Source organism: Scyliorhinus canicula, chromosome 2 (assembly GCF_902713615.1).
Source record: "Scyliorhinus canicula chromosome 2, sScyCan1.1, whole genome shotgun sequence".
Classification (NCBI taxonomy): Eukaryota; Metazoa; Chordata; class Chondrichthyes; order Carcharhiniformes; family Scyliorhinidae; genus Scyliorhinus; species Scyliorhinus canicula.
Window position 1 is genome coordinate 30,539,103 of NC_052147.1, and position 282,536 is coordinate 30,821,638.

At 45.1% G+C, this 282,536-nt stretch overlaps 5 protein-coding genes and 2 long non-coding RNA genes across 8 annotated transcripts; 5 read left to right on the forward strand and 2 right to left on the reverse strand.

Annotated features, from left to right (window-relative positions):
• Positions 1-32,951: 32,951 nt before the first annotated feature.
• On the reverse strand, positions 32,952-68,303 carry cpsf2 (cleavage and polyadenylation specific factor 2). The gene is made up of 15 exons (XM_038775251.1): positions 68,149-68,303; positions 60,933-61,108; positions 59,068-59,227; positions 58,157-58,262; positions 55,858-55,987; positions 55,107-55,222; positions 53,666-53,853; positions 52,484-52,774; positions 51,541-51,641; positions 49,772-49,972; positions 43,937-44,089; positions 43,596-43,821; positions 41,936-42,244; positions 34,042-34,176; positions 32,952-33,819 (listed from the first exon to the last, which is right to left on the reverse strand). The coding sequence occupies exons 2-15, from the start codon at positions 61,079-61,081 to the stop codon at positions 33,727-33,729; spliced, it is 2,358 nt and encodes a 785-aa protein (XP_038631179.1). The 5' UTR covers positions 61,082-61,108; positions 68,149-68,303; the 3' UTR covers positions 32,952-33,726.
• A 135-nt stretch (positions 68,304-68,438) lies between these two features.
• LOC119951906 (NADH dehydrogenase [ubiquinone] 1 beta subcomplex subunit 1-like) lies at positions 68,439-77,147 on the forward strand. The gene is made up of 3 exons (XM_038775300.1): positions 68,439-68,631; positions 72,223-72,363; positions 76,780-77,147. Exons 2-3 carry the CDS (start codon positions 72,227-72,229, stop codon positions 76,814-76,816), a joined length of 174 nt encoding a protein of 57 aa, XP_038631228.1. The 5' UTR covers positions 68,439-68,631; positions 72,223-72,226; the 3' UTR covers positions 76,817-77,147.
• LOC119951918 lies at positions 74,444-86,331 on the reverse strand. Its single transcript, XR_005457714.1, has 3 exons — positions 86,257-86,331; positions 75,262-75,430; positions 74,444-75,122 (listed from the first exon to the last, which is right to left on the reverse strand). It is a non-coding gene; the product is annotated as an uncharacterized LOC119951918 (long non-coding RNA).
• A 25-nt stretch (positions 86,332-86,356) lies between these two features.
• On the forward strand, positions 86,357-142,090 carry atxn3 (ataxin 3). 2 transcript variants are annotated; one of them, XM_038775277.1, is made up of 11 exons: positions 86,357-86,434; positions 105,385-105,549; positions 106,007-106,051; positions 109,586-109,671; positions 109,920-109,986; positions 113,622-113,709; positions 116,317-116,455; positions 116,810-116,979; positions 131,703-131,835; positions 133,842-133,915; positions 139,347-142,090. In XM_038775277.1, the coding sequence occupies exons 1-11, from the start codon at positions 86,411-86,413 to the stop codon at positions 139,436-139,438; spliced, it is 1,083 nt and encodes a 360-aa protein (XP_038631205.1). In that variant the 5' UTR covers positions 86,357-86,410; the 3' UTR covers positions 139,439-142,090. The 2 variants fall into 2 exon arrangements, with proteins under 2 accessions (XP_038631205.1, XP_038631214.1); XM_038775286.1 differs by lacking the exon at positions 109,586-109,671.
• A 2,465-nt stretch (positions 142,091-144,555) lies between these two features.
• LOC119951912 lies at positions 144,556-146,807 on the forward strand. The gene is made up of 2 exons (XR_005457713.1): positions 144,556-144,980; positions 146,388-146,807. It is a non-coding gene; the product is annotated as an uncharacterized LOC119951912 (long non-coding RNA).
• A 5,921-nt stretch (positions 146,808-152,728) lies between these two features.
• On the forward strand, positions 152,729-194,528 carry sgpp1 (sphingosine-1-phosphate phosphatase 1). The gene is made up of 3 exons (XM_038775261.1): positions 152,729-153,679; positions 178,814-178,903; positions 188,602-194,528. The coding sequence occupies exons 1-3, from the start codon at positions 152,948-152,950 to the stop codon at positions 189,151-189,153; spliced, it is 1,374 nt and encodes a 457-aa protein (XP_038631189.1). The 5' UTR covers positions 152,729-152,947; the 3' UTR covers positions 189,154-194,528.
• Positions 194,529-222,228: 27,700 nt separating this feature from the next.
• Positions 222,229-226,000, forward strand: wdr89 (WD repeat domain 89). Its single transcript, XM_038775319.1, has 2 exons — positions 222,229-222,399; positions 224,487-226,000. The coding sequence occupies exon 2, from the start codon at positions 224,522-224,524 to the stop codon at positions 225,683-225,685; it is 1,164 nt and encodes a 387-aa protein (XP_038631247.1). The 5' UTR covers positions 222,229-222,399; positions 224,487-224,521; the 3' UTR covers positions 225,686-226,000.
• The last annotated feature ends 56,536 nt before the right edge of the window (positions 226,001-282,536 follow it).

Here is a 282,536-nt window from a genome sequence, read left to right on the forward strand (position 1 = left end):
CTATTCACAATATATATCGATAATTTGGATGAGGGAACAAAATGTAACATCTCAAAATTTGCGGATGCAGATTGCAAATTAGGTGAGAGGGTGAATTGTGACGAGGATGCAGAGATCCTACAGCAAGATCTGGACAGGATGGGCGAGTGGGCAAACCAATGGCAGATGCAGTATAATTTTGATAAGTGTGAGGTTATTCATTTTGGAAGCAAAAACAGGAAGGCAGATTATTACCCGAATGGTTGTGAATTGGGAGAGGGGAGTGTGCAGTGGGACCTGGGTGTCCTTGTGCACCAGTCGCTGAAGGTAAGCATGCAGGTGCAGCAGACGGTAAAGAAGACTAATGGTATGTTGGCCTTCATTGCATGAGGTTTCGAGTGTAGAAGCAGGGATGTGTTGCTGCAATTGTACAGTGCCTTGGTGATGCCACACTTGGAGTATTGTGTGCAGTTTTGATCTCCTTCTCTGAGGAAAGATGTTCTTGCTCTCGAGGGAGTGCAACGAAGGTTTACCAGACTGATTCCAGGGATGGCGGGACTGTCATATGAGGAGAGATTGACTCCCAGGTTGGGATTGTTCTCGCTGGAGTTCAGAAGAATGAGGGGGGATCTCATCGAGACTTATAAAATTCTAAAAGGACGAGACAAGGTAGATGCAGGTAGATGGAATTCATTGCCACAGGAAGTAGTTGATGCTAAAACTTTGAATATATTCAAGAGGCGGCTGGATATAGCACTTGGGGAGAATGGGATCAAAGGCTATGGGGAGAAAGCAGGATTAGGCTATTGAGTTGGATAACCAGCCATGATCGTGATGAATGGCGGAGCAGGCTCGAAGGGCCAAAAGGCCTCCTCCTGCTCCTATCTGCTATGTATCTATGTATGTAACCTATTAAACTGAGGTTCCCGGGCTCCTATGGCTCGATGTTCACTATTCCACCGGGGGAGGGCCGGGGGAGGGCGGGGTGGGGGTGGGGGGGGTGAAAACCCAGACACACCAGAGAGAATCACGTTTCTCGATTTTGAGCACACGTCGAGTTTCTCACGGACAGGGAATGTGGCCTCAAAATCAGCCCCCAATAATTTGACTAGCCATAAGGGTTATTGAACTTATTTAGATGACTGAAATATAGTAATTAAAATTTTATTAATTTGCAATCTGAAAAATCAGCTCCATGCTGATTTTTAGAAAAAGAACATTTTTAATAGGCCGTTACTTTGCCGTCAACAAATTCAGTTTAATAAAATCTTTGCCATTTTCTGGTGCGTTCTGCAGATGTCCCGTTGGAGTTAGGATGGAGGCCAGCGGAATCCTGCAGATTTTTGCAGCTCTTTTAATTATTGACAGTGGAATAATAATTACCCTTTTCCTCTGTCCTTTAATCTCTACCATAACTCCAACCAGGAAAGTAAGCAAGCATTCATAGTGTGCAGACTGTGTGTAATGCACCAATCGCATATTTCCACAGCTGAGGAAGCAGTTGCCAAGCAACAATTTATGAAAAACTTATCACACTGATTGTTTTACCGGGGCCTAGAGTCTTGAACTGCACAGATATCTTGCTATTTAATGAGAAATCATTTATTTGAAAAGCTGTAATGTCAGATATAACCAGAAAAATAATCACAGTTCATTTTCCTTTAGGATTGAGTTTGAACTCCGCTTTGATGTTCCGAATGCTTATGCAAAGCTGAATTCAAGTGTTTTAATTTTGCGCAGTTCAATGTGATGGCTGTGTTTAACGTGATTTAACTGGGAACAGCAGGTTTATTGTTTGGTTTCCATTTTGAAGATTGTTCGGACCGCTTCTTTGGCTTGATCTAGATTGGGAAGATTTCTCACTACTTCTGAGTGGCTCAGGTCTAACTTGGGTATGTTCCTTCACAAACTCCTTTATTTACACTATAGTACATTCAAAGCTTCCAGGTAAGTCCATCCCTCTCTTGTACATCTTGTTCCATCTTCACTTCCTAGTCTCTTGCACATGGCTGAATTTGTCACTTTTACATCAGGGCACACATCACTATGTCATTACAATAACTATTAACCCATTACTCTGCAACAGTACAAAATGGTGGCTTAAGTATGGTTTGTGGTGAGAAACATCACGGTTTTAAGTCAGCTTCAAATTAACATAACAATAGCAATGTGTATGTATATAGCATATTTGGCTTGAAACATTAAGGTTAGCTTCACAATGATGTTACAATTTGACTTCTGTGGTGATATGCCTGTGAATGATATTGTAAATAGTTAGCAATGAGACCTTCAACCAGCTGGTGGCGTCAGACATTAGTCATGTGACATCTGACTATCCCCAGTTGGTAGTAAGGTGTACAACAGGACAGTCGCACATTGGGTAGTTCCAGGAGAGTTCACAAAACTCAAATAGTAACCTAGTGAGGCACCCTCAATTATGACGCGAGAGCGAGGTCGGTAATCAAAAGGCTTTAATCTACAAAGAACTGAACAGCATCCGAGAGAAGTGTGCTCACCACATGGAGCCTTATCCTATATACCGTTTCCTGGGGGCGTAGCCAGAGGCGGAGTCCCCCAGAGTTCCAAGAATCTTAAAGGGGCAAGGTATTAAAGGTCAGGTACCGTTTACAGCAGTTATTAATACTGTTCATCACACCTAGTCTGTATTGCATTGTTTGCTATCTTTCCACATGTTGATCAATAAATCAGCATTCTAATTAAGTCACCAGCAGTTCTGTGTGCAACGTTGCAATGGCAAGGTCACAGAACACAACAAAATCAGGCCACATCAGGAAATAATAGGACAGATGACCAAAACTATGATCAAAGGGGGAGGTTTTAAGGACTACAGAGGGAGAGGTAGGACTCCTGAATGGCCCTCCTATGGACTAAACTGATCTCTCTCGCCATCTTCTTCACTGTGGTAGCACTACACTTCACCCAATGTTTAGGTCCATGTAGTTATATTGTATATTTATTGTATGTCCTATGTTTTTCATGCAACAATCTGCCTGGACTCTGCGCAGAGCAACACTTTTCACTATACTTCGGTACATGTGATAATAAATCTAAATCTAAACTTAGTGGCTTGCAAGCCGAAGGTATTGTTTTGTTATGCTCTTGACGTAGCATAAGCTGCTTCCTTGATGTACACTCTGGCAAAGGAAGGTTCAGACTTGGAGATAGCTTTAACACGTTTATTAAACTGTTAACAATTCTCTTACTTGGATTCGACTCTCCTGTTAATCCTGCTATAGCTACTCAGGCTGAAGAACCAGTCTGCTACAATCCACGTGGTGGGTGTGATGTGTTTCAAATCAACCCTGTGTACTCACTGAGTGTCTCCACTGGAAAGAAGCTGAACATGTGTGCTGTTTCCTTTTATATGGGTTGGTGTAATGCCCTCCTGTGGTGGTGTCACCTCTGTGTGTGTCGTGAATGCCCATTAGTCGTGTCCTATCTTACTGACCTATTGGTTGAATGTCTGTGTGTCATGTCTCTGGTGCTCCCTCTCGTGTCTAGCTAGTCTACGTGTATTTACATTAACCCCTTGTGTATTTACAGTGATGCATATCACCACATCCCCCTTTTCTCATGTTACTTATTTTCTGTACAGTATTAAAGAAAATTGAACAAACTAGATAAGGGATGATATGTACAAATCATGATAACAGTGATCATTAAACAATAAGTCCAAATCATATGCATGAGTCCAAAATCCATTAAGTATTATGGTCGAGGGTCTTGTTTGATTGGTGAGGTGGTGATGGTGGCATTGCTTTGTAAACGCCATCAGTGTCCCTGTGCATAAGGAACCAAGAAGTGGTCACATCACTTTGTTGTCTGATTTGGAGTCTTTTTTTCTTACGATGCTTGTGGTAGCGACGTTTGATGGCATCTGCCCTGAAAGCTGGATTGCCTGTTGGTAGTGCAGCAAACGTGAATTGGTAAGATGCATTGTCCTGCCATGGTACATCATTGTACTGAGCTGAGCAGTAACAGTTTCCCTCATGAGCAGAGTTGTACCATGTCGTGCCAGTCGTTGTTCCATTGGTGTTCTTTTTGTCGTGCTTGTTGTTGACGCTGTTGCCTTTGGTATGCTTCTTGTTATTATCTTTGATGTTGTTATGTTGGTTGGTTTTGTTGTCGTGTTTGCTGCGCTCAAGGACCACACTCTCTGGATAATACAAGTCCTTCACACAGTTACTCGTGTCAGCATGCTTTGTGGCATCTGCTGTTTTCTTGAGCGTGCCATCACTGAGTTCGCGGCGCTGCCCGTCTGGAGTCATGTCTGGCTTACTTGAATCAGCTTTGGCTTGTTGATGCTCCCCGTCTGGAGTCTGGTTTGTTTCACCTGAGTCAGTTTTGGCTTGTCGACGCTCCACGTCCGGAGTCAAAACATTCAGGAATGCATTTGCTTATGGAGGGGCTCGAGCGAATGAGGTTTGAAGTAACGTGATGTCACCGGAGTCACCAGTAGTCTCACTGTGATCATCGAGTGCCTCTGTACATACTAGCTGAGGTCTGTCATGTAGCACATCTGGTATGGGAAGTGGGATGCCGTCGTCACTTGTCTCACATTCAGTGTCTTCTTGTCGTTCACTTGAGCTGGTTAGACTGTCAGAGTCTTCTTCTTGTTCACTGGAGAGTGGTATACTGTCATAGTCTTCTTGCTGTGCACTTGAGCATGGCAGACTGTCATAGTCTTTCTGTTGTTCACTTGAGCGTGGCAGACTTGCATCGTCTGCTCCTGGTTGCTCAGAGGAGGTTGCTAGACCCTCATGGCCTTGTTCATGCAAGGACTGCGCTTTAGAGTCTTGCGTTGCTTCATCGTGGAGTCTGTCCATGAGCTCGCTGTTGAGTCTTTCATCGCTTCCTGTGTGGAGTCGGGGACTCTTTGTGTGGCAGCAGGCCGCTCTCTGTGGGCTTGTACCGCTCTCTGTCTCTTGGCGTCAGGCCGCAACATAATCCTGCACTCACGAGTCAGGATGTCGTATATGCTGGGCTGAAGATTTCCTAATCTGAAGAACTCGTTGTCGGGGTCTTCAATGTACAACACGTCTAGTTGCGGTTCGGATTTGGTACTGGGGTAGCCACCTCCCAAGGTGAAATCTTCGTCTGAGTTGTTGTCTTCCAAGACCACATCATCGCGTTTTGTGTCAGAGCTGTCATTGGGCTTGCGATGTCCAAAGAAGAATTCAAGGTCTGAGTCATAGTCTTCAAGGATTGTATCATCTCTTTGGGCGGTGCTAACTGCTTGTTGCAGGATTCTGCAGGTTTCAGCTACTGGTCAAATTTCAGGCATTGTGCTGTCGTTCCAGGTGAAAGAATCAGGTTTTACGGCTTTAAATTTGTTTCCCGTGTTTTGGGACATTTCCCCTTTAAGTGGGCGTGGTCCAGGGCCTCTGACATCACGAAGTGTGTGACGTAGGTCGTAGGAAGCGATTGAGCATGCGCAGATCGCTGTTCCTTTACTTGGGGCCTTTTTCTCAACTGCGCATGTGCGGCTCCTTTTCCAAGATGGCCACCAATCAAAACTTAGGAATTCTTCAATGGAAAGCCTACCTTCGCCTCGTGGTGAGTTTTGGCGCCTCTTTTACTGTTTTTTCCTTGTATGTTCCTTGCAGAATTCTTAGAATTTGTCCAGGACTGCCTGGAAGTCACTCTTGTTTTGCCCCTTTGAGTATTTGAAGGTCTGGAAATTTCAGCTGCTTCTGGACCCGCGATGGTAAGTAGAAGTTTTATTTTCTCTGCATCCGCCACGCCATCTAGGTCGGACACTAACAGGTAGATCTCGAATCTCTGCCGGAACCAACGCCAGTTTTCACTGAGATTGCCTTGGTACCTGAGCTGCTGTGGAACCGGAATCTCAAACATCATCTTGCCTGGGTGCCATTGCTGGTTGTCACTGTTTGCTGAGTTGTAACTATGTGGATTTAAACGGTCACTCCTGATTACCATGTTTTGTTATGCTCTTGACGTAGCATAAGCTGCTTCGTTGATGTGCACTCTGGCACAGGCAGTTTCAGACTTGGAGATAGCTTTAACACGTTTATTAAACTGTTAACAATTCTCCTACTTGGATTCAACTCTCCTGTTAATCCTGCTATAGCTACTCAGACTGACGAACCAGTCTGCTACAATCCACGTGGTGGGTGTGATGTGTTTCAAATCAATCCTGTGTACTCACTGAGTGTCTCCACTGGAAAGAGGCTGAGCATGTGTGCTGTGTCCTTTTATATGGGTTGGTGTAATGCCCTCCTGCGTGTCGCGTCTTTTCGTCCGACGTCACTTCGTCCAACGACACTTCGTCCACGTCTTTTGGTCCAACGTCTTTTTGTCCGCCCGTCTTTTGGTCCAACGTCACTTCGTCCAATTATCCAATTACAAATTAACTCCGTATTAAAGGAAAGAGAACAATAATAACTATCCTTTAACGAGGCTCGTTAAAGGAAAGAGACCGGTAATAAAAATCCTTTATTGCATATTATACCTTGCTATGTGCATTAGAGAAGATTTCTATTTACAAAAAGTTAATGTGGGGAGTGGAGTGGAGTGCTACTAAGCAAGTTACAAAAAGTCAAGTTACAAAAATTCTTTTACAAAAAAAATCATCCGACAAAAAAACGTAACAAGTCACAAAAAGTCTTTGACGAAAAAAATCATCGGACAAAAAGACGTTGGACCAAAAGACGTGGACGAAGTGTCGTTGGACGAAATGACGTCGGACGAAAAGACATAGCACCGCCCTCCTGTGGTGGTGTCACCTCTGTGTGTGTCGTGAATGCCCATTGGTCGTGTCCTATCTTACTGACCTATTGGTTGAATGTCTGTGTGTCATGTCTCTGGTGCTCCCTCTAGTGTCTAGCTAGTTTACATTAACCCCTTGAGTAGTTACAGTGATGCATATCACCACAGGTATGACCACCAATGATGGAACAATTAAAGTCACGGATGCTCAAGAAGCTAGAGATCCTGGAGGATTGCGGAGCTGGAGGAGGTTAGGGAGGGGTAAGGCCAAGGATAGGTTTGAAAACAAAGATCCGTCGGCGGGATCTTCCATTTTGCCAGCAGCACACTGACGCCAGTGGATTTCCTGATGGCATTGGGATGCCCACAATGGGAAACCCCATTGGCCGGCTGCCGGGATGGAGGATCCCGCTGCCGATGGGGGCGCACCGCTCCAGAAACCGGTGTGGTAGGGCGGAGAATCCTGGCCGAGGATTTTAAAACCAAGGGATTGCTGAACCGGAAACCGATGTAGGTCAGCAGACACGTGGATGCTGGGTGAAGAGGACTTGGCGCAAGTGAGGACACAGTCAAAAGAATTGTGGACGACTCCAAGTTTAACGAGAGCCGGATGTGGGAGGCCGGCCAGAAACAAATTGGAATAATTGGAGGTAAGAAAGGAATGGATGAGGGTTTGGCAGGAAATGATCTGAAGCAAGGCTGGATTAGGGCAATGTTACAGAGGTAGAAATAGGTCATCTTAGTGATGGTGCGTGTGCTAATATACCTTTAAGAGATTGCAGTATGCCATCACTAGAAGGGAAATATATTGTGATCTAACCTCAATTTCACTATGGCCTGAGAGCAGAGAATATGGCACACAGCTCTGCTACTAATGTCTTCATGTTTCTATCCATGTATATATGTTCTAATGCACCTTGTTTCAATAAATAAATACAAGGGATCCCAGGAGTATAAATCCAACTTCCTAAGAACTGCCAGCCAATCTGAGGTGTTCGGAGCTAGATATAGTTTTAAGTAAGGTATATTTCAATTTGTGGGTTTAAGAACAAGATATAGCTTTAAGTTTTATTTCTGTTGTTTTATTTGTGTATTATGAGACCAACCCCAGGTTTCACCTTTCATCTCAGAATTCTTATTTCAGAAAGAGCCTGGATGTTTCCAGGCCCTGTTTGCACACGTACATTTTAATGAGGTTTTATGTCTCTTGAAGTGACAAGATGGGTTACCAAAGGAAGTTAAAACAAACTCAAAAAGTTGGAAAAAACAGTGCTGTTGCCTAGCAATATGCGATCCAAGACCTACACAGAAACAGAGAAAGACAAGAAAAGCAATTTTAGTTTCAGGTGGTATAGATATACCAGAGAGTGAAGACAGAAAGATCTTCGACTCTGTCTAGCTGAAAATGATGCTAGACTGCTGAAGAAATGAGCTTAAGGAACACAAATGTATTGCTCTAAAATTAAAGTAACGCTGAAGTTAGAGTAAGTTTTCTGGATCTTTGGGAGATACCGATTGTGGCAGAACTTCGAGTGAATATTCAGAAGTCTATTCGAAAATAAACCTCTTTGAAACTGAACCAGTTATATCCTTGGCATAGAAATAGTGATCCATCTTTACTGGAGTGTCGGGTCTGTAAGGGAATAAAAGTGATAGAGTGAGTTTGAATCATTTTTTCTTGATGCGTGTGTTGAAATCTTTCCAAACTTTTTGTCATCTAGCGTGATATACTTAATATTTCTTGTTTAATAAATGTTTTATCTTTTTGTTCAAAAGTCAACAGCAGACTCCTGTGAATCTGTTCAGTAAGTACCCTCCATGGTTTAAAATAATATAAGTTATGGTCTATCAATCCAGGTTCCATTCTGGATCTGACTTGTCCAATAATAACAGCTGGGATCATAACAGAGGCCAGCAGCTGTTGGCAGCACCAGTAAGAGAGGTTGCTGCTGCCGGCAATGCACCTCCCCCAGATCCAGCTTAACTGAGAGACCCAGGCCTCAGCCGGGGAGTTAGGTGGTGGGGTGTGGGTCACAAAGGGAGGGTGATGGGAAAGGAGGGAGGGAGTATGGAGTGAGGTACTGCATAGGGTAAATGGGACTTCCTCGTGTGCAAGGATGAGCCTGATACAGTTTAAGGTGGTGCACAGGGTGCATATGACACGGGTAAGAATGAGTGGGTTCTTTCAGGGGGTAGCAGATGAGTGTGAGAGGTGTGGGCGGGGCCAGCGAATCACGTGCACATGTTTTGGGGTTGCGAAAAATTGGGAAGATTCCGGGCGGGAGTGTTTGCAGTCTTGGTCAGGATAGTGGAGGAGGAGGTGGAGCCGGACCCTTTGGTGGCGATATTTGGGGTTTCAGAGAAGCCGGAGTTCATGGAGAGGAGGAAGGCCGATGTCTTTGCCTTCGCCTCTCTGATTGCACGGCGGCAGATTTTGCTGGAGTGGCGGTCGGCATCGTCACCGGGGGTAGCAGCATGGTTGGGCGACCTGTATGACTTCCTGCAATTAGAGAAGGTAAAGTATGAGTTAAGGGGCTCAGCAGGGGGGGGGGGGGGGGGGGGGGGTTGAGGAAAGGTGGGGGATGTTTGTGACCATGTTTGAGGGGCTGTTCGTCGGAGGGGAGGGGGGGCAAAAAAGGGGGGAAAAATCTGTACAGACAATATAGTTGATTGTTGGGAAGTATGTTTCCCAGGGTGTTTATTCGCTGTAACCTGTTTTGATACATGTTTGTAATAAAATACATTTTTTTAAAAAGGAGGGTGGCAACAGCAGGGGTGTGGCTCTTATCTCTTACCCCACAACCCCTGGCTTGCCAAATTCCTTTTGCACTTGAGTGAAGCTACTCTTTGTTAATGCTTTTACTATTAACTTACTCTGTTTAACTTAGCCGGACTGAAATGTTTTATGTTTAAATTAACTTCCTACTTTCGAGACGCTAAAAAAATACTTACCAACCTGCTTTCCTGTGAAGTTACACTTTGATTTCTTTCCCCTCTGTTTTTTCGAACTCTTGATTTGAAAGCTGCAGGTGGTACCTGTGGTGCGTTGAAGTTCTCCTTTCTCACATTGTACTTTGCTGCACTGCTCCAAAGTTCCAAAGATCACTAAAGGAAGAAGAGGTAACCACAAAATGATCTCTCTTGATTGCCCCAGGGGTTCTGACTAGAAGGCAAGTGTTTTGACTCTTCAATAATTGAAAAAAATAAAAGGAAAGTTTGCTCATGGTTTTGTGTAAAGTGCTTCTATTTTATTCATGGCTGAAATCTTCCCTACTGTTTACGTGCTTTTGATGCTCTGTTCTCTGCAATGTTTATCTTTTTCTGACAGAATAGGAACGATGTAAAAAAAAAATTGGAATATCATTGTGCTTTCTGTGATGGCCATTTTGACAGGTTTGTAATGTTATTTCAGATATTTTACAAATAAAGTACACTTTTACAATCAAAGGAAAGTTTTTTTCTTAAATATTTTTGTTGAAGAATTTTTTCATGATAACAAAATAATACCACACTATACCACCTTTACATAAAGGTACCTTGCAAAAATGACATAGTCAATACTCAGCAACCCCACTAAACCCAACCCTTCAAACAAATAACTAAACCCCCCCCCCCCCAACAGCTGTGATGCGCAATCAATGGACACGAAAACAAAGGGGTAGTCCGAATCGAAGGCTTTAATCCACAAAAAGTGTGCCCAGCAGTAGGTGTGCAGAAATGACCTGGCTGCTGGGAGACATGGGTTCTTATACTCCGCCTCGTAGGCGAAGCTACCTTCCTCTCGACCAATGAGAAGACAACACTTGGGCCAATGGGCAGTGAGCCTTCTGCAGCAATGGCAGCTCACACTCCCAGGTACCGTAATACCCCTAGTCATACTACCACAAGCTGACTGTGATTAACTCTTTGAAAAAGGAAGTGAATGGCTGCCACCTCGAGTAGAACCCTTCTACCAACCCCTTATGATGTACTTGACCTTCTTCAGAAATAGAAACTCCATAAGGTCACCCAACCAGGTCAGGGCACTGGGTTGAGTAGGAGATCTGCATCCAAGCAGAACTCACCTCCAGGCTATCAACGAGGCAAAGACAAGGACATTCGCCTTCACCCTCCCTCTGCTGGTGAGTTCGAAACCCCGAAAATGGCCACCAACGGACAAGGCTCCAACTTGATATGAAGAATCTCTGACATGGTGTTAAAGAAGGAGATCCAGAAGCTTTCAAGCTCAGGACATGACCAGACATGTGGACATAGGATATGTGGGTATGACTCGTTGGCCCCCAAGAACAACACTCTCATCTATCCTCCAACCCGGAAAAAAAACTCATCCTCGCCTTGGTCATATGCGCCCTGTGCACCACCTTGAACTGAATCAAGCTGAGCCTAGCACATGAGGGGATAGAGTTGATGCTGTGAAGAGCCTCACTCCACATGCCTCCATCCAAAAACAGACCCAGTTCCCCCCCACTACATCCTCTTCACCTCATCCAATGGAGTCTGCTCGCTGACAGGATCTGGCCATAAATATGTAAAATCCTCCCCAGGGATAAGGTCCTGTTCAAGAGAGATGGCGAGGGTGCAAAGGCAGATGAAGAAAATGCCTTACTCAAGAAATCGCAAACCTGGAGATACCTAAATGAATTAATCCTCGGGAGTTGGAATTTGTCCAACAGCTCCTCTAAACTGGCAAACCTACCCTCCACAAAGAGATATCTAATCCTCACCAAACCCTCCTCCCACCCATCACCAGAACGTTGAATCTTAGCTCCCTGGCACAAAGAGATGTGATTACTACAAATAGGGACTAACAACAACATGGAGTCAAGCTCAAAGTATTGTCTAAACTACCTCCAAATCCTCAGAGTGGACACCACTACCGGACTCGAGGTAAATCTTCCAGGGGAAAATGGATGCAAAGCAGTTACCGAAGCCCCCAGGCTAGAACCACTACAAGACCCGCCTCGATCTGTCGCCACACGGAATTCGGTTCCTTGAGCTACTCCAGTACTTTTTCAATATTGGCTGCCCAGTAATAAAATAACAAATCAGGTCAAACTAATCCACCTGACTGTCTCTGTCTCTCTGAAGAAACGCCCAATGAATCCTTGAGGCCTTGCCGCCTAATTGAAGGAAGCTATCAATTTGTTGACTCCAAAAAAGAAAAAAGTGGGGAAGACACTGAAAAAGAAATAAAAACCTCGGGAGGACATTCATTCTAATAGTCTGAACTCTGCCCGCCAAGGACAGGAGGAGGTTAATCCACTTCTGCAAGTCAGATTGAACCCCATTCACCAGAATAGCACAATTTAATTATTGAAGTGGAGCCCAATCGTGGGCCACTCGGATTCCTAGATAACGAAAGCTAGATGTGGCCAGGCGAAAAGGCAACATTCCCAGAGTGACTCCCCTCCCTGGAGGGGCACCCTATGCTCCCTTCGCCCCCACCCTCCACCTTATCCCTCTCTATTCAATAGAAGATCTTAACACTATGGTAAATGGTTCCATAGCCAAAGCAAATAAAAGCGGAGCCAATGGATAACCCTGCCTCGTACCCCTATTCAACTGAAAATAACCCAAGCTCAAAGCATTTGTGCAAACGTTTGAGGTGGGGACCCGACAGAAGACGAATGCAAGATTTAAACTTTGGCCCAAAATCAAATCTCCCAAGACTCTCAAAGAGATGCCCGCACTCCACCCTATCAAACACCTTTTCAGCGTCCAGTGAGACAATTGCCTCCGGTTCGGGCACTGGAGAGGGGGAAAGGGCTATGTTTAATAATGTATATTGGCTGACACCTGACGACCCTTGACAAAACCTGTCTGTTCTTCCAAGGTCACCCCCCCCCCCCCAAATGACCACTGTGAGGCAGCAGTGCTCACCACTGTGCCACCATGCCGCCTGACAAAAGTGATAGTTTTCTCATTCTCCACTGTCTGTAGGAGATCCAGAGCTATGCAGGTATCCCTGCCCATTAGAAAGAAAGGATGTTTATGGATGAGTACGCCTGCCCAAAGATCATGTAGTATTCTCTCCACTGACTTTTTTTTGGTGGTATAATCACAGAACCTCTGCAGTGCAGAAGGAGGCCATTTGGTGTGAAGCAGCAGTGCTAGCCACTGTGCCACCGCGCTGTAGGAGGGACAGAGAGAGAGAGAGAGAGACAGGGACCAAAAGAGAAAGAGAGAGAGGGACACACACAGAGGGACCTCGCTACCCAAGGAAAGAGAGACCTACCCATCAGAAAAAAATCAATCCGAGAATAAACCAAATGAACATGGGAGGAAAAAGAAAATGATTCTCAATAGGATGCAAAAACCACCACAGATCTGTGCCCAGCCCCCACTGCTCCATAAAAGCCAATAATGCCTTCGCCACCCCAGAAGGGATTAGAGACTGAGGTCTATATCGGTCCAACCAATAGTCGAATATACAATTTAGACCCCCCCCCTTCCCCAAAATTAGCTGGTGTGAGTCCAAGCCAGGAATTGGAGCTAATAACTTGTTAATATCAGTCGTATCATCCTAATTTGGTGCATACACATTAACTAGAACCATCAAGGTGCCCACCAAGGACCCACTGACAATCACATGTCCCCTATTCGGGTCCACCAAGATCCTATCCATCAAAATAGGAACTCTGTTATTAATCTGAATTGCCCCTCACCCCCCAAGCCCTACCATCAAACCAGAGAGGATAATCTGTCCCACCCATCCTTTCCGTAACCTTATCTGGTCCCTGACCTGCAAATGGGTCTCCTGCAGAAACACCGGCCGGGATTCTCTAAAAATGCGGCAAAGTGTTGACGCCGGTGTAAACACCAGAGTGGGCCTCTTGGCCCAGCCATTTTGTGGCCCACAGGGGGCCAGCACGGTGCCAGAGTGCTCCGTGCTGCTCCAGTGCCCTACGCGGCCTTACAGTGCTCGCCGCAGGTCCGCGCAGGTGCACGGCGGCCACATCTGCGCCGGCGCCGCACAACATGGCGGAACCACATAGCGGGCCATCGCGGAAGAAGGTAGGCCTCCCCCAGATAATGCGCACCCGCCGATAGGTGGCCCCCAATCGGGGGCCTTGTCGTCGTGGAGGCCTCCCTGATACACCCGCCCCCCACCAGGACGGCCTCCGCAGCCGCAACACCGAGCTCCCGCCGGGCGGAACCATACGTGAACCATGCTGGCGGGAACCTGGCCGTTCGACCACGGAGAATCTTCGCGGGGGCCTCTTTCAACGGCCACCGACCGGCGCCGCTTCGACCGCACACACGCCACTGCCATTGATTCTCTGGTCGCCGGAGAACCACGTCCCTGTGTCAGACCCGATCGCGGTTCTGAGGCCCCCATTCTCCTCCCCCGCCCCAAGCGGCATTTCAGCTCGGAGAATTCCGTCCACCATATCAGCATTCAAACTTTTCAGGTGGGAAAATATCCTCTACCTTTTCACTGGGCCGTTCAACCCACTTACATTTCAAATGACCAGCTACATTGAAGGTCTTCCAACCCCACCTCCCTCCAGCCCCTGACCCAGAGTCAGCCATTTCCACCAAACGGGGTAATCAGGCAATTACTTAAAGAGTACAGGCACCGGGTCCATGCAAGATCATCATGAAAAACTGGAGTCACTGCCAGAAAACTGTACCTACCCCCTACCCCTCTCGACCTATCTCCCCACCTCCCAACAATAGCACACCCAAATACACAATCAAACAACCAAAAGGTGAACAAAGACTCCTAGCCCCTACCTCAAAAGCCCCTAACCCCAAACAAAACAAAAACACTAAGCTCATTATCTAAAATTACAACAAAATAATGAGCTGCAGTTACCCGCACCACTTCCATCCCGTTAGCTAACTCTTCAGCTAGCCCAGCGGCCCCTGCCTAGTGTATAGACAAATATACCCTAGACCCAAATCCAGCTTTAATAATCAAAGAAAAAACACCACTCCCACACAAGACCAAGAAAATACAAACTTGTACAAGAAACCCCAACAAATCCCCACAATCACATGCCCTCCCCAAACAGGCAAAGACCTCATGAGGATTATGACTAACTCAGCCCCCAGTCCATGCTTCTTAACAAAAGCCTCTGCTTCCTTCGGTACATCGAAATAATAGTCCTTCATATCAAAAGTCACTCTGACGTGCAGGGTAAACCACCCCAAATCGAGCTCCACACTTATCCTTGGCTGCTTTTTAGCCAGCTCCCCGCCCACAGCCTGGTCCTCCCAATTGCCATGGCGATGGTCCTTCACCCACCTCAGGATTCGTTCCTTCTCCTGAAAACTGTGGAACCTCACGATGGTTGCCCATGCTGGCTCGCTGGGACGGGGCTTCTGCTTGAGTGACCGGTGAGCTCCATCCAGCTCGAGAGAGGACATCAATCCACCCTCCCCCACCAGCTTCCCAAACATCTTTGAAGTCCATCGGATTTGGGTCTTCCATCCCCTCAGGCAGCTCCATGGTTCTAAGATTCTGTCTGCCGGAGCGATTCTCCAGATCATCCACCTTGGTCCTCGGTGCCAACCCGACTTCCAAGGAGACAACCTGATCGCTCTGCTTTGAGAGAGAGTCACCTCCACAACCTGTATTGCCACAACATGCACCTTTACCATCTCATCAGTCTTCTGCAATGTGGATCAAATGGAAGCTAGGGCCTCTTCTATTGACTTGCTGAGGTCCTCGAATTCAGCCCACTGCTGCTTCTCAAACTCCATGGCCAAGATGCCAGCAAGCATCTCAGCCGCCAATGGAGTGGCCAGAGTCGCGGCAGAGGCCGGCGCCATTTTCTCAACTGAAGAGCCTCGAGATACTTCCAAATCAGTCGACAAATTTTTATTTGCAGGCTTCCTTCCTACTGGGCTTTTCTCTTGTGTTTGAACCTTATCCCATCGAACTAGTGAAGTCTTAGCAGAAAAAAAACCCATCAACTGCACGGAAAGGGCTAAAAACAAAGTCCCCTGGCAGGAGCCACCTCGTGTGCAACCACTCCCCACATGCCGCCACCGAAAGTCCAAACGAAAAGGTTGGCACAATAAGATGGCAGCGGTTCACAGGAAAATGCTCAACAAAGTGAGCACCAGCAAATATCTTACAGTGGGCAAAGGGCTTTGTCCAAAACAGCTGGCCACAATGCGTAGCAGCAAGTAACAGAGAAACTGATTGTGCTATTCAATGTATGTGGATGCAATACTGAAAATAATTTTCTGACCACATCACAGGGCAGAACATTGGCTTGCTGTGTTGACTCGGCATGTAGAGCAGAATGTGGTTTACACCTCCAAAACAACGACATATAATGAAATAACGACGCTGTATTTAATATAGTGTTTCATAAGCCAAAAGAAATGACACAAGAGTGCTTCACAGAGAGTGCACACAGTATCTGTTCTTCAGATGCTGTTGTGTGCTAGTCCCAGGAAAGTTGTCTATTTTCTTTTCTCTGTCAGTTGTCTTGGTTGGCTGGGTTCAAGAACATCAGCAGGATCGTTGAGATTCACGGTTCCAAATCACATTAGCAACAAGGTCTCATAAGATTATGGTATTAAAGAAATACTGACAATTTTCTGCACAAGTGGATAGCACTGTGTCTTCACAGCACCAGGGTCCCAGGTTCGATTCCCCGCTGGGTCACTGCCCCTGTGGAGTCTGCACGTTCTCCCTGTGGCTGCGTGGGTTTCCTCCGTGTGCTCCGGTTTCCTCCCACAGTCCAAAGACGTGCAGGTTAGGTGGATTGGCCATGACAAATTGCTCTTAGTGACCAAAAAGGTTAGGAGGGGTTACGGGGATAGGGTAGAAGTGAGGGCTTAAGTGGGTCGGTGCAGACTCGATGGGCCGAATGGCCTCCTTCTGCACTGTATGTTTTATGTACACTATAAAAATGTTCTGACTTTGGTATTTTATTCAAGAAACACGTTCATAGTCTGATGTCTGAATTGAAGTGTTATTTACATCGAAAATTAATACTTGAACTAAGAAATAAAGTTGAAATCTTACAAACATATAACAATTGTTAATAACAAAATAGAGGAACAAATTCAACACGTAAAAGAGAGTGATGGGCAGGATATTAAAGAGAGGGTGATGTTGAATTAACATTGCATTAAAATTATCAACCAATGTACCATTCTTACATTACTCACTGAAGTAAACATAAATTTCATCGCTTAAGTACTTCACTGAGGACCTGATCAATGCAAGTAATAGGACCACGCCAATAACTTTCTGGTCTGCGTCTCGCTGGGTTGAAGTCAGTCAAGCTTCTGAGTTGCCTTGATTGCTCTTTCTGGATAAGCTCACCATATAACTGCATCATCGGACAAATCTGAAATCATGTGTGTGCAGTAGCCTTGGGATGTAGTCAAGTGAACAGAGGGTGTGTTATCGGATTGGCAGGTATTAGGTCTATTATTTCACCCAATGTGCACTCAGCACAATTTATGACCAGAAGTAATTTTTCACGCGTTTCACTCATTACGACTTCAAGGTTTGTTATACGTTTTACTTTGTTAATTATGCCATACCGTGCGTTTCACTGAAATTATTTTGGGCCTATTTAAAATGGGAATTATTTTCAAGGCCTTTTCAAAACTTTAGCAGCTTGAACTCAAAACGAGGAATACCGCTCTTAACGCTAGAACTTTGTTTTTTGTACTGAATTAAGTACTAGTTAATTTAGCTTTAATTTTAATTTTTCTTGACATTTTACCCTGGGTTAATTTGGGGTGAGCTTGCATGTAAAAAGTGAACTGTTGTTAGAAAGCGCGCCAGTTCGCATCTACATTACCAGTCGTGAACAGTTGGCAGGGAGTCTTCAATGCTTTCACCTCGCTTCAACGATCCTGGTAGTATGTTGTTTTGCAGCCGATTTTTCAGAGTTTCCAATTGTTTTCTTGTGTCTTGTCTCCGTACCTAACTTTCCCTAACTGTTCTCTTTCTACATCCACTCCCAGGTACCATGTATAGTTCTTTGATTATCCTGATGTTGAACCTTGATGTGGTAATGTTAACAAAGAATATTATAGGGCAGCACGTTGGTGCAGTGCTTAGCACTGCTGCCTCACGGTGCCTAAGTCCCAGGTTCGATCCCGGCTCTGGGTCACTGTCCATGTGGAGTTTGCACATTCTCCCCGTGTTTGTGTGGGTTTCATGTCCACAACACAAAGATGTGCAGGGTAGGTGGATTGGCTATGCTAAGTTGTCTCTTAATTGGAAATTGAATTAGGTACACTAAATCTTTTTTTAAAATAAATATTTAGGACCACCAATGGGGTTTTCCAGGAACTTCTACAGAAATACCACAAGCTCTTCCAGTGAGAGTTAGAATGCATCAAAGGAGTAAAAGCAAAGATCTTTGGGGAGCCAGAAGCAACATTAAAATTGTTTCATGCTAGACCAGTGCCTTATGCTCCCCACCAAAAAGTGGGGGTGGAGTTGAACCCAGACCGCACAGTCTAAACCTGCAGTGATTATAAAAGGATGGTTATCAGGGCTGTTATAGTAGATAAATATCTTATCCCCAGGATAGAAAATATATACGCCAAGTTGACAGGAGACCGCAAAAACACCAAATTGGATTTAAGCCAGGCTTACCAGCAGCTTGAGCTGGAAGATGAGTCAAGAAAGTTTGTTACAATAAATGTCCACAAAGGCTTCTTCTCAAGTACGAGATTGAGCTTCAGAACTTCATGGGCCTATATTTCAGTGCAAAATGGAGAACCTTTTGCAAGGAACTCCAAAGGTTGTTGCGTATCTGGACGATGTCCTGGGTGACGGGGGCAACAACAGAGGAACACAAAGCAAATTTGGAGGAAGTCCTCAAAAGGTTTAAAGAGCTGTGGCGGGAATCTTCATCAGCCAACGTTGGAATCGGGAAATGAGATTGGGCGGAGAATCGGTTCCGATGCTGACATTGTGGTGGGCACACATCTCACGCCAAATTGCAATTCTCCAGTGCCTTGGCAGCAGCATCAATGTGTTCCAGAACACAAGTAGAGTAAACACCATTGGCATATTATTAGTGGACCTATCATATCATGAGTGGTATTCTCCAGGGCCTCCACGATTCTCCACATCCAATGAGCCGAACTTGTACTTTTAAAAATCATGAAGCAGGCGAGAGGAGGGGTTCGGAAAGTGTCCAACATCGCCATAGTTTTCTGACAATTGTGCCGCTGGTCGGGGGGGGGGGGGGGCAGGACGTGGGCTGTGGGGTCATGGAACACCTTGCCACTTTCTGCAAGGCAGCTATGCAGCTGCACACACCGCTGACTGCCCATATTGAACTTAGGGCCATGGTTTGGATGGGTGGCCGCGAGGCCCCCCCCCCCCCCCCCCCACGTGCCCTCTGGCCCCAGCTGACCCACTGACCCACAATCATATGGGCACTTTTCAGCACAACCAATGCCATCTTGTTGGCTGGGATGGTGCGTGTGGAGAGCGAAGTGTGTATTTGAGGCTGCAGCTTGTCGGCCTCCTGAGTGTCAATCGCGAATCCGGCAAATTTGGCTCCATTTCTCATTGGAATCGATTGTGTTCCACGTGATGCCGGGGCTCAATCAGTCCAGGTGCACCGCCAGTTTTGCCGTTGTTGAAGTCTACGAGTCCTGCGTGGGCATCAATATTTAGTTTCAGGAATGGAGAATTGAGCCATTGGTATTTGGCTAAAGCGAGAGAAGGCCGTGTTTCAGGCTGATGAGGTCACGTATATATGGTTTCAGAGTTGATGCGAAGGGAATGCATCCACTTGAAGATAAAGACAATAAAGGGGTACCTGAACCCAGGAGTATTTTGAAATTCATGTCCTTTTTAAAGATGGTCAATTATTACGACCACTTTTTACCCAATCTGCCTACCGTTTTGGCGCCCCTGCATCAACTGCTGAAGATGCACCAACACTGGAAGTTGGAAAATTCCCAGAGGAAGTCTTTCGACCAGGTCAAACAGGTCCTGCAGTCATCGGCCTTGTTGGTTCATTTCAACCCAGTTAAATCCATCGGAGTCACTTGCAATGCATCACAATGTGACATTGGTGCGTAAACCACGCACAAAATGGAAGATGGCGTGGAAAGGCCTGTCGCCTTCATGCCCAGATCACTGTCAGATGTGGAGAGGAAATATTCCCAGATTGACAAAGAAAGTCTGGCAGTCATTAATGCCATTAAAAAAATGAAATCAATATGTTTATGGCTGGCACTTCACCAGCATCTCAGTCAGGTTGGTACAGCCAGGGTTCTAGGTGAGCACTGCCAAGGGCACTGCTAGGGCACTGCCCTGCCTTCTCCTATCCCCGACCACCAAGGGGCTGCAATGACCACTTGACCAATTTGGAACATCAAACGTTTTTGAAATGGTCTTTTTTCTGCATCCGCACCTCTGGTGGACATTATCCTCACTTGTGTGGTTTGTTCCCACCATGTAATCTTGCAATTGACGCTTAGCGGGCTTTTCCAAGTTCTGTTGGGCTGAGGCTTTGGCTCGCACTATCTTTTATAGCCTACAAACTGTATGGTTTCACTCATTATTTTCCACGGAACCTCTGCTTCTACATGAACAACTGCCCAACTCTGTTTCCAAAGTTCCACAGCCTGCACTGCTTTTACTCGTATTAAATCCTTAATTGTTTGTAAGAAATCTGATCATGCTTTGTATTGGACCTCAATTAGCTCATCCTTTTGATGTGTTAGGCAGGTTGGGTCGACATGGACTGCACTTGATGCAGTGTAGCGAGAGACAGACCTCTAACACTGGATAAGATCCAACACGATTTTATTTAACATCTTAACTAATATACATGTTCAACTGTGGGTTGTCACTATACTGAATTGACTGGAGACCTAGTACTAGACTGACCAGACTTACTAGCTACCGCATGGTGTTTGCACTGGCTAGCTCACGAACTCTGACTGTCTCAGAGGCTGGGTCCAGAGAGAGCGGGAAACCTAATGCCCTCTGGCTTTATAGTGGTAGTGTCCTGTCTGGTGATTGGCTGCTCTGTTCTGTGTGCTTACTGGTCATCCTGTGTGTCAATCACTGTCTGTCTGCACTCCATTATATACATAGATGTATATTATGACACCTTTGAGATTCTGTAATGGTAGTGGCCTGCCAGCCTATTGAGATCATTGTTGAAGGAATCTGTGCTGGCACCTGGTCTTTGCTTTCTTTTCTTAAATTTGTCCCTCTGAATTATTAAATGTTGATGGACATTGAAATAAGAGTTGAAGGCTTGCAGAACTTTTTCAGAAGAAGATGAAGCCTCAACAACCCCTTGCTTTGATATCAGCAATAGATCCTACTACATAAAGTAGTGTACTGTCCTGGTTTTTTTGTCTTTTTTGTTCTGTGCCCTGTGAACCTTTTTCTCCCATTGTTCTAATTCTGGACCTGTTGGTTCCCTTCTGAACTCTGGAATTGTTCCTGCTCTGTGCTGCTGTTTGTCACTTCAGGCCTGTGCTCACTGCTGTCCGGCCTCCTGTTTTGTGTCTCAGCTTGCATCTGTTGCTCCCCTGATGCTCCAATGTCTTGGTGTGTCGTTTTTTTTAAAAATTCGTCCTTCCTTCAAGAATCTCTTTTCTTGCCAGCCCTGTATCTTCTTTTTATGGTTTGCTGGTCTTTTACTCGCTGCCACCATACTTCGTTGTGTGGTTGTTGCGTAGATGGGGTTTGGGGGATTATATTTTCATCTAAAGTATGCTGTTTGTTTAAAGTCTGTAGTTTCTCAAAATGATTAGCCTTTATTTACAGAAGCATTTATCTTTGGACCTCTGCACAGGAATGGAGCTTCTCCTCCTTCCAGATCTCTCTTAATTGAGATGTAACCTGATTATTACATCAGCATCATCTATGCATCTGATGTTAACTCTTTCCTCTACATCTCTTCCCCTAAGTTCTTGTTTCTATTGTACTTACAGCCTCCTACAGTGAAGAGGAGCTGCATTTACAATGCATGTGTTCTTCCCAAACATGCCTCAACCTGGCTACCCAAATATACGGATCAAGACATACATAACTGGAAATAATTGCTGAGATCTGCCTCTACCCCATACATTTCACAAAGGAAACCATTATGGAAAAATGCTAAATTCTTCAGTTAAACTTTCAGTCAAACTCTGCTGGCTGTTGTCAAGGTGATGAAAGACTTACCTTTCATATTGAATCTTTTTGAGCCACAACTTGCATTCAGGTAGCATCTTTAACATAAAACACCTCAAGGCACTTCACAAGAGCGTCATCCATGAACAATTTGACTCCAAGGCAAATAAGGAGGAAAGGGAGCTAGACTTGTGGGGTGATTTGGAGGGAAATTCCGGAGCTAAGGCCTGGGCAGCTGAAGTCACGGTCACCAGTTACAATAGAGCAATTAAAATAGAGGATGCACAAGATGGCAGAATTGGAGGAATGCAGAGAGAGTGCAGGAAAGTCGGAGGAGTTTAGTGATAGGGGAGGGATTTGAAAACATGGAATAACATCAAAATCAAAGCAATCGAGGCAGCCATTGCAGTCAGCAAATTCAGGAGTGATTATTAGCCAGCGAGCAGAGAGATGATGGGTGACTGGGACTTAGGTTGAATTAAGATACAAGCATGAGATATTTTGATGACCTCAAGCTTATGGAGGGTGGACGCTGAGAGTCTGGTCGGGGAAGCTTTAGAATAATCAATTTATGGGATGACAAAGGAACATAACAGAATATATACGTTAAATTGCACATGGAACAGTACATCAAAACAATAAGCAGGCCTCGTTTTCCATGGCTAACTTTCCAATGCAGTTCCTCATGGAAAAATGGCAATAGTATGGCAGTAATATTTTGCTGGTCTTTATCGTGAGGCTGTATCCTAAAAGTAGGCCAAGTATGGATAGTCTGGCCTTGGAAACTTTCAGAATTCCAGAAAATGTCATTTCTATCTGTGTGGAAGGTCAACTATCTAAATCGCCTCCACCTAGGTATTTGAGGATGCATCACACATCCAAAGAAGGGTATCCTCCTTCAGAACAACTCCTGGAGAAATTGTTCACCAGAACAAACATCAGCTTGTTCAGAGACAATCGATGTCAACATGATAGAGTACTGCAATTATACCAAGAATTCGCCAGATGGCACCCATCAAGCCATACATTTGCCATTTATCAATAGCCAAGTGCACACGTCAAGGCCCAGATCACTCTTACTCAGTACACAGTTTGTTTGTGCCCATATTACATGATGCAAGTGAATTCTCATGCTGGTAGGAACTGCCACTAGACTTATTTTAATCAACTTCAACGTCACTAGTGTTTAACGTTGAAAAGCAAGTACTTGAATGCTTCCTTGAAGGTAATGACCATCCTGCATGGTCTTGTCTGATGTTGCAGCTGACTCTGCTTATCTTGCTTGACGTGGTAGGATCACTAACCTTCTTCATGCACTGAAAAGCAGTACAGAATTGAAGGTGTTTCCAAGAACTGTCCTGGCTACCTCTATCCCTCATCCTCAGCTACCTCTATTCAGGCCATGCATTTCTCAGTACTAAATAGGGCCTTCCTCTTGAACCTCCAGCAGGAATTCTTCCACATCGGTTTGAACAGATCCGGGAGCTTTAGGTCCTCAAACAAAACTTTTTAACATTCTTTGTAGCAGATGATTTATGCCACTGAAGGTGTTGTCCGACGAATGTGATGGGCATTTGAAAATGTAAATGTCGAAATAGCCCCAGGAGACCATAGTCGGCTGGTGGTGATTTAACCTGAGAGTCACCACTTCAGGTGAGGAGCAAGGTGGAGAAGGTGGGGGATTCATGAATAACCTCAGCTGGTTCAGGGATTGAACCCGCATCGTTGGCATCGCTCTGCATCACGGACCAGGAAACTGAGCTAACCGACTCCCTACCTAATTGAAAATAGGAAACCAGCCAATCAAAGCCATTTTCAATTTCTACCATTCACCTGAGCAATGCAAGTCACACTACCTCAGAAGATACTCTGTTCTTGGTGCTCACATTATCAAGCAGCTCTGTCTCACCATATTGCTGTTAGGGAGCACGCCCCGTGGAAAGATACAAAGGATGCAATTCCTCTGGTCATCAGTCTTCATCTTATTAAAATTCTTTTTACAATGCGGAATCTTTTTGCTTAATGAAGCGGGCACTTCTTCACAAAGGTGTGTACAGTGAGTGCTGAGTCCTGTTACATTATCACAGGCTGTATCAGTGTATGGTTCTTCAAGATTCCAGATCATAAAGTTTAAATGAATCCACTCTCACTGCAGCAGATGCAGCTTCTAATCATGTCACTCTTGGGCCTGTAAAAATTAAGATTGCTGAATTAGTTGAATTTGCATGGTCTGACTCATTTCTGGTGCAATCTGGCTGTAGCTATTAATAGCCATTCCCGGAAGAAACCTCCAACTCGTTTTTTATAAACTCTATTAAGCATTGTGCACTCGGATCTTGCCCTACTAATGCACTCAGCTGACACTTGAAAAACTGGCACTCTGCTCTCCAACAAATGAGCTAATCTACCTTTTGAGAAAAAAAAACCTTCAGGAGATCCACAGATGCCCCTATGGATGCCAATATAATTCACCTCAGCGTGTATGGTCACCACCAGTCCCAACATCAGGTCCGTTCTTTGTAGCAGGAGGCAGCAGCTCCTGGCTTACAGAGCCTCTGTCCTACCATATGTCCTTTTAAAGAGTAGACATTCTGTTGAAGCTCTGAGAAACTACATGGGCAGCTATTTTTACTACATTTCCAAGTTTTGCATCATCTCCAAAGTTTGAAAATAATGCCTTGCATACCCAAGCCTAGGCCTTAAATATGAACCAAAAAGAGATATGGTTTTAATACAGACCCCTGAGAAACGCTTACCAAACACCGTCTGAAAAACAACTGTTCACAATCACTCTCAGCTTTCTGTCCCTTAACCGATTTTGTAGCTATAATGTAATTGCCCCTTCAATTTAATGGGCTGAAATTTTACTAACAAGTCTGCGACATGGTATTTTGTGAAACACTGTTTTAAAAATTCATTGTTCATTTTGTAATAGAATATATCTCTGAAATTACCTTTTTAACTATATCACCATCATACCATGTTTAGCAGAAACCTAGAGTTTCTGGGGAAATTTTCAACTGTACTTGATACAGAAAACCGGGTTAGAAAGAGTTTCACCGTAATCTTTCAAGATTCTCAATATTCATTTCCTTCTCACTAACTTTGAACTGTTCTTACTTTTGGAGAAATCCCAAGTAAACTGTGAAGGGGAGGTGATAGCGACTCACTGGATAATATCAAATCATTATCAGAAGAGATAGGCAACACGTTAGACATATACGGAATTATATTTGAACAGGACTGAGCTATTTATAGATTTATCTGATTAACAGGAAATAATATGCTTGTATTGCCCAGGATTGGACAATGAAGGTGAAACACTGCCATCTTCTGCAAGTCTAGGTGTAATGCAATGCTTCACATCATTCAATCCCAATTACTCTACTTTGTTCCGTCTTCTAAACTGTAGAATCACTTAACAACCACCAAGTCCAGCATTCAGTCCTGAGAAATGTCGATGTTAAATTACTCTCACCTTCATCTACACTCTCTGCAAACACCAAAAGCATGAAACTAACTTCAGAGGGTAAAATCATACTGAGTTAAAGGTACCAGGATAAAAATGGGCATTTTATTTCCTACCCTCCCATTTTCCCAGTACATATCCACAGACTCCAGTAACACCCTACGAGGTTCTTCTTTCAATTAGTTTGATCACCGAGGGCCCAATTTTCACTCTTTATGTGAATAGGTTTTGAAAGAGCTACAAATCTTACCCAGAATCTCAGAAGGCAAATAAAATAGTGAGTACATCACAGCCAAACCCACAGCATTTTCAACAGGGGTCAAGGAAATGTAATCAAGATGGTAAACTCTGTCGGTTTGTCCCCCTTGTAAGATTAATTACAGTCACTCAACTGTACCCAAGCTGCAATTTCCTTGTCAGTCTGGCTCAGGACGAGTTTTGAATCAATATTATTTATTGAGGTGTTGTAGTAATTGCAAAAGTTCCTTCCACTTTGATTCCATGGTGCCTGTTTCACATACCAGAAACATTCAAGTCAGACCTTGCAATCTCTGGAAATTTATTTCGCAACATATAAATCACTGGATGATAACTGACCAAGGTGCGCCTAGTTCACCTTTGAAAATCCCAATAACCGTATGATACAATTAGAATGGTGTTGTTGATCAGTCATGGCAATCAGTCTCTTTAAATTAATCTAAAGTAGGCCCAAACATGAAGCAAGGAAAATCCTGGGTGAAACTTTGGGTACAAATTTACATGTTCCTAACAAGCATACTACACCTACAATGTTTCGCCTCATTTACTAATGTATACTCAAAATATTTTCTGAAATAAATTTTTTTTTTTATAAATGTTTTTATTCAGTTTTCGTATTTTATATTGAACAAATTACAAATTGTTAGGAGAGAGAAACAAAAAAAAAAACAAACAAAAACAAACACGCAAAAATTAACATACATATTTACAGGTAAGCATCTTCGTAGTAGTAACTGCGCCCCCCCCCCCCCCCCCCCCCCTCAACATGTTTATTTAGCTTGGTTTTGGGCCTTAGCTAGCCATCGAACCCCCGTAACGAACCTGTAGCCCCCCCCCCCCCCCTCCCGCTACCTTCCCCCGACTATTCTTCCTCTTGTACATTGGCCACAAATAGGTCCCGGAACAGTTGCATGAATGGCTCCCACGTTCTGTGGAAGCCGTCGTCCGACCCTCGGATGGCAAATTTGATTTTCTCCATTTGGAGAGATTCCGAGAGGTCGGACAGCCAGTCCGCAGCTCTGGGCGGTGCTGCTGACCGCCAGCCAAACAGGATTCTACGGCGGGCGATCAGGGAGGCAAAGGCAAGGGCATCCGCCCTCCTCCCCAGGAATAGATCTGGCTGTTCTGAAACCCCGAAGACCGCCACTATCGGGCATGGCTCCACCCTCACTCCCACCACTTTGGACATTACCTCGAAGAAGGCTGTCCAGTACTCCACGAGTCTGGGGCAAGACCAGAACATGTGGGCGTGGTTGGCCGGGCCTCTTTGGCACCGTTCACATCTGTCTTCCACCTCCGGGAAGAACCTACTCATACGGGTTCTTGTTAAGTGGGCTCTATGTACCACTTTTAGTTGCGTCAGGCTGAGCCTTGCGCACGTGGAGGTGGAGTTGACCCTATGCAGTGCTTCGCTCCAGAGTCCCCACCCGATCTCCATCCCCAGGTCGTCCTCCCATTTCCTCCTTGTTGCGTCCAGTACGGTGTCGTCCCTATCTACCAGTCGGTCATACATGTCACTACAGTTCCCTTTCTCTAGGATACTTGCGTCCAGTAGGTCTTCCAGTAGTGTCTGTCGTGGCGGTTGTGGGTACGTCCTTGTCTCCTTTCGTAGGAAGTTTTTGAGCTGCAGGTACCGTAGCTCGTTCCCCCCAGCTAGCTGAAATTTCTCTGTCAGTTCGTCCAGTGTTGCGATCCTGTCGTCCGTGTATAGGTCCCTGACTGTCAGTGTCCCCCCGTCCTGCCTCCACCTTTTGAAGGTGGCGTCGGTCAGTGCTGGTTTGAACCTATGGTTGTTGCAGATGGGAGCCCTGTTCGACATTTTGGTCAGGCCAAGTTGCTGCCGCAGTTGGTTCCAGGATTGGAGGGTGGCTGTCACCACTGGGCTGCTGGAGTGTTTTTTGGGTGGGGATGGGAGTGCTGCCGTGGCGAGGGCCCGGAGGGAGGTTCCCATGCAGGAGGCCTCCTCCGCACGCACCCACTCAGCTTCTGGCTCCTGGATCCATCCCCTTACTCGCTCGGCTGTTGCTGCCCAGTGGTAGAATTGTAGATTCGGGAGGGCTAACCCTCCCCTGGTTTTTGTTTTTTGTAAGACCTTCTTTGGGATCCTAGCATTTTTACCCCCCCATACGAACGCCATGATGAGTTTGTCCAGCGCTTTGAAAAAGGCCTTGGGGATGTAGATCGGAATGGATCTAAACAGGAAGAGGAACCTGGGCAGTACGTTCATTTTGATCGTCTGAACTCTCCCCGCGAGGGAGAGCGGGAGTGTGTTCCATCTTTGCAGGTCCTTTTAACTTCCTCCGTCAGGCTGGTGAGGTTCCTTTTGTGGATCCCTTTCCAGTCATGGGCTATTTGGATCCCCAGGTAGCGGAATTTATGTCGGGCTTGTTTGACCGGCAGCCCCTTTAGTGCTGCCCCCCCCCCCCCCCCCCTTGCGGGTGTAATGGGAAGATCTCACTTTTGCTCATGTTGAGTTTGTAGCCCGAGAAGGCTCCAAACTCTTTTTCTGAAATAAATTGATTATTTTTTTTGAAGGATCATTATTAATGCTCGATTTCCTCAGCAAATTCCAAGTGTACTTTCAATTTGGCAATGCCATATGTTTTAAGAATAATTGCATTTTATACCATTAATCTGATACCCTGTATAATAAATGTGACGACATTAACCCCCCCCCCCAATATGGTTAACATCCAGAGTTATTTGAGTCCACTTATGGGCCGAAGGTCAAATCATTCCCACCCCAGTGAAGTTTTACCTCACCAATTTTGAACTCACTCCAGGAGCGCAGTGCAGATGCAAAGGGAAATAAATTGAATCTTAAAGTCGCAATCCAATTAAATCATTCGTGCTACATTTTAACTTTGGCATTCAGGAAACCACCATAGGGACAACTCTGATATCTCCACAGAGTGAAAAGGAAAGGTCATGGCAAGTTTGGCAATATTATTTATTTTACATAGGAATCCTTGTGGCCCCCGATAGGATCTATTTTCTGCGGCCCTTAAAGGATACATTGGGCCTCCCCCTCCCTTGGGCCAAGCTTCTCTACCAACCACCACCCCTATTCCCAATCCATGTCCTTCCTCACTTTCCTTGCCGGGGACCATTTCGCTGGGTCCTGAGCAGCAGGTAGTCTTACCCTACCCAACTTTCCAAACCTTGCCCCCTTGTATTAGCATCCTGATATCTTCAGCAGGGAGTTTGTTTCAGGGCCAAAGAGCTTTCTGAGCCTCACACTCAGGGCGGTTAGACAGATCCACTCCCGCTCTGGTACCCACTTCTCTACATTCCCGCTCCAAGTTAAAACAGACCTACAAATCCATAACGGATACATAATCTCACCCAAGAATTTAAATATGCATTGGAATTATGTAAACCTCTAATACGCACAAGGATGGATCTCTGGATAGATTGGAAAATCCTTACCTCCATCGTATTCTCTGGAGTTTCACTGAAGAGGTTTTGTTTATTTATGATGAGACACACGTATTCTGTAATAGATTTAGATGTTTTCATTCTGCTGGGTTTAAGCTATTTCCAATTGTTAAAATATCTCCAACATTTTGGTCATTTTAAGGATATAGAATTTTTGATGCATCATCTTGTGTTATTACATATCTTTCAGTCATGCAAAATTTCAAACAGAATCTAATGCAACATTTGAGAGATTAAAGTTAATCTTTTAACCCCGAAAAGAGGTCTGACTCAACATTTAAATGCTACCTTTACATCTATATTGAAGAACTTGTTCCTTCTTTGCTAACACACAGAAGATACAACATTCGAACAAAGCCTTATTATTCTCCAGAGATGGAATTGTATTGGGACCTCTTCCAAAAATGCCACTTGAATGACAGGATAGTATGAGGTGCACAGGAACAGGATTAGGCCCGTTAGTCCCTCAATTCTGTTCCACCAATCAATAATGGTTGATCTGTACCTATCTCCATATGCCTTTGCCCCAGATCCGTTAAAAACCTTTGGCTACTAAAAATGAGGAGTGTTGAAAAGCAATGCTCGGAGCAATGCTAGGCGTACCTAAAAATGACATTCCAATCTGCTGAAACTACGACACAGGATTACACAGATGCAAAACAGCAGAAGCAGCATCCAGAACAAAGCCTCCAACTAACGGATCAGATCAAAGCTCTGCAGTTCTGCCTCATCCAGTTGTGAATGGCAGTGATAAATTAAACAAACAAAAGGAAGATGCTCATTGATCATTCCCATTCTTAATGATGGTACATCCCAGTACTGGAGCACAAAGGTAACTTTGAGGTTTTTAGGCCCACTGAGGTATTGGTGGGCCATTTAGCCCCTTTAACTTTGTTCCGCCCGCCATTCAATGACACCACGGCTGATCTGCAACTTAACTCCATATGGGCCTTTGCCTCGTATCCCTTAACACGCTGGGCTAACAAAAGAAAAAGAAAACCATTCTCAGTTCTAACATTAACAATTTACCTAGCATTAACTACCATTTGTGGATGATAGTTCCAAACTTCTATTGTCCCTTTGTGAAAGAAATGGTTCCTAATTCAACTCCTGAAAAGTCAGCCTCAATTTTAACACCCCCCCCCCCCCCCCCCCCGGATTTTCCAACCACCAGAGAGTTTCCCCCAATTTACCCCATTGGGCTTTAATATCTTGAAATTGTGATATCACCCGTGAACCTTTCAAACTCCAGGGAATACAGCCCAGGTTTTAATTATTTCTTGGGCCTATTCATATGTGCCTGGATCACCAAGTCTCTTTGGGCCTTCACTGTGACTACCTTTTCACTATTTAGAATGTTAAGGTCCAAAATGGATGACTTTACATTTGCCATTGATCATTCCCTTAAACTATCAAAATCACGTTGTAATTTTAGGCTTCCAGCTACACAGCTTACAATGATGCCTATCTTTCGGTCATCAGCAAATTTGGATGAGATGAGTGACTTTGGTCATCCAAGTCGTCAATGAAATCAAATGCCAGCCCGCGTTTTTGAAAGAAGTGATGTAGCACGTAACAAATTTAAGTAATTAGTGTACTGAGACATAGAAAAAAATAAAATACTGAATGCGTTGTACATTGATTATAAAGTTATCTTGTAGATAGGGTGCATCCAAAAATTATTCATGCCTAATGATTGGCTACACGTTTTTTGAATGATTATGTTGGTTATTGCAGGAGACATTTGCCTTTCTTGTGACTGAAAGCCTCCCAACTGCTGAGCAGATAAGGAGCAAAGAGAAATGCATCAACTATGGTTGTAATATATAATCAAAGCAATTTTGTTAAATTTCAAGGCAAGATTCCCTGAATCGGAATAAAGTAGTATTTTGAATCAACAAAAATGTCTTTCCAGTATCAATGAGGTCAAAAGGATCTGCACAATATTAAGCAGACAGGTGGAACTTAACATGAGAAAAGATATGTTAATTCACATTGCCATAGGGGCAGCACGGTAGCACAAGTGGATAGCACTGTTGCTTCACAGCGCCAGGGTCCCAGGTTCAATTCCCCGCTGGGTCACTGTCTGTGTGGAGTCTGCATGTTCTCCCCGTGTCTGCGTGGGTTTCCTCCGGGTGCTCCGGTTTCCTCCCACAGTCCAAAGATGTGCAGGTTAGATGGATTGGCCATGATAAATTGCCCTTAGTGACCAAAAAGGTTAGGAGGGGTTATTGAATTACAGGGATAGGATGGGAGTGAGGGCTTAAGTGGGTTGGTGCAGACTCGATGGGCTGAATGGCCTCCTTCTGCACTGTATGTTTTATGTATCTATCATAGGAGGCACGGTTGTAATGGGCCCTATTTTGTAGCTCATTGTCAAAGATTGAATCAGAAAATTGTGTGGACATGTTTCAATCACTGAAACTGTTCAAATGTATTGTCATAGAGCCATTAGACAGTGAATCCCAGTGAAAACATGTTTTGATCTTTCATAACTTAATTTGCGCCTTATTTTCAATACTGGGTTTCATTTTAAAACAAAAACTCTATCAGAAATTATACAGTAGGTCTTCAACAATTGCAACGTGAAACTAATCAATGTTTCAAACATAACCACAGGTCAGAAATCCTGATCTGAGCTAACCCACCGCAGCCTATCTGCTATTGAGCAGCAGCAGTATAAACCATTGAGGATCTGAAAATAAGACAGCCACAGAACATTTTGCCAGTGAGTGGCATTTTTCTTTCTTGTTTAAAGGTCATAAAATCTCACATATCACGTGTGTGATTCGCCACCGAGAAATATCATCTTGGTTAATAGATACTTTACTAAAGCTAGAATTTTTTTTTTAAAACTCTCAAGTAATCAATCCTGGGAACTTCCATTACAAACAATATTGGTTAGCATCCTTAAATCATGCTTCAGTCATTCACAATTCTGATTTGGATATTATTCCTATTATTATTTGGGTTGTTCTGTCCGTATCAGGAAATCTATCTGCAAATAGATATATATAAACGGAATAAAATGTTAAATTCAAATATTGTGGTACAATAAATATTCTACTAATCCAAATGTACCTTAAATCAGATCAGGACATTGGAGCAGTGCAAAGTACTGCTTACCGAGTGACCTGCACCAGAGTTGAAATTAAAGTTTATACAGCATAATTATCTTAATGAAATATGTGGATTTTATTGAACTGGTATTTGCCCAGTTTCAGCAGGATATCAGAAACAACCCAACGCTGCATAAAGGAAAATAAAATAAATTCATTGGGGCACAAACACAAAAAATTTTTATTTGCCAACCAAGAGAACATGGTGGTTTTCCTCGTGGTTTCTCACTGGTGAGATGAGGGCTTCCTCTTCTCAGATTGGAGACCTTCAAAACTATTTTTTTTTTGAAGAAGGCAAGTTGACAATGCAGGGGGATAGATTGAAAATAAGCAGCTTTCACCAGATTATTGCTCTCTTTTCATTTTTTTATATGACATAGATTTGCTGCTAAAAAATAAATGATCAGGTCACAGAATGGAAAGATGCTTCTGCTCCTTATGCTACAAGGATTTCAATAATTTGTTAATACCACAGCAATATATTCACATGCCAGTTTAAAGTTATACTTCCATTGCATCTCAAATGTTCACAGCCATGATGAGTGTTAGGAATACCACAATTAGCCTTGGTGTCCCTGGATTCCAACGGAAAATTCTACAAGGACTCTCAATGCTGTTTTTATCAAGTGACATCTATTGAAGGCTCACATGCATATATATATATATATATTATATTTAGAGAGAGAGAGAGCGAGAGAGTGAGGGTTAAGATGTGAAACCTTTTACAGACAAATAAAGCTCCCAACACACACCCTCACATGTTGCTTTATGAGTTACTAGAGAGTTCCCTGCAAGGAAACTCAAGTTTGGAAAGAACTGGGGATGAATTTGCAAAAAAGGAAATTTTAAAAAGGAATTTTATAAACAATTTAATTACTTCTTTCTTGGGTTTCGAAGCAGAGTTACAATCTGTGTTTAAACACAAACTCAAAATAACGATTTTAGCTTTTATAAAGGCGTCGTAACTATTTAATAAACCTCTTCACAACGATTTGTTTGTTGCTGAGTTCTGCATTTATAGCTTTACTAAAACCTGATAATCAACCTCAAAATCTTCATAGTAATGTATAAAGCCAGTAAATAACCAGCATCTTGCACCAAAATACAACTTTGAACTATCAAAACATTAAAAACATTAAAAGTGTTTTAAGCTTATATCAGTTGAAAAATTACCCATTCAGCTCTGGCTTTGTTTTCCTTCTCTATACAACAGGTTAAGCTAATTTCTCGCAGACTAATAACATGAACTTGGATGCTTTAATTGTTGTTACAGTATAATAATCAGGTGAAATAAGTCTGGTTTCTGTTTGTACAGCTTTGTGAACCAACAAAACGTACTGTAGATGACGACTTTAAAGAAAATATGTAGAGTGGGAACTGGTGATGAGAGAACATATTTGAACATTCAACAGAATAGTGCATCAAAAGTAAAATACACAATAGTCATTTGACTTTTCAAATTTCTTCCAATAGAGTTGAAGAAGGAAACCAATTATGAACAAATGCTACTTTTGTTAGAAAAAGTTGTCCAGATTTTTTTTTTAACATGTCACAAATGTTTCACAGCATACTGGCAGTCAACTCCTGGAGTAGAATGTATAGTTTTTCAAGAGTATTCCCAAGTGCTATTACACAATTGCATACTGTTCATATAAAAGGTCCCGTATTTTATAATAGTCTTCACACAAACATCCCTCCAGTCCAATGCGTCCTGTCTCAGTCTGAAAAGAAAACAGAAAGGGCAACATGAATTTAAAAGCTGGATCGTCCCATTTTCAGAATTGTCTTCCCGGCTCTCAGATTGTTGCAAACCAAAAGGAAAGTATACTTTACTAACGTAGGAACATGCATCATTCAGAAAAACTATCTTGCTTCTGTCAGATGTCTGTATATTGCTGGGCGTCAATCAATACAGAAATATACTTCTGACTAAAAATACTCACTCTTCGAACAGCCACCAAATTGTTGCAGACCAGCACACCTCCAACAAATTCTGCTTGAATACCTTCCCGTAAAAGAACTTGTTTAAAATCGGATAACCGTGGCTCATTAATGAAGACTGCTTGATGACCAGGAACCTAAAACAAAAATCATTTAAAAATTCAATTGAATTCACTAAATGCAGTTTTGTATTTTTACAGTTATGAGAACTTCACTTGGTTAGTACAACAAATGTGATGATTTACAGAGCACAGTCAAAAATAATTTCCAAAGCATGCATCTCAAGGATAGATGCCTGGAAACAATAGTTTTTCTTTCAAATTAAATCTAATAATATGGAACAGATTTACTGGTCCTACAGAGAGAAAGCGGACCACTGACCACTGCAACATTTTATGTTTAACCAGGAATACTGGGCCAGAATGTTGTCAATTTGCAATATTTGTGTGTTAAATGTGCCAAATTATTGCTTTACATTAACCAGTAGACATAAAGCACAGTAAGTCAGACTGTTAACTTTAAGAAACAACAGGAAATAAATCTCAAACTATTCTGGTCACGGTGATAGATGATTTCAGAGGGAAACATTCTGTCGGCTGACCCCACCAAGAGTTTTGCCAAAAGCCGTCAGCTGAAATGTAAACTGTATGCTGCTTTCTGCACAGGTGCGGTATGACCTGTTGATTGCTTCCACTGTTTTCTGTTGTTAATTCAGAGGTTTAATGACATTATCTTTAGGACAATGGAGATTGTTAAATTTGATTTTTTTTTTGTATTTAATCTTTGAACCTGGGTGAAGCAGGCAAGATCACATTTATTGTCTGTCCTTGACTGGCCTGAGATAATGGTAATCATCAATCCTCATCGTGACTATCTGTGGTAGAAACTGGGACGGTTCGGATTCAGGCGGGTCTTTATTGACTGGGTCAGATTACTGTGGCATGCGTACAGACAAATAGGACAGCATTGGACTATTTTACAGTGCACCGGGGGACGAGACAGGGATGCCCCCTCTCCCCACTGTTGTTTGCGCTGGCTATAGAGCCGTCGGCAATTGCTCTGAGAGCCTCGAGGGGCTGGAGAGGACTGGTCTGGGGAGGGGTGGGGGGGTGGAGCACAGGGTTTCGCTCTATGCGGATGACCTGCTTCTATACATTTCGGACCCAATAGAGGGGATGGAAGAAATCATGAGGACTCTAGGGGAATTTGGCTGGTTTTCGGGGTATAAACTAAATATGGGGAAAAGTGAGATGTTTGTGGTCCTGGCGAGGGGGCAGGAGAGGCGACTGGGAGGGCTGCCTTTTCGGTTAGTAGAGGGAGGCTTTAGGTACCTAGGTATCAAAGTGGCACGGGAATGGGACCAGCTGCATAAATTGAATTTGGCCTGGCTGGTGGACCAAATGAAGGACGATTTTCGGAGATGGGACGTGCTTCCGTTGTCTCTGGCTGGGAGGGTGCAAATGGTGAAGATGACGGTCCTCCCGAGATTCCTATTTGTATTTCAGTGTCTCCCCATCTTTATTCCGCGGTCCTTTTTTAAGCGGGTCAACAGAGTGATCACGGGCTTCGTCTGGGCGGGCATGGAAGGTAATGCTTGAGCGGAGTCGGGGAGAGGGCGGGCTGGTGCTGCCAGATTTTAGCAGCTGTAACTGGGCGGCTAATATAGCCATGATCAGGAAGTCGGTGGTGGGGGAGGGGTCGGCATTGGATCTTATGGAGGTGGCTTCATGCAAGGGCACCAGTTTGGGGACGTTGGTAACTGCACCTCTGCTGTTCCCGCAGGCATGGTACTCCACCAGTCCAGTGGTGGTGGCGGCCCTGAGAGTATGGGGCCAGTGGAGGCGGCATGTGGGAGCATTGGTCTGGGCCCCCAATCTGTGATAATCACTGGTTTTCCCCAGGGAGTATGGACGGGGGGGATCCAGGTATGGCAGAGAGCAAGGATTGAGAGGATGGGGGATATGTTCATAGAGGGGAGCTATCCAAGTATGAGGGTGTTGGAGAAAATGTTTGGGCTGGCGAGGAGAAACAAATTCAGGTATCTGCAGGTGCTGGACTTTCTTCGTAAACAGGTGTCACCCTTCCCACTCCTACCGCTAATGGGGATTCGGGACAGGATAGTTTCCAGAGGGTGGGTAGGAGAAGAGAGCGTCTTGGACTATGGGGTTGGAGGAGACGTAGACCGAGGAGATGAAGCGCAAGTGGGAGGAGGAGCTCGGAGGGGCGATAGAGGATGGTCTATGGGCAGACACGTTGAGTAGAGTCAACGCGTCCGCAACATGTGCCAGGCTCAGTCTGATACAATTTAAGGTTGTTCACCGGGCTCACATGACAGTGGCCCAGATGAGCAGATTCTTTGGGGTGGAGGACAGGTGCGCAAAATGTGTGGGAGGACCAGCGAACCATGTCCACATGTTTTGGACATGTCCAAAGCTTAGGTGATTTTGGCAGGGGTTTACAGATGTCATGTCCACGGTGTTTAAAAACAAGGGTGGCGCTGAGTCCAGCGGTGGTGATTTTTGGGTGTCAGAAGACCCAGGAATCCAGGAGGATAAATAGGCAGACGTTCTGGCCTTTGCTTCCCTGGTAGCCCGGAGACGGATACTATTAGTATGGAGGGACTCAAAGTCCCCAAGTTGGAGACCTGGCTGTCGGACATGGCTAGCTTTCTCGGTTTGGAGAAAATCAAGTTCGCGTTGAGAGGGTCACTGTTAGGGTTCACCCGGAGGTGGCAACCGCTCGTCGACTTCTTTGCGGGAAATTAATCGTCAGCAGACGGGGGGGGGGGGGGGGGGGGGGGGGGGAGTAGTTTAGATTAGATTAGGGGGTAGGAGGTTAATAAGGGTGGGACCTGTACGAGAGTAAATGGCTTTTGCACTATGTTTATGGTTTCATGTATATTGTTTATTTTGTTGTTGTTACTGTACCAAAAATACCTCAATAAAATGTTGATTAAAAACAAAACCTCATCGTGATGCTGCTCCTATCATAGCATTAGGAAGGGAAATCAAAGATTTTGACCTAGTGACAATAAAGAAAGTAGCAATGTGTATCCAGGTTGGGATAGTGTGTGACTTCAAAATGAGTTTGCAAGCAATGTTACCCTCATTGTATTGAAGCTTTCTGCCTTCCAGGCGAGAGAAGTTGTGGGAATCGTTGTTGAAGTAGGTTTGATAACTTACTGCAATACATTTTGCAGATAGTACATTCTAGTTACAGTGCATTGGTGGCTGGAGCCCCTAATTAATTAATTCACACAGGGATAATCAAAGGATTGCTTTTTCCTGGATGATGGTGATCTTCCTGGGTGTTATCAAGGTGAGTGTGGACATTCTATTACATTTTTGAGCTTTAGTGTTTTGATGTAGTTGGTCCAGTTAAACGTCAGGTCAATGGAAAACTCAGAACATTGTTGATGGGTGGTGTTGAAGGTGAAAGGGAGTGATCGGAGTCTGTTATTGACGAAGATGGTCAGAGTGGGACTTTTAAGCCGTTTGAATTTTCCCTGCCACTTCTCAGCCCAAGCTTGCCATGTTACTCACATCCTGCTTTAGGCTGACATGGCTGTTCTACTATCAGTCGTGAATGGAACTGAACACGGCAGATTCATTAGCAAACAGCCTCACTTGACATTGTGGCACAGAGAGGACAATTGTGCTGAGTATGGTTATACCAAGGATGCTGGTCTCAAGTACACCAACAGTGATGCCATGGGCCTCAATCATTGGCCTCTGACAGACAGGCTGATCTTCCTGTGTGTCATCATGCCACCAGCTATTGCAGTTCCCAGTGAACTCACTTTTGCTGGACCTCACTGGTGCTTAAACGGTTGAGTGCTGCCTTGATGTCAAGTGCAGTTACTTTTATTTCTCCTCCAGCATTCGGCTCTTGGCCGAATCAAGACTAAGATGTGGTTAGGAGCCAAAATGTTCTGGCAGAGCCCAAAGTGAGCATCAGCAAGTAGATTATTGGCAAGTGATGCTGGATTATTGTTGCATCATTATTAATCTTCCATTGTTTTTTTGATATTTAGATGGTGGGCAATGGATTGGTAATTAGCTAGATTAAAATAGTCTTTATAGCTCTTAAATAAAGCCGTTACCAGAGAAAGCCGCAAACTGTAAACTTAAGTATAGCTTGCTTGAAAATGATTTTTCACTTAGAAAAACCGGAGAGTTACACTTTTCTAATTTTGATGGTAGGAACAATAATAGGAAAGAGACAATTTTCGCTGCAAAAACCGTTAGGTTCATTCACAGATTTTATGAAGAATCAATCAGTTTGCTGATTTACAATTGTGTTTTAACTCATTGGAGTGCTTTTCAGTTCACCTTTTGTGGAGGTGGGAGAGTGGTCAAGGCGACTACTGCAAGATGACAGTGACCAGACACACAACGATGGCTTTCACAGTCCAAAGTCAAACTATTGTTCAACTAAATATTGGGCAGTAAAGCAACACATGGGATCATACTAAATACAAAATCCTGTTACATAAGCAAACACTGACCAGACATATTTAATAAAAACCATGAATTTTGCAACATAGCTATAGTAACTTTTCCTATTTTAAGTATGAATGATTACAATTCTATTCACTCCAGCAATGTTATTAGTTCTGATGGTAAAACCAGGAGTTATTTATAACACCGATTTATTTTTTAATACTCATCCTTATTCCCACTATTAACCATCTTTCAATATTTACTATCAACGATGAAGAAATTCAGAATTTATTCTTTGCTTCCCAATGCATATAAAACGAAAACATTGAAAGCACCAATTTGGAAACAATGTATTTTTCACAGCAATGATTGAAACCAAAACGCTTTTATAGATAGGATCAGGATGTAACATTTTCTGACACCACACAAGGAACATATTGCTCTTTTGAGTGGATCATGCTTAGATGCATTCCTCTTATTATTAAAATGAATCTTACCGTACATTAATTAAGAGGTTTGTTGACATTTTACAGTTAAAGAATAAATTAGTGCCATAATTAAGTACTTGCTTGAAAAACAAATTAAATAAATACAATGAATAATTGCGGTACAAGAAGTGGTTTAAAGATATGGTTAATGAAACAAAACTAATACTTTGGTTCCATCAATCCCCCCCCCCCTTCCAGAAAAGAACCAAATATTTATTTCAATATTTATGGTTTCTGGCAAGGACAAAGGCTGAATATTAATTAGATTTGTAAATTTTAATTAAATTTATGTTTCAGTCACGCAACTATCAAATTCCACTGACTGTTTATAAGCTTTAATCTATTGTTCCCAGTCTCTCAAATCAATTACACACTGAAGTGGGGAGAAAAAACAGATAAGTCATTAACAAGATGCCTCAACATCAAAGTCGTTCTACAAGTAACACATCTTGACACTTAATTTAATCTAATACAAGTCATTCTCTTTCAAGTGAGGCAATTGAAGTGCGCTCCCAAATCTGATGTTTTCCACCTCAGGCATTTTTTGTTGTATCTGGGAATCAAATAATGCCTCATTTATTTCAATTAATTGCTTATTAGTGCCAATTACAGATGTGTAACCATCAAGTATGGAAAACCTACATTTTGTCTATAATGAAATCTGATATTTCCAAAGTTTAATAATCTATAGATGTGTTTGCGGAAAAGATAAATTTGAGTAAATTTAGAATAAATTATACTTCTTTAATCCCAAGTAATTTGCCTGTTTCCAGAAATCGATTGGCTGGTAAATACTTGTGCATGGGGCTGAATTCTCTGCCTCATGACACCAGAAACTTGAATGCAATCGGGCGGTGTCCAGCCAAAATAGAGGTCCATGCACGACGCCGATTCGGGCACAGTGCTTCCCCCCTTCCTGGTGGCGAAAGCAAGGTTCGCATGCGTTAGCATGCAAATAAATGTTATTAATTTGCATGCAGTTAAATGCAGTTAAATGTTATTAGCAGGTTGGACACTGCATGCTCCACCCTTTTGTGATGCTCCGCTCCTCTCAGGCGGGGGTCTCACATATGTAAATTAAGACTGGGCACCATGGCTCTAAGGGGGAGCAGAAGGCCAAAAAAGCACTGAAAACCCATTGAAAACTGTCGGGCTTGCTGGGGAATGGCTGTCTGAGCCAGGGGCAGCAGCAGGTAGTGACTTGATGCCAAGGCAATGGATTTGCACACCCCTCAGGATTGCTGTGGCCTAGCTCAGACCACCATTGCTGCAGTCTGTCTTTTGGTGATACTTACAGGAACCTGGCTGCTCACACTGCTAAGTGCTGCCTATGACCGTTAAATGATCAGAGGGCCTTTGTTCATCTTGGAGCCCACCCAGGCCGCCCCCTGGCCATCTTCACACTCCAGCTGTATCAAGGGCCAAGCTTAATAAGAGCCCACCAGGTGTTGGCACTCCTCAGAAGCACTGCAGAGGAAGCAAGGCATCAGCAGAGCTCGCCCCAACAGAGGACAACTGTACTGGGACCTTTGGAACCCTCCCTGGTTCTCGGCCTCTCTCAGGGTAGAGGACTCACCGGTGAACCCATCTCTCTCTGAACCCAGCTGTCTCCTCCTGATGAGACTGGCAGTACTGACTATCTCTGCCACCACATCCCATGCAGTGTTCAGGAGAGCAGGCATGACTCTGCGGCCCATGCTGGGGAAGAGGGTGCCCCTCCGCTCCTGCCTGGCATGGAAATGCGGGTCCACCTCAGACTCCCGAACCTTTGGGGGCAGGGGGGGGGGGGGCAGTTCTTCTGTAACCCATCATGGTAGCTGCAGTGAGTGTGTGGTAAGTGGAGCGCTTAAAAACAGCTCCAACTGCCAGGCTCTTTGGCGCTAACTCCGGCCCCAAAGTTTAGAATGACCGCTGGGTCTGGAATTGCACGGAATTCGCAACAGCAGAAAGATGGCTCATTTGCAAGTCCTGATTTCCTCACCGAATAGCACCCCCAATGAGAATGCAAAAAGCATGCACATCAGTCACAGCCTCAGCACTTACTCTCCCAAACTGAGAATTTCGCCCATAGTCTGTGCAAGAAAAAGCTAGAGCACCTCTGCAATCCAGAATAACAATATTGTAACATTATCTTAAAACAGAAGATGGAATAACTAGGTTACTTAAATGTGAATATACATTGCGCAAAACAAACATTAAAACTCACTGACATTATAGGACTTCAGCAAATCCAAGTACTTGCAAAGTCAAATCAACATTGGTTATGGTTTGATCTGCAAGAAAATTTATATTTGTGATCTACTAATGCACCTTCCAAACCCGCAATCTGTAGAAGGATAAGGGCAGCAGGTGCATGGAAGCATCACCCCTTGCAACATCCCCTCCAGGTGACACAGTAACCTCACCTGGAAAGATAATGCTGTTCCTTCATTGTAGCTGGGTCAAAATATGGAACGCCCTGCCTTACAGCACAGGGGGAGTAGAACATAGAACAGTACAGCACAGAACAGGCCCTTCGGCCCTCGATGTTGTGCCGAGCAATGATCACCCTTCTCAAACCCACGTATCCACCCTATACCCGTAACCCAACAACACCCCCCCTTAACCTTACTTATTAGGATACTACGGGCAATTTAGCATGGCCAATCCACCTAACCCGCACATCTTTGGACTGTGGGAGGAAACCGGAGCACCCGGAGGAAACCCACGCACACACGGGGATGACGTGCAGACTCCACACAGACAGTGACCCAGCCGGGAACCGAACCTGGGACCCTGGAGCTGTGAAAGCATTTATGCTAACCACCATGCTACCGTGCTGCACCACATCATTGCAACAGTTCAAAGTGGCAGCTCATCACCCCCATCTCAATGGCAATTAGGGATGAGCAATAAATGATTGCTTTTCCAGCAACACACCCATCAATAAAAATAAATATCCATCTATCGCAATTTAATTTCCATACCTCATTTGCTGATAATGGTTCCAGCGTGGGAATTACATCAAGATCTTCACTGGTCTCTTTTTCATCATCATCGAAGAGGCTCTTCATTGCTTTTTGCTGAGCTGCGACTTGCTCAGAGCTGTGTGTAGTTGAGGGAGCATCAACCTGCATTTCCCCTTCCTCATCCTCTCTTAACTCCCCCTCTTCCAGAACGACCCCAGTATCTACCTTTGCCACCCTCATGTCCAAGACACCATCAATCCAGGCTAACTCTGCATCCTTTGCTTTACAGAACTGAAGAGAACTGACTAAAGAGTCCTTTAGTCTAACCTGTGAGAAGGAAATATCCAAATATTAGGAAATCATAGAATTATATGGCATAGAAGATCATTCAGCCCATCATGTCTCTGCTGGTTGTGCAAAGATAAGGACAGTGGTTTTACCAGTAAGCAAGTGTAGGAAACTATAACATATTGATACACACTAAAACCTTCATATTTTGTAAACATCTTTTTGAAAGATGCTATTTATGGAATTTAAATCAGAACATCTATAAATATTTTAGCTATTTCAGAGTTCATTTCTGATTTTTTTTAATGCTTTCCTCTGATAATTTAAAACAAATTATTTCAGATCAAGGTACTGAGCAATAATTCAATTCAATGGTTTCACTGGTTACTTTAAGCTTTTATCGATAGTTAGTGTGTCCTTGGCTTTAACACAATTTTAATCTCTGAATAAATCAAAGTTCAGTGCTAACAACCATAAGGATTTAATTTTCTCAACTGCTAAGCAGCTTATTATTTGCGGTGCTATAATTTGCTTTAGAAAATATCAAATCTTGGCTTTCACATAAAATTAATTAGCAGAAATATGTTGGGCTTCCGGCAGAGTTCCAGCAAATTAACAGAATATTAAATTTGTTAATTCTGTTCATTCAGTGCACATGCGTTACTATTTGAAATTGCAAATTAGTCGACATTCCTATCTCGTTGGTGAATCTTACATACAAGTGATCTTTCCAAAAATATGAAGATATAATCATCCACTCAGGGTTACATGCTTTTCATTAAATGTTTAAAGCAGCGGTACGTCAAAAAAGTTTTGATGCATGCTAGATTTGAACTCAAGAAATTGTATTGTTACGTCAAATTTAGTATATATATATTGTAGGGAAGGAAACACCTTCTTATTTAGCCTCCTTGAAATACTCAAAAGGTTCCAAAGCAATTCATAGCCAAAAAAAAAGTATTCTTTAAAGTGTTCTCACTGTTGTTAGATAGACAAGTGTGGCAATCAATTCACATACAACTCGTGCTCAGAAATAGTTAATAAATGAATGGCTAATTAAGCTATTTTTGTCGTCTTGGTCAAAGAATAAGGTGATTGTCAGGACACACTGTTCCTCTTTTAGTCGCACCTAGATAAGCAAATGGGGTCTTGGTCTAGTGTCACATCTGAAAAACAGAACCTATAGTAATGCAGAGCTCATTCAGTGCTGCCATGTAGTTATCAGCCTAGCAGGTACTAAACTCCTAGAGTTAGGATTGAATCCAGCATCTAACCTTCAACCACCAATTTTAAGTCATTATTATTCAGCCTATAAAATCAATTGAAATTAAGTAAAAGGCAGAAATCTAGACAGCCAGCAATTACTACATTACTCTTCACGTTGTATTACCTGGTAGATATGAGTCTCACTAGTAGCATCAATTGTTTCTTGAAGCTTTGGCGTGTAAACTTTAATGTCCTTTCCACCAAATGCTTTGCAGGATTCAGCAAGATCCAGGCTAGACTCTGGAGGCCCATGAACAATAATCAACTGCCGAGGTTTCATCTGATTAATAATTTTTTTGATAGAGTCACCATCTGAGCGTCCTTCATAATCAATATATGTCACTCTGGCTCTGTAAGGAAAAGTCAAATTATTTGATGAACTGGTCATTTTAGTGGAATAAAAATAAGTTGCTTTTCTGCATACATGACTCATCAGCTTTAAACATTTAAAAATATCTTACTGACCTGATTTCGATGGTTTCTAATGCTGAGATACACTTTGTTGGAACATCAGATAAGTCTTGATCCATAGGCTCCTCACCATTAGTCAGACCAGAATCAAGTTTGCTCTTTTCTTCTTCTGCTGCCTGAAGTTCCGGAACTAAGAAATCCTCAGCTCTGAAATAAAAGAGCAGCAATAAACACCAATAACGAGGCACAGAATGAGGAAGCTCAATTCTGGGTTTCACATCTGCTTATATATGTGTCAAACAGAATGTTAAAACTATCTTTTTACAAAAATGTCACTGTGAGGAAAATAAGTCAAACGTCCACACACAATGGGAAATATGGCAAATTTCAATGTAGCTGCAGAGGTTAAATCGATCGATGACCTTGGACTAGACCAATACTTGTTCACATCCAATGCGTCTACAACTGGGTGCTGTCATTCTCCAAACAATCCAGACATGGTGTGTGAACATAACTGCCGTATTCTCCAGCAGCAGTTTTCGGGCGGGGGCGGGGATCACGCCGCGCCGGTCGGGGGCCATTGGCAGTGGCCCCCTCCGGCAATTCTCCGGCCTCGACTGACTGATCGGCCGTCGGTTTCTGGCCAGTCCCGCCGGCGTGGATTGGGCATGGTGGGACACATGGCGGGGCCTGACTGGTAGGCCGGCTGGTGCGGTCACCGGGGGGGGGGGGGGGGGGAGAGATCCGGCCCCGGGGGGGCCCCACGGTGGATGCCCACCGATCTACAGGCGGGCCTGTGCCGTGGGGGCACTCCTTCCTTCCGCGCCGGCCTCTGTAGGTCTCCATCATGGCCGGAGTGGTGAAGACACCTCCCTGCGGATGCGCTAGAATACGCCAGCCGGTCTGCACATGCGCGGCACCATGCCGGCGGTTCTGTGCACGTGCTAACTCATGCCAGCCCTTTGCCACCAGTTGGCTTGGCGCCAACCTCTCCAGCGCCGGCCTAGCCCCCGAAAGCGTGGAGGATTCCGCAACTTCCAGTCGGCCCGGTGCCAGAGTGGTTCGCGCCGATTTTTACGCCGGCCTCGGGCCATCGCAGGGATTCAGGAGAATCCCGCTTGTTGTCTTTTTCCCCCTCTTTTCTTTTAAATCCATATGAGCAAGCCTTTCATACAGCAGCTCTGAAACCAAAAATATTTATGCAGTATTTCTAACAGAGCAAAAACAGGCTAAGGCATAATTAGGTAAAAATGGACAAACAATAATAATAATAACCTTTTATTGTCACAAGAATGAAGTTACTGTGAAAAGCCCCTAGTCACCACATTCCAGCGCCTGTTCGGGTAAGCTGGTACAGCATTGAACCCGCGCTGCTGGCCTTGCTCTCACAAACCAGCTGTCTAGCCCACTGAGCTAAACCAGCCCATATAGTATAGCAATAAAAAAATTCTCGAATCACAATTCCAAATGTTTATATTAATTAATCTTAGAAATACAGCATACAATGAGTAAAATAAGCACAGCTACCATCTAGTCCCTTTCCCTCCTAGTTAAAAACTTCATTATTTTTATTCTTTCATGGGATGTGAGCATTTCTGGCAAGGCCAGCATTTGTTCCTCGTCTCTAATTGCCCTTGATATGAAATCAGCCAGGTTAAAAAAGACAGAACTGACCTTATATTTATTTCAAGTAATTGCACTTTAAACATTTATGTTCCCACTAGGATCGTCTCAAAATTAATTCAACAACTGAAAGAAGAATCTATACTACAACATGAAACATATATGAGTTAATTGTGTCGTCTTGTGTTAGCGGAGATGGCTAAATGATGTTAAGGCACAAAGGGTATGGAAGACAGACAAATTAATGCACAAATTGTATCTACTGATGATTTTGTAAAACTTCACATTTTTCAGCAAATAATAGTTTGCTTTGCATAAGGTATACACTCATAGAGCTCTCATTGAAAAAAGTTGTACTGATCCACAACTTTTCTGAAACAAAGCATTCAGGGTTTCTGGGACAGATGAGAGTGCTGAAGTTATTTCAAGCTGTGTGCATTTGCTGCACTGTCAATTTGCTGTGGCTGAGTGCAAGGAAGAAAAGCTAAAATATTGCAACACCAAGCTGAATTTTTAAAATATATGTCGTGGCAAGTGTTTAATTCTGCTTCTTAAGGGTTTTCTGCTGTAAATGAGCACCTTTCAAGAAATATTCTTTTAAACCCACTTAACAGCACATAGGCTATTAAGGAAGCATGGAAAAGGTGTAAAATTGGGATACGTTTTTCGGGTCACAGTTACAATTCCTAATTCTTTGGTTTGGAAGACAAATATAACACACTGGCTAAACATTGTTACGGACTGGAATGCACTGCCTGGAAACATGGTGGAGACAGGTTTAATCAAGGTATTCAAGAGGGCATTATATGATTATCTGAATAATCAACAATTCATTTTAATTTTTATAATTTAGAGAACCCAATTATTTTTTACAATTGAGGGGCAATTTAGGGTGGCCAATCCACCTACCCTGCACATCTTTTTGGGTTGTGGGGGTAAGACCCACACAGACATGGGGAGTGTGTGCAAACTCCACACGGACAGTGACCCGGGGCCAGATCAAACCCGGTTCCTCAGCGCTGAGAGGCAGCAGTGAGCAATTCATTTTAGACAGCAATGGTGAAATTATCTTTGGAAATACAACAAATAAAAATGAATACTACCATGTCCCAGAAAATGTATGGATCCTGTACATTGCACATAATGTTAGAACAACAATTATACACAAGGTATTTCACATCGTTTGAATATTCATGACAAGGCCTTATTTTTTGTACAGTAAGAAGTCTTACAACACCAGGTTAAAGTCCAACAGGTTTGTTTCAAACACGAGCTTTCGGAGCGCGGCTCCTTCTTCAGGTGTAAGTTGTCCTCAAAACAAAGCAGCTAATCAACAATTTGCATTGTTGAAGCTGTCCATATTCATAAACCCCAGTGATTTATCACATTCATATGTTGTTGCTAGTGCATTAGCCCAGAAAACCATTATTCAGGCCAGGTTTACTTGACAGGAGCATCTGTCATTCAAGGCACAAAATTTGACATGGATGAATGGGATAATGCCAACTAAACTCCCGATTCATGTCCAGAATTAAAAGGAAGCAAAGAAAGTTGATACAGCTGTGATGTTTACACAGATTTCTGGCAATGCTGCACTGAAAATTTGCCCTAAAGGTCATGAGGAAGGTCCAGTACTCTGTGCTTCACGACTCCTTAAGTGTCATGAGTACATTACCTGGAAACAAAGGATTTTCCAGTAAGACTTAGTGTAAGAAATTAAAACAATGGAAGGTGGGACAAATATTATTATACAAGTTTTCACAAAGTAAGGGCAGCACGGTGGCTCAGTGGGTTAGCCCTGCAGCCTCACGGCGCCGAGGTCCCAGGTTCGATCCCCGCTCTGGGTCACTGTCCGTGTGGAGTTTGCACATTCTCCCCGCGTTTGCGTGGGTTTTGCCCCCACAACCCAAAAGATATGCAGGTTAGGTGGATTGGCTACACGAAATTGCCCCTTAATTGGAAAAAATGAATTGGGTACACTAAATTTATTTTTTTTAAATGTTTCCACAAAATACAAAATTGAGATCAGAAATATTTACGAATCAGCAACAGGGATATATGAAGGTGCAGGCACAGTTCTATTTAAATGCTTAATGTTATCATTATTAAAATTTTAGCAGCTGGATATGGCTTCCATAATTCTGTAGTTCAGGAATAACCTGCACTCTCAGAACATCACAAACAGAATGTTCATGAAAATATGCTGCAAGTACTAAATTTCTGAATGTAGTGCTGTATTGTAAAACAATCTGGGCTGCAGTGCCATCATGTGGTTAAGAAACACCAAATGTTGCCGTGTAACCAGACCTGGCAAGAAATACTGCGGGCAAAGAAAATCAGTAAACATTTGGGATGAGAGAATTAGTTTTTTTGTTGTAAGCAGTGTGAGACTATGCAGTAGATACCAGAGCCTTTTTTCCAGCAATTGCAACAAAGTAATTGTTTCCATGTAAAAAGTGTTTTGCAATCCTGAAAACAGTGGAAGGTGATAATGCAGGAGGAGGCAATTCAATCCACCGTGATTGTGGCAGACTTTTTGCCAGAGCATCTGAAGCTAATCACACTGACCTCGCCCCTCTCTGTCAATATCTATCTAGGGCAGCACGGTAGCATGGTGGTTAGCATAAATGCTTCACAGCTCCAGGGTCCCAGGTTCGATTCCCGGCTGGGTCACTGTCTGTGTGGAGTCTGCACGTCCTCCCCGTGTGTGCGTGGGTTTCCTCCGGGTGCTCCGGTTTCCTCCCACAGTCCAAAAGATGTGCGGGTTAGGTGGATTGGCCATGCTAAATTGCCCGTAGTGTCCTAATAGTAAGGTTAAGGGGGGAGTTGTTGGGTTACGGGTATAGGGTGGATACGTGGGTTTGAGTAGGGTGATCATTGCTCGGCACAATATCGAGGGCCGAAGGGCCTGTTCTGTGCTGTACTGTTCTATGTTCTATCGATTTTCTCCAAAAGATTTAACCTCTTCCTGTGCTCAACAAACTGATTCCACTAAAAACAGTTACACTCCTGAAAGCCAGGTGGTGAAGGGTAAAACTGGAGTCAATTATACATTACAAACATGCACCTCCTCACCCAACAACCAGTTTTAATCTGTTCCTTTTTATAGGTACACATTCCCAATGAACACTGTGTTTCCAAATAATATGACTTCACTTGCATATACTTCAATCACTTGTCTCAAGTATTATTTCCCCTTGCACCTCTTAAGTCAATGGTGGAGATTTTCAATCGATTAACCCTGAACTCCAGAACTGCCTCCTATATATTCTCCTTCCTCTGTTCGAACACAGATAACAGCTGTCAGCCATCCCAGTCTTAACAGATTTTCTATATAAATTCTGTCACCTTTACCATAGAATGTTACAGCGCAGACAGAGGCCATTTGGCTCATTGTGCCAATTCCTGCTCTTTGAAAAAAGCCATTCAATTAGCACTATTCCTCACCATTTCACCATTGGCCTGCAACTCGTCCCCCTTCAGTTATGTGCCCAATTCCCTCTCGAATATTACCAAATCTGTTTCCACCACCATTTCAGGCAACGCATTCCAGATCATAAGAATTCATTCCCTTCCTTTAAAAGTCTTTTTAAAGCCCATCTTCTCCTGCTAGGTTTTAATCATCTCTTCTAATTCTCCCATTAAGGTTGCACATGCATGTAGCCAGCATTCCTTTTGTCCCACTGTGAAAGTAGCGCGAGTAGGGTGGTATTATGGTTATGTTACAAGTCCAACAATCCAGACAACGTGATTTCAAATCACATCGCAGCTGCTGGAGAATTTGAATTCAGTTAAATGGTTCAGAAATAAAGGGCTGGTATTGGCAAAAGTGACCATGAAGCTGTTGAATTGTCGTAAAAACTCAACTGGCAGATAAGACAGCATCTATAAAGAAAAACAGAGTTAACATTTTTTTTTTTTTTACTCTGATTAGAATGATCTGCTGAAAGATTTTTGACCTGAAACACTAACTGTTTTGCTCTCCACAAATGCTGCCTACCCTGCTAAGTATTTCCAGCATGTCCTTTTTTCATATCAGATTTCAAGCCTCCGCAGTGAATTGTTTTTGTAGATGTACCTCAGGAAGTTTTATTTACATAAAAAGGTATTATATAAATACAAGTTGGTTTTTACTCAAGTCATTCATAACGCTTTAACTTATTTGCAGATACTGTACAATCAAGGCTTTTGAACCTTGAATAAAAGTTTGATACAAGCTTTTTATGAAGAGAACAGCCCTTTTATGATTAGGCCTGCTTGACATACCTTATTACTTCCCCATATTCGTCCCACTTCATTCTCTCTTCTGTAGCTGGGAACATGGGGTATGATTTCTTAGCCTGTTTGAAAAAGCTTCCCTTGCGACTGCTCTCACTTTTCATCATGAGATCATGTTTGGTTTTGCCAGCCAGTGGCTGGTCCATGTCTTCTTCAATATCACTCTCATCACTGGAGTCAACATCTCGCCTGCAAGGAAAACACACCATTAATTTACTCTGCAGGTCAGGCAGCATCTATCTGGGAGCAAGAAAGCAGAGTTAATGCTTCAGGGTTTATTAAATATTTCCAGCATTCCCTCTTTTATTTCAGGTTGCCAGCATCTGCAGCATTCTGCTTTTGCATGCTATTAATTTAGTTCCAAACAAAGAAATGGACTGTCATGAATACAGCCGAGACTACCATCATATTGACATGTTGTATTTTCTTCAAAGAGTGAATCTCACCAATACTTTAAAACATGTAGTGGTCATATTTTGTTAATCATAGAAATTACAGTGCAGAAGGAGGCCATTCAGCCCATCGAGTCTGCATTGGCCCTTGCAAAGAGCACTCTACTTAAGCCCACACCTCCACCCTATCCCCGTAACCCAGTAACCCCACTTTAAGTAATTATCCAGTTCAATTAAACCTCTGCCTGTGTAGATATGTTTTTTAAAATTTAGAGCGCCCAATTCATTTTTTCCAATTAAGCAGCAATTTAGCGGAGCCAATCCACCTAACCTGCACATCTTTGGGTTGTGGGGGTGAAACCCACTCAAACACGGGGAGAATGTGCAAACTTCACATGGACAGTGGCCCAAGGCCGGGATTGAACCTAAGACCTCGGCGCCGTGAGGCGTCAGTGCTAACCACTGCGCCACTGTGCTCTCTGCCTGTGTAAATGATTAGAAAAACCTTTGGATTATGTAACGAACCAGCTTAGGTTATACAAAAAAAAATAATGTTGGGCCTATTGTGTTCAAATGATCACAATGTTACCTTACCGTGACAGCATCACCTATTATTTTTAAATATATAACAGAGAGATTCTGAATTTATCGAATAATGTAAAGATTATGAAGGTTTTAACAGTTGATTTTAAAAGCAACCTGGTCTTGCTATCAGCACTAATACTTTTTTCAAAATATTTATTTCATACTGAGGAACAAATTCTGAAGCGTATTTTTGTTTTCTTGCAATGCATTTGGTCACAGAATTGAAATTATGTAAATTCTGCAACAATTACTTTGTTTACAACTGGACAGACTATAGAAGGCAAAGAGAAAATGCTGGAAAATCTCAGCAGGTGTGGCAGCATCTGTAGGGAGAGAAAATAACTCTTTTTTCTCCCTGCAGATGCTGCCAGACCGGCTGAGATATTCAAGCATTTTCTCTTTGGTTTCAGATTCCAGCATCCGCAGTAATTTGCTTTTAGGCTATAGAAGGCAGTACTGTGATCTTAGCTGAGCAATAAGTGCCATAAAAAGACTGAAATCTTGCTCAATATACTTTGAGTCTTGCTAGAAGGTGCAAAGTGCTTAACTCCCAAGTGATGCATTGAAACAATGGAAGAGTATATTTTTAGCATTTTGTGCTAGAATTATACATTTGTTTATTTTTTGGATTAACAGAAGGTCATAGGTCGATACAATTATGAAACTGCTCACTCACTGCTGAAAGATCAGCGACGTACCAGTTATAAAATGTATCCTCAGAAAGCAATAAAAATAATTTAAACCACAAACTTTATCATTTTGTTTGTCACCTCTACTTACTCCTTCTCTTGTTCCTGCTTCTTAGCTGCCTCCTTCTTGAGTTTCTCCTTCTCTAGATACTCTTCCAACTCTTTCCCTTCCAATTTTACACGACGTCTTATCTAGTGGTGAAAAATTAAGACTGTCATAGAGCAGGATGACAGAGAAATTGTTACATAGTTCAAGGCTTACTACATATAAAAAATCTCAGGTTCAAATATGTAGCCAGTCAATAAATAAGAATAAGTTAAAAGGCCAAGCTAAAAATTCAATTGAAGTTCTCTCATTCCCTCTCTTTACTATCAATGGGAGTTGCTCTTAATTCTTCAAAATTAAAACTGGTCTGATTTATAGTATATTACTCCAAACTCCCTTTTTACAGTATCATATACTATCTTACATATTTCTTGTTTAGTGTTCAAATAGTTAAGATGCTACAAGAAGCATTAGCTGCACCTAAACCGTTGAAAATATATAATGGATAACTGTACAGCTAATACAGAATGACTTCCAAGAGTTGTGGAAAATTCTAATATGGGACAGCACAAAGCACTGGTAACTCCTGAGTGCTGGCTGACTAAGCAGTAGAATGTACATTGAGGCAGCATTTCTATGCATTGTGAACTCTCACCATCAGGCAGGCCATTAAATAGGCAACACCAAGCAGGAACCCCACTTGTTGCTGTGTAACTAATCAGGACCATCTTCAACATATCATGGGTGGAAGTCTGGAAACTGACTGCCTTCCTGTTCTTTCAGACAAGGAATTGTGCATGCTCAGGGAAACAAAAGGAGGCATTCATTCATCTCCTTGTGTCATTTTTTGAAGCTAAATTTCATTATTGGCTGCAAATGCCTTCACTCATTTACATCCTGGTTGTACTACGTTAGAGAATTTTTCATCAATATGTCTAGAACACTATCTCCAATGTTAAGGTATTGTCTTTTTCAGTTTCATTCTTACCTCTATATCCATTTTTTTGGTGATCGGATTGTCTATCAAATATCTTGCCAGTGTTCCAGGTGTTGTCCTGTAAGTGAGGATCACAGAGTTTTTTGGGTCCTGACACCACTGTATGAAAAGATCTCGTGAAAATCCACATTCCATGTCAGATTGACTAGCCAATACAACCTTTGGACTGGGCACTCGAGCCAGGTCTGAAAGGCTGTGGCACAAAGAAAGGTGACGAAACTGAAAGGGATTGTTTCGTTTGTCTTCAAAACATCTCATTAACTTGTCGCTCATCCATTCTACCTAAAATTAAAGGAATAACATACGATATTTAATTGCAGTGTCCTAATTCTAGATCAACAAACTTCCTACGAGGTGAGGATTGCTAACAGCATACATTAAGTAAAAAAGATTGGCTATTGAGGGGAAGGGACGTTAACATTTTGACAATAGAACGATTGCAGATCGTCACCCGCAAGAATGCTGCCAAAGTACTTTTTATTTTAAACAATCAAAAATGATGGCTAGAAACAGTCACAACAGGTTTATGAAAACATTCAAAATCAGGGCACCAATTAGAATTTAGATTTCTGTAACTGAAGCAAACTGGTCATGGCATGCAAATATTACAAAGGAACATCATATTTAAAACAAAGCCTAGTCATTGTGGGGAAATTTTAAAAGTGGGGAACAAGTCGGCTTATAAGCAAATGCTGAAACAAAACATTTATATATCCAAATGCAATTCTGATTAACGGATGAAGGCAAGAAATGATTTGTTTTTGTAAAATACCTATGTTCAGTAATGAACACTAACTGAATATTGTTAGCAATTTGTTTTCCATTTTTGCACTAATCAGGCAGTGCCAAGTGCTCAGGAGGTACTAGCTTTCAAAATTCTCCAATTGGTATTTAGAGCTAGAAAATGTGAAGCATTGCTTACTTTGTTGGATGTACTCACTGACAAGACTTGCTGCTGAAGTCAGCTGAACAACGCATTCCTCAATTTCCAAGCCTTAACTTGTTTTTTTTTAAATAAAGTTTATGGTAGTTAGATTTTATTTTACATCAAAGGTTTCTGATGATCTATACTTTCCTTTACGAAAAATATAGTACCTTTCATATTGAATTGCAACTATTTTTCTAATGTTGTGAAGAGGGGACACAAACTGCAAGAAAAACTTCCAGACAAACCTGTGATTTTGAAAATTCCACCACATTATAGCTGACGTTATTCAGTAAAGCAAGAGAATAAACGCTTAGTCCAGCATCCTTGGTCCTCCAGATCTGGTCCAGAAGCTGTGCTAATTCCAGCACTCTGCCAGCAGTGTCCAAAGCGATGAGCACATTACCATCACCACGCAAAGTCTCCAAGACATTAGCTGCAAGGGTAAAACAAGTGGAGAAAAATAAAATTTGACGACGCTTATATTGGTACAAATCATCAGTAGGATTTTATAACTTGCAGAAATAAAGCATAAATAGCTCACATTTATGCTAAATATGTATGTCCAATGAAGTGGCTCCCAATTATGTTCAGATGAGGTTCATGTGCTCATTACTCAACTTACCTGAAGGTGAATGTAACTCTGCTTCAATACTGGTTTATATAGGACCAACAAAATTCCCTGACGCTCTCACTTTTGGTTGTTACTCTCTCTTTTACAATGATCTAGTTAGCCATAGCAGATGTAGTCTGCTAGGAGCAGCCCTTTAAATCAGGAGAAATGTCTGTACATTTCTGTTACACCCCAGTGCTGCTCACCACCAATCATCACCCTGGGTTCCTGTGGTTCCCTCCACGCCATCCCCACCATCCCTCATACCACCATCCCTCCTACTGGTACTTGCAGTTGACAACCAACACCCGCACCTTTGGCTCAGCATTCATCCCCCAAATTGACACTTCCAGCTCTCACACATACTGCCACGCAACCATGCACATTCCCAGTTTAATTACACCTATTCACAGCCCGGCTCACATCACCTTCACATCATCCCTCGCTCCTTAACTCTACCAATGTTGGCGGGTGATGAAAGGGAGGGGATGAGCAGCACCAGAAATATTATCGGGGGAGGGGATGGAAGCGGGTGTGATGAGAGGAGAGGTGAGCAGCACTAGAGATATGATGGGGGGGGGGCATAATTTTGCTTCAACTTTGACTCGCGTTTCTCACCAGCAATCGATCCGTGCTGAAGCCGATGAAAAAGGTAACAATATAATTTTAAATGCAGTCGACAGCATTAGCCACAGCTTCGCCACTGACAGGAAAATCTAAGCCACTAATTTACCTTGGAAGGTGAAAAGGGAGAGAACTAGATTTCCCACCATGCATTGCATTGTTTAAAATCCTTGAATTTGAACTAAGAAAAATAAAGTAAAATAATGCAGGTTGATGGAAGCCGATAGGTTTCATGATGATGTGAATGCTCATGTACTGAATGATTCAGAAACATACCAGAACAATTAGAAAACATACACCGTAAAATTATACCTATATCCCTTCCAACACATGTCTGGAAGTACAGATAGAATTACACTGTACTGCAGCTATTACTTGAATCTGACAATGGTACTGGTCTGTGTTTGGTGCACGCCCTCCAGGTCTATACCATCAATTGTTGAAGTACATACTGAGCAATTGTTCATCTCGTTGCTTTCTTCGGGGCTGAACATAGGTGGCATTGAAAGAATCTGTGATGAGTAATGAGGGTCGGCTAATCATTTCCAGTGAACATCCATTCAGATGGCTAAGAAATAAAACAGACAATTAGCTTGAAGTAGCGCCCAAAGCAATTACTTTTGAAACTATTTTCATCAAGAGTCAACGTACATATTTTCCGGTGAAATTATTAGTAATATGCCTGCAAAGTTCAAATGTTTCAGACTTGGCGCTGGAGACTGGAGAAGATCCATGTATTTGAAACAGTGCACCATATCAACATTGATTTTTTTGCACAGCACAGACTTTGTGAAGAAAAAGATCAGATTAAAAAGCTAAACAAAAAACTCCAGCCCCTGGTGATTTTTGACAAATGTATAAGTTTTAACATAATTTCCTAAACCAGATTGCTGGGCAAATGATTTTTGTTCTCCTGACCTCTCAGCTTGCTTCCAAAATATAAACTTTCAAAGGAGTCAAAATATAAATGGGTCGATATGACAAGATTGGAAGGGCCTGAAGAGGCAAAGTGCTCTCACTAGTATCAACACATCTGTACCTGTACCACATAGATCTAGTATCACTGTTTTATTGTTCAACATGCAGCTGTGTCAATGTTTCTTCAGAAGATGTTGATGATGTTACTTCCTGATGTCGTACATCGGTTTTTGCAAGAATTAAATGCTCATAACACTGCTGAGCAAAACTATCACTGTTACTCACATTTCTCGCTTATGGTTAAAGTCAACTGCATACACAATTTCCTCCTCTCCATCTTTCACAATCTTCCAAATTGTTCCTCCAATCATGTGACCTGCAGGCAAAGGAGTTATGGATAGGCCGTGTCCTTTACCTAGACACAGGACAGAAATAAGAAAATGAAAATGGGCACGCAAGTGTGAAAGTTACCAGCTCACATATTTTATTTATAAATATTAATTACAGCAGAATTTTGTTGCAACCGTGGTAGGTACATAACCAAGTGCCTCTAGTGTGCATGCAAACCATAAGGCCCAAGACGCGGCAAAACATTTTAAAAAAAATAAATTTAGAGTACCCAATTATTTTTTTCTCCAATTAAGGTGCAATTTAGCATGGTCAATCCACCTAACCTGCACATCTTTGTCTTGTGGGGGTGAAACGCACGCAGACATGGGGAGAATGTGCAAACTCCACACGGACAGGGACCCAGGGCCGGGATTCGAACCCGGGTCCTCAGTGCCGCAGACCCAGTGCTAACCACTGTGCCACCGTGCCGCCCTGGCTGGACAAAAATTGAGCCTCATCATAATAATATGTGAGCTGCCAACACTTCCAGAGACAGCTTGCCCATTTACCAGGATCCAAGTTGGGCCAGCTGCCTCAGCAAAGGGAACTCACATGTTAGTGCCAGGGGAAGAACAGGAGAATATGGAGGGGCCTGGCAGCATCTCATGGTACTGGAGAACCAGTACTCCTGTGTCTCTTGATCATAAGAACATAAGAACTAGGAGCAGGGGTAGGCCATCTGGCCCCTCGAGCCTGCTCCGCCATTCAATGAGACCATGGCTGATCTTTCGTGGACTCAGCTCCACTCTCCGGCCCGAACACCATAACCCTTAATCCCTTTATTGTTCAAAAAACTATCTGTCTTTATCTTAAAACATTTAATGAAGGATCCTCTACTGCTTCACTGGGGAAGGTATTCCATAGATTCACAACCCTTTGGGCGAAGAAGTTCCTCCTAAACTCAGTCCTAAATCTATTCCCCTTATTTTGGGGCTATGCCCCCTAGTTCTGCTTTCACCCGCCAGTGGAAACAACTTGCCCACAGCTATCCTATCTATTCCCTTCATAATTTTATATGTTTCTATAATATCCTCCCTCATCCTTCTAAATTCCAACGAGTACAGTCCAAAAAACTTGAACTTTTGATACCATCTCCATTCATCTCCTTGAGAACTGCTGGATAATCGACTTGTACTCAGTGCTGTTGAATTTGCTGGTGGGCTCCTGAACCTCATTTAGACATGCACGGACCCAAATGCCCATTTCAGCTGGGCACTTCAGATGTCGGCAAAGCCTTCTCCACAAGCATGTCTGAACCCATGTTTCAGGCACAAATCAGGTGGGGATCACGATCCTGAGATCGTTTTGTGCCTGAGTGGAACAAGGACACTTTTATTAACTAATCTGATTTTTAAAATTGTTTTTCAATCATAATTTGCCTTTTTTGGACGGAGGGTGAGCAAGAGAATAAGCTTTTAGTGTTCTGCACAATTCCTCAGCCAAGAAGTCAGTTTAAGGTCTGTGAGGTACTGCACTGCAACTCAACAATAGATATTGTGCAAAGGTAGGCTGATCAAACTCAAACCGATATCCCCATCCCCCCATCCCCCCCCCCCCCCCCCCCCCCCCCAAGGTGGCAGCTAAAGCTGTTGGCAGCATTCTTGCCTCTGAGTCAGAGGTTGTGGGTTCAATCCCCATTCCAGAAACTGGAGCACAAAATCTAGGCCACCACTTCATGCAGTATTAGTCTTGCAATGATGGAGGTGCCATCATTTGCCTGCAATGTTAAAATGAGGCACAGTCTGTCCTCTCGGGTGGACGCAATAGATCCCCTGCCACTATTCAAGAGTTTAGTCCTGGTCAATATCTCTAAAAAAATTTTAAATCTGTTAATTATCTTATTGCTGTTTATGGGATCTTGATGTGCATAATTTGGCTGCCACATTTCCTATATCAGTGATTATGTTTCAAAAGTACTTAATTGGGTCCAAAGTGCTTTGAGGTATCCAACAGTCATGGAAAACACTGTGAAAATTCAAGTCTTTCTTTCTCAGGTGAAGCATATACCTTTAAACAATCCAGTTGAGTTTGAAATCTCACTTAGGCACAGGACATGGATGCACTAATCCATAATTTATCCATCCCTCTATAGCACACTAGCATCAACCTATATCACCAAAGTAAATGTCCCACTATTAAATAGATCTACATTAATGAATAAAACTTCTGGATCCCTATCCAGGTACTGTCATACCTTTTAAATTGACAATTTGGGAATATTTCAGTTGCTGAATCTTGTCGAAGGCTGCATCCACATCATCCAAAGTAAACAGGGAGAACTCTTCCGTGTTGTGCCGCGACTTTAAGAAGAAATTAAATCAATTTACAGTTGTCAAGTATCAAATTAAATTATGAACTTGATACTTTAATCATGAAAGTGCACGAGAATAAACATTTTACTTTCATAGGATTATAATTATTTTTAAAAATTTGTTCAAAGGCAAAAACAACCCTACATCAGGCTGAATAGTAGCTGTTGCAGCTGGCAGCTCGTACGATCACAACAGGATTGCTCTCACTACTGTAATGGGCCAGGGTTTAGAGAACCCCAAAGTGCATCATGGAGTTCACCTGACCCACAGCTTTTAATAGATTGTGGTATGGGGAGTACACGGCCCACTCTTCAGGTGTGGTACAGCAGAAATGGAAAAGTATTTTTTTAAAGCAAAACAATATTTATTCTATGAACTCAAGTCGACCTTTTTAAAACATAGTGAACATCTTAGCAACCATTAATTCAAATACAACCCTCAAAGACTACAACACTAAGTAATCCATTCCACTTTCCTTTTAACATCCATAAGACTTAAAAAAAATGTTTTTAACAGAAGCACATCAGGTTAAAGTCACTACTGAGAGCAGTTATTAGTTTTAAATCACCACCCTGCAAAAACGAAAGTAAAAAGCTGACAGACAGCACAGCTCTACCCACACTCTGACATCACTGATAAACACCCACTTCTTAAAGGTGCATTTCTCAAAGGTACATTTCTTAAAGGTACTCTCACATGATACTCCCAATATTAAAGGCACCAGACATGAGTGAACATCAGCAATATTCTTGGATGAACTGAATAAGAACACAAATTCTTGCCATTAACTCACCTGATAAAGATCGTACATAAACATCTGCCCCATCTTGTAAACAGGAATTGTGGCATAAATTGCACAGTTTAAGCCCAGCCTCCCAACAGCATAAGGGAGAGCTCCCAGGTGTAAGGGATCCGGGTGAGAAAGTAGGATTGCGTCAACCAAATGAACATATCTGCAACAAAAATTGCAATGCATTGCAAGATGGCTACAAGTAATTGTTTTCACATCTAATTGATCAATTGAATCAAATTAGCAAAGACAGGAAGCTGGATTCTCCGCAGCCCTGCATCAAAATCGTGGCCAGCGCGGGGGCGGAGAATCCACTTCACGCTGTAATCGGGCCCGGCGATTCTCCGGGCCCTGAAAATCGCTGTGACCGCGGAGTACTGCGTGCCATCAGGGGACCATTGCCAGAGGCCCGCCCAGCAATCCTCCACTCACAATCAGCCGAGTTCCTGACGGCGTGGAACTAACCACCTACTGCTGGTCGGGATGCTGGCGTGGTGGCTGCAGACTCAGTCTGCGGCCGCGCTGGTTGGGCAGGATTTTCCGCCCCACCGCACCTGTTTCCAGGTGTGGCGCGCCCCCGCTGGCAGCAGGATCCTCCGTCCCGCCAGCTAGCCAATGGGGTTTCCCATGTTATTGGAACATCTGCAAGTGAGTGCGCGCTGCTGGTGAAACAGAGGTTCACGCCTGCGGAGAATCCAGTCCACTATGTGTGGAAAATAGACAAAAGCTTGAATCATTCTCAACTGTGTGCCCCTCTAATAAGGAGTGGGCTACAGATACTCACTGGCTCAGCTGGAATGTGAAAAATGGCATTTGGATCAGGTGCCAAATGAGTTCTATTACCCCTATGTTCACAAAGTTGCCAGCTACATGTGATAGGGACCAGAGTAGGTCAGTCAGACCCTTGATCCTCTTCCATCAGTCAATGGTTGATCTGAACTTCAACCTCATTTCCCCATTTTTCCTGTATCTCCTGATAAATTTATCTAATAAGAATTTATCAATCGCAGATTCCTCCAATGAACCATTTGTAGGACCAAAGATACTGCTTTTGGCCCATGCCATGAGCACTGCTCCTCGCCACCAACTCCATTCCCCTCCATTTACACTGTCTTAGGTTGACTCAAATAATTAGCAAACATAGCATCCTATTCAATCTTGGGCTGAACTTTTAACACTATATCCAATCCAACACCCAGACCACCAACATCCACCTGCATACTATCACCTGTCCCCACCCCACCTCAGTTGAACTGCTGCTGAGACCCTCGTCCAGACTTCTGTTGCATCTAGATTGGACTACTACAATGCTTTCCTGACTAGCCTCCCATCTTCCAACCTCTGTAAACTTGAGCTTGTCCAGAACTCTGCTATTTCGGTTTCAAACACAGACAAAGTCATGTTCTCCCATCAGGATTGTGTTCACCAACCTACAATGGGTGCCAGGTGCCGGCCAAGCCAACACTCCAAATTTAGAATTATCATCCTAATGTCCAAATCTCCCTTGGGTCTCATTCATCCCTATCTCCGTAACCTCCTCCAGCCCTACAATCCTCCAAGAACTTTGCATTCTTCCAATTATGTTTTTTATGCATTCCCAATTTCTTTCACCCAGTCATTGTGAAAAATGAAAATCGCATATTGTCACGAGTAGGCTTCAATGAAGTTACTATGAAAAGCCCCTAGTCGCCACATTCCGGCGCCTGTCCGGGGAGGCTGGTACGGGAATCGAACCGTGCTGCTGACCTGCTTGGTCTGCTTTAAAAGCCAGCGATTTAGCCTGGTGAGCTAAACCAGCCCCGGCTGTGTCGGCTGTGTATTCAGCTATCCATCTATATATTAAAACATGTAAATAATATTTTGCTTACTTTTTAAGTGCATCAATTATATCCATGGAGAAGCTTTCATCCCAGCCACAATCAAGAAGAAAGCGGAATTCATCCACCTGCAGCATATAGCAGAGGGCAGATTCTTCCTGGACTCCAGAAATGGTGGTCAGTTTGATGATCGACGTCATCGCTGGTTTTCAAATAAACAATCAGCACTGGCAAAATTGAGAAATATGTCAACGCACAGAATCTATACAGAATTTAAATGGAAACAAAATAATATCACTGACATTTGAAGATCCAGGGCTGGTGCAACCACTAGGAAACTAGGTGGACATCGAGAATGGCAAAATGCAGGGGTGCCTAAAAAACTGGTTGAACTATTCATGAAACCAAATAAGTAACAATCAAGGGGCCTCACGGTAGCATGGTGGTTAGCATCAATGCTTCACAGCTCCAGGGTCCCAGGTTCGATTCCCGGCTGGGTCACTGTCTGTGTGGAGTCTGCACGTCCTCCCCGTGTGTGTGTGGGTTTCCTCCGGGTGCTCCGGTTTCCTCCCACAGTCCAAAGATGTGCGGGTTAGGTGGATTGGCCATGCTAAATTGCCCGTAGTGTAAGGTTAATGGGGGGATTGTTGGGTTACGGGTATACGGGTTACGTGGGTTTAAGTAGGGTGATCATTGCTCGGCACAACATTGAGGGCCGAAGGGCCTGTTCTGTGTTGTACTGTTCTATGTTCTAAGCTTCCACAGTGGTAATGAAAAGTCTAGATCTACTCATATGCATCCAAATATACTGGCACACATATAGATTTCCATGTATTTTCATTGCAGTCTTTCCCAAAATCTCATATTATATTCCTCCTTGTTTATGTGACAGTTTTACAAATTTGGACATCTCTGTCCAAATTTGTCAGCTTTTGGCAAAGAGTCATTGGACTCGAAACGTTAGCTCTTTTCTCTCCCTACAGATGCGGTCAGACCTGCTGAGATTGTCCAGTATTTTCTCAAATATTCAGTTAGATGCTTACAGTCTTATGCAGTGAGGAGCTGCTTTTAACCGAAACCCACCCAAATCTCATCTCCCTCTTTGGCCAAGTAAAGGTGCTACCCGCAACATGCATCAAATTCCATCAATCACTATTTTGCAGCTCTGCCATTTGAACAATTTTGCCTTGAAGTGCTCTTTGGTCCTCAGATTTACTATTTCTATTTTTGTGGATTCCAAATTTGGACTCCATTCCCTCCAAGGTATTGTGTGTAGTCATTGGCCTTTCACACCACATCCACTGCCTGTCCCCATTCACACTGTCATCTCCTCAAAGAACCGTTTCTCAAGCGCAATTTTCCTTTCTGAAATCCATGCTAGGTACTTCTTCTCCATGTATAATTCAAAAAAATGGGGGCGACATGTGGCGCAGTGGTTAGCACTGGGACTGCAACGCTGAGGACCCGGGTTTGAATCCCGGCCCTGGGTCACTGTCTGTGGGGAGTTAGCACATTCTCCCAGTGTCTGCGTGGGTTTCACTCCCACATCCCAAAGATGTGCTGGTTAGGTGGATTGGCCACGCTAAATTGCCCCTTAATTGGAAAAGAAAAATAATTGTCTACTCTAAAAAAAATTATTCAAAAAAACGGCACATTTCTGTTGTTGTTTTGTCTTTTCCCCTGGTCCTTCCAGGCCACTACTTGATCGCAGTCTCATAAACAAGACTCAAAATCCAGCAAATGAATGGGTGGCACAGTAGCTAGCACTGGTGCTTCACAGCAGTAGGGACCCGGGTTCGATTCCCATTTAGGTCACTGTCTGTGCGGAGTCTGTACATTCTCCCCGTGTCTGCGTGGGTTTCCTCTGGGTGCTCCGGTTTCCTCCCACAAGTCCCTAAAGACGTGCTGTTAGGCGAATTGGACATTCTGAATTCTCCCTCAGTGTACCCGAACAGGCGCCAGAATGTAGGGGAATTTCACAGTAACTTCATTGCAGTGTTAATGTAAGCCTACTTGTGACAATAATAAAGATTATTATTATAAAGATTATTATCCTCCCAATTTTATGACTGAATAGTACTTAATGCTCTTCACCCACAAAGCGAAGCAGTTTTTTCATATTGCATTTCTTTTTACAGCAGAGGTTAAGAATGGGACTTGGTTGACAAACAATTGCACCATAAGCAAGTTTGGCTTTTAAGGGTAAGTTATGAACCATGCTGATCATCAAAGCCAGGGTGCCCCAAATCCCAGAGAAGAAACTTGGTATGCCGGTTCTTAACTATTCATTTCTGCGATTTGGGAAAAAATGTGAGAAAAGAGATATAACTCAGTGATGAAGGGGTCATTTTTGTTGTAAATTATTCAAATAAAAAACGTTAATTACACTTTAAAACACAAGGTAACAGTAAAAAAAACATTTAGTTACTACAATAACGGTTACATAGTGTACTTAAATTACCACTCCCCCACCTGAATCTATCTACTTGCCTAAACTCCAAGAATGCACACTCCCAAAGCAAAATCCATGGGTTCTAACACTATAGGCCAAATCCAGCAAATAACTACTACACATAGGGTACGTATGACATAGACATACTTCTGTTTCCTTTTCTGCACAGCAGCTTGCTTCTCTGAGAGAGCTCTGCTGTGTGTGACTCTGATCTAGGTCCCTCGACTGCTAGTCTCCACTCTGCTTAACAAAGTATATGTTACTAAGCTAATCTGCATCTCAAGTCCTCAGTACAGCAAAATCCCTACCATTTTTTTTTTCAATACAATTCTTTACCTTCCATTTCATTCCAACTTCCAACAGGTTTGAGTATTAAATCAGTTTGCATACCAAGTCCTACTGTGTAACATTCATCCATTTGAGGGGCAAGTTAGAATTCTGTTGTTAACCAATGTGATGCAAGTTATTGGGAATTCTGCAACATGCTGGTTGCATTTTTCAAGAATATCATGCAAATTTGATCCAGGTGTTCTTGCATTCTGCTGAAAAGGTTTTCATTTTAATCATGGTAAAAGGAATAACAAACTTCTGTGTCGACTACTCTAATATATATACCCTACTATACTCCCTACAGTAGTCCCCCGTTATACCGCGGTTCGCGATATACCGTGGGGGGGTTTATGGACCCCAACTGTCAGTTGTGTCAATTTCAGCGGCCGGCTCACTTTGATCCGGAGAAGGAAGCTGCTCTCACTGAAATAATCTGCCTGCCGCTGAAATTGACACTGCCGGCTGCTCTCTCCCTCCAATCCAACTTTTAAGTTTTAATGTTTCTGATTGGAGGGAGAGAGCAGCCGGCAGTGTCAATTTCAGCGGCCAGCTGATTGTTTCAGTGAGAGAGCAGCTTCCCTCTCCGGATCAAAGTGAGCCGGCCGCTGAAATTGACACTGCTGGCTGCTCTCTCCCTCCAATCAGAAACATTAAAACTTAAAAGTTGGATTGGAGGGAGAGAGCAGCGGGCAGTGTCAATTTCAGCGGCCGGCTCACTTTGATCCGGAGAGGGAAGCTGCTCTCTCACTGAAACAATCAGCTGGCCGCTGAAATTGACACTGCCGAGGGGGGCGGGTGTTTGGGGGGGGAGAAGAGGGGGGGCGGGTGTTGGGGGGGGGGAAGAAGAGGGGGGGGCGGGTGTTGGGGGGGAGAAGAGGGGGGGCGGGTGTTGGGGGGGGAGAAGAGGGGGGGCGGGTGTTGAGGGGGGAGAAGAGGGGGGGCGGGTGTTGGGGGGGAGAAGAGGGGGGGCAGGTGTTGGGGGGGAGAAGAGGGGGGGCGGGTGTTGGGGGGGGAGAAGAGGGGGGGCGGGTGTTGGGGGGGAGAAGAGGGGGGGGCGGGTGTTGGGGGGGGAGAAGAGGGGGGGCGGGTGTTGGGGGGGAGAAGAGTGGGGGCGGGTGTTGGGGGGGAGAAGAGGGGGGGCGGGTGTTGGGGGGGAGAAGAGGGGGGGCGGGTGTTGGGGGGGAGAAGAGGGGGGGTGGGTGTTGGGGGGAGAAGAGGGGGGCGGGTGTTGGGGGGGGAGAAGAGGGGGGGCGGGTGTTGGGGGGGAGAAGAGGGGGGGCGGGTGTTGGGGGAGAGGAGGGGGGGCGGGTGTGGGGGGGAGTGGAGGGGGGGCGGGTGTGGGGGGGAGAGGAGGGGGGGCGGGTGTGGGGGGGAGAGGTGGGGGGGCGGGTGTGGGGGGGAGAGGAGGGGGGGCGGGTGTGGGGGGGAGAGGGGGGGGCGGGTGTGGGGGGGAGAGGGGGGGGCGGGTGTGGGGGGGACCCCCCTGCGGGTGTGGGGGAGACCCCCCTGCGGGTGTGGGGGAGACCCCCCTGCGGGTGTTGGGGGGAGACCCCCCTGCGGGTGTTGGGGGGAGACCCCCCTGCGGGTGTTGGGGGGAGACCCCCCTGTGGGTGTTGGGGGAGAGAGGAGGGCCCTGCGGGTGTTGCGGGAGAGAGGAGGGCCCTGCGGGTGTTGGGGGAGAGAGGAGGGCCCTGCGGGTGTTGGGGGAGAGAGGAGGGCCTTGCGGGTGTTGGGGGACGGGGGAGGAGAGGGGGGGGGAGTGGGCGAGCCGGAGGGTGTGGGGGGGGGGGGAGCCGGAGGGTGTGGGGGGAGAGGGGGCGAGCTGGACGCTGTGGGGGAGAGCAGGAGGGTGTGGGGGAGAGGGGGCGAGCCTGAGGGTGTGGGGGGGGGGGGGAGAGGGGGCGAGCAGAAGGGTGTGGGGGGAGAGGGGGCTAGTTGGAGATTGTGGGGGGAGAGGGGGCTAGCCGGAGGGTGTGAGGTGGGTGGGGTGGGGGGGGGGAGGAGAGAGGAGGAGACAGAGCCCAGTGGGTGTTGGGGGAGAGGAGGAGACAGAGCCCAGTGGGTGTTGGGGGAGAGGGGGCGTGCCGGAGGGTGTCGGGGGGAGAGGGGTCTAGTTGGAGGATGTGGGGGGAGAGGGGGCGAACCGGAGGGTGTGGGGGGAGAGGGGGCGAACCGGAGGGTGTGGGGGGAGAGGGGGCGAGCCGGAGGGTGTTGGGGGGGGGGAGAGGGGGCGTGCCGGAGGGTGTGGGGGGAGAGGGGTCTAGTTGGAGGATGTGGGGGAGAGGGGGCGAGCCGGAGGAAAAAAAAAAGAAATTGACACTGCCGGCTGCTCTCTCCCTCCAATCAGAAACATTAAAACTTAAAAGTTGGATTGGAGGGAGAGAGCAGCCGGCAGTGTCAATTTCAGCGGCCGGCTGATTATTTCACTGAGAGCAGCTTCCTTCTCCGGATCAAAGTGAGCCGGCCGCTGAAATTTTAATTGGATCCACGATGGGGGTTTTAAATTTATTTAAAAATCTATGCTAGCGCTTCCCATTGTGAGTCTACGGGGGTCTGACCTCTCCCCCCGCCCCCCGTAGACTCACAATGGGAAGCGCTAGCATAGATTTTTAAATAAATTTAAAACCCCCCATCATGGATATCCGCGGCTCGGATACAACACGGGTTGGGGTTTTGGACCCCAACACCCGCGTTATAAAGGGGGACTACTGTATACACACACGGCTGTGTGGCAAAATTTGGCTCGAACGCGATCTACACGTTTGCTGATGCCATGACTGTAGTTGGTCGGATCTTAAACAACGATGAGTCAGAGCACAGGAGGGAGATTGAGAACCTAGTGGTGTGGTGTAACAACAGCAATCGCTCCCTCAACATCAGCAAAACTAAGGAGCAAGAACTAAGGACTTCAGGAAGCAAAATATCATACACATCTGTCTGCATCAATGGTACTGAGGTGGAGATGGTTGACAGCTTCAAATTCCGTCCTGTCCTGGTCCACCCATGTTGACGCTACGACCAAGAAAGCGCAACAGCACCTATACTTCCTCAGGAAACTAAGGAAATTTGGTATGTCCGTGGAGTCTTACTAATTTTTACAGATGCACCACAGAAAGCATCCTAAATGGCTGCATCACAGCCTGGTATGGCAAATGCTTGGCCCAAGACCGTAAGAAACTAGAGAGTCGTGAACACAGCCCAGTCCATCACGCGAAACCGCCTCCCATCCATTGACTCTGCCTATGCCTCCTGCTGCCTTGGGAAAGTGGGCAGCATAATCAAAAACCACCCAACCGGGTTATTCTCTCCTACATCCTCTTTCATCAGGCAGGCGATACAAAAGTCTGAGAACCTGCACCAACAAGTTCAAAAACAGCTTCTTCCCCACCGATACCAGACTCCTCAATGACCCTCTGATGGACTGAACTGATCTCTCCGCACATCTTCTCTACTGAGTAGTACTACACTCCATATGCATCACCCGATGGCTGTGCATTTACATTGTGCATTTATCGTATGTGCTATGTTTTTCCATGGACGGAAAGATCTGTCTAGGCTGTACGCAGAACAATACTTTTCACTGTACCTCAGTACACATGACAATAAATCAAATGCAAATAATAAACTGAAAGCAAACCACATGGCAACCGTGGACTGGAAAATGTACTGGAAGATGTGATGTTGATAGAAAAAGAAATGGTAAACTAACTGCATTCAGAAATGGTCTGGCCACCATCTGGCCTGGGTTTGCGAAATCCTACAACTGTCCTGGCTTGAGACAATTCACAACTCTTTAATCTGTGATTATCCCTCTCTCCAGTTGCTCCGACTGGACCTGTAGACTTAATATCTGCAAAGACTCACATTCAAAGTATCGTCTTGCATCTTTGATTTTGTCTATATATATATATATATATATATATGTTTCTGGAACCCACCTCTTCGTTCACCTGAGGAAGGAGCAATGTTTCGAAAGCTAATGATTTGAATCAAACTTGTTGGACTTTAACCTGGTGTTGTAAGACTTCTTACTGTGCGTTCAGAAACAAAAGGCAGAAGGAGTCGAGGGGACAGGAGGAAAAACTTTTTTTTTTACATAGAGTGTGGTGGGTGACTGGAATTCGCTGCTTGAGTTGGTGGCGGAGGCAGAGATGCTAAACTCTTTTAAAAAGTGCCTGGGTCTGCACCTCAAGTGCTCCAAGCTGCAGGACTGAGGGCCGGGTGCAGGAAGATGGCATTAGAAAGGGCACCTGGGTAAGCATGTACATGATGGGCTGAATGGCTCCCTTCTGTGCGGTGTTTTCAATCGCTCTACGCGTCTTCTTGTCTCGCTGTCCATTTGGGTGGGGATTATTAATGAACAAGGGCAGGGCGGCCCATCGCCGCCTATTTCTGATGCTACTCACTCTTCATTCTTTTTTTAAAATCCAGCGTCTAAACACACGCCGTTTCAATTGAGACAACTGACTGCGGTGTAAAACGTACCGAGTTAAAGGTAAGCACCGAGGCTGCGGCGGCCTAGCGCCCGGCCAGGTTTCTCCCTCCCTTCCTCTCGCTCGCTCTTCACGCCACCAGCCCCACACCGGCTCCCGCTGCCCCGGCCGCCATCTTGCCCCCTGCGTCACCGGGTCAGGGGTGAATGGACTCCACCATCTCCACATGCACCCCCCCCCTCCGCCGGGTGTGATTGGGCCGGTCCGTTGCTGAGGGAAATTGGGGGAGACGGCCTGAGGTGCAGGGCCGTGAACGGCAGGTGAGTCCTGTAGGCCCCAGGGTGAGGGTCCCGGAGGCGGCTTGAGCCTCCAGCTGGGAGAGGCAGCCAGCTCTGAGCTCCTGGGCTGGACCAAGATTCGGTGCCCGCCCTTCCTTCTCTCTCTCCGGCCTTAGCTGACTTGGCAAAGGTCAATGTGTTTGCAGGCGGCTCTTCCAAAACACACCAGGGACAGGGCCGCCCGGATACGGCTGAAGGTGAACAGAGATGTTTTAAAACTCAGAAATGAAGAGCATATAGGAGATGGTGCTGAGCTTGTGAGATGAAATCGCCATAGTCCCAGATGACCAAATGCTGCTTTCCCCTTTGACGGGGAGAGCTGACTGGTGGTAGTTTAACCTGAGGATCACCGCACCTCAGGCGAGGGGCGAGATTGAGAAGGATAACCTTCGTGAATAACCTTAGCCCGTGCCGGAATTTATTGAACCCCTGCCACCAGCCTCGCTTGGCATCATAAAGCAGCTGTCTATTCAAGTGAAGTAAACCGAGCCTCTCTTCCCCCCCCCCCCCCCCCCCCCCAATAAAAAGTACAAGCCAAGCTTGTACAGGAGAATAATTAGACCACCGTTGGAATATTGTGCATGGTAATAATAATCTTTATTGTCACAATTAGGCTTACATTTACACAATGAAGTTACTGTGAAAATCCCCTAGTCACCACATTCCAGCACCTGTTCCGGTACACAGAGGGGAATTCAGAATGTCCAATTCACCTAACAGCATGTCTTTCGGGACTTGTGGGAGGAAACCGGAGCACCCGGAGGAAACCCACGCAGACACAGGGAGAACGTGCAGACTCCGCACACGTAGTGACCCAAGCCGGGAATCGAACCTGCGACGCTGGTGCTCTGAAGCAACAGTGCTACACACTGCTACCGTGCTGGTTCTGGGCACCACACTGTAGGACGGATGCGAATGGACTGGAGAGAGCGCAGAAAGGGTTTACAAGAATGGTTATGAGGATAGATTGGAGATGTTGGGACTGTGCGCCTTGGAGAGAAAGTGGCTTGCAGGGAGATTTGACAGAGATGTTCAAAATCATGAGGGGGCTGGACAGAGCAGCTAGGGAGAAACTGTTCCCATTCGTAGAAGGATGAAGAATGAGAGGATACATTTAAAGTGATTTTCAAAAGAAGCAAATGCAATGTGAGAAAAACCTTTTTCCACACAACCAGTGGTCTGGAATGCACTGCCAGGAAGTGTGGTGTATGCAGGTTCAATTGAGGCATTCAAGAGGATATATGATGTTTTTATTCAAGTAATCAATGTGCAAGGCATGGAAAAAAGGCAGGGAATGGCACTAGGCCACAATGCCTGTTTGGAGAGCCAGTGCAGTCATAATGAGTCAAATAGTTTCCTTCTGTGCCATAACAATTCTGAGATATGAGGAGGGATATAAGCGACTTCTGGATAGCACACAAGCACATCGATTAGGTAGATAAATATTGGATGAGTTTAATGATGGGAAGTGGGAACTGATACATTTTGGGAGGAACATTAGAGGAAATTTACAACAAATCATCATTAATATTTCAATGTAGAGGACCAAAAAAGAGATGGGAGGAGAGTCTTTGACATCAGTCTTTGGAAATTATTGCCTAAAATTGATACTGCTGTTCTTGAAGAAAAAAAATATGGGGTCCTTTAATAGACTCAATTTCTTAAATCTCTCCACTGTGAAAAATATCCATTAACCACTGATTCCTGTGTAAAGGTGGTAATAGATAGGAATTAAAATTCTGCCCCTCTACGCAAACACATCAACCTAATCAATGTTTATCTGTTTGAGACTAATAGTCCTTTTCCTTGATTGTTGAATTTTGAATGTTGGCATTGTTTCTGCCTCAACTACTAACCTTGAAAAAATCCCTCAGTTTTGTAATTCTTTGTGAAGAAATTTCCCTTGCTGCTTATTGTCCAGCGAATATTTATTCTTTGCCAACGTCAGCAAAAATAAGATAACCTGCCTTACCTTGCTGCATTTTTTTGGACCATTGATGCATACAAATTGCTTGCTGTGATGCCTAGAATGAAACAGTGGCTACTTAAGGTATAAGCTGTAAAATGCTTTGCAGCATTCTCGTTTTGTGAAAGGCTCTATATAAATGCAAGTTCTTTACTTAAATCTCCTCTGTTGAATTTTACAGTATGTCTCCCTGTGCTAGATCCCTCAAAACTATTGAAATATCTGTATCTATCAGATCTTGTAAAAAGAGCTGGTCTGGTGGACCACATGGCCTTTTTTCTGTCAATACTTATGTGACCCAGAGGCTCACAGCTCCCCACCCCAGAAAATAATGCACAACGAAGGGAAAGTTAACAAGTGAGAAACAAATACTGTATTTCACTGGGATGATTGCGACATTATCTGAACATTTTTTCTCATTTTGGATTCTTTAGTTACCTCATCAGTGGCTTGAGGATCTTATGGATTCTATATTTCAGTTTTTGTAATGTACCCCTTGTAGTGAGTTTGAGCTATGATTGAATGGCCTTTTAATTTTGACTTCTGTGCAAGTGTTTTACTTTTTAAAGGGTGGCTTTTCTTTCCTGTTTCAGTTTTAATAATAATGTTTATTGTCACAAGTAGGCTTACATTAACACTGCAATACAGTTACTGTGAAAAACCCCTAGTCGCCACATTCTGGCACCAGTTTGGGTACACGGGGGGCGAATTCAGAATGTCCAAATTACCTAACCGCACTTCTTTTGGCACTGGTGGGAGGAAACCGGAGCATCCGGAGGAAACGGAGAACGTGCAGACTCTGCGCAGACAGTGACCCAAGCCAGGAATCGAACCTTGGACCCTGGTGCTGTGAAGCAACGGTGCTACCCACTGCTACCTTGCCACGTTAGAACTTATTTATTGGAACTAGCCAAATATTTAGTGCTATGGTTAAGCTATCACAATGCTAACATTTTACTGTTGAAGATCATTAATCCTAACAGAAAATGAACTGTGAGTTATTTTGCATTGTATTAGCCATCCGATGTGTAAACGATTGCCCAGATAACACAATTATAAACTAATATGCTATAATTACATAATTGTAATATTGTCAGGAGTAGCCAGTTGAAATATATTTAGCTGCCAAATCACACTGAATAGCCAAAGTTCCCAAAGATTGATGCTTGAGTTGACAATGTAGCAAGAGGCGTGTAGTACACCTTACAAATCTTGTTCAGATGAGTAAACCAAGAAGTTCTTCTACAATCCCTTTTGCAACTGATCCCCACCGAATGACAGCTTCACCGGCCATTCATCTCACTGAAGTCGGTGGATTCTTTCCCACGAGGAAATGATTTCCACAGTTGCCCACATAAGTCACTGCCTTTCAAGGTTATTAATTTATGTTTGACACTTCTGAGATATTGTTGGACAAGAAACGATAGCGATGCAAGTATTTATTTGACTTGGTAATAATGAATTACAAACCGCAAAACAGCAAAGAGAATAATCCAGTTCTAGTGACATAATTTACTCGAATGCATCATTTCAATTCAGACTGCCTTCCTTGTTCTGTCATTTTCTGCATCAATTATGAATGAAGTGAATGAGTACCACTTTCACACAGGTTCTTACAACTAACAAACCTGTGCACAGCTCGGGCTCCTTTGACACCTGCTTATTTGGAGTAAAAGTCATTGATATAATTTTGACGCCAAATTATCAGAAGCTCCGTCTGACCAAAGTAATGGGTTGCTATGCCTATGTCAGTAAGAATACAGGCCCTTTTCAACAGGAATTTATTATTTAAACAGCTTTTTTTTTTCTTTCCTTCTCTCAGCATAATGAGTCTGGTTAACCTTGTACGTGAGCTTTGGCCCAATATCCTTGTCCCTCTCGGTTTTGTATTGGGATGTTATCTTGATAGAAGAAATGATAGTAAACTTACTGCATTCAGAAACAAAAGTTTATTATATAAACGGTGAGTATGACATTTACAGTTTGATTCCATAATAATTTATGTGGCGGCAAAAGCCTGATAATTTAATATTTTAGTGCAAAACTGTATCAATCGTAATGCATGTCATTCATTGAGTGATTGAAAAGTTTAACAAAATAAATAATGTAAACTTCATTTTCCCAACCATAGACAAATCTCAATGTTTATAGTTGGCTTAACATGCTGTTCTATGTCATAATGTCTGCTTGAGGGAAAGAAAAATATGGACCAATTGTTTAGACTTCTGTCCAATTCTGGGCACTCATCTTTAGAAAGGATGTTTAGAAAGGTCTTGGAGAAAGTGCAGAGGAAATTTACTTGAATGGTACCATGGATGAGAACATTCAGTTATGTGGAAAGACTGGAGAAACTGAGATTAATTTCCTTGAGGCAAGGATGTTTATAGGGATCTTTTAGTAAAGATGTTCAAAATTATGTCCAGAGTTGATAGAGCAGATAAGAAAAAATAGTTTCCACTCGAAAGAGGGCCAATAACCGGAAGAGACAAATTTAAGATAATTGGTGAAAAGGACAGGAGGGTAGTGAGAACTATTTTTTTTACTCAATGGTAATGATCTGGCATGCATTGCCTGAAAAAGTGGTGGAAACAGATTTAATAGTAGTTTTCGAAGAGCATATGTACTGAAATATGAAAGAAATGTAGGGGAGTGGGAAAAGAACAAAGGAGTGGGTTTAATTAATGTAGCAGATGTGAGTAAATATAGATAGATGTAAGATTCTGAGATTTAATAGAGTTGGTATGGATTATGTACAAAATAGAAATGTACTTGAGGTCTTGGAACGTAAGAAATAGGGGCAGGAGTAGGCCATTGCCCCCTTCGTTCAATGAGATTGTGGTTGATCCTCTTTTCAACATCATTTTCCTGCATTATTCCAATATCCTTTGATGTTTTTAATATGCAGAAATCTATCGATCTCAGTCTCCACACCCTCTGGGACAGGGAATTCCAAAGATTCACCACCCACTGAGTGAAGCAATTCCTCTTCAACTCAGTCCTAAATGACCTTCCCCTTATTCTGAGACTGTGCCCCTGGTTCTAGATCACCTCCAGCCAAGGGAAACAGCATCCTTCCTACATCTATCCTGTTGAGCTCTATAAGAATTATATATGTTTAAATTCCATGAATAAAGGCCCAGTCTATTTAATTTTTACTCATAGGAAAATCTCTCCATCCCAGGAATTCATTTAGTGAACCTGCATTGTACTTTATGGTAAATACATCTTTCCTTAGATAATGAGACCAAATCTCCCCACACTATTCAGGTGTGGTCTCACCAAGGCTCTAAAAAATTGAGGGAAGACATATTTACCCCATACTCAAATCATCTTGCATTAAAAGAACACGAGGGAGGCCTTGGGGTTTTAGTGAGACGGTCAGTAAAGCCATCAGGAATGAAGTTCCCAGGTTGCGTTTACAAAAACAAATAAAACACTGATGGAAAGAAAGGGTTTTGACATATACATCCTGAGAAGCTGTTTTCAAACTGTACTCAGCCCTGTGAACATTACTGTCGTCTTCTGGCTCAATCATTTCAGTTTTTTCTTTTTTTTTGCAAAAGTTGTTTAATGTGCCCCTTTCATCTTTTTCATATTTAATTTGGGTTGGCTAACGAAACACCATCCTTCGTTCCTAGTGTTAGTTTCAGTTCTTTAATTTGAGTGCCACTAGTCTTCTTTGCTTTTGCCAACTTGATGTCTACCCTTCCTAGTTGACCCAATTTTTCAAATACATCTCACTGCTCTATTAACCATTGTTCTTATGCTTTTTCCGTTTTTCTTGTTTCATTATTTAAGAATTGGTATTCTTACAATTTCTCTCGTGTTTGCAACATTGCAGTTGCAACTCATGGTTTTTTGAGGGTGACACAGTAGCACAGTGGTTAGCACTGTTGCTTCACAACGCGAGGGACCTGGATTCGATTCCCAGCTTGGGTCACTGTATGTGTGGAGTCAGCACGTTCTCCCTCTGTCTGCGTGGGTTTCCTCCGGATGCTCCGGCTTCCTCCCACAAGTCCCAAAAGACGTGCTTGATAGGTGAATTTGACATTCTGAATTCTCCATCTGTGTACCCGGACAGGCCCCGTAGTGTGGCAACTCGGGGATTTTCGCAGTAACTTCATTGCAGTGTTAATGTAAGTCTACTTGTGACAGTAATAAAGATGATTATTATTATTGATCCCTTTTCCTCTTAAAAACCGTATACTATTTGCACCTTCCTCCTGGACATATTCTTTAATCTGTTTACATTGCACATTTGTGCTGGTGGTATCCTTATCTTTTCTAGCTAGTACTTTGTTTACTTCATTTCTAAATTCTTCATTTAATTTACAAATTCTTCATTTAATTATTTAATCTTTTCTAGGTTCCAACGTTTTTTGCTCAGAATGCTGTTTCATTTTTCAAGATTATGATTAGATATTGTGTTGGCTCCTGACTGAGCTTTCGAGTTCTTAACGCTATTCCAATAAATTTGTTTCATCCTTGTGTAGTCCAATTAAAGCTTCTAACAACGCTAAACATTTTCACTGTATTAAACCACATATTTGATCATGATTCATGTTCTTCTACAAAAATCTACCAGATATTGGTGTCATTCATTTCTTTTTCCAAGTCTGCTTCTTTGTCATCTCTTCCTCCTCCAACAATACTGTTCCAATCACCTGTAAACAATACCTCTTTCACTCTCCTGATCAATTAGGTCTTCAATTCTATCATGTCCTGATGAAGAAAAAACATGGAAGAAACATATTGAAGAATGGTTTGCAAAAAAAAAGAAACTTGGAAAAAAATTTTAATTTAGAGTATCCAATTCTTTTTTTCCAATTAAGGGCCAATTTAGTGTGGCCAGTCCACCTACCCTGCACATCTTTGGGTTGTGGGGGTGAGACCCACGCAGACGCAGGTAGGATGTGCAAACCCACCTAGACAGTGACCCGGGGCCTGAATCGAACTCGGGTCCTCAGCGCCATGAGGAGCAGTGCTAACCACTGCCCTTCTGTGCTACCCAGAAACTTGCAAACATCGAGCTAGAAGGAGAGAGTAATGTTAACACCAATTTAATTGGATCAGAAATACTAGAGATAAGAGCAGCAATAAATGAGATACAAACTGGAAATGAGGCTAGAATAGATTAAATATCTGCAAAGTCAATTAAAAACATGCGAAAGAATAACATCAACGTTATTACATTTTGCAAAGATACAGATTTACTTATCAATAAAATGACCAGAGTACTTCATGCAGACAATAATGATCACCTTTAGAAAGGAGCCAGAGGCATGCTGATGTTCTGATTTTCCTACAGTGATTCTGATTATAATAATAATAATCTTTTTATTGTCACAAGTAGGCTTACATTAACACTGTAATGAAGTTACTATAAAAAGCCCCTAGTGGCCACATTCCGGCTCCTGTTTGGGTACTCAGAGGGAGAATTCAAAATTCTCAGCCGGTACGGGAATTGAACCTGGGCTGCTGGCCTTCTGCATTACAAACCAGCTGTCTAACCCTCTGAGCAAAACCAGCCCAGTGTCTATCCTTGCATCAAAGATTATATTGAGAATTGCAACATGTAGGGAATGGGAAAGCACAGAGCTACTTCAGTGATAACCAGTTTGAATTCCAGGGAGGAAGAGGGACAAGATAAATGATCGGCATTATAAGAGTAATGAATGAATGCAGTCGGCCAGTAATTATGTTGTTCTGTAGATTTTGAAAAAGCACTCAATTTTTGAATTAAGCTGTTGACAGTGTTACGTTGGAGTAAACCGAGAGAGAGAGATGACTCATAATAAATCTGCACGTGGGTCAAACGGCAGCAGTGAGAGTAGCCTACAGATAGTCAGAAACATATTGGAAGAGGAGTTTAACATGGATGTGTTATCACAAGTCATTTTTAATGTCTTTGCAGAAGCAATGATTTAAGAAGCGTTTGAAGTCATAGCATCTGGCAAGAATAACATCAGTTAGATTTGCAGATGACAAAGCACTTGTAGCAAGCACAAAAGAATGGTTATATGAACTATTGGATAGACTAGTAACAACAGGGATGGACGTTGGAATGAAGGTGAACATTGACAGAACCAAAGTAACACATATCTCAAAGTCACTAATAAATATTCATAGACTGAAAAGAACCAGAACAATGCAAGAATTCAATATTTAAGAAGCATAGTGTCCACATGTGGAAGATGTAACAGAAAAATAAGAACAAGGACAGTAATGGAAAAGATCATATTTGGCAAGGAGACTGGTGATCATCGAATAGCTGAACTTTGAATAGTGAGGGAAGTGAGTAAAATGGGAAATCTATTTAGCTACTTCTGTGGTCAAACTGTTGTATATTTTAATTAATTGCATTATCTTTTCTTTATAGAGAATTGAAACCAGGTGAAGAAACTACATGGAAGTGAAGAGCTGAAAGCTATGCTGAGAAAACAGGAACTGTTTTGCATTTACAAAAAAGTCCAATGTCAGTTTTTGTTTTGACGCATCTTCAATTAGGGATCCAGTGAAAGTTTATTTGAATGATGCTGTTCTATTAATATTTGATCTTTCATAAAATCAGCTTATCTTCATGTAACAGATAATTGGTTTAAAGTCCTAAAATTTGCCAAGACTTCCCTCTTTGTATCATTGGAATGTAAAATTTAAAAAGGCATGGCAAATAGTTCATTGTATTTGTTTCATTAACTTGAAGTTAAGTTGTATGTCAGACTCAATAAACCTTACATTATATTTATTTCAAATCTTACTTTTAAATTTAAATATGGAATGGTAGGACATGGATTTATACCTTTTCAATTTTTTTGCCCTTGGAATTGACAAGGGAAACATATAAACATTTCAATCAATCCAAAATGATCACTGTGCTTGTCGTGGAGATTTCATTTGTGTATCTACAATTTTGAGCTGTTGATTGTCCTGATCCTGACTGATATCTTTGTGAATCCTGGAGTGGAATTTATGCTGCAACATTTCAGCAGCTTAATTGCTTTACAAGATTGTTAGTAAGCTTTTGAGTAAACTCATTTTAAATTTGAAATGAAAACAGAAAATGGTGGAAATAGGGTAAGCAGTGTCATAATGGCACTTGCTCACTGCATGAGTCTAAATGGGATGCACCTTCTGGTTCAAAAACTGGTTTCCTATTGCCCTTTCTTCCCCTCCCACCATAAATAAATGTGAGGCTCAGTGCTGAACACCATGACAGAGGTGGCTTTACACTGTGAAGAAAACTAAGTATTCAGGAGTAGACTTTTTATTAACTACTTGTGGGGGCTGAACACTAACTAGCTTCAATTTATATAAAACAGGTAGCTTGTATTTTGCTCCTCTCTTTTCCCCTTTGAGTTTTGTTTTCTCGCACACACTTGGAGATTATTTTGTGCACCCCTATAAAGCTCTCCAAACCCCAGTTTGAGAACCAGTCTTATAATTATAATGTCCCACAAACAACAATTTGATAACAAATGTATTTTCTGTTTTTACTGATTGGGTTAGGGGATAAATATGGACATGATATCAGAACACCCCTGCTCTTCAAAAATATTCCAACTGAGAGGGGCCTTGGTTTAACATCTGAAAGATGACAACTCCCAAAAGTTCAGCACTGGAGTGTCAGCCTAGACTATGTACAAGTCTCTTGAACTCACAACCCTTTAACTCAGAGGCAAGGGTGCTATCACTGAACCATGACTTCAACCTACAAATATGTACTTAAAAATAATCAGAAATGTTTTTGCCTCTTTTCAAGTGATGAATTAATTGCAGAAAGTGGCTAACAGGAAGACTAGTCATTTGGGAATGATTATCAATCTTGCTCTTTTCCAGCCTCTTACATTGCTGGATTTTGCGGTTCAAAATAAAAAGTTAAGTTCTAACAAAGCAGCCATCTGTTTAGCATTCCAACCAGGAAATGTCACAAATAACAGACTTATTTATGCAGCAGTGATAAATGTATTTTACCCCACATTTCCATCCACCTGTGCCCAGTCCTGTCAGTGCCCCAATTCCACCTTCCATGCTATTCAACTTAAGGATGCCCACTCCACTTCTGCAAAAATTCCAGGATCTCCTTCTCGGTGCTGTTGAATCCAGAAGCAACACTCCTCCACACTGCCAAAATCTAGAACGGCACGCAATAGTGTGAAACTGAATGGCACTTCCCTTCTGATCTGTAGATCAGGAATCTAACTGTATGCATACATTGCCAAATATCCTCAGCTTTTAAAAGGTGAGGCTTGTAAAGCTTTAAAAGACAACATTTAAGTGCAGATGTAGAACTATCAATAAAACAAGACTTAATTTTAACAGGCAAATTAAATTACAAACTTTGATCCCTTGAATCATGGGGTGGCACAACAGTTAGCACTGCTACTTCACAGCACCAAGGACCTGGGTTCAATTCTGGCCTCAGGACCCTGCCCCCCCCCCCCCCCCCCCCCCCCCCCATATCCCTTTAGCCCCAAGAGCCATATCTAATTCCTTCTTGAAATTACACAATGTTTTGGCCTCAACTACCTCCTGTGGCAGCACATTCCACAGATTCAGCACTGTCTGGGTGACAAACATTCTTCTCCTGTTTTTATTTTGCAGATTTCCATGCAGGTTCTGCAGTCTTGCTTTTCGGTCAAAATGCTGGAACTCTCTCCCTCTAACTGCACTGTGGCTGCACCCACTATACCATGGGGACTGCAGCAGTTGAAGGCAGCCCACCACCAGTCATTATCTCATTGAATGGCAGGGCAGACTCGCTGGGCCGAATGGCCTACCTCTGCTCGTAACCCTGTTTTATGGTCACACCCACCTCAAGGACAATTAGGGATGGGAAATAAATGCTGGCCAGCATCCCATGGATGAAACCAAAACCTGTGCTTGCAGAGGCGGCATTTATTTTGAACATTCCTGTCTGGGCAAAACAACGGGGGTGGGGGGAATGGTTAATGTAGCGTGATGGCAGCGTGAATGGGATTGTGAAATTCAATAAAAGCAAATTACCGCGGATGCTGAAATCTGACAAAAACAGAAAATTCTGGCCAATCTCAGCAGGTCTGACAGCATCGTTTTAAAAATTAAATTTAGAGTAGCCAATTAGTTTTTTCCAATTAGGTTACACTCCTTCCCTGCCTGCAGCCCATGTCCAAATATCAGTCAAAGCGAGTAAATGGAGACTTCCCGTGGTGACATGTAGAAGGAGGTCGCACATAAGGTTGCCCCTGCTCAAGTCCTTGATTTTTGCTTCTTTGCACCCGGTTCCGGGGTAAATGGTGGACAAATCCGTCCCATTTGAGACCCTTTTGGGTGAGGATGCCAAAAGGCGAAAAAGGAATATTGCAAAGAAAGGTGTGAGCAGTAGCCCTTCCGAGGAACAAAGAACAATATAGCACAGGAACAGACCGTTCGGCCCTCCAAGACTGTACCGGTCATGATAACAACCTTGGCCAAAACTCTCAGCACTTCTTTGTGCCATATCCCTCTGTACCCAACCTACCCATGTATTTGTCAAGATGCCTTTTGAACGCCATTAATGTATCTACTTCCACAACCTCCCCTGGCAACACATTCCAGGCACTCACCACCCTCTGCATAAAAAACCTACCTCGCACATCTCTAAACGTTACTCCATGGACCTTAAACCTATGCCCCTGGTCTCTGACCCCTCCACTCTGGGAAAGAGTCCCACTCTATCCATGCCCCTCATAATCTTGTAGACCTCTATCAGGTCACCCCTCAATCTCCGTTGTTCTAATAAAAACAGCCCGTGTCTATTCAGCCTTTCCGTGTAGCTAACACACTCCAGACCAGGCAACATCCTGGTAAACCTCCTCTGCACCCTCTCCAAAACTTCCACATCCTTCTGGTAGTGTGGCGATCAGAATTGTGTGCAATATTCCAAGTGCGGACGTACCAAGGTTCTATACAATGCAGCTTGACTTGCCAGTTTTTATACTCGATGCCCCGTCCGTTGAAAGCAAGTATTCCGTATGCTTTCTTGACCACCTTGCCCACTTGTGTAAGATCTGTGGACCTGCACGCCCAGATCTCACTGACTTTCTATATGCCTAAGAGCTTTGTCATTTACGGTACATTTCCCCTCTATGTTAGACCTACCAAAATGCATTACCTCATATTTGTCTGGATTAAACTCTATTTTCTATTTCTCTGCCCAAGTCTCCAACCTATCTATGTCCTGCTGTATTGGGCAAGGTGCGGGGTCCTGCTGGATTGAAGATGGCAGAGGCAAGCACATTGGGTGAGGCCGCACCTACAACAATGGACAAGCTGGCAGAGGTGATGGCTGTCAAATTTGAAAGACAATTCGGCAAGCATTTCGAGAGGCAAGGGAGAGAAATAATGGAGACACTCAGAAAATTGGTGGATGATGTATTGGTCCCGACAAAGGAAGATATGGAGAGGACTTCGGAGACAGTGCAGGTGTATGGTGCAGTGTTGAAGGGGGTGGAGGAGACACTGTCGCGACATAGCAATCAGCTGACCTCACTGGATGCAGAGTTGCGGAGAATAGAGGACAGGAACAAGGGCCTGAGAGCTAAGGTCGAGGACCTGAAGAATAGGTTGAGGCAACAGAACCTCCGGATCATGGAGTTGCCTGAGGGGGTGGAGGGTCTGAGGCCAACTGAATACTTACGGCGATGTTATGAAGTTGATGAGGCGGGGGAGGATCAGGTTCCCCTCCCAACGAGCTTGATCGGGCCCACTAGTCACTCTGGGCGAATTCACGAGTGGTGATAGCATGTTTTCAGTTATTGGACGAAAGAGAACATCCTGATGTGGGCCAAGGAGAATCAGGAGGTTTTGTGAGATGGCAATAGTATTCAGATATATCAAGACGTCATGGCAGAATTGACAAGGAGGCCAAGTCAGTGCTTTTTAAAAGCGGTGTGCGGTTTGGTGTGGTGTACCCGGCAAGGTTTAGGGTTACGCATAACGCCAAGGACCATTTCTTTTAGTCAGCTGAGGAAGTGGAGGCTTACATTGAGGCTCGAATACTTGGACTGAACTGAACGGGTTTGCAAGAAACTTTGCTGGTGGTTGGGCGTGTTTGTTTGGGGACATTTGTTGTAAAGATGTGTGATTTGTTCTTTTTTTTTGCTACATGCAGCAGGCTGAGGTTTGAACGGGGAGCGAGGTGGGGGGGGGGGGGGGGGGGGGGGGGAGGGACTGCAGCTTGCTGGACCTGTTTAGGCAGGTTCGATGAGCCTAGAAGGTGTGAATGGTACGGAATGGAGGCGAGAGGTGTTGGTTTGAGAGGAAGTAGCTGGGGATTTCTGGGATAGCAGGCGGTGAGGGTGGAGTAGAGTACTGGCAGTGACTGGGGGTTGTTCTTTGTTCCCTCAGGAAGGTGGGGCTAGCTGCCACCTTGGGCGGGCTCTGGTTTAGGGTTATGGGGAATGGAGGGGAAATTGCTGACTTGAAGGGGATGGGGGCTAGAAACCCCCGGTTTGATTGGTTACATGGAATGTGTGGGAGTTGGGAGGCCCAATGAAGGGAGGGAGAGGTTTCTCTCATTTGAAGAGTTTGAGGGCCAATGGGGTGCTTTTGCAGGAGACCCGCCTGCGGGTGAAGGATCAGATTCGGCTCCCTAAGGTTTGGGTGAGCCAGATGTTCCACTCGGACTTTGACAGCAGAGCCCAGGGGTTGGGAGATACCAATTAACAGGAGAGATTGGTTCCAGATGGGGAAGGTGGTAACGGACCAGAGTGGCAGGTATGTCATAGTTATGGGGACATTGGAGGGTAAATAGCAGGTTTTAGCGAGTGTGTATGACCCAAACTGGGATGAGATGGGCATGCACCAGCTGATTTGGGGGGAAGATTTGAATTGCATTCTGAACCCTAAGTGCGATCAATCAAAGCCAAAATTTCAGGGTTGCAAAGGTGCGGATCGCATTCATGAGGGAGATAGGTGGAGTGGATCTGTGATGTTTTTTGCATCCTGGGGGCAGGGAATTCTTCATTTCTGTTTGGTGCACAATGTGTATTCACGCATCGACATTTTTGTGATGAGGAGGTCTCTGCTGCCAGGGGTGAAGAAACAGAATATTCCACGATAGTGATTTCAAAGCATGCTCCACACCTAATGTGGTTTTGGAGGTGGGGCTGGCCCAGCAGCCGGCGTGGAGTTTGGATGTGGGGCTGTTAGCAGATCTGGGATTTTGTGTGAAGGTTGCCAGGGTGATTGATGAGTATGTGGAATTTAACAAGAATGGGGCGGTGTCGCCCTCGGTACTGTGGGAGGCCCTGAAGGCGGTGGTGAGAGGGGAGATAATCTCGCATAAGGCACAGGTGGATAGTGGGGCAAGGGAACAGTAGCAACAGTTGGTGGACGAGATCTTTGAGGTGGACAAAAGGTACTCAAGTGACCCCACTCCAGAGCTTTTGGCCAGTAGAAAGAGGTTGCCGATGCAATTTGATCTATGAGGGTGGGGGAGGGTGGAACACAGGGTGTCCTTGTATGCTGATGATCTTTTGTATGTGACGGATCCGATCCCCAGCATGCCGCTGCTGAAGCGTTTTTGGACTTTTTCAGAATAAATTGAATTGGGAGAAAAGTGAGTGTTTTCCCGGTCACTCCAGGGGGAGGGAAGCCAATCTGGGGATGTTACCATTCCACTTAATGGGTTCCCACTTTAGGTATCAGGGAGTGCAGGCAGCTCAGGATTAGGCCCTGCTTTGGAAGTTGAACTTGACGAGATTGGTGAGCAGGATTAAGGTGGACTTACAGGGGTGGGATAGCCTCCCTCTGTCCTTGGCAGACAGAATACAGTCAGTGAAGATGAATGTTTTGCCACAGTTCCTTTTTCTGTTGCAGTGTTTGCCGGTTTTCCTGCCGAAATCCTTTTGGTGGTGGTGGTGGTGGTTGGGGCGGGGGGGGGGGGGGGTGGGGGGGGGGGGGGGGTGGAGAAATTGATTTTGTCTTTTATCTGGGTGGGTAAAATGGCTAGGATTCGGACAACAGTCCTCCAAGGGACCGGCAGACAGGGGGCTTAAGACCATAAGACATAGGAGCAGAATTAGGCCACTCAGCCCATCGAGTCTGCTCTGCCATTTAATCATGGCTGATATTTTTCTCATCCCCATTCTCTTGCCTTCTTCCCATGACCCCTGATCCCCTTATTAATCAAGAACCTATCTATCTCTGTCTTAAAGACACTCAGTGATTTGGCCTCCACAGCCTTCTGTGGCAAAGTTCCATAGATTCACCACCCACTGGCTGCAGAAATTCCTCCTCATCTCTGTTTTAAAGGATTGTCCCTTTAGTCTGAGATTATGTCCTCTGCTTCTAGTTTTTCGGACAAGTGGAAACATCCTCACCGTGCCCACTCTCAGCATCCTGTAAATTTCAATAAAATCCCCCCTCATCCTTCTGAACTCCAACGAGTACAGACCCGGAGTCTTCAACTGTTCCTCATACGACAAGCTCTTAATTTCAGGGATCATTCTTATGAACATCCTCTGGACCCGTCCCAAGGCCAACACATCCTTCCTTAGATACAGGGCCCAAAACTGCTCATAAGACTCCAAATTGGGTCTGACCAGAGCCTTATATAGCCTCAGAAGTACATCCCTGGTCTTGTATTCTGGCCCTCTCGACATGAATGCTAACATTGCATTTGCCTTCCTAACTGTTGACTGAACCTGCACGTTAACCTTAGGAGAATCATGAACAAGGACTCCCAAGTCATAGAACATAGAACAGTAGAACATAGAACAGTACAGCACAGAACAGGCCCTTCGGCCCTCAATGTTGTGCCGAGCCATGATCACCCTACTCAAACCCACATATCCACCCTATACCCGTAACCCAACAACCCCCCCTTAACATTACTTTTTTTTTATTAGGACACTACGGGCAATTTAGCATGGCCAATCCACCTAACCCGCACATCTTTGGACTGTGGGAGGAAACCGGAGCACCCGGAGGAAACCCACGCACACAGGGGGAGGACGTGCAGACTCCACACAGACAGTGACCCAGCCGGGAATCGAACCTGGGACCCTGGAGCTGTGAAGCATTTATGCTAACCACCATGCTACCCTGCTGCCCCGTCCCTTTGTGCTTCTGATTTCCTGAGCATTTCCCCATTTAGAAAATAGACTATGCCTCTATTTCTCCTTCCCAAGTGCATAACTTCACTTTTCCACTGTGTTCCATCTGCCACTTCTTTGCCCACTCTCCTAGCTTGTCCAAGTCCTTCTGCAGCCCACCTGCTTTCTCAATACTACCTGTCCCTCTACAGATCTTTGTATCATCTGCAAACTTAGCAACAGTGACTTCAGTTCCTCCTTCCAAGGTCATTAATGTATGTTGTGAAAAGTTGTGGTCCCAGCACCAACCCCCGAGGCACACCACTAGTCACCAGCAGCCATTCTGAAAATCTGCCATCCTTTATCTCCCTTGGCCATGCCAAGTCTGAAAAATCATTATTGGGAGTCGAGCACGGGGTTGCTGGGTGGTGCTGGGACCTCGGAGGCTGTATGGGCGTGGATGGCAGCTGGGCTAGGGGCTTTAATGGTGAAAAGTGAAATGAAATTAAAATTGCTTATTGTCGCGAGTAGGCTTCAATTAAATTACTGTGAAAAACCTCTAGTCGCCACATTCCGGCGCCTGTCAGGGGAGTCTGGTATGGGAATCAAACCGTGACTGCTTTAAAAGCCAGCGATTTAGCCCAGAGAGCTAAACCAGCCCCTTCGGGGGCCTTGCAGGGGAAGTATTCGGCGAGACCAGTGGTAGTCTCCACGTCAAAGACATGGACGCAGTTTCGGCAACTTTTAAATTGGGGATGGGTTGCGGTATCGAAGTTGGCGGAGATCCGTGCGAACCATTCATTTGAGCCGGCGAGGCTGGATGCGAGGGGGCAATTGAGGGGTTCTACCAGAGATGTACTCTAAAGCAGTGCTTCTCAAAGTGTGGTACGCGTACCGGTGCCGGTACGCAAGCCATCGTCTGCCGGTACTTGGAGTGTTTCCAGAAAAGAAAGAGACAGTAATCCTGGATTGGCTTGTTTCGCTCACCGGTCCCTGGCACATTGAAAAAAAAACTGCCGGTCCGCCACATCAGATAGTTTGAGATGCACTGCTCTAAAGAACCGGTCACCCTTAGCTGTTAGGTAGCGGGGGCAGTTAGAACATAGAACTTACAGTGCAGGAAACCATTTGGCCCATCGAGTCCGCACTGTGTGGTGGTATGGATGTGAGCACTGCCATTGGTGCAGAGCACTGGCTTCCCATTGGCTCTGGCTGGTCATGTGCCTCTTGTCTGATTGGTTAGGACTAGTCATGTGACTACTCTCCAATTGGTCGAGAGGCAAGTAGGCCCGCCTCTGAGGCGGGGTATAAGTACCCAGAGTTCCCAGCGGTCGGCCATTCTCTGTAGTCGACCACTGGGCTAACAACTAGCAGATTAAAGCCACTATTCAGATCCTCAATGTGTCTCGAGTCGAATTGATGGTACATCACACTGATCCACTTAAGCCCTCGTTTCCACTCTATCCCCGTAACCCAATAACCACTCCTGACCTTTCTGGTCACTAAGGGCAATTTATCATGGCCAATCCACCTAACCTGCATGTCTTTGGACTGTGCGAGGAAACCCACGTAGACACGGGAAGAACATTCAGACGCACAGACAGTCACCCAGTGGGGAATCGAACCTGGGACCCTGGCGCTGTGAAGCCACAGTGCTATCCACTGTGCTTCCGTGCTGCCCTCGGGGAAGGGTCTTTCTATTGGGGGGGGGGGGAGGGTTTATTTATTGTTTTATTGCGTTGTCATTCATTTGTAAAATTCGAAAAATGTGAATAAAAATACTTTTAAAAAAGCGGACAAACCATTATCCGCCTCCCGCTCCGACTGTTTACGTCGCTGGGATGGCGGCATGTGCGTGCGCATGCGTGGCGTCCCGGTCGGTGATTGGTTCTCGGGTCTGACCCCAGCGGGGGGGGGCGGGGTCACGCCGCACAGGATGATGGTCCATTATCCATCATGGAGGCGATATTTCACGAGAAAGTAAGTTGATGCGGCGACTGCGGTTTAAAATGGCCGTGCGGCTCGCCCGACCCGGCAAGCTAGCGGCGGCGGGAGGGGAAAGGCCCGATGTCGAGTTGCTGGAAACTTTCCTCCCTCCCCACCTGCGGGGCTCTGGGGCGGGGTGGCTTCTGCACAGCCCCCGCCGGCTGCCAGAGCCACAGGCTCCGCACCTGAGGCCGAGGCGGCTGCACCGCGCCGAGTCCTGGTGCAATGCTCACATTGAGTTTAGCCGCCCGCGGGGTGTGTCGCAGCTCTGGCGGGCCGGCCGGCGTTCAGTATCTCGGCCCGACAGCCTCAAAATATTCTATGAGACAGGAGTAGTGCTCAAAGTCGGCAGGCGAAGTCTGTAGATCCTCCCAAATTGGGCCTTTCAGTTCGCCGAAGGGTGAAGTAAAACGTTTGTAACAGTTTCTGGCTTCCCGTTTCTGATCCAACACACACTCCTGATGATTCTCCCGGAACACGCGGAGGAAATCCGCTTCAGTGCAGACAACGGCAGCTTTGATTGCCACTCCACTTTGTGCGACTCTCAAAGACGACGTTTGAGCGTGGGAACGTTGGACCTTTAGCCTGAAAGATGCTACTGCATTGTATAAAAGCAGTTGTCCACTTGTGGTTGCGTTATACTGCTTGGTAAAATCACTGCTAATATGCATTACTTCATGACGTTGGTTATTGATTGACTGCGATGTGGAAGTTCAGTTGTCTGTATGTTGAGCTATTGAGCAGGAAAAAATACAGTAAAATGTTGATTATGATTACAATGTGACAAACCTGTGACAATGTGACATCTCGTCTGAATAGTACTACACCCGATGCCTGTGTCTATCTACGTACATTGTGTACTTTATGTTTGCCCTATTATTACTAAGTGCCCTGAGCTGCGCACAACAATAATTTTCACTGTCCTCAGTACACGTAATGTTAAACAAATCCAATCCAACTTGCATGTGTAGTTTCCCATATAGATATGGACATTGTCTTTCATTTTGTATTCCCAATGTATAATGTAAAACGGGAGCTGACTTACACCTGCTGAATTATCCCTTGCCCTATAAATTCATTTGAAAACAGCACTTTGCCTTGGCTCCATGTAAAATGTCACATGAAATTAATAGTTTTTAGTGGCTGTGCTTAATTGTGGTAAATTTCAGATTGATTGTTCAGTGTGGTTATTTTCTTTGGGTTCTTTTAGTGCACACCTCCAGGAAATATCTGAATTTACCATTATACCTGGTAATGTGAGACTTGTGTAAGTCTTTGAAACTTGTGCACAACAATACAGGAGATCAACTGGTTAAGTTTATGTAGTTAAATCCTCTGGACAAATGCCATTTGCATATAATTACTAATGTTAGTGTTTATGTGGTAAGTATTGTAGAAATACCAGGAGTGGGCCTTTAGCCTGCTCTGCCACTCAAGAAAATCATGGCTGATCTGATTGTCGCCTTAACTCCACTTTGCTGTTTATCCCCCATAATCCTTGATTCTGGGTGGCACGGTAGTGCAGTGGTTAGCACTGCTGCCTCACAAGAGCCGAGTACCTGGGTTCGTTCCCAGCCCCAAGTCACTGTCTTTGTGGTGTTTGCACATTCTCTGTGCCTGTGTGGGTCTCAGCCCCACAACCCAAAGGTGTGCAGGTTAGGTGGATTGGCCTGCTCATTTGCCCCTTAATTGGGAAAAAAAATAATTGGGTCCTCTTAAAAATTTTTTTTACAATCCTTGACTCTGTTGTTGGTCAGAAGCCTGCTTAACCCAGCCTTCAACCCATCCTCCCCTTCCTTGAGTATTCGATCCACAGAGAAGAAATAGTTCCTTGATCTTGTTTTAAATGGGAGACCCTTTATTTTTAAATTGTGCCCCTAAATCTAGATTTCCACCAGGAAAGGAAATGTTCTCTCAGCATGTATTCTGTCAAGCCCCCTCATAATCTTGCATCTTTCAATGAGATCACCTCTCCTTCTAGACTCTAATAAGTATAGGCACAACCTGCTCAACCTTTTCTGATAAAACAGCCCCTTCGACCCAGGAATTAATGTACAGCCCTTTCACTGATCTACATCCAATGCAAATATAACTCCCTAAGTAACAACACTAAAATTGTCCTCTAGGTGTCGTCTCACCAATGCTTTGTACATTTTTTAGAAATAAAGTGCCCATTATGTTTTCCAATTAACGGGCAATTTAGCGTAGCCAATCCGAAGCAGGTACTCCCAGTGCAGACTTTGGAGTTGTGCGATTGTTGCTGTGGTGGAGAGTGGCTGCTGCTTCTCTCTGTTGCAGTTGCTGAGTTTGCTGCCTGTTCAGAGTTGGTTGCTGCTGAGCAGCCTGGAGGAAGGAAAGGTGAGGGAAGGAAGGAGAGAAGGGCAAAAAGATTCAACACCCGTTTGGGGGGGGGGGGGGGGGGGAGACTGCTTGTTTGCTGGGTCCCTTCTGGGCTGCAGGCTCTGCCCGCCCTGGTTCTCCCAATCATCATCTACCTTCAGCAAAGATGAAGCCTTCATCTTCCATCAGGTGTGCTTGTTCCGTGGCAGCGGCAATCCAGTGGACAGTGTGTTTCCTGAACTCCTCCCGGGCTGATTTGGCAGGAAGGACATAAGATTCCATTGGGTGTTCGTTCCAGGGTGGAAGTGCAGACTTGTGTTTTTGCTGAGCCCTTTGCGTGTTCTGAAGATCTGCTTGTGCTCACCTATTCTCACACCGTCCAGCTTTACAGGAGTCTCCCACCTCAGGCACCAATTCGTCCACGGTGCCCCACCCTCCTGTGCCGCTATCCTCCTCCTCCCGGTGTGTCCCTTGCTCTCTTCCATTCCTCGTTCCACATACCTTCCTAGGGGGAGAGTACATTGTTCCACCTCGCTCCACCCTGAGCTACCACGCTGGCACCTACCAACCAATCGGCATGAGGAGGGAGAGCACCTCCAAGGCCCATAAGAAGGCGAGGCGGGGATCGGCTCCAGATACCCTGGACCCATCGGCCTGGAGAACTCTGGCTCCGGGGGCTACTGACACACCTTGCCCCATGGACAGACCACCTCATCCGGGGCCCATTGGTGCCTCAAGCTTCGGGTACTGGGCTTGGTGGTGCTTCTGCGCGGGTCAACGGGGGGCGGTGGGTGGCAGTGATGTGTATGATCCCGAGCCGGTGCGTAGATCAAGGAAATCATGACCCTGGGGACAGAGGGTGGGGGGTGGTAATGCAAGGATGGAGGTTTCCTTGGGGCAGGCCTTCCCTTATCCATAAGCAGTAACATTCCTTGGAAGGGGTGGGTGGGGAGGGGGGGAGTGGGGAGGGGGGGGGGGGGGGCATCATGATCCAACATCATAAGAAGGTGGCGCCCTGACCCCTGTCCCTCAGCATCACACACCGCCCCTGCTAGAACACCAAAACGGTGAAATATATATTCACCCCGAGCAGTAGCAGCCTCCTGAGCAGGATTCCTTGGAGCCAGGTGCGAGTGGGACCCCTGTTTTCACAAGGCCGGAGGGCTGTGGCAGCTCCCTGACCTCGGGGTCATTGGGTGGCATGGAGGGCCAGTCTCTCCGTCCCAGTCTCCGTCAATGGGCGCTTCCATCTCCATTCTGGACAAAATCCTAGGGCTGGACGGGCTGACCATGGAGTTCTTCAGGGCAGTCTGGGACATCCTGGGGAGTGACGACATAGTGGTCCTGGGGAAAGTATTGTGACCGGGGAGATATCCCTCTCATGTTGCAGGGCCACCATTACCCTGCTGCCAAAGAGGGGAGATCTCCACCACCTTAAAAACTGCCGACCGGTCTCCCTCCTCAGGCAATGTGTTTGCTTCTTGGCACTGGCTGGACCACATGATCCATCCTGACCAGTCCTACGCTGTCCCGGGCCACACAATCTACAACAACATCCACCTGGTTTGGGACCTGGTCCATCATTCCCAGAGGGCACCTCTGCCGAGCTACTTCCTGTCTCTTGATCAGCAGAAGGCATTCAACAGGATGGATCACAAGTATTTTTTTTTAACAAACAATTTTAATGAGGTATTTTGGCATTACAAACAGCAACAATATAAAAACAATGTATAAAGAACAATAAACATAGTGCAAATACCGAATCCTATCTCTCAAGACGCGCCTATTTAACCCTCTATGTCAGTTAACCAGGTCTCCGACGACGGGGGCTTTGAGTCCCTCCCAGCTAGCAGTAACCGTCTCCGGGCTATCAGGGAAGCAAAGGCCAGAACGGCAGCCTCTTTCTCTTCCTGGACTCCCCGGTCCTCTGAAACCCTGAAAATCGCCACCCCGGAATCATTGCCACCCTTGTTTTCAATACTCTGGACATGACGTCTGCAAACCCCTGCCAATATCCTTGAAGTTTAGGACACGCCCAGAACATGTGAACATGGTTTGCTGGTCCCCCCGAACATTTTACACACCTGTCCTCTACCCCAAAGAATCTACTCATCCAGGCCACTGTCATATGAGCCGGTGGACCACCTTGAATTGGATCAAGCTGAGCCTGGCGCATGCTGAGTTCGCATTGACCCTGCTCAACGCGTCCGCCCATAAACCATCCTCTATCTCACCACCAAGCTCCTCCTCCCGCTTACGCTTCAGCTCCTCGGTCTGCGTCTCCTCCGCCCCCATGAGTTCTTTGTAGATGTCGGAGACGCTCCCCTCTCCCATCCATCCCCTAGACACTACCCTATCCTGGATCCCCCTTAGTGGCAGGAGTGGGAAGGGTGATACCTGCCTGCACAGAAAGTCTCGCACCTGTAAATATCTAAATTCGCTCCCCCTTGCCAGCCTAAACTTCTCCTCCAGCGCCCTCAAGCTAGGGAAGCTCCCCTCTAAGAACAGGTCCCCCATCCTCTCAATTCCCGCCCTTCGCCATACTTGAAACCCCCCATCCAAGCTCCCTGGGGCAAACCGATGGTTGTCACATATTGGGGACCAGACCGACGCTCCCACTGCTCCAACGTACCTCCTGTTTCCACTGACCCCAGATCCTCAAGGCCGCCATCACCACGGGGCTGGTGGAGTATCTCGCCGGCGGGAATGGCAGAAGTGCCGTTGTCAACACCCCCAAGCTGGTGCCCCTACATGAAGCTGCCTCCATTCGCTCCCAAACTGACCCGGCCCCCACCACCCACTTCCTTATCATGGCTGTTAGCTGCCCAGTAGGGATCACAAGTATTCATAATAATAATCATTATTGTCACAAGTAGGCTTACATTAACAGTGCAATGAAGGTACTGTGAAAAGCCCCTAGTCGGCATATTCCAGCGCCTGTTCAGATACACAGAGGGAGAATTCACAATATCCAAAGTACCTAACAGCACGTCTTTCAATACTTGTGGGAAGAAACCGGAGCACCTGGAGAAAACCCACACAGACACGGAGAATGAGCAGATTCCACACAGACAGTAAGCCGGGAATCGAACCTGGGACCCTGGTGCTGTGAAGCAACGGTGCTAACCACTGTGCTACCGTATGCCCTTATTTAGGGACTGTGCAATCATTCGGGTTCGGGCCCACTTCATCGCCCGGATCTGACTTCTGTACACTGCCACAGAGTGTCTCGTTATGGTTTTTTTTTTTATAAATTTAGATTACCCAATTATTTTTTCCAATTAAGGGGCAATTTAGCGTGGCCAATCCACCTACTCTGCACATTTTTGGGTTGTGGGGGCAAAACCCACGCAGACACGGGGAGAATGTGCAAACTCCACACGGACAGTGACCCAGAGCCGGGATCGAACCTGGGACCTCAGCGCCGTGAGGCGGTTATGCTAACCACTAGGCCACCGTGCTGCCCTGTCTCGTTATGGTTAATGGGTCCCTGACGATGCTCCTTCGCTTTGGGAGAGGAGTGCGCCAAGGCTGCCACAACTCTATTCTATTTGTGTGGAGCCTTTCCTGCACGTCTTGCAGAGGAGGTTGTCAGGTCTGCTTCTGCGCGGATCGGGCATTGGGGTGAACCCCTCGGCTTACACTGATGACGTGCTCCTCATGTTTGCCGACCCTGCTGACCTGCTGAGGATATGAGTGCCAGGCTGTATACTCCTCCGAGTCTTCTGCCAGGATTAACTGTTCCGGACTCCTGGTCAGCCCTTGGCAGATGGAGCCCGTTCCAGAGGCGCTCAGGCCTTTCATCTCAGCAGGACCAGACTTCTCTACTTCCTCAACTGCCCAGTTGAGGAATCCTGGTCAGCTAACTGGCAGAAGCTGGAGGCCAAGGTGAACGCTCGCTTGAGACACCGGACAGGACTGCTCCGAGTGCTGTCTTACAGGGGTCGTGTTCTTGCCATGAACTAACTGATAGCCACCATGATGTGTGCCCCCCCACCCCGACTTGGTCACAAAGCTCCAGAGAATGCTTGTAGAGTTCTTCTGGGACAAGAGACTGCACTGGGTTGCTGCTGAGGTCCTAAGTCTCCCGCTGAGGGAGGGCAGCCAGGCGCTGGTGTGCCTTTGCACCCAGGTGGTGCCTTCAGACCCTGCAGCGATACCTTAATGTTGAGCCTCCTCCACAATAGTCTGCCCTGGCAACGCATTCCTTCCGCCAGGTGCACGGTCTGAATTATGACGTGTAACTCCTGTTCATCAATCTTCAGGCAGGGTCTTTGTTACCCTCACAGGCGCTGCCCATCTTTTACCAGGGCATGTTCAAAGTCTGGAACAAGGTCGCCTTATGCCACAGCTCTCCCTTGTCGGGAGTGGTGGCTGTCATCAGGGAGTCACTCCTCAGTAATCTGCACCTCCACCAATACCATTTTGAGTGGCTGGTTGGTAGCGAGCTGTGGCTGCCGGAGTGACCAGGATTGCGGACGTGCTGGGTGACAGAGGAGTGGGCTGGATGACACACCACAAGTTAGCACAATGCGCTGCGGTGGATATCCGGCTCGCGGGAAATGCAATCCGAGATTTCAAAACGGTCGTGCTAGGACCCGATGGCACGCAGGTGTGCGGTGGTATCCCGTCTGGGCGAACCCCTGCTCGAACGGAATTCCACATTGGCCCGAGGCCCCGAAACCTCCCTCGGGGGCTGATGCCCCACAATCCTAGCCGCCTCACAGAAATACCCTCTGTGCGTTTTTGCACTGCGCAGAGGGGGTTTCCTGTACGGGCTGCTGCACGCCCTTCACCTCCTTACCGTTGCCCGGACATACCATGGCGTGCCTTGCTGTCGTCCCCACTGGAGGTCCCTCTATGGAGGTGTCCTTCCTGTCAATCTTGGGGTCCTGGAGTGGAGGGTGGTGCATGCAGCAGTGCGTCTTCTGCGGCTACATTCTTTTTTTTTCATTCATTTATGGGATGTGGGTGTTGCTGGTTAGTCCAGCATTTATTGCCCATCCCTAGTTGCCCTTCAGAAGGTGGTGGTGAGTTGCCTTCTTGAACCGCTGCTGTCCTTGAAGTGTAGGTATAGCCATTATGCTGTTAGGGAGGGAGTTCCAGAGTGAAGGAACAACAATATATTTTCAAGTCAGGGTGGTTAGTTACTTTTTAGAATTAGAATTAGAACAGTACAGAACAGGCCCTTCGGCCCTCGATGTTGTGCCGAGCAATGATCACCCTACTCAAGCCCACGTATCCACCCTATACCAGTAACCCAACAACCCCCATTAACCTTATTTTTTAGGACACTAAGGGCAATTTAGCCTGGCCAATCCACCTAACCCGCACATCTTTGGACTGTGGGAGGAAACCGGAGCACCCGGAGAAAACCCACGCACACACGGGGAGGACGTGCAGACTCCGCACAGACAGTGACCCAGCCGGGAATCGAACCTGGGACCCTGGAGCTGTGAAGCATTGATGCTAACCACCATGCTACCGTGCTGCCCCTAGCTGCTACTTGGAGGGGAACTTCCAGCTGGTGGGGTTCCCAAGTATTTGCTGCTCTTGACCTAGTTGTGGATTCGGAAGGTGCTGTTTAAGGAACCTTGGTGAGTTCCTGCAGTGCATCTTGTAGATGGTACACAAGGTGGAGGGTTTGAATGTTTGTGGAAGGAGGAGCAATTAAGTGGGCTGCTTTGTCCCAGATGGTGTCAAGCTTCTTGAGTGTTGTTGGAGCTGCACTCATCCAGGCAAGTAGAGAGTATTCCATTGCGCTCCTGACTTGTGCCTTGTCGATGATGGACAGGCTTTTTTGGAGGGGGGGGGTGTCAGGAGGTGAGTTACTCGCCGAAGGATTCCTATCCTTTGATCTGCCCTGCTAGCCACATATTAATGAGGCTAGTCCAGTTCAGTTTCTGATCAATGGTAACCCTCCAGGCTGTTGATTATGGGAGATTCAGCGATGGGAATGCCATTGAAAGTCAAGGGGCGATGGTTAGATCCTTTCTTATGGGAGGTGGTCATTGTCCGGCACTTGTGTGACACTAATATAACTTGCCACTTCAGCCCAACCTGGATATTGTCCAAATCTTGCTGCATTTGGATATGGACTGCTTCATTATCTGAGGAGTTGCGAAAGATGCTGAACATTGTGCAATCATCTGCAAACATCCCCACTTCTGACCTTATGATGGAAGACAGGTCATTCGCGGCCGGGTGTCTCTAGAAAGGGAGCATGCGGTGCCCATGGGCACCATCGAGGCCTTCTGTGCCCGGTGGGCACTGCAGGAGTCAGGGTGCTTTATTGACCCCTTTAATTGCACTCTCATTTGGTATTTTTAAGTTTCCATTCTTTGTTAAGTTTGGGCAGTGCCCCTAACAGGAGCAGCCCTTTTTTGCTTTGTACCTAAGTTTGTTAACCCCCCGGTTGCTGCTGCTGCTGGCCTATTTCCCTACCGTTCCGCCAGGAAGTCCAGGAAAGGCTGCCACCGCCTAAAGAACCCTTGTACTGATCCCCTCAGGGCAAATTTCACCTTCTCCAATTTAATGAACCCCGCCATATCATTGATCCAGGCCTCCACGCTTGGGGGCCTCGCATCCTTCCATTGGAGCAAGATCCTCCACCGGGCTACTAGGGACGCAAAGGCCAGAACACCGGCCTCTTTCACCTCCTGCACTCCCGGCTCCACTGCAACCCCAAAAATTGCGAGTCCCCAGCCTGGCTTGACCCTGGATCCCACCACCCTCGACACCGTCCTTGCTACCCCCTTCCAAAACTCCCCCAGCACTGGGCGCGCCCAACACATATGGGCGTGGTTCACTGGGCTCCCCGAGCACCTAGCACACCTGTCCTCGCCCCCGAAAAACCTACTCATCCTCGTCCCAGTCATGTGGGCCCTATGCAGCACCTTGAACTGTATGAGGCTAAGCCTCGCACAGGATGAGGAGGAATTCACTCTCTCTAGGGCATCCGCCCATGTCCCCTCCTCAATCTCCTCACCCAGCTCCTCTTCCCATTTACCCTTCAGTTCCTCCACCGAGGCCTCGTCTACCTCCTCCATTACCCGGTATATGTCCGAAATCCTCCCTCCTCCAACCCACACCCCCGAGAGCAACCGATCCCACACCCCTCGTGGGGGCAGCAAGGGGAACCGCTCCACCTGCTGCCTGGCAAACGCCCTCACCTGCATGTACCTAAACATGTTCCCCGGGGGAGCCCAAACTTCCCCTCTAACTCCCCCAAGCTCGCGAACCTCCCCTCCACAAACAGGTCCCTCAACCTCCTAACCCCTGCCCTGTGCCAGCCCAGAAATCCGCCATCAATGCTCCCTGGGGCAAACCAATGGTTCCCCTGTATCGGGGCCTCCATCGAGCCCCCCACTTCTCCCCTATGTTGTCTCCATTGCCCCCAAATTTTGAGGGTAGCCGCCGCCACCAGGCTCGTGGTATACCTCGTTGGAGGGAGCGGCAGCAGCGCCGTTACCAGCGCCTCCAGGCTTGTGCCCACACAGGACGCCACCTCCATCCTCTTCCATGCTGTCCCTTCCCCGTCCATTACCCACTTACGCACCATCGCTGCACGTGGCAGCCCAATAGTACCCACAGAGGTTGGGCAACGCCAACCCCTCCCTATCCCTGCCCCGTTCCAGGAACACCCTTCTCACCCTCGGAGTCCCATGCGCCCACACAAATCCCGTAATAGTCCTATTGACCCTCCTAAAAAAGGCCTTCGGGATAAGGATGGGGAGGCACTGGAACAGGAACAAAAACCTCGGGAGCACCGTCATCTTAACGGACTGCACCCTCCCCGCCAGTGACAGCGGTAAACCACCTCTTAAACTCCTCCTCTATCTGCTCCACCAACCTTGTGAGGTTGAGTTTGTGCTGGGCCCCCCAACTCCCAGCCACCTGGACCCCTAGGTACCTGAAGCTCTTCCCTGCCTGCTTCAGTGGGAGCCTACCAATCCCCTCCTCTTGATCCCCCGGATGCACCGCAAACAACTCGCTCTTGCCCAGGTTCAACTTATACCCAGAGAAACCCCCGAATTCACTGAGAATCCTCATCACCTCCGGCATCCCCCCCACCGGGTCCGCCACATACAACAACAGGTCGTCCGCATACAGCGACACTCGATGCTCCTCCCCACCCCGCACCAGGCCCCTCCAGTTCCCTGACTCCCTCAATGCCATGGCCAGGGGCTCAATCGCCAACACGAAGAGCAAGGGGGACAGGGGGCACCCCTGTCTCGTCCCCCGGTACAGCCGAAAGTACTCCGACCGACCTCCTACTTGTGGCTACACTCGCCATCGGGGCCTCGTAGAGCAGCCTCACCCACCGGATAAACCCCTCCCCAAACCTCTCCAGCATCTCCCACAAATACTCCCACTCAACCCTATCAAAGGCTTTCTCCGCATCCAATGCCACCACTATCTCCGCCTCCCCTTCCATGGCCGGCATCATAATGACATTGAGGAGCCTTCGCACGTTCGCATTCAACTGCCTTCCCTTCACAAACCCCGTCTGGTCCTCATGAATGACCTCGGGCACGCAATCCTCTATTCTAGTGGCCAGGATCTTTGTCCGCAGCTTAGCGTCGGCGTTTAGCAGCGAAATCGGCCTATATGACCCGCACTGCAGAGGGTCCTTGTCCCGCTTCAGGATCAAGGAAATCAGCGCCCGTGACATAGTTGGGGGCAAAGCCCCCCCCCCCCCCCCCCCCCCCCCCCCTCCCGTGCCTCGTTAAAGGTCCGGACCAACAGGGGACCCAACAGGTCCAAATACCTTTTATAAAATTCCGCCGGAAACCCGTCCGGCCCCGGCGCCTTCCCCGACTGCATGCTCCCTATCCCTTTGACCACCTTCTCCAGTTCGATCGGCGCCCCCAGTCCTCCACCTGCTCCTCCTCCACCCTCGGGAATCGCAGCTTGTCCAAGAAGCGCCCCATTCCACCCCCCTCCACCGGGGGTTCCGACCGGTACAGTTCCCCATAGAAGTCTCTGAAGACCCCATTAACATCTACTCCCCTCCGCACCACCTTCCCAGCCTTATCCGTCACTCCCCCAATCTCCCTGGCCGCCTCCTGTTTTCGGAGCTGGTGTGCCAGCATCCTGCTCGCCTTCTCCCCATACTCATACACCACCTCCTGTGCTTTCCTCCACTGAGCTTCCGCCTTTCTGGTAGTCAATAGGTCGAATCTGGCCTGAAGGCTACGCCTCTCCCCCAGCAGTCCCTCCTCTGGAGCCTCCGCATATCTCCTATCCACCCGCACCATCTCCCCTATCAGTCTCTCCCTCTCCCACTTCTCCCCCCTCTCCCTATGGGTTCGGATGGAGATCAATTCCCCCCTCATCACCGCCTTCAATGACTCCCAGACCGTCCCCACTCGGACCTCCCCGTTGTCATTGGCCTCAAGGTACCTCTCGATACACCCCCGAACCCTCTCGGCCACCTCCTCATCTGCCAGCAGCCCCACCTCCAATCGCCAGAGCGGACGTTGGTCCCTCTCTTCCCCCAGCCCAAGGTCCACCCAGTGCGGGGCATGATCTGAAATGGCAATGACGGAGTATTCCACATCCTCCACCCTGGAAGCCAACCCCCTGCTCAGGACAAAAAAAAATCAATCCTCGAGTAGGCCTTATGTACGTGGGAGAAAAACGAGTACTCCCTGGCCCTTGGCCTCACAAACCTCCAGGGATCCACCCCCCCCCCCCCCAGAAATCTGGTCCATAAATCCCCTCAACACCGTCCGGGACTTGGATCGATCCAATGGGGGATCCAGTACCGTGTTGAAGTACCCCCCCCATGATCAGGCCCCCCACCTCCAGGTCCGGAATGTGGCCCAACATACGCCGCATAAACCCCGCATCGTCCCAATTTGGGGCGTAAACATTCACCAACACCACGCGCTCCCCCTGCAGCTTACCACTCACCATCACATATCTCCCGCCACTGTCAGCCACCACATTTAACGCCTCAAACGACAACTTCCCCCACCAGGATTGCCACCCCCCCTACTCTTCTCATCCAGCCCTGAGTGAAATACTTGGCCCACCCATCCCTTCCTCAGCCGAACCTGGTCCACCACTTTCAGGTGTGTCTCCTGGCTCTACCTACGCCCTACCTCCGACTCCTCCCCCTCGTGGGACTACCCCTCCTCCATCGTGCCCGTCAATGGGAGTGCCCCCCCCCCCCCCCCCCCCCCGCTCTTGCGCGGGAAAAGAAAACAGCCAGCAACGACCCGCGCTTCTCAGCCCCGACCCCGCCCCCACCATCTCCCAGCACGGGATACCCGCAGAAAGCCCGCACTTTCACTCTGCCCGGCCCCGCCTCCTCCAGGGCTACTCCCATTGTCAGTCCCCCCCACCAGCTCCCCGAACTCCCCGTTTACCCCCCTGCCCTGAACCCGTCCACCAGACCCCTGCAGAAAAACCCATATAGAAAAGACAAATCGACATCACCCCACCCACCCTAAGGCCAACCCACATCTTACATTAAACCAAGCAAATACAAATACAGTATTATACAGCATCCCCCATCCTAGACCCTCAGTTTGAGTCCAGTTTCTCGGCCTGCACAAAGGCCCACGCCTCCTTCGGGGACTCAAAATAATGGTGCCGATCCTTATAGGTGACCCACAGACGCGCCGGCTGCAACATGCCGAACTTCACACTCCGTCTATGGAGCACCGCCTTCGTCCGGTTAAACCCGGCCCTCCGCCTCGCCACCTCCGCACTCCAGTCCTGGAAGATCCGCACCTCCGTGTTCTCCCACTTGCTGCTCCGCTCCTTCTTGGCCCACCGGAGCACACACTCACGATCCACGAACCGATGAAAGCGCACCAGCACCGCCCGCGGCGGCTCGTTCGACTTGGGCCTCCTAGCCAGAATTCTGTGGGCCCCGTCTAACTCCAGGGGCCCCTGGAAGGACCCAGCCCCCATCAGCGAGTTTAACATAGTCACCACATAGGCCGCCAGGTCCAACCCCTCCAGCCCCTCCGTGAGGCCCAGGATCCGCAAATTTTTCCTCCTCGACTGGTCGTCCAGCTCCTCGAACTGCTCCTGCCATCTTTTATGGAGCGCCTCGTGCATCTCCACCTTCCCCGCCACGGCCACGGCCTCATCCTCCCTTTCGGAGGCCTGCTGCTGCAGCTCCCGGATCGCAGCCCCCTGGGCTGTCTGGGTCTCCATCAGCTCCCTGTTGGTTACCTTCAGCGACTCCAGCAGCTCCAACTTAAGCTCCTGGAAGCAGCGCAGCAGAATCGCCTGCTGCTCCTGAGCCCACTGCCTCAGCTCTTCAAGGCCTCCGCCGGCTGCCATTTTGTCTTCCTTCCCCCGCTTTTTCAGGGGTGCTTTCTCCGCTTTTCTCCTTACTCCACTCCTGGTCCAGACCATAGGACCGTAGGGGTCGACTCCTGTCCTCTTCCCACGTCGGGATTTGCCGACACAGCTCCGTTGGGGGCCCTGAAAAGAGCCCCAAAGTCCATTTTCAGCGGGAGCTGCCGAATGTGCGGCTTAGCTCCCCATTGCCGCCACCGGAAGTCTCTTTTTTAATGTATTTTCATTACACACACATATAAAAACAGGTTACAGCACATCATCACCCCGGGAAACGTACTTCCCAACAATAACGTTTATGCAACTTTTTTCCCCTTTTTCACCCCCCCATTTGGATTTGTCTGCAATATGTTGAATGTGGGTTTTAACTTTATATTCTTGAAGTTATGCAACTTTTACTGTACTTCAGGAAGTTGTTTCAAATTGCAGATTGTAAAACATTAGGCTTTTAAAATAATTGCAAAGCCTTTTTTGGCCATTTCATTCTGATTGTAAGCATTGAAACCCCACTAAATCAACAAACCTTTTCCTTTCGAAGCTCATTGTTTTTGGTGACAGAGGATCAATAAGCCAGGGGCACAGATTTAACATAAATGACAAAAGAACCAGAGTGGAGGTGAAGAGACATATTTTATGCAGTGGTTTGTTAAAATTTAGAATGCATTGTCTAAAAGGGAAGCAAACTTAATAACTTTCAAAAGTGAATTCTATTTCATGAAATAGAATTGGGGCGGTACGGTAGCACAAGTGGCTAGCACTGTGGCTTCACAACGCCAGGGTCCCAGGTTCGATTCCCCGCTGGGTCACTGTCTGTGCGGAGTCGGCACGTTCTCCCCGTGTCTGCGTGGGTTTCCTCCGTGTGCTCCGGTTTCCTCCCCCCAATCCAAAGATGTGTAGGTTAGGTGGATTGGCCGTGCTAAATTATCCTTAGTGTCCAAAAAGGTTCGGCGGGGTTATTGGGTTACGGGGATAGGGTGGAAGTGAGGGCTTAAGTGGGTCGGTGCAGACTCGATGGGCTAAATGGCCTCCTTCTGCACTGTATGTTCTATGTTCTAAATCACAAAGATTACATCACAGAAGTAGACTATTAACAAATCTTTACAGTGTGGAAAGAGGCCATTTGGCCCTTGAGTCTGTACTGGCTCTCTAAAAGAGCATTCTACCGACCCCACTCCCCTACCTTATCCCCGTAACTTTGCATATTCTTTCTTTTCAGATAATAATCCAATTTCCTTTTGAGTGCTTGGATCGAACCTGATCTCCACCCACCCTCTGGGTGGAAAGAATTGGACATCACTTTTATTCCTTTTGCCCATTATTTTGACCCTGTGCCCTCTAGTTCTGATGCTGTCTTGAGTGGGAACATTTTCTCACTATTTAATCTGTCCATACCTCTCAGGATCTTGAATGCTCCTAACAGCTACCTTTTTTCCAAGGAAAACAGTCCCAATCCCTCCGGTTCTCATTGTTACAGTTCTTTATCCCTGGAATCATATCAACTCTTCACAATGCCTTCACATCCTACCTCAAGTATGACGCCCAGAAATTGATGCAGTACTCTAGATGAGGCCAAACTAGTGTCTTATACAACTTCAACACGACCTCCTTACTCTTGAACTCATTGCCCCTATTACTAAAACCCAAGATACCATGTGCTTTATTAATTGCTGTCTCAACATACGGGTGGCATGATGGTGCAATGGTTGATGCTCTTGCCTCATGGCGCCGAGGACCAGGATCGATACCAGCCCTCGGTCACTGTCCTTGTGGAGTTTGCACATTCTCCTTGTGTCTGCGTGGGTCTCACCCCCCACAACCCAAAGATGTGCAGGGTAGGTGGATTGACCACCCTAAATTGTCCCTTAATTGGGAAAAAAAGAATTGGGTATTCTAAATTTCTATTTTAAAATATGCTGTCTCAACATGCCCTGCCATCTTTAATGATTTGTGTACATACACACCAAGGTCTCGATACTCCTGGACTTTCTTTAGAGTTTCTCCCTTTATTTTATACTGCCTCTCTATCTTCTTCCTGAATCACCTCACACTTCTCTGCATTGAACTTCATTTATCAATTGTCTGTCCAATGCACCAACATGTCTACATCTGTTTGAAGTTCAAGACTATCTTCATCAAAGTTGACAAAGTTTTCAATCTTTGTATCATCTGCAAATTGTGAAATCTTGTCTCTGAACCCACAGTCTAGGTCATTAATATAAATCAGGAAGAGTAAAATCCCAATACTGACCGTTGGGAAACTCCATATAAACCTTCCTCCAATAACCATTTATCTCTGTTTCCTGTCATTCAGCCAATTTTTTGTCCAACTGCCTAGTTTCCATTTTATTCCATGAGCTATCATTTTGCTTGTACGTCTGTTGTGTGGTATTGTCTCATGTAACTTTTGAGAATCCATAAATTGCACATCAACAGCATTGCTCTAATGAACCTTCTGTGTTTCCTCCTCGAATAAACTACAGCAAGTTAGTTAAACATGATTTTTGGTGGCGCAGTGGGTAAAACTGCTGCCTCGCAACGCTGAGGGCCGGGGTTCGATCCCAGCCCCAGGTCACTGTCTGTGTGCAGTTTGCACATTCTCTCCGTGTTTGTATGGATCTCCACAACCCAAAGATGTGCACCCTAAATCGCCCCATAATTGGAAAAAAAGAATTGTGTCCTTTCAATTTAAAAAAAAAAGTTAAACATGATTTTCCCTTAATTTATCCGTGCTGGCTTTCCTTAATTATCCCGCACTTGTCTAAGTGAATCTTGGTTTTGTTGCAGACCATAGTTTCCAGCTATATCTTCATCCTATTGTGCCTGTGCTTTCCAAAGGAGCAATGCACCTAGTGCTAGTCACCTGCCTTTGCCCCATAACTCTGCACATTCTTCCTTTTCAGATAATCCAATCCTCTCTGAAAACTTCTATGGAACCTTCCTCTATTGTGTACTCAGGCATCACATTCCAGATCTTAACTAATCGCTGCATGAAGAAAGTTTCTTCGTTGGTACTTTTGCCAATTATCTTAAATCTGTGCCCTCCCATTCATGACCCTTCCACCATTGAAAACCGTTTTGCCCTTTCCAGAACCCATATTATTTTGAACATGTCTATCAAATCTCTCAATCTGATCTCCTCTCAATCTCATTTCCAAGGAAAACAGTCCCAATTTCTCCAATCTATTTATGTTCCTCATCCCTGGAAGTATTCATGAGAATCTTTTCTGCCTTCACATCTTTCCGAAAGTGTGACATGTAGAACTGGGTGCAATACACTTTAAAAAAAATTTTTTTTATAAGTACCCAATTCTATTTTTTTCCAATTAAGGGCCAATTTAGTGTGGCCAATCCACCTATCAACCCATCTTTGGGTTGTGGGGGTGAGACCCATGCAGACACGGGGAGAATGTGCAAACTCCACATGGGCAGTGACTAGGGGTCGATCCCGGGTCCTCGGTGCTGTGAGGCAGCAGTGCTAATCACTGCGCCACTTGCCGGCCCCTGGATGTAATACTCCATTTGTGTGGTGTTCACTCTTGCCAGGACTGTCACAGGCATGCAGCTGCAACAATAGATTGTTGCGGGTGAGATCAAGTCGTATTTTCCCTCTTAGCTCTTTTACGAATTGGTGCAGACCCAATCTGGCAGACATGTCCTTCAGGGCTGGGCCAGTTCTGTCAGTAGTGGTGCTACCAAGCCATTTTAGTGATGGATAATGAAGTCGCCCACCCAGAGTACATTCTGCATCCTTGATACTTTTTTAAAAGTATATTTTTATTCTCCTTTTTCACATTTTCTCCCAAATTTTCACCCACCAACAATAAGCAATAAGCAGTAATGAATATAATGTCAATCCCCATATCAACAACAAGAATCCCATCCTCCCACCAACCCCCAAACAACTGCCCGCATGTTAACATGGAAAAAGGAATGTTAAAAAGGAATCAGGAATCACCCATAGTCACCATTAACACATACTACCCTCCCCCCCACTAATGTTCAATCCCCCCCCCCCCCACTAATGTTCAATGTAATCCAATTCTTGAAATTGCATAATGAATAATGCCCATGAATTGTAGAACCCCTCCATCCTTCCCCTCAGTTCAAACTTAACCTTCTCAAGAGTCAAGAATTCCAACAGGTCCCCCCGCCACGCCAGGGCACAGGGTGGAGAGGCTGCTCTCCATCCCTCGAAAGATTGCTCTCCATCCCGTCCTTACTTTTAATGCTTTTAAAGTGGTTTTCGAATTGGGGAAGAAGTGATTTATTAATTGAAGGAGAACTGTAAGTGGTATTCAGCAGGAAGTTTACCATGAGACTTTGTGGGATCTGAAGTCAATATTGAGGACTCCCCAAGCTACCCCTTCCTGATTATGTATGTCTGGGGGGGTCTGACCTGCCCTGTAGATCAAGACAACCCAGGGATAGTGATGCTGGTGTTTGGGACACAAGCTTGAAGCTATGAGTCATGATTATAACTATGTGAAATTTTACTTTCGTAGCTCTGTCAACGTTGGCACAAGTTCTCAGCTGGTAGCTATGGGGTGATTGCAGGTTGCACTTTTATCATTTCCCATGCCAGGTGGTCCATGCAGAATTTTTGTCTTGTCTGTAGTGGTTTGACACAACTGAGCGGCTTCCCCAGCCATTTCAGTGAGCAGTTAAAAATCAGCCTGGAGTCACATTTGAGCTAGCCAGGGTAAGAGCAGCAGATTTCCTTCCCTAAAGAGCACTAGTGAACCAGGTGGGTTTTTATGACAATCCAGTAGCTTCATGATCATGATTATTGAGACTAACCACTCATTCTAGGTCTGTTAATTAATTGAAGTTTAGTTGCTGTGGTGGGATTTGAACTTGTGACTCTGGAGCATTGGGGCGGTCCTCTGGATTATTCGTCCAGTAAGATTACCACTTATGCTACTGTTTTCCAAAATATGACTGAGTATATAATGATGGCATCCTGTATTATTTATACCCCCCCAAAGTACAAGAAGTCATTGTTTATTTTTCAGTTTGCTATTCCAGATATTTTGTGCATGAAAGTCGAGTTTAGGTCATAGAAAATCTGTCTATGAAAGTTGAACTTGAATTCCTATTGGTAAGAAGCCTAAATTGCAATATGTATGATCCAATTGCAGAATTTAATTAAAACTTGAAGATTAGTTTATTATTAAAGGATATTTTTGTACAATATTGATAGATTTAAACAACAATGTAAGAGACATCTGTCTCTGGCAGTTCATGTGAACATTTGACGGGCTTTGCTCTGCTTGATTCCACAGCAAGAAGGATCCCTCTGTGCGCAGCATTGCCTCAACAATTTGTTGCAGGGAGAGTACTTTAGCCCTATAGACCTCTCTACAATTGCACAGCAGTTGGATGAAGAGGAGAGAGAAAGAATGGCAGAGGGAGGAACTACCACAGAGGAATATAGAATATTTTTACAGGTAAAAATTGTAAGTTAACTCAACATCAATTTTAGTGATGCTGCTCTGTGTAGACCACTTGCCATGCCTCGGTGGTAGCACCCTCTGAGTCAGAGTGTTCTGCATTCCAGTCCTGCTCTAGAGACCTGTGCACATAACCCAAGCTGACACTTACCGCAGTGCCGAGGGAGTGCTGCAATGTTGGAAATGTCACATGTAAGGTAAATTGTTAAACCAAGATCTCATCTGCCTTCCACAATTCCGATAGTACATTCACACAAATGTGAAGAGCACCTCAATATTAGCCCGTAGTTTATTAACATGTGATCCCAGTCTCGTTTCTTCCAGTTGCCCTTTGAAATTATGCAGACCGTTACATACTTTGCCAATCAATAATGGGAACCGCTGGAATTTAATCTGTGTACCATGAATTTTTGCTTTATTCCCATCGCCACTCACTTTTTCTCTTTCAATGTAGCAACCTTCAGGAAATATGGATGATAGCGGATTCTTTTCAATTCAAGTAAGTGTCTGAATTTAAGCCTATAAATGCATTGCATCTTGCAATAACTATTTTCTTATTTCTTCCTCTCCCCACTTTTCGTACACTATTCAGAAGTGATAAGAATTGATCATTTTTCCTTTACCCTTGTAGTTGATAAATAAGACTTAATTACATCCAGTGGACAGGGCTAGCAAGCTGAATTTAATTGGATAGTTTGATTTGTTCTTTTTCTATTGCTTATCTGCATCCTCATGCTTTGCTTTTTACTTATCTCGTTTTAGTTTCTGATCTGGCTTTCTCAATCATTTTCTCCATGTTGTTTCTAAGTCAGTTTCTGCAACAATTTAATTCGCAGACCATCAGCATACACTATTTTTAACACAGAAAAATGCACATTATTGGAATTGTCGGTATTTGCAATCCTGTCCATAGCTATCACTGCCAAAGTACCTCTACCATTAACACAGCTCAGGGCTGATATAAAGCTGGAATCGCCATCAAATAATTGAAGGGGATGGAAACTGAAATTTGGCCTGATACTCATGACAATATTTTGGTTAATGGCAGGCATAAATCGTCTACCATGAATTTTTACTGTTGTCATGACACCAAAGCGACCCCCAAATTAACAGTTTTAGCTAGTGAAAGAATCTTGTCCTGTGAGGAGGCAATATTTAACAGCGGTGATTAAGTAAATAGCAATATTGGTGGTTCCAGTTTAGTGCCTGATTGCCCCAATCATAATTGCAGAAGCATTGCTCTCAAATATACTTTAGGGTGGGGAGGAACTGGGTGGAATTAGACAAACCTGGTCATATCCAAATATGATCGTAAAGATGCACTGTATTTATTTCCGTGGCTATTTTGCATTAGTATTTTATATAATTTGTCAATTAAGAAAACAAAAGATGGAGGCAAAAGTATTCGGGTTGAATAAACTTTAGTTGTTCATTTTTGTGCTTATTCTCTTTAACAATCTAATCTGGTGATTCACCTGGCAATGAAGTAGCTTAATATTTGAAAAATACAGTATATTAGCATTGTAGCACCATTATAATCTTGCAGTGGTAGAGCAAATGCTTGTTCTCCCCCACCTCATTCCATTGAATTTCTCATTTTAGAGGCTTTAGAATAGTGCCAAAGGTGGGAAAATCAGGTGGAAAATCATTCTGAATCGGTTAGCTGCCAGCCCTCGAGGAGACAGTTGGCAACCTGTGCAACATTCTGAAAACTAATTGCAAAAGCTACGCTCCCCCTTTCTGATCTGTTTCTTTTGGCATTGCAAATTTACTAACAATTCAAAACAAAATTGAAAGCACCAATAAATCCCTCTATTGCCAAAGCATATTGGAGTTGTGTTTTCGAAAAATAATATTTTTAATTGGCGGCATTATTTGGTGGAAGGTTTCAAATATAAAACTAGCCATATGCTTCTATTATGGTAACGTAGAGATTTGAAATAACCAAGCTACATTTCTGAATAAAATGGCAATGCCCCTTCTTTCTTGCGTGCGTGGATTGTTTTTTTAAAAAACTTAAATGACCCAACATAAAACAATTGAAGTATTTAAAATGTATTCACAGCTTTCAAAATAATGCAAAATTTGACGTGTAGCTCTCGGAATAAAAGTTACGAAAAGTTATTTTTGTTCATTTGTTTAAGTTGCTCATCCACCATTTAGAATGTGTAGTTTCTATGTAGTTATTATAGCTCAGTGCAGTAATGCATGAACACATTTGTGACTCCTCCATGGACTCTGACACGATTGCTTCTCTCTGGTTCAACCATGGGGGGGCGTATTTTGCTTTGAGCCCACAGTTGGGTTTTTCTGAATTTCTAGCCCACAATGCCAACCCTTTCTCTGCTACTTCACATCTATCGTCTGTTTGCCAAAACCTACAGCAGTTGTTACCCAGCCTTTTGAGGAACCGTTTCAAAATCATTATCTAATTGACAGTCTGAAAATTCCTAACATCATAGAAGAATTTAAAACAATAAGATTATTTGACCCATCCAGGCTCCCCTCCCCAATCCAGTCAAAGGCGAAACAGCTCAAACACTCATCCATTTTTTAACCATGCTACCTCTATTGTGGGGGAGGAAAATTAGGAAAAAAACTATCAATGGGGAATTTGTGGAATTCCTCACCCAAGCAATTACATTATACTCCAGAAGAAAGTAGTCCTCCGTGACCCCTTATTATCACACCTCCTGCAAAGACAAAGTATCACTCCTCTCAAGAAGCGGTCAAATTATTTGGAAAGAAATATACCGTCAGGGCAGCACGGTGGCACAGTGGTTAGCTCTGGGTTGCTGTCCATGTGGAGTGTGCACATTCTCCCTGTGTTTTCGTGGGTTTCGCCCCCACAACCCAAAGAGGTGCAATGTAGGTGGATTGGTCACACTAAATTGCCCCTTAATTGGAAAAAATAAATTGGGTACTCAAAAAAAAATTATTTTTTTTTTAAATATACTTTGAAAAATTCATGAACCATAGATTTTGTAGATATGACCTTTGGCCTACCTCTCTCTTATTCAATTCAGATAACCAGAATGTTTCTTCTAACCCTTAGAAGTATTTATGTCTCTCACTCTCTCTCTAAAGAAAATAACTTGATTTCTTGAAGCCTTTCCTCAAATAAGCAATTTCTGATGTGATATCCACCTGGTCACCCTCCCTGCACCTTCTCCAAATCCTCTCCTAAGTGTTCCAGTTGGAGCTTGCCATACTAATATTCTTTTGAGCAATAAGGCATGAAAAAAAATTGATAGTGGAGACAACTTAATTTTACTCGTTTTGAAGTTCACACTAAAGATGGTAAAATAATTCAATAAATTATACTTTGGGAAGCTATATCCTCGTGTGAGGGAATCCAGAACAAGGAGCCACACCATGCTGGAGTGAAATCACTAAGTAGTTTTTCACATACAGACTAATTCGTTCCTCTTCCCTCCCCACACCCACCAGTGGCTGTGAATATTGGGTCAATAGAAATTCTCAAGCCTCAGATAAGTGTATCAAGGAGTATTGGAATAGCCATGATTCAATTGGATGGCAGACAGGCCACGGATTGAATGGCCCTTTTTTATTCTCATGGGGTTTTTTGTTTTTTGCAGGCTTGCAAAAGGGAATGTTGCAGAGTATTGTCAGCGTAATTGAAAATTGCACTTTGTGAGACTTAACAATGTTTTGTGTGAACATTATGAGTTTTTAAAAAACGATTTCCCTATTCATTAGATTGTGTCTGCAACAGAGTATTAGGTTAAGATAATGTAAAGAGGTACAGCCCAAGTAGAAACAATCCGTTTTACCCTAGTTATTTCCATTGGGGTAATAAATATAAATACTGAACTCCTGATTATTGGTTGGGGAGGGATTGGGCTCCTCGGAAATGAAAGTAGTCCTTTGCTGAAGCATACCTTCGAGTTAGTGCACAGACCTTTGCATGTGTTAAAAACAAGATGTTGCTTTTCAAATTGTGTATTTTAAGTGGGTTCTACTGTATTGTTGTAAAATCCAAAGAGCTTTCAAAGCAATTTTATTTCTACAGGTGATTAGTACTGCCTTGAGTGTTTGGTGTTTAGAGATTACCCTCTTCAACAGCCCAGAATATCAGCGATTAAGGATTGACCCAGTGTAAGACGCATTATATATAAATACAGTGTGTTCTCAGTATTTTAAGATTAATGTTTTTATTGTGGCTCTTAATTTTAATTTTCAGATTTTGGAATCAGTTTTTCAATCTATGCTCTTAAAAACAGTCACAAATATTCAATATCCATTTTATTTGGCAGTAGGCATTTTGGAAAACAAAATTGCTTTTTTTTAAACATATCACTTGCAATGTGGTTTACGGTATGTCTACATGTTTGTTGTTTCCACAGAATTGAAAGGGCATTTATATGCAACTACAAAGAACATTGGTTTACAGTACGAAAATTAGGAAATCAGGTAGTTCACTCTTTAACATTAAACAGCTGCGACAGAATTCTGAATTTCATACATAGATACATACATAGAAGATAGGAGCATGAGGAGGCCTTTTGGCCCTTCGAGCTTGCTCTGCCATTTATCACGGTCATGGCTGATCATCCAACTCAATAGCCTAATCCTGCTTTCTCCCCATAGCCTTTGATCCCATTCTCCCCAAGTGCTATATCATCTCCACAATATCAGAAGAATGAGAGCATTCCATGTGCAAAATCTTTTCCACACTTTCCGGCAATTTTTTCACCTCTTTATTCAACCGTATAAAATACCCTGCTATACTCCACAGATTCCATTTGTCAGCTTTGCTATACAGCTCCTTGGTTGCATTTTTGCTGTTTCCGGGTTTCTCATTACTTTTTTTTTCACTTTATAAAAACTAGCTTCACCAGAAGAGAAAAAAAACTCCCAATAGATTTGGTTTGCTTTTCAAGAAATAATTTTGAAACTATTGTTGCATTATTTTTATGGTTCAGTAGGCCGTGCCTTTTCAGACCGGAACGAGGTTTCTTCATTTCGCACAGCAACAAAATGACCCTAACCAAAGTCACAAATCATGTTCTTAGTGACTGTGGTCATGGTGCATCATTCTTGCTCGACTTTTCTGCAGCCTTTTGATGCTGTTGACCACATCATCATCATCATTCCATTGTCCAGATCAGTGTGACTGCTGTTATTGGCTTTCGTTTATACCCGTGTGATTGTAGCCAGAGCATGGCTATCAATGGCTACTTTTCGAACCTTTGCATCAGGACCTCTAGAGTCTAATCTTGGACACTTCCTCTTCTTTGTCTTCATACCGTCTCTTGGCGACATCATCTTGTGACATGGGATTAGCTTCTATTTATGTGTGGATGATGCCCAGCTGCACCTATCCACTGCCTGTTTCAGCTCCTCCACTGCCTCGATGAAGTCAGACATCTGGGGTGAATTCTCCACCACCGGGATTCTCTGTTCCGCTGGCAACGCACCCCGCCCGCGGACTTCCCGGTGGGCATGAGGTGGCCACAATGAGAAATCCCATTGGCCAGCGCCAAGAACGGAGAATCCTGCTGCCGGCGACAGCACGCCACTGAGGAACTCGTGGCTGGGGAGGTGGCGAATTCACGCCCTAATCTTGAATTAGCTGTGATTTCCTTAGCTGAACATTGGAGTGATCAAAGCCATTGTTTTGGGTCCTCACCACAAATGTTGTACCTCTGCCAATGGCTGCATTTCCCACCCGGGACACTGTTTCATGTTGAACTGAACTGTTTGTAATGTCAGCAGCTTAACTGATCAAGCTGAGCTGCCAGCCCTACATCCTCACCGTCACATCGGCTTGGCTTGCCACCATTATACCGCAGGTGGGTTTTTTTCACCTTCCAGATGAAAAAAAAAATTTCCAATTGAAGGGGAGTTTTAGCGTGGCCAATAAACTTACCCTGCACATCTTTGGGTTGTGGGGGTGAGACCCCTGCTGACATGGGGAGAATATGCAAACTCCACATGGACAGTGACTCGGGGCCGGGTCCTCAGTGCCGTGACGCGGCAATGCTAACTGCAGCGCCACCGTACCGCACCTGTCACCTTCCAGATTTGATTCTTACAAAGCTCCTGGCTGACCACCTATCCTGCCCCCTCAGTTATCATATCAGAATCATAGAAGCATAGAGTTTTATAGCACAGGAAGAGGCCCATCGTGTCTGTGTCAGCCATCAAGCAGCTGTCCTAATCCCATTTTCCAGCTCTTGGTCCGGAGCCTTGTATGCTATGGCTTTTGAAGTGCTCATCTAAATGCTTCTTGTTGTGAGGGTTTCTGCCTGTATCACCCTTACCAAAATGTTTTTCCTCAAATCCCCTCTAAATCTCATGCTCCTTGTCTTAAATATATGCCCCTAGTTATTAACCCCTCTACTAAGGGAAAATGTTCCTTCCTAAATGCCCTATCGTCATAATTTTGTACACTTCGATCATGTCCCCTCCTCAACCTTCTCTGCTCCAAGGAAAACAACCCACAATAGCCAGCCTGTCTTCATAGTTGAAACGCACCAGCCTAGGCAACATCCTCTGCGACCTTTCTAGTGCAATCACATCCTTCTTATGGTTCTTATAGTGTGGCGACCAGAACTACACACAGCACTCTAGCAGTGGCCTAACAGTATAATACAGCTCCATCATAACCTCCCTACACGTATATTCTATGCCTTGGCTAATAAAAGTAAGTATCCCACATGCCTTTGTAACCACTTTATCTACCTGTCTTCCTGCTTTCAGGGATCTATGGACATGCACCCAAGGTCTTTTTGGTCCTCTATATGTCTCGCATTCACAGTGTATCCTCTTGCCTTGTTAGTTCCCACCTCCCCTGGCCCCCAATGCATCACCTCACATTTTTCAAGGTTAAATTCCATTTGCCACTGTTCTGCCCATCTAACCAACCAGTCTATATCATCCTGTAATCTAAGGCTTTCCTTCTCACTATTTATCACACTACCAATTTTCGTGTTGTCTGTAAACTTACAAATCATACCTCTCACATTCACGCCTACGTTGCCATCCCGTACCAAGTTTTGCTCACCTAATTATCCATGTTCCTGCTGACCTGCATTGATTCCCAGTGTCTCAAATTCATAATCCTCATCCTCCTGTTTAGGCTTTTTCATGGCCTCGCACCACCAGTTTCTGCAGCCACACATCATCAATGGTCTCCATGCTTAATGTCCATTCCCTCTCCTCTTTCCCCCACAATTAACAACTAAGCCTTCATTGGCTGCCGGGGTGTTGTCGTCTACCATACCCTTCCTCCACCTTTCCAATTCATTTTCCTTTGAGGACCCACCCACCTTAAGATCACTTTTTTGATCAAACCTTTGGTCGGTCCTCTTTTGACCTAGCATATTCAGTGTCACTGTTAAGCAGCATGGGATGTTTTTCTATGTTAAAGGCACTATATAAATACAAGTCAGTAAGTGTAAGAAAGCCTAACTCTACACCGTGATTATAATTCCAAGGTGTCTGCAGAGATGCATTTATGAATTGGAGAAATTGACGTTTGCACAAAAGCATGATCGATTTTTTTTTAATGGATCAAGTCAAATTTCTGGCTTCCACAACCACGGCTGGTAAATTTACTGCATGTTAGAACATCGAGCCATTCAGATCAGGAAGATTTCAGGCTCAGTCCCCATAGTTGAATTAGCCAACCTCTGGCTTTTAAAAAATAAATTTAGACTACCCAATTCATTTTTTTCCAATTAAGGGGCAATTTAGCGTGGCTAATCCTCCTACCCTGCACATCTTTGGGTTGTGGACGCGAAACCCAAGAAAACACGGGGAGAATGTGCAAACTCCACACGGACAGTGACCAACCTCTGGCTTGATGGCTGTGTACTTGGTAATTTCCTTAACTTTCCAAAACCTGGAAGCAATAACACATCTTGACCACTAGGTGATACCCTTCCTCATATTTTCTGTTAGGGGATAAAGAATGAGTAAAGAAATCTGGATGTACTTGAAAATAAGTCACTGTTATCACAGAATGGTTACAGCACAGAATTAATCTTTCTATTGTATATTTCAAAGATGGATGCATAACCTGTGCTTTCTTTTCTGTCCAGTGGTTTAACCTGAATTCTTTATTGACGGGTCCAGAGTTGATCTCCGACACTTACCTCGCCCTCTTCTTGGCTCAATTACAGCAAGAAGGTATCCCTTGTTTAATATCACAGAAACTTAGTTCGTTATTGATAAAAAAATAAAATCTAAGCTAGATAAACGATATAAATGAGGAAAGGTCTCTGATTATTTTGAGGTGCAATTTTACAGACAATATGTGAATAAAGCCTCCAGGTATTCTTGCAAATTATTAGTAGCTCGCATGTGTTACATTGCTTTCATAAATGAACACAGAAAGATTTATATTTTGGGGCACATGAAGCACCAAATAGATGGCTTTTATACTTAACAATATATCTTAATTGTAGAAAAAGAGCTTTTGTTTAAGTTATATTATAGAAATTATCTATTCTAAATGTAAAAACCTGTGATACCTTCATAGCTAAATGGACTGCCAATACTTGGCATTTAGCCTTGCATGCGGAGAGTGGCCATATAAACAAGCTACTGAGCAGTGTTCTTGTGACTGTGGGGCCATAACCAGCAGGAGTTAACTTCTTCCGAAACGGGGAGGAAATTGGCCAGAAGAATTAACCTGTAGAAATGCGCATCAGTAGCAAAGCACATTGTAATAGTAATTTGACTGAGAGCTTGTGAAGGTGGAGATCTCAATTTGCTGGATAGGGTTATATCATTAAAAAATCAGAACCAACTTCTCAGGATCAAGCCTAGCTCTGCAATCTCACCTCAAAGTAAGTTAGACTGTCCATGAATACGTTATCTGCTACTTTTACTCCTCTATTTCTTTGCTGTGACTCCATGATCATTGAGATGAAGGATTTTTACACCAAAATGTAGAAAAGATTCCATTTTCGGTTCTCAGTTGGCATCAAGCAATTCCTAAGTAAACGGAGCTATTTGGGCATACTCTAAAATTTCCTTTACTGTTTCCCAATAGCATACTCCACTCATGGCCTTCGAATAGTCCATCTGTGTGACATTTTTCATTTCCCTTTACTTATTTATTCTGATTTACAGAGCAGATATGATAATGAAAAATGCATCTATAATAAACCTCGATATATCAAATTCCTTTTTTTTAAATTTAAAGTACCCAATTCTTTTTTTTTCAATTAAGGGACAATTTAGCATGGTCAATCCACCTACCCTGCACACTGTTGGGCTGTGGAGGTACCCACGCAAACACGGGCGAATGTACAAATCCACACGGACAGTGACCCAGGGCCAGGATCGAACCCGGATCCTCAGCGCTGTGAGGCAGCAGTGCAAACCACTGCGCCACCATGCCGCCCGATATATCCAATTTCTTAAAGCTGGCGAGTTTGACAGAGGTAAATGCAACATTTGTTCTGTGCCAGCAACATTCCACAAACTAATAAATTGAGTAATCAGCTAATTTTGCTAGTGGTGTTGGCTAAGGAAGGAATATTGGTCAGATAACTTAGCAAGTGACTGTTCTTCCTCAAAGGGCAAAACTGTCATCCCTGAGCAGGAAAATCTCAGTTTACTGTCCCACCTGAGGAATGACACCTCCCCTAATGCAACACTTCATGTCGCTGCTTTGCAGTATTAGTTAAGCTTTTGATCTCAAAACCTAGTGTGGGGTCCAGAACCACAACCCTCTGATCAAGAGTGGATAATGGTTTGGACGGAGCCAAATGGCACTCCTGGTCTGCTTTGTTTATTGCAAATTCCTAATGTACGGGGATAGATTATTTGTACCCTGTGGGTTTGGATTTTTAATGCTAGGGTTTTTTAATTTTAGGGGGGCATCCTGGGCAGTTGTATTTTTAATGAGGGGCTTGGATTTTGTAGATGGTTTTTCTATAAATGAGCTGAAATAATGTGATTGTGTCGGACATTGTATTTAATCATGACTCTGTTTAATCAAATGTGGCCCATTTAGTTGTTAAGCTATAACCATCCAGATCACTGTTCCAAAAGGGTGGAGGTTCGTGACCTTCACCAATTAGCTATTTTAGGAGGTTCAATGCCATAGTCGATATTGTAAAAAATGATTTTACGTGGTTGTTTGTTTGAGGGAGAGGCTTGTGTTCATATCAGAATATTCTCATTTAAGATGGTTAACTAAGGGTTTGTAGTAAAAAGAATATGTGTTGTTTAATTTAACCAAATTCTAAAATAGTATAGAATAGGAGGAGGCCATTTACGCATCTGTTCTGTGCTGGCTCTTCTGAAGAGCAAGCCAGTTAGTCCCACTTCCATGCTCTTTCCCCATATTGTGTTAAAAAGAAGTTTTCTTGTGCTACCGGTAGTTCGAAAGCTTGATTCTTTTCCCTCTCATAATTGACCCTTCAGCCATTGGAAACAGTTTCTCTTTATTTACTCTTCCGAAGATCTTCACGGTTTTGAACACCTCGGGCAGATCTACACTTGGCCGTCTCTGCTCCCAGGAGAGCAACCCCAGCTTCTCCAATCTTTCCACCAAACTCTAATCCCTCATCCCTGGAACCATTCTTGTAAATGTCCCTGTACTCTCCAAATCTTTCTTGTCCTTCCTAAAACTTAGTGTCCAGCATTAAACATCATGCTCCAACTGAGACGGAACTAGTGTTTTATCTTGGTTTAGCATAACTTCCTGGCTTTATGTACTCTATGCCTCTATTTATAAAGCCCAGGATGTTATATGCTTGATTAACTGCATAATTTCTCCAGGTTATTCGATATTTGTAGTAAGAGGAGAACTGCCAGAATGCGAAGCTGATGAGTTACTGAAAAGGATGAAAGTGGTGCAACGAGAGAGGCCAAAGCTAATTGGAGAGGAGACAAATCAGCGAACAGAATTTGGTCAAAGGTACTGAGGAATAAAATTGCTCAAACCTTTCTTCTTTCTTTTGTACACCTGATGCCCCTAATTTCTGGGACTATTTTGCGATGTAAAATTCTAATTCCAGAGGGGCAACGCTCCCATTACTACAGGGTCCATTTCCCCAGACTAAAATCAGAAATGTTTGAGAAAACAAAATGTGGTTTTTAATGCTTTACAGCAGATAAGCACCAGAAAAGATTAATTAAGGGAACAAAATGTCCGTTATTATATTAACAATGTATGGAATGTGATACCTAGTAAGAACAACTTTGGGAGGTTTTTGTATGAGTATTATCAACTCTGCATTCTGGCCTTTAATCTTTCTCTTATGTTTTATAGGGTGCAAAACAATGACTGGGAACAAGCAATCGATATGTCTAAATCAATTACAAATTCTCTGGACGATGATGATGAAAATCTGCAACGGGCATTGACGTTAAGCCGCCAGCACATGGAGACAGAAGATGAAGAAGCAGATCTACGAAGAGCAATTCATCTCAGCATGCAAGGTGAGGCTTGGTGCCTGCGCTCTGTTAAAAGAACTGCCCTTGAAATGAAATTAAACCTACGTCCCAAGTACATGCTAATCGATTTGAGATCCCTATTTTCAGAGTAACATCCTTCAGATTGGAGCCTATGCAGTGATAGCTATGCCAGTTGTTATTAATATTGAAACTATGATAGGTAAAAATTGGAATAAGATTGATTACTGTATGACAAAGTACCAAAATAACTTGGCCATCTTACAATTAGACTGTCTGTTCGGTGAAAAAGTATGGTGGTTTTTTTGTGATATGTCCGTTTTATTAAAGCAAAATACGGCAGTAGCTGGCAAATTGAAATTAAAACAGGAAATGCCCAGCCGGTCAGACAGCAGTTTTGGAGTTAGAATAAGATTTAATGTTTCAGGTGGATGACCCTTCATCACTTTATAACTTGTCTCAATTTTGATGAAAAGCTGAAATCTCAATCTGAGCACTGCCTGTTCTCATCATGAAACCACTACACTTGTATGCTGGAGTTGTTCTGTGAATCCAGCAGGAAAATTGAATGCCATCCCCGAGATTCCTTCCTGTTTCACATAATGTTTTCCTGGAACGTAACTGGACTGTTTCCATTGTCAAATTAAGTATTCAAGTACTTGCAATTGGATCTGATAGACAACATAAAAACATTTCTGGTGGTATTGTTGAATAAGGTATTACAGTAATTTAATCTGTCAGCCGTTCAAAATTTCTGGATTGGGTGGCACAGTGGTTAGCACTGCTGCCTCACGGCGACGAGGACCCGGGTTTGATCCCGACCCCTGGTCACTGTCCGGGTGGTGTTTACACATTCTCCCCGTGTCTGCGTGGGTCTCACCCCCACAACCCAAAGATGTGCAGGATAGGCGGATTGGCCATGCTAAATTGCCCCTTAGAAAAAATGAATTGGGCACTCTAAATTTAAAAAACAATACAGATATTTTGGTTTTTTTTCCAATTAAGGGGCAATTTAGCGTGGCCAATCCGCCTACCCTACACATCTATGGGTTGCGGGGGCGAAACCCACGCAAACACGGGGAGAATGTGCAAACTCCACATGGACAGTGACCCAAAGCCGGGTTCGAACCAGGGACCTCGGCGCCATGAGACAGCAGTGCTAACAACTGCGCTACCGTGCTGCCCTAAATATCTGGATTGTTGCCTGGATTCACGTTCATGCACTGTTTTTCACACACAGTGCATTTGTGCCTATTGCAGGTTTCAGCTCTTGCCCACCTCAGTACCAACTAAAATACTTCTTAATTGCAGAAGTATACTGCCAATCCAACAAGCATTTTAGCATTAATATCAAATATTAGACATAGAAGGATTGCCCACTGGGAGGAATGTACACTTCTGAAAACACTTGTTCGTATTGGGAATAGCATTCAGCATAGCATCAAAGTTATTAAAAGCTGGAACCAGGGTAAGGCACAGCTATATCATTGTGTATCAGTTTGGTGCAATTAACATTGTAAACCGGGAAAAGATTTACAAATATGTAGAATGCATTAGTTATTAAAAAGCCAAAAAAAACTACGATAAACAAGAATTCTACATCACTTTATTTTTCAATTCATAAAGGAAGGCAGAAATGGTGCACACCCGAACTACCTACAGTGGTTTCATAGCACACACCTATCAAACTTAACACGTTGCACAAATAAATGAGGGAATGAACGGTTTACACTTCAGATTCCTGTATGGTTAACTCCTGATCTCAACTGCTCCCAATGGTCGGGAAGCAGGAACTCATCGCTTCACTAGAGGTACACAAAGAAACCCAGAGGGCCCATCACTGTAGGCCACTGTCGCATAGCTGCCAACAGTTGGCAACAATAGCAGCATTGATGAGGTAGCCTTACTTTCCAGGTAAGGTACAGAGAAAGGTAGAATGGGTGCTGTGGGGAGGAATTGGGGGTGGCGAGGCACTTAGCAAAACAACTGGAAAGTATTTTGCTGCTATTTGTTCAAGGGACTCGTCCTGCAGAATAAATTTCCATGTTTTACAGATGCCCCTCCCAGCTCAGTAACATTGTCACTTCCGAAGCAGAAAGTTGCAAATCAAACCCTGTTCTAGAGACTTGAGCACACAATCGTAACTGGCAATTCTGTTTCACCTTTTGGATACAACTTTAAACAGAGGCCTTATTTACCCATTCAGGTAGATATAGAAAGTCCTATGGAAGTATTTGAAGAAGAGCTGGGGGGGGGGGGGGGGGGGGGGGTTCAGCCAATATTTTGGCCAACATTTATCCCTCTACTATCATTTGAACTCAGTGATCCGGTCATTTATTTTATTATTTTTTTGTGGGAGCTTGTTATGTGCAAAATTGGCTTCATGTTGTTAATCTCGTTTACCTGCGGGAGTGTCTCAAAACCCGGAAGGACAACTTGAAACACAGGTTCGTCGTGGTGTATATTTGTTTGGAATAATGTGAGGAACAATTTACAACCCAGTGAGAAACCAGTCCAGTCATTGTGTAAACAGTTAATAAAGAATATTTATCAATGTAAAAGTAAAGAAAAAACACACTGTAAAGGACTATTATAGACTATGACACTGAAGTATATTAATAACTAAACACACCATTTTATCTGAAGTTACCTCTTGCTCCCAAAATATACCCATGTTCCCTGAACTCAAGAAAGAACCCCTTTTCCCAAATAACATTCAAATTTAGAAATTCTATGTCGGTCAAATCCAGCTAATCTCTTCAATACCATTTTGGTGACCAAGTCTGGAAAAACATCTCTTGCTGGTTCAGCGAAGGCATGAAACTGTCTTTTAGAGGAGAATGTCTATAATCTGCCATGCCTCTAAATATTAGATGGAACAGGCCTCAGTAGCTTCCCCAGTAAGGGTGTTAGCAGTGGATTCGACAGTCTGCAAATTCCTTGCTTTTAGAAGTTATTATTTGTATAGCCCCAATGATCTCTGATAAACAAGGTTTCTGATATGGCCATTCACACATCAATGTCACCTTAGACGCCTGCTAATCTTGTTACTGGGCAAATTGCATCTCATTATTCCTCTTAGATGTTTGTTAGTCATGTTCATTGTCTGTTATTTTGTTTTCATCTTGTGCTCACTGTTAACCTGAGTAATTTCCCAAAATCCTAACACATTCCCTCTTCTTAAATATGAAGCGTCTTAATTTAAAATACACTGTCATTCCTTATCAACCATTACAAAGATTTAAGAGAATGTATTAACAATAAAATTATACTTTAGAGAATTTCGCCCCCCCCAAAATAGTTCCCCAAAGTCTCTTTGTACGTGATAAAGCATCCGCAATAACATTCTCTCTCCCTGCCACGTGAATGATTTTTAAATTAAATGGCTTTAACAATGTGATTTTGATGCCCTTTCTATGAAAAACAAGATAAATAATAAATAATTATGCGTCCTACTGTTCTGTTTTGTTTTTCCATTTTCAATTAGAATAAATTTTGTGTTGCTATATTTCTACAGTTAGTATGTATTATTTGGACTGACAGTAGATTAAAATAGTTTTTATCCTTTGACACAGAAATGTACAAAAGAAGGTGATAGTCTTCACATCCCTGTATGGCTGGAATGAGAGCAAAGCTGTACTGTATACCGTATGTACATACAGTGTCGAAAGGGAGAGAGGTTTCATTACTGTGCTGTTCTATAACTGATTCAGAAATAAAACATGAAAACTGTTTTTATTTTTATCTTGTTTGTAGTTTTAAAAAAAATCTAAGATTTATAGTTTCTTTAAAAAGTAGAATAAAGTAGTTTTGATCTAATCGCACTTGAAGTGTAATTATGTCTACATAAAATATTTTTTCAGATTAATACAATGAAATCAACTCATGAAGGGAAATCAATGAGATATATCTCAAAATTGGAATAATCTATAATTGCAAAAATGGGATTAGATGTCCTAGGTGAATGTTGAGAAGTAGCATAATGTAATTTCTCGTTTGACAGCCCTCTTATCCCCACAATTAACAATCTACCTCCATAATTACCAATCCACAAACTGCCAGAAGTTTCAAAGTCAGGGATTCCAGTGAATTTGTTAGTCGGGCAACAGAATTATTGAATTGTGAAAGACTGAAGGATGCTATTCGCCAATCGCACCTATGGCTCAAACAGTTATCCACTTAGTCCCCTTTCCCCAAATCCTTTTAAATGTGCTCTCTTTCATGTTTATCCGCTTCCCTTTTTATAAAAACATGTATTCTGTTTCCACCATTCTTTTTATTGAGGTATTGCATGGTAAAGCAGCTTTGAGTTTTAAGTAAAAGCCTCTAACTTCTTCATCTTTTTGTTGGTGATCTTAATTTCCCTTTCACCAGTTGTTCTTCTCTCATTAAAACCTCTCAAATTTGAATGCACGTGTCAGATGGTCTTTGTCTTGTCTCTTCAAATGAAAAAGGCCCTCGTTTCCATAGCTTTTCCTTATAACTAGAGTAAGCCCCGAGGGGGGAGGCACGGTGGTGCAGTGGTTAGCACTGCTGCCTCACGCTGCCGGGGACCTGAGTTGGATCCCGGCCTCGGGTCACTGTCCATGTGGAGTTTGCACACACTCCCTGTGCCTGCGTGAGTCCCACCCCCACAACCCAAAGATGTGCAGGGTAGATGGATTGACCACACTAAATTGGCCCTTAATTGGAATAAAAAATTGAGTACTTTAAATGTAAGGTAAAAAATGAAATCAACCCATATCCTGCAATATTTGCAAAATTTAACTCTATCGATTTGACACAAATGTATTGTCTTCTAACCACTGATTAAAAAGAAGCCTTTTAATTTAATATGCAACTGATCCATTAAATAAGTATGGAGCACTGGAGTTGTTGCATATGATGTTAAAAATTGTTAGGATATATTCAGAAGTCGTTGCTAACCAATGGCATCCATGCAGAACTAAGCAGAAAATGGGTGCTTTCATACAATAAGGCAAAATATGACGCAAGTCACCCCGGCCCAACACATAGCAAACAACAGCATGGTAGAGCATAACATGGAAAAATTGAAAAGAAAAATAGTGCTTTCCACAGAATATTTAGTGCATGGGTCCTGTTTAATATCTGAACCTTTCAGAGTACTTGAAAGGTACTGAGTACCCATTACCCCTTTATGTGGCAATGCGAAAAGTTCCACGGTAGATTTCATTAAATAGTTGGAGCATGTCATGCTGTGATTGTCCAATCTGACCAATGCGTTTTCACAAATGACTCCCATTTTCTCAATTTTTAATCGGTAATGAAATTTATGATGTTTAAAATAAGAATTTAAACGATGTGTAAAATTATATTTTACAATAGTGATTCAATATATCCACTGAATTTTCCTTTAATACGTTCCATAAAGTTTTTATTTCAAGACGACAGAATTTCCCAGGCAGAAGGGAGAAACCATGTAACTATTGGCCCATCAATTTAATATCAGTTGTGGAAAAGTTACTGGAATCATCATCAGAGACAGAATGGCTGAACATTTGGACAAGTATAGGTTGATCAGAGAGTCAGCATGGATTTATGAAGGGTAGGTTATGTTTAGCTTATCCAGTTACATATTTTGAGGAAGCCACTAGCGTTGTGGATAGGGGAGAGTCTGTCAATGCTGTCCGTATGAACCATCAGATGGCTTTGATAAGGGTACCAAAAAAATGCTGGAAATCTGAAATAACAGAAAATGCTGAAAACACTCAGCAGGTTAGGCACCGTCTGTGCAGAAAGAAACAAAGAATGTTTGATGTGGATGACCTGAACTGTTAACTTTTTATGTTTCTACTTGGCATTTGATAAGCAGATTAACAAAAATTGAAGTGCACGGAATTGTAGGTACGGTTGTGGCATAAGTTGATAATTGGTTTGGAAGATATGCGACAAAGTCGAGATATGAAGGGTTTGTTCTCTCATTAGCAGAATATATTTTCCAAGGATTGGTATGTGAACAAATATTTTCACCATATATGCTAATGACTTGGTTGAAGGAAATGAGAATTATAGATGAGACTACTGTATGTGGCACAGTATGTTTTGTAGATTGGAGCAGTAAGTTAAGGTATGTAGATGGAATCAGGACAGCTTAAATGTGTGGGAAAAACTATGGCATGCGGAGTTCAATGTGGGGAAGTATGATATCCCTCCCGATAGAATTCAGTTTATAAACCTTTGAGTTTAGACGGTTGAGGGATGATCTAATTTTTTTTTTAATATTTTTATTCTCCTTTTTCACATTTTCTCCCTAATTAAGGGATGATCTAATAAAGGTGTTTAAAACAATTAAGGGATTCAATAGGAGAACTGCAGAACTGCGTCTTTTGACGGAGAAAACAAAAACAAGAGGGTAGGAGCTAGACCATTGAGGAGGAAAATGTCCAGAAATACTCTTGCACACAAGAGCAGTAAAAACCTGAAACTGATTTTCTCCCAAAGGCTGTGGTTATTGGATCAGCTGAAATTTAGAAAACTGATAGTATCTTTCGCTAACAAAAATCTGAGGCATATTGAGCAACGGCAGTTAAAATTGAGTTGAGGCAAAAATGATCTGTCATCTGATTGAATAGTTGGGCAAACTTGAGGGGCATGAGTGATTTGGGGATGGCTTGGATATGGGGATGCGAAGGGCTACCTTTCATTCATCTACCAATGCAACCATTAGCTATTAGTAGCTTTCTCTCTCCTCTCCATTCCATCTGAAAGGAAGGAAGAAAAATACATATAAACAAAAACAAGATTTAAGGGGGGAGAAAAACATAAAGGCGATAGTGAGAAACACAGCTGCATAAAGACGGCAGAAGCCAGCATGAGCGTGACCATGTTATTTGGCACCTAGTATGTGATGCCATTGGAAATTGAATGACTACTCATAAAATAGACCTTGTAGATTTACGGGCAGTGTTATATTCTAATGTGTTATTTTTTTCCCCATTTGAATTAAACAAATATTGATTTTATAATTGACATCTCGAGAGTCTAATTTTGTTCACAGATTTCTTGGTGACTTACGATAATAGTTTAAGTCCCATAAAGGCGTGGTTGAATCTGGTTACCTTTTAAATTTAGTGTATTGAGATGATCACAAAGGAATTGCTATGTAGTGGTAAACTATCAGAATTCTTTAGGTTTGGTAGTACATCAAGAGTGACAAGTGAGTGTTTGGGTGCTGCAGGGAGGCTTGTTTTATGCCGAGGATTAACTTTGGAGTAATGTAGTAGAGAATAAAATGTCACATCATTTTGGGATTTAAATTACACGTTGTTTTGGCTCTTCATAGTACCTACAGACTATTTTCCATTTATATAAGGTAGATTAAATGTTTTACATTTTTCAGAATTATTTTGTACCTAATGACTGGTTTGTTTTCATTACATTTGGGTCATGGTGATTGTCTTATTGCCATTTAAGTAACCTGTCGGAAACAATTAAAAGGAGCCTGAAAAGGAAGTGTAGGTGTACAATAGAGTCCATCTTTTCAAATAATTTTGGGTAAATCTGCAATTAAAGTTGTCGTGAATTCTGTAACAATGAAGAAACATTTTAGAATTGCTTTTGGCTATCACACTGTGGATACTTCAAGTAATGCTTATAGATGAGAGGGTTATGATAGTACGGTTGAATTCTAAAATTATTTTTCACAGTGGTTTTCCCTGGAAGATGTTGCTAATATCCTCTATTGAGTAACAAATGACAGCGGATGCATCTGAGGTGGTGGAGGAAATAGTGGTCAGCGATGAAATTTTCAACGAGGTATTGGAATATTTGAAGATTCACTGAAATCGGCTAACTTTCTCTGTTATATTAGTTGGTTTAACAGGATATGTAAAGGAAGTGAGTTATTTCCTAAATGATGGTTGAAGCGCTAACAGTAGCCCATAGCCTAAAATATGTTCCAACAATTCTGGTTCTTAAATACATTTTGATTGAAGCAAATGTCAGGGATACTATCATCAAAATTTGCAACGTTCAGACAATGCAACTGTACTGAATGATTTTGGAAAAAAACCACAAACGTGGTTCCAAAATATCCTAAGTATATAGTAAAAGTGAAAACTGGATTTATAAAAAGAAAATTGTCCACATGGAACACTTTTTGAGGTCGCTATGTTGCTAATTGTGTAAGGGTTTGTTCTATATTTTGGCATTTGGAAAACATATAAGTTTGTTCACAAGTCATTTAGCTGAACTGAAAGCTTTTGAGGTTTTGGTAAAGGTGGTGGATTAGATACGTGTTTAAACGTATCCAGTGTCCTCACCATCCTGGTGCATGTTTGAGCTCTATCTAAAATATCTTACTGATCTGTGCAGTGCTTTTCTAGGTAATCTGTAGAATTGTATTGTTGCAGTGTGACCAGTACTAGATTTTGCAGTGGTTCTTCCTGAACTCATGCAAAAGAATGGAGTCTGGTGGGAATGAATGTGGGATGCCTGTTGCTGTTCAGAATATTTTACAGAATCACAAAATTTTACAGCACAGAAGGATTCCTTTCAGCCCCTCGTGTTCCCACCGGCTCCTGAAAGAGCTACCTAGATAGTCCCATTCCTCAGCCCTATCTCTGTAGCCCTCTAAATTCATCACTTTCAAATATATATCCAGTTCCCTTTTGAAACCTCCTATGGAATCCGCCTCCACCACACCTAGGCACGCATTCCAAATCCCAGCAACTCTCTGAGGAAAAACGTTTCTCCTCATCTCATTCCTAGCTCTCTTGAAATGAAAAATGAAATGAAAATCGCTTATTGTCACGAGTAGGCTTCAAATGAAGTTACTGTGAAAAGCCCCTAGTCGCCACATTCCGGCGCCTGTTCGGGGAGGCTGTTACGGGAATCGAACCGTGCTGCTGGCTTGCTTTGGTCTGCTTTCAAAGCCAGCGATTGGCCCTGTGAGCTAAACAGCCCCTGCTGCTGACCATCTTTGAATTGTGACCCCGAGTCACTGACTTACCAACTATTGGAAACAGAATATCCTTCTTTACCAACATAATATCCTTCTTTACCCTGTCAAAATTGTTCATAATTTTGAACACCTAAATAACATCACCGTTTAATCTTCTCTGCTCCAAGGCGAACAAGCCCAATTTCTCCAATCTTTCCTTGTATCTAAAATTCTTCATTTCTGGTATCATTTTATTTATTTGAGCTTCTAGAGTACTTTTTAAATGAAAGTCTGATTTCTAAGTTGTCTCAAAATTAAATGTTCCCAAGAAGGCGGTTGTTCTCGGGATGTAATGTAACATCTTAGTAATGGGGCAGAGGGAATTTAACATTGGGAAATGTAAGGTGATAAGTATTGGTGCCCGAGTATGAAAATATAAGCAATTTATTGTCAGTAAATAGGGCACAGAATGAAGGTTGACAAACTATTTGGACATTGTAAAGGAGAAATAGTCATATGAAATGATCATAGTAAAGGATCCTCCAGGGAACAGGGATCGTAACATGAGAGAATTTCACATTCAAATTGAGGGTGAGAAACATGGATCTGTGCCTTACGGCTAAATAAAGACCATTTCAAGCGTATGGAGACAGTTGGTTAAAGTGGACTGGGAAAGTTGGTCAAAAAATAGGACGATAGAGAAGCAATGGCAGACATTTACGGAGAAGATACATTTCATTAAGAAAGAAGGAATCTATGAAAAGGATGCACCAATCACGGCTAACTAAGAAAGTTAAGGATTCTATTAAATTGGGGGGGGAAAACTCTTGCAATGCTGTGAAGATTAGAGGTAGGTCAGAGGGTTGGACAGATTTTAGAAACCAGCAAATGAATGACCAAAAATACACAAATGACAGAAAAGACTCACATGCAGGTGCACTATTTGCAAGGTACAAATTAGGACTGTGATGGAATAGTCTCCACTTGCCAGGCTGAGTGTAGCGACACCACTTTACAAGCTCAACACCATCCAGGATAAAGCAGCCTATTTCACAAACTCTATCCACAAACCCATTCCCTCCACCACCACCAAACAATGGCAGCAGTGTGTACCATCTACAAGATGCACTGCAGAAAGCCACCAAGACTCCTCAGGCAGCACCTCCCAAACCCACAAATACTACTATCTGGAAGGACAAGGACAGTAGATACATGGGAACACCAGCACCTGGAAGTTCCCCTCCAAGTCACCATCCTGACTTGCAAATATATCACTGTTCCTTCACAGTCACTGGGTCAAAATCATGGAACCCCTTCCTAACAGCAGCATAGGTGTACCTACACCACACAGACTACAGCAATTCTGAAGTACAATATATGCTGGTCTAGCCAGCAATGCCAACATCCCAATAAATTGAGTTTTTATTTTATTTTAATATTTTCAAGTAAGTGGCAATTTAGCGTGGCCAATCCACCTACCCTGCACATCTTTGGGTTGTGGAGATGAGACCCATGCAGATATGGGAAAAATGTGCAAATTCTACATGGACAGTGACCCGGGGCTCGCATCGAGTATAAGGTCCTCAGTGCTGTGAGGCAGCAGTGCTAGCCACCGTGCTGCCCTCAATAAATGAATTTTAAAGAAGCTACAGCAAGTAATGAGGAAGGCAAATTCAAAGTTGGCCCTCATTACAAGCAAAGTAGAGTAGGGAAGTCTTGCAACAGTTGTACAAGGCCGTAGTAAGACCTGACGTACTGTGTGCAATTTTGGTCTCATTATTTAAGCAGGGATATAATTGCATTGGCAGCAGATCAGAGAAGGTTTATTCAGCTGGTTCCTAAAGTGGAAGGGGTGTCTTATGAGGAAGGAATGAGCAGGTTAGGCCTGTACTCATGGGAGTTTAGAAGAGTACAAGGTGATCTTATTAAAATACAAAGGATTGAGGGGACACGACCAGGTGGATGCTGGGAGGATGTTTCTGCTTGTGAGGGAGTCAAGAACAAGGGGTCAAAACAAGCAGTCTCCCATTTCAAGAGGGGGATGTGGAGGAATTTTTACTCTGAGGGTCGTTAGACTTTGGAATTCTCCTCCCCAGAAAGCGGTGGAGGCTGGGTCATTGACTATATTCAAGGTTAGATAGATTTTTAATTGACAAGGGAGTTGAGAGTTATGGCTGGCAAGCAGGAGAGTGGAGTTCAAACCACAATTGGATCAGTCACGATTGTACTGAATGGCACGTGGAGGCTTAAGGGGCTGAATGGCTTACTCCTCTTTCTTATGATCTTGTGGGAAATTGTAAGGCAAAGAGAGTATAAATTGACCTGCATAATACATTCAGGAAATTATACTTCCACTGTGTAATGGGGAAAACCATATGGGGAAAACCATACGCGCAAAGTGTTCAGCATTTGGTTACTGCACTACAGAAAAAGAGGGGCAATCGATAAAGAAATTGTTCTGGCTTTTCATCATTGAGCTATGAAGAGATGCCATAAGAACTCAACTTGCACTCATTGGAAAATTGCTAAAGGAATGTAACCTTAACCAAATCGATGAGGTTTCTGCTGGGTAGAATTTTGTTGTGAAAAACCAGACCAAAGAAAACCAAATGCACGATTTCAAAAGGTCAGAAACTGAAATCTATTTATTTGTTCCCCTTTCAATGGCACATTTCTACCCCCAACAGAACCGCCAACACCCTTGAAGAAATTGATACATTTCTGGTGTGTGGTATTTTCCTATTTTTGTGTTTCCTTTTCCATAGAATCCCTACAGTGCAAAAGGAGGCCATTCGGCCCATCAAGTCTGCATCGGCCCTCCGAAAGAGCTCCCCAAGCAGGCCCAGCATCCCTGCCCCATCCCTGCACATTGATCATGGCCAATTCACATATTCACATAACCTGCACATCTTCGGACTGCGGAGGAAACCAGAACAACCAGAGGAAATCCACACAGACCATATTGCACAGTCTCTCAAAGCCGGAATCGAACCCGGGTCCCTGGTGCTGTGATGCAGCACTGCTAGCCACCGTGCCGCCTGATGACTATTTGCAGGTTGTTCTCCAGCTGATGTCAATTCTGTCGTCATCTGATGCAGTCCTACTCTTACTTGCAGCAGTGTTTGACCCCCTTCTGGTGGGAAACATTCAGGCCATTTGTTGAATTGCATCCCTCGAGTGTCCCTTTCCTCAGACTGAGATGAGCTAATTCAATTCAAACAAGGATACAAAGATCTAACTTGGATCCTTTCTGAATAAATTCGCTTTATCACCATAGGAGCTCAGTGATTATAGTCTCAGCAAACATCTTTATCTGCATTCAATTTTCACATACATTAGGCGTGGGTCTGACATTAAGTAAAATGAAAAATGCAGGCTCACTGTTAGCATTGTTTTATTGTGCCTTTATAAGGAGAAAGATGTTTAGCCAGCGTTGTAGTAACCCCAAGTTGAAACCAGAAGAAGAAGGTTATTGTAGCTTTGTGTGCTTGTATACAAATGCTGGAATCTCGTAGCTTGATTCCCTTTCTCCAATTGTGCCCAACAGCATATCCTTGTTGTCCTCTAATAGGAAAGGTCTTTCCACAATCTTTGCCTGTTTATTAAATCAGTTTGCTATCAGAGCCTATTTCCTGTAATTTACCCCACTGGCTGAGCAACAATGTTTAATAGGCCAGACAGACTTCTAGATACTTTCTGTGCCTCGATAATTTTTGGTTTTTGACACTAATTTCCTGCCCTTTCCCTATTTGAGCTTCTCATGGCATGCATGGTGTGAGGCTGAAAGGGTGCTGAAACCAATATCTGGGACTTGTGAAATTTCCATTCAGTTTCCTCCTGAATGAGATTGCAATTAAATTTCCTGCAACTTTCTCATTATAAAATTGATTTAGTTTTATTGTAGTTTTGCCATATGGATATGCAGATGTGCAAATGCGTTCTGGGGAGTATGTTTGCTTGTCAAACTTCATTCAGAAACAATATATAACAATATATAAATAGTGACAATATGAAGTGTTTTGGAACAAATCTCTAGTTGTTGTACATTTAATTATTTTGTTTTCAATTGAGATGTTTCAGAAATGGCAAAAGCAAGGTATAGTAAAAGCAGGTTAGATTTACGGTTCAGGAAATGGACTGACTGGCCTGGGAATGCATGCTAATGAGTTATGTTAATTAGATTAAGTACTGTCATCGGGGGGGGGGGGGGGGGGGGGGGCGGTATTCAGTGATCTGGTTGGCATGACATAAACAATAGGTCCCAAAGGGACCCTGAATAACGGGGTAAGTCAGATGGCCTAACTGGCTGTCCACATTTCTATAGGTATTTAATTACTTTGTCATGAGCAGAGAACAGCCTACCTTGACCTGATCCCATAAATTACACACATGATTGGGAAACACAAACACAAATGCTGAAATTGTGAAATACAAATAGAAAATGGTGGAAATGGAAATGCATGGCAGATTAATCATCTTAAAGAGACATTTAACATGGAGGCCTTTTTATTGGAACTATTTATCATTCGGAAACCCATCCACTAGAATGCATTTGTTTACTGTTTAACTCAAGGTAAATTGGGGTTTCCATATGGAACAAATCATTCCCCTGAATGGAATTCAAGTGTAAAATTAAGCTTTTGTATTCTACAGCAGTAAGTGGATTTTGCTTTTAAAGGGTATTAATCAGGCACGCCACTGAGTTGGGATTTTTCCCAATTAAAACTGGACCAATTTGCCAAATGTGACAACTGTACATGTGTTGGTATCTCATTTTTGAAAATGTTTGCATTTATCTCCCCTTAGTGAAGACCTCTTTTAATTTTGTGGATTGTACTCCAGTAATTTCTCAAATTGAATTCTTTGATTGCTCATTGGGTATATGTCATGTCACGTATGAGTGAATTGCTTGGACCAAGAAGATTTCAGTTTTACTCGCTCACTTAGTTACCTGAAGTGAGCCAGGGGAGCAATTAATTGCTGAAAAAGCTAGGAAGGAGGGAAAGTAACTGAATGGCAATCCAGTGACTCCCTCTGGAAGTGCGTGTTTGTGAATATTGGATGGGTACAGATTTGGATTTCACGGTGATGCCACACCCACATTTGACATTCCCTGTCAGTCTTGTGCGTGATTTCTGATTCAGTCACTGCCTTTATATGAAGGAAGGGTAAAAAGGTAGGGTGGATGTATCTTTTCACATGTTGACTGGCAAAGATTAACCTTTGTAATAAACTAACGGCAAAATAAGAGCCCTGCCACCACATGCAGTAACTTGACGTCATTTTTATCCTGATTATAGAATTCTGGTTTTTCACCAATAATGTCATTTAAGCTATCATTTTAGCCATTGTAATGACCGTGTGCAGAAGTTTCTGGAGTCTAGTCGAACCACTGAGGTTCCCAATCTGCAATGCTGTAGCCTTCTTTGAAAAGCATTGGTAACGTAGTGCATGAGGTGACCATTGTGTCGTGCCTCTCAGTGGTAAGCTTTACCAAGATTTCCGACATGAAAAATGCCCAGCCTGATGAGTAGATGTGCTATGTTTTTTTCTCCAAAAGGGGTAAGAACAGTTTGTTCTGCTCACTGTCATGACAATGGCAGAGAGTTGGGGCAGACCATGCAGCCACTCTTTCCCATCAAGAATGTTGCCACAGAGACCTAAAGAGGCAAAGAACTGCTTGAACACAGTTAATATAATGGGGGGGGGGGGGGGGGGGGGGGGGGGGGGGATGATGAAACACTTTTGTAGGTTTGGGTTATTCTCAAACGTCACAATTGAAATGTAGCATTTTAAGCATTTGAATTGATTCTCTTTTAATCAGGCTGGCATATTAATGAATCTCTAGGTTTTGGACCAGGAACAGAAGATTCAGAAGTGACTTCAGCTCAGAACGATCTTGCGCAGTCTTCGAGAACCAATCAAACTGAAACTCCTACAGCAGAGGAAATACGAAGACGGAGACAAGCATACTTTGAGAGGCAAGCAGACCACAGATTATTACCACTCCAAAACTTGGTTTAATGTCCACGATAGAATATCTGTGACTTTCACTCTTTGAGGACCGCATATCCTTACACTTTCACAGTATTAAAACATATCAGTTTTTCTGAAGCTTTTTTATTCTTGTTTAATATTGAATTTGCAAATTATTTATTTTGATTAACTTTTGTGCTCCTTGAAGCGAGTAATATTGAAGCGAGAACTGGAAATTTGATTTGAGTCATCAGTGGCAGCAGCATTGAGCACTTGCCAGTCAGATAGATACCATCAGCTACAGTCGAAAGTAGCTTGCTTGCTCCCTATCTCTACTCTCGTCCCGGCTATTGCTTAACCCTAGTCAGTAGGTAACAAATAAGAGAAAAGACTGGAAATATTCAGCAGGTCAGACAACATCTGTGGAAAGAGTTAACATTCCTCTTTCACAGCTTCTGCATGACATGCTGAGTATTGGCAGCATTTTCTGTTTTTATTGCAGATTTCCAGCTTCAGCAGTATTTTGCTTTTGGCTTACTTTCCAAGTTTGAATGGTGTTCAGTTTCTTCTAGCCATCTGAGTGAAATTACATACGATCAAGATTAGGTCATTCTGCCTGTCCTGACTTCTTTGTTAGCTGTGGTAACTCTAGTTTTCCCCATATGCCTTAATACGTCACCTTCTAAAATAATTACCCACCTTCATTTTCAATCTTCAATTGATTCTGCATCTATGACTTTTTTTGGAGCTTTGCAGTCACACAGCTTCTCTGTGTGAAGAAATGATTCCTGGATTTGCTTTTAGTCAACTCGATTTCAATTCAAAGACCGTGTTACATGTTCCCTTCTAATATTTTAAACTCTTCAATTAGACAACCCTACAACTTCCTCATTGCCAAAGCATATTATTTGTCGCCTAATTTCTCATAGCTAAGTCCTTTCACCCCAGCCATCATCTTGTGAATTGTTGCTGGGTTCCTTTCAAGGTCAGTTTATTACCAGATTGGATTCCAAAGACTGACCACTCTATTCCAAATGGAGGCAAGTCAATGAAATAATACTTCGTAACTTGAAATTTTACACTTCTTTTGAAAGAGGCTAGGCATCCTTTTGGCCCTTTCCATCACTTTTGCACTTGTCTGTCTGCTTTAATGATTTATACATTTGCATCTCTAAATCTCTTTATCCATTTATTCCTTCTCACATGCAGCAAGACCAGACTTGGGCTGATAAGTGACAGGTTACATTTCCGTCACAAGTGTCAGACAATAACTTATCCAACAGGGGACAGCAGGTCAGATGCTGGGAATTCTGTGATGATACTCCCAAAAACTGTCCACGATTTACAAGGCACAAGCCAGGAGTGTGATATTCTGTCCACTTGCCTGGATGAGTGCAAATCCAACTACACTCGAGAAGCTCAACACCATCCAGGACAAAGCAGTTGGCTTTGGCCATCCACTAACTTAAATCTTCATACTCTTCACCACTGGTGCAAAGTGGCTGCTGTGTGCATTGCCTGCAGTATGCAGTGCAGCAAAGAGGCTTTCGACAGTACCCTTCAAACCCATGATTTGCATCACCTTGAATGACGAGGGCAGCAGATGCATGAAACGACCACTACCTGCAAGTTTCCCTCCATGCCACGACCATCCCAACTTGGAAATATGTCACCATTTCTTCAGTAGCGAATTCAAATCCATGGACACCCTCACTAACTGCATTGTAGACATACAAGCACCAGATGGGCTACAAATGGTGAAAGAAGGGGCCCACCACCACTTGAAAGAGCAATCAGAGAGGAGTAACAAATTCAGGCAATAGTGCTAACCACTTGCTACCGTGCCACCCATAACATACATATCACTTCTTGCATGTGAAAACAATAATATTGTTCACAGGTAATTTAACCCCGTGGAGAATACCTGGCCAAAAGCAGCGCAAGCAGCAAAACTACTTTGTGCAAGTACTGATAGGCTTATTATACAATGTATATATTTTGTTCCCACCAGTAAGCAACATGTACAACCAGAAATTTCAGATCAAACAGAAAAACAAAGCTCTGCAACACTAAAGACAAGTTCAGGTATGTTTCTGATCTTTTAATCCTACTGAATGAACAATGTAAAATATATATATTTTGTTATGTGCTGCCTATCCATCAAGCTTTGCTTTTGTAAAACTTGTCATCCTTGTTAATAAAATCCTGCGTACAAATTAGATCATGAGGTAATCTGTAGGTTTAGAATTTCAGCTTTTCTGTAAGCACCAATGGAATGATATTGATAGTATGCACCATATCCTATTAATATCACAAGTGATTACAACAACTTGTGTTCTTTCATAACACCTCTAGTATAGAGAGTCCTAAGGCACATGCCAGGAGCGTAAAATAAAATTTGGCACTGAGCCACATAGCAAGATATGAAGAGGACCAAATGCTCAGTCAGAGGTAGGTTTAAGGGAACATATGGCATGTGGTAGGTAACTAGAGGGGCACCGCAGGGATGAGTGCAATACATATCAATGATTTGGATGTGCAAACCGAATGTAAGTTTCCAAGTTTGCTAATGACACAAAACTAGGTGGGAATGTGAGTGGTGAGGAGGATGTAAAGAGACTTCAAGATGATTTAGGCAAGTTGAGCGAATGGGCAAATACATGGCTGATGCAATATAACATGGATAAGTGTGAAGTTATCCACTTCGGTAGGAAAAATAGAATGGTGGAGTATTATTTAAATGGCGATGGATTGGGAAATGTTGATGTGCAAAGGGGCCTGGGTGTCCTCGTACACCAGTCACTGAAAGCAAGCAGTTAGGAAGGCAAACGATATGTTGGCCTTCATTGAAAGAGGATTTGAGTACAGCAGCAAGGATGTCTTCCTGTAGCTGTACAGGACCTTGGTGAGACGACTGCTGGAGTATAATGTACAGCTTTGACCTCCTTATCAAAGAAATGATATATATGCATAGCAGGAGTGCAGCAAAGATATACCAGACTGATTGCTGGGAAGGCAGGGTTGTTGTATGAGGAGTGATTGGGTCGACTGGCCTATATTCACTGGAGTTTAGAAGACTGAGAGGGAATATCATTGAATCATATAAAATTGTGACGGGCTGGACAGACTGGATGCAGAGATTATGTTTCCCCTGGCTGAGGTATCTAGAACAAGGGGATACAAACTCAGGATGTGAAGTAGGCCATTTTGGACTGAGATGAGGAGAAATATATTTAAGAAGGAAATAGATAGATTTCTAGACGGGGGTAGAGACTTTTAGGGATGGAATTCCAGAGGTTTTGGAATGATGAAAATTGCAATTGCTCAAGAGGCTAAAATTAAAGAGGAGTGAAGATTTCTCGGGGTTGTGGTGCTGAAGGAGCTATGCGCAGAAAGCTAGTGATTCCAAATAAACCTGTTGGACTTTAACATGTGAGGTAAGACTTCTTATTGTACCCACCCCAGTCCAACATGGGATGTCATTTGTGACTCTGACAAGAAGAGCTGTTTTGGTAACTTGGCAGGGGTAGAAAGGATTCAAAGGTGGACTTTTAGGAGATTAGGGCTTGGATGTAGGAGGTGACCACACATTCAAGGACTTTTGAAAAGAAATAGAGATTGGAGATGAGGCAGTTATTTCTTATGAGGAAAGGGATGATGACAGTTGATAAGAACACCAGAACTAGGAGCAGATTTAGGCCATTCAGCCCCTCAAGCCTGCTCTGACATTCAATAAGATCATGGCTGATCTGATTGTGACTCAGCTCCACTTTGTTTTCTGCCTCTCCAGAACCCTGGACTCCCTTGTTCATCAAGAATCTATCAAACTCGAGCCAAAGGGCGGCAGAATGTAAATAGGGGAAATTAAGGGAAGGACAAGACATAACTTTCTGTATAATACAGTAAATAAACACAGCCAACAATGTAAAACTTTATAAAAAATTTTAATGAAAAAAAAAATCTGTCTAACTCAGTCCCCACGGCTCCCTGGAGAAGAGAATTCCACCGACTAACAACCCTTAGAAGACCCATAATTTTGTCTCCTGGCTCTAGACACCCCCCCCCCCCCCCCCCCCCCGCCACACCCCACTCAAAGGGGAATATTCTCTCAGCCATCCACCCTGTCCCCTTCGGGATCTTCTGTTTCAACAAGATTATCTCTCATTTTTTCCGACCTCGGCTAACTGTCTGTGGAGTTTGCACATTCTCCCCTCCCCCGTGTCGGTGCAAATTCAATGGGATGTATGGCCTCATTCTGCATTATGGATTCTATGACCTCTGCGTCCCAGGAATCAGATTAGTGAACCTTGTCTGAACTGCTTCCAATGCAATTATATGCTTTCTTAATTAAGGAGACCAAAACTGTACACAGTACTCCAGATGTGGTCTCACCAGCGCCCTGTACAACTGTAGCAAAACATCCTTACTTTTTATACTTGATTCCTGCAACTTTCTGTTTGGCTTCCTAATCAATTGCTGCAGCTGTTGTGATTAATGTACCAGGACACACGCACCTCTCTGTACTGAAGAAGAGGGAGATAGCATCTGAAGAGAATGAACTGTTCACAATATTAGCTAAAGAGAGCGAGGAAGGGAAAGTGGGGTACTCAGCCATTGAGGGGAAATAGTGTCAAGAGAAAAGGACGTGGTTCTCATGGACGACACAAGCTCAGAGAGGGTGAGATGGGAGAGGACGTTGAAAGCTCCCAGCTATGACGGTTGAATCTTCGAAGAGGTTTGGCCAGGTGCGTTAATCAAAGTGAGATGCATGACATAGATACCTAATTATTTGGTCTGAATCTTTTTTTAAATTCTTTTAAAAAGAATAAATTTAGTGTACCCAATTCATTTTTTTCCAATTAAGGGGCAATTTAGCATGGCCAATCCACCTACCCTGCACATCTTTGGGTTGTGGGGACAAAACCCACGCAAACACGGGGAGAATGTGCAAACTCCACACGGACAGTGACCCAGAGCCGGGATCAAACCTGGGACCTCGGCTCTGTGAGGCAGCAATGCTAACTACTGCGCCACTGTGTTGCCCTTGGTCTCAATCTTAGTGACAAAGAATTCCACAAGCGCCTTGCACATGTTTAGGTGAGGGCGGAGATGACGAGAAAGGGGTTTCAGAAGATGTTTACAGTAGAGAAAAGAAGCCCGGCCCCCTACACCCCCACCCCTACCCACCCCCACCCCTACCCCCCACTCACCCCTACCCCCCACTCACCCCTACCCCCCACTCACCCACCTACCCCCCCCACTCACCCCCCCAACCCCCACTCACCACCCCAACCACACAAACGCCGGGACTCTCTCTCTCTCCCCCCCTCCCAAACGCCGGGTCTCTCTCTCTCTCTCTCTCCCTCCCCCCCCCCCCCAAACGCCGGGTCTCTCTCTCTCTACCCACCCCCCCCCCCCCCCAAACGGCAGGTCCCCCACCCCCCCCAAACGCTGGCACTCTCTCTCTCTCTCCCCCCCCCAAACGCCGGGTCTCTCTCTCCTCCCCCCCCCCCTCCAAAACGCCGGGTCTCTCTCTCCTCCCCCCCCAAAACGCCGGGTCTCTCCCCCCCCCCCCCCCCCAAACGCCGTGTCTCTCTCTCTCTCTCTCCCCCCCCAAACGGCGGGTCTCTCTCTCCCCCCCCCCCACCCCAAACGCCGGGTCTCTCTCTCCCCTCCCCCAACGCCGGGTCTCTCTCTTCCCCCCCCCCAAAACGCTGGGTCTCTCCCCCTCCCCCAAACGCCGGGTCTCTCTCTCCCCACCACACAAACGCCGGGACTCGCCACTTCCGCAGCAGGTGAAACTGACGCATATCGCGTCAGTCCGCTGCTGGCCCTTTCGGGAGAGGAGATTAACGGCTTAAAAGAAGGCCCCGATGCCGGAGTCATCCGCATCGCTTTTACCCGCTGGAAATGGGCGTCACGTCGGTCCGCGGAGAATTTCGCCCCATATCAGTAGCTTCAGAAATGTCATGGTGAAATGAGGGTCAAGGTTCGATATTGGGAATTTATTGGGGAAATTAAATATTGGGAAAGTTGGAATTTTGAAAGTACAGTTGTAAGTGGCATGTTTGTTCCAGGGACAGTTGCAGAAGGAAGTGGGTTTGGGAGATGGATGTGGTTTTGAAGCAATACAAGGAGGTGATCAATTTGGCCTTCAGTGATTAGTATCTGTTTTTTAAATTCAAATTAAGGGGCAATTTAGCGTAGACACGGGGAGAATGTTCAGACTCCACACAGACAGTGACCCGGGGCTGGGATCGAACCCGGTCTTTGATGTCATGAGGCAGCAGTGCTAACCACTGTGCCACAGTCACCCATCGGTGATTAATATGATAAGACGTGAGGTCACGTGAGATGGCAGGGTCAAGGTGGCAGCCATGAATACAGGGTGTCGAGTTCACATTGTGGGTGGTGAACTCTGAGGAGACACTGCATGATGAATTGAGATAGAATTGAAAATCATTGAGGATATGTAGTTGCTCAGTATAGAGGCTGAGGGAGGAAAACGTCTCTGCGAGGATACTGATACTTGGACCATGCCCATTTGCTCTGCCCAGGCCATCATGGTGGCAAATTACATGTTGGTTTGTTCCCTTATTTCTCCTTCGCCTTTTGAACATCTCAGGCGTGATCTACCTGAATGGTATCAGAGTCCCATAGCGTGAACGACTAGCCAGGTATTTTCTGGCACTCGGAGCGCCGAAAAACACCACACTATCGAACAGCAATTTGGAGCCTCAGCAGAGAACACGTGGCAGACGGCAGCACTTATTCCTGTTTTCTGCACTGAGGATCTCTGTTCGCCACAACTGCTTAGTGCAGGGAAAATGGGATCCCAATCTCGCAACTTCCTCCTCCTCCCCCACCAAGCTCCAACTCACCAATAAGGGGGTCCTTGGGGCCTGCCACCAACCACCTTGGCACTGCCAGCCTGGCATGTGGCAGTGCCCCTGCCATCTGGCAGTGCCATAGTGCCTGAGTGGTCCCAGCAGTGTGCCACCCTGCCCAGAGAGCAAGCAGCTAGGGTCTCTGGTCCCCTTGAGAGATCTCCACGAGTGCCGTTCTCTGGCCCCTGTTTGTGGGGACCAGCACTGTGAACGGTGCTTGCCCACGGTGAAGATCTGGTAATGCACATTAGAGTGAGACTAGCTGATATGCAGATTTGTCAGAGGTGATTCACATCGCGTTAGATCTTGCGAGGTAATGCAAGCCGGATTGATCCTGGAAGACGATCTCCTGGCATCTACCCGCTGCGCTGCTTTTTGGGTGCAACACGACCGGCAATCTCACCCTCATCTTGTTCCACTCCTCTTGTCTCCTTTTCAAAATACGTACTCTACTTCTCACCCAAGTTTCTCTAATACCTTCACTGCTTTCCTCTTTCAGCCTCTGCATCAAGTGACATGTAGCTTTAAAAAAAGCAGGCTTTTTAAAGGTATAGATGAGGGCACCCTTCCTCCATTGACTGATAAATGTTGTGATACTTAAACCCAATTTTTTTCTCCCCTCTCAATAGCTAGCATGACTGAACGAGAACTGCCTCAAGCAGATGTGTTAAAATCGCTAGAAGCTGGTGCCAATGATAATTCAAAAGGGAAAGGAAGTTAATACGAAAATGAATCTACTAGCAATAACTGTGTTCCCATTGCTGATTCACTTGTACTACATTCCCCTTGTACTTCAACCACAAAGACAAATATACATGTTTTCTGTGAGAGCAAAGATTATGTTCACTCTTGATGCAAAGAGCATTGTGGTTGTCTTATGGGATCATTTGTGGTATAAAACTACAAGATTTTCAGTTTCTGGTCTTCAACTGTCGCACCTTATCTTCTGAAAAGCCCTCTTCATGCACAACTTAGTTGAGTAAATTACAGGAGAGAGTTAAAAGATTTTGCACCCATAAAAATCTTGTGTTTTTGGCATTTTGTGATTTAATTGTGCAACCAATGCTGAGATCTAAGAAGAAAAATATGTGGAAGTGTTTACTTTTTGAAAATATACTGGTTTAAATCCCTTAACTGTTGCCTATGTCAGAATCAGGTACATTTTAAACTTTGGACATGTCAAGGGAGATGGTATGCAACAAGCACTTGAGCTTTGTGGGGTTTATTTAAAGCCTGAAAGTTTGCAGAGCAGTTTTTGTTTTGGATGTTGACCTGGTCTGGCTATTTAAATGCTGTTTAATTGTTCTAACACAAAGTTCCTATTATGTTTAATGTGTAGCACATGCAGATTCTTTTTTCAGGCTTCGAATCTGCACTTTAACCTGTTAATTTCATTTTTGAGAAGATCGTACCAGGGAACATAAGTATAAAATGGAATTAGGTGAAATAAAGAAAACTGCACTTGAATAATCAAGGTGAGGTCAGCTCTGTCTTTTAAAAACGATATGGTTTCATATCAAGATTTTCACTGGGGAATGTAAAGGAGTAGATGCTAGCTGTGTGCATTTTACTGATTGTATGCTGTATTCCTGATTGTATAATATAAACACAGTCAAAATTGCTGTTTATTGAGATTGTTTGCTTACACTACATATTAATGTCTGTATGAAATTCATGTGTTTGTATGGACCAAGACAAAACAGTATATGTTGCAATGTTTTATCCTTTCTTCTGCATGCTTTAAAAGTCTTGACCTCTGGCAGTTGAGCGTGGTTAATTGTCCTTCGCTCAAATTTAGGCCGCCTGAATAATTATGTAGCTACAGTAGCTTAGTGGATGTAGTACTGGATGTAGAAATCATGGATTCAATCCTGCTTTGTCATTTTGGAATTACATTCAATAAATCTGATAATGAGTAGGCTTTGACCAGGACAAATTGACCACTAGATAAAATTCAACTGGTTTTCTAATGACCTATTGGGAAGGAAGCCTACCTCCTTCTGGACCCTTAATGTCCTCTGCCCAACTGGTGTGAGTAATAAATATTCCCTTACCTTTTGTTGCCCATATTCCAAGAACATGATATTAAATTGCAACGTGCATTTTTTTGAAATTTGAGGAAAGAATTACTGCATTTTTATTGAATTCCCTCGTTAGTCTGCCTTTGTCCGAATGTTTTGATTTAACCTGGATTACAGTATTGCAGGAGCCTTGCAGCACCATGGTGTAAGTGGTATTCTTTGCACACTGATCTAAACAGTGCATGTCAGTATGGGTTGGGGCGGGGTGATGTGGTATGGGGAGCAGTGTGGCACAGTAGAATCATGGCTGAGATTAATTATCTGCATAGAAGGAAGCACACATCTTTGAGCAGGAGCCTGTGAAAGTGGTCAGAATGAGGCTTACTTTCATTGCCTTCCCCTTCTGCCGTCTATTATCTGGCCTGGAGACATCGGCTATTTGCAGCAGGCACATTGATCAGTTAATTCATCTCAATTAGGATGGCAAAGGCCAGCAATGGAACATGAGAACTTTCTGCTTTGTGGCAGTGCTAAATCGTGCATTACGGTTAACCATTGACTCATCAGGAAGCTTAGTATTTTCACTTCCAGCAAGAGACACACATTTGTCATAGAAAATTCTGTAAAAGGGCACCTTGACCAGATTCAGTCCTTAGACTGGGAAAAGTTACCTGATGTCAGTTGGTTTGACAACAGGCACAATCATTGACCTTTTGGTACCGAGAGTAACATGGAAAAAAACACTCCTTGGCCTCTGAGGAGGAACAACCTGTTGCTGGTCAAGTTTCCAGGTTTATGGGAACAATCGCCTCTTGTATGACAAACAAGAGGGTGACTGATGCTTGTAGAATCTTACCTCAGTTGCAGTCGATGCTTTCAAGAGAGGAAAGCATGAAATAGAAAATGAAACCAAACCAGAACTTGCCTCTTTTTGCAACTTTGTGTGTTTTTAATAGTGTTGCCACTAATCTACAGCATAATTTGAAACTACTATAATCTCTGGCTATTTTATATATTACATGCGGCAATGTTTTGAGTGTTTCCTGAAACAGTCACAATACTTTTTATGTTGGTTGTATTTACTGAAGTTTGGATTTTAATTTCTATGTAATAAAGGTTGCCTGCAGAAACACATTACACAGTGTTACCTCTGCTTCATTAAAAAAAATCTGAGAGCAAAGAATATTGGAAGAAACAGAGTCCTTTGCTATCTTGTTTCCCTTTGTCAAGGAGGTTTATGACGTAAAGTATGATTAATTGTGCTTTGCAATGCTTTTTGCGTGTGCACACTGGAGATTAGATGTGTTGGTCTCTAAAGTTCTCTGTGTATCAAATAAAGTTGCATTTTTGGAGCTGAGCGTGTGTGTTTAATTTGACACTACAGAGTGAACTACTGAATGAGTAATTTTTCTTTTCAGTCAGGAAACGAGATGACGTAATGAAGTGATAAGCACTTCTGGGATATGTGCATGCATGTTTTTGCTGGTTAGACGCTCAATTCTGTTCTTTTGAGATAATGAGCTGTCTGAATCTTAACTGTCTGGATTACTGAAACAATTTGCTGTGCAACTGCGAACAGAATTGGGGAACAGAAAACCGGGAAATCCAGATTTTTTACAAACCCTCGTTGACAGCACAAGACTTTGCAAACCAGCAAATTATTGCAAGCGTTCTGCCAAGCCAAAGAAATATTGAATTAAAGATTGAATTAAGATGGAAATGTTAAACATTTTCTCACACATAAACTTTTTTAAAGAAAAATAATCATTTTGGACATTGTAAACCCTTGTATAATGTTTAATTTCATGAGTAGGTTAGAATTCAGTACCATGAGCACTTGACTAACTGCAAACATGTGTTTCTTGCGATTATGGTTATAGATAAGTTCTGAAGGCTTTGATCATTTGACAAGTCCTATCTTTTATAAGCTTTTTGGAGTCTATTACCTTTTTCAAAGATGTCTATGGAACTTTTCCACGAATCATCCCAGTTATCAATCCAATGGTTTACTAGACATTCTTAGCTCAAACATTTAATATTTTATTTATACTCACAGTGAGCTCACAGTCGTGCATTTTGTGATGGCCTCATTCTGTATGGGTAGTTTGTTTCTACTGGTATGGATGTGGCACATGTCTTATACCCGCCTGTTGCAGAATACCCTTCAACAAATGGCACTATAAATCATACAACTAAGATCTTTTGGAATTTCTTGATGCCGTTTCCTAATTACCAGAGAATATTTCCAATGTCTAGTCTCGTGGTTAAGTCACTCTACCCAGATATCACCATGTGAATTATTGCTGGTCTCCTTTCAAAGTCAGTTGATCGTAGTAACTTTGATAAAGCCTGAAGTCAGTAACTTTGATAAAGCCTGATATTCTGTTGGCCTTTTTAATCATGTTTGCTCTTGTCAACCAGTGACTTATATTCCTGTATTCCTAAATCTCCTTATCCACCTGTTCCTGATGTCATCAGCATTTCACCATTTGGATTGTATTTTGATTTTCCATTCTCATGATAATGGTTTCCTTCCACCAATCTGTTACATTAAACTGTATCTATCACAATTTTGTCTATTTGAATCAACTATTGGTCCTTTTGTAAATTTCTGCTCTCTTCCTCATTATTCATTATACTTTCATAACTATATAACATCTGTGAAAATTGCCAATTAACGCCTATATAAGAGAACTTTTGTGCTGTGGACCCGTATCTGTTAGGAATTGAGTTTAGACTGCAAACTATTTTAATTAAATTATCTGGGAGTGAGATGATCCAAGGGCACCAGTAGTTTCCCCATAGGAAGTCAGAGCAAGGAGTAATTCTATAACTGGGCACTGTGTTCAAGTCTGCAGTTCTGAATCCCTGACATCGTCCTAGCCATCTCCTCTGAATCCTTTCCAGACAACACAATTAACTCATGTATGTTTCATGTTGTAGTATAGATTCTTGTTTCAGTTGTTGAATTCATTTTGAGAAGATCCTAGTGGGAACATAAATATTTAAGATGCAATTACTTGAAATAAATATGAGGTCAGTTCTGTCTTTTTTAACCTGGCTGATTTCATATCAAGGGCAATTAGAGATAACAAATGCTGGCCTTGCCAGAAATGCTCACATCCCATGAAATAATAAAAATAATGACGTTTTTAACTAGGAGGGAAAAGGACTAGCTGGTAGCTGTGCTTATTGTATGCTGTATTTCTAGGATTGAATAATATAAACATTTGGAATTGTGATTTGAGATTTTTTTTATTGCTTACACTATATATTGTCTGTATGAAGTTCATGTGTTTGACTGACAGAGCAAGATAAAATAGTACTCTTTGTTCAAAATCCTCAAAACCTCTTGGCCTTCAGCAGATGAGAGTAGTGACTTGTAGAGTGCCTGGAATTGAACTGAAACATTAATTCTGTTTCTTTCTCTAATTTCAGCATTTTTTTCTTTTAATTTCATATTTTCAGCATCTGCAGCATTTCGCTTTTGTATGAATGAAAACCAGAACTTTACTTATCTCTTTAGACAACCTTCAGTGTTGCCACCAAACTAGAACATAATTTGAAACTTATAATCTCTGACTACTTTTTTTTAACATAAAGCAGCAATGCATTGCCGTGCATTAAGGGTTTCCTTAAACAACTGCAAAACTTTAATACAAAAGCAAATTACTACGGATGCTGGAACCCCACCAGAAAATACTGGACAGTCTGACTGCATCTGTGGAGAGAGAAGGAAGCTAACGTTTCGAGTTTGGATAACAGCTTTGACAGAGTCATCCAGACTCAAAACATTAGCTTCCTTCTCTCCCCACAGATGCCGTCAGACCTGCTGCGATTGTCCAGTATTTTCTGTTTTTGCAGCACTTTAATGTTGGTTGTATTTTTTGGAAGTTTGGATTTTAATAGAAATTGCCTACAGAAATGAATTAAATATTGTAATTTGAAACTCAGCTTTTATGTTAAACCAAAACCAAAGATAGTAAAGAATGTTGATGGAAACAAGAGTCCTTTGCTATCTTGTTTCCCTTTGCGAAGGAAGCAAATGACGTGGAGTATGATTAATTGTGCCCTGTAATCCTTTTTGCATGTGCACACTGGAGATTAGATGTGTTGGTCTTTAAAATAGTTTCCATGTCCTTATTTATCAAACACAGTCGCTTTTTTGGAGTTGAATATATGTGTTCATTTGACACCTATGGAGTGAGCTACTGAATGAGTCATTTTCTGTGCAGTCAGGAGGTAAGATGACGCAGTGAGCTGATAAGCATTTCTTGCATGTGTTCATACTTTTACTGGTTAATTCTACAATTCAGTCTTTTGGAGATAACGAGCTGTCTGAAACTCAACCGTCTGGTGTACTGTGACAGTTTACAGTGCAACTGTAAATAGGATGAGGTAACAGAAAAGCAGGAAATCAAGATTTTAAAACCTACACATTGACGGCAGCAAACAAACTGGGTATTTCAAGCTGTAAACAGACCAAAGAAATATTGAATTAAGATGGAGGTGGTTTGAAAAACATTTTCTCACAACAACTACTTTTATAAAAGATTTTGCCGATCCTGGATCATGGATAATGTTTCATTTCAATATTTAGTATATTATTCAACCATTATTCAATTGTTTGTGAATTCAGTACCAACGCCAAGTGCAGTTGACGTCTGCTATTTCTTAATGATTATTATTTTGCAACTGTGGAAAACAAGGTTTTACTTTGCAAGGTCTAAATTTTGAATATTTATTTTTGTTGTTTTTCATCTTTCCACGTTCAGAGATGCCTATGGAAACTCTACGAATCATCCATGATAATCAAAACCAATGCTTTACTAGAAGTTGTTAACAGCAAACATTTTTAATATTTTATGAACATTTAAAATATTTAATGCTAAGCTCACAACCTGTCAGCAAATGACACACTCCCAAGTCAGTTTGGGGCATCATACAGCTAAAATGATCTTTAAGAGTTTCTTTTGATTAAGCACATTACAACCTTCTGGACTCAACACTTGAGTTCAACAATTTGAGACAAACCCTTCTCCTCCATCTTAACCTTTTTGTTTAATCCTCTTTTTTAAAATCCTATGCAAAAGCCCTCCCTCCCCCACCGGGCCTTCTGTCACTTATTTTTAATTTTTGCTACATATTTAGGCGCAATTGCTCCCAGCTCCCACTAATCTGTTTTGCCTGCTAAGACCATAAGGCATAGGAGCAGAATTAGGCCACTTGGCCCATCAAGTCTGCTCCGCCATTCAATCATGGGTGATATTTTTCTCATCCCCATTGTTCTGCCTTCTCCCCATAACCCCTGATCCCCTTATTAATCAACCTATCTATGTCTTAAAGACACACAGTGATTTGGCCTCCACAGCCTTCTGCGGCAAAGAGTTCCACAGATTCACCATCCTCTGGCTGAAGAAATTCCTCCTCATCTCTGTTTTGAAGGATCGTCCCTTTAGTCTGAGATTGTGTCCTCTGGTTCTAGTTTTTCCTATAAGTGGAAACATCCTCTCCACATCCACTCTATCCAGGCCTCGCAGTTTTTCCCTTCGTATAGCTATTCCAGTGGTGATTGTGTATTATTTCCAACCAACTTTAGGGTTCCAATCGAGCATTTTAGTCAATTGTGTATCATTTTGTCTTTTTCAGCTGTAGAGCTTTTGATAGAGCTCTGGTTAAAATGATTGGAATAGCTCGTTCTTCATAATTCACTTGAAAATAGTTGATTAATTTGGTTGTGGGACCAAGCACAGGAAACAAAGAAAAATGGATTCAGATTGCTTCCTATTTTCAAGGAAAGATGGAAGAATTTTAGAAAAAGACCAGAAATAAAGGCAGACCTGCAGGGAAACCAACAATCTAGTTTTCAACACCTTGTAACAATGATGAATAGGAATTGATGAATGTTCTCTAACCATTCTGTGGTACAATTTGTTTATACCCCATTGTGCTGTACCATCATGCTATCCAACACTCTTCTCTTTTCGTGATTATTGCCTTTGTTTCATCAGTGAAGATATATCAGATGGAATGTAATCCAGCATTAAAAGCTGCAAATGTGTTTTGAAACTTGTGTTCATTCTTTTGCATTGTGAATTTTGAAGTCCCCTGAATGAAGCAGCTGGCTTCATGAATTTCTTTTTTTAGTCTGATCAGGAAAGGAACACTAATTGATTGGAAATAGAATCCTGCAAATTTAAAACAGTTTCAGTTCAATATTATTGGTTCCTTAAATGTTTCTGAAAACCATTCTGAGCCCAAGCAGCTGTTCCCATGTGTGCTTGTCTGTCTCTGACAACTGCTCCTCCAAGTTAGACGTAGCCAAGATTTGTATAAGATATTTTGTTTACTCCCAAGATAAAAGAAAAACTTGTTTCCTTCCCCCCCCCCCCCCAAATATTTGTTGAATGTGGTCTGAAATTACAACATTGTTCGGGTATAATGGGATTTTCTGAAAAATGTGGCTCATAACTTTAGAGAAGTATTGATACGAACATAAGTAGGAACAGAAGTCGGCCATCTGACCCCTTGAACCTGCTCCGCCATTCAATAAGATCATGGCTGATCTTTTTGCAGACACCGCTCCACTACCATGACCCTTAATTCCTTTACTGTTCAAAATCTATCTATCTTTGCCTTAAAAACATTCAACAAGGAAACCTCAACTGCTCCACTGGGCAGGGAATTCCACAGATTTACAACCCCTTGGATGAAGATGTTCCTCCTCAACTCAGTTCTAAATCAGCACCCCCTCATTGTGAGGCTTTGTCACCTATTTCTAGTTGCGCCCGCCAGTGGAAACAACCTCCCTGCTTCTATCTTAACCAGTCCCTTCATGGGTGGCACAGTGGTTAGCACTGCTACCACATGGCACCGAGGACCCGGGTTCAATCCCGGCCCTGGGTCACTGACCTTGTGGAGTTTGCACATTCTCCCCATGTCTGCATGGGTCTCACCCCCACAACCCAAAAGATGTGCAGGGTAGATGAATTGGCCATGCCAAATTGACCCTTAATTGGAAAAAAAAATGATTGGGGACTCTAAATTTAGAAAAAAAAAGGATCCCTTCATAATATGTTTCTATAAGATCCCCCCTCATTCTTCTAAATTCCAATGAGCATAGTCCCAGTCTACTCAGTCTTTCCTCATAAGCAAATCCTCTCAACTCCGGAATCAACCTACTGAATCTCCTCTGCACCCTCTCGAGTGCCAGTACATCCTTTCTCGAGTATGGAGATCAAAACTACACAGTACTCCAGGTGTGTCCTCACCAGCACCCTATACAGCTGCAACATAACCTCCCTGTTTTTAAATTCCATCCCTCTAGCAATGAAGGACAAAATTCCATTTGCCTTCCTAATTACCTGCTGGACCTTCAAACCAAATTTTGTGATTCATGCACAAGGACACCCAGGTCCTTCTGCGCAGCAGCATGATGCAATTTTTTACCATTTAAATAATAGTCCATTTTACTGTTTTTCCTACCAAAATGGATGACCTCACATTTACCAACATTGTACTCCATCTGCCAGACCCTTGCCCACTCACTTAAACTATCTATAGCCCTCTGCAGATTTTCTGTGTCATCTGTGAAGTTTGACACATTACACTTGGTCCCCAACTCCAACTGATCCCTGAGGCACACCACTAGCCACTGATCGCCAACCAGAAAAACATCCATTTATCCCCACTCTTTGCTTTCTGTCAGTTAACAATCATCTATGCTAATACATTATCCGTAAGGGCGGCATGTGGTGCAGTGGTTAGCACTGCGACTGCGGTGCTAAGGACCTGAGTTTGAATCCCGGCCCTGGGTCACTGTCCGTGTGGAGTTTGCACATTCTCCCCGTGCCTGCGTGGGTTTCACCCGCACAAACCAAAAGATGTGCAGGTTAGGTGGATTGGCCACGCTTAATTGCCCCTTAATTGGAAAAAATAAAATAATTGGGTACTCCTAAATTTATAAAAAAGAAAAAAAAACATTATCCGTAACGCCATGCACCCTTATCTTGTGTAGCAGCCTTTTGTGAGGAACCTTGTTGAATGCTTTCTGGAAATCCAGATACATCACATCTCCTGGTTTGCCATTGTCCACCGCATTCGTAATGTCCTGAAAGAATTCCCAAAAATAGTTACACATGACCTGCCTTTCATGAACCCATGCTGCGTCTGCCCAATGGGACAATACCTTTTTAAAAATAAATTTAGAGTAACTGATTCATTTTTTTCCAATTAAGGGGCAATTTAGCGTCACCAATCCTCCTAGCCTGCACATCTTTAGGTTGTGGGGATGAGACGCATGCAAACACTAGGAGAATGTGCAAACTCCACATGAACGTGACCTGTGGCTGGGATGGAACTCAGGTCCTCAGCGCCGTGAGGCAGCAGTGCCAGCCACTGTGCCACCCCTTCAATGGGACAATTTCTATCCAGATGTCTTCCTTGATAGATTCAAACATTTTCCCCACTACAAAAGTTACGCTAACTGGCCTATGAGGGGAGCTTTCCCAGCCTGAGGGAGTTGGAGGAGAAATTTGAGTTGACGGGAAGGAATGAGTTTAGGTACCTGCCAGTTTATCTAGGGCTCCTTGATGCCATATTCAGTCAAATGCTGCCTTGATGTCAAGGGCAGTCACTATCATCACCTCTGGCATTCAGCTCTTTTGTCCATGTTTGAACCAAGGCTGTAATGAGGTCAGGAGCTGAGTGGCCCTGGCAGAACCCAAACTGAGCGTCTGTGAGCAGGTTATTGCCGAGTAAGTGCCGCTTGATAGCACTGTTGATGACTCCTTCCATTACTTCGCTGATGATGGAGAGTAGACTGACAAGGGTTGGTTGGATTTGTCCTGTTTCTTGTGTACAGGATACACCTGGGCAATTTTCCATTTTGCTGGGTAAATGCCAGTGTCGTAGCTGTACTGGAACAGCTTGGCTAGGGGTGCGGCAAGTTCCGGAGCACAGGTCTTCAGTACTATTGCTGGAATATCAGGACCCATAGCCTTTGCAGTACCCAGTTCCTTCAGCCATTTCTTGATATCATGTAGAGTGAATCATATTGGCTGAAGACTGACATCTGTGATGCTGGGGAAATCTGGAGAAGACTGAGATGGATCATCCACTCGGAACTTCTGGCTGAAGATTGTTGTGAATGCCTCAGCCTAGTCTTTTGCACATAGAATGGCTCCCCCATCGCTGAGGATGGAGATATTTGTGGAGCCTCCTCCTCCAGTGAGTTGTTTAATAGTCCACCACCATTCACGGCTGAATGTGGCAGGACTGCAGAAGTTAGATCTGATGCATTGGTTGTGGAATTGCTCAGCTCTGTCTACTACTTGCTGCTTATGCTGTTTGGCACACAAGTAGCCCTGTGTTGTAGCTTCACCAAGTTGACACCTCATTTTTCGGTTTGTCTGGTGTTTCTCCTGGCATGCTCTCCAAGATCTCAAGAAACCGTAGAGTGTGGTGAACTCAGCCCAACACATCGCACAAGCTTGCCACCCTCCCATTGATTCTGTCTACACCTTCCGCAGCTTCGGGAAGGCAGACAGCATTGTCAGAGACCCCTCACACCCAGGCTTTGCCCTCTTCCATCAGGCAGAAGATACAGAAGTTTGAAGACCCGCACATCCAGACATAGGAACAGCTTCTTCCCCACAGCTACTCGACTTCTCAACGACTCTCCCGCAGACTGATCTGTTCCTTCTAAGACACTATTCATGATGCCCTATGCTGCTCTTGCTCATGTATTTGCTTTGTTTAGCCCTTGTTCCGCATTGTGACACCTCATTTTTCGGTTTACTTAATTGTTGATGTACTTTGTCGATTATTTGTTTTTGTCTGCTGTGTATGTACTGTGTACATCCCCTTGGCCGCAGAAAAATACTTTTCATTGCACTTCAGTACATGTGACAATAAATCAATTAATCCTGCACTCTTCATTGAACCAGGATTGATCCCCTAGCTTGGTGGTAATGGTGGTGTGGAGGATATGCCAGGCCATGAAGTTGCAGATTGTGGTTGAATACAATTCTGCTGCTGCTGATGGCCCACAGCGCCTTATGGATGCCCAGTCTTGAGTTGCTAGATCTGTTCAAAGTCTATCCCATTTAGCACATTGGTAGGGCCACACAACATGATGGAGGGTATCCTCAAAGTGAAGACTGGACTTTGTCTCCAGTAGGACTGTACGGTGGTCACTTCTACCGATACTGTCATGGACAGATGCATCTGCAGCAGGTAGATTGGTGAGGATGACGTCAAGTGTGTTTTTCCTTCTTGTTGGTTCCCTCAACATCTGCTGCAGTCCCAGTCTAGCAGCTATGTCCTCTAAGACCCGGCCAGCCCATTCAGCCCATCGAGTCTGCTCCGCCATTCGATCATGGCTGATACGTTTCTCATCCCCATTCTCCTGCCTTCTCCCCGGAGCTCCGGTTTCCTCCCACAATCCAAAGATGTGCCGGTTAGGTAGATTGGCCTTGCTAAATTGTCCAAAAGGTTAGGTGGAGTTACTGGGTTACGGGAATAGGGTGGATGCGTGGGCATAAGTAGGTTGCTCTTTCCAAGGACCAGTGCAGACTCGATGGGCCGAATGGCCTCCTGCACTGTAAATTGCATGATTATAACTCTTGATCCCCTTAAAAGAATTGGTGTGTATTTGTTAAACTAGGGGGGGGGGGGGATAAACCAGTAATGTATAATAATCCATGAATAAATATTTTTTTTCTTGTCGTTAGAACTAACTAGTGTTCCTCTGACTCTGTTCCTCCACGTTTCATATATATATAAAGTCAAAGTTACGGGGAGGAATTCACAGTTTCTGAGACTAAGTGTTGACGCCAAGGCAGAATCCGTGGATTTTTGCAACAGAAAAATCGTTGCCGCACCTGAACCGTTGCCGCTACTGTTGAGGGGCTAGCACTCGTGCCGCATGGAACACAAGCAATTCCAATAGAAAAGGATACATGATTCGCTAGGTCCGTGATTGACACTCGAGAGGCCGCCAAGCTGCAGACGCACATACACATCACAATCCCCACACACGTTATCCCAGCCAACAAGATGGCTCTAGTTGGGTCGGATTGTGCCCAAACAGCTGATGGGTCAGCTGGGACCGGGGGGGGGGGGGGGGACGGGACACCTATATGATCCATGGCACTGTTCAAAGTGGGCTGTTAGCGGTGTGCACGGCTGCCTTGCCGGCTGCGGCAATGGTGCTCCCTGCCCATCCACCCCAACCCCACAGCCCACCTCCTGGTCACCCCCCACTACTCCACCCCCCCCCCCCCCCGGCCCTGGAAGTAGCCCCCTGGCCAGTGGCACCACTGTCAGCAAACTATGGTGATGTTGGACACCTTCCATACACCCTCTCCCTCAGCAGCCACCCCGATGGTTTTCGCGATTTTTAAAAGCACAAGTGACCCGCGCCATCGGAAACTCGGCCCATCGGAGGCGGGGAATCGCAGAAGCCCCGGAGAATACTGGGTCGGGTCCGCTAATGATATGCAAACGGTGTCCACTGCAGGTGTATTCCGCAACGCGTTGACGCCGCTGTCGAGGTACTGGAGCATTGCGATTTGTCAAGTCCAGTGGCCGCCACAGTTTCGGCGTCGGAAACCGATTCTCCGCCCAATTCCCTTTCCCAATATTTGCGGGCGGCTGATGGAGAATCCCGCCCCTGGTCTTTGGAGGCAGTGTTCCATTCTGGGATCTTCCCGTCCAGTTATAACACCATCTGGGATGGTGGCAGCACTGCTCCTGGTGAACGTTTCCACTTTCTCTTTTACATTTCACAGCCTTGGTGGTGGAGAGAGAGAGAGAGGGGGGGGGGGGGGGGGGGATTTGTCACTTCTCCTTCAGGCGGCCGCGTCACCGTCACTGCAGTGGGGCGATGGGCGCGCGCCCAGCCAGATCTCCCGTGCTCGCCCCGCCCCGCCCACCCCCACCGCGCGCCCACGCTCGAGGCTCCGCCCCTCAGCCACGCCCCCCCCCTCTCCTGGAAAGAAGTCATTGCTGAGCTCGGATAGAGAGACTGACAGACGGAGGGAGAGGCAGACAGACAAACAAACAAACAGACAGACAGAGAGGGAGAGACAGGGCGGAGGTTGCGGGAGCTGAAGTGATAAATCAGTTAGTTAGTCAGTCAGTGCAGAGCGGGGAAAGACGTTTCTAGAAGGCAGTCAGTGCTGGTGCTTGGCTGAGGAGGGGTTAAAATGGGGCTGGAAGCGGGCGGCTGGCGGCGGCTGCTCCGTTACCTGTACCGTTACCTGCACCACCCCGACCAAGTGGCCCGCTTTCAGCGGCTGTGCGGCTTGGTGGCCGCCCACCCGCCGCTCTCCAACGGCGACTGCCGCCACCCCGGGGCCGCCGGAGCAGGAGGGGAGAGGGGGACCTGCTGCCGCCCAGAGGAGCCGCCGTCGCCCCCCGACTCCGGCGGCCAGGAGGAGGAAGCGCGGCCGCCCCCGGCCAAGGAGAACGGCGTGGCCTGCGGCTCGGCGGGCCCGGCTCGGCCCGGCGGCGACGCCCCTGCCCCAGCCCCCCGCCGCCGCCGGGAGGGAGCAGCTGCCGGCCCGCGGCCCCGGCGGCGCAACTCGCTGAACGAGGAGGCGGGGGGCGCCGAGTTCGTGGTCGGCAACCGGCTGCTCTACTACCTGTTCAGCCTGGGCACCGAGCTGGGCAACGAGCTCTTCTACATCACCTTCTTCCCCTTCTGGCTCTGGAACATCGACCCGTACGTGGGCCGGCGGCTCATCGTCATCTGGGTGTGGGTCATGTACCTGGGCCAGTGCACCAAGGACATCATCCGCTGGCCGCGGCCCCGCTCCCCGCCCGTCATCAAGGTGGAGATCTTCTACGACTCCGAGTACGGGATGCCCTCCACCCACGCCATGTCAGGCACGGCCATCCCCTTCTCGCTTTTTTTCCTCACCGTGGGCCGCTGGCAGGTAAATCGTTCATTCATTCTTTTTGAACCAGAAATCTAATGAGCCATCCGTGTTGGGCTAGACTCTGTGTAAATGCTGGGGAAACTCTGTCAGCATCCATGGATATGTTTCTGGAACATACCTCTTCATTCACCTGAGGAAGGAGCAGTGCTCCGAAAGCTCATGTTTGAAACAAACATGTTGGATTTTAACCTGGTGTTGTAAGACTTCTTGCAGCATCCTTGGATGGATAGAGAAGGGTTAATGTTTCCAGTCCAGCCTCTCTGAACAGGTGCTGGAATGTGACAACCAGAGGCTTTTCACAGTAACTTAATGTGAAGCCTACTTGTGCCAATATGTGATTTTCATTTCATACCATCTCTCTCTCCGCAACTGCTCTTGTGTATCTATCGGGACTGGGGCAGGACTGACTGTTCCTCAACTTCAACCTGGGGCAGTATTCAACGTGGGGTGGAACTGTAAATGGGAGGGAGAAGAAAAACACAAGGTGAGGCATGGTTGTACAAACTGTACTTGTATAACCTGTTCTCTGCCTGGGGTAAGGGAGCTTTTGCATACAAGTGCAATTAAACATATACTGTTCTTTATTACAAACGTTCAGATACTTGCCAGCTTTCAGTATTCATAAAGAATTAATGGTACTGCTATCAGACTTTAGAACATTCCAAACCAGAACACAAATGCACACTGTTATATGCCATAAATCAGGTTTAATTTGAGCTTTTTTTGTTATTTTAATGAATTATCCCCTCTGGCAGACTTTAGGTCTAAGAGTGAAGTAAGAAATATGTTTGATGTCATTGGAGAGAAAGATGCTGAGATCTATCTCTTCAGGGCTAAGATGATGCAAGAGTCCTTGCCTTCTGTCAGTTCTGCTTTGTTCCTTCTATGTGTGCCACCTTGTTATGGAAAGAGAGAAGAATTTCAGCAATGGTTGTGTTTCGGTGCTGGGCTTGCTGTAGCTGAATGTTTGTGGAGTCAGTGAGTGGTGGCACAGTAATTAGCACTGCTGCCTCATGGTGCCAGGAAACTGGATTCAATTCCCACCTCTGTGTAAACTCCACAGTCACCATTCTCCCCGTGTTTGCGTGGATTTCCTCCAGATCTCCTGTTTCCTCCCACAGTCCAAAGATTAGGTTAGATGGATTGACCATTATCAATGCAAAGTGCGGCAGCACGGTGGCACAGTGGGTAGCACTGCTTCCTCACGGTGCCGAGATCCCAGGTTCGATCCCGGCTCTGGGTCACTGTTTGTGTGGAATTTGCACATTCTCCCCATGTTTGCATGGATTTTGCTCCACAACCCAAAGATGTGCAGGGTAGGTGGATTGGCCACACTAAATTGGAAAACAATTGGGTACTCTAAATTTTAAAACAAATCAATGCAAGAGGTTGCGGCGATAGGGCAGGGGAGCGGGCCTGGATAGATTGCTCTTTTTTGAGGATTGGCGCAGATTCGATTGGCCAAAATATCCTCCTCCCCCCGTTCTGTACTGTAGGGATTCTATGGTGGGTGAGCATTAGGTGGAGTATTTGACCTGTGTAAGTCCTGCGTTCCAGATGCTGACTGGTGTTGGGGCGGGGGAGAGAATGTTGATGCAGTAACGAGCGAGAAAGGTGAGTGGAGCTGTCAGTTTGATATGTGAAGATGCATTCACTTGACCACTCGCATGAGGTCATTAGGTTTCTTGTAGGACTGTTGCCAGGTCCTCTGGTCTAGACATATTTACCTCCCAGGCCACCCCCCTCCCTCCCTCTTCTGGCAGTTGCTCTTTATAGAACAGACAGTGCAGAGGGAGGCCATTCGGCCCATCGAGTCTGCACCGATCCACTTAAGCCCTCACTTCCATCCGATCCCAATAACCCCTCCTAACCTTTTTTGGTCACTAAGGGCAATTTATCATGGCCAATCCACCTAACCTGCACGTCTTTGGACTGTGGGAGGAAATTGGAGCACTCGAAGGAAACCCACGCAGACACTGGGAGAACGTACAGACTCCGCACAGATAGTGACCCAGTGGGGAATTGAACCTGGGACCCTGGCGCTGTGAAGCCACAGTGCTATCCACTTGTGTTACTGTGCTGCCCTTGTGCTACCGTGCTGTCCATATGGCTTGTTACAGCCCCTCTTCCCGCAACAGGACAATGGCATCTATGTTGCTATCTGCCTTTACTTACTAATGTTTCCAGTTATCCATGACCTGGAGCCCCCTCACTACCTTATTGACCCATTTTGCTTTGGAAATGGAGCAATAGTATTTGGCAGCAGACTCTGTCATTCAGTGCAACTTCTATTGAAGAGGGGAAGACTGCTTTTAAAACACAAAGCTGACTGACTGCACCATGTGCTGTAAGCAGATTGCTCTCAACTTCCTGCTGTTTGTCATAGAAGCCGGCCACATGGCAGATGAGATGCTTGGCCCCACACAAAAATCAGGTAAATAAATGGCAGTAGCAAACTTGCAGCACCGTAACAACTTGCATACACTCCACTGAAACTGGTCCAGGCATGTTGTGACTCATTAGCAGCAACGCTGCCCCCCTCCACATTCCTACCCCCCCCCACCCCCAATTAAATGAAAATGAAACGGGTTGTGACTGGCACGAGGTGGAAGTCTTTTGGTTAAAGTTTTTTTAAACTTAAAATTCCCCTCTATATGGTTTGCATTTCTGATGAGATCATAAATAACAGATTTAATAAATAAAACACTTTGTTGTGTTTCATGGAATATGACAGATGGAAGCAAAAGAGAAAATGCTGGAAAATGTCAGCAGATCTGACAGCATCTGTAGGGAGAGAAAAGAGCTAACGTTTTGAGTCCAAATGACCCTTTGTCAAAACTTTTCTCTCCCTACAGATGCTGCCTAGACTTGCTGCGATTTTCCAGCATTTTCTGTTTGGTTTCAGATTCCAGCATCTACAGTCATTTGCTTTATGACAGATGAAAGAATTAACTCGTCAGCCCCTCGGGTTAGCAGTTACATCATATCTTGGTGCTGTGACTGGAAACATTGTTTCACAGCTGGAAGAAGGCATCGTTGGCACTGTGTGCTTTGAGCACATGCAGATGTATCCTTGACTATCAGAGCTTGTAAAGTAATCCAGAAACATGGATTCACAACTACAGCTAATCTTACACATTGCTGAAAATGCATTGTGCAAATCTAGGGCCTATTTCATGTCTTTTTGTTCTGTAACATTGGATTTTAATGAGATTTCATAGGATATTGTTGTGTCACTACCAATACTGAGGTAACTACTTGAAGCTAAGTTTGAATATTACGAACTTATTTGCTTATATGTTGCTGGCTAGATGAGTTGACTGATGTTCAAAGCTACTGACAAATTGTGACTAGCTTCCTAGTACTAGCTATACTTTCAACATCAGCAAGCTGTTAACTATGGGGTATATCACTATTCGTTTTTGAATTCCATGTGGAAACGTTGTCACTAAACAGCTGAAATGACACTTGTACAGTTTAATTTATGGGATATAGAGTTTGGAATAAAATTCCACATCTGTTCTACTGAGAAGATTTTGTCACGTGCTTTTATTTCACTTCCCTGTCTTGGATGAACAGTATTCAGATTGCAGTATGGCACTTATCCCAGTCATTTTCATGAGGCAGTTTGCTTGTGGGGATTTTCAGTTTTGCCTCATCCTGTCCTAATCTACCATTGTCCTTGCAAATGTTTTTTTTCTGCAAATTGCTGGATTATGATCAGAAACAGTAACAGTGGTTGCTTTCCCTTCCCTAACCTATGGGTGCTGATGCTAAATGTAGTATTCCTGGTTCTGCTCTGACTCTCAAATACAAAAGCAACATTCTGCAGATGTTGAAAACCTGAAATAAAAACTGGCAATGCTCGGCAGGTCAGGGCAGCACCTATCAGAGTTGATGTTTGCAAGCGGCCAAACTGTCCCGAGTATCGAACAGTGAGCCTTGTATGATTAAGAATGGAAAAGTAAGCACGGTTGCGCAGAGGGTTAGCCCTGCAGCTTCACAACAGCGAGGTCCCAGGTTCGATCCCGGCTCTGAGTCACTGTCCGTGTGGAGTTTGCACATTCTCCCCGTGTTTGCGTGAGTTTCGTCCCCACAACCCAAAGATGTGCAGGCTAGTGGATTGGCCACACTAAATTGCCCCTTAATTGGAAAAAATAATTGGGTACACTAAATTTATAAAAAAAGAATGTAAAAGTAAAGGCGGACTTGCCGTTGTAATCAGGTTGTCATGAATGAGGGGCCATGATGTGAGCAGGAGTTGGGAGATAATAGTATTTTGGTTAATCAATTTAAAGCCATAAACCTTGAGATTTGTTTCTCTGTTCTTAAATCATGCTTCGAGTGTTACATCCTGTATTTAGAACATAGAACAGTACAGCACAGAACAGGCCCTTCGGCCCTCAATGTTGTGCCGAGCCATGATCACCCTACTCAAACCCACGTATCCACCCTATACCCGTAACCCAACAACCCCCCCCCCCCCTAACCTTACTTTTATTAGGACACTACGGGCAATTTAGCATGGCCAATCCACCTAACCCGCACATCTTTGGACTGTGGGAGGAACCGGAGCACCCGGAGGAAACCCACGCACACAGGGGGAGGACGTGCAGACTCCACACAGACAGTGACCCAGCCGGGAATCGAACCTGGGACCCTGGAGCTGTGAAGCATTTATGCTAACCACCATGCTACCCTGCTGCCCCTATTTGTTGGGGATAACAGTAGGAAAGAGAAAGTAACCTTGTTGTCCCTTTTGAAACTTGATGCCAGTTACCATCAAATGTGTTTTGCCAAGTCCATAGGTGTTGGGCATAGAAAAAATGAATTTTTATTGCCAATTTTTTCCTGAAGGACTTAGCATTATCAGTAGTTACCTTCAGTATCTTGTTCCAGTAATCCCATGTGTAAGCATTCCCATTTGATAGGTGGCTGTGGAGATTGTGTGGGGCGATTAAGAGCTCACCTGATACCCTTCGTGCAGTTTTCCAACAGGGACCATTGGCTAATGATTAGAAGTGAAACCAAGTCTTATTTGTTTCTCTTCCCTACCTTTCCCTGTACTTCGAAGTACTGAATAAACTTTGTACCCATATGTTGTCCTGAGATCATATAACATATAATTACAGGTTTTATGTTCCTTCAAGGATTGGGGGTGGCGCTGGCTAGGCCAGCATTTATTGCCCATCCCTGATTTCCTCTTGTGAAGGTCAATTTCACATCGAGAAAGGCCGGCACGGTGGTGCAGTGGTTAGCACTGCTGCCTATGACACTGAGGACCTGGGTTCAATCCTGGCCTCGGGTCACCGTCTGTGTGGATTTGCACATTCTCCCCACATCTGCGTGGTCCACAACCCAAAGATGTGCAGGCTAGGTGAATTGGCCATGCTAAATTGCCCCTTTAATTGGAAAAACGAACTGGGTACTCTAAATTAATTTCACATCAAGGAATTTATTGTCCTAGCATGCAATCCCGAGCTGTCCATTCAATACACACTGGCAGCCATTAGGGCAACTCTGACTGAATTCTAATGCTGGTTATAGTGATAACTATATAGTAGAATTTTCTCCATGCTGTTGGTGTCAAAGATCATTTTCAACAGTAAGCTGAGTGTATAAAACCCTATATTTGCAGGGTATTGATCTCAATGTCCAGGTTCTCCTGCTTGTTGGCACCTAGTTTAAATAAAGGTGGAAGTTTGCTTTTTGAGGACTAATGTTGAATTAGTTAATTTCTTGTGATTTGGTATTTGTCATTCAAAGTTTATTGTTTTGTGCATTGTATGTTTGTACTGCTAAAGAACCTCATGCTGAGAGTGGTACTTGGCTGCCAGAATGTCCAGCTGCCATTTAAAAATCAGGTATGCCTCCTCCATGAAATTATTTACTTTTTTGTGGTGGGGATTAGCAATGCTAGCAAGGTGATTTATTGTCCTTGAAAAGGTGGCCATGATCCAATGCAGTTCAGGTGGTGTAGGTACACCTACAGTGCTGTTGGGAAAGTGTTCCAGGATTTTAATCCCGAAATGGTGGAAGGACAGTGATTTAGTTTCAAATCAGGGTTAAGCCTGAAGGGGAGCTGGCAGATGGTAGGGAGTCTTCCCATGCATCTACTGCCCTTGTTCTTCTATGTGGTAGGGGTTGTGGGTCTGGAAGATGTTTTTGTAGGAGGCTTGGTGAATTGCAGATGTGCATCTTTTTAGATGGTACACGCTGCTGCCATTGTGCATCAATTGAGGATGGTGTAAAAGGAAGTGGTGAATGTGATTAAGTGGACTGCTTTATCCTGAATGGCATTGAGCTCTTTGAGTGTTCTTGTCGATGGTGGACAGACTGTGGGGAGTCAGGAGGCAAGTTACTCATTGCAGAATTCCCAATCACAGACCTGTTTTGTAGCCACAGTATTGGATATATTCTAAATCTGTCCCATTTAGCCCGATCATAGACACATTGCGCAGAGTAATGTGTACTAAATGAATACTGGACTCCATAAGCACTGTTTGGTTTTCACTCTTACTAATACTGTCATGGACAGATGCATCTGTGGCAAAGAGATTAGTGAGGATGAGATCAGTAGGTTTTTCCTCGTCAGTTCTATTACTTGCCTGCAAGGCCATCCTTAAGGACTTGGCCAGCTTTTTGTCATGATGCTCCCAGGCAGTGAAATCCACCACCCAGAATGCATTATGTTCCCTTGATACCCTCAGTGCCTCCTCCAAGTGAGATTCCACATGGAGTAATGATTCATCAGCTGTGGGAAGGGGGTTAGTTGCTTTTCAACAAGATGTTCCTGTGCCCTTGTACAACCTGATGGCATTAGACCGTGGGGTGTCCAAAGTCAATATTGAGTTTTCCTTTTAGTTCTATGCCACTGCGTTGTCACCTCGGGTGGGTCGTCTGTCACTGGGACACCACATCCTCGGGGATGGTCAGTGCAACACGGTGGCGCACTGCTGCCTCACAGCGCTGCGGTCACAGGTTCGATCCCGGCTCTGGGTCACTGTCTGTGTGGAGTTTGCACGTTCTCCCTGTGTCTGCATGGATTTCGCCCCCACAACCCAAAGATGTGCAGGGTAGGTGGATTGGTTTTGCTAAATTCCCCTTTAATTGAGGAACAAAAAATGAATTGGGTACTCTATCAAAAAAAAAAGGATGGTCATGGAGGAGCTTGGACTTTGTGATTCAATGGTATGACTGTCGGGCTGTTGCTTCACTCGTTTTTGTGGCAGCTCTTCTAATTTTGGTGTGCAGATGTTCGTGAAGCGTATGCTGCAAGGTCTATTTGGCTGTGTATGCATTTGTTGTTTCTGGATTGTTGTGGATTTAGAGTCCCATGTGGACCAGGCCATGGAGACAGATTTCCTTCCTTAAAGAACATTAATGAACTTCACACCAATCTGATAGTTTCATGATCATTGTTAATAATAACTTTCTTCAAGATTTATTAATAAAATGAAAATTCCCCCAGATATTTTAGTTGGATTTGAACGTATACATAGAGCTTTAGTCCAGATCTCTGGATCCCTGTCACATTACCACTGTGCTAACATTCCCTTGTTGACCTGGAGCCTGCATTAAAGCAGTACCTACCAATCTGAAAATAGTCTCTGACCCCACCCTCTGTTTTCTTAACCGCAATTTGACTTTATGCCATGCCTCAATCTTTGAAACGGTGTAATGCATTGTTCATTTATATGGCAATCATGCTGGGCACAGACCTGTACCATTCAATTTGCAGTGTGCAAAGCTCAGAAGGCCCACAAATGAAACTCATTCTGTAAAATATTTCAATTATTTGCCTTGATTTTTAAATTCAAAACAAGAGACTGTCTCATTGCAATTGATTGTGGCTTCAGGAAGTTATTTTTGCAGAGGAAATATTCGGGCCTGAATTGAAATGAATTTCCCTGGATAGTTACCTTGTGTGTCATGCACACTGGTCTCTGCATTATGAACAATATGAGGTTAATAATGACTACTGCAACAGCGATGCTGTTGCAAGAGTGACATAGAGCTTACACGCTCTCCTCCCCCAAGTCTGTTTTTTGGCAATGAGTTTGTGTAACTTTGTTTTACAGCAATCAAACCATTTGACTTTATTTCCTGTTTCCAAAGTTCTAAGCAGATGTGGTTTAAATTTTTACGCAATTGAGTTCCTTCCCATTTTTTTGGTAATAGTGATTCTCTGGTTTTCTACGGCCTCTGTTATTTTTCTCATCTTCCTCCATTGTGCAACCTCTGAAATTCCCCCTCTTGTTTTTCCAAAGCTTCAGCTGCACCATCCTGCATTGCCCTGGCTGGATCCTCAACCTTGCTGTTAAAGTCACAACTTGCTGCAGGGTGTCCTAACATAATTCATAATTTCCTGTCTTTAGTTAAGACCTTCCTGTCACAATATCTAGGCTTTTGGGAACAACGTTTGCGATCATCTGACCATTGTCTTCATTTAATTCCTCTCTTCCTTCTTGCACTCTTTTAAAAAAAAAAAAATGGTCAATAAGCTCCTGCATTGGGAGGACCTCAGAAGTGTCTCAGGTATATAATTTAGCGGTGTTTTGTGATAAATATGATCCCCTGGTTCAACTTGGGGGATTCTCTGATGTAAATGTCATTACTTGTATAAATATTGTGAAAACTTTAATGCCAATTTATCTTTGCTTAATTTCAATTCCCACTCTACATTGTGCCTCAGCTACAGCCGCTCAGGTTGTTGCTGTATCCATTCCTATTGGGAAATAATCAAGGATTCCGTTTCTGGCAGGAAACAAAAAAATGTATCCTGAGGTTTGTTGTGGATCTGCAATTATGTAACCAGTTAATGATGTGTGGGCAGAAGTTGAGCGAATGAGTAAAAATGGCTCCCTAAGGGCTACAAAGTAACATTGTAGCCAGTTGGTTTTAAGTGACTCTGTATGAAAGCACATCTATTTCCAGTCAGTAAGAACTTTGGAACAAGGTGACAGTTACTGTCAAATTGTTACGCAAAAAAGTGTTATATGGTGTATTTTAACAGTTACTTTATGCAACGTTTGCGGCTGTTGAAGTTTTAATGAGTAGGCATTTTTAGGGAGAATTAGTTCACTAGAATATCTTTTAATTTTTTTGTTGCCCTCACTTCATTTTTACTGCTGAACTTTCTTAACATGAACTCTGAGCAGAGAATTCTCTTAGATTAGCAATGAAATCAACCCAACCCCAGTTCTGGACTCTTGGGCAAGCAGCAGCTGCCCTGTCAAGCCCTCTTAGAACCTTGTCTGTTTCAATGAGGCCACTTTTCATTCTTCCAAATGCTTGTGAGTTCATAGTCTTCTCAAACTCTCTTCATCGGACAATCCTCTCATCCAATTAATCTATTTAATGTGCACATTATTGCAAAACAATGGGGCTGCAACACTGTCGTAGAAACATAGAGAATAGTAGCAGGTGGCAGCCATTTGACCCATCAAGCCTGCTCCATCATTCATTATAATTATGGCTGATATCCAATTCAATTACCTAATCCCATTTCCTCCCCATATCCTTTGATCCCCTTTCTCCTAAGTGCTATATAGAACATTACAGCGCAGTACAGGTCCTTCGACCCTCGATGGTTTCACAGGTCGGTGCAACAATCTAAAGCCCATCTACACTATTCCCTTATCATCCATATGTTTATCCAATGACCATTTAAATGCCCTTAATGTTGGCGAGTCCACTGCTGTTGCAGGCAGGGCATTCCACGCCCTTACTACTCTGAGTAAAGAACCTGCCTCTGACATCTGTCCTGTATCTATCTCCCCTCGTCCCTTCGTGCTAGACATCACCATCCGAGGAAAAAGGCTCTCACTGTCCACCCTATCTAATCCTCTGATCATCTTGTATGCCTCAATTAAGTCACCTCTTAGCCTTCTTCTCTCTAATGAAAACAGCCTCAAGTCCCTCAGCCTTTCCTCACAAGATCTTCCCTCCATACCAGGATACATCCTGGTAAATCTCCTCTGCACCCTTTCCAATGCTTCCACATCCTTCCTATAATGCGGCGACCAGAATTGTACGCAATACTCCAAATGTGGCTGCACCAGAGTTTTGTACAGCTGCAACATGACCTCATGGCTCCGAAACTCAATCCCTCTACCAATAAAAGCTAACACACCTTTCGCCTTCTTAACAACCCTCTCAACCTGGGTGGTAACTTTCAGGGATCTATGTACATTGGCACCGAGATCTCTCTGCTCATCCACACTACCAAGAATCTTACCATTAGCCCAGTACTCTGTCTTCCTGTTACTCCTTCCAAAATGAATCACCTCATGCTTTTCTGCATTAAACTCCATTTGCCACCTCTCAGCCCAGCTCTGCAGCTTATCTATGTCCCTCTGTAACTTGTAACAACCTTCTGCACTGTCCACAACTCCACCGACTTTAGTGTCATCTGCAAATCTACTCGCCCATCCTTCTACGCCCTTCTCCAGGTCATTTATAAAAATATCTAACTGCTTCTTGAAAACATACAATGTTTTGGCTTCAATTACTTCCTGTGGTAACAAATTCCACTGGTTGAAGAAATTTCTCCTCATCTCCCCTAAATTGGGAACATCCTTCCTGTCTAGTCCTAATAGAATTTAATCGGTAAATTATGTTGGCCTGCAGTCCAAAACTGGAGAACTTATAATGGATAACAAGGAAATGGCAGAGCAATTAAACAAACAACTGCTTTATGCTTTTGTTCTGTCTTCACAGAAGAAGACACAAATAACTTCCCAGGTATGCTAGGCAATGGTTTAGCACAGTGGGCTAAGACAGCTGGCTTGTAATGCAGAACAAGACCAGCTGCACAAGTTCAATTCCCGTTCCAGCTTCCCCAAGCAGGCTCCGGAATGTGGCGACTAGGGGCTTTTCACAGTTACTTCACTGAAGCCTACTCGTGGCAATAAGCTATTATTATTATTACCACCAAGGGTCTAATGAGAATAAAATTGAAGAAAATCTTTTTTTTTTAAAGTGCTGGAGAAATGAACAGAACTGATAGTTAATAAAGGTAGTGACTGTGGAAATATTGGATGCATTGGTTGTCATCTTCCAAAATTCTGTACATTTGGAGTAATGTTGGCAGATTGGAGGGTGAAAAGTGTCCCCCACTATCTTTTTAAAAGTAGGGATGGAAAAAGACAAGGAATTACAACTGGCTAACCTTGTATCAGTAGTCAGGGAAATGTTAGCACCCATTATAAAGAATGTGATAACATGATACAAAATATCAGTGGGATTAGATAAAGTCAGCATAGATTTATTAAAGGGAAGCTACTAGAGTTTTTGTGGAGTAACTAGCAGAATAGATAAGGGAGAGCCAGTAGATGTGGTGTATTTGGATTTTTGAGAAAGCCCTACATAAGAATTAGTGTACAAAAGGGAAGCACATGGGATTGAGGGTAACGTTGGCAAGGATTGAAATTATTCGGAGGGTAATGAGTCGGTGGAATTTTTACCGTCGAGGCTGGGTCATTAAGTATGTTCAGGACTGATATAGAGACGATTATGGGGACAAGACGGAAGACGATTATCAGATTAGTCATGATCTCATTAAATGGCGGAGCAGATTTGATGGGCCGAAAGGCTTCTGTTCCTCCGTCTAATGGTGTTGTGGAAATTGGAAACAGTAGAAATAATTGTCTTTTTCAGAGTGGGGTACCGCAGGGATCAGTGCTTGTCTCCTGGCTATTCACAATATATATCAACAATTTGGACAAGTGAGTCAAATGTAATATTTCCTTTTGTGTTTTGGCACTCAATGTAAGCTCTCCTTCCCCCTCCACTGATACTGTCAGACCTGCTAATTGTCCAGTATTTTCTGTTATTGCAATACTTCCAAATTTGATGATGGCATAAAACTAGATGGGGATGTGAGTGGTGAGGACGATGTAAACCGGCTTCAAAATGATTTAGGTGAGTTGAGTTGTGAGTGGGATGGCAGGAGCAATATAATATGAATTAAGTGTGCAGTTATCCACTTCAGTAGGAGAAACAGAATGGCAGAGTATTATTTAAATGATGATTGATTATGTACAAAGGGACCTGGGTATCCTTGTACACCAGTTACTGAAAGTGTGCAAGCGAGGCAAGTAATTAGGAAGGCAAATGGTTATGTTGACCTTCATTGCAAGAGGATTTGAGTACAGTAACAAGGATGTCTTCCTAGAGCTGTACAGGGCTATGGTGAGACCACACTTGAAATGTAGTGTGCAATTTTGGCCTCTTTACTGAAGAAAGGATATATATGCCATAAAGGGAGTGCAGCAGACGTTTACCAGACTGATTCCTGGAATGGCAGAATTGTCATACGAGGTGAAATTGGGTCAACGAGACCTGCATTCACTGGAGTTTAGAAGAGTCTGAATAGACCTCATTGAATCATATAAAATTACGCAGGGATGTTGTTTCCCTGTCTGGGGTGTCTAGAACAAGGGTCATGATATACTGGGTAGGCCATTTAGAATTGAGATGAGAAATTTCACTCTCTTGAGGGTAGTAAACCTGTGGAATTTTAGGCAGTGGATGCAATGAATATGTTTAAGAAGGAAATAGATTTCTACTCACTAAAGGTGACAAGGGGTATGGGGAAAGTTGAGGATCAGCCATGCTTGTGTTGAATGGTGGAGCAGGCTCCAAGGGTTGAATGGCCTATTCCTATTTGCTATGTTATAACGCTGGGCAGTGGATAAGACTGATTCACATTTAAGTTTATGGACATTTGTTTATTTCCAATTTTTGGATTGCAAATATAACCATGTTACATTTTATAACATTCAAACATACTGATTCATGTTGTACCTGATTCATGTTGTACCTTTCATCAAAGTCTGGTAAATATAAGCTTAAAAATTGTTAAACCTTTTCATTTGTTTGATGTCAAGAGTGTTGGAGGTTTGTAATTTCAATCCCTTGCAAAGCATGATGTATGCTTACTAACTGCAACTAAAGCTGCTCTGATCTATTTTAGTTTGTATATCTATTACAGTAATCACATTTAAGATAATCCTCTTGTCGATGGATTATACCTTTTTGATTAAGAGTGCAACAATGTTTTTTTTGTCAGAGTTATAACCAATGCATTGCTGCAGATTTCTGATGCATAATATTTAAGAGCATTTTTTAAAAATACAAGCCTTTAGGCATTTGTCCATTTGAATTGCTAATGAACTTTGAGGCCTTCAATTGGGTGATATGAGTTTTTATTATCATTGAACCATCGAGGAGGAACAGATTCTTCCACTTTTGGAGTGATCTCTGCAATCGTTTGTGCATTGTAACATTACATTTCTGATTTGATTTGGCAGGCAACTTGTGATGATGCAGATCTTCCCTCAGCCATGCGTAGAGACCTTTATTGGGGAAAGAAGATAAATTTAATTGGCAGGAATTGGCTATTGTATTTTTCGTAGAATTTACAGTGCAGAAGGGGACCACCTGGCCCACCGAGTCTGCACCGGCTCTCGGAAAGAGAACCCCACCAAAGCCCACACCCCGTCCCATCCCCACAACCCAGCGACCCCACCCAACACTAAGGGCAATTTTGGACACTAATGGCAATTTAGCATGGCCAATCCACCTAACCTGCACATCTTTGGACTGTGGGAGGAAACCGGAGCACCCGGAGGAAAACCACGCACACACGGGGAGAACGTGCAGACTCCGCACAGACAGTGACCCGAGCCGGGAATTGAACCTGGGACCCTGGAGCTGTGAAACAATTGTGCTAACCAATATGCTACAGTGCTGCCCAAGTGTAGTATAGTCTGAAAATCTGGTGAGATTACTAAATTGCAGTCAACGTCTGTGTTTCGTATAAAACACTTAAGGGAAGCTCGGGAGTCATGCAAGATCCCGTATTAATGCCTGTGCTGTCCTTTCTTCCAATAACTACCAAAAATGGTACTTTCAGCGTTGATTCATTATTTGCTAATTGGTTTTCATTCTAGATGAAACAGCCATATGGGGAGGTATGGTGGTGCACTGGTTAGCACTGCTGCCTCACGGCACCAAAAACTCTGGTTCAATCCTGGCCCTGGGTCACTCTGTCTGCGTGAGTCTCGCCCCACAACCCAAAGATGTGTAGGGTAGGTAGATTGGCCATGTTAAATTTCACCTTGGTGGGAGAATTGGGTACTCTTTTTTTTTTTTAAATAAATAAATAATGAATTAAAAGATAACCATAATGTGATTTGTAGAAACACATCTCCCAGAAAAAGAGAGAAGACTTTGTGTTGTAGAAAGTGTGCGCAGTTGACATTAGTTCCTCATTTCACTCTTCACGGGCAGACACAATGTTGGGACCATCTTTTATGTTTCTAGAGTTAAAAATAAAAGACATTTCACACAAAAGAAACAGCATCCCTTGATTTATTTTTATTTTGAAAATCCATAAGACCAATTAATGAAGTTTAGAAAGAAAGACTTTCATTTGTATGGCTGTTACCAATACCATTGGATTTCTCTGAGCACTTCACAGCCAAGGAAATACATTTGGAAGTGCAATCCACTGTTGTAACGTATGGCACGCGGCAGCCATTTTTGAGTGAGCTCTCAAATAGCAATATGATAATGACCCGATAATCTGTTTTCATGATGTTGACTGAGGGATAAATATTGGCCAGAACATTGGCGATAACTCTCCTGTTTTTCAAAGTAATGCCATGGAGATCTTTTACATCCGTGCAAGCTGGCAGGTAGGGCCTTGGTTTAACATCTCATCTGGTCGTGCCACTTTCCTCAATACTGGACTGGAGTGTCAGCCTTGAATTCTCAGGCCAAGGGCCTGGAGTAGGATTTAAATCTAGAATCTTGCAACTCGGGCAAGAGTGTTACCAACTGAGGCACGGCTGACGATATAACAAAAGAAATATGGCGTTGCAACGGCACTGGAGACAATGTTTCCTTTCTGACCTGCACATGGTTATTTCACTTCTGCAATTGCATCTGCTGGCAAGCAAGGAGTTAATTTGAGCAGCAGTATATTCAAACAGTCAGCATTCAACTCGGGTAAAATTTGTTACCTTCCATTTTCTCAATTGAAGGTGGGGTCAGTTGGTAGCAATCTTGCCTCTAGCTCTGGCTTCAAGTTCCTGCCAGAGACTTGAGTGCTGACACTCCAATGAAATATCGCAGAAGTGCAGCACTGTCTGAGGTGCCGTATTTCAGATGAGAGTTAAACTGAGTGCCTATCTGTTCTCTCAGGTGGACATAAGACTTTTGATGAAAAGCAGGGGAGTTCATACCTGGTGTTGTCAATATTTATCACTCAATTGACATCTCCTTTGAAAAAATAATTATCCAGCCATGATCACTGTTGTTTGTGGGAGCTTGCTGTATACAAATTGACTACTTGACAGCTGTGGCTACACCCCAAAGAACTTTATTTGCTGTAAAGCTCTTTGTGATGTCCTGAGATTGTGAAATGCAAGTTTAGTTTCTTCTCCTAAGCAGGTCAGCATATGAATTGCCCTTCTCTTGAAATATTAAAACTACATTTTCTGAAATTCAACACAAATATAGTTTTTAGTACCCAATTTACTTTTTCCAATTAAGGGGCAATGTAGGGTGGCCAATCCACCTACCCTGCACACCTTTGGGTTGTGGGGCTAAACCCATGCAAACACGGGGAGAATGTGCAAACTCCACACGGACAGTGACTCAGAGCCGGGATTGAACCTGGGACCTCGGTGCTGTGAGGCAGCGGTGCTAACCACCGCGCCACTGTGCTGCCCTAGCACAAATATAGTTCTGATAGGCTCGGCCTGACTGCATGAAAAATGATCGTAATCCTGTAAATACTGTATAGATTTCAAGCTGTAATGGAGACTTTTCATTTGTTACCTTCCATTTTCTCAATTGAAGGTGGGGTCAGTTGGACCACCCAGGAACCTTGCCTATTATGTATTTTCTTTTCATGTGCCAAATGATCTGTTTGAGCTGTACGCAGAAAAATACTTTCACTGTACCTCTGTACATGTGACAGTAAACAAATCCAATCCAATCCTTTATGCACCCAGTGTTTGTGCTGGGTTTCAGAAGTCCATTGTTATTTTCCATTATTTGACTTTCGCACGTATTACCTTAAATATGAGTTTGTTCTGTAATGAAAACAAAGGTAGTTTTAAGGATTCATATTTTTTAATCTTTATTGTCACAGGTAGGCTTACATTCACACTGCAATGAAGTTATTGTCAAAAGTCCTCCGTCGCCACATTCCGGCGCCTGTTCATGTACAAGGAGGGATCATTCAAAATGTCCAAATTACCTAACCGCAAGTCTTTCGGGACTTGTGGGGGGAAACCAGAGCACCCGGAGGAAACCCACGCAGACACAGGATTTGCAGTATTGTCTTCAGTCCCTCGTGTGGCTTCGAGACATAGAGGAGCAGGTCAACTGCATAGTGTGAGACTCTGTGCTCTCTGTCTCCTCTCCGGATCCCCTTCCAGCTTTTTGCATTCTGCTGGACTATCACCAGGGGTTCGATCTCTAATGCGAACAAGAGTGGGGACAGAAGGCAGTCCTCTTCCTCTCTGTAACTGGAAGTAGTCAGAGCTGGTGGTGTTAGTTCGGATGCTCGCTTTGGGAACGTTGTACAGGAGCCTCACCCAGGCACTGAATCCTGCTCCTAGCCCAAACCGTTCCAGTACCTCAGAGGTAATTCCATTCAACTCTGTCAAAGGCCTTTTTTGCGTCCAGGGAGAGGATCGCCTCTGGTGTTCTCGCTTGACCAAGGCAGTTTGGTTGTCTGCGACCACCTCTGGTATGTAGCCTTTTGGCCAGGACCTTTGCGAGTATTTTCGCCTAACATTCAGCAGCGAAATGGGTCTATGTGATCTACAGTCCGTCGGGTCTCTATCTTTTTTTTTAGGTATCAATTAAATTGTGGCTTGGGCTAGTGGGTGGGGGTGCGGAAAAGTGCCCCTTGTCAGTGTGTCCCCTTAGGTTCATCCTGATACCCTCCTGAGTGGCTGTTTGCAGCACCATCATGGTTCCTCGCCCTGCTCCATGCCTGCTGAAGCCTGTGTACATTCTCAACCTCAACCTTCCCTTTGCTTTCTTTTTGTTCTGCGCTCACTTCTGTTCCATCCCCGTCCCCTCTGTGCCAGGCACTCCCTCTCCCCTGAGTGGTGCGCCACGGCCCTCCTTTATTTCTGCCCTCCTGTGTTGGCCCTCCTCGCTAGTACGGTGGCTCCCCTCCCAGTGCTTGCCCAGGTCTGGCTGCTTTACCCTCCTCCTTCCACCCCTTATCTCTCCCTCCTGTCTGCTTTTCTCACTCTCGCTCCCCTTGTTCCCCCCCCCCCCCCCCCCCCCATCACATTGAGAGAAGAGACTAGCCCAAAAACGAGGCAGCGTAAAATAGAAAACATATGCATACGGTTCCTGATACTATTGTCTCTGGTTTGCGGTCGGTCCTCTACTCTTTGTTACGATTCTTTTTTCTGCCCCTTCAGCTTTCATTGTTGTTGCGAATGTTCTGCCCCCAATTTGTTCGATTTAACAAACTCATCAGCCTCCACTGGGGTGTTAAAATACAGTTCCTTTCCCTTGAATGTTACCCAGAGTCTGGCCAGGGATAACATCCCAAATCGCACCCCACTTTTGTAGAGTACTGATTTTGCTCTGTTGAACTCTGCTGTCTTTTTTGCCAGGTCACCCCCAATGTCTTGGTGTACCCTTATAATCTTCCCTTCCCACGTGCACAATTTTGTCTGACAGGCCCACCTTTGGATTTTTTCTTGGTCCTGGAACTGGTACAGCTTCGTGATAATCGCTCTGGACTGCTCCCCGGCTTTGGGCCTGGGTCAAAGCGACCTGTGCACCCAGTCCATTTCTGTAAAGCCTTCTCTCCCCACTAGCTTGCTCAGCATTTGGGCGATGTAGCCCGTTGGGACCCTGCCCTCTATACCCTCTGGCTGGCCCACTATTCTGACGTTCTGATGACTGAACCTGTTTTCCTGGTCCTCCACTTTCCGTCTTAGGCTCCCCTGGGTCGTCACCAATCTTCTCACCTCCGATTCCAATCCGAGGCGGCCTTCTCCAATTCCTCCTATGCCTCCACCTTCCTTCCCAGGCCTTCTATGGTTCTCTGCATTTTGTTTGTCGCCTCCAACATCATCTCCTTCATCATCATGTGGAGCTCTATCCTGATCGCCTCCTTAATGGCGTTTAGCTCCTTTTTCAGCGCGCTTCTCCATTCTTCCTCCTTTTGCGGGTGGGGGGATTGTCGCAGCGTCCTGCTCCTGCTCCGCTGTTCAGTTCACCCGCTTTTCCCCTTCCTGGTTCGTCTGAACCTCCATCTCACCTCATGGGGCTGCCTGTCTGAGTTCCCGTAGCTGTTGCCCCTTTCCTTCGCTGCTGCTCTTAATATCTTGCCACCCCTTGGTTTATTATTTCCAGGCACATTCCTGAATAGATATGAAGGATGCTAAATAAGTGTTCTTTCTCATTGAGGAAAGCATTCTTGTACGCGAGGTGAATGCCAAGATACAATGATACTTCTTGCTACTTTTGTTTTCCCCAAAGTGCTTTCCATGCAGTGTTAATAAGAGAAGGAACTTGCATTGATATAGTACACTCATAGTCTCAGGATATCCTAAAGCACTTCAGAACCAATTAATTGCAGCCACTTATGTTTTGAAGGGAAATGTGGGAACAAAGGGAGTAGATTACCAGATAATCTGGGCGACACAGTGGCACAGTTGTTAGCTCTGCTGCCGAGCACCAGGGATCCAAGTTTGATTCTGCCCGTGGGTAACAGACTATGATTGTCTGTGGCTGCCAGGTTTCCTCCCATAGTCCAAAGATGTTTGGTGGATTGGCCATGCTAAATTGTTCTTTTAGTGTCTAATGATGTGTGGGTTAGATTGCAGGGATGGGGCTAGGCATTGGCCTAGATATGGAGTGCTTTTTCAGTAGGTTGGTGCAGACTTGATGGGCCGAATGACCACCTTCTGCACTGTAGGGATTTTATGATTCTATAACCTGATTTTTATGGTTTTAATTGAAAGAATAATATTGAATAATATATTTTTTTAAATCTACACCTGCTCGAATGGTGCCAAAGGATCTATTTATCCTATTTTTTTAAAATTTAGAGTACACAATTCTTTTCCCCAAATAAGGGGCAATTTAGCCTGGCCAATTCACCTACCTTGCACATCTTTGGGTTGTGAGTGTTGTGACCCACATGGAGAATGTGCAAACTCCATACGGACAGTGACCCGGGGCGAGGCAGCAATACTAACCACAGAGCCGCCCCTATTTATACCTACTTAAATGGTTGTTCAAAATCTCAGATCCTGTCTCACCCAAACAACAGTATCTCCCACCCTCACGAGCCTCTTTTGTCCTGTACTTCTAATGTGCTGAAATATCAACCTATTTTGTATGCTCAGTTACAATCTTACATTTGTAGTTCTGCTAAAAGTGTGTATTGCTATTTGCCCCCCCCCCCCCCCCCCCCCCATCTATTTCTTTTCAACCTCTAAAGCATGTTTAGAAAGGCATCAGACAAATGCAAGTTATTGTGCCATTTTAATGAGGCCCTGTATGTGGCAGTTATTTGGACTTCCTTATGTTGGCTTTTGCCCTTGCCTTAACAGTATGACTTTTGTTTCATTGTCACATTGTGGTGAGGGAATTTGAGAATTCCAGACATTATAGCATGAAAATCCTGTGTTTATTGGAAAGCCAGCTACAGTCCAATTTCACTATATAGGCAACCTTCCACTATGGTGTGGATTCCAGCTTCAGAGTGAATTTTGTATGCTCCATCTCTTCCACAGGGATGTCTCTGATGCTGTTTAATTTATACTTGGGCAATGGAAGTCGAAAGAATCTACTAAGCTGACTAATGTCCAAACTACCCTTTTTAAAAAAGTTTGTGCAAGATATAATTCGATCATGGATCCCATTAAGCGGCACACATTTTTAAACATGCTGTGTATCTGTTAATTTAGGAGTCGAGGCACTTTTTATGAAAGGCTTAACTACTCTCTTTTCAACTTCCAGTTTAATTTATTGTGTGGCCTTTGACTATCATTAAAATATAATTTCTATAGTTTAGTTAAATGTGAAACCCTTTGGAATTTAAATTTTATCAAAAGAAATGGTCAAATTATTTGGGGAAGTCCCCCTAATTGCAGAAGTGGGGAAAGGCTACATAAAATATTTGTTTCTTCATTGTTAAAAGTTGTTGGCTGGCTTTCAGGCGAAGCACCAATCCAAACATGGGAAGGTCTGGCACTAAATATCAGGGGCAAGTAATTATGATGAGAGCTGTGGCCAGATCTGTGTTCCAGTAGAAATTGTTAATTCGCTACAACACAATATATGTATATACTATTTTAGTCAAAGACATGCAGTACAAGTAATTGTATTTTGTATTCTATTAACAAACATCCACTGTCATTCAATACAAACCTTGCACTCTTAATTTTACCTCAATGGTTTGAATTGTAGCATGAATTTGTCAGACATAAAACTTTGTGCTGCTTCTAGTTTTTAGGTTTTTTTGTCCCAACAGTTGCAAGCAATACTTTTGACTTCAGAGTCATTGCTCATAATGTTGGCTTGCAAATTGAGACATCACTCCCAACCCTGCTGTTCATCCAGAATGTGGTTACATGATGCTTGCCCTTTGCCGTGACATGCTCTTTTGTCTGGTTGGTTGAGCTTGCTTTCATTTTTAAAAAAATATATATATAACTTTAGAGTGCCCAATTCATTTTTTCCAATTAAGGGGCAATTTAGCATGGCCAATCCACCTAGCTTGCACATTTTTGGGTTGTGGGAGCAAAATCCACACAAACACGGTGAGAATGTGAAAACTCCCACATGGACAGTGACCCAGAGCTGGGATCGAACCTGGGACCTCAGCGCTGTGAGGCCACCGTGCTAACCCACTACGTCACCTTTCTGCCTGTGTTTTATTTCTAACCAAAAATGCAGTGAATCCAGATCAGGATTCCAAATTTGCTACATGTGACTAATATATTGAACAGCATTGGGCTAGAGAGAATCTAAATGCTGTATGCCCCCATTGACTTCTCTTCAATAATTCTTCAACAATGGTAAATTGTATGCGAACATGTTGAAGCTTTCAATGACAACGGCCGTTGATTTTTACATTATCTGCCTTTTCTGATTTTGCAACCTTTGAATTAGTACGTGCCATAAATCCTGCATCTGTGGGGAGATAAACAGTGGTAGTGTTTCAAATCCAGTATAACTCTTCCAACTAAGAATTAATGACCAAGAGCCTCAAATTAGTTTTTATTTGAAGGTTGTCACTAAAATACTAAATTAGATTTTGTAACATATCAGAAAGGTACAAATGCATTTCTTCTGCAGTGGAAATGTGTGGAGGATAAATCATTGTTTTGAGAGAGAGAGGCTTTAGAGTTGCAGTTCTGGTGAAGTGGCTCAAGCCAGTTGTAAGACTAAGAGGTCCGCAACTTGTTTTCCTCTGGCATATTGTGTCCCAAAACGCTTCACTAGAGCATTGCCTAATAAAGTCTGACACCAAGCCATTGATATTAATGAGAACAGATGACTAAAGACATATATTTGTGTTTTAATGGAGGTGAGAGAGAGGGAGGTTGGGGGCAGGGTGGTGACTTCCAGATCTTGGGTCTGAAGATACAATTGTGATGATAGAAATTGTGGCTGCGCAAGAGGCCAGAATTGAGGATGCAGCTGACTTTTTTTTCAATTAAGGGGCAATGGTGTGTGGCCAATCCACCTAACTTGCACATCTTTGGGTTATGGGGTTGAAACCCATGCAGACACAGGCCGAATGTGCAAACTCCACACGAACAGTGACCTGGGGCCGGGATAGACCCCTGGTCTTCAGCGCCGTCGGCAGCAGTGCTAACCACCGCTGCCCCGAATGCAGCTATCTCAAAGACCTGGAGGGCTGGAGAAGGCGGCAGAGATGGGATGATGCCCAGGAAGAAACTGGGATCAATCTCCATGGAGCAAAGAAAGCTAGGAGGAGATTCGGTCAAACCTGTTTTTTGGTAAAGAATCGCAGTATGGTTACAACACTCAAGGAGGCCATTATGAGAAACACTGGCTAAATTATGAGAAACATGAAGGTCAATAACCAGAGGATCGATTGACAAAACCAGGGGGAGGTGGGGACTTTTTTCATTCTGCCAGTAATGGTATGGAATGAATTACATGATAAGCGGAAACAAAAGCAATTGTAACTTCAGAAGTATATCCCCACTTGCTATTCTTCGAAAGGAAAATTTGCAGAGCCATGGGAGAGTGGGGAGGTGGCTCTTTTGAAAGAGCTGGCACAGACACACTGAGCTGACTGGCCACCTATGCTACTGTTCACATGTCTGCACTTTCAGATACTGTGAATTTTCAGTATTTTCTGTTTTTTAAGGTTCCCTGTAGTTTGAACTTTTTACCTAATTTGTGTTACAGGTGGTTAGTTTGAAACTTTACACTACATAGGTTCATTAAACCTTTATTCATGCCGTTGCCATCAGTCTTGACTATTCCAACGCTTTCCTGGCTCCCAGAGTCTACCCTCATAAAAGGCCATTCAAAGATCTATTCGTTATTTTCTTAACTTTGACCAAGTCCTGTTCCCCTGTGGTCGCTGACTTTAATTCCCTCCCAGTCAGGCAGCATCTAAAACACTCGACCTTTTTTCAGATTCGAAGATAGCCTTGCCCCTCACCATCTCTGTAATCTCCTCCAGCCCCTCAACCTTCTGTGATGTATGTGCCCCTCTAATTCTGGCCTCTTTTGCACCCCTGATAATCGCTCTACCATTGGTGGCTGTAAGCTCTTAAGCGCTCTTGCTTTTCTGTGATATTTCTTAAACTAACTTCTTTAACAAAGCTTTTGGTATTCTGACTTTTATTTTATGCAAAACTTAATTTAGATAGAGAATCCCTCGGCTCCTGAAAGGATTCCCACTTGCTAGTGCAAGTGTTTCTTTTTTTCAAAATCTCTTTCAGAAATGTATGGTCAGCACAAGGGCGTGGTGTTTTGAGTGTCTGCCAATTGTGTGCTTGTTTGTTTATGATTTTCTGAATTTTGCTTTCCCAATTTATTTTACATTCTCTAGTAGTCCACTTATCTGTTGCATGTGATGTGTCTCAAACTGCAAAAACAGTCCTACAATTCCATTCCAGGTTCAGTCAGTTAGAATAGGACATGTGTGTATCCCTTGGAGAAGTGCCAGAATGTGTCTGAATGCTACAGATATGTTTTGCTAAAAGCCACATATCCTAATAAAGTGGATAGGTAGCAGAAAGAGATAAACAACTGGCACATCAGAATTTGAGTAGTTACGTGACTAGAACTCTGTGCCTGGTGATTATTTAGTCGACGTATAAACACATTGCAAAGTGGGAAAGTTCTGATTTTCAAGCATGTGTTTATACAACAGGGGTGGATCAGAATGCTCTTGATCCGTAAGTTATTTTGTCCTTATCTCGAACCAGTAAAATCCAGTCATGGGGGAATATCAGTGCAGGCAATTGCTTGTAAAACTGATTAAGATTAACTGATGAGGTTGCATGAAGTCGACTTTGCTGCTGAAAAGTTTACCATTGGTTTTTAACTGCCTCTTAAAAGTTAGACATGGGTTTTCTGTTTTACATTAGGAGTAGTTATGGAATCTTGAATGACAGCCAGCATTTAAAATATTGATGTGGTATAACCTCAATTCTGTCAGCCGAACAACAGTGGTGGGGAACATAATAGAAGTCTTACTAACGTAGAAAAGTGGAAGATCATCAGCAACTTAAAAAATATAAGTCAGCATGAAGAGGTAACAAAGTGAAATGGGTAATGCAGTAGATGTAATTTCAGTGCCACTTAATAAATGGATGAATATGGTCAGAATAAATGGGTGGGCAAGTCGGGTTAAGGAGAACTAGCTGTTCAAAGTGGCAGAGGATGGAATACGGGGGTCCCATAAGGATCAGTGCTGAGAAATGTATTGTAACAATTTAGACTTTGCAGTCAATTTTATTAAATTTGCAGATCACACCCAAGTGTCGAAGGATGTAGTGGTATTCATCAATGCTGAAGGGGACTGCAACAAATTACAGAAGATATTAGTAAACTCATTGGCCATGTAATTGGCAAATGAATCTCAACACTTGAGTATGAGTCATTACATTTTTGCAAGTAATAATGAAGCCACACTTTATTTGGAAAATTAAAATCTAAATGGAGTAGTGGAACAAACTAGGAGTTTAAATCGCCAAATATAACAATGCATGTTAATAAGACTATTTTTTAATAAAAAGCAAAACTAGTTTTTCTATACAGATAGAATGAAAAGCAGAAAAGTTATGCTAATCTTGTATTGAACATTAATTAGACCGAGTATTATGTGCAGTTCTGGGCACCATGTGGAGGTACTTTAAACAGTGCCAAAAATATACAAGGGTGATACCAGAAATGAGGAATTATCTATCCAGGAACAAATGTTATTCTTTATGCAGAGACTCGATTTGAAAAGTAGGTACAAATTAACAGTGCATTGTAACCACAAACTGAGGTTGGTGTTAATTTTCTAACTTCCACCTGTTTTATGAATACAGGTACCTAATTGTACTTTTCTACATGTGTGTAGCATACAAATGGCTATGGTGGTTTTGCCACCTTGTAATCCACATTGTAACCAGTGAGCTGACAAGTGCAGTGTGATTTTTGTGGGAGGCGGGTGCAGATAGGCAGTTGTAACTCGTATATTTGAAGGACTATAAAAACATTACTGAGATGTTTAATCGGTCAGTGATGTTGCACTGTTACTAATGTTGAAAATATATGGTACCACTAACACTTCTAGTCACTTTTGTTTCCTCTCCTAACTTCCCATCTTCTTGTTAAGATGCAATGCCAGGATAGATTAACTTCCAATTATAACTAGTATGAAAATGTATATGGTTTGAGTAGCATTATAGAAGATGAACATTCTTTGGATAGTCCTTAATATCATTTGGAAACCATGGAACCCATTCAGCACTTGGTATGCTTAGAAGTAAGTGCAGGTTTATGTGTTAATGCCCACCTGTAAAATAGAGGTGTATTTATTCAAGTTGTGAATTGTTCGTTGCTAACTTTAAAACATTTCTTTGTCAGTATCCGTATGCATTTGGGCTACTCCTGGCTTCGATCTGGTGTATCCTTGTTTGTCTCAGTCGACTCTACATGGGAATGCATTCTATTCTGGTGAGTGAATCACAAGATTTTTTTAACTACGTTGCTTTGGATTAGGGTTACTTATTGGTTAAATTAACTTAGTTTATTTCAATTATTGCTTTAAAAAATATTTTAAAGTAGGATTTCATTTATAACAGTGTACATAATATCAACATGGAAAAGGGATGTTACAACATGTAGTTTTCGGGAAAAGAGAAGAAAACACGAAAAACAGCAGAATGCAAAGACAAAATAGATATCATGGGAGACCCACAAACTCCTGTGGGGCTGAAGGCTCTGTTGAGCCTATGTACTGGTATGGGGGGGGGGGGGGGGGGAGCGAGGCTGTTTGTGGACCTCCTCGGTGATCAGCTGCCGTGAAGTTTTGTGCCCCTCCTGTCTTCGTTGTCTCCTGATACTGAAACATGCTTGCATAGGGGGGTTGGGGGTGCTTGGCATCAGCTGGGCACAGTTTGTTGTGGTGGCTTCCACCTGTGCGCTTCCCATGAAGAACTCGGCCTGTTCCAATACCTCAAAGCCCACCACCAGTGGGAATGGCTCCTCCCTCACCCCCACAACCTTGGGCAGGCCTCAGAGAGTTCATCCAATACCCGACGAGCATGGAGCAAGACAAAAACAGGTGGGTGTGGTTGACTGGGCCTCCCTGGCACCATTCACATTTATCCTCCACCTCTGGGACAACCTGCTCATTCTTGTTCTGGTTAGGTGTGCCCTGTGCACCACTTTCAGCTGGGCATTAAGCTCAGCCCTATGCATGTGGAGTTCACCCTAATAGTGCTCCGCTCCAGAGTCCTCCCCCTATTTCCATGCACAGTATTTCCTCCCATTTCTCCAGTGTCTCGTGAAGAGGTGTTCTAGTATCCGCCTGTTCATGTCAGTGCAGTTATCATCCCCAGTTTACCCGCGGTCAGAGGTCTGTCCAGTAGTGTGTCCTGGCACCTGGGGAGCGTCATTATCTCTTTTCGGAGGAAGTTTCTAATTTGCATGTATCTTGGCTTATTTCCTTTTGGGAATTGGAACTTGTCCATGGGTTCCCCCAAGGTTGCTATTCTGCCGTCCACGTATTGGTCCCATTGGTGTCCCTTCATCCTATCTCCATCGTTTGAAGGAGACATCCATCATCACGGGGGTGAATTTGCCGTTCTTGCCATGACTTGCATCGCAGTTACACCAATGTGGTGTCGCAGTTGGTTCCACATTTTCAGCGTGACCATTTTGAATGTGTGTGCGCGTGCGTCCGTCTGTCCATGGGAACGCTGTACATGAGGCATTCAGCAGGTGCCTGATGTTGGCTGTTAGTTGCCTGCCCATCTGATCTTCTGTGACTACCTCTGGCATGCAACTCTCCAGTTTCCTCACCAGGGCCTTCGCCAGGACTTTGGCAGCAGTGTTTAGGAGTGAGATGGATCTGTATGACCTGCACTCCGCCAGACCGTAGTCATTTTTTTTCAAAATCAATGATATTGAGTCCTGTGTCAGCGTGAGCAGCACGGTCCCTCTCATTAGCGAGTCGTTGAACACGTGCTGGTGCAGTTTTTTTCATTTGCAAATCCACTGGCAACCCGCCTGGACCCAGTGACTTCCCCGACTGCATGGAGTTAATACACTCCATGACTTTCCCATTTCTTTTTTTCAGTCAATTTAGAATACCCAATAATTTTTTTTTTCCAGAGCTGGGCTTGAACCTTGGTGCTGTGAGGCAGCAGTGCTAACCACTGCGCCACCATGCTGCCACATGGAGCACTCCCATTATTTAATTAACATATACCTCCCACTTTAAAAGGCATTGTGTTTCTGATCAGCACTGCAAGCAAGTATTGTTGCTTTGACATAGCTATAGCATTTTTACAAAACAATTTGTAGGGCAGTCAGGGGTTATGGATTAACTATCTGTTTTCAAGCAGATAGTTAATGTGCCTGAAAATCTCTCAAATGACACCCTCGCACTGCAACAGTGGTATGAAAGCATGGCGGAAACTTGTAGCCACAACTTTGTGTATAGTCACAAGTGCCGAGATATATTGTGCTCTTGAACACAGATGCCTATTGTTTGTCCGCAAGGCTGTAATGCTGGCACCCTTGTTAATGCAGTTGCAGTGGATATTCTGTCTTTTATCATGCCCATAACAAATTTAGTTCTCTAATTGTATAATTTAATACTTCCCTCCCCACCTTCAGCCCTGTAATTGCTAACTCTTGGAAAATCATAATTGATGCTCATCATTTCCTTGCCTGCTGTATAAATGTGTTCGTATATCTCTATAGCTTTAGGGCACTGAAGCTAGTTAGAACATGCTGCTGCTTCTGAGCTGAAAAACTCAACATTGGCTCGAGTTTAAGTCTGGGTAACTTTATGGGCTACATGGTTAACTATTGTTGCCTGTAATCATTGAGCATCGAACACTTAGCATGTCTTTTGTTAAAAAGATATTCATCAGGTCACTGTTGTTAGCATTGTCTTGGATCTTGAAAATGCAGCTTTGGGATGATTCTGTTGCTGCAATACTGGAAAACAGCCGTGATTAAAAACCATTCTTTTTAACACAATATGCTTTTTAGCTATACTTTTTTTATTCAAATCTTGGAACAATTTTTATAAATCGCCACCTTTGCTTTTCAGGGCAGGTACCAGGTTCTCTCGTGGGTTTGGCCACATTGCAACATTTTCACCCACAGGAAACCTTCAGCTGTCTAATTGCCACAGCCTGGAAATATGTGGTTCTTAGTATTGGATCATTGTTTTAATTATGTAAAAACTAGCATGAACAATGATTAACGCGTCCTGCTCATTTTCTTGTCTGGCTAATGATGTAGGACTTGGCAAGGAGATGGATGCACTTTAAGCGGCAGCATTTTGCATTGGGGAAAATGGATTAATGGTTTGGTTGTCAGGCTAGCAGAGGTGACGTAAAGCAGGGCGAGACCATGTAGAGATTTAAACATGGGATGACTTTTAATTTGGGGCTTTGGGGGAATTGGGAGCTGATGGAGGCAGGCAAGCAAGCAAAGAGTTGATTAGTGATTAAGTACTGATGCAGGATTTGGGCGGCACGGTAGCACACTGGCTAGCACATTTGCTTCACAGCGCCAGGATCCCAGGTTCGATTCCCGGCTTGGGACATTCTGTGTGCGGAGTGTGCGCGTTCTCCCCGTGTCTACTTATGTTTCCTCCGGGTACTCCAGTTTCCTCCCACAAGTCCCGAAAGATAGATGTGCTGTTAGGTAATTGGGACATTCTGAATTCTCCCTGTGTACCTGAACAGATGCCGGAATGTGGCAACTAGGGGCTTTTCACAGTAGTGAAATTGCAGTGTTAATGTGAACCTACTTGTGACAATAAATATTATAATAAAAGTAGCAGAGTTTTGGGTGAGCTGATGTTTGCAAAAGATGGAAGTCAGCCAAAAAGACTACTGGAATTGTCTAGTTTGAAAGCGATAAAAGGGCTGCAGAGACAGTTGGGTTTAAGAAGAGGCAAAATAGGGCACTTGAGAATATATAGTGTTGAAAGCTCAGCTTAGTAATAGATAGGACATTAAGTTTGCAATCTGATTCAGCCCGAGTTGATGATCGAGAAAGAACTAGAATCTGCCATGAGGTTACAAAGTTAGTGGTTGATGAGATGAAGGTTATGAGAGGAAGAGAAGCCACTGGCAAAATTGCACACCTTCTCATTCTGTGATTTGGAGTGTGTGAATCTGGTTAAATATTGTACTTCGGAGGGTGGCATGGTGATGCAGTGGTTAGCACTGCAGCCTCGCGGCAACAACGACCTGGGTTCGATCCTGACTCCTGGCCACTATCCCAGTGGAGTTTGCACATTCTCCGCGTGTCTGAGTGGGTCTCACCCCCACAAACCCAAAGATGTGCAGTGTAGGTAGATTGGCCATGCTAAAATTGCCCCTTAATTGAAAAAAAATGAATTGGGTGCTCTAAATTTATAATTTTTAAAATTGTACTTCGTGGATGCAGTTTCTGCTTTGTAAGGTTTAAACCTTGCTGTAGTTTGTGAATAGACCGACATGGATATAGAACGTTTTTGACAATAATAGGCAATTGGACATTATTAGCTGGATAATCTTTAAAATGACAGAGCGTTATGTTTTCAGGAGGTTGGGGCAGCACTGGTGCCTCACGGCACCGAGGTCCCAGGATGGATCTCGGCTCGGGGTTACTGTCCGTGTGGAGTTTACACATTCTCCCCGTGTTTGCTTGGGTTTCGCACCCAAACGATGTGCTGAGTAGGTGGATTGGCCATGCTAAATTGCCCCTGTATTGGAAAAAATTAATTGGGCACTCTAAATTTAAAAAAAAATGTTTTCAGTAGGTTTAGTCCGTACAAAATTCTGGTAAATTTTGACATTTCTTGAATTTTCTTTGGGGAAAAAGTACACGGCCAAGTGAAGGGAAGGAACTGAGCTTGTGCAATGCACAAGATCAACCATGCCCTTTTCCTTCCCTCGTTCACTTTCCTATTTCTTGCTGCTATTGTCTCATTTTTCTCATTCTATATCATTGTCTCCATCTCCCTCTAACTTTATCTCTATCTCGGTCTTCCTTGCTATATCTCTCCTGTCTCTATCTGACTTGCCGTACAAAAAGATACATGAGCTTTCCGAAGGGTTCGAGAAGATTGAAGAGAATGCAGGGAACTATAATGCTGCAGTAATAAGTGAGTCAACTTCCAGCAATGTGAAAGGAAAGGGGACAACAGTACCTACGGATGAGGGAACCACATACAATATCCACTACTGTGAGGACCAGGGAGGGAAGTTTGCAGTTTGGTGGGAAGCGAGTTGCAGTAGGAAATTGGGTTTGGGGACTTGTTGAGCTTGGAAAAGGCATGAAGGGATTGGGTTGGGGGGAGAAAGGGGTGGAATAAGAAAGACCAGACAAAGGTGCAGTTATATGATGGGATAAGGACAGCTGGAGAGATGGGAAATCAAATAGTGAGGTCTTTAAAGCCAAAGATGATAGCCTGACTAACCAATAGATAACCACAGTTAGTCTATACAGAATGCCAAGTAAGAGAGTTCCAAGTACAACCCAAGGTTAAAATCCAACAAATTGCAGAGTTGCTACACAATCAACCATCAAATTGGATAAGGAAATCACATCCAATAAACATAATCTCATGATCTCATAGTTAGGGATCCTCTCGGAAGGAGCGACCACAATATGGTGGAATTTAAAATACAGATGGAGGGTGAGAAAGTAAAATCAAATACTAGTGTTTTGTGTTTAAACAAAGGAGATTACAAGGGGATGAGAGAAGAACTAGCTAAGGTAGACTGGGAGCTAAGACTTTATGGTGGAACAGTTGAGGAGCAGTAGAGAACCTTCCAAGCGACTTTTCACAGTGCTCAGCAAAGGTTTATACCAACAAAAAGGAAGGACGGTAGAAAGAGGGAAAATCGACCGTGGATATCTAAGGAAATAAGGGAGAGTATCAAATTGAAGGAAAAAGCATATAAAGTGGCAAAGATTGCTGGGAGATTAGAGGACTGGGAAATCTTTAGGGGGCAACAGAAAGCTACTAAAAAAGCTATAAAGAAGAGTAAGATAGAGTATGAGAGTAAACTTGCTCAGAATATAAAAACAGACAGTAAAAGTTTTTACAAATATATAAAACAAAAAAGAGTGGCTAAGGTAAATATTGGTCCTTTAGAGGATGAGAAGGGAGTTTTAATAATGGGAAATGAGGAAATGGCTGAGGAACTGAACAGGTTTTTTGGGTCGGTCTTCACAGTGGAAGACACAAATAACATGCCAGCGACTGATAGAAATGAGGCTATGACAGGTGAGGACCTTGAGAGGATTGTTATCACTAAGGCGGTAGTGATGGGCAAGCTAATGGGGCTAAAGGTAGACAAGTCTCCTGGCCCTGATGGAATGCATCCCAGAGTGCTAAAAGAGATGGCTAGGGAAATTGCAGATGCACTAGTGATAATTTACCGAAATTCACTAGACTCTGGGGTGGTCCCGGTGGATTGTAAATTAGCAAACGTGACACCACTGTTTAAAAAAGGAGGTAGGCAGAAAGCAGGAAATTATAGGCCAGTGAGCTTAACTTCGGTAGTAGGGAAGATGCTGGAATCTATCATCAAGGAAGAAATAGCGAGGCATCTGGATAGAAATTGTCCCATTGGGCAGACGCAGCATGGGTTCATAAAGGGCAGGTCATGCCTAACTAATTTAGTGGAATTTTCTGAGGACATTACCAGTGCAGTAGATAATGGGAGCCGATGGATGTGGTATATCTGGATTTCCAGAAAGCCTTTGACAAGGTGCCACACAAAAGATTGCTGCATAAGATAAAGATGCATGGCATTAAGGGTAAAGTAGTAGCATGGATAGAGGATTGGTTAATTAATAGAAAGCAAAGAGTGGGGATTAATGGGTGTTTCTCTGGTTGGCAATCAGTAGCTAGTGGTGTCCCTCAGGGATCCGTGTTGGGCCCACAATTGTTCACAATTTACATAGATGATTTGGAGTTGGGGACCAAGGGCAATGTGTCCAAGTTTGCAGATGACACTAAGATGAGTGGTAAAGCGAAAAGTGCAGAGGATACTGGAAGTCTGCAGAGGGATTTGGATAGGTTAAGTGAATGGGCTAGGGTCTGGCAGATGGAATACAATGTTGACAAATGTGAGGTTATCCATTTTGGTAGGAATAACAGCAAACGGGATTATTATTTAAACGATAAAATATTAAAGCATGCCGCTGTTCAGAGAGACTTGGGTGTGCTAGTGCATGAGTCACAGAAGGTTGGTTTACAGGTGCAACAGGTGATTAAGAAGGCAAATGGAATTTTGTCCTTCATTGCTAGAGGGATGGAGTTTAAGACTAGGGAGGTTATGTTGCAATTGTATAAGGTGTTAGTGAGGCCACACCTGGAGTATTGTGTTCAGTTTTGGTCTCCTTACTTGAGAAAGGACGTACTGGCACTGGAGGGTGTGCAGAGGAGATTCACTAGGTTAATCCCAGAGCTGAAGGGGTTGGATTATGAGGAGAGGTTGAGTAGACTGGGACTGTACTCATTGGAATTTAGAAGGATGAGGGGGGATCTTATAGAAACATTTAAAATTATGAAGGGAATAGATAGGATAGATGCGGGCAGGTTGTTTCCACTGGCGGGTGAAAGCAGAACTAGGGGACATAGCCTCAAAATAAGGGGAAGTAGATTTAGGACTGAGTTTAGGAGGAACTTCTTCACCCAAAGGGTTGTGAATCTATGGAATTCCTTGCCCAGTGAAGCAGTTGAGGCTCCTTCATTAAATGTTTTTAAGGTAAAGATAGATAGTTTTTTGAAGAATAAAGGGATTAAGGGTTATGGTGTTCGGGCCGGAAAGTGGAGCTGAGTCCACAAAAGATCAGCCATGATCTCATTGAATGGCGGAGCAGGCTCGAGGGGCCAGATGGCCTACTCCTGCTCCTAGTTCTTATGTTCTTATAAAGCAGAGTGATGTCCCTTTCCCTGAGGGTGAAAATCATGAAGATGTGAATAGATCAGTGGATCACCCAGCATCAAAGGTGGTTGGAGAATGCTGATTGCTATGGCTACAACACTGTCTGTCACTCGCTTTGATTCACCCGTGGAGGTTTCCCTACTGTGACAAAGTGATAGTTTGACAACAATGGCAGCACGGTAGCATGGTGGTTAGCATAAATGCTTCACAGCTCCAGGGTCCCAGGTTCGGTTCCCGGCTGGGTCACTGTCTGTGCGGAATCTGCACGTCCTCCCCGTGTGTGCGTGGGTTTCATCCGGGTGATCCGGTTTCCTCCCACAGTCCAAAGATGTGCGGGTTAGGTGGATTGGCCATGCTAAATTGCCCATAGTGTCCTAAAAAGTAAGGTTAGAGGAAGGGGGGGGGGGGGTTGTTGGGTTACAGGTATAGGGTGGATACGTGGGTTTGAGTAGGGTGATCATTGCTCGGCACAACATCGAGGGCCGATGGGCCTGTTCTGTGCTGTACTGTTCTATGTTCTATTTGTCACTTTGCCAGAACAGGGGTGAAGAGCATTTCTAGGCTATCAATGTGCTTCTCGTACTGCTTCATGTACTGTCTTCCCTTGAACATAACATAGATGTTGTGATTTGGAACTGTCCCTTAGACTCACTGTAATACTGTAGATTAATCGTATTTACATTAAGCCCAGTGTTGTAATGTAAACAGTGTTTGTCTTTAACTTGGGTTGGGCAGCAAGTGCTTTAACGTTATCTGTAGCATTGCCAAATTACCGTTAGTAGTCATCTCTTTCTGACCGTGCTAACTTTTTCCGTTTGCTTGGGGTCTAGTTTCTAGGCCACGGGGGACCGTTGTGATTTTTGATATATACAGTTAAAGACATTGTGGAGAATGGCACAAAATGAGGAAAGGAATGTAATGTGCAGATTAGGGAGTTCAGTCTCTTCCTGATTTGATTTATTTAAACTTGTTCTTGCAACAGAAGCACCAGCACAGTTCCTTCCATTCCGCTACCATATTTTAATGGTATAATTCCTTTGCAGGAGGATGAGACTATTTTTCCCTGTACTAGGTGCACTCTCCATGATTAAGAAGGCCTGCAGCTATAATCTTCAATGCCACAATGATGCTGACATTAAATAAAGGGAATCCCAAGCAAATATTTAATGTACCTGTGTTTTACATCTAGAAAGTAGAGTTGACGCCAAGGCAAAGGTCAGTTCTGTTATTAAATACTCACACCACAGGGACTGCACAGGTGCAAGAAGACAGCTGACCACCACCTTCTAGAGGGCAGTGAGGGATGGGCAACAGATACTGTACTGGCCTAACCAGCAAGGCTTTCATCCTGTAAATTTGCAAAAATAGGTTCAAGGGCCTGAATGGTCTACTTCTATTTGTTTTTTTTATTTTCTTATCGATTTTCGAAGTTTTACTTTAGTCAGGTTTCTCTGGGTTCATGCAGTGTTTTAAAAACATTGTCTAAAGCCCAAGAGATTTTCCTCCTGTGATAAATCTGAGGTCATTATAAGGGTACAAAACTTCCCGGCAGCATGGTGGCATAGTGAGCGATGGGCAACAGATGCTGGCCTCACGACGCTGAGGACCCGGGTTCGATCCCAGTTCTGGGTCACTGTTCGTATGGAGTTTGCACATTTTTCCCATGTCTGCGTGGGTCTCAACCTAAGATAACCCAAAGATGTGCAGGGTAGGTGGATTGGCCATACTAAATGCCCTTTAATTAGAAAAAAAAGAATTAGGTACTCTAAATTTATTTTAAGAAAAAAAAACTTTAAGACTTTGCCAAAATAGTTCACAGGAGTGTTAGTTAAAAAATCTGACACTAAGCCGCGTAAGGAGATAATAAGGGAAATGACAAATCGCTTGATCGAAGCGGTAGGTTTTAAGGATGCCTTAAAGGAGAACAAAAAGGTGGAGAAACACCCTAGGTCCCTGTCTGTGTGAAGTTTGCACATTCTCCCCATGTTTGCGTGGGTTTCGTCCCCCACAACCCAAAGATGTGCAGGTTAGGTGGATTGGCCACACTAAATTGTCCCTTAATTGGAAAAAAATGAATTGGATGCTCTAAATTTATTTATTTTATAAAAATAATGGAGCAATTTGTTCAAAACACATAGATCATAGTTGACAGCTTTACTAATTTTGAAGTGAATATAGTTTTTGAACTATTCTGAAGCATTATTTATATGCATATTGACTTTGTTTCTTCTGTACCAGGACGTCATCGCTGGTGTGCTTTACAGCATCCTGATCCTAGTAATCTTCCATCCAGCTATGGACCTAATTGACAACTTCAACTTGACCTACAAGTATGCCCCTTTGTTCATCATCAGCCTTCACCTCGGAATGGGACTCTTTTCATTTACCCTGGACACATGGAGCACATCGCGTGGTGACACTGCTGAAATTCTAGGCACAGGCGCGGGTATCGCTTGTGCATCTCATTTCAACTATATGTTTGGCATATTGCCAGACCCTCCACTTGATGTTCTGCCATTTTCTCCCCCAGCAATCACAATTAATCTCATTACAAGAGCTTTTCTGCGTTTTGCAATCGGGGTGGTGGTCCTGTTACTAACCAGAGCAGTGCTGAAAGCATGCACTATCCCTCTGGCCTGCAAGATATTTCGTATTCCATGCACCGACATTCGCCAGGCACGGAAGAGAATGGAGGTGGAACTTCCCTATCGTTACATGACGTATGGCATGGTGGGATTTGTGGCCCTGTTTGTGGTTCCCTGTTTATTTAATTACCTGAATCTCTCTTGATGGGAGAATAAGGTCTTTTTGGCAAAGCTATTGTAAACAGGGACACAAAGATTTGAGTGGATGTTCCAGACCTGTTACCTGTCCTTCCCATGCCTCTGGGCAGGCATCTGTTTGGCTACATATGAATGATATAGTTGCCTATGAGAATGCTGAGGTGTGACCACAAATTTAAGAAGTTGACTGTTTTTCCTATATCTAGATGAACAATTTCTGAGACTAGCCTTCTGAAGAGCATATGAGGCAAAGGAATTCTTAATGGTTATGAAAGTTCTTATGTACAGAAATATAGTAATAACAAAGACTCTCATTTCAGGTATCTGATGGCTTATTCAACTGTGCCTTTTAGTTTATTGCATAAGAATTGCTGTTATTTCAGTAGTGATATCATAAATTTAAACTGCCTCCGATGATGTTTGCAGCACTTTTCTCTGACATTCCCTTCCACCCATGTTGGGTTTTTGGTCCTGGTTAATTGTTTCAGCTTGATCCCAGCCCCAGGTCACTGTCTGTGTGGAGTTTGCACGTTTTCCCCGTGTCTCCGTTGGTTTCACCCCACAACCCAAAGGATTGGCCATGCTAAATTGTCCCTTAATTGGAAAAAAAAAAATTGGATAATCCAAATATTTTTTTTTAAGTTTTAAAAATTGTTAAAGATTGGGCCATGCTCCTAATTCACAACTGTGAAAGTACTGAAATTGTAAAGTGTTTCATTTTGGCACTTGAACTTTTAAAAAAAATAATCAGACATGTTTTTCAGTGAAGCTCTGGAGTATTGGAATCCAAGATGTTATTTTGCAATTGATAACACTGGATTTGATGCTCTTGAATTTCAACAGTGTGCCCTTGTAATTAAATTTTCAGCCTGAGATCTAGTTAAACTTGAATTGCTTTGATCCCACATTTTAGAGTCCGCATTGGTTTTGGGACTCCTACCTGGTGGCCACCTTACATAAATGCTAAAGATACTGGTGATTTCCCTCACTGAAGTATACCACAGTAGCAGCTTGTTGTTTCCTGCATGGCTTTACAGCCTTGCCCCATATGTAATGCAGGATGTGGTGAATCTGCTGCCATGTGGGGAGACTGTTGATCTAAAAATCTCTTTTAATGGTTGATGTCCTTGACTTCCCTATTCTGTGGCGTATGTTATCATGAAGGATGTGAAAGTTGCTTTTATTTGAAGGTTACTAAATAGAATCTGGACAGTCTATCTTTCTAGGAGGGCGAGCTTGTTATTAGAATCTCGTTTCCTGCACAGTTTGAACATTTCCCAGTAGGAATACCATGCTCCCACAAAAAAAACATATTTTTTCAATGTATCTTTTTTCAAACTCAGTGTTTCACATCATTTCCCTCTGTTATTGGTTTGTGAAAGTGGCTGAGTGACCTGCATAACCACTGATCATCCTTTCACCAACAGGAACTCAAGCTGTGCAAATCCGTACATAACATTAATCACAATCACATTGTAGTTAAATTGAAAAATGTTCGATTTTTTATCTGCATGAAAATTTTTGCTTCTGTTCCAGCTTTTGTCACACCCAGAGCATTCGTCCTCGCAGCAGAAAGTTCTAGGTGTTTGGGTTTTCGGCTGTATTGCATGCCACCCTGAAGACAGCTTGACTATAGCTCTGCTTTTGAATTGACCATCCATTCTGATTTAATTTTTTTGTTAAATCAAGGTGCTCCGGTTTTGTCTCCGCAAAAACTTTTGTATCAACTAAACCTGCTGCTCTGGTGTATACAACAAAATATTTTTATCTTGTTGAGCACGGCAGAAATCTGACTTGAATCTTTTAAAATCTTGGATTTTAAGGTAGCTTGAGTTTTGTTGCCCCTCTACTAACTTGTCTGTACCACACCACTTCACCCTTCTCTGAAATGATTTTCACTAATTCTGTTGACGCAGAGCTGTGTAATGTCTTGTCAGCAAGGTTCTGTTGTGCATCTTTTGAATGACCAGGAAGGGATTTACAGAAAAAATCCATCAAAGGGTCTCTGAATATTCCTCCCATTGGGTTTTATGCTTCCCGGGTCACTTTGGTGTACAGAATGAAGATTAGTGTGCTAAAATTCCAGAGTCTTGTTTACAAAAAGAAAAGTCTGTAACTCCTGCACTTGACAAAATAGTCTATTTTCTTCCTGTGCCATTCTGTAACATTTTATAGACATGCCCAACAAACTAATATTTTACCTCGCTGTACTGAGGTAAAATATTCAAGGGTGTAAGAGTAGGGAATGGGTGAATAATTAGAATGTGTTCTCTGATACACTACTTTGTGGATACCAAGCTTTAATTTTAATACTTTGTAAAACCATGAGAAAAAGATTGGAGTATAACTCAAGATAATAGATGACAGCACTGTACTAACTAACTATACAGTATTTTTGGATAGCGCAAGATAGTAAATTGGAAAGTATTTGAGTTCCAGTATAAATGTCTGAAGAATTAGCATATTGATTTTGTATCTCCATTTTGAAAGCTACTTTGTCCTGAGCAGCCTTTCACCTTTAAAATCATAGACCTGGGTTTTATGGGCCATGCACCATTGGGGTGGGTTATGAGACACTTGCAGCAGATTTATTTAGAAGCCTCTAACCTACTTAGTGATGTGAATGTATAATTATTACATGTAAATTAATATTCGTGTTCCCATATTGCTAGTGAGACAATGATTATCTCTAGTGCAAAAGCAGCTGGACTTCTTTGGATTTTGACCACAATCACTGAGACTTGAATTAAATGCGTTCATCTTGCCATCCAGTGAATGATGTGTGGAGCTGAGATCCAGCCTGGCAAAGATTGAGACCACTACCATGGAGTAATCTGCAGATACTGTCCAAGCCCAAAATTATACCTTTTCCCTTATTATCCTTATGCAAATTTTTTAAAAAACGTAATGGGCAAACCATATATCGGTTGCCCCTATATAAGCTTGGGTTTTTTTTAAGCCGGGCACCCTGGGCATGTGCTTGATTTGAGTGGTGAAAGCTTTTTTTTCCATCTCTTAACAGCATTGAATAGCATTGTGGGCCTGATGTCTAAAACATACACTAGTAATTCCTTAAACAAGGGTAGCTTTATAAGGAAGGTTTGTGTTCCTTATGGGAATGCATATTTTTGTTTCAGCTCTTGATGTTATGGCGATTGGATCATGGAAAACATGTTTAAATGTGCGCTATTAATTTAATATAAGTAAAATCTATGGTTATGCTGGAACTACATTTGAAACTGTATAAATAATGTAGTCATCCGTCCTAAAACCGGAACTTCTTGAATATTGTGGTACAATAATCCTATTGGTACAAATGCACAAAGTTTCTTTGGATATTCCCCCTCGATTTATTCCAAATGTTTGTAAATGGGGCTTGTTGGAGTTTGGGCCACAAAGTAGTTCCTAATGCTTGATGAGCGCAGAATAATACATTTCTTGCAGTTACACATCAACAACAAACATTTTTTTTTCAGTACTCAATGATTGAATGTGCTTTTCTATCCGGACACAACGGCGTTCTTTTCACTTTTCAATGGTGCATGTTGTGAAGTAGAACCAGAGAAGTGTTTTCCCTGTCTTGGAAATACACACAAAATTGGAAACTTGTATTAAAAATTCTACTGCAAAATATTACGGTCCTTAAAGGGTGAAACAGGTTATTTATTAAAGCACTAAATGCGATTCCTTTGCTTAACTTCAGAAGGAATCTTCAACCAGTAAACAAATCTATTGACCATTAACAGTTTGCAAGGTCTGACAGTTCACCCAGTAACTTGACCTCCTTGTCCTGATTTCCTTGAGGAGAGTTGCTTATGTGCTGAAACTGCCTGGGCACTGTGCCACTGCCTGATTGATTTGCTGAGATAAATCTGCTCCTTGCAAATGATGTGGAATGGCAGACAACAGACATTTGAAAGGCAAGTTATGTGGGAGTGGCCTGTGGGGAAGATTTTGTATTGTGTTGGGACCACACTGGCAAACGGTGAATTCCTGTAAATAGTATATGGTGCCATCTCGCTGCAGACTGTCCATGCATCTCATTAGTAAGAGGCCCTGTCATTTCAGACCAACAAAATGCAGAGAGGGGGATTTCATAGTTGTGCAATTATTTGTGGAGTCCTGGTAAAATAACAGCCTATTGACTGCCTTGGATTGCAGTGGTTGTAGGAATTGGCTGTTTTCAAAATTTACAATTGCCCTTTCAATTTTTATTTGAACAATTCACAAAGGTTGTGGAGTTAAATAGATACATTCATTGTGTCATATGCTTCAAATTGTAATGTAATCACTTGGATGTTATTGACTGTAAATGGATTTGTGAATTCATCTGCGACCACTCAACCAACAAAAATGCATGATAATCCTTCTGTGCTCACTGCCAGAACATCTGTATACTGTATGGGATTCTTCAAACTGAAGGATCCATGAAGTGATTTAAACTTAACCAATGTATTTGCTTCCTGTTACTTTATTTTTAAAATTGTTTCCTATTTGCTCTTCGATCGTTGTTGAACTTCTCAACCTCCATTTTTTGCTTCTTCATCAGTTAAAGCTATTCGTGTGATAACCTTTCCTCTTTGCTGACAAAAAATTTGTGCTAAAGCTGTTAGTCATTAACCGCCTGTAAACTAATTTAGTTCTAATCTGCTAGAAAACAGGAATTTTTTTTTGTATTCTCTGTCTAGTTTATAGATTTTTTTTTTTAGCCAATTCCAGCTTTCCGAACTGCTAGCATTGTGATTTGAGATGGTCTATTTTAACCCAAAAACTTTGGACTGAAAATCCTTTACTGCAGCTAATCAGGATGTCACATGTGAGCACAACATATAAATGGAGCAAGTTGGAAAAATGGAATGACCTGAATGTGAGAAGTTTGGTCTGTTTTCTGGAATTTGTACTGTATCTGGTCAAAGAATATTTCCAGGAAGGGGCACACACTGAGAAGAGTGTTCAAAGTCCATATTTAAGCACATGATACGATTCGTAGCTGGCATATACCCATAGCAGAGCTTAAAAAACAACAAAGACAAACCATTGTCACGGGTATATGAAGTGACTGAAGACATGTACTGGTAATTAAAGATGTTTAATGATTATTTGAATTTTGAACAGTAATGAATAAAGATGCACTGCATTCTTTTACTTAAGTTAATAAAATATAGAACAAAAAATGTTTTTAAAAGTTATATTGGTAACGCCAGAACAGTATTATTTTTGGTCACATGAATGCATTTGTTTTTTTCTCAAACTCTTAAGATCTTAAATGTTTGTTTTGAGATCACAATCTTCTTGCCTTGAACCCTGTGGCTTTAAATATTGTAACAGTTGTGTGTTAATCACTGATTTCTCTCTCTCTTCCCCCCCCCCCCCCCCCCCCCCCCCAACCACCAAATCCATCAACAGTGTTAGCTCTGCTGGCCAGCAATGTCTTGTATGTGACACGGCTTACAATTCATTTAAGTAATTGCAGTTTGCACTGAGCTTAAAATAAAAAGTACAATGAAATTTGTCTGGCTGGATTTTTGTAAGTATATTTTGTAGAATAGAAAAGCGCTGACAAAGTTACTTGAGCAATGGTTCCTCAGACCTATAGTCGGCTGGTTACCTTTTTAATCTTTAAAAAATTTTTTTTAGAGTACCCAATTTTTTTTAATTTTCCAATTAAGGGGCAGTTTAACATGGCCAATCTACCTAACCTGCACATCTTTGGGTTGTGGGGGGGAAACCCACGCAAACACGGGGAGAATGTGCAAACTCTGCACCGACAGTGACCCAGGGCCGGGATTCGAACCCAGGTCCTCGGCGTCGAAGTCCCAATGCTATCCACTGCGCCACATGCTGCCCCCTTTTTAATCTTTTATTGACTTTCAGCAGAATTGCCCAATAGTTCAGACAGCAATTTGTCATCAATAGTAATATTTTTTAAATGTTTTTATTCTCCATTTTCACTTTCCTTCAAAATTTACACCCCACCAACAAGCAGTAAACGATAACAGATACTTAACATCAACAATGATCCCATCCTCCCACCACCCAAATCAACGGCCCACCTGTCAATATATGCATCAAATAAAACAAACCCTCCCACGGTGTAAACAAAAAACAAAGGCGAAAAAGAGAAAGGAGTCCAGAATCGCCCATGGTCACCATTAACCTATAGAGTCCCGTCTTCCCCGTGTTCTCTCTCTCTCTCTCTCTCTCTCTCTCTCTCTCTCTCTCTCTCTCTCTCTCTCTCTCTCTCTCTCTCTCTCTCTCTCTCTCTCTCTCTCTCCTCTCTCTCTCTCTCTCTCTCTCTCTCTCTCTCTTTCCCCCCCCCCCCCCCGACGACACTCAATGCCATCCAACCTCCAAAAAAGTACTGTAAATGACACCCAAGAGTTGTAACCACCCCCTCAACTCCTACCCTTCACTTCCTCTTGTAAAAATTCCCCCCCCCCCCCCCCCAACCTCAGTTCCTTCACCCTGGCTAGACCCCTCGGACCCTGTTCTGCTAGGCTCCGATGGCCGCAGCCCCCCAACCTCACTCCCATTCACTGGCTGGCTTAAACAAGCCAGTGTGGAGGCCCCCGCCTGGTCTCTTTGCCCGGCCTCAGGAAAAACCCAGAAGTCCCCTTTAGCACACAAGCCCCACATACACATCTACACCCCCAAAGAACACATTACGACTGAAAGTTCCATTTCTTCCCTTGTCCAAATATATACAACTTGCTAATGTACAGTGCCCTCTTCACATGGTTGAAGGCAGCCTGCTTTCTTGCCAGCTCCACCGTAAATTCCTGGTATACGTGTATACCAGCTCCAGCCCACTGCACCACCGCTTCTGCTTAGCCCAGCACAGGACCTTCTCCTTTACACTGTACCTATGGAAGTACAGAGTCACTACTCTTGGCGGCTCACTCGCCTTTGGTACAGGCCTCCACGATCGATGAGCCCGATCCAGCTCCTATCGGGAGGGATCCTCCCCCTCCCCCAATAGTTTAGCCAACATCGTGACAAAATACTCAGTCGGCCTTGGGCCTTCCACTCCTTCGGGCAGCCCCACAATCCTCAAATTCTGTCGCCTGGATCTGTTTTCCATGTCTTCCGTTTTGCTTCGCAGATCCTTGTTGATCTCTTATCACCGTTCGCATCTCCTTCCCCATCGAGGTAAGTTGATCATTATGCTGCAATAATGTCTCTTCCACTTCCTTCAGCGCCTCACCTTGCTCCCGCACCTCTATCACCTTGATCTCTATCACCTTGTGCTGTCTCCTGACTTTTGCTGCCTCCGCTGCCCTTAGGACCAGGCGTTACCCCCCCGACAATGCTGTTCCCGAGCAGGAGCCCTCCAACGCACGGCTGCCTCCCGCCCGCTGTCACTGGAAGTCCCCCGCCATCAATAGTAATATAAAAGTAAAATACTCAGGTGCTGGACATCTGATATAAAAACAGAAAATGCTGGATATACTCGATGCATCTGGCAGCAGTCATGGAGCAATTTGCTATCAACAGTAATATGAAAGCAAAGTGCTGAAGGGGCTACAGGAAATGCTGGATAGACTGTGTCTGGCTGCATCTATGGAGAGAAAGAGTTTAATGTTTTGAGTCCTTATGATCATCCTTCAGAACTCCAACTTGGCAATATTAATTCATTCCTCCTACATTTGATTAGAATGAATGTTTAAACACTTGTATACATTTCTGAATTTTAAAATATGTTTATTGTCCCTCCCTAATTTAGGATGGTGATGGTGAATTGCTGCAGTCAATGTGATGTAGCGTGCGCACAATACTCTTGAGGGTGTTCTGGGATTTTAACCCAGTGCCTGAAGAAACAGCTGTATAGTTCCAAGTCGAGATGGTGTGTGGCTTGGAGGGAACTTGCATGTGGCTGTGTTCCCTTGCACCTGCTACCTTTTCGTTCCCTAGGTGGTAGAATTTGGATGGTGTTGTCGAAGGAGCCTTGCTCAGTGGCTGTAATGCATCTTGTGGATGGTCCCCACTATGGGCCAGTGGTGGAGAGAGTGAGTGTTTATGTGATTGGTAGGGGTGCCAGTCAAGCTGCCCTGTATTGCCTTGTAGGGTGTTGCGCTTCGTGTCGTTGGAGCTGCACCCATCTGAGCAAGTAGAATCCATTACCCTCAAGTCATACGGACTTCACACATTAAGGGCATGATTCTCCAACTGTGTTATGCTCTCACTCGAGCAAAACCAGGGCGGTGAATAGTGGGAGAGGCAAGAAACGAGAACCTCACAATACACCAAACAGTTTGCAATGCAACTGGCCTGTTTCCACAGGTGAAATCCGAGTCTCGTCATAGTGTGGCAAGAAACTAATTTCAACCACTTAAGCCCTATTTACAAACAATTAACGAGGGAGCCACCCCACATCCAGCGTCCTCCCCAGCAAGTGCTCACGTTGGCACCGATTAGTACTCTTTTTGGAAAAACATGAATCTGGCAGATGGGCTTCTGTGGGAGCCGAGGAGGTGAGTAGCCACCTTTGCTCACCGTGTTGTACTGGCCACCCAGTGCTCGTTGGGGGACCCTTAGCTGTGGGTGGGACCTTCTGCAGGGATGGGCCACCATGGGCGGGGGAGGGCAACTGCATGCAGTATCACCATGCCAACCTTTGGTTCATGTGTCGCTGTTCCTGGGGCGACCCTTGTCCTTCCCTGTCTGCCCCACTGGCCACCCCTAACACCTATCGACTGCCAAGGCCTCTGGCCATGTGGCTGAAGGCTATTGCTAATAGGGAATTGGCAATTGTGGTTCAAGTGAGCACTTCACACAACTCAAATGGATCCCTGTGGGTGTATGGGCCATGTAGCATATGGGAGCCAATTCCTAGCATCCCAATCACAACTTTATGCTTGAACACTGCAGGAGGCAGCACCACACACTCGGCAAACATCCAGGGAATGGGACATAGCTCCGGGGACATGTCCATGGTGGGTGTGTGAGTGCCACGGGGAGAGGGGAGATGTCTGGAGAGATGGGCCAAGGGTTCAGAGGTCAGCCTGCATTGCAGACGAACGTGCCAGAGGCATCATACTGTTTGTGCACAAAGGAGTTTGTGGTTTATGATTCCTCACCCTCCCGATGGTGGTGCTTCCACCCCACACCCTGGTGCCTTTGGGGATCCTCAATGTGCTTGGCCCTACTAACTCTCCCACTATGTCTCGGAGTGTCCCCAGGATGCACATCTGAGGTGGAGGCAGACAGTTGTTTACCTCATCCTGTTGCCTTTGATGCTCCTAGCGGACATCCTCCGGAGGGCCCTGGTTCACTTGGCAGCATGTGCAAAGCCCTGCTCCCCTGTCCCATGTGCTGGCTGTGAGACGTGGCCTCATCCGAGGCGTGAAACTCGAGGGAGCTGGTGGTCACTGTCGCACTCCATCGGATGGTCTGGGTTGGCACCCAGCGTCTCCAACTCCCGCTCGAGGCCCATAGGGCCCGGAGGTTCACCTTGGGGCGGAGCGGCAGCTGGTTCGAGTCCCAGTTGTCCCTGCATCACCTGACTGCCAGACCTGGGAGTTTCCCATGGTCCGCACCATCATGTTCACGTCGACACTCTCAGTGATGCTCCTCAATGACTGGGCATAGTTTGCAGGGCCTCGACAATGCCCACCTGAAATGAAAATTGCTAATTGCCACAAGTAGGCTTCAAATGAAGTTACCGTGAAAAGCCCCTAGTCGCCACATTCCAGCGCCTGTTTGGGGAGGCTGGTACGGGAATTGAACTGTGTTGCTGGCCTGCCTTGGTCTGCTTTCAAAGCCAGCGATTTAGCCCTGTGCAAAACCAACCTGAGACTGGGACAAGCTCCACAGTGTCCCCGCCATGCCCATCTGAGAGCGGGGAATGTCCCACAGAACCTCAAGGTCAGTTTGGTTCTGGGTAACATCACACAGCGAGGTGGACATTCTGCTTAGACGCTCAGCCATAGTTGTCACCAACTGCGGAATGCCTTGGAATGCCTTCATTAATGTTGCCGACATCGTACACATCAAGCTCTCCATTATGGTCGCTGTGCCAGCAGTGTTGGCCTCTGTGCCACACATTGCCAACGGTATCTTGTGCCCCGTAGCCTCTGGGATTCCTCCAATCGGCTGGCCACGGATCTCCTGGAGTGACGCTGACACCGCTCTTTGAATAATGTCTCCAACAACTCCAGGATGACCTCTTCATCAGGCTGGGACGCAGCTGGGTGGTCTCATGGGAGACTGGAGAGGGGGCCAGCCGTGATGGGCCGGTGCCATTGGCTGGAGAACCTGCGGTACAGTTGACATGTGGTCAGTGGGAGGTATGAGTCAGTCAGTAAGGCAATCAGCACTCCTGTTTGACAGGCGCTCTGGGTGGACCTCACCTCTGTGGTGCCTGCCAGCCTCTGCATTGGTGACCGCCCTGTCCTCGGCCACACCGGTCACCTCAAGGGCACGCTCCTCTTAAGGTGGTGAGGACTCTGATATCCGGCACACCAGTCTGGGCCCTCTCCCAGCGATTGTGGGCAAGTCTTTCCTGAGGAGACAGAGAGGGCATCGTTAGCCACACACGTGGTTCACAGTGCTGGGAGGGGGTGTGAAGGAAGGGTTGGGCGGGTGGACTCCTGTGGGCGGACAGGTCTTTGGGTGGGGTGGGGGGGTTGGTATCTACTCACTCATGCTGCCCGGTGTAGGTCATTGACCTTTTTTTCTGCACTGTAGGCCAGTCCTCCTGGTCACACTCCCTGAGCTCACCGCCACCTCAACCCATGCTGCACTGGCGTCCCGATGGCTGACCCTCAGGGAACAGGACATCACTCCTGGTCTCCACAGCATCTAGCAACCTCGCCAGGTCAGTGTCCCAAAGCTTGGGGCTTGGTGCCATCGTTGCTAGCTGGATGGGGTTGGCTGATTAGCAGGGGGGCTGGCGAGCCTTCATTTGCGGCGAGAAGCCTGTGAAGCTTTGTTTAGTGGACCAATTAAGATTGAATAGCATTGCCGGCCTGGCTGGGCCGAGCGCCCAAAAGCTTGCAGCAATTCCTGCTAGCTACTCCTGCTAGCTACAACACTTAGGGCTCACCTCCTAACTGTTTCTCTGCGTGAATGCTGCCAGACCCACTGAGTTTTTCCAGAATGGGGTGTGAAGGAAGGGTTCGGGATTGAGGGGGGAGGGATTTTGGAGGAAGTGTTTTTACTTCAGATTTCCAGCATCCACGCTATTTTGCTTTTTTTTTAATAATCCATCACACTCCTGATTTGGGAAGTCAAGGTGCACTTCAGAATTCCCAGCCTCTGATCTGTTCATGTAGCCAATGTATTCCTGTGGCTGGCCCAGTTATCGGTCAGTGCTAAACTCTGGCAGGGTTGATGGTGGGGGATTCAGCAATTGATAACACTATTGACTGTCAAGGGGAAGTGGTTAGATTCTCGTGTGGAGATAGTCAGTGTCTGACATTGGTGTGGGACGAGTGTTGTACGCCATTTAGCTCAGGCCTGGGTTTTGTTCAGACCTTGCTACATACATACATGGGCCGTTTACATGGACTGCTTCAGTACCTTGACTAATTCCTGAAGCAAAGTCCTGGGGCTGAGATGATTTGCCATTTAATAACCACCAGTATCTTCCTTTATGCTAGGTATGACTCCAGCAAGTGGAGAGATTTCCCCTGATTCACATTGATCTCAATTTTGCTAGGACCAGTACGAGTGGGAAGGTAGTACAGTGCAGAGCCCTTGAGCATACTGTTCATAAATAGTTGTGTCCTAATCAGAACTTTATAAGTGTTTGGCATAACTTTCCTGTTTTTGTTCTCAATATCACTCGAGGTGGGTGAGTACTATTGTTATCCAATGGTTTTAATTCTTCTAATGTTTCCTAGTATTCTGCTAAGCCAAGGAACCATCTAAAGTCTCCGATTTAAATTGGATGGTTCCCAGTGCAGGGTAATTTCCCATCGGAAGTTCGAACTTCATGGGCAATTTTCGTGCTGTCCTTGCATGGGGACTTCAGTGCTGTGCACTGTTTTTGTTGTAGCCTTGTCCTCAGTTTACATATCGCCTTTGCCCCTAATCAACCCCACTTTGCCTCTTATGATTACGTGCCGTAGAAGATTTTTGGGAGGGAGATTAGTGGCACAGTGCGTAGTGTCCCTGCCTCTGAATCAGAAGTTCCAGGATTGATTTGAGTCCCACTCCAGGACTTGCATTCATAATGTGGCCAAACAGGTTGATTATCAGCCTGTAAATCCTTCCGATACGACAGGTGTTAAGAGCAGGAGAGTCTCTCTTTGTTAGCTGTGGTTGATGTGCGGTGACACCCCTCAAGCTATAGCCTCTGATGCAGATAAAACTAGTTATGGAAACAAATGCAAGCTTGTGTGTTTTGTCTGCCTCCTGTTTCATTAGACATGAGCTTTCAGGGTATCTTACGTTAACGTATCTTACGTTAACTACCGTTCTATTCTCATTCACTCTTTGCCAGTCTTATTTGCCCCTTCACTTTCTCAACTGACAGCCTTAACTTTGAGCTCCACGGTTGTGTAACTGGGGATACCCTACAGATACGCTGGAGAACCATGCCTTAAAGGCACACTGTTAAGGTTTGCATGGATGTTGCCCAGAAAGTACAGATCTCCGATTGGTGAGGAAACCATCCAAAAATGTTTTTTTTTTAATTGCAATGGTCGGATGATGTTGATTGTCTTACATTAATAGTGACCCAGAAAAAATTAGAATGAAAACTTCTTCTGGCCAACAACTGTGCAGACCTATCACCCCCTCCCCCCTTCCTCCCCGAAGGATTCCCCCGACCCGACCTTAGGAATATAGAAAGCCAGAGAGATCTGGGCATACAGGGCCACAGATCTTTGAAAGTGGCAACACAAGTGGAAAAGGTAGTCAAGAAAGCATATGGAATGCTTGCCTTGATTGGATGGGGCACTGAGTATAAAAACTGGCCACTCATGCTACAGTTGTATCGAACCTTGGTACGGCCGCACTTGGAACATTGCACGTAATTCTGGTCGCCACACTACCAGAACAATGTGGAGGCTTTGAAGAGGGTGCAGAGGAGGTTTACCAGGATGTTGTCTGGTCTGGGGAGTGTTAGCTACGTGGAGAGTCTGAATAGACTTGGACTGATTTAATTAGAACAACAGTAGAGGTTGTTCATAGATTACAGCTCTGCCTTCAACACCATTATCCCAACAAGACTAATAACCAAACTCTGCAACCTTGGACTTGATCCCTCCCTGTGCTGCTGGATCCTTGACGTCCTCACCAACAGCACCTCCTCCACAATAGTCCTCAACACCAGGGCCCTGCAAGGATGTGTGCTCAGTCCTCTACTGTACTCCCTGTACACACAAGACTGTGTGGCGAGATTCAACTCTAATTTAATCTATAAGTTTGCAGATGATACGACTGTGGTAGGCCGATCTCGAACAACGACGAATCAGACTACAGAAGGGAGATAGATCATTTGGTTGCATGGTGCACCAAAAACAACCTCTCTCTAAATGCTGGAAAGACCTAGGAACTGATCATCTACTTGCATAGCACGACACCCCGCGCCCCCCCCCCCCCCCCCCCAACCCGTCTATATCAATGGTTCCAAAGTTGAGATGGTGGATAGCTTTCAAGTTCCTGGGGGTCACCATCCCCAACAGTCTGTCGTGGTCCACTCATGTTGATGCAACAGTCAAGAAGGCCCAACAACAAAGCAGCACGGTAACGCAGTGGGTTAGCCCTGCAGCCACATGGCGCCGAGGTCCCAGGTTTGATCCTGGCCCTGGATCACTATCCGAGTGGAGTTTGCACATTCTCCCTGTGTTTGCATGGGTTTCACCCCCACAACCCAAAGATGTGTAGGCTAGGTGGATTGGCCACGCTAAATTGCCCCTTAATTGGAAAATATGAATTGGGTACACTAAATGTATTTTTTAAAAAAGCAAGCCCAACCACGTCTCTGCATCCTACAGAAGCTTAAGAAATTCGGCATGTCTGCATCAACTCTCACAAACTTCTACAGATGTGCCATAGAGAGCATCCTATCCGGCTGCATCACAGCTTGGTATGGCAACTGCTCAGCCCAAGGTCACAAGAAACTGCAGAGTGTGGTGAACTCAGCCCAATACATCACACTCCCATTGATTCTGTATGCACCTCCCACTACCTCAGAAAGGCAGGCAGCATTATCAAAGACCCCTCTCACCCAAGCTTTGCCCTCTTCCAGGCCCTTCCATCAGGCAGAAGATACAGAAATCTGAAGACCCACACATCCAGACATAGGAAAAACTTCCTCCCCACAGTTACTAGACTGCTCAACGACTCTCCCTTGGACTGATCTGTTCCCTGTAAGAACATTATTCACGACACCCTATGCTGCTCTTGTTTGCCCTAGTTCCGCACTAACCAATCGCTATTTGTTGATGCACCACTGTCAATGTACTCTATCGATTATTCTTTTGTCTACTATGTCTACTCTTTACTCAGAGTAGTAGGGGTGTGGAACGCACTGCCTGCAACAGTAGTAGACTCGCCAAATTTAAGGGCATTTAAGTGGTCACTGGATAGACATATGGATGAAAATGGAATAGTGTAGGTCAGATAGGCTTCAGATGGTTTCATGGGTCGGCGCAACATCGAGGGCTGAAGGGCCCGTACTGCGCTGTAATGTTCTATGTACGTACTGTGTATGTTCCCTTGGCCGCAGAAAAATACTTTTCACTGTACTTTCGTGCATGTGACAATAAATAAATATCAATCAATCAATCAAGATTGAGGGGCGACCTGATAGAGGTCTACAAGATTATGAAGGGCATCAATAGAGTGGATGGGCAGGCACTCTTTCCAAGGGTGGAAGGGCCAGTCAACAGGGGGCATAGGGTTTAAGGTCCATGGGGCAAAGTTTAGAGGAGATTTGCGAGGCAGGACTTTTAAACAGCGGATGGTGCGTGCCTGGAACGTGCTGCCAGCAGAGGTTGTGGAAACCGATACATTAACGGCGTTCAAAAGGCATCTCGACAAATACATGGATAGAATAGGTATTGAGGGATACGACATGAGGAAATGCTGAGGGTTTTGGCCAATGGTGGCATCATAACCGGTACAGGCTTGGAGGGCTGAAGGGCCTGTTCCTGTGTTGTATTGTTTTTTGTTCTTTGTTCTGACCTCTTCTCCCACCTGCAAATCTCACCTCTCTCTGGCTTGAAAGTGGCGAGATGTTTAAACTTAGCTGATTAATGGCAGCTGGTGCAGGAAGGAGTTGTGAACTCCTTGCCTCTGACTGTCAATCCCTCCCAGCACAGGCTGCCCTGGACAGTTCTTGCCCCACCTGAGTCGGAGTCGGAAGGTGGGGCAAGAAAGGATCGGAAAGATTTCCAGGTGTAAAAAAAAGTAGGAGCAGAGTGGCAATGTATCTCTGATTGCCACTCTGCAAATGTCCTGGCCCATTGTACATGGTTTAGTACTTGCTTGACAAATTCACCTGACATGCATCATACATCCTCTGGGTTTGTTTAATATCAATTTTCAGATATTAACATTTCGGCATTCGCCTACTTGCCTGAAGTTGTTTTACCATTTACCCTTGAATAACAGCAAGCACAAGTAGCCTTATTTGACAACAAGTCCGTTTCCATTGCTGACTTGAATTTTGTTTGGAAAACAGTTAGTTTTAGGGGATTTATATTTGTATCGTAAATGGTAGAAATAAGGTATAGTTTGAAGTGGATTTAATTTAATGTTTCTGTGTCGAAAGGGTAAAACCTACAGCTGTGGGGCAACACTGTGTGGCAGCACGGTGGTTAGCACTGCTGCCTCACGGCGCCAAGGTCCCAGGTTTGATCTCGGCTCTGGGTCACTGTCCGTGTGGAGTTTGCACATTCTCCCCGTGTTTGCGTGGGTTTTGCCCCCACAACCCAAAGATGTGCAGAGTAGGTGGATTGGCCATGCTAAATTGCTCCTTAATTGGAAAAAATTAACTGGGTACTCTTTTTAAAAAAAAAAAAATTTTAAATGAAAAAAAAAACCTATAGCTAGATTCATAGTGGACAAATGTGTTTTTGTGAAGGGTTGGTTTGAATTACAACTGTGATTCTATTGTTCTTAGAGAGGGCTATGGTGTGAAAAATGAACAAACAAGCAGTGGTTGTTTAGCAGCTGGGGCCTTGTAAGCTAGAGACGCTTTTAAGTTTTAGTTTAGCTAATTTGATTGTAGTTGAAGACAGGTAGTGAGAGAGTAGGCAGCTCTCACAGCTCTGTGAGAAGCAGTTGGGTTAGAAGGCTAAAGAGGGAATATCTCTCAGCTTTGTTGTAAAAAAAGCCATACTATGGGGTAACCATTAAGAAAACATGTGCTGTAAACCAAAAGTCTAGCTAGTTAAGGAAACTAGAGAAATCCAGAGACGGAACAGAGAAAAGTGGGAACCAGAACAGATTACTGCTCAGTAAAGTCAGAGTTGAAAAGGCATTGGATCATGAGAGACCAGAAAGATATCTGCAGTAGTGCTCAGGTTTGTGAGAAACTGCTACAGTTTGGGAAACATTATTTGAAATAATTAGGGAAACTGATGGTTGGACTTCGGAGTTTGTGTAAAAGCCTGAAGGGAGAGGTGTAAAAGCCTGAAGGGAGAGGTGTAAAACCTGAAGGGAGAGGTGTAAAAGCCTGGAGAGGTGTAAAAGCCTGAAGGGAGAGGTGTAAAAGCCTGAAGGGAGAGGTGTAAAGCCTGAAGGGAGAGGTGTAAAGCCTGAAGGGAGAGGTGTAAAAGCCTGAAGGGAGAGGTGTAAAAGCCTGAAGGGAGAGGTGTAAAAGCCTGAAGGGAGAGGTGTAAAAGCCTGAAGGGAGAGGTGTAAAACCTGAAGGGAGAGGTGTAAAACCTGAAGGGAGAGGTGTAAAAGCCTGAAGGGAGAGGTGTAAAAGCCTGAAGGGAGAGGTGTAAAAGCCTGAAGGGAGAGGTGTAAAACCTGAAGGGAGAGGTGTAAAACCTGAAGGGAGAGGTGTAAAACCTGAAGGGAGAGGTGTAAAACCAGAAGGGAGAGGTGTAAAACCTGAAAGTGAAACCTTGATGGAAGCAGAGGAGAGAAAGGATAATGTAAAAGAAGATTTGAGTGGGCGGCACGATGGCGCAGTGGTTCAATCCCGGCCCCGGGTCACCGTCCGGATGGAGTTTGCACATTCTCCCCATGTCTGCATAGGTCTCACCCCCACAACACAAAGATGTACAGGGTGGATGGATTGGCCACACTAAATTGCCCCTTAATTGGAATTTGGAGTGTGACTGTTGAAAATTGAATTTGAAATCACTTGTGCAGAAGCCGGAGTTCAGTGAAACGGTATAAGATTCATTTAGGGGGGGGATTGAGAAGAGAAAGCCACAGATATCCACTTGGGCTCACAGGAGTGTGTCTTAGCACAGTCATCCTGTGTGCTTATAATGGATTTTATGTGTTAATGAGACCACAGTAACTTTTTTTATTTTTTTTTATAAATTTAGATTACCCAATTATTTTTTCCAATTAAGGGGCAATTTAGCGTGGCCAATCCACCTACTCTGCACATTTTTGAGTTGTGGGGCGAAACCCACGCAGACATGGGGAGAATGTGCAAACTCCACACGGACAGTGACCCAGAGCCGGGATCGAACCCGGGACCTCAGCGCCGTGAGGCGGTTGTGCTAACCACTAGGCCACCGTGCTGCCCTGAGACCACAGTAACTTAAAGTGTACTTTATAATCTGTGTTAATCTTAAAAAGTTAATCTTAAAAAGTTAATCTTAAAATCTGTGTTTAATTGTTAAGCGAAGGGGGAGTCAAGAAGTATTGCATTGTCCTATTTTTTAATCTTTAACTGTTTTGTCAAAACTAATTAGTGCTCCTGTGACTTTGTTTCTCCTCGTTTTATTTTAAGTAAAAGCTGCGGTCTTTTGAGCCAGAGTTCCATTCTGGGACCTTCCCGTCCGGGTACAACACCAACTGAGATCGTAACAATTTTCAGAAAATCTTTAAGGTACTGGTCAGTGGGTTACTTAGCAGAACCCTGTCAAATTGGTGGGCAGTTTCTGAAATAGGTTCAGAATTGGCCACATCCCCTTAGACTAAAAACTATTATTGATGGCTGTAGCTTGTTTTTGAAGGTTAGTTATCGGTGGTATCCTGCAGGAATTATGTCGGAGTCACTGCTTTTTATTATTTTCATAAATAAATGGTTATAGGAGTTGGTTGCGGGTGACTAAGTTGTGTGAATGTTCAAAGTCTGGGGGGAGAACAAGTTTCTGCTGGCAGATCTGTCTGTCCGAGGGGAAGTAGACCAAACCTCTGGCGTATACAAAATGTGTAGTGTTTTGCAATTGTCAGTCAGGGAACATAGAGTCTCGCTGTACGCGGACGACCTGGTCTTATACGTATCGGATCCAGGGGAAGGCATGGGCGAAATTGTGGCGATTTTAGGGGAATCTGGCCGGTTTTCGGGGTACAAACTGAATATGACAATGAGTAAGATGTTTGTAGTCCAGGCGAGGGGTCAGGAGGGTCGGCTGGGGGAGCTACCGTTTAGGTTAGTAGGGGACAGTTTCAGGTAGGGTTCGCCCAGAGGTGGCAACCTTCCATCGATTTCTTCGCGGAGGTTAGTAGGGGCCAGTTTTAGCTACCTATGGATACAAGTGGCGCGCGGCTGGGGCCGGTTACACAAGTTGAACTTGTCCCGGTTGGTTGAACAGATGAAGGGTGAATTCCGGAGATGGGATGCGCTCCCGCTGTCGTTAGCTGGGAGAGTGCAGACGGTCAAAATGACGGTCCTACCAAGATTTCTGTTTGTATTTCAGTGTCTCCCAATTTTCATCCCACGGTCCTTTTTTCAGAGGGTTAATAAAATCATCCTGGGCATTGTCTGGGTGGGTACCTCCCTGCGGGTGAAGAAGGTGATGCTCAAGCGGAATCGGGGTGAGGGGGGCTTGCGCTGCCGAATTTTAGTAATTAATACTGGGCGGCTAACATAGCCATGATAAAGAAGTGGGTGGTGGGGGCAGGGTCAGTTTGGGAGCGGATGGAGGCAGCTTCGTGTAGGGGCACCAGTCTGGGGGTGTTGCCATTTCCGCCGGCGCGGTACTCCACCAGCCCCGTAGTGGTGGCGGCCCTGAGAAATCTGGGGTCAGTGGAGGAGGTACGCTGGAGCAGTGGGAGCATCGGTCTGGTCACCAATATATGACAATCACCGGTTTGCCCCAGGGAGCTTGGATGGGGGGTTCCGAGTATGGCGAAGGGTGGGAATTGAGAGGATGGGGGACCTGTTCTTAGAGGGGAGCTTCCCTAGCTTGAGGGCGCTGGAGGAGAAGTTTGGGTTGGCAAGGGGGAGCGAATTTAGATATTTACAGGTGCGGGACTTTCTGTGCAGGCAGGTATCACCCTTCCCACTCCTGCCACTAGGGGGATCCAGGATAGGGTAGTGTCTAGGGGATGGGTGGGAGAGGGGAGCGTCTCGGACATCTACAAATGACTTATGGGGCGGAGGAGACGCAGACCGAGGAGCTGAAGCGTAAGTGGGAGGAGGAGCTTGGTGGTGAGATAGAGGATGGCATATGGGCAGACACGTTAAGCAGCGTCAACGCGACCGCAACGTGCGCCAGGCTCAGCTTGATCCAATTCAAGGTGGTCCACAGGGCCCACATGACAGTGGCCCGGATTCTTTAGGGTAGGGGACAGGTGTGTAAAATGTGCGGGAGGACCAGTGAACCATGTCCACATGTTCTGGGCGTGTCCAAAACTTCGGGGATATTGGCAGGGGTTTGCGGACGTCATGTCCAGAGTATTGAAAACAAGGGTGGCGCTGAGTCCAGAGGTGGCGATTTTTGGGGTGTCAGAAGACCCGGGAATCCAGGAGGAGAAAGAGGCAGACGTTCTGGCCTTTGCTTTCCTGGTAGCCCAGAGACGGATATTATTAGCTTGGAGGGACTCAAAGCCCCCGAAGTAGGAGACCTGACTAACCGACATGGCGAGCTTTCTCGGGCTAGAGAAGATTAAGTTCGCCTTAAGAGGGTGTGGTGAACCACTATACACCTGTATTAGGGGATGTAAGGTAGGACCTGCACTACAGGTTCGCCGGTAGCCCCTGCCGGCTGGCTCCGCCCACTAGGAGCTGTATAAATATGCGTGTCCTCCTTCTGATCAGCCATTTCGCCAGCTGCAGCAGAAGGACACGCATCTGACTGTAATAAAGCCACAGTTGTACCCAATCTGAGTCTTTGTGCAATTGACCGTGCATCAGAGGGTCACTGTTAGGGTTCGCCCAGAGATGGCAACCTTCCATCGACTACTTCGTGGAGAATTAAGCATCAGTGGGGAGGGGGAGGGGGAGGGTTTAGGGTTGGGTAGAATAGGGGGTCAATTAGACGGGTCTTGGCGGGATGGGAGTTGGTGATTACACTATGTTTATTTTCTTTGTACATTGTTTTTATACTGTTGCTGTTTGTAATGCCAAAAATACCTCATTAAAATTGTTAATTTTTTAAAAAATGAATTCCCACTGGGCCACACGTACATTGGTAGTACTTCCTCACCAGAACAAATGAACTTGCAGCTTTCACATCCTCAGTGTGTGCTCATGTATTTCAAAATAACTGATGTTCTTACCAGATGGGAGGGGTGGATCCTTGGAGGTTCGCGAGGGCCAGGGAATTTTCATACTTCTCCCATGTGCATAAGGCCTACTCCCGGATCGACTTCTTTGTTTTGAGTAGGGCACTGATTGCGGGGTTAGTAGACGCTGAGTACTCGGCGATCGCCATTTCTGACCATGCCCCGCCTTGGGTGGACCTCGAGCTGGGGGAGGAGAGGGACCAGCGCCTGTTGTGGCGCTTGGAGGTGGGGCTGCTGGCGGACGAGGATGTGAGGGGGCGGGTTCGAGGATGTATTGAGAGGTACCTGGAGGCCAACGATAATGGGGAGGTCCGAGTGGGGACGGTCTGGGAGGCGCTGAAGGCGGTGGTTCGGGGGGAGTTGATCGCCATTCGGGGCCACAGGGAGAGAGGGGAGCAGAGAGAAAGGGAGAGATTGGTGGGGGAGATAGTGAGGGTGGACAGGACGTACGCGGAGGCCCCGGAGGAGGGATTGATGAGGGAGCGGCGCAGCCTTCGTGCTGAGTTCGACTTGTTGACCACTAGAAAGGCGGAGGCTCAATGGAGAAAGGCTCAGGGTGCGGTGTACGAGTATGGGGAGAAGGCGAGTAGGATGCTGGCACACCAGCTCCGTAAGCGGGATGCGGCTAGGAAGATTGGTGGAGTTAAGGACCGGGGAGGAAATGTGGTGCTGAGGGGGGTAGACATTAATGGGGTCTTCAGGGACTTTTATGAGCGACTATATCGGTCCGAACCTCCAGCCGAGAAGGGGGGGGGATGGGGCCCTTTTTGGACCGGCTGAGATTCCCGAGGATGGAGGAGGGATGGGTGGAGGGTCTGGGGGCGCCAGTTGAGTTTGAGGAGCTGGTTAAAGGGATAGGGAACATGCAGTCGGGGAAGGCGCCGGGGCCGGATGGGTTCCCAGTTGAATTTTACGTATGCAGACCTGCTGGGCCCCCTGTTGATTAGGACCTTCAACGAGGCAAGGGAGGGGGGAGCTTTGCCCCTGACGATGTCTCGGGCGCTGATCTCCTTGATCCTTAAGCGAGACAGGGATACCCTGCAGTGTGGGTCATACAGGCCGATCTCATTCCTGAATGTGGATGCCAAGTTATTGACAAAGATCTTCGCCACGAGGATAGAAGATTGTGTGCTGCAGGTTATCCACGAGGATCAAACTGGGTTTGTGAAGGGGAGGCAGCTGAACACTAATATACGGAGGCTCTTGAACATTATTATGATGCCGGCGGTGGAAGGGGAGGTGGAGATAGTGGTGGCGCTAGATGCGGAGAAGGCCTTTGATAGGGTCGAGTGGGGGTACTTGTGGGTGGCGCTGGAAAGGTTTGGGTTTGGGGAGGGGTTTGTCAGTTGGGTGAGGCTGTTGTATGAGGCCCCGATGGCGAGTGTGGCCATGAATAAGAAACGGTCGGAGTATTTTCGACTATACCGAGGGACGAGGCAGGGGTGTCCCTGTCCCCCCTACTTTTTGCGCTGGCAATTGAACCCCTGGCTATGGCTCTGAGGGCGTCGGGGGATTGGAGGGGGCTGGTCTGGGGTGGGGAGGAGCACCGATTGTCGTAATATGGGGATGACCTATTGTTGTATGTGGCGGACCCGGTGGGGGGAATGCCGGTGGTGATGGGGATTCTCCGGGAATTTGGGGATTTCTCAGGGTATAAACTTAACTTTGGGAAAAGCGAGCTGTTTGTGGTACACCCGGGGGACCAGGAGGGGGGGATTGGGAGGCTCCCACTGAAAAAGGCGAAGAGGAGCTTCAGGTATTTGGGGGTTCAGGTGGCCAGGAGCTGGGGGGCCTTGCATAAGCTAAACCTCAAGGCTGGTGGAGCAAATGGAGGAGGAGTTTAAGAGGTGGGACATGCTGGCGGGGAGGATGCAGTCAGTCAAGATGAAGGTGCTCCCGAGATTTCTGTTCCTGTTCCAGTGCCTCCCCATCCTTATCCTGAAGGCCTTTTTCAGGCGGGTTAACAAGAGCATTACGGGGTTTGTGTGGGCACACGGGACTCCAAGGGTGAGACGGGTGTTCTTGGAGTGGGGCAGGGATAGGGGGGGGGGGGCTGGCTTTGCCCAACCTCTGTGGGTATTATTGGGCTGCCAACGCAGCGATGGTGCGTAAGTGGGTAATGGTCGGGGAGGGGGCAGCATGGAAGAGGCTGGAGATGGCATCCTGTGTGGGTACGAGCCTGGAAGCGCTGGCAACGGCACCGCTGCCGCTCCCTCCGACGAGGTATACCACGAGCCCGGTGGTGGCAGCTACCCTCAAGATTTGGGGGCAGTGGAGGCGGCACAGGTGGGAGGTGGGGGCCTCTGAGCGGTCCCTGATATGGGGGAACCACCGATTTGTTCCGGGGAGAATTGATGGCGGGTTCCTGAGTTGGCACAGGGCTGGTGTCAGGAGGCTGGGGGACCTGTTCATAGACGGAAAGTTTGCGAGCCTGGGTGATCTGGAAGGGAAGTTCAGGCTCCCCCCGGGGAACACCTTTAGGTACATGCAAGTAAGGGCGTTTTTCAGGTGACAGGTGGCGGGGTTCCCCCTGCTGCTGCCGCATGGGGTCCAGGACAGGGTGCTCTCGGGGGTATGGGTTGGAGAGGGGAGGAGCTCGGAAGTGTACAACGTGATGCAGTAGGTAGACGAGGCCTCGGTGGAGGAGCTGAAAGATAAATGGGAAGAGGAGCTGGATGAGGAGATTGAGGAGGGGACGTGGGCGATGCCCTAGAAAGGGTGAACTCCTCCTCTTCGTGTGCGAGGCTTAGCCTCATACGGTTTAAGGTCCTGCATAGGGCTCATATGACCGGGACAAGGATGAGCCGGTTTTTTGGGACCGAGGACAGGTGTATTAGGTGCTCAGGGAGCCCAGCAAACCATGTCCACATGTTCTGGGCATGCCCAGCGCTGGGGGAATTTTGGAAGGGTGTAGCAAGGACGGTATCGAGGGTGGTAGGATCCAGGGTCAATCCAGGCTGGGGACTCGCAATATTTGGGGTTGCAGTGGAGCCGGGAGTGCAGGAGGCGAAAGAGGCTGATGTTCTGGCCTTTGCGTCCCTAGTAGCCCGGCGGAGGATTCTTCTTCAGTGGAAGGATGCGAGGCCCCCAAGCGTGGAGGCCTGGGTCAACGATATGGCGGGGTTTATTAAATTGGAGAGGGTGAAATTTGCCCTAAGGGGGACACTGCAGGGGTTTTTCAGGAGATGGCAACCATTCCTAGATCTCCTGGCAGAACGGTAAAAACAAAAGGTCAGCAGCAGCAGCAGCCCGGGGGGGGGGGGGGGGGGCTCTTTATTTTTGTTTTGGGTTGAATATCTGTCTTTTGCCAACGACGGGCGTTAATTTATTGTTTCTCTTTTGTATTTACGGGGGGGGGGGGGGGGGGGGGTTCTGTTTTTTTTGTTCTTAGAATTTTCTGTTATTGTTTTCTTTTTTGTGAAAATGCGAAAATTTGAATAAAAATTATTTTTAAAAATAAATAAATAACTGACGTTCTTGTGTGATATCAGCAAGTATCGATTTAAATTTGCAGTAAGCTCCCACAAGCACAGTGTCGTGGGATCTTTCACATCCGCCTGAGTAGGCAGCCAGATCCCAGATTTAACATCTCATCAAAAATAGGTAATTTTAACAGTTAAACGTTCCCTCTAGTTACAGCATAAAGACTCGAAGGGAAGGGATAACAGCAATGAGTCCAACAAATCCAAGCACAGATTTATTGGCCCCATTGCCTTGTTTTTGTCTGCAATTGATTTAAATAATTATAATTCAGGCTTCTGTCCCAGCTGTTCATGAACCTTGCAATGGGGTAGTTCCCAAAGCCACACCGATGATTGAGTGCATTAGCCTGCGGTGCCGTTCCAACCCAACTGGACCGGATGAGGAAAAAAAACAGAAAATGCTTGGAAACATTCCGCAGGTCAGGCAGCATCTCTGGAAGGAAATAGGAGCAGCATGGTAGCACAGTGGTTAGCACATTTGCTTCACGGCAACTATCCAATTAAGGGGCAATTTAGCCAATCCACCCCCCCTGTACATCTTTGGGTTGTGGGGGCGAAACCCACGCTGACAGGGGGAGAATGTGCAAACTCCACACGGACAGTGACCCAGAGCTGGGATCGAACCTAGGACCTCGGCACCGTGAGTCATCAGTGCTAACCACTGTGCCACCGTGCTGCCCACCTCTCACAGTCATAAAGATGTGCAGGTGAGGGTGGCACAGTGGTTAGCATTGCTTCCTCATGGCGCCAAAATGCCAGGCTCGGTCCCGGCTCTGGGTCACTGTCTTTTTTTAAAATCAATTTAGAGTGCCCAATTCATTTTTTCCAATTAAGGAGAAATTTAGCGTGGCCAATCCATCTACCCTGCACATCTTTGGGTTGTGGGGGTGAAACCCACGCAAACACGGGGAGAATGTGCAAACTCCACACGGACAGTGACCCAGGGCCGGGATTCGAACCCGGGTCCTCAGCGCCATAGGCAGCAATGCTAACCACTGTGCCACTGTGCTGCCCTCTGGGTTACTGTCTTTGTGGAGTTTGCACATTCTCCATTCTCCCCGTGTTTGCGTGGGTTTCGCCCCCACAACCCAAAGGTGTGCAGGGTGGGTGGATTGGCTAAATTGCCCCTTAATTGGAAAAAAATGGATTGGGTAATCTAAATTTATAAAAGAATTAAAAAAAGTAAAGATGTGCAGGTTAGGTGAATTAGCTAGGCTAAATTGCACCTTCGTGTGCAAAAGATGTGCATGTTAGGTAAGGTTTTGTGGCTTTGGGGATAGGGCAGGGGAGTGTGGGCCGAGGTAAGGTGCTCTATTAGAGGGTTGGTGCAGTCACAATGGGCTGAATGGCCTCCTTCTGCACTGTAGGGATTTTATGGATCATCAATGGGATGAAATTTCCTATCTAACAGCGATGCTCATGTACCCACTATGCAGCAGTTGAAGAAGACCGCTTACTATCACCATTAATAGTGAGCAATAAATTCTGGCCTCGCTGGATACAGCCGTATACCATTTATTAATTTTTTTAAGTGTATTGAAAAGAGTTGTCAATTGATGTTGCGATGAGGAGGCTCTTTAACTCCATAACGGTAAAATAAGCTCATTAATAAACAACAAGCGCTAAATGTGCCAATTTATTACCGTTGTTTTCGGTCCACAACTCCACCGACTTTAGTGTCATCCACAAATTTACTCACCCATCCTTCTACGCCCTCCTCTAGGTCATTTACAAAAATAACAAACAGCAGTGGCCCCAAAACAGATCTTTGTGGTACACCACTAGTAACTGAACTCCAGGCTGAACATTTCCCATCAACCACCACCCTCTGTCTTCGTACAGATAGCCAATTTCTGATCCAAACCGCTAAATCACCCTCAGTCCCGTGCCTCCGTATTTTCTGCAATAGCCTACCATGGGGAACCTTATCAAATGCTTTACTGAAATCCATATACACCACATCAACTGCTTTACCCTCGTCCACCTGTTTGGCCACCTTCTCAAAGAACTCAATAAGGTTTTTGATGCACGACCTACCCTTCACAAAAACGTGTTGATTATCCCTAATCAAATTATTCCTTTCTAGATTATTATAAATCCTATCTCTTATAATCCTTTCCAAGACTTTGCCCCCAACAGAAGTAAGGCTTTCTGGTCTATAGTTACCAGGGTTGTGTCTACTCCCCTTCATGAACAAGGGGACAACATTTGCTATCCTCCAGTCTTCTGGCACTATTCCTGCAGACAATGACGACATAAAGATCAAAGCCAAAGGCTCTGCAATCTCCTCCCTAGCTTCCCAGAGAATCCTAGGATAAATCCCATCCGGCCAAGGGGACTTATCAATTTTCACACTTTCCAGAATTGCTAACACCTCCTCTAGTGAAACAGTGGGAGCCCATGGGGCCACAATCAAAGATAGGAATCAGATCGCCTTGGTGGAATCGGAGTTGTCTTCAGTGGTTGAAGCAAACAATATGTTGAAGGCCAAGATGAGTGGCCTGGAGAAGAGATCCAGGAGGCCCAATATTTGAATAGTGGGGATGGAAGGCTCAATGTCCACGGAGTACTCGCAGATATGTTCGCTAAGACGGTGGGCGAGGATGGATTCATATCCCCTCCTGAGTTGGACCCTCCGGCTGAGGCCTTGCCCTGATGATCCACCGTGTGCGGTGATAGTGAGGTTTCACAGCTTCAAGGTGGAAGAGAGGGTTCTAAGATGGGTGAAGGAACACCGTGACTTTAAGTGGCTAGGCCTTCCCATCAGGTTCTGTCAAGGCGTAGGTGCGGAGCTGCCGGAGAAGAGGGCTGCATTTAATAGAGCTAAGGCTGCTCTGTATGAAAGTGGAGTCCAGTTCGGCGTGGTCAACCCTGCTCGGCTTAGAGTAACATTTGGAGGATTACATTCGGAGATTTATAAGGATTACATAAGTTACAAAATCTTGTACTCTAATGTTCTCAGTAAGTACACAATCCATGTAAACTGATAGGCAAACTGTGGTCAGACACTCCACACTCTGAAACCAAGTGACAGATGCTACCCAAAACAACTTCTCTGGATTTCTCATCAAATTCCTGAATACAGGCTGTATTAAGGTGTTACCAACTTTAAGATTAGTTCAGATATCTAGCTTCTCGCTCGCTGACTTTGTGGTTTCTAGTAGGCCATACTCTTTCCATAGTTATCCTCTTTGTGTATTTCTAAAAACATCTTTGGGTTTTACTTGACCGAGGCCCTGTCTCCCCACTGAGGAGGATATAAAGGATCCCAGGGTACTATCAAAGAAGAGTAGTTGGGGGGGGGGGGGGGGGGGGGGGCTACTCCCAGTGCCCTGACCAATAATTATCCACCGACCAACATCTAAAATGGATGTTTTGACAATTTATTTCATTGCTGTTTGTGGAAGTTTGATATGAGCTCCAATATTACAACAATTATCACACTTTAAGAAGTATTTGTTTAGTTTGTAAAGCATTCTGGCACACCCTTAGATTGTGTGAAAGCCACTAGACAAAGAAAATACTTTTAAAGGAAGGAGAAGCAATAGCTCCCTCACATGGTGACAGGTGCAATGTTACAGGATACATTCAGCATACTGTATTATCATCTGGTTCAGACCAAGTAATTGATATGATTCTGGACGCCAGCAAGTTAAGTACTGCACTTTTGCACCAATGTCACACAGGTTTTTATTTCAACCCTAAATTGTCAAGGTGCCTAATAAGGTGATCACCATTTCCAGTGGTAGACTGTCTCCCAATATTCATTACAAACCCACTGATTCCACAGCTAATTGAACTACACCTGCTGACACCCTGGGCGGCGCCAGTCGGGGGACACCCTGGGCGGCGCCAGTCGGGGGCCACTCTGCGCCCCCCCCCCCCGGCGATTCTCAGCCCGGGATGGGCCGAGCGGCCACGCCAAAAAAAGCCGAGTCCGCCCACGCCGTTCACACCTCTTACCCGGCGGGACCTCGCGTGGATCCATCCGGGGGCGGCTGGTGGGGGAGGGAGGGAGGGAGGGAGGGGGTCTGACCCGGGGGGGGGGGGGGGGGGGGGGGGGGCTCCGCTGTGGCCTGGCCCGTGATCGGGGCCGGCCTCCTGGGCTGGGGGGCCTCTTTTCTTCTGCGCCGGACCCTGTAGCCCTACGCCATGTTGCGTCGGGGTGGCGCAGAGAAGGGAACCACTGCGCATGCGCCCATTGGTCCCGGTGTCACTGCGCATGCACAGACCCGCGGTGCCCATTGATGCCGGGGATTGGCAGCTGGAGCGGCGTGGGTCGCTCCAGTGCCGTGCTGGCCCCCTGTAGGGGTCAGAATTTCTGCTCCTGAGGGCATATTGACGCCGTCGAGAAACGCAACGGCGTTTACGATGATGTCAACACTTAGCATCAGGATCAGAGAATCCCGCCCCCTCTTCCTGTCAGTACTCTATCCCATTCTCCCAGTTTCTCTGCCTCCTTCACATTTGTTCCAGTGATGCTATCTTCTACAATGGCAATTCCGACATGTCTTCCTCTTTCCTGAGCAGAGGTTTCACCCCAGCACACCCCCAGTCAGCACTCCATAGGGACCATTCCATCCGTAATACCAAGGTCCACACTTCCATCGTCACCAACACCTCATCCCATTCCCATGGCACCTTCCCATGCAATCGCAGGAGGTGTAACACCAGCCCCTTTGCCACCTCTCTCCTCAGGGGTCAAGGCCCCAAACACTCCTTTCAGGTGAAGCTGCAATTCATTTGTACTTCTTTCTATTTGGTCCACTGTATTCGCTGCTCGCAATGCAGCCTCCCCTACATTGAGGACTAAACACAAACTGGCTGATCACGTTGCCGAACACCTTTGCTCATCTACCAGCATGACCCTGACCTTGCCACTTGCCATTTTAATTCACCATCTTGCTCTCATACCCACATATCCGTCCTTGACCTGCTATAATGTACCAGTGAAGTCCAATGCAAACTGGAGAGACAGCACCTCGTCTTCCAAATAGTCACTTTACAGCTTTCTGAACTCAACATTGTGTTCAACAACTTCACAAGATGAACTCTGTCCTCCACTTAATTATTTTTTACAAGTTTCCATACGGCCGTTCTGTAACTTGTTCTCAAGTTTTGCTTTCAGTGAGCACTGGCCCTTGTTCTGCTATTAACACATTCTGCTCATTGACCCTATGCCACTGTTAAAACCTGCCTTTGTGTAAGGAAAACAAAGGTAGTTTTAAGAGATTTATATTTGTATTGGTAAACATTAGAAATAAGGTGTAGGTTTTTGAAAATTTAGAGTACCATTTATTATTTTCCAATTAAGGGGCAATTTAGTGTGGCCAATCCACCTACCTCCCCTGCATATCTTTTTGGGTTGGGGTGACAACCATGCAGGCACGGGGAGAATGTACAAACTCCACACAAACAGTGACCCGGGGCCGGGATCGAACCCGGGTCCTTGGCGCCGTGAGGCAGCATTGCTAACCACTGCACCACCATACCTTCCTTAGAAATAAGGTGTAGTTTTAAGTGGGGTTAATTTAACGTTTCTGTGCACGGAAGGGCAAAACCTATAGATTCATGCTGGACAACGGTGTTTGTATGTGTGGGGATTGATTACACAATCAATCCCCACACAGGATTGCGGCAATTATACAGGGCCTTATTGAGGCCACATCTTGAGTATTGTGCGCAGGAAGAATGAAGAAAAAGAATAAGCATGTGGGGGTTGCTTGGCAACTGAGGCCTTGTGGGTAGAGAAGCTTTTAAGTTTTAGTTCAGCGAATTTGATTGCCATTGGAGACAGGATCGCGGGGAGGCAGGATCGCGAGAAATAAGGCTGGGCAGAATGGGAGCAGCAAAGAGGCAGGTTTCCTAAAGTACAAGTTACAGTCCAGATAACCAGGGAATTAGGACAGAAAGAATGTTTAAGTCAAATGGAATTAGGGGAACAGAAACCAAGGCATTGTTCAAAAGAATTCAAAAAAGAGTAAACAAAGGGTTCTGAGTTAAACAGACAATCACAGGAACTAGATTTAAAGTGGAACAGCAGACTTCAGAGGTAAATTAAACGTTTGATGTCATTTTAATACAGTCTGGGAATTGACAGTTAAAGCAATTGTGAGCATTTTGCACAGCAGACAAGTCAAATCAATCCTATAGGGTTTGGTGTTAAAAGTGGAATGGACTTTGTTTGAAGGTGCAATTTGGAAAACCTGATCTGGATTTCGGAATGCAAACACTAAGGGTAAGCATAATTGTGAGAGAAGATTTTTTTTTTAAAATTGAGAGTGGAATGTGGAAGCTCTCACGAGGCAACAATCTGGGGAGGGGTTGGATTCTGAGGAGACATCCACAGACATTCACTTGAGGTTCAGAGTGGAGAGTGTATTTTCACACAGTCATCTTGTTTGCTTAAAAAGGACTTTGTGTGAATGAGATTTTGTAGTTTAAGATGTATTTTCTGATCCATGTTAATCCTAAAACTTAAAAGCTGTTTTAAACTAAGTGGGGGGGGGGGGGGGGGGGTGAATGATATGTATACATGTAGATAACTAAAGGGTTAATTATAACATCGAACTGTAACACTACCACTAGAGGGCACCACTATATCCCACTATAAGTATCAGTGAGTACAAGCCCAGTCTTTCTTCATATGTCAGTCCTGCTAAACCGGGAATTAGTCTGGCGAACCGTCCCTGGACACCCTAAATAGCAAGAATGTCCTTCCTCAAACGAGCAGACCAAAACTGCGCACAATACTCAAGATGTGGCCTCAATAAGGCCCTGTATAATTGCAGCAAGACACTCCTATTCCTACACTCAAATCCTCTCGCTATGAAGGCCAGCGTGCCATTAGCTTTCCTACGGGAAATTGAACCCGTGCTGCTGGCATTGTTCTGCATTACAAGCCAGCTGTTTAGCCCACTGTGCTAATCCCTTGCTCTGGTCTCACCTGTATCACAGTCTGCTCTTTATCAGGCCTGATAACATTTAAACCTGAGCTAAATAGATTTTAGCTGTGTGCTCCCACCCACCTGCCGTGTGCTCCAACTTCCAGCTGACACATGACTTCTTGACCACCATATTGAAACCCATTACAACCAGACTATTTTAAACCTTTGATTAGCAAACTGGTCATTTGGCCATGGGGGTGATCACAACAAAATCTGTTCTTTCCCAGCATTCATACATGCAGGCTTTATCAATTGGGATTTCAGAAGTGGAACAGTTGGACGACTTTCCAACTCTGTTTTAATGATTTAAACTACAAGTACAACATGTTGTCCAGGTCTGTGGTACATCTGAAATTGTATCATTTGTGTCCTGGAATTTAATTAACTGAGATGTACAGTGGAATTCATTGATTAACTTCTTTCTTCATTGCTCAGATCTTTGGCTTCACCTTCACTTCCAGTTCCCTGATATTAAGGGCCCAATGATAAGTGGAGTCAGGAAGAGAAAGAGATGGGATGGGGCCAGCAGGCAGTGCTGACCATCCTGCTGAATTTAGATGAGGCAGTGAGTACTCACAGTCCCTTAATATATCATCCAGTGAGTGTCTGTGGTCCCTTTAATTCCCTGTCATTGCCCACATCCCCTTTAATACCCGGTCAGTGCCCACATCCCCTTTAATACCCAGTCAGTGTTCTCGGTTCCTTGATTACCAGGTCAGTGTCCACAGTCTCTTTAATACCTGGCCAGTGTCTGTGGTCTCTTTACTACCGTTAGTGATTGTGATCCATTTGATACCCGGTTAGTGTCCGTGTTCCCTTTAATACCCACCCGGTCATTGTCCGTGGTCCCTTTAATATCCGGTTAGTGCCTGCGGACTGCTTAATACCCGGTCAGTGCTCATGGTCACTTTAATACCCATTTAGTGCCTGTGATCCCTTTAATACCCATTTAGTGCCCGTGATCCCTTTAATAGCCAGCCAGTGCCCGTGATCCCTTTAATAGCCAGTCAGTGCCCGTGATCCCTTTAATATCCATTTAGTGCCCGTGATCCCTTTAATAGCCAGTCAGTGCCCGTGATCCCTTTAATATCCATTTAGTGCCCGTGATCCCTTTAATAGCCAGTCAGTGCCCGTGATCCCTTTAATATCCATTTAGTGCCCGTGATCCCTTTAATAGCCAGTCAGTGCCCGTGGTCCCTTAAATACCCTGTTAGTGACTGTGGTCCATTTAATACACGGTCTTTGTCCGTGGTCCCATTAATACCGGTTAGTGCCTGTGGTCTGCTTAATACCTGATCAGTGCTCATGGCCGCTTTAATACCTGTTTAGTGCACGTGGTCCCTTTAATAGCCGGTTAGTGCCCATGGTCCTTTTATATACCTGGTTAGTGTCTATGGTGTTTAATACCAGGCAGGGGCTGGTTTAGCTCAGCAGGGGCTGGTTTAGCTCACTGGACTAATTCACTGGCTTTGAAAGCAGACCAAGGCAGGCCAGCAGCACAGTTCAATTCCCGCACCAGCCTCCCCGAACAGGCGCCGGAATGTGGCGACTAGGGGCTTTTCACAGTAACTTCATTGAAGCCTACTCGTGACAATAAGCGATTTTCATTTTCATTTTCATACCCGGTTAGTGCCATGGTCCCTTTAATACTCAGTTAGTCCAAGTGGTCCCTTTAATAGCCAGTCAGTGCCCCGGTCCCTTTAATATCCGGCCAGTACCTGTGGTCCCTTTAATACCCGGTTAGTGCCTGTGGTCTGCTTAATACCTGGTCAGTGCTCATGGCTACTTTAATACCCATTTAATGCCCGTGGGGCCTTTAATACCGATTTAGTGCCGGTGGTCCATTTAATACATGGTTAGTGCCCATGGTCCCTTTAATACACGGTTAGTGCCCATGGTCCCTTTAATACACGGTTAGTGCCCATGTTCCCTTTAATACCCAGTGTGTCCCCGCGGTCCCTTTAAAATCGGCCACAGGAAACAACCTTGCCACAACTCTGGAGCCCGAGAGGCGGCGCTATTGACACCGGAAACAGCGTCAACTCCAGGCCAGCCGAATGGACACATGGCGAGGGGGAGAGAGAGAGAGAGAGAGAGAGATAGTTAGTTAGAGAGAGAGGGGGCCCCGAGTCGGTATCTCGGCCGCTCCGGGATTCGCGGCTCTTTGCCGCCCCCCCCCCCCCCGACGGAATTTCGGAGCGATCAAAGATCAGAATCCAGACTGACCAGGTTAATGGAGTAGGGGGAACGGGCCACCTGGGGGAGGGGAGGGGAGAATGCTCCATGTGGGGGAGGGGACGGGACAATGCTTCATCTGGGGGCAGGGGAGGATGCTCCATGTGGGGAAAGGGAGGGGGGGAATGCTCCATGTGGGGAAAGGGAGGGGGGGAATGCTCCATGTGGGGAAAGGGGGGGAAATGCTCCATTTGGGGGAGGGGACGGGACAATGCTCCATCTGGGGCAGGGGAGGATGCTCCATGTGGGGGAGATGACGGGAGAATGCTCCATCTAGGGCAGGGGAGGGGAGAATGCTCCATTTAGGGGAGGGGAGAGGAGAATGCTCCATCTGGGTGAGGGGGGGGGGGAACAGTCCATGTGCAGGAGGGGCGGGGTGGAACGGTCCATGTGGGGAGGAGGAAATGGTCCATGTGGGGGAACAGTCCATGAGGGGGAACGGTCCATGTGGGGGAGGGGGGAACGGTCCATGTGGGGGAGGGGGGGAACGGTCCACGTGCAGGAGGGGAGGGGGGAAACAGTCCATTGGGGGGGGAATGGACCATGTGGGGGAGGGGAGGGGGGAACAGTCCATGTGGGGGAGGGGGGAACGGTCCATGTGGGGGGGGGGGGACACGGTCCATGAGGGAGAAATGGTCCATGTGGGGGGAGGGGGGGAAGGGTCCATGTGGGGGAGGGGAGAAACGGTCCATGTGCAGGAGGGGAGGGGGGTGGAACAGACCATGTGGGGGAAGGGAGGGGGGGAACGGTCCATGTGGGGGAGGGGAGGGGGAACAGTCCATGAGGGGAGGGGGGAATGGTCAATGTAGGGGAGTGGAAGGGGAATGGTCAATGTGGGGAGGAGGGGAATGGTCAATGTGGGGCGGGGAAGGGGGAACGGTCAGGGCGGGGAGGGGGGAATGGTCAATGCGGGGCTGGGAGGGGGAAATGGTCAATGCGGGGCGGGGAGGGGGAATGGTCACTGAGGGGAGGGGGAAATGGTCAATGTAGGGGAGTGGAGGGGGAATGGTTAATGTGGGGGGAGGGGAGGAGGGACTGGTCAATGTGGGGGACTGGTGGAATGGTTAATGTGGGGGGGGTGGGGAGGAATAAGTGTTGGAATGGGTAATGTGGAGCGGGGGAGCCATTAATATGGAGAGTGAGCGGATGTTGAGTAATGCTGTTACAGGGTACATGTGGTGTTGATGATGGGGTGCATAGGCAAAGCGGGGAGGGGGAAATGGTTCACGGTTGCGATGAGGGGAGTTGGGTTTTAAGGGCTTGATGAGAGCTGCAGGATTTAGGATGGAGGATTATTAACCATTTTTTGGAAGAATTAAGAAGGAAAGTAACTCCCAAGTGTGTTGAACTGATGATCAAGTAATCTGAATTGGGACAGCCCACAGGGCTGTGCAGGTTATGTTTTAGTTCAAGATATTTTATTAGTTCCTTGATGAATTCCTCATCTGACCTTTTAGATGTCCATTGGAATGTTCACTGGGACACCACAGCTAGCCTCTTGTGCCCCCGAGTCACAAATGGGCAAAGATTAGACAGAGTTTCTGCCAGATAGATTGCCAGCCAGTGGCCTGTGCTAACTGTTAATCTTGTAACAAAAAGGGCGGAACGGTGACGCAGTGGTTATCACTGCTGCCTCATGGCGCTGAGGACCCAGGTTCAATCCTGGCCCCGGGTCACTGTCTGTGTGGAGTTTGCACATTCTCCCCGTGTTTGTGTGGGTCTCGCCCCCACAACCCAAAGATGTGCAAGGTAGATGGATGGTCACGCTAAATTGCCCCTTAATTGGGTGGGGGGGGGGGGGGGGGGGGGATTTGGTTCTATAAATTTAAAAAAAAATACATTTTAAGAAAGGAAAAAAAAAAATCTTGTGAGAAACAGTCACAGTTTTGGTTGAATATTTGTCTGTATAGTTCAAAGATGGAAATTTGAACCAGAGGTTCAGCTGCAGAATGCATTAAACTTTGAGTTGAAGATTTGGAGCACAGAACTAAAGGATATATCGCTGCAGCACCAAATCATATTGGACAGGGTGCATGTTGCCAATTTATTTATGTATGTTTATTTATCTCATCTCTTATCAGCAAACTGCTAACATCGTAGAGGGAGTGCTTCACTCATGGCGGATATTGAGACGTGTTTTAATAACCTGTGCATTGCCAAACGATCTACACACACAACTGAAGATTTAACATACCTGCTGGATATTGACTGCCTAAAGGTACCAACAGGACAAAGCAGTCAACTAGTTGCTGTTTCGTGTTCTAACCATTGTGTCCGTGTGTACAATAAACAGACACTGACTCTAGTTCAACAGTTCCAGGGCCACACTGCTCCTATTAGTGGCATTAGGTTTGCCCAAACCAGTGAGCAGTTGTTGTTCTCTGCATCATGTGATGGGACAGTGAAGTGTTGGGATGTGCGTTCACCTTGCACAGATGCAGCTCAGACTTATAAAGGCTATCCTAACAACGTCTTTATCAGCTTTGATATCAGCTGTAACGATTTGATTATCTGCGCCGGAACAGAAAAGGTTAAAGAAGATACTTTCATGGTTTTCTGGGATGCTCGAAGTGGGACAAATGCGATTAGTCCTGGAGGTCGGGAACCCCTTGGAGTTTATTCGGAGACTCACAATGATGACATCACCCAAGTGCGTTTTCACCCCTCTAATCCCAACAAGGTGGCATCAGGGTCCACAGATGGGTTGGTCAACATATTTGACATCAGCCAAGAAGTGGAAGATGATGCTCTTCTTGCAACTTGCAACTCTGATTCCTCGGTCAGTTTTGTTGGCTGGTCTGGTAGGGAGCTGGAGCAGATTTTCTGCATGACCCATGATGAAGGTTTCTATCTTTGGGACCTTGCTCACCTGCACAATGATGAACCCATCACACTCGTGAAAATACACGATGCCAGAGAAAGCTTGAAACTTGCCAGTGGCAACCTGGACTACCTGATTGGGGGCTTTTACCACGAGAATGCTGAAAAGTTGTTGGTGTTGGGTGGCACCCAGACAGGAAAGCTTCACATTTTAAACTGTGATGCTGGTAGTCTCGCCCACCTGTGCACACTGCGCGACAGACACTCTGCCGTAGTCCGTGCTTTTCACTGGGATTCTGAGGACCATTCTTTGCTGACGTGTGGGGAAGATGCCCAACTGATTTTATGGAAACCGGACGCCACAGAATTAACTGCAGAAAAGAAGACGTTAATGAAACGTCCATCGGATGTGCATAGAAAAATGAGAGTTCACCACAAAAATGCTTACAAAAACAAGTGAGATATGCAGACAACTCCTCACACTTGAGGGCAGCTGAGTTCCATTGAGATTGATTTCCGTTTTGCTGAGAGAAAACAAGTTTTCCTGTTTGTCTGGAATTCAGTCATTCGGCAGCTACTAATTGACTCCAGATCGAGTACTGCTTCTACGCAGCGTGGCTTTAATTGGGGAAACCTAGAAAGTGAAGCATTTCTAAAAGATGCAGCAAGAGATATCTGTTCAGAATTAGTTTTTTATTCAGTTGACTCTAGTTGTTCTTTTACTGTGACAATAATACTTTTAATTAAACAGATTATTTTTAGTGTCTTTGAAAAAGTTTCTGCAAAATTTTGGGATTCATTACATTTAAAGGTATAGATGAAAGGGGAAGCACAATGGTTAGCACTGCTGCCTCACATCGCCGACGTCCCAGGTTCGATCCCGGCTCTGGGTCACTGTCTGTGAGGCGTTTGCATATTCTCCCCGGGTCTCGCCCCCACAACCCAAAGATGTGCAGGATAGGTGAATTGGCCACATTAAATTGCCCCTTGATTGGAAATAATGAATTGGGTACTCTAAATTTTTTTTTTTTTTAAAGGTATAGATGATCTGGAAGCTTGAAAAGTGAATTGTTTGGTTGCAGAAGACATTCATTTATTCTCTTTATTTTTTGGTCAATTGGATTATACATTTGTGTTGAACATTGTCACCCCGGTGGGACTTTTGTGTTCAAAATACACCTTTAAGAAAAACTATATGTCTACTGTGTACGTGTCTAAATCTTGGTTGTGGGGTAGATTCCACATCACTGTGCTCTAGTTTTTAAATGAAGCACTTCCATCATGTTGCTAATGAACATTGTTCTGCACTGGAAGATGTAAGGTACGTGGCTGATCAATTCGGCGAATGAAAGGGGGTCATTTTGACTTGCTGCAAAATCAGTTTAGCCGTAATGTTATAATACCTTTCCCAAGTTCTTCATTTCTTTTTTCTAAAATGTCTGCTAGATTGGGGCACTTGGAGTTGCAACAGGGCCCTATTGAGTGTGAGGTCAGACAACGATTTTTCAAACATTGATGAGCATTCCATTTCTAAAGAGATTGGTTGGTGCAGTGACTATTAACAGTCCTCATGTAAAGTAGGAATAGGAGTAGGCCATTCAGCTCATTGAGTCATTCAGTTGGAACATGGCTTATCTGCACCTCCACTTGTTTGTTCCACATCCCTTGATATCCTTACCTTTTTAAAAAATAAATTTAGAGTGCCCAATTCATTTTTTTCCAATTAAGGGGCAATTTAGCGTGGCCAATCCACCTACCGTGCACATCTTTGGCTTGTGGGGGGGGGGCGAAACCCAGGCAAACAAGGGGAGAATGTGCAAACTCCACACAGGGACAATGACCCAGAGCCGGGATCGAACCTGGGACCTTGGCGCCCACATTCACAACCTTTTGGGGAGTGAGTTCCAAATTTCCTTGACCAACTAAAGTGCTTCCTAATTTCACTCCTAAATTTAAGTTTAAACCCACTTCTGGATTCCTCTACCAGTGGAAATAGTTTCTCTGTACTTACTCTATTAAATCTAATTATCAATTAAAACATGTCAATTACTCTTGAGCCAGCTAAATTCCCAAGGAGCACAAGCCAAATTTATCCAACCTATCCTCATTTTGAGTTTAAAGTATTAAAAGTTATCGTGCTTCTGAACATTTGCTTCATGGGATGTGTGCACCATTGGCAAGGCCAGCATTGGTTGCTCTATCCCTGTCGTCCTTGAACAGAGTGGTTTGCTAGGCCATTTATGGGTCAACCACATAGCCTGGAGTCATAGAATCCCAACAGCGCAGAAGGAGACCATTCGGCCCATGCACCGGCCCTCTGAATGAGCACCCTACCCCCACCCTATCCCCGTACCCCGCAAGGGGCAATTTACCATCTAACCAGCACATCTTTGGATTGTGGGATGAAACCAGAGCACCCGGAGGAAACCCACGCAGACATGGGGAGAACGTGGAAACTCCACAGATAGTCACCCAAGGTGGGAATCGAATCCGGGTCCCTGGTGCTGTGAGGCAGCAGTGCTAACCACTGGACCAGGTAAGGGTGGCAGATTTCCTTCGTGAACGAGATGGGTTTTACAACAATCGATGGCCGTTTCATAGTCTGCATTGCTGAGACTACCTTTCAACTCTAGATTTATTAATTTAATTCAAATTCCACCAACTCCCATGGTGGTGTTTGAACTCATGATCTTGAAGCATTAGCCTGGGCTTCTGGATCACTAATCCAGTGATGTTGCCACTACACCACCATCTACTACCCCTTACCTCTTCCAAGGCTAACCAGTATAGCTTTCCGGAGGTTCAGCATCCAGAATTGAATGCCTGATGGGGTCTGACGAAGGCTGCTCTATGTATTTGGTAAGTCTCTCTCTGTCCCTTTGTAACTTTCTGCTCCTATCCACATAATGTGCCGTGCTTCCCCAGGCCACCCAGCTATTTGCATATCACAACGAGACTACTCCATTCCAAGAGTTGAGACAGATTTGAAGAACAATGGACTGTTGCAAATGGACATCCAATGCACAGTAATTGTATTGAGTCTATCTTTGCTTCTGTAAATCATTGACTTTTCCCCTTGGTTTATCTTGAACAAATGGATTAAAATGTTTGTTCAAATTCTACCCTGATAAAGTGTGGACTTGAATTAAAACAAAATGTAATAATTGAAAAAATAATCACTTAAAAATTAACCATGAACAGTATATGAGTATTTAAAAACTTTTGGGAATGTCATTGACCAAAAATATCTTGCCACACCTACCTGATCTGCCTTGCACATAACTCCTGTTCCACACTGCGTGGTTGACTCAGTGCCCTCGATGCACTTAAGAATGTACAATAAATACTGCCTTTCCAGGATAACCCCTATTTTAAACAAAAGTATGTTGCCATAATCTGATTTTAGGTTTGATAGATTAAAGAATATAAAATCAAATGAGTAATGATCACAGTTTATTATTAGAACTGGACTATTCTGAGTCAGTACAATAGAAGGCGCGCCTTGCCGGTTTCAGCTTTTGGGGCCAACATTCTGCTTGCCAAATCTGAGATTCAACCTAAGCATGTTAACGTGGCATCGTGCAGCAGTGGAGGAGGTTGTTTGGCCCATCGTAACTGTGCTGGCTCTTTGAAGTCCAATTGGACCCTAACCCATCTCTTTCCCCGTAGCTCTGGATGTTTTTCCTCTACAATAGTATACTGAAGCTGTCCAGTACTCTGGTCAGGCCACACTTGGCGTACTGTGTTCTTTTCTGGTCACTGAATTGCAGGGAAAATCTCCAAGCCCTCAAAGCCTCATAGGGAAGACAACAAGGCAGGCCCTGAGTTCAGAGGATAAAGTTCTGAGGAAAGGTACAAAAAAATGGGCTTTGACTGAGGAATTTTATAGAGGGTATAAGTTACTGGACACCAAAATATCCACCCAAAATAACTTGATGATTATTTTGGGCAGATGGGAGCAAGGCACCCAGTGCTGGCAGGTCTCCGTTCCACTTGCTAAATGCTGAGAGTGGGGATGGATGCTTCTTGAAACCGTCTCATTGAGTCCCAGTGTCACAGATGGGGTCCGCTCACCACTTCTACCTCCATTGCCCTCCAAGTTGAAGCGGATGGGCACGATGTGCCAAGGGCTTCATTTTGCTGACATTGGGGCCCATAATATTTGGAAATGTCAGCTGCATTACAGTGTTCAATCATTTTGGAAATTGGATGCTTTTATAGTTTTAAATATGTGGAAAGTCTTTGTCTGAGACCACACACGCTCAAATGTGTCACAGGGTTTTGAAATAAGAAAAGCATATAAAGAAATATGTGGGTCAAATGAAGGAATCGGCTGAGAAAAAGACAGAAGAACAAAATTGATGGACCGAATGGCCTCCTTCACTGTAGGGAGACCTCCTTTTGCACTGTAGGGATTCTATGGTTTAAAATGAGAAAAGGTGAATTTTATGTACATTAGGTTTTTTTTTAAAATATTTTTTACGAAAATATGTGCCCACAGTGGGATGTGTAGGAGGTCTTGTGATGCAGTGGTAATTTTTTTGATTTGATTCATTGTCACATGTATTCGTATACAGTGAAAAGTATTGTTTCTTGCATGTTGTACAAACAATGCATCCTGTACATAGTGAAGGAAGGAGAATATAATGTTACAGTTATAGCAAGGTGTAGAGAAAAGATCAACTTAATACGAGGTAGGTCCATTCAAAAGTCTGATGGCAGTAGGGAAGAAGCTGTTCTTGAGTCAGTTGGTACGTGACCTCAAACTTTGGTATCTTTTTCCTGACGGAAGAAGGTGGAAGAGAGTATGTCCGGGGTGCGTGGGGTCCTTAATTATGCTGGCTGCCTTTCCGAGGCAGCGGGAATTATAGACAGAGTTGATGGATGGGCGGCTGGTTTGTGTGATGGATTGGGCTACATTCATGACCTTTTGTAATTTCCTGCGGTCTTGGGCAAAGCAGGATCCATACCAAGCTGTGATACAACCAGAAAGAATGCTTTCTATGATGCATCTGTAGAAGTTGGTGAGAGTCGTAGGTGACATGCCAAATTTCCTTAGTCTTCTGAGAAAGTAGAATCGTTGGTGTGCTTTCTTAACTATAGTGTTATAGTGGGGGGGAGGGGGGGGTGGACTAGGACAGGTTGTTGGTGATGTGGACACTTAAGAACTTGAAGCTCTCGACCATTTCTACTTCGTTCCCATTGCTGTAGACAGGGGAATGTACTCCACTATGCTTCCTGAAGTCGATGACAATATCCTTTGTTTTGTTGACATTGAGGGAGAGATTATTGTTCTTGCACCAGTTCACCAGATTCTCTATCTGATTCCTGTACTCTGTCTCATCATTGTTTGAAATCTGACCCACTACTGTGGTGTCATCAGCAAATTTGAAAATCGAGTTGGATGGGAAATTTGGCCACACAGTCATAGGTGTACAAGGAGTACAGTAGGGGGCTGAGGACACAGCCTTGTGGGGCACGGTGTTGAGAGGAGAAGGTGTTGTTGCCTATCCTTACTGACTGTGGCCTGTGGGTTAGAAAGTTCAGGATCCAGTCGCAGAGGGAGGAACCGAGGCCAAGGCCATGGAGTTTGGAGATGAGTTTCGTAGGAATGATGGTGTTGAAGGCTGAGCTGTAGTCGATATATAGGAGTCTGACATAGGTGTCTTTGTTATCTAGGTGTTCCAGGGTAGAGTGCAAGGCCATGGAGATCGTGTCTGCTGTGGACCTGTTGCAGCCGTAGGCAAATTGTAGTGGATCAAGGCAATCTGGGAGGCTGGAGTTGATTCGTGCCATAACTAACCTTTCGAAGCACTTCATGATGATGGATGTTAGAGCCACTGGGACGATAGTCATTAAGGCACGCTGCGTGACTTTTTTTTGGTAGAGGGATGATGGTCATCTTCTTGAAGCAGATAGGGACCTCAGATTGTTGTAAAGAGAGGTTGAAGATGTCTGTGAATACCCCTGCGAGCTGATCCACGCAAGACCTGAGTGCTCGTCTGGGTACCCCATCCGGGCCAGTGGCTTTCCGTGGGTTGACCTTCGAGAAGGCTGCTCTGACATCTGCAATGGTGATCTCAGATACAAGTTCATCCGAGGCTTCTGGGGTGGAGGGTTTGCACTCGCTGACCTCTTGTTCAAAGCGTGCATAGAATGGGAGGGGTGCATTGGAGCCGGTGATTTTACATGTCTTCATTTTATAGCTCGTTATGTCTTGCAGACCTTGCCATAGTCGGCGGGGGTCTGTATGGGACTCGTGCTTGGTCCGGTACTGTCTTTTGTCAATTTCCCAAAGTTCCAGGTTTGAATCCAGTGCCAGGACATGTTTGCATGGGAGGAGTGTTCAACGTGGTTCATTGGGTTGATAATCAGCTCAGGAATCCTTCCACCACTAATCCCGATGGGTTAGTACTGTGGGTGTGAGGATAGGCTTATAAAAAAAATGGAAAGTGCAAACCCTGCCTTATGGCCAAGTATATGTAGAGGAAACTGGTTAGTTGGGCTGTTTTAGAAATGTTATCTTGTATAAATAACATTCCTCAGGAAGTTTGGATTCTGATAGGCAGAGATTATGACGGCCGTGCGATGGGTGGGTCAATGGCCTATTTATGCCTCATGGTTTTTTCTGAAGGGGTCTGCATTTTATTTTTTGATTTACTTGTGTTGTCTATGGAAGAAAGAAAGTGTTTGCTTTGATATAGCACTTTTCAGAAGCTTAGGAAGGCGGTCATGTAGCACAGACCGCAGCGTCCCTACCTCTGAACCAGAAGTACCAGGTTCAAATCCCACTCTCTGACTTATTGGCTATTGGAGAACCATTCACAGTTGAATGATATTTCGCCTAGGAATCCTTCCACCACCTCCCCACTATTCCACAAAGGGTAAAGTATGTGATTAAAATAGAGTCATGATTGTATTGAATGGTAGAACAGGCTCGACAGGCCGTATTGTCTATCCTATCTCTTTGTTCTTGTGTACCTTACAAAATCAATACTTGCGTACTTTACAAAATCACTACTATGTTGGAAGAGAGCTAGCAGTTCCAGAAGGAGGCTGCTCGGCCCATTGAGTTTATGCCGGCTAGAGCATTCCAGTCAGTCACACTCCCCCACTATATTCCTGTGGCTCTGAAAGATTATTTTTCTATAAGCATAAATTGTCGGATGACCATGTACTCCCGGATTGTGGTTTGAGGGTTAACCATGGAACAGCTGAAATGGTGTTTAGAGGGGCAGCACGGTGGCGCAGCGGTTAGCACTGCTGTCACACTACGCCGAGGCCCCAAGTTAGATCCCAGCCCGAGGTCACTGTCCATGTGGAGTTTGCACATTCTCCCCGTGTTTGCGTGGGTTTTGCCCCCACAACACAAAGATGTGCAGCGTAGGTGGATTGGCCACGCTAAATTGCTCCTTAATTGGAAAAAATGAATTGGGCACTCTAAATTTATTTTTAAAATGGTATTTACAGCAAGACTACTAACTACAAGAGAAGTATAGAGAGAAACATCAGGATCTATATATGCCATTCAAAGACCTAACTACATTTTTGATTAGATTGCATTTGATCTCCAAACAAGGGTGCCCAAACACATTTGCCAAAATTCTGCACCTACTACATGGTGGCATAGTTGGTCATGTTGTGTCTATGGGAACCAGCAGCATCAGGTAAGAGCGCGTCCTGGCTCCCCAACTCTTCAATCTCTTTTTGTGGTGTAATGCTTTGGGTTTGCAGGCATCAACATTAGCTATGATTTCATTCAGAGAAGTTCTTTAATCTCTCCAGACTCCACCAAGAGTTACTGGGGCATAATCAGAAAGCTTCTATGTACAGATTACAGTGCTCTAGCTTCTCACATTATGGAGGACATCCAGACAATGACAAACACATCCTTGAATGCTGCCAAAACCGTTGGTCTCTAAATCAGTATCTCCAAGAGCGAGGCTACCTTTCAGTCGGCACAAGGCACACACTATGAGGTAACCATTGATCGCACTGGTCTCCAGGTTTTCGGAAGATTCTCGTACCTTGGCTCTCTAGTGATACCTCTATTGATGATTAAATCAGTGCACACGTTTAGAAAACAGGGTATGGCCGAATCCATCATTGCATTGAGCTGCAAATTAAAATCAGACTACCCAGGCTATTGTCCTTGCCACCCTGCTGTATAGGTGCTACAAAAGCTCTGGAATGCTTCGAGCAAAGACACCTGAGGACAAACCGAAGAATTCAAGGTCCTACATTGTGTTGGGCTAGGGAACATGGAGACTACCCTCCAGAAAATTCAACTTCGATGGGCAGCCCATGTCTTCCTGTGTGGATGACTACTACATTTTGAGCAGATCTTCCATGGGAAACTGTCCCGGAGAAAATGACATCAAGGTGGTCAGTATAAAGGATACAAGGACATTCTCTTTAATAAAAAAAAAAGCCGTGCACACTTCTGCATTGTGGCCCAACTTTGTGAGAACACTACAGCTGACTGGCCCACGTGGAGCAAACACTGAAATTTGATTCAGCATATTCCAAGAACCATCTACGCCAAACTTGTAACATCGAACATGCCCAGAGGTGGTGCAATGGGAAAAAGATTCCCCCAAGCAGCAACAGTGACAACATGTACTGCCAAATCTGCGGACACCCGTGTTGATCTTGCATTGTAATTTTCAGTCACAAGGGAACCCACAGAAGATGGAAGTCATTTGCAGCTGGATAGCTTCCAATTTGTCACCAATCTGTTTTACAAACTTCAAAAACTGGGGGTTCCAAAGGCGCAATGTCTGAAAATTGTGATTTAGATATTGGGCTATTATTCATGGAGAATTAGAGGCACTTTCCGTGTGCCTCATTATATCTGCCCCTCCTGCTCAGATTGGGTTTTGCAATGTTGATGTGATAAAATCTTTCCTCCGATTGAATGGTAAAACTGAACATTTCATGCAATTGAAAGAGAACATTTTGAAAATCTGACATGTGGAAGGTGTTTTTAAAAAACTGGTTAACCTTTCCCTCAAATGGAACTGAAGATTAAAACAAAAGCAGGCAAGTTAGTTGAGTTGGGAAATGTAGAGAAGTGTGAGGGAGAGAATCAAATGCATAACCACAAATATGGAAAGGGGATGACATTGCAAGAGGCAAATGAAAATCGTAACTTTGCGACTGACATTTCTGAAAGAGAAGTATCAGTCAAACAAATAATATGAACAAAAGGGAAAAACGTTCTGAAGTGCTGGGTGTCTAAAATTACAAGATGATGGTAGAATTACTATTCCTGTTTGTAGCCACTAGATGGAACCAACAATTCAAACTACAACGACTCTCAACAAGTTCTAAATGAAAGGTTCTGGAGAACATCTGGTATGAAACACTAATGACTCCAGCAGGTTTGCACGTCGAGTCTATGTAATGATTGTATTAATGCACACCTCTGGTGCTCTTTTTCAACTTTGGTCACCTTTACTTCAGAATTTAATATCCTGTATTCTGCTGAAATATCCTGTATTCTGCTGAAAACCAATGTGGTGTTCATGATAAGCCACCACCCTGCCATTCTAAATTATTCAGCAGCACAATTGAGACATTGCAGCCACCTCAGAAAATTGCAAGAAACATGCAAACTTAAGTAAAATGCTAGCTATCTTCTCTTCTTAGGCAGTCCTGTGCGGTCGAGGATGACTTGCTTCCATACAGAGTTCTCGGGCGATTGAGGAGTCCAATGTCTGACCTACTGTCTCTGTCACAGATGGGGCAGGTGGTGGTTGGAGGGGTGGGTGGGTGCCTGGGTAGCCATGCGTTCCTTTCCCTGTTAACGCTTGGCTTTGGCTTGCTCTCGGCAATGAAACTCAGTGTTCAGCTCCTTCCCAGAAACTTTCCCTCTACTTCGGGAGGTCTTGGGCCAGGGATCCCCAGGTGTGGGTGGGAATGTTAAACTTTTTAAAGGAGGCTTTGAGGGTGTACTGGTGTCTGCGCACACTCGGACGCTGAGCTCCAAGCCCTCGTCAACACCTTCACCAAGGCATGCGAGAGCAAAGGCCTTTACACTACACATTTGTCCTCTACCAACCTGCCCCCATCACACACTAGCTAAAAAAATTAACAATTCAACACATTACAGTATCAGTTTCTTTGCAAAATGTTATGAACGAAGGGACACCAAGACCAATTTTAGTGTCCCTGACACTGCCCTGACAGATCAGCTATCCCAGCACAGATCACAGATTGACTGTATAGCTGAGCCACTCATTAAATAAGGCTGTTGAGTTCTTGGGGGGAGCCTTGGGAGTTAAAAAATCACCAAATAGACATTGTGTGAATGTATTCCAGGCACAACAGTAGGAAACATGTCCATTTCGTTTTTATTTGTTCATGGATTGTGGGTGTTGTATTTACTGCCAATCACTGAGGGCATTTTAGAGTCTGTGGGTCCAGAGTCAGATGTGGGCCAGACCAGGTCATGGTGACAGATTTGCTTCCTCAAAGGGCATTAGTGAAACAGATGGGTTTTTACAACAATCATTTCATGGTCATTATTAGACTTTTAATTCCAGATATTTTATAGAGTTTAAATTTCTTCTGCCATGGTGGGTTTTGAACCCGGGTCCCCAGATCATTGCCCTACTAGTAATACTACTGTTGCATTACTAGTACAGCAACAATACCACTACACCACTGCACACTAGATAAAACTCGCTACCCATCAGTCTCCTGAGAACCATTTGCAACAGGTAAACATTTACAGTTGTTAAACCAGAATGAATCATCAGAGGATTGAGGACACACATACAGGATGTAGTACAGGCAATATAGGCATGATATTAATCAGTTATGATATTTTGGAGGCACAGCCTTTTTCCTTGTGATTCAGTTACAGTTAGGCATATTTTAATTAGCCTAAATATGCATTCACCGGGGCCCAAGATTCACTGGCTGCACCTGGGAGATTGGATTGGATTTGTTGTCATGTGTACCGAGGTACAATGACAAGTATTTTTCTCCGAGCAGCTCAACAGATCATTCAGTACATGAAAAGGAAATAAAAGAATACATAATAGGGCAACACAAGATACACAATGTAACTACATAAGCACCGGCATCGCATGAAGCATTCAGGGGTGTAGTGTTAATGTGGTCAGTCCATTAGAGGGTCGTTTAGGAGTCTGGTAACAGCGGGGAAGAAGCTGTTTTTGAGTCTGTTTGTGCAGGTTCTCAGACTTCTGTATCTCCTGCCCAATGGAAGAAGTTGGAAGGGAGTAAGCCTGGTGGGAGGAGTCTTTGATTATGCTGCCCACTTTCCCCAGGGAGGGGGGGGGGGTGTAGATGGAGTCAATGGATGGGAGACAGGTTTGTGTGATGGACTGGGCGGTATTCACGACTCTCTGAAGTTCCTTGCGGTCCTGGGCCGAGCAGTTTCCATACCAGGCTGTGATGCGGCCAGATAGGATACTTTGTATGGTGCATCTGTAAAAGTTGGTAAGAGTTAATGCGGACATGCCAAATTTCCTTAGTTTCCTGAGGAAGTATAGGCGCTGTTGTATTCGTGCTAATTCGCCGTTTGGTATAGGTCCACACAAATATGGACCAGTCTTAACGGCATCTGGGGGTCTCCCAGGCCATTGGAGACCCCTGGGTGGTTGGGGGCATGGTGGCACTTCCAAGATGCATGGGTGTCAGTGTCAGGCTGTCGGGTGCACTACCAGGCTGGCAGAGCCAGGGTACCAGGTTGCCCATGCCAGGGGTCGGACATGGAGGGGGCTTGCCCTGAAGAGGTGGAGTGTGAGGAGCCTGAGGAACTCGGAAGAAGTAAGTTGGGGGGGGGGAGATCCTGAGGCGCTGAGGGGGCTCAAACGATTGGGGCTGCCTTTAAAAATGGTGCCCTGATCCACGAGTAGTATTGCTGCACTGGCAAGCTGAGCTGAGCTAGCCAGTGCAGGAACTAACTAAAAGAGTGGCTCGATGCGGAGTTCCTGGCTGAGGCCCAAACAAAGCACCAAAGTGCCGTTGAATAACGGGATGCCGAGAAACACTTTGCTAAACGCAGCATTCAACAGACTTCAACTCAAGTCCACTGAATCGCGCCCTAGGTTTCTTTTTTACTTTATCATCTCCAGTTATTTTACAAGGCAGCAGGAGTAGACATGACCTGGTCAGAAGACGTTATCTTTAGGTACAGAACATTGAAAATCATAGTCAACAAGTGTAAGTAAATTATCTTGAATCATGTTCATTTCTTTCTTTTAAACAGCAAGAAGTTACAGGTTAGATGCCAGAAATTAGGTGTTGCTCATATTTTTTTTAAGAAGGCATCTCAAGATATTGCTCATATTCAAGCTGATCTTTTCCACTTGAAAGAGGTGTGTAGCTACAAAACAGAACGTTGCCTCCTGAAGGGGGAGATGGGCAGCACAGCGGCACAATAGTTTGCACTGCTGCCTCACAGTGCCAGGGACCTCTTTAACTCAAGTCCACTGAATCCCGCCCTAGATTCTGACCTTGGGTCAATGTGGAGTTTGCATATTCTACCCGTGTCTGCGTGGGCTTCCTCCGGGTGCTCTGGTTTCCTCCCACAGTTCAAAGACGTGCAGGCTAGGTGGATTGGCCGTTGTAAATTTCCCTTTGGTGTCCAAAGGTTAGGTGGGGTTATGGGGATAGGGCGGCAGAGTGGGCCTAGGTAGGGTGCTCTTTCAGAGAGTCAGCACAGACTCGATAGGCTGAATGGCCTCCTTCTGAACTTTAGGTATTCTATGTTCTAAGTAATTCCCGTCCCATTTATTTCTTGGAGTTAGAGGTCCAAACTTTAGATTTAAAATATTTCTTCTTCCCCAGAGCAGCTGTAGTATTTTGCATTTGATTACATTCTGCTTTTTGGACAACAGTTCCATTATGGGCAGGCACAGTAGCACAGTGGTTAGCACTGTGGCTTCACAGCTCCAGGGTCCCAGGTTTTATTCCCGGCTGGGTCACTGTCTGCGGAATCTGCACGTTCTCCCCGTGTCTACTCGTGCTCCGGTTTCCTCCCACTAGTCCCAAAATACGCACTTGTTAGGTAATTTGGACATTCTGAATTCTCCCTCTGTGTACCTGAACAGGTGGTGGAATGTGGCGACTAGGGGATTTTCGCAGTAACTTCATTGCCTGTGACAATAAAGATTATTTATTTATTGTGCACAGTAACAAAGATTAATTTGCACAGCTTCACTGTGGTGTGAATTTTGGGAAGCATCCAGCATTATTTTCTGAATTGTTCAGCTACCATGAGGGGAGCATCCCCAGAGCGGTATTGGCTGCAAGATTTCTCAGAGCTTCTCTTGTTTTGCTGGCACCCTTTCACCAGAACTGCAGCAACAAGGCTGTTCACACATGCAGATTGGATGTTCTGCCACTCTTCTGGTGAAGTAGCTCCGGCAGATTGAGAGCAGCTTTTAGGAGCTGCCTGGTGTTACTGTGCTAGTGCTATCATTGTCAGTACTTTGTGCAATGTTGACCTCAGAGCACCTTATCTCTACTTTTCTCAGAAGTACTGTGAGATGTGAGGAGGATATTGTAGAACGTCAGGAGGATATTGTGGGTGGCACGTTAGCACACTGGTTAGCACAATTGCTTCATAGATCCAGGGTCCCAGGTTCGATTCCCGGCTTGGGTCACTGTCTGTGTGGAGTCTGCACGTTCTCCCTGTGTCTGCGTGGGTTTCCTCCGGGTGCTCTGGTTTCCTCCCACAATTCCCAAAAGACGTGCTTGTTAGGTGAATTGGACATTCTGAATTCTCTCTCTTACACCCCCCCCACGTACCCGCCCCGTGTACCCGAACAGGTGCTGGAGTGTGGCAATTAGGGGATTTTCACAGTAACTTCATTACAGTGTTAACGCAAGCCTACTTGTGACAATAAATATTTTTTTTAAATTAACTTCAAAAAGACATAGGTTTGTGGAATGGATGGACAAGTGGCAGATTAAATTTGATGCTTTCTGGAGGAAGATTGCGAAGAGATGACACAAAACAAAGGGTACAATTGTAGAAAGAATGCAGGATCAGATGGACCTGGGTGTATATGTACATAAACCATTGAAGATGGTAGGACAGTTTGAGAAAGCAGTTAATAAAGCATATGACATTCTCAGATTCATCAATAGGTGCATAAGAGTGCAGATGGAAGGAAAGAAGTTTTAAAGAAAGTTTGCGGGGGGGAAAAAAATAATTTTTCTTTTCTCTTGAAGGAAGAATTTTTTCTTTTTTCAAAAAAGATTGAAGAAGGAAAGAAGCGGGGAAAAAAAGGAAAAATAATAAGTCATTAAAGGATGTGAAAAGCACCGTCAAAGAAGGGAGGTAGTGCAGGCTCGCCGTTGAATGAGAGGACCAGCAAAAGTGCTGACAGATGGCGGATGCCAGACCGCATGGTGGGGCCGCACTGCTTATGGTGGAAAAGATGACCGAGGTGATGGCTGTGGAGCTGGAAAAGCAGTTTGCGAGGCACATGGAGGTTTTGAGGAAGGAGATGGCGGTCGTATTGAACTCATTGGTGGAGGAGGCAATTGCCGCGGTGAGGGGGGCTGTGGCAAAGACATCGGCCGAGGTGAGAGAGCAGGGCGAGAAGATGAATGAAGTGGAGTAGGCTGTGTCACAGCACAGCGACCAGCTCCCCTCAATGTATGTTGTAAGCATCCTTTCTGATGATTCCCTTATTTCCCGTTTATTTTTTTTCACGCTATAATTTTGATCCATGGATGCTTAATGGACATGTTGATCAGAGGAAGAAAGGAATTCAAAAATTACAAAAGAGAACACTCTGCTAATATTGGAGCAACAGAACTCAGACTTTGTGGCACCCGAGAAATGGGGTGGGGCTTTGTTCGATTGGTTGGCTGGTGGCCAATGAATTGCCATAAAGCCATATTCTGCCTGGTAACAGATAGTGATTGGATCCTACTTCAGTCAGATGATTGCCAGAGACTCAAAGAAAGGGCATTCAGGTCCCTGGGCACTCGGAGAAAAGGACCTGCGCTCTCTCTCTCACTCTTGTTTTCTCCCAAAAAGCTGCTGTATTTCTGAAACTGCAGGGACCTGCATGAATCTACAGTGAAAACTATTCCAGACTGGAAACAGAACCTCAAACTGAAAGCCTAGATTAAAGAAAGGTGCTAGAAAAATCATGTGAAACAAAGACCTTTTTACTTCAGTTATTATTTTCACCCTTCTCTTCCCCTCTGTGTTTGTCTCGTGTGTGTGTTAGAGGGTGGGGGCAAGATAAGTGGGGGATTAGGTATTCGATAATAGTTAACCAGTTGTACTTGCAGCGTATGGTTCTTGTTATAAATAAAAAGCAATTGTGTTTAAATTGCCAAACCTGGTGACTGTAATTATTGGGCAGCCAGGGACCAAAGACTTAGGGTATTTTTCGAAGAATTATTTGTTAATTTAATTGTCAAGGGTGTCGTAACACTGTGTAGGATGCTTGCACAGGAACTTTGCCTTTCTTGTGTGCACAAGCAAAATACTTTTTAATTGTTCTGAATTGCATTGACTAGACAGTTGCATATTAGTTAGGGATACAAATAGTTGATAGGAAGGCAGTACTGCAATGCATCTGCTATTTATGCCACTTCCAGTAACAGATGCATACTTAATTTTCTGGCTGCTGAGAAGGTCGTGGATCCGCTGAGGATGCATCTTGGGCCAACAAATGGATGAATTTCCACTACCCTATATAGTGAGCTAAACCTCACAGGACCAGACAGGCTGACCCTTGACTCTGAAACAGGTGACAGATGGAATAGACTCACCAATGTATCTCTGCTCTCAGCTTAATACACACACACACACACACACACAGTTAGAACTAGCTGACTAAATATATTTGGGAAAAACACCTTTACCAAAATACCTGGCAAGGGTGAAGGCATACAATATTGTGAGCAAAAAGCTTTAGAACCTATTTTTAAAATAGTTCCATGCACTCTGCGGTATGTATGGCTTGTTGTTAAATATTCATTTGGTTGCTGCTGATAGAACTAAATGAATGCTAATGCTACATCTCACACAGGGTGGTACTTGTTTTGACAATCTATTTGCACATTGCAACTTACCATACTCTCAAAACAACAACAAAAATGGCTTGCACCAGTAGTTCTGCACATGGTGAAAATTATGCCGTGCTTTACCATGTGGAGATTATTACTCAGTTTCAAAGTCGAACAGGAACTGAGTGGAATTTTGGCAGGTTAACAAATTTAATGCCCAGTTAACTTGACCAGTCACCATAACAAATTAATTTATGCTCTTGCAAAGAATCATTATGTTGATTTGATCACTGCTTATGGCTCATAAATTAGTCATTTGTATAGACTGCACCCTCAAAAGGTTCACAATTTAATTATGGGCATTCCTAGGAGATGATTGTAGTGTTTCAAGACTATTCATAGTTATTCATTAGATTTACTGAAACAGTTTGCATTTAATTAGAATTACGTCACAGATCCATTCAGTGGCAAACAGATTTAGAAAATGCAATTAAAATATTAACCAGGTACATAAGCTGAATATTTTTTTAATGCTCCAAAGTGTAGAAAAACATTTGAAGATGATATGAAAACAAATGCTCCAGGGCAATAATGGCATTAATATAATTAAATACATTGTGAAATCTTACTTATTTATAGTGAAACTAATTATGATGGTGTCACATGTGACAGTCCTACTGAATAGACCGTTTCACACAGAATTACATTGAACTTAGAAGGACAGGAACAGGCCATTCAGCCCCACTGTACTATATTGGTCTTTATTCACAAGCCTCCTTTCACCCTATTTCATTTAACACTATTTGCATACACTTTGATGCCTTTCTCCATCATGTATATATCCAGTTTCACCTTTAAAGGTAGTGGTCCCATTTTCCCTCAACTGTACCGGTTATAATTTCAGTGACAGATCATCTTCCATTTATGGCCCCTAATTTTGAATCCCCCACAAGTGGAAACATCTTTTCTATGTGTACCACACCAAATTTGAACATTATAAAATAAAGTCTTTGTTCCTTGGCAATGCTTGATTATTCTGGCATTACTAATGCAGCACACTGAGCATTGAAGACAACTTGAACTGGTCTACCGCTGTCCCAGTTGAAGTCATTTGACGTCGCGCAGACTGAGAATGTCTGCTTTATGACACGGAATCTTCATTTGGCAGAAACATTCCCACCACCAGCATTCAGGCTGGGAAATGGTGCATAAGTGAGTTTCACTGGCTTCCTGCTCATTATGTACTGTGTCTTATGTTCCATCTCAACAGTACTAATCATTCTTGTAGATAATCTGCAACAGCTTAACAAATTTCTACATTATGTAGGATTTGGGGTGGCACGGTTGTACAGTGGTTAGCACTGTTGCTTCACAGCACCACGGTCCCAGGTTCGATTCCCGCTTGGGACACTGTCTGTGCGGAGTTTGCAAGTTCTCCCTGTGTCTGCGTGGGTTTCCTCCCACAAGTCTCGAAAGGTGTACTTTTTAGGTGACTTGGACCTTCTGAATTCTCCCTCAGTGTACCCGAACAGGCGCTGGAATGTGGCGAATAGAGGCTTTTCACAGGAACTTAACTGCGGTGTTAATGTCAGCCTACTTGTGACAATAAAGATTATTATTATTATTATTACAATGAACCTTTGTGAAAAATCTTAAAACATTGCAGGAATCTTGCAATGTGTTCCGCTTTCCGTTGGTAAACATGGCCTGACTTTTCAGATCTAGTATTGTTTGAGCATCCGAAATTGAACTAATTACGGCCCTCAAACATTTTGGAGGTGGGAATGAGAAAGAAAGAATAATGTGAGGGAGATTTGCTGACACATAAACCTCATTGTCTGTTAAGTGATACACAACATTGTTTTCCAAAGAGCTCTAACAATGCAAGAAGATGATGTGCGTCGGATCAGAACACTGACAATGACCTTGAGAATGTTGCCACTGGAATGTCTTCAGCAGGACAGAAGGAAGCCATTTGACTCATCATGCTGTTGGTGGAGCTAGTCCCAAACCCTCTCACTTTCCCCATAGCCCTGCAATTTTTTTCTCTTCAAGTATTTATCTAATTTGAACCAACCAATGCTTGCAAAACACAGAACACAATGTCTAACATTAGATGTGATTCTGTGACTGGACAGAACTTAACTGAACAATCCTGAGTAGGGTAAGAATTACATAAACAACCAATTTAAGATTATAAGCTGCACTTGTAATGTGGCTCACTCAATGCTTGCTTGGAGCTACGTATGTTGATACACGGGGAGCTGTCCACGGCAGGGAAAGTGAACATGTCCGGGCGTTACACCTTCTTTGAATTATATAAAAGTGCGGGGGGCAGTATTCCCTGGTACACTCTCCATGGTAATGCCTTGACCAGAATCAACTGACCAACCAATCAGGACCCTATTCTCATTTATTATAAATCATTACTCTCTTTGAAATTTAGCATTCTTGAGACTGTCCTGATTAGTATAAGACAAAACATTTCAACAGTGTATCTTTTTTCCCCAGCACTAATCAAGTTCTGTATTGCCAAGTGATTGTCTGATTCCGTTTTGAGAATGACTATTGAATCTGCATCGGCCACATCTTCCAGATCATAACTTGCTAAGTAAAAGAATGGGGCAGAATTCTCCGCTCCCGGGAACAATTGGGAGGGCCGTCGTGAACTCGGCCGAGTTTCACGACGGCCTCGGAGGCCGCTCCTCGCCCCCTATTCTCCCCTCCCGGCGGGGCTAGGAGCGGCACTCCGTAACTCTCAGCCGCCGGGCGGCGCACCGAGAGTGACGCGACGCCTATGTAATGTCAGACACGCATGCGCAGGTTGGCCGGCTCCAACCCGCGCATGCGCGGCTGACGTCACAACGGCTGACAGCACGAACCCGCATATGTGCGGTGGCCATCTTTCCCCTCAGCTGCCCCGCAAGACGTGGCGGCTTGATCTTGCAGGGCGGCGGAGGGGAAATAGTGCGTCCGATTGAGATGCCGGCCCGACGATCGGTGGGCACCGATCTCGGGCCTGTCCCCTCCCGAGCACAGTCGTGGTGCTCATTCCCCACCAGGCCCCCTATAAGCCCCAAAACAGGCATCTCACGGTGATTTCACGACGGCAGCAACCAGGTGTCGTTGCCGCCATCGTGAACCGGTCGCGAACAGCAGGCCGCTCGGCACATCTGGGTCGGAGAATCGCCAGCCGCCGTGAAAAACGGCGAGCGGCGATTCTTCTGAGCGGGGGGTGGGAGAATCGCGGGGGGCACCAGGGGGTCGTGAAATTAGTCGGGGGGCCCTCCCGCGATTCTCCCACCTGGCGTGGGGAGCGGAGAATCACGCCCATGGTTCCTAATGTTGCCACTGGTTCTTTTGCCAATCACCTTAAATCTGTTTCCTCTGGTCACTGATCCTCGTGCTACTGGAAACAGTTTCTTCTTATTTACTCTCCCAATTATTTTGATTGTGGTCTCATCGAAGGATTCAACTTGAAATTATTGGATCCTTTTCCTGTGAAGGTCTTCTCCTTTTCTGTATGTGCCATACAGTCTATATGCAAAGAAGATCCAAACTATTGGAGGTGTCAGGATTGCATCATCAGTGATCTCTAATTCCAAATCCTGCAGCCCAACATAAACAGCATGGCACTATAGCTTTAATTGGAAGAAATTTGTGCATGTGCGCATCTTAAAGTGGGAAGTATGATAGCAATTCCATTACAGTGGTTAGCACTGTGGCTTCATAGTGCCAGGGACCCGGGTTCGATTCCCGGCTTGGGTCACTGTCTGTGCGGAGTCTGCAAGTTCTCCCCATGGCTGCGTGGGTTTCCTCCGGGTGCTCCAGTTTCCTCCCACAAGTCTGGAAAGACGTGCTTGTTAGGTGAATAGGACATTCTGAATTCTCCCTCAGTGTACCCAAACAGGCACCGTAGTGTGGCGACTAGTGGCTTTTCACAGTAACTTCATTGCAGCGCTAATGTTAGCCTACCTGTGGCAATAATAAAGATTATTATTATTATTTGCAAGTTGATGCTGTTCTCACTGTGGAATGGTAATTTTATTTTTCATTTACAGGATGTAGGTGTCGCTGCTTGGCCAGCATTTATTGGCCCTCCCTAATTGCCCTTAACAAGGTGGTGAGGAGCTACCTTCTTGAACTGCTGCAGTCCCAGTGGTGTAAGTACACCTACAGTGCTTTTAGAAAGGGAGTTCCAGCATTTTGACCCAGTGACCATGAAGAAACGATGATATATATCCAAGTCAGGATGGTGAGTGACTTGGAGGGAAACCTCCAGGTGGTGATGTTCCTATGTGTCTGCTGCCCTTGTCCTTCTAGATAGCAGCAGCCAAGGGTTTGGAAGATGCTGACTCAGGAGCTTTAGTGCGTTCCTGCAGTGCATCTTGCAGATGGTACATGTACATGTTAAGCAATTGAACAGCTGTAAATGTGCCTTGCGTTCTTTCTTGGGGCACAAATCAATATAAAACCGGTTGCAGTAAAACACTTTGTGGCATGTTTACCTTGATGTTTTGAAAAGTACTATTGAGAACTCTTACTTTGGCAGATTGTGCCAAGCACGACAAAGCTTTTCCTCATCTGCTCCTATGTTCTCCCGTTGTAGTAGAGAGAGTTCACCCTTTCTGGTGTCTCTTCCCAAACACGGCACAACACTTTTAGTTAGTTAGATAGTGAAGTCTCCTGTTCCTGCAGGCACATGAAGCAAACCCATTTCTTCAATCGAATCAAGTCTTTTCCTGGAGCATTGACTTTTCAGCTGAGGCAGCTTTTTTAGTGAGTGGACCTGTACTTCATGGATCCTACTCCATGATGACAGGAACAGTTTTCAGACTTTCCTCTGCTTTGACTTGATCCTGCTTACCCACTGATTTGACTCCCGGCGATAGGTGGATAGATCCTGTAATCCCAGGAATTTTCAGGAATGGCTATGCTGGATGCAGGCAGATGCAAAGGCCATTTTACACCATTCCAGTGAGCAGAATCCCAAAAGTCCATCAATATTTGTTCCTTAAGATAGGAAGTGTCATAATGTTGAAGAATTAATTTTTTCACTCAGTGCTTCACATTGCATAGTCTCAAGCAGGTCTGATGATAATTTTAGGTAAACCCATACAATAACATAAGGATATGGAACACATGTTGTTCAATCCCATGTGCTTGACTTTGTTTTAAAAACCACTTGACAGATTTATTACTGTGTTCTCTACAGTGAAAGTGTTAGCACCCAAGTGTTTTTTTAAAAAATATATACAACAAACCCAGCTGAAATTCTCAGAAATTCAAGCACATTGCTTTCACAGAGCACAGAACCATGTCAACTTTTCTAAACAACTCGTACAACTTACTTGCCTTTCCTCTGGGGTGTGAAATATGTACAGCGTGATTCTCCAGCCGCATTGCGTTCTTGCTCAAACATAACGAGGCCGGTGAATAGCGGGAGAGGCCAGAAATGAGATCCGCGCCGGGCACCAAGCAGTTTGCAATGCAACCAGCCCGCTCCCGTAGGCAAAATCGGGACCTCGCTGTAGCATGGTGGGAAACCAATTATCAACACTTAAGCCCCATTTCCAGACAATCAACGATAGCCACCCCATATCCAACGGCCTCCTGTCATTCAGCAGCCTCCCCAGTAAGTGGTCACGCTGCTGCCGATTAGTGCTCCTTTTAAAAACGTGAACCTGGCAGAAGGGCTTCTGTAAGGAGCTGAGGAGGTGAGTGGCCATCTTTGCTCACAGGCAAAGAGGCCGGGGATGCTGAGTTTGCCACCCCAGTGCTCGGCAGTGGTGGGGGACCCTTGGCTGGGGATGAGGGACCCTTTGCAAGGGTAGGCCACCATGGGAGGATGAGGGGTGGTGGGGGGAACCGCATTGGGGGGCAACCGGGTGTGGGGGGGGCAACCACTCACAGCACCACCATGCCAATCCTGAATCATGTTTACCCGTTCCGGGCACAACACCTGCCCCACCAATCACCCTTACCCCGCACTGACTGCTGAGGTCTCTGGCTGTGCGGCTGAAAGCTATTGCTGATCGGGTATTGGCGATCGTGGTTAAGTGAGCACTTCACAGATGCCAAGTGGATTCTGGTAGGTGGGTGGGCCATGTAGCATGTGGGAGCCATTGCCTCGCATCCCAATCAAACCTTTCTTTTTTAAAAATAAATTTAGAATACGCAATTCATTTTTTTCCATTTAAGGGGCAATTTAGCGTGGCCAATCCATCTACCCTGCACATCTTTTTTGGGTTGTGGGGGCGAAACCCACGCAAACACTGGAAGAACTTGCAAACAGCACACGACAGTGATCCAGAGCTGGGTTCGAAGCTGGGACCTCGGCGCCGTGAGGCTGCAGTGTTAACCACTGCGCCACCATGCTGTCAACTCCCAATCAAACCTTGATGCCTCGACACTGTGCCTGAACACTTCAGGAGGCAACACCACACACGCAACATTCGAACACCAAGGGGATGGGACGCAGTCTCGGGGACATGTCCACGACCAAAGGGTAGATGAGAACCATGGGGAGGGGGGTTTGCCTGGAGAGAAGGGCCAAGCGACAGAGGCATCATAATGCTTGTGCAAAAAGGAGTTTAATGTGCTATATAATACCCCAATGCCGGTGGTGCTGCATTGGGGTGGTCCCCACCCCAGAACTCCCAACCCCCCCCCCCCCTCCCAACCTTCCCCCACCCCACCTTCCCCGGTGCCCTCAGTGATCCTCAATGTGCCAGGCCCTCCGGGCTCTACTACTATGTCTAGGTGTTTCCCCTGGATGCGCATCTGAGGTGGAACCAACCAGCTGCCTACCCCATCCCATGGCCTTTGATGCCCCTGGCGGGAGTCCTCTAGAGGCTCTGAGGTTGGAGGGCCCAGGCTCACTTGTCAGCGGCACATGCACAGCCCTGCCCCCTTGTCACGTGCTGACCCCGAGATACATCCTCATCAGAGGGGTGGAACTCGGGGGAGTTGGTGGCCACCGTCAACACTCCATGGGAGGGTTTCCGGTTGGCACTCATGAACCCCTCCTCCCGCCGGTAACCATAGGACCCTGGGGTTCACCTTGGGACATACGGGCAGCTGCTTTGAGCCCCTGCTGTCCCTGCATCCTCTGGCTCTGCCAGCCCTGGCAGCTCCCCAATGTCTGCACCATGGTGTTGATGCCCTCGGCGATGCTCCTCACTGACTGGGCCATACTCTGCAGCACCTCGGCAATGCCTACATGCGACTGGGACAAGCTCCGTAGTACCTCAGCCATTCCCATCTGAGAGTGGGGCATGTCCCGCAGAACCTCATCAAGGTCAGCCTGGTGCTGGGTCACATCCCCCAGTGAGTCAGACATTCTGGTGAGACCCACAGCCATGGCTGTCACCAATTGCGTGACACCTTGGACACCTCCACTGATGGTGCCGACATTGTGCGCTAGGCTCTCCACTGCAATAGCCACCCTAGCAGTGTTGGCCTCGGTGCCACTCATTGCTGGCGCCATCTCCTGCACCCATAGCCTCTGGGGCTCCTTCAATCAGCTATGGACCTGCTGGAGTGCCGCTGACACCTCCCTCTGAATGTCCTGGCTGCTCCCTATCGTCTCCATCAGCTCCGGGTAACCCACCTCTACAGGCTCAGCATCAGGCTGGGATCCAGCTGGGTCCTGGGATCCAGCAGACCTCTGACTGCTGTCTCGCCTGGGGTTCCTGCCTCCACCTGATGTACATCAGCAGCACTGTGGTGCTCACCAGATTGTGCCCCAGAAGCCTGACCACTGATATTTCCCACTGAGGTGTGTGTACCTGCACTTGTGGAGGGTGGAGATGACAGCTGTGCCGCAACTTTAACAGTTGCATCCTCGGAGCTCTCCTCCGAAGTGTTCTCCTTGGAGTCAGGAGAGGGGGCCGCCCGGGATGAGCCGGCTCTGTCGGGAGATTGGACATGTGGTCAGTGGGAGGGATGGGCCTGTCAGTAAGGCAATCAGCACTCCTGTTTGACAGATCCTCTGGGTGGAGCCGGTGATTCCTCACCTCTGCGGCGTCCGCCAGCCTCTGCATTGGTGACCGCCCTGTCCTCGGCCACCCTGGTCACCTCAAGGCCCCAGCCCTCGAAGGGGCTGAGGTTTCTAATGTCCGGCACACCACCATGCCAGTCTAAACCCACTCCCGCCAATTGTGGGAGAGCTTTTCCTGAAGAGACAAAGAGGGCCTTGTTAGCCACAACCATAGTTCACAGTGGTGGGAGAGGGGGTGTTAAGTTGGGGTTGGAGGGGATGAAGGAGGAGGGAAGGCTGGGGGTCATCTGAGGGGTTGGGGTGTGGATGCTCCTTTGGGGAAAGGGGGGGGGGGGGGGGGAGACGGTGTGCATTGGTGTCTACTCACTCATGCTACCCGGTAGGTAGTTTTTAAAAAAAATTTAGATTACCCAATTATTTTTTCCAATTAAGGGGCAATTTAGCATGGCCAATCCACCTAACCTGCACATCTTTGGGTTGTGGGGGCGAAACCTACGCAGACACGGGGACCGGTGTAGGTTGTTGACCTTTTTCCTGCACTGAAGACCAGTCCTCCTGGTCACACTCCCCAAGCTGACTGCTGCCACCACCTCATCCCAGGCAGTACTGGCTGCCTTGTGGCTCACCCTTTGGGACCCTTGGGGGAACAGGACATCCCTCCTGGCCTCCACCGCATCCAGGAGCCTCCCTAGGTCAATGTCCCCAAATCTTGGGGGTGGTCTCCTGTGCGCCATTGTTGCAAGTTGTCTGGTGTGGCTGAGCAAGTGCAGCTTAAGTGTTGCTCGAACTTGTTAGCGGGATACTTTCGAGCGCGATCCTGGCGAATCAGCTGGCGAGCCGTCATTTGCGGTGAGAAGCCCCTGAGGCCTTGTTAAGTGGACCAATTAACGTTGAATTGCGTTTCTGGCCTCACTGGGCTGAGCCCCGGGAAGCTTGCGGAAATTTATGCTCGCTACCACACTTAGAAACCTTTCCGGAGAATCGTGCCCGTAGTAATTTAAACAGAGGCACAAATCGTGAGTTTCAAAATATTTTAGGGACTTTACTGTGTTCTAACGATACCCCAACTCCTCCCACAGTCCAAAGATGTGCAGGTTAGGTGGATTGGCATTGCTAAATTGCCCTTAAGTTAGGTGGGGTTACTGAGTTACGGTGACAGGGTGGAGGTGTGGGCTTAAGTAAGGTGCTCTTTCCAAGAGCCGGTGTAGACTCGATGGGCCAAATGGCCTCCTTCTGCACTATAAATTCTATGACTCTATGATTCAACACTTCATCAGTTTACAGCAACTTCTGTCACTCCATCCTGCATTTTGCACAGTAATTGGCCTTGCTTTACTCTTCTGCATGTACACATTCCTGAACTGTGGGTGGAAGCAGTGCCTTCATTCTTTTTAGGATCACAGTCACAGAATGAGATTTGTTGGTATTTGAAGCATTTAAGAATCAACCAACTTGATCTATCGTTATGTGATCTTGTCAAAATACAATGACAAACTCTTCAATTGTACCCAGGAATGCTGTGTACTGATCTTGTTGAATGCTGAAGTTGCACAACCAGCTATCACCATATCCAGGGCAGCACTAAGCCATGCAGACTAAAATTACACAAGTTTCATTCTTGGTCTATGCTACGTTAGCTTAGTTTTTCTGTATCCTCTCTCATCCAATTTAAGGATGCCCACATGATGATCCTGAGGATGAGCCGGTTCTTTTCGGGTGTGGAGGATAGGTGTGGGCGATGTGTGTGTGTGTACATGGGGGGGGAATCATGTGAATCATGTGTGTGTCAGAGTTTGAGGGAGTTTTGGAGGGGCTTTTGATATAATATCCGAAATTCTGGATGTAGGGGTGGCTTTGAGTCCAGAAGTGGCGATATTTGTAGTGTCGGCTGATCGGGGTGTTCAGGTGGGGGGAGAGAGAGGCCGATGTCTTGGCCTTTGCCTCCCTGATAGCCTGGAAGTTTTTGTTGAGTTGACGGGACTCAGAGCTGCCAAAGGTGAGGCTGTGGGGAGTGACTTGGCAGGGGTTTTGCACCTGGAAAAAGTTTGCCATACGTGGAATGGAGGAGGGGTTCACCCTGAGGCGGAAGCCGTTTATTTACTTCTTTAAAGTGAATTGTGGCATCAGCTGGAGGGGGGGGGGGGGGGGGTTGTGGGTGTTTTGCTTTTGTTTGGGGGTGTAAGGGGAAAGTAGAAGGCAGGCTTTGGGTGACAGAGGGGTTGAGGGTTGGAGGGTGGAGGAACAAACCTCTTGCCAAGGTTTGTCTTTTGTATAAATGAAAAATGCCTTCAATCAAAACATTACTTAAAAAAAAGTATTTCAGTATCCTGGGTTTGCGGATAGAAATGTCAGCCTGTGTCTCTGTTACTCATTTTTAGGTACTAATCCCTTTTCGAAAGTGTGAGTATCAGGTGAGGACAGGATAAGAATCCTAGTCAAACTGCCCTTCAATGTTCACTGAGTTCACATCTAAAAACAAATGACCATTTAGCCAAGGAGCCTAAGGCTAAGGCTGCCACATATTACACAGGCGAGAGTCAGCATCCAAAGCAGAGGAGAGAAATTCAATAATAACAGTACAATGGCAAGTAACAACACCAACACCAGATCTATTCTCGTATTGCCCTGTCTGTATTGGACATAACTAATGTAATTGTTTCTCCGGCACCCAAATCTATATGTACCACCCCAGCCCCCCCCCCCCCCCCCCCCCAGCCCCCATAAACAGGTGCCTACTTATTTGTTAAAAATAATATTGCTATCTGTACAGAGTTGCTGTTGTTGTGCTAGTGCACAATATCATGCCAGTCTTTTTTTTAATTGTTTTTTTTCTCTTCTATATATATATATATTATTCTGCGTACATAACTGTAAATATACTTTGTTCAAAAACCCAATAAAAAACATTTATAAAAAAACCACAATGACAATAGGAATGACGTGAAGGGTTTGAAGAGGGTGCAGAAGGTGATGGGTAAAAGGACCAGCGGGGGCGTAATAAAAAATGTTTTTATGCAACGACTGGTAAGGCTTTGGGATACACTGCCTAATAGGCTGATGGAAACAGATTGAAGAGCAGACTTCTAAAGGGAATTGGATAAATGCTTGAAGGAAGAAGAAGCAGCATGAATATGGGGAAAGAGCCTGAGACTGGGGCTAATTGTATTGCTCCAAAAGAGAAGCCCAAAGGATCAATGGGCTGAATGACCTTGTTCAGTGCTGTATTATTTTTATTTAGCAAATGCAAACTCCTGAAGCCAAGCAATAACCTCCCAGTTTGCTGAGTTTAAAGTGATTAGTCTGCAGAGGCGACATTCCTCAGTAATGTACAGCATTGTTGGTGTCTTTCCGCAAGTGCATATACTGAGGCCTCACCAGTGGAGGTTGGCTGCACAGGGGCCTGTCCTGAACCTAGTTGGCAAGGACCACTGTTGCCATGGCATTTCAAAGCCTGTCATTCGATGGATGGGTTTTGTGGCCTTCATTCCACTTTCCTGCCTGCCCCCCATAATTCTTAACTTCCGTGCTGATCATAAATCTGTCTAACTCAGCCTTGAATATATGCGGCAGAATTCTCTGTCCCTGAGATTAAGTGTTGATGCAAGGGCAGGATTCGTGGACTTCTATGATAGCAAAACTTGCGCCCCACCTGTACCGATTCAGCAACCGTTGAAGGGCTAGCACCGGCGCTATGGGGAACACAATCAATTCCAATGAGAAACGGTGTTGAATTCGCAATTGACACTCAGGAGGCTGACAAGCTGCAGCCGCATATACACATTTCACTGCCCAGTTGGCAGAGGCAGTAAGTGCCACGAGCAACACCATCCAGACAGTGCGTAAGAAACTGCACAACCTCCTCAGGGCGGCCAGGGTGAGTAGGCAGCACAGTGTCCCTGGCATGAACCCCTGTCCCACACACCCGTAACCTTACCACCACCCCCACCCAGAGGGAGGCCAAACCCCCACCCTGCACCACATGTCAGCACCCATACCGGCCGCCGTGGCCAGTTGCTGAATCGGTCCAGGTGGGGCGCAAGTTTTACTGTCATAGAAGTCCACAAATCCTGCCCCTGAATCAACACTTAGTCTCAGGATTGTGGAGATGCAGTTGCAGAGCCAGGGACTACATGAGGGGTTGTTGACGAGCATCCAGCACCTTCAGGTGCAGGTGGAGAAGTCCAACTGCGTGCAGGAGCAGGAGGTGGTGCTGGCCATAGGTTCCACCTAGGCCAAACCTGCGTCGGTCGCGTCCACGGTGGAGGCCTTGGGGGGCGACGGTTTCGGCCATGGATCAGTATGTCCAAGGCCTGAGGCAATCTGATGATGGCCAAGGTCCAGGTGATGGCCAAGGTCCAGGACAGAGCTGCCCTCTCACACACAGCCATGTGCCAGAGCCACCTGGATATTGCAGCGGCGCTCCTGAGCATGGCCCAGTCACAGCAGGCCATGGCTGGGAACGTCGACGGCATTGTACAGGCGCTGGCCAATGTGGGTCAGACGCAGAGGGAGGTGGCGCATTCCCAGAGGGAGATGGCGCAGTCACTGGCTGATACGACACACACCCAGAAGGTGCAGTACCAGACGGATGTGGTCCACTCCCTGTGCTCCATGTCCACGAGAATGCAGCGATCTCTAGGACTGGCAGCGCCAGGTGGCGGGGGAGCCTCAGGGGATAGCTCCACTGCCACCCCTGTCCTATGGAGTAGCACAGTTTAGTGATGGGGTAGGCATATATCTGTATATATGTTTCCACATCAAACACCTGTGCACTATGTTACAACCTGCCTTGGTGCTCTGTAAGAAAGGTGTGAGGGGTGGGATGGTCTGGGCTGGCGGCAGAGGGGACACGGGTGGGGGGCAGTTGGCAGACATTGTGGGTGGGCTTAGGTCAGGGACAGCAGTTCAGCCAGCGCTCACCACCCCACCGTTGCCACCCAGGGATCCGATGGCACCGTCTGATGGAATGGATAGCTCACATGCAGGGATCACCTGGGTTGATGGTGGAAAGTGCGACCATGGGCAGGAGTCAGATATTGTCAAATGATCTGAAGCACCAGAACTCATCTCAGAGCAGGTTCATCATCCTCCATCCCATGAACCATATCCGCTCTTACTGCCAACAAAGGGCAAAACCCCATAGTGCGGCAGGTATGTACCATGTAGGTTGCAGGTTGGGGAGGGTGTGATGGGGGTGGGATGCGGTGTCCCTGCCCCTGGCCAGTAATCCCCCCTTGTTGGTGAACATGGAGGCGATCAGATCAGAGCATCCCATGCGCATTGGCCCTGGTGCGCACGTTGTGTGGCCTCTGGTGCTGGCTTGTGCCCCATGCCCTGCCCATCCACACCCTCACCCGCATCCTCCTCGTCGGAGAAGGCCTGACGTTCATGCTCTTCCCGCATGTCGCCTCTTTTCTGCACAATGTTGTGGTGGGCGCAGCGCCACACTGGAGGGTCCCTCCAGAGCAGTCCAGGCTCCTGAATGGCATCTTCAGGATGCTGAAGCACTGCTTGTTCATGCTCTTGGTCACAGCATGGGCATCGTAGTCGTGGGTCTCCGCGAGGGTCTGTGGCCTCCTTATAGACGTCATCAGCCACAACGGCAGCGGATAACCAGCTACCCATGAGTCAACTCCCTCAAACCGGGAGTGTACCTCGATGGGCCAGGAATTGTCGAGTGTGCCAGGATGAAGGTGTCGTGCACCCATCCTGGGCATCTTGCATGGACGTGTATGATGCATATCTGATGTTCACACACCAGCTGCACGCTCACCGAGTGGAACCCCTTTTGGTTTGTGTAGAATGGCCTGTCACATGCAAGTGCTCGTAGGGTGGCATGTATCCCATCATCACCCCCTGGACCCTGGATATCACGATTTACATTTCACAAACCTTTTGACTCTACTGATTTGTGTTGTAGTTTTCCAAACATCCTGCTACTACCTCCTTAATATTGGATTTCAGCATTTTTACAATGACAAATGTAGACAAACTGGCCTCTAGTTCCCTGCTGTCTCCCTCCATTTCTTTTTTTTTCATAAATGTACAGTACCCAATTATTTCTTTTTCCAATTAAGAGGCAATTTAGCGTGGCCAATCCACCTAACCTGCACATCTTTGGGTTGTGGGGGTGAAACCCGGATCCTCAGCACCATGGGCAGCAATGCTAACCATTGTGCCATGTGCCGCACTAACTGAATATATCTTTGAGAGTTTTGCAGTATCTCCTTAAATGTCTGCCACTGCTTGGCCAACTCAGTCTTCATACTCTTCGAGTAGAAACACAATTGCAGTACTCTAGATAGGGTCTGACCAAGTCTGTGCAACTGAATAATAATTCCTATACTTCTGTATTCCTAAAGGCCAACCATCCATTAACTTTTTTGATTGCTTTTAGTACTTATCCACTAACGTTTAATGGATCGTGAATATGCATACTTAAATCTCTTTGCCTCTCCACAGTTCTTTGCCTCTCACTGTGAAGAAAATATTCCAGTTTGTTTTTCTTAGATCCAAAGCAGATGGCCTCATATTTGCCAATGAGTATTGTTTGCTCTTCCGATCTCCCCCACCCTTCCGGACAACCGATGGGCCCAGATAGTTGGCTTTTTCCTTCTCCATGCGTGATGTGACCATCAATTCACTAGAGACACGATTGGAAGTAAACTGTGGTTTTAATAGTCTTACAACTGAGCCTGCCTGCGACCAGAGGAACTGAGAGCAGGCTCACGGCTGCAGCACTTTATACTTCCGGTAGTGGGGGGGGCCATGGGCGAAGCCATGGGCGGAGCCAAGGATGGAGCCCTGTACAAGCTTCTCATCTCCCCCTATGGGCAGAGCCGTGCAACGGCTCACATACAGAGCCCACAAGGACATAATACAATGCAATGCAATACAGTGTGAATTACAAAACAGTATGAATTCACCACAATGCGCTTTGCCTCTTGGAGTACAAACAGCACATCCAGTGGGCCAGTTGTGTTCTGATGGTGCAAGAGGACAAGTTTCATGTGGTCTTCTTGCCTCATCGGTTGTTGTTGCTGCTTGGTTTTGTGCTCAAATTCAGGAGTAAATCAACTTCCAGGTCCTTGTTCTGCCCTCTGCACAGTTTTGGGTCTGTTCTTACCGAGCTTATTGTTTTAGAGTGTACTGAAATTAAACACAAGCTTCAAAATGGGAAATCTGAACTTGCTTGTTAAACTTGTTTTGCAGCTCGTTTTGCTTACAGTACCAAAACTGGTTATCATCAGTCTGGTGATAATTAGAACAGGTTTGTCTGTGAAGAGGTAAGAAGAACATAATGATCTGTTTCCACACCTCCCTACCACATTCTGAGCACACCTCGCATTGAACACATTTCAGAGGCAAACAAAAAAAAGATTTTAAATTCAAGAAATTTTACTTCAATCAACTTTTCTCACTCCAACCCATGAACTTTATGTTGCAATGAAAGTTTTGAGTAAGGCACAGCAATGTGGTCTTAAAAATGTAAATTATGTATTTAAATGACATAAAATGATTTAATCCTTGACAAATTCAAGTCACTTTTTCAGAAACATAAGGATGTTTTGCCCTTCGGGAACTGAGGTCTCATGGTCTGATTAATGTTACAACTCTCTGCCCTGCGCGGTTTGCAGTGATGGGCACACCTAAATTGAGTATGCGTGGTATGTCCTCAAAAGTCACATCCTTCACCTGAGCAAGGCAGAATGTGGGTGATTAGCTGTGTAAGAATGAGACTTTGCAGCAGGAAGGAGAACTTTCATTCCTGTCTTGTGAGGTATGCAGGTGCACATTTCAACTTTAGTTCCCTTGATTGCACTGTTCAGAATATCTTTGCTGTTTTGAGACCATAAGATGTATAATAATGATCTTTATTAGTGTCACAAGTAGGCTTACATTAACACTGCAATGAAGTTACTGTGAAAAGCCCCTAGTCGCCGCACTCTGGTGCCTGTTCGGGTACATTGAGGAAGAATTTAGAATGTCCAATTCACCTAACAAGTGCGCCTTGTGGGAGGAAACCTGAGTACCCAGAGGAAACCCACACAGACACGGGGAGAATGTGCAGACTCCTCACAGGCAGTGACCCAAGCCAGGAATCAAACCCAGGTCCCTGGAGCTGTGAAACAACACTGCTAACCACTGTGCTACCGTGCCGCCCATATGTATGACGGTGAAGTTTCAAACTATCACTTAAATATTAGGTTCTATAACCGCCTGTTTCAAAATACTTAATGCCCAGGAATCCTCCCTCTACCGTAAAGAGTTCCTTTAAACTCTTCTGCAATATTGGTTTATTAATTTTCTCTTCCCTCTATAGCCTTGCATTACATTACCTTCTCAACCCAAGTAAAAAGTCACAGATTTCTCCCACATTTCTGTATATACTTTAGAGCTGGTCATTAAAGAATGGACCATGGGTCAATCTTTCCCCCTGCTTATTTCCACATTTAAGACTGGGGACATAGCATGAGAAAGGTTGCATTGCATATTAATGCTGTCACCTTAGATTACTTAGAACCTACAGTGCAAAAAGATGCCAGTCAGCCCATTGAGTCTGCACCAACCCTCTGAAAGAGCACCCTACCGAGGCCCACTCCACCACCCTATCCCCATATCTCCACCTAATCTGCACATTTTTGGATACTATGGGGCAATTGAGCATAGCCAATCCACCTAACCTGCACATCTTTGGACTGTGGGAGGAAACCAAAGCAGCCGGAGGAAGCCCACGCAGATACTGGGATGAGGTGCGAACTCCACAGTCACCCAAGGCCGGAATTGAACCCGGATCCCTGGTGCTGTGAGACAGCAGTACCACCCTGTGCCATGACGTAAGCCGATTAACAGAAAAATGGGAGTTCAAAAACAAAAGACTTCTATTCTTGTGACTTGGTAATAAAAATGACAGAGTGTGAAACCAATTAATTTTTTTTAAAAGCTGATTTTACATACTGCTAACATCTCAGTGGATAAACTGCATCACAGGATGTGGCACTGAGGCAACAAATCAAGCTAATTCCAGTTCCAATTCCGAATTTGTGGCTCAGTTTGCTAGGCTCACCTAGTGGAACTTCTATTAGTCTCACTGGTCCACACTTAGGAAAGAAAAATAAAATATCCAAATTTCAAATTGATTGGGGTCTATCATTGCTGTTGGAAAGTGCGCATATGCCAAGGAGGACAGGATTAGGTTTGGTTGCAGATAGTCACTGTCTAAACTCACGTGGGTACCAGATGTTTGCCCCAATCTAAAAATGACTCTCTTCAAGAAAAAACGTTAAGGACAGAAACCTGTAAAACAAATCTGTAATCTGTACCAGTTTAGTCATCATATGATACGATTGGGAGCAATAAAAGTCCTAATAATCTAACTGGTACTTTTACTGAAATTGGCTGGCTTTTAGATCTGAAGGAAAATGAAGATATATATATATAAAATAAATATATCTTTCCAATAACACATTTAATTTTACAACAATTTTAATATAAAGCAACTTCCTCAAATAGCGCTGCCAGCCACACCCTTAACTTTTGGTTTAGCATAGTTGATTATCTGTGTGTTAAGAAAGACGACAAAATTTAATTTTAGTTTCATTGCTAATTCCGTTCACAGAATTCTTTTTGCTGCTTTCAGCTTTCGTAGCTACCTGAATTTTTGTAAATTGCAATTGGAGGTCATGTGGAGGCACAGATTGAGTAAACCTTGCAGATTCCAATTTGCAACAAAAGAGTTTAGTTGAAAATTAAGCTGCAATTTTGTTTCCCCACTTTTTCAGTGGAAGCTGGAGTTGTTTATCGATTTAATAGCGATATTCAAAATCATGAGGTCTGGTCAGAGCAGATTGGGAGAAACTGTTCCCACTCGTGGAAGGATCGAGAATGAGAGAGTGCAGGTTTAAAATAATTGGCAAAAGATGCAAAAGTGATAAGAGAATTGCTTTTTTGTACAGCGAGTGGTTAAGGTCTGGGATGCACTGCCAGAGAATGTGGTACGGGCAGGTTAAAATTAAGCATTCAGTACGGAATTGGATTGTAATCTGAAAAGGAAGAATGTTCTGGGTTACGGGGAGAAGGCAGGGGAATTGCACACTCAGAGAGGTGGTACAGGCACCATGAGTGAAATGGCCTCCTTCTGTGCTGTAAAAGTTCTGTGATTCGGCAGCAGCAGTGCCTCTTCAGCAGACATGCCAAGACAACCTCAATGCTGCTTCACTCAGAGCCTGTCGTATGGGGGGAGGTAGGGGGGCTGCAGGCTGCATTGCATGAAAGGCAGCTCTGAATGTTAAACATATTTTGATTTCATTTGATCGTTCAACACTTGCTGTCAGGCTCTCAACTTTATATTGGGTGGGGGTGGGGAATTGCAAAGTCTAAACCCGTCAATTGGTTTTGCTAGTTGAGCCAATTTTCTGTTTTAAAGATGCATTTATGGGAAGCACAGTAGCGTAGTGGTTAGCACTGCTGCCTCATGGCGCCGAGGTCCCAGGTTCGATTCCGGCTCTGTCCGTGTGGAGTTTGCACATTCTCCCCGTGTTTGCGTGGGTTTCGCCCCCACAACCCAAAAATGTGCAGGCTGGGTGGATTGGCACGCTAAATTGCCCCTTAATTGGAAAATTGGTACTCTAAATTCATGGGGAAAAAATGAAATAAAGATGCATTTATAATAATCCCCGGTTTTAGGCTTTTTTCAGGCAGCGTTTTCTGTGACCGGTGCAGTTGCAATGAGCACGGAAGAAGACAGCAGTGTGTCTGGGGCAAGAACGTAAACTGAGCTAAATCGCTGGTTTTTAAAGCAGACCAAGTAGGCCAGCAGCATGGTTCGATCCCCGAACAGGCACCGGAATGTGGCGACTAGGGGCTTTTCACAGTAACTTCATTGAAGCCTACTCGTGACAATAAGCGATTTTCATTTTCATTCATTTCATAACAAAACTATTTACATTTAGCGCATTTTTGTTCAGCACATTGTTTCAGGAACACATTCGGCGTGTTAAACAAGGGGTAGCTAAGGCCCTGTACTTCTCAAGCTGATTTGAATTTTAAAAGTATTAGCTAGAGAAAATCTTTTAAAATGCTTGCATTTCTTCAGCACATTCCATGATGCAAGGATGTCCTGAAGCACTTTACAGCCAATATAATATATTGGCCAGGATGCTGGGGTGAAGGTCCCATGTTCATCTTTGATTAGTGTCGAGGGCAGCACGGTGGCGCAGTGGGTTAGCCATGCTGCCTCACGGCGCCGAGGTCCCAGGTTCGATCCCTGCTCTAGGTCACTGTCCATATGGAGTTTGCACATTCCCTGTGTTTGCATGGGTTTCGCCCCCACAACCCAAAGATGTGCAGGCTCGGTAGATTTTTTTTTAACAAACAATTTTAATGAGGTATTTTTGGCATTACAAACAGCAACAGTATAAAAACAATGTATAAAGAAAACAATAAACATAGTGCAACCCCCGCTGACAATTAATTCTCCGCAAAGAAGTCGATGAATGGTTGCCACCTCTGGATAAACCCTAATAATGACCCTCTCAAGGCGAACTTAATCTTCTCTAGGCCGAGAAAGCTCGCCATGTCGTAGAAGAAGGCCGTACATAGCTTTTTCGTAGAATTTTACATAGAGAATTTTTACATAAAATTTACAGTGCAGAAGGAGGCCATTCGGCCCATCGAGTCTGCACCGGCTCGTGGAAAGAGCACCCTATCCAAGGTCCACACCTCCACCCTATCCCCATAACTCAGTAACTCCACCCAACACGAAGGGCAATTTTTGGACACTAAGGGCAATTTAGCATGGCCAATAAACCTAACCTGCACATCTTTGGACTGTGGGAGGAAACCGGAGCACCCGGAGGAAACCCACGCACACATGGGGAGGATGTGCAGACTCTGCACAGACAGTGACCCAAGCCAGAATCGAACCAGGGACTCTGGAGCTGTGAAATAATTGTGCTATCCACAATGTTACCGTGCTGCCCCCGTCGGTTAACCAGGTCTCCGACTTCGGGGGCTTTGAGTCCCTACAAGCTAATAATATCCGTCTCCGGGCTACCAGGGAGGCAAAGGCCAGAAGATCTGCCTCTTTCTCCTCCTGGACTCCAGGGTCTTCCGACACCCCAAAAATCACCACCTCTGGACTCATTGCCACCCTTGTTTTCAATTGCCACCCTCATTTTCAATACTCTGGACATGACATCCGCAAACCCCTGCCAATATCCCCTAAGTTTTGGACACGCCCAGAACATGTGGACATGGTTCGCTGGTCCGCCCGCACATTTTACACACCTGTCCTCTACCCCAAAGTCATGTGGGCCCGGTGGACCACCTTGAATTAGATCAAGCTGAGCTTTGCGCATGTAGCGGTCGCGTTGACTCTGCTCAACGCGCCCGCCCATAAGCCATCCTCCATCTCACTCCCAAGCTCCTCCTCCCACTTACGCTTCAGCTCCTCGGTCTGTGTCTCCTCCGCTCCATAAGTTCTTCGTAGATGTCCGAGACACTCCCCTCTCCCACCCATCCCCTAGACACTACGCTATCCTGAATCCCCCTCAGTGGCAGGAGTGGGAAGGATGATACCTGCCTGCGCAGGAAGTCCTGCACCTGTAAATCTCTGAAATTGTTCCCTCTTGCCAACTTCTCCTCCAGCGCCCTCAAGCTAGGGAAGCTCCCTTTCAGGAACAGGTCCCCCTCCTCTCAATTCCCGCCCTTCGCCATACTCGAAACCCCCCATCCAAGCTCCCTGGGGCAAACCAGTAGTTGTCACATATTGGGGACCAAACCGATGCTCCCACTGCTCCAACATATTTCCTCCACTGACCCCAGATCCTCAAGGCCACCACCACCACGGGGCTGGTGGAGTATCTCATCGGCGGGAACGGCAGAGGTGCCGTTATCAACGCCCCCAAGCTGGTGCCCCTACATGAAGCTACCTCCATCCATTCCCAAACCGACCTTGCCCCCACCACCCACTTCCTTATCATAGCAATGTTGGCCGCCCAGTAATAATTACTGAAATTTGGCAGTCCAAGCCCCCCCCGCTCCCCGATTCCTCTCAAGCATCACCTTCTTCACTCGCGGGGACTTACCCGCCCAGACAAAGCCCAGAATGATTTTGCTAACCCTCTTAAAAAAGGACTGCGGGATGAAAATTGGGAGGCATTGGAGTACAAATAAAAATCTCGGGAGGCCCGTCATCTTAACCGTCTGCACCCTCCCAGCCAGCGACAGCGGTAGCGCATCCCATCTCCGAAACTCACCCTCATCTGCTCAACCAACTGGGACAAGTTCAACTTGTGTAACCAGCCCCAGTCGCGCGCCACTTGTATCCCTAGGTAGCTAAAACTCTCCCCCACTAACCTAAACAGTAGCTCCCCCAGCTGACCCTCCTGACCCTTTGCCTGGACTACAAACATCTTGCTCTTTGTCACATTCAGTTTATATCCTGAGAACCGGACAAATTCCCCCAAAGTCGCCATGATTTCCACCCATCCCTGCCCCTGGATCTGCTACATATAAGAGCAGGTCGTTCGCGAACAGCGAGACCCTATGTTCCACCAACCCCCCCGAACCAGCCCTTTCCAGCCCCTTGAAGCTCTCAGAGCAATTGCCAGCGGCTCGATAGCTAACGCAAATAGCAGTGGGGAGAAGGGAGTCTAAAATAGTCCGAGGTCATCCGTACACTAGCCTCCGGGGCCTGGTATAGCAGCCTAACCCAGTCGATAAAGCCCCTACCGAACCCAAATCGTCCCAACACCTCTCCCATAGATAGTCCCACTCCACCCAGTCGAACGCCTTCTCCGCATCTATGGCTACAACTACCTCAACCTCCCTACTCTCGGGGACATCATAATGACGTTGAGCAGCCTTCTTATATTGGACACCAACTGCCTGCCCTTGACAAACCTGGTTTGATCCTCCATTTTTAGAAAAAAAAATAATTTTTGTTCAAATTTTCACAAAAAAGAAAACGATAAAGAAAATTCTAAGAACAAAAAGAACAGACCCCCCCCCCCCCCCCCCCCCCCCCCCACCACCCCGGATATACAAAAGAGAAACAATAAATTAACGCCCGTCGTTGGCAAAAAACAGATATTCAACCCAAAAGTAAAACAAAGAGACAACCCCCCCCCCCCCCCCCCCCTCCCCCGGGCTGCTGCTGCTGCTGACCTTTTGTTTTTACCGTTCTGCCAGGAGATCTAGGAATGGTTGCCATCTCCTGAAAAACCCCTGCAGTGTCCCCCTTAGGGCAAATTTCACCCTCTCCAATTTAATAAGCCCCACCATATCGTTGACCCAGGCCTCCACACTTGGGGGCCTCGCATCCTTCCACTGAAGAAGAATCCTCCGCCGGGCTACTAGGGACGCAAAGGCTAGAACACCGGCCTCTTTCGCCTCCTGCACTCCCGGCTCCACTGCAACCCCAAATATTGCGAGTCCCCAGCCTGGATTGACCCTGGATCCTACCACCCTCGATACCGTCCTTGCTACATCCTTCCAAAATTCCCCCAGCGCTGGACATGCCCAGAACATGTGGACATGGTTTACTGGGCTCCCTGAGCACCTAATACACCTGTCCTCGGTCCCAAAAAATCAGCTCATCCTTGTCCCGGTCATATGAGCCCTATGCAGTACCTTAAACTGTATGAGGCTAGGCCTCGCACATGAAGAGGAGGAGTTCACCCTTTCTAGGGCATCCGCCCACATCCCCTCCTCAATCTCCTCACCCAGCTCCTCCTCCCATTTATCTTTCAGCTCCTCCACCGAGGCCTCGTCTACCTCCTGCATCACCTGATACACTTCCAAGATCCTCCCCTCTCCAACCCATACCCCCGAGAGCACCCTGTCCTGAACTCCATGCGGTGGCAGCAGAGGGAACCCCGCCACCTGACAAACACCCTTACTTGCATGTACCTAAACGTGTTCCCCGGGGGAAGCCCAAACTTCCCCTCCAGCTCACCCAGGCTCGCAAACTTCCCGTCTATGAACAGGTCCCCCAGCCTCCTGACACCTGCCCTGTGCCAATTCAGGAACCCGCCATCAATTCTCCCCGGAACAAACCGGTGATTCCCCCGTATCGGGGACCCCATCGAGGCCCCCACCTCCCCCCTGTGCCGCCTCCATTGCCCCCAAATCTTGAGGGTAGCTGCCACCACCGGGCACGTGGTATACCTCGTCGGAGGGAGCGGCAGCGGCGCCGTTACCAGCGCCTCCAGGCTCGTGCCCACAGGATGCCATCTCCATCCTCTTCCATGCTGCCCCCTCCCCGTCCATTACCCACTTACGCACCATTGTTGCGTTGGCAGCCCAATAATACCCACAGAGGTTGGGCAACGCCAGCCCCCCCATCCCTGCCCCGCTCCAAGAACACCCGTCTCACCCTTGGAGTCCCGTGTGCCCACACAAACCCCGTAATGCTCCTGTTAACCCACCTGAAAAAGGCCTTTGGGATAAGGATGGGGAGGTACTGGAAGAGGAACAGAAACCTCGGGAGTCTTGACTGACTGCACCCTACCTGCCAAAGACAGCGGCAACATGTCCCACCTCTTAAACCCCTCCTCCATTTGCTCCATGAGCCTTGTGAGGTTTAGCTTATGCAAGGCCCCCCAGCTCCTGGCCACCTGAACCCCCAAGTACCTGAAGCTCCTCTCCGCCCTTTTCAGTGGGAGCCTCCCAATCCCCACCTCCTGGTCCCCCGGGTGTACCACAAACAGCTCGCTTTTCCCAAAGTTAAGCTTATACCCTGAGAAATCCCCAAATTCCCAGAGAATCCCCATCACCACCTGCATTCCCCCCACCGGGTCCGCCACATACAACAATAAGTCGTCCGCATAGAGTGACACTCGGTGCTCCTCCCCACCCCGGACCAGCCGCCTCCAATCCTCCGACTCCCTCAGCACCATAGCCAGGGGTTCAATTGCCAGCGCAAAAAGTAGGGGGACAGGGGACAACCCTGCCTCGTCCCTCGGTATAGTCAAAAATACTCCGACCTCCTCTTAATCGTGGCCACACTCACCATCGGGGCCTCATACAACAGCCTCACCCAACTGACAAACCCCTCCCCAAACCCGAACCTTTCCAGCACCTCCCACAAGTACCCCCACTCGACCCTATCAAAGGCCTTCACCGCATCTAGCGCCACCACTATCTCCGCCTCCCCTTCCACCGCCGGCATCATAATAACGTTCAAGAGCCTCCGTATATTAGTGTTCAGCTGCCTCCCCTTCACAAACCCCGTTTGATCCTCGTGGATAACCTGCAGCACACAATCTTCTATCCTCGTGGCGAAGATCTTTGTCAACAACTTGGCATCCACATTCAGGAGTGAGATCGGCCTGCATGACCCACACTGCTGGGGATCCTTGTCTCGCTTAAGGATCAAGGAGATCAGCGCCCGAGACATCGTCAGGGGCAAAGTCCCCCCCCCTCGCGTCGTTGAAGGTCCTAACCAACAGGGGGCCCAGCAGGTCTGCATACGCCTTGTAAAATTCAACCGGGAACCCATCCGGCCCCGGCGCCTTTCCCGACTGCATGTTCCCTATCCCTTTAACCAGCTCCTCAAACTCAACTGGCGCCCCCAGACCCTCCTCCACCCTCGGGAATCTCAGCCGGTCCAAAAAGCGCCCCATCCCCCCCTTCTCCGCCGGAGGTTCAGACCGATATAGTCTCTCATAAAAGGCCCTGATGACCCCATTAATGTCTACCCCCCTCCACACCACATTTCCTCCCCGGTCCTTAACTCCACCAATCTCCCTAGCCGCATCCTGCTTACGGAGCTGGCGTGCCAGCATCCTACTCACTTTCTCCCCATACTTGTACACCGCACCCTGAGCCTTTCTCCATTGAGCCTCCGCCTTTCTGGTGGTTAACAAGTTGAACTCAGCCCGAAAGCTGCGCCGCTCCCTCAGCAATCCCTCCTCCGGGTGGTTTGATCCTCCATAATCACCTCTGGCACATAATCTTCAATCCTTTGGCCAGCAGCTTGGCATCGACATTGACCAGTGAGAGCGGCCTATATGACCTGCATAGCTCTGGGTGCAAGAGCACCCCTCTATCCCTTGCCTCATTGAAAACCTTGACCAGCAACGGCCCTAATATCCCCGAGAATTTCTTGTAGAATTCCACCGGATACCCGTCCGGCCCCGGGGCTTTACCCGACTGCATTGCATTCAAGAGCTCCACTATTTCTTCGGCCCTACTCGGGGCCCCCAGCCCATCCACCTGTCCATCCTTGGGTAGGTCAGTCCGTCCAAAAAGCGTCTCATCCCCTCCGGCCCCGTAGGGGGTTCCGAGCAATAGAGCCTACTGCAAAAGTCCCTGAACGCCCTGTTTAGCCCTGCCGACGCCCCTACCAAGTTCCCATCCCCATCAACCACCCTCTCTATTTCCCTGGCCGCCTCCCTCTTCCTAAGCTGCTGTGCCAGCATTCTGCAGGCCTTCTCACCATGTTCGTAAAACGCACCGCTCGCCTTTCTAAGTTGCTCCACTGCCTTGCCTATGGACAACACCCCGAACTCCGCTTGCAGCCTCCGCCGTTCCGTTATTAGCTCCACCCCCGGGGTCGCCGCATATCTCCTATCTATCTGTAGGATCTCCCTAACCAGTCGGTCCGTCTCTGCCCTATCCATCCTGTCGCTATGAGCCTGGATCGAAATCAGCTCCCCTCACACCACTGCTTTCAGCGCCTCCCAGGCCACCGCTGCTGAGACTTCCCCTGTGTCATTAACCCGCAGGTAGTTCTGCATGCACTTCCTCAGCCTCTCGCATACCGCCTCGTCCGCCAACAAGCCCACTTCCAATCTCCATTGCGGGCGCTGGAAGCTCTCCTCACTAACCTGCAGTTCCACCCAGTGTGGGGCATGATCTGAAATAGTAATGGCTGAATACCCAGTGTCCACCAGCCCCGCCAGTATATCCCAGCTCCTGGAGAACACACTCCTTGTCCAAACATCTGTGGAACCGGACCACCATAGACCTTGGGGGGGGGGGGGGTCCTCCGGCCGCGGCTTCCTCACCATCGCCCTGTACGCCCGGTCCACCTCCAACAGTCGGGTAAAAGCCCCCTACCCCAGAAGCTTCTGAAACATACTCGCCAGAAACGCGACAACATCAGCCCTCTCAGGGAGACCGATAATTCTTAAGTTCTGCCGGCGAGCTCTATTCTCCAGGTCTTCCACCTTCTCCAGCAACCTCTTTTGCTGATCCCTTAGCATCCCCACCTCTAGCTCGACCACCGTTTGGTGCTCCTCCTGGTCCCCAGCACTTTCTCCAGCTTCTGAATCGTCCGATCCTGGGCATCCAACCTGCGTTCCAGCCGATCGATCGACTCCTTTATCGGGTCAAGACAGTCCCGTTTCTGTCTGCCCTCTTGGATGACTTGCATCAGCTCCTCTGTCGATGGTTGGGCCGTTGCAGCAGGGGTCCGAACATCAGCCATGTTGTCTTCAGCCGCAACCTCCACCCAGCCCTTGCTTATCTTTTTATATCATCCTTTTCAGTCCCTTGGGGTTCTCCATTCCAGGCACCAATGCGTGGATCAGGAGCCAAATTATCTACGCCTTCAAAGCCAAAACTCAAAACCACCAAAAAGTCGGGGAAAAAGGTCAAAGGTCCGGCCAGAGCAGGAGCCACCAAATAGAACAGTACAGCACAGAACAGGCCCTTCGGCCCTCGATGTTGTGCCGAGCAATGATCACCCCACTCAAACCCACGTATCCACCCTATACCCGTAACCCAACAACCCCCCCCCCCTTAACCTTACTTTTTTTAGGACACTACGGGCAATTTAGCATGGCCAATCCACCTAACCCGCACATCTTTTGGACTGTGGGAGGAAACTGGAGCACCCGGAGGAAACCCACGCACACACGGGGAGGACGTGCAGACTCCGCACAGACAGTGACCCAGCCGGGAACTGAACCTGGGACCCTGGAGCTGTGAAGCATTTATGCTAACCACCATGCTACCGTGCTGCCCTTTATGTGTGACTTACTCCCTCATAGCTGCCACCAGAGGTCCCAGGCTAGGTGGATTGGCCACGCTAAATTGCCCCTTAATTGGAAAAAAAAAATGAATTGGGTACTCTAAATTTAAAAAAAAAATCTTTGAGTAGTGTCCACCTGAGAGGGCAAATTGGAACTTGATTCAATGTCTCATTCCCATTTTGGCATCGATAAACATGACTATCACCTAAATTTTGGGAGTAAATAGTATTCAGAATTGAATCTGTTCCATGATAAACGATCAATTAAGACTGAATTGCGAGTGGGCAGCACGGTGGCGCAGTGGATAGCATTGCTGCCTCACGGCGCCGAGGTCCAGGTTCGATCCCGGCTCTGGGTCAGTGTCCGTGCAGAGTTTGCACATTCTCCCCGTTTGCGTGGGTTTCGTCCCCACAACCCAAAGATGTGCAGGCTAGGTGGATTGGCCACGCTAAATTGCCCCTTAATTGGAAAAATGAATTGGGTACTCTAAATTTATTTTTAAAAAAGACTGAATTGCCAACAAGAACATGTAATGAAAGTTAATAAAAGATAGATATGCTGAGGAATTTACTTTGAAAAAGGTCCTCAGTGAATCATGCATACCTCCTGAGTAAATATCATGAGTCATGCAGAGATATCATTACAAGATTACTACTAGCCTTACAGTAGTACAATTCTTTATGCGTAAGCCTACATAGTGAATATTGCTCAACTAATTGACAAACTATTCATCTCGAAGTCTGGGTCTTTTTGACCTGATTACATGTATTTCCAGCAGGATTCATGAGATAGTGATCAGAAGCAGAAATCTTGATTCTGAAGCCATAAAGAACGCTGTTCATCTCATTGCGTCTTCTAAGCCAGCTTCATCAGAATTTTTTTTTAAAGTAATCTTTTACTCTTTACTTCATCAAGCCATAGTTCCAAAGGAATGTAGGCATCTCTGTCTATAAGAGTGAGAGATTGTAGCACGTCGTACTTGAGGGGCACCATTCCAGAACCTCAGCTTAAGGCAAGGAGGCAGGGGGTCTTCCATGAAATACCACCGTTGGTACGGAGATTGAATCCACGCATCATTCTGCAACACACCCTAACCATCTAGCCAACTGGACCCCCCCCCCCCCCCCCCCCCCCCCCCCCCCCCCCACCCCCACCCCCCACTCTTCACTAATAGCACTCTATATCCTCATCCAACCAATATTTCCCAATCCCAGTTTCGGGATGTTTAGGTCAACTGTATTATCTCTACTGCCACCATAGATCAGGAATTAAATCTTGTCTTTTTCACTCAGCACCTAAATGCACAATTTTATGATAACACATTGAGGTATTTTAAGGAAGAATTTGCACCTTACATCCCAGGATATCACAAGGTGCTTCACAGCCAACCAAGTACCACTTCTGATCTCGAGACGCTTGCTGGAAACACAGAATCACACAATTGTTATGGCATAGGAGGCAGCCATTCGGCCCATCAGGTCTACACCGGCTCTCCAAATGGGCAACTCACCTGGTTCCAACCTCCCGTCTTCTACCCGTAACGTCGAGAAGGATCTTGCTTTTAATTTAACAGTCTGAGAACACTAGCCAAGTAGTCTTGCATATAAAGAATGGGACTAAATTGTGATACAGGAAGACTGATCATTTACCTTCCGACTGAAAGAAACATTTTTTGATATTTCATTCAGCAATATAAGCATACATATGTACGGTGTACTAAAACCGGAACTATGCAGTCTGTGATTGAAGGTATTCCTATGTTATTTTAATCACTCAAACATGAGTGCACTTAAATTGAATCACTTGTAGATCAAGATGCTTGTGCTTTGAAAGTTGAACATAGAGCTTTGGTAGAATTTTGTGCAATTTGGATTGTATTGATGGTGGAAGATAACTTGAAGTTTGGGTTGAAATGCCCCCAGAGTTAGATTCAGGAGAACTTAATTAGCAGAAGTGAGGATTTAGAGGATTTAGAGGGGAGAAAGAGGAACAGATGACAGCAGAATGCATAGAATTCCAATAGAAAGAATTCCTTCAGCGCAGGAGGAGGTCATTTGGCCCATCAAGTCTGCACCAACCCCCCAACCCTTGGCGTGCCTGTCTGTGTGGAGTCTGCACGTTCTCCCTGTGTCTGCATGGGTTTCCTCTGGGTACTCCGGTTTCCTTCCACAGTCCAAAGATGTGCAGGTAAGGTGGATTGGTCATGTTAAATTGCCCTTGGTGTCCAAAAGAGGTTAGGTATGATTACTGTGCTACGGGGATAGGGTGGAAGTGTGGGCTTAAATGGGGTGCTCTTTCCAAGGGCCAGTGCAGACTCGATGGGCCGAATGGCCTCCTTCTGCATTGTAAATTCTATGATTCTATGAAAGAGGGTTGATCTGTAACCAAAAATCTGATTCTACATCTTTCAAACTTGTCTTCAAATTCCTGAACTTCTCTCAACATCAAGATGACATTTTCTGCTTTGGACCACACTGGCTATACCATAAGGCCAAAATTCTGGCTGTGTCTTGCTGATCCCCTGCAACATTCAGAGTTTCTTTGGTCAATACTGCCCTTCACCCACCACTATAACGATGACAGAGACTTCAGTCTCCAACTGAGCCTTTGTCTGGCTACTGGTTCGACTTGTTTTTTCAGTTGCAGTCTGCTCCTGGCCACATGTTACATATGCACCTGCGTATGATCATGCACAGCAGAGCTTGGCCTCTAATCATCTTGCAACACCCTTGCCATTGGACCAACGCCCACCCTGGTAGAAACATGCATAGTCGGCAGGTAATAACCACTGGGACTTGGAAGGTCAGGACCCTCATGGACAACCCCAACATTGATAGGCCTAAGCACCATACTGCCAGGATAGCTTGGTAACTGGCCTCACCAACAACATTGTCACCCTAAGTCAGACATGGCGCACAGGTAAAGATGAACTAAAGGAACAAGGCTTTGGATATTTCTGGAAGGGCCTTACAGAAGAGGAATGACACCACCATGGGGTGGGTTTCGTCATCATAAATGAGCTTCTCTGGTACCTCAGTGACTCCCCCTGTGCGATAATCGAGCACCTCATAACAAGCACAAGACTTCAAACACACTCTTCAAACACTCGGATTCAGGGCAGGATGCTCCATCCAGCGACGCCTGGATCGCGAAACCTGATCAGCGGAAAATCACGCGGCAGCCGAAAATCATGGCTGGCGTCGTGTCCCAGACAGAATGCCATGTTCCGATCACTTGACAGCAGAGTGAATGCGTTCTTCGCTGTATACCAGCATGGGCATGCAAATTTTACATTAAATGCCATTGGCATATCATTAGCGGGACGGCACGGCATTCTCCGGGCATCCAGTGATGCTCCATCTCCACCAGGGGGAGTTACCGATGGTGAGGTTCACTTGTGGGATTTAAATTCAGGAAACAGGCACTGCGGATGCTGAGGGTGTGCGAGGGGGTACAACAGTGTCCAACAGCACTATGTGTGCTGACAGTTGTGATGCTGGCTGGGGGCTTCTGCCAGGACTGCAGGGGAGTAGTGGGGGGTGCCTAGGAGATGGACCTTGGGGTTGGGGTGGCTGGGCACGAACCACCATTGCTGCAGCCTGCACTTAGCACCACAGGTCGCATAGGTGCCCCCCATGGCCGTATCACATAACAGCGTGCAATGGAATTGCACTAATTCTACGTGGCACCGGTGCTAGTCGACTAACGAGTCCTGAATTGCTTCGGGACTGGCACCGCTTTCATCAACACTCACAATTCAGTCCCGAGGTCAGCATGTCTCTCAAACCGAGAATCCCGGCCTGGATCCTTCTCAATTACGTAATTGTTCAAGCAAAGGACCACTGAGATGTGCACATTACTTGCATCATGACAGGTACAGGCGGCTGCTGGACTGATCACCATCTGATCTACCATCTCAATCAGCCTGGTGACCAGCAGAAGCAACAGAAGCAATCTTGCAAGAAAATTAACATTGAAGGCCTCAAAGTTCCCCTCTTAGTCAGCGGTTCACTGCCAACCTCTCACCCTCCAGCGACCAGGAGCTGCAATGTGCCCATAGTGCCTGACCAACCCAAAGTGTCGCCATATCAAGCACCTTCAAAGAGGTCCTTTTGGTCTCTCTACCAGGAAAGATTGTGATTGGTCTGAGAAAAGGGACCAAGAGATACAACACCCGAGTACAAGCACAAAACTTTCATTGACTGGGAACTTCACCATGGCTCCAGAGAAAGGGATGAGTCCTACATGTGGCTGAAGGTAGAAGTGCAGCAGAAAACCTATGACAACTTACTTTTCAGATAGACCTGGCTCCTCCCATTAACTACATCATCTGTACTCAAAGCATAAGGTGTTCTTTTGTCTTTTCTTCAATATGTCCCTTGACTTATTTAGCCAGGACCAAACGCAATACCCCTCAAAAATTATCTACACCCCAGGGATCTTTCAAACATAAACAATATTCCATTAGCTAGCTATCTGTAAACAAGTAAATGGTTCTCAAATCTATTAGCAGAACACTTCACCTGCCTGGAAAAGCAATGATTATCTCACTTTTAGGATACCTTAATCACAGCTTTAGCAGTCAAACTGTCTGTATGCATCTTAACAAATTTTTTATAACATTACTGCAAATATATATGACAATTTCTTATATTGATTTTTTTTTAAATGAACCATGAAAAGATGGCTTCATTTTCCAAAGCTTCTTCAACTTTAAATACCACTCCTTTTCTAAACAATACTATTACACTAAGATACATATCTTGTCATATTCATGCATGCAAATTTAAACATCAGAATAGTCCATTTCAGGGCGGCAGGGTGGCGCAGTGGTTAGCACTGCTGCCTTATGGCGCCGAGGACTTGGGTTTGATCCCGGCCCCGGGTCACTGTCCGTGTGGAGTTTGAATATTCTCCCCGTGCCTGCTTGGGTCTCAACCCCACAACCCAAAGATGTGTAGGGTAGGCGGATTGAACATGCTAAATTGCTCCATAATTGGAAAAAAAAGAATTAGGTACTTTAAATTTATTTTAAAAAGTATAGTCCAATTCAGTCCTTTTCCCCCAACTTTAAATGTTCCATTTTTCTCACATCTCAATGTCGTAATAAGGCATCTGCAATTATGTTTTCTCTTCTTGCTACTTGTATAATTTTCAAGTTAAATGGTTCTAGAAATAAACTTTGTCTAAACAGTCTTGCATTACGATTTAGAAACTTCAATGGATTATGGTCAGTATAAACAATTGTCTCAAATGATGATTGTTAGCAACCGAAATGTCAAAATGTTACAACGCCAATACCAACTCAACGTTTACTTTTCGATGGTAAAATACTTGTTTTAAGGAACATTTTGTTTTCTGGAAAAATAACCAACAGGTCTTTCTATACCTTTGTCAGCTTGTTGTAATGTATCAATGGCCACCTTAAATTGTTGGTCATAATTCGGTGTCACAAAAACTGATGCTGTTGTCAACAGTTTTCAGATTATCAAATGCCCCCTGACATCCAATGAAATATCCTGCTGTTTCTCAAAAGTTGTCAGTGGAGCAACCACACTGCTAAAATTTAGCAGATTTACTGTAGAAACCATTCATGCCCAGAAATGTCAAAACTTCCTTTCTCATTGATGATATGGGGAACTTCCCAATAGCTTTTGTTTTCACGTTCCATTCAGCCATCTGACCATGTCCAATAGTATGGTCTTAAAATGTGACCTAGGCTTTTGTCGACTCACTTTTAGTCAAGTTTACCACCAAGCCAGCCTCTTGTAGTCGATTGAACAAGTCCTTCAAATGTTCCAGTGCCCCTTCTATGTTTGACTGACCACCAGTTTGTCTATGAACACTGCACAATTCTTTAGTCCAGAAATTACCTTATTGATTAGTCTTTGGTCTGTAGCTGGCATATTTTTCATTCCAAACATCATAACTTTAAACTAGTACAGACCATTTGGTGTTACAAAAGCCGAAACTGCCTTCGCTCTTTCAGATAAAGGTATTTGCCAGCATCCTTTCAGGAAGTAAATTTTGAGAATAAAATTTGCTTTTCCCACCTTTTCAATGCAGTTTTCCAAAGAAGGAACAGGATATGAATCTGACTTCATTACTGCATTGACTTTCCTATGGTCTACATATAATCATTGCGCTCCATCTAGTTTTGGCACCATCACAATAGGTGAGCTCTAATCACTGCAAATCACTTCAATTATATAATTCTTTTTTTTAAATTTAGAGTAGCCAATTTTTTTTTCAATTAAGGGGCAATTTAGCGTGGCCAATTCGCCTACCAGGCACTGCTTTGGGTTGTGGGGGTGAGAAGCACACAGACATGGGGAGGATGTGTAAACTCAACATTGACAGTGACCCGGGTCCAGGATCGAACCTGGGTCCTCGGCGCTGTGAGGCAGCAGTGCTAACCACTGAACCACCATGCCGCCCCCGCAATTCTATCATTCTTAAAGATGCTTTCAATCTCCTTTTGAACCTGTGCCAACTTTAGTGTATTCAGTCTAAATGGATGTTGCTTAATTGGAACAGAACAGGTTACAGCTACATCATGTACAATCACCTTTGTACTTCCTAGTTTGATTCCCACAAATAGTTCTATATTACTGTAATAACTCTTTCTGATTTTCCTCCGGAAGGTGACTCAGTAATTTATCCAAATTTCTTCTTACTTCCTCATTGTCCAATCTAATTTGAGGAATGTCAAATTCAGAATCTTCTCGATTTATCTCTTCTCCCTGAGTTATAACTATTAACACAGTCTCCTACTTTCCTTCCCTATCAAAATACCTTTTGAGCATATTAACATGACACTCGAGTTTTCCTTCTGTCTGGCATTCTTATCAAATAATTCACCTCACTCAATTTTCTTTCAATTTGATAAGGCCCACTATATCTTGTTTTAATGGTTCACCTGTCACTCGTGTTAATACTTTATTCCCACTAACAAAACTCCGAGTTTTTGATTTCTTATCCGTCTCTTTTTTCACCACATATTAAGAAAATTTTAAATGCCAACACTAGCCAACACACGAGTTCTATTTAATTTCTCGCTAAAGTTTGACACATATTCCAAAACTGTAGTCTCAGATCTCTGACTCACCAATTTCTCCTCAATCAAGTTAAGTGGCCCTTTTACCTCATGACCAAAAATCAATTTGAATAGACTGAATTTAGTTAGTTCATTATGTGCATCCCTAATTGCACTACAGTTAAAATCCCTTTATCCCAATCCTCTGGATAATTCTCACTATAGGTCCTCAACATGGGGCGGGATTCTCTGATCCTGGGGCTAAGTGTTGACGCAATTGTAAGTGCCAGAGCGTTTTACGACGGTGTCAACAGGCTCCTAGGATCAACGATCCTGCGCCACACGGGGGGCCAGCAAGGCACTGGAGAGCTTCATGCTAGTCCAGCTGCCGATGCAGGGGGCAGCACGAGCGCCGTGGGTCCGCATATGTGCGCTACGGCCGGCACGAGTTTGCGCATACGCGCTATGGCCAGCGTGAGTTTGCGCATGCACGTATGTTGCCTTCTCCGCACCGGCCCCAACGCAACATGGCGGAGAGCTACAGGGGCCCGGCGCAGAGGAACATAGGCTCCCACCAGGATAAGCCCACCCGCCGATCGGTAGGCCCCGATCGCGGGACAGGCCACCGTGGAGCCCCCCCCGGTGTCGGTTCCCTGCACCCCCCCCCCCAACCAGGCCGCCCCCCGCATCATGAACGGCGAGGTCCCGCCGGGTAGGACCATATGAGAACGGCGCCGGCGGGACTCACCCTAACTTGGCGGGTACTTGGTGAATCATGCGGGGAGAAACTATTGTGGAGGAGGTGTTGGTGTTTCTTCTTACTGATTGTGGTCTGTTGGTCAGAAAGTCAAGGATCCAGTTGCAGAGTGGAGAGCCAAGTCCTAGGTTTTGGAGCTTTGATATGAGCTTGGCTGGGATTATGGTGTTGAAGGCAGAGCTGTAGTCAATAAATAGGAGTCTGATGTAGGAGTCCTTGTTTTCGAGATGCTCTAGGGATGAGTGTACAGCCAGAGAGATAGCATCTGCTGTGGACCTGTTGTGGTGGTATGCGAATTGCAGAGGAACAAGGCAGTCTGGAGTTGATATGTCTCCTGACTAACCTCTCGAAGCACTTTTTAATGATTGATGTCAGGGCCATCGGTCGGTAGTCATTGACGTATGTTGTCTGGTCCTTCTTTTGCACCGGTATGATAGAGGTCTTCTTGAAGCAGATGGGAACCTCAGAACGGAGTAGGGAAAGATCGAAGATGTCCACGAACACACCTGCCAGTTGGCCTGCGCAGCATCTGAGTGCAGACCAGGGACTCTGTCAGTACCTGTTGCTTTCCGTGGGTTCATTTTTGAGAAGGCTGATCTGACTTCTGAGGCTGTGACAGTAGGTATGGGTGTGTCCGAGGCTCTTGGGGCAGTTTACAATGGTTCGTTGGCTTCCTGCTTGAAACAAACTTAGAATACATTGAGTTTATCAGGGAGGAGTACTCTGTTGCCAGAGATAGTAAAAGCCAAGCCGTCTTGAAAGTAAGGATTTTTAAAAACACTACTACAGCAATCATACACACACTAGTCCAGGCTTTTAACCCTTACTGCACCAAATAAACATATCTGAAATTCCTACGTTCATCACTCTATTGGATTCTGGCACTTGTTCATATGTACTTACTTTAAAAAAAAAATAAAATTTTTTATTGGAATTTTTTGAAAAATATATATCAACAGAACAATAATAACAATAATAATAATAAACACCCCCCGGCACCCGTAACAGCGCATATAACAAAACCCCCCACCCCCGCCAAACCCAATAAACAACAAAATAAATTAACAATAAGCAAATTAACTTAAACACTATCCCCCTAAACCCCCCCCCCCCCAATCCTTTCCCCCCCCCCCAAGGCTCGCGAACCTCCCGTCAATAAACAGGTCTCCCAACTTCCTAATGCCCGCCCTGTGCCACCCCAGGAACCCGCCATCCATGTTCCCTGGGGTTCCCTCGCAGCGGGGCTTCCACCGAGCCCCCCACTTCCCGATCGCGGGCCCATGGCACCCTTGGCACGGCCGTGGTACTGCTGTGCCAATCGGTGCCATGGTTATAAATAGCGAGTTTGTGACGCCGTTTTTACGAACGGCAAGACCAGGTGTGTTTGCCGTTCGTAAAAACGGCGGAAAGGGCTGGGACTTCGGCCCATCTAACAGCTGAGAATCGCTGCCGGCCGTAAAAAAACGGCGGCAGCGATTCGGGTCGGGACTTCGGCGGGGGGGGGGGGGGGGGGGGGGGGGGAATAGCGGGAGGGCGGCAAAAATGTCGGGAAGGCCCTCCCGCTATTCTCCCACCCGTCGTGGGGGGCGGAGAATTTCGCCCATTGTATTTAAGTATTTTTTTGCAGTAAGGGTTAAAAGCCTGGGTTAGAGTGTGTTTGACTACTAAAATAATGTTTTAAATGATTCTTAGGTTGAACAAAGCTTTTGGGAGCCAGAGGTGCAACTAACCATTGTAAAAAGCTTCAGCTAATGCAGTTTTTTTTGATTGTGGGGATTCCTTGGGGAGTGAATTAGTTTTCAGCTTTGTGAGATGATTAGAAGTCATAGAATCCCTACAGTGCAGATGAAGGCCTTTCAGCCCATCAGGTCTGCATAGACCCTCTGAAAGAGCACCCACCTAGGCCCAACCGCCTGTAACCCCACCAAACCTGCACATCCCTGGACACGAGCGGCAATTTAGCATGGCCAATCCGTCTAACCTGCACACCTTTAGACTATGGAAGGAAACCGGAGCAGCCAGAGGAAACCCATGCAGACACAGGGAAAATCTGAAAAATCTGCAGACATTCAACCAAGGCCAGATTTACATAGAACATAGAACAGTACAGCACAGAACAGGCCCTTCGGCCCTCAATGTTGTGCCGAGCCACGATCACCCTACTCAAACCCACGTATCCACCCTATACCCATAACCCAACAACCCCCCATTAACCTTACTTTTATTAGGACACTACGGGCAATTTAGCATGGCCAATCCACCTAACCCGCACATCTTTTGGCTGTGGGAGGAAACCGGAGCACCCGGAGGAAACCCACGCACACAGGGGGAGGACGTGCAGACGCCACACAGACAGTGACCCAGCCGGGAATCGAACCTGGGACCCTGGAGCTGTGAAGCATTTATGCTAACCACCATGCTGCCGTTCCACCTGTCAGTGCTGGGTGGAGCTAATGCATCCGGCTTTTTGAGAAAGCATTTTCAGTTCAGTTCTGCTCTGGCTGGGAATACAAGTCAGGTTTTATGGAGCAGTGTATCACTATCGCAAACAAAAGCACGAAATTGTATTTCCATATCTTTGTGTAATATGACTAACATAACATTTTGAGCAACCTATTTCTGATTTTGGAATTCAGGACCTCTTTGGAATACTTTCCCACTTTGTTTCCAGCCACAAGCAATCTGTCCCAGCTCAATATTAAACACAAGTTCTACAAAATAGCTGCATTACTGAGTTGTTCTATTTTCCACACGTACGGTTTTTGAGATTGCAAGTTTAACCTTTTTTTGATTTGATTTATTATTGTCACTTGTTAGTACACAGTGAAAAGTATTGTTTCTTGCATGCTGTACAAACAATGCATACCGTACATAGGGAAGGAAGGAGATACTGCAGAATATAATGTTACAGTTATAGCAAGGTGTAGAGAAAAGATCAACTTAATCCGAGGTTGGTCCATTCAAAAGTCTGATGGCGTAGGGAAGAAGCTGTTCCTGAGTCGGTTGGTATGTGGCCTCAAACTTTGGTATCTTCTTCCTGACGGAAGAAGGTGGAAAGGAGTATGTCCGGGGTGCGTGGGGTCCGTAATTATACTGGCTGCCTTTCCGAGGCAGCGGGAATTGTAGACAGAGTCGATGGAAAGAGGCTGGCTTGCGTAATGGATTTGGCTATATTCACAACCTTTTGTCATTTCCTGCGGTCTTACCAGAAAGAATGCTTTCTATGGTGCATCTGTAGAAGTTGGTGAGAGTCGTAGGTGACATGCCAAATTTCCAAATTACCTGTCTCGGGCGGCAGGGTGGCGCAGTGGTTAGCACTGCTGCCTCATGGCGCCGAGGTCGTGGGTTCAATCCCGGCCCCAGGTCACTGTCCGTGTGGAGTTTTCACATTCTCCCTGTGTCTGCATGGGTCTCAACTCTCTTTTTCCTTCTCTGCCGTTTCTTTTTCCTATACTTCTAAATCCAGCTGTCTCAATTTTTCAGCAAGTTGTAATTGTTTAATTTGCAACTGGATCCTAGCTAATTCCAATAATTCACTTGCCAGAACTCAGGCTATGCATCCGGCATCTCTTCCAAATTTAAATGCTGAGCTGTCGTTTTAGATTACCTCTACCTTCCACACCAGTGCAGGTACGTTCAACTGTGCAACTTGTCTACCAATTCCAAAAGGTTTGTTTTAATAACCTTCTGTAAACCACCCAGGGTTATTTCTTTAATACCCAGAAAACCCTTGGCTTCTGAGAGCCATTTTACAAGTAATTTCCTATTCAGCTGACAGAGTATTAGCACCTGAAAACAGCAGCTTCTCACATTCGCTGTCTTTAAATTCAACAATTCCACACTAAACCAGGAATTACACTTTTAAAATCAAGGCAAAGAGCTCCAAATTGTATTAGGATCTCAGGCAAGAATCCAACTATTTGCAATTTGTAAAACTGATGAAATGTTACTGCACCACAGGAGTGATAACACTGACCCATAGGTATCTTTCATGTTAAAATACACTCTAATTTAACCACATAATTAACAACATTAGCAATAAAGAAAGAAACAACTTTACAGTTAACGGTTACAACAGTTCTTGAGTAAAAGAGAAAACCTTAACTTTATAAAGTTGCCATTATATTTTAATTAAGTAAACCAATATATTTCAAATACCACTCATGGATAAAGTTTTTTTTAAATTTAGAGTACCCAATTCATTTTTTCGAATTAAGGGGCAATTTAGGGTGGCCAATCCACCTACCCAGCACATTTTGGCTGGGGGGACAAAACCCACTCAAAGACGGGGAGAATGTGATGGATAAAGTTAACAACCAGCTTTCTACTTGCTTTTCCCTGTGAAGAATCTTTGCCGAGATAACCTTTCAGTACCAAATTGAAACACCTCTGTTCGGATAAGTTCTAGGACCAACTGACTTTTCCTCCCATTAACTACATCATCTGTCACCAAAGCATAAGTCATTATTTTGCCTCTTATTCAAGATGTCCTTTGACTTGTTTAGCCAGGACCATACACAATACCCTTCATAAATTATCTACTGCCAAGGGATCCTTCAAACATAAACAATATTCCATCAGCTAGCTATCTGTAAATAAGTAAATGGTTCTCAAATCTATCAGCAGAACACTTCACCTACAAAATCAATAATTACCTCATTTTTATGACACCTTAATCACAGCTTTAGCAGTCATACTACCTGTATGCATTATAACCCAAGTTTTAATAACATTACTGCAAAAAATGTAAAATATGACAATTTCTTACATTCATCTCAATCTATGGCACAAGCTCTCAAGCACCCACGCTGCTGAAAGCCAGGCATGGAGGAAAGATCATCAAGGACAGGAAGGCAGTCAGTGCTTGCTGGACAGAACATTTTGATGAACTCCTTAGCGGAGACACCGTCATTGACTTGAACGTCCCCACCTCCTTCTGCAAAACTCCGTCAGGCTCAGTCACACTGTCAAGCGAGATTGAAAAATCCATTCAACAGTTGAAAACACAGCGAGGCCTCTGGAGAAGATGGAATCTATGCTCAAATTTTAGAACATGGTGCAGGTAGACTCCTGGCATGGCTGCACAATCTCATAGCTTTCATCTGGGAAAAAGAGCACGTGCTGGGTGATCTCACGGCTGCTGCAATTATGAGAAGGCAGGCAGGATTATTGCAAGGATCCTCGCTAATTGCTTCCTCCCCATGGCTGAGGAACTCCTTCTAGAGCAGGGGTGGGCAAACTACGGCCCGCGGGCCGCATGCGGCCCGCCAAAGGTATTTCTGCGGTTTTTAATTTTTTTTTTAAAAGGTTAATGGGGGGGGGCGCTGTTGGGTTACTTACTGGTATAGGGTGGATACGTTGACTTGAGTAGGGTGATCATTGCTCGGTACAACGTCGCGGGCCGAAGGGCCTGTTCTGTGCTGTTCTATGTTCTATATGAGGCGCCCAGAATCATAACCGGGTGAAGTAATTATTTTACTTAATATACTATGCGGCCCTTTGTGAATTGTGAATTTCTGAATGTGGCCCTTGCACGGAAAAGTTTGCCCACCCCTGTTCTAGAGTGATCACTCAAAACCAGCTCCATTGGACAGACATGTTGTATGACTGACACCAGACTCGCAAAGCTGTGGCAGGAGACTCCCAGGGCACAACTGAAGCACTTTAGGGATGCCCTGAAACCATCCCTCCGAAAGCTAGTGATTCAAAACAAACCTGCTGGACTTTAACCTGGTGTTGTAAAACCTCTTACTGTGCACACTCCTAACGAGGTCACACATCCCCACAGACCCATGCCCAAACTGGAGGTTTGGGAAGGCATCAAATGCTTTGAGAAACGTTGTTGCGAATGTGCACACCAAAGCCAGGGCATTGGAGGGAGCACACAAAGCTCCAACTCAACCCTTCGAGCATCACCCACCTCCCATGTGGCAGACAGAATCTGCTAATGGCGCATTAGATTTTATAGGCCATTTCAGAACCGGAATGGAAGCAAGTCATCCTTGATCCAGAGAGAGAGCCCAACACCACGGTGTTGCATTTTATAATTTATATTGGTGGTGTGTTGTCTAAATTGCCCGTTATACAATCTATATTGTGCAGATTGCATTGCTCTCTCAAGACACGAGCTCCCATCGGGTCGACGACAGCCGTGAGCTGTTCATCCGGGTAACTGTTGACTTCCTGACCCCTCGCGAATCCGCGTCATCACCACTCAACCGCACTGGGCGCGCGCAGGCAAGCCTTCCGGGCGCCGTGACGTCAATGGATCGACGCGCCCCTCGACCACTCAGGATCGCACGCGCCGGCCCGCTGACGTCGGCTGGATTGACAGGGCCCTCCGACCAATCGAAAAGCGACTCTGCCCGCCGACGTCGGATGGCTTCACCCAACGGCAGGGCGGGGCGAGCGGGAGGAGGGAGGGACTAGTTGGCGCGGCCCCGCCCACCCTCCCTCCCTCCGCCCGCACGCATCTGGACACACAACCCCCATGTTGGCAATGGACGCGCGTCCCGTCGACTC

Excerpts from the sequence above, each read along its gene's own strand:
- cpsf2 (XM_038775251.1), bottom strand. The coding sequence starts at position 61,081 with ATGACGTCGATCATCAAACTGACCACCATTTCTGGAGTCCAGGAAGAA. Across the intron at positions 51,642-52,483 it reads CCAAAAAAATGGATATAGAG|ATAAGACGTCGTGTAAAATT; the intron begins GTAAGAATGAAA and ends TTTCACCACTAG. Across the intron at positions 42,245-43,595 it reads GTGAGACTCATATCTACCAG|GTTAGACTAAAGGACTCTTT; the intron begins GTAATACAACGT and ends TCCTTCTCACAG.
- LOC119951906 (XM_038775300.1), top strand. The coding sequence starts at position 72,227 with ATGAGTCTGGTTAACCTTGTACGTGAGCTTTGGCCCAATATCCTTGTC. Across the intron at positions 72,364-76,779 it reads AAAAGTTTATTATATAAACG|AGAATTGAAACCAGGTGAAG; the intron begins GTGAGTATGACA and ends TTTTCTTTATAG.
- atxn3 (XM_038775277.1), top strand. The coding sequence starts at position 86,411 with ATGGAGGCGATATTTCACGAGAAA. Across the intron at positions 105,550-106,006 it reads AATATAGAATATTTTTACAG|CAACCTTCAGGAAATATGGA; the intron begins GTAAAAATTGTA and ends CTTTCAATGTAG. Across the intron at positions 133,916-139,346 it reads AACACTAAAGACAAGTTCAG|CTAGCATGACTGAACGAGAA; the intron begins GTATGTTTCTGA and ends CCCTCTCAATAG.
- sgpp1 (XM_038775261.1), top strand. The coding sequence starts at position 152,948 with ATGGGGCTGGAAGCGGGCGGCTGGCGGCGGCTGCTCCGTTACCTGTAC. Across the intron at positions 153,680-178,813 it reads TCACCGTGGGCCGCTGGCAG|TATCCGTATGCATTTGGGCT; the intron begins GTAAATCGTTCA and ends TTTCTTTGTCAG. Across the intron at positions 178,904-188,601 it reads TGGGAATGCATTCTATTCTG|GACGTCATCGCTGGTGTGCT; the intron begins GTGAGTGAATCA and ends CTTCTGTACCAG.
- wdr89 (XM_038775319.1), top strand. The coding sequence starts at position 224,522 with ATGGCGGATATTGAGACGTGTTTTAATAACCTGTGCATTGCCAAACGA.